Genomic DNA, 244,013 nt, shown 5'->3' with positions numbered 1-244,013 from the left:
TGAGTTCATTTCCATATTGACCAAAAGTCAGAGAGTTGAAACCTCAAACAGAAGTCCCACCTAGATTTAGGTCAAAGAGTTCTGCTTTCTCAAGGTTATTGTCAACAGGTATGGCTAATAGCCAGACTTTGTATTTCAGGAATAGAGATAGACATGTTTCTACCTCAAACAAAAATGTAAGGATTCAACTAAGGATCCATTTCTTTTAAGGAGGTAACATTGGAATACACTCAAGGAGTAGTTTGCCTATAGGATGTTTTGATCTAAGGTGTGAGCATGACTTGTTTTGTTCTATCAGCAGAATGTTTAACTATGAATGTAGCCCATGGACTTCAACTGGTCTATTCATTTTCTTGTATCATGCTAATGCAGGTTTTTAATCTTACTCCTACTTTTTGGGACCAGGAGTATTTCAAGCAATTGGAAATTATATGTGGGTAATTTCAGTATTTATAGGAACTCCATCCCAGTACTATTCTATGTTTTATTATTATTATTATTTTCAGTGTTGAGATGTATTTTGCCATCTTTTTTTAATTTAAAAAAATTCTGCCTCCTCCCAGCCTCCCATTTCCTTCCTCCACCCCCCACTCCTCTCCCCCTTTCCCCCACTTCTCTCCCCCTCCCTCTCCAGTCCGAAGAGCATTCAGAGTTCCCATGTTTTATTATTTTAAAATACATCTTTGTATTAAGATTTTCTCTGCTTGGTTGTAAGATTTACTTAGCATTTAATGAGGCAAACAGGACTAGTGTTCTCCTTTTGAACTTAGTACATTTAAAGATCAACATGTGAAAGGACATGACCTCTGATTCTGTAATGAGCTGTCCTAGAGGGCTAAGATGTGACAGAGAAGTATATGACAGGAAGAGTCTCTCATAGGAAGAGTCTTATTTATTTATTTACTTATTTATTTATTAGATTTTTTTAATTGAAAAAATTTCTGCCTCCTCCCAGCCTCCCATTTCCCTCCCCCTCCCCCCACTCCTCTCCCACTCCCCCCACTCGTCTCCCTCTCCAGTCCAAAGAGCAGTCAGGGTTCCCTGCCCTGTGGGAAGTCCAAGGTCTTCCCCCCTTCATCCAGGTCTCAACTACAGTTTCATCTCCCTCCTCTTTTCTCAGTCCTCCTCGACCTCCCATCTGCCTCTAACCCTAATCTTCTCCTCTGTTTCTGTTTAGAAAATATCAACCGTCCCATGGATATCATTGTGACATGGGATTCCAATTTTTAGAAAGAATAATCACTTTGCATTGTATTAAGGATGGCAAGGTGATGCAGTATAAGGAGTAAAATCCCAAAATTCTGCAAAGAAGTTTGAGACGGCCCCTTTTTCAGAATACTGAATATTGTTCTAACTCAAGACTCAGAAATTCACCATTCAAAAGTGCAAATGAAATTTACATCAGTAAAGGTTTAGCATTGTATCCAGTTTCATTTTATGTGTAATTATTACTATTATTTTAATCAATAGATAACATAAAAGATTCCACATGTCATACTCACATATGTGTTTTATGAACCTCCTCAATATTTACCCCTTTGTTACCCATGTATGTTGATCATATTACTACCAAAGCTATTCCTCAATTTATAAAGCTTCCTTCTCACTTAATGTTGTTTGTATACTTGTCCAATTTAGCATACGAGTGTGATTTTTTTCATACTGACATTACAGGGTGTCCCAACCAAATTCTTTAACGCATTCACATCTCAAATAATACCTCTCCTACTTTCTTTGGGTTAAAAATCAACACAGCTAGTTCCAGGACAGGAACCAAAAGCTACGGAGGAACCCTGTCTCGAAAAATCCAAAAAAAACCCCAAAAAACCCCAAATACATATATATATATATATATATATATATATATATATATAGAGAGAGAGAGAGAGAGAGAGAGAAACACACACTCTCACTGTTACATTTTCAGTTTGTGAAAAATCTGTATTTCTGGAGTCTATTCAGGTTGCATAATAACTCAATTCATGTTAATGACATCATTGAATTCTTCAAGGTTGCGGAGAAGCCCATTGTGTGTAAATAAATTCTTTTAGGCTTTCATCTTAATTCCAAAATGTGTAAGAGAAGTATGAATCCATCAATCTTATCTGTTTAATTTCATCATTGATTTATTGATTTCAGTAGTTAATGAATTATATGGTGCCTATCCATTTATTTTTCTTTTTGTATCAAGAATATTTTTATACAATGTTTTCTCCCTTTACATAGATATTTTCATTACAACTCCCTTTAATCCTTCTAATCCACCCTTCCCAGCTGAGTCCCCATCTAATATCCAGAAAGGGTAAGGCTTCCCAAGGCAAGTCAATAAAAGTGCATAAGTGGTCCTATGTTGATCCTATGTAGGTTCCCTTACAATCATTCCAGAGTCAGTGAACTCTCAATAGCTTAGGTCATCTCTTTCTGTGGGTATCAACATCATGGACCATACCCCTTTGCTCTATCATCACTCCTTCCTCTCATGGATTGCTCTTCAAAAGCTAGGTCCAGTGCTTTATTGTAGATCTCTGTATCTGTTTCTATTGGTTGTTGGATGAAGGTTCTATGATGACAATAATGGAAGTCACCAGTCTGATTAAAGAGGAAGGCACTATTGTTTAGAACCTTAACTGGGATTATCCTTGTAAATTCTTGAGAATTTCCCTGGTGCCCTGTTTCTCCCTAGCCCTTTGTTGGCTCTCTCAATGAAGATATCACTTTTCTTGTTCTCCCTCACTACCGTTTCCCCTTCTTTAGCATCCTGTTCCCTCATATTTCCTCTTCCCTCTCTTTCTCTCTTCCCCCACCTTTTGAACTCTTCTTCCATACTTCCAAGATTTTCAGAAGATCTTGTCTGTTTTCTAATCCCAGGAGGATCCATGTGTGTCTCTTAGGGTTCTCCTTGCTACCTAGCTTCTCTGGGATCATGGGCTATAGACTTGTTATTCTTTGCTTTACATCTAATATTCACTCATGTGTGAGTATATACCATGATTATCTATCTGGATCTAGGTTAAGTCATTTAGAATGTTTATTTTCTAATTCCATATATTTGAATGCAAATTTCAAGATTTCATTCTTTTTAGTGATGAGTAATACTCCTTTTGCACCATATTTTTAAAATCTATTCTTCAGTTTGGGAGCCCCTAGGTTGTTTGCAGGTTCTGGGTATTAGAAATAATGCTGCCATGAACATAGTTGAGCAAATGTTCTTTTGGCAATAGTATGCATACTTTGGGTATGTTTCTAAGTGTGATATTGCTGGGTCTTGAGGAAGACTGACTCCCAGATTTTCCCAAACTACAACATTTTCCAAAGTCTTTATCCAATTGTACTCCCACAGGTAATGGTGGAGTATTCCCCTTATTCTGAATCCTCTCCAACATAAGTTCTCTTTGGTGTTTTTGATCTTAACCATTCTGACTTGTATAAGATGTTATTTCAGAGTCATTTTGTTTTGCATTTTCTTGATGGCTGAAGATGTTGAGCAACTCCTTTATTGTGATTTGGCTATTTGCAACTCTTCTGTTGATTATTCTCTCTTTAGATCTCTACCCCATTTTATTAGATTATTTTATAATTTGATGTCTAGTTTATTGAGTTTTTTTTTATATTTTGGAGATCAGTCCTCTCCAATATGGATCTGGTAAAAATATTTTCCCATTCAATACACTCCCATTTTGTCTTAGTGATTGTGTCTTGCCGATGGTTTCAGGCAGTCCTATTTATTAATTGGTGCTCTCAATGTCTATGCTACTGAGGTTATATTTAGGAAGTGGTCTCCTGTGCCCATAAGTTCATGGATATGTCTCACTGTAGGCTGTACTAGAGATGGGGTATTGTACGTGCCTCTCAGAGGAGGAGTGCAGTTCTGCCATGCTGTACTGGGTGAGGCAAGCAGGCAGCACTATATTTCCCCTAGCAATGTCACCTCTTAAGTTTTTTAGAAGGGTTTATCATTTTAAGAAGCACTCCTTGACTGTAAAGATTTACAGATACACAAGAGACATAATCAGACATAAAAGACCTCTAAATGAGTTATAGGGTTGGATAAATGTACATAGGCTTGCAAAAAAGAAGAAAAAGAGTACAGAGAGTTATAAAAAGAAGCATTTTTTTTTAAAAAAAGATAAGGTCTTTAAAGAGATAGAGTACAGACAGTCATAGATTAAAGGAGTAAATATAATAAAACAAATATTAAGAAGTAATAGAGTAAAAATAAGCCAGGTAAAGAAGGACTATATAGAGAAATTCTAGAATATATATATATATATATATATATATATATATATATAATTTAGTTTTCTTTAAAATTTTTGACTGTGAAGGAGCTAAGCACAAATAGATATTTTATTGTACAGGGTGCTAAGCAAAACCAACGTAAAGATATCTTGACTTTATGAGAATATGATGCTTTGGAAAAGAGGTTCTTTTGTTTCCACATAGGATAAGAACCTGTGGATTTCTTACAGACAAATAGGATTTCATACACCACAACCCCCTGAAAAGTCACCATAAAAATTACTTTGCCTAACTAATGACTGAGAAAACATAGCACACAGTATATACCATGGAAGACATGATTAACAGAACACCCAATCAGCAGGAGCAGTATGGAGAAAACTATGCCCATATTCTCAAATATTGTCTATAAATGTATATGAATAATTTGCATTGGTATGTATCTTGATTTATTGATACAATTTTTAAAAAAATTATTATTATTATTATTATTATTACAAATTTTCACCTCCTCCCCTCCTCCCATTTCCCTTCCCCTCCCTCCATCCCCCCTCCCCCTCCCTCTCCAGTCCAAAGAGCAGTCAGTGTTCCCTGCCCTGTGGGAAGTCCAAGGTCCTCCCCCCTCCATCCAGGTCTAGGAAGGTGAGCATCCAAATAGACTAGGTTCCTACAAAGTTAGTACATGCTGTAGGATCAAAACCCAGTGCCATTGTCCTTGGCTTCTCAGTCAGGCCTCATTGTCCGCCATGTTCAGAGAGTCCGGTTTGATCACATGCTCCATCAGTCCCAGTTCAGCTGGCCTTAGTGAGCTCCCATTAGATCAGCCCCACCATCTCAGTGGGTGAGTGCACCCCTCACAGTCCTGACTATCTTGCTCATGTTCTCCCTCCTTCTGCTCCTCATATTTGGACCTTGGGAGCTCAGTCCAGTACTCCAATGTAAGTCTGTGTCTCTATCTCTATCCACTGCCAGATGAAGGTTCTATGGTGATATGCAAGATATTCATCAGTGTGGCTGTAGGATAGGGTCATTTCAGGCATCCTCTCCTCGGCTGCTCAAGAAACAAGTTGGGGACATCTCTTTGGATACCTGGGAACCCCTGTAGAGTCCAGTCTCTTTCCCACCCTAAAATGGCTCTCTTAATTAAGATATATAATTCCCTGCTCCCATATCCACTCTTCCTCCATCCCAACCATCCCTTTCCCCCAAGTTCTCCCCATCCTCCTCTTCTCACTTCTCTCTCCCCATCTCCCTTTACTCCCACCCCATTCCCACCCCCAAGCTCTCAATTTTTTCCTGGTAATCTTGTCTACTTCTAATATTCAGGAGGATAACTACATGTTTTTCGATGGGTTCACCTTCCAATTTAACTTCTCTAGGATCATGAATTATAGGCTCAATGTCCTTTATTTATGGCTAGAATCCACTAATAAGTGAGTACATACTATATTTACTGATACAAATTTAAGGCCAATTTTGTTATATGTATTTTTCTGCTTTTGATTAAGGTATTAGGTGTGTGTAGTTCATTTAAAAATGTAATGTAAGATGCACGCATGCGGCGGGTGGAGACCAGCACGCAGACGCGCCGGAGACTGGCGGATGTGGGAAAGTCCAAGCATGAAACAGTGAAGCCCACACTGAGAGCAGATAGCCCCACTACATTTAAATCAAGTAGGTTTCTTGGGGCCTAACCTGCAGATTGGGAGGCCTTTTATTGGCGAGATCCATTGGCCTGTCCATGAAGACACTCCTGGGTGGGGACAGTGTTCTTGGCCCACGGCGGGCCACAGGAAAAGGAGCAGGGGCATTCCCAGACCCCCTTGACCACTTGGTTAGTCTGTGAGTGCTGGTCCCCTCTGCTGGGGCTGCTTCTCCTCTGCTGCAACCTCTTTCTCCCTGGCCCATCCCAGCTTGCGCCGAGGGGCCCCCTTCACTCTCCCTCCCTTACACGGGGCTGCAGGATCACCCAGTTTAGCCTGGTTGGGCTCTGGGTCAGAAGCTCAGGACAGAGGGCAGCAGGAGTTTCTCTGTTTTGGTGGCTGGCCCACAGAGTGGTAGGCCTTTTGTTGGCAAGATCCCTGGCGAACGGGGAGCCTGGCCCTGTTCCTGAAGACCCTTCTGAGTGGTGAAAAGGATCTTGGTCTGCTGTGGGAGACAGGAATCAGAGCGAGGGCATCCTGTAAGCGAGGCTCCTGGCCCAGCAGGGAAACCTGATTCTGATTTAAAAGACCCATTAGATAGCATTGATAGGAGGTGATGGGCAGGTGCCAAGGCAAGAATTCACCCAACAATCTGAAAAACAACATGAAAACACCAGAACCCAATGATCTTACATCAGAAGGACTTGAACACCCTAACACAGAAGAAGTAGAAAAAATTGACTTTATGAAAGCAATAGAGTCCCTTAAACAACATGTAAAAAAATGCCCTTATAGAAATGGATGAGAAGTATAACAAAAAGTTTGAAGAAATGAGTAAATATGTGAATGATACCCTGGGAAACCAAGAAAAAATGATCAAACAAGTAATGGAAACAGTTCAAGAATTGAAAACTGAAATGGAAGCAAGGAAGAAAACACAAACTGAGGACCAGCTGGATATGGAAAATCTAGGTCAATGAGCAGAGACTACAGAATCAAGCATAATCAATAGAATACAAGAGATAGAAGAAAGAATCTCAGATTCTGAGGACACCATAGAGAAAATAAATGCACTGATCAAAGAAAACAGCAAAGTCAACAAATTCTCATCACAAAACATTCAGGAATTATGGGACACAATAAAAAGACCAAACCTAAGAATAATAGGGATACAAGAAGGAGAAGAGACACAACTCAAAGGCACAAAAAATATTTTTAACAAAATTATGGAAGAAAACTTTCCCAACCTAAAGAAAGATATTCCTTTGAATATTCAAGAAGCATACAGAACACCAAACAGACTGGATCAAAGAAAAACATCCCCTCGCCATATAATAATCAAAACACAAAACATACAGATTAAAGAAAGAATATTAAGAGCTGCAAAGGAAAAAGGGCAAGTAACTTATAAAGGTAAACCGATCAGACTTACACCTGACTTCTCTATGGAAGCCATGAAAGCCAGAAGGTCCTGGATAGAGGTACTGCAGAAACTAAGAGACCACGGATGCAAACCCAAACTACTATACCCAGCCAAGCTATCATTCACTTTCAATGGAGAAAACAAGACATTCCAGGATAAGAACAAATTTAAACAATACGTAGCCACAAATCCAGCCCTGCAGAAAGCAATAAAAGGAAAATCACAACCCAAGGAATCCAACATTGCTAACACTGCCTACAATACCTCAGGCATCTAGCGACCCTTCACTAGCACAACTCAAAGAAGGGAGACACACAAACTCTACTACCAAAAACAATAAGAATAACTGGAGCAAACAACCACTGGTCATTAATATCACTTAATATTAATGTTCTCAATTCACCTATAAAAGGCACAGGCTAAGAGATTGGATACAAAAACAGGATCCAACATTCTGCTGTTTGCAAGAAACATATCTCAACCACAAAGACAGGCATCTACTTAGAGTCAAGGATTGGGAAAAGGTTTTTCAAGCAAATGGTCCTAAGAAACAAGCAGGTGTGGCCATACTAATTTCTAACAAAACGGACTTCAAACTAAAATCAATCAGAAGAGATCGAGATGGACACTTTATACTCATAACAGGAACAATTCATCAGGATGAAGTCTCAATCCTGAATATCTACGCCCCTAATATAAAAGCACCCACGTATATAAAAGAAATATTACTAGAACTTAAGGCAGACATCAAACCACACACACTAGTAGTAGGAGACTTCAACACACCTCTCTCACCAAGGGACAGGTCAATCAGACAGAAACCTAATAGAGACTTAAGAGAATTGTTGGAGGTAATGAAACAAATGGACTTAACAGACATCTATAGGACACTCCACCCAAATAAAAAAGAATATACCTTCTTCTCTGCAGCCCATGGAACCTTCTCGAAAATTGACCACATACTCGGAAACAAAGGAAACCTCCACAGATACAAAACAATATCAGTGTCCACCTGTGTCTTATCAGATCACCACGGATTAAAGTTAGAAGGGAACACCAATGCTACCCCCAGAAAGCCAACAAACTCATGGAAACTGAACAGTCAACTACTGAACCACACCTGGGTCAAGGAAGAAGTTAAGAAAGAAATTAAAGTCTTCCTTGAATTTAATGAAAATAAAGAGACAACATACTCAAATCTATGGGACATGATGAAAGCAGTGCTCAGAGGAAAGTTCATAGCACTAAGTGCCCACTTAAAAAACACGGAGAATGCATACATTGGGCACTTAATAGCACACCTGAACGCTCTAGAAAATAAAGAAGCAGACGCGCCCAGGAGGAGTAGAAGACTGGAAATAATCAAACTGAGGGCAGAAATCAACAAAATAGAAACACAGAAAACAGTCCAAAGAATCAACGAAACAAAAAGTTGGCTCTTGGAGAAAATCAACAAGATCGACAAACCCCTATCCAAACTAATTAAACGACAGAGAGAGAACACGCAAATAAATATGATCAGAAATGAAAAGGGGGACATAACCACAGACACAGAGGAAATTCAGAGAATCATTAGAACTTACTACAAAAGCCTGTATGCCACAAAACTGGAAAATGTAAAAGAAATGGACACTTTTTTAGATAAATACCATATACCAAAGTTAAACCAGGACTAGGTGAACAACCTAAATAGACCTGTTAGTTGCGAAGAATTAGAAATTGTTATAAAAAATCTCCCTTCCAAAAAAAGCCCAGGACCAGATGGCTTCAATTCAGAATTCTACCAGAACTTCCAAGAAGAGCTAATACCTATACTCCTTAATGTATATCACAATATAGAAACAGAAGAGTCATTGCCGAATTCCTTTTATGAAGCTACAGTTACCCTGATACCAAAACCACACAAAGACCCAACCAAGAAAGAGAATTACAGGCCTATCTTACTCATGAACATCGATGCAAAAATTCTCAATAAAATACTGGCAAACCGAATCCAAGAAAACATTAGAAAAATTATCCATTATGATCAAGTAGGCTTCATCCCAGAGATGCAGGGCTGGTTAAACATATGCAAATCTATCAATGTAATCCACCACATAAATAAACTAAAAGAAAAAAGCCATATGATCATTTCATTAGATGCTGAAAAAGCATTTGAAATAATTCAACACCCCTTTATGATAAAGGTCTTGGAGAGAATAGGGATACAAGGGTCATACATAAATATAATGAAAGCTGTTTACAGCAAGCCAACAGCTAACATTAAATTAAATGGAGAAAAACTCAAAGCCATCCCACTAAGATCAGGAACACGACAAGGCTGTCCACTCTCTTCATATCTCTTCAATATAGTGCTGGAAGTTCTAGCAATAGCAATAAGACAACATAAGGGGATCAGGGGGATTTGTATTGGAAAGGAAGAAGTTAAACTTTCGTTATTTGCTGATGATATGATAGTATACATAAGCGACCCCAAAAATTCTACCAAAGAACTCCTATAGCTGATAAATACCTTTAGTAATGTGGCAGGATACAAGATCAACTCCAAAAAATCAGTTGCCTTCCTATAGACTAAGGATAAGGAAGCAGAGACGGAAATCAGAGAATCATCACCTTTCAGGATAGCCACAAATAACAAAATATCTTGGGGTAACTGTGACCAAGGAAGTGAAAGATCTATTTGACAAGAACTTTAAAAAAAGTCTTTAAAGAAAGAAATTGAAGAGGACACCAGAAAATGGAAGGATCTCCCTTGCTCTTGGATTGGGAGGATCAACATAGTAAAAATGGCAATTCTACCAAAGGCAATCTATAGATTCAATGCAATCCCCATCAAAATCCCATCAAAATTCTTCACAGATCTGGAGAAGACAATAATCAACTTTATATGGAAAAACAACAACAACAAAAAAAAAACAGGATAGCCAAAACAATCTTATACAATAAAGGACTGTCTGGAGGCATTACCATCCCTGATTTCAAACTCGATTACAGAGCTACAGTATTTAAAACAGCTTGATACTGGCATAAAAACAGAGAAGTCGACCAATGGAATAGAATAGAAGACCCTGACTCTAACCCACAAACCTATGAACACCTGATTTTGGACAAAGGAGCTAAAAGTATACAATGGAAAAAAGAGAGCATCTTCAACAAATTGTGCTGGCAAAACCTGATGTCAATCTGTAGAAGAATGAAAATGGATCCATATCTATCACCATGCACAAAACTCAAGTCCAAATGGATTAAAGTTCTCAATATCAGTCCGAAAACACTGAACCTGATAGAAGAGAAAGTGGGAAGTACTTTACAACACATGGGCACAGGAGACCACTTCCTATGTATAACCTCAGCAGCACAGACATTAAGGGCATCATTGAATAAATGGGACCTCCTTAGACTGAGAAGCTTCTGTAAAGCAAAGGACACTGTCACTAAGACAAAAAGGGAACCCACTGACTGGGAGAAGATCTTCACCAACCCTGCAACTGACAAAGGTCTGATCTCCAAAATATATAAAGAACTCAAGAAACTAGACCGTAAAAGGCTAATCAACCCAATTATAAAATGGGGCACTGAGCTGAACAGAGAATTCTCAACAGAAGAATTTCAAATGGCCAAAAAACACTTAAGGTCATGCTTAACTTCCTTAGTGATCAGGGAAATGCATATCAAGACAACTTTAAGATACCATCTTACACCTGTCAGAATGGCTAAAATAAAAAGCACAAATGATAGCCTTTGCTGGAGAGGTTGTGGAGAAAGGGGTACACTCATCCATTGCTGGTGGGAATGCAAACTTGTGCAACCACTTTGGAAATCAGTGTGGCGGTTCCTCAGGAATTTTGGGATCAACCTACCTCTGGACCCAGCAATACCACTCTTGGGAATATACCCAAGAGATGCCTTATCATACAACAAAAGTATATGCTCAACTATGTTCATAGCAGCATTGTTTGTAATAGCCAGAACCTAGAAACAACTAAGATGCCCTTCAATGGAAGAATGGATGAAGAAAGTATGGAATATATACATATTAGAGTACTACTCAGCAGTAAAAAACAATGACTTCTTGAATTTTGCATGCAAATGGATGGAAATAGAAAACACTATCCTGAGTAAGGTGAGCCAGACCCAAAAAAAGGAACATGGGATGTACTCACTCATATTTAGTTTCTAGCCATAAATAAAGGACATTGAGCCTAGAATTCGTGATCCTAGAGAAGCTAAATAAGAAGGTGAACCCAAAGAAAAACATATAGGCATCCTCCTGAACAGTAACCTTCATCAGGCGATGAAAGGAGACAGATACAAAGACCCACATTGGAGCACCGGACTGATATCTAAAGGTTCAAATGAGGAGCAGAAGGAGAGAGAGCACGAGCAAGGAACTCAGGACCGCGAGGGTGCACCCACACACTGAGACAATGGGGATGTTCTATCGGGAACTCACCAAGGCCAGCTGGCCTGGGTCAGAAAAAGCATGGGATAAAACTGGACTCACTGAACATAGTGGACAAAGAGGACTACTGAGAACTCAAGAACAATGGCAATGGGTTTTTGATCCTACTGCATGTACTGGCTTTGTGGGAGCCTAGGCAGTTTGGATACTCCTCTTACTAGACAGGGATGGAGATGGATCGTCTTTGGACTTCTCACAGGGCAGGGAACCCTGATTGCTCTTAGGACTGACGAGGGAGGGGGACTTGATTGGAGGAGGGAAATGGGAGGTGGTGGTGGGGAGGAGGCAGAAATCTTTAATAAATAATAAATAAAAAATAAAAAATTACAAAAAAGAAACTAGACATTAAAATTCTGAATAACCCAATTAAAAAATGGGGTACTGAACTGAACAGAGAATTCTCAACAGAAGAAGTTCAAATGGCCAAAAGATACTTAAAGTCATGTTCAATTTCCTTAGCAATCAGGGAAATGCAAATCAAAACAACTTTGAGATACCATCTTACACCTGTCAGAATGGCTAAAATCAAAAAACACCAATAATACCCTATGCTGGAGAGGATGTGGAGTAAGAGGAACACTCATCCGTTGCTGGTTGGAATTCAAACTTATGCAACCTCTTTGGTAATCAGTGTGGCGGTTTCTCAGGAAACTGGGAGTCAACCTGCCTCAGGATTCAGCAATTCCACTTCAGGAATATACCCAAGAGATGCCCAATCATACTACAAAAGCATTTGTTCAACTATGTTCATAGCAGCACTATTTGTGATAGCCAGAACCTGGAAACAACCTAGGTGTCCCTCAGTAGAAGAATGGATAAAGACAGTGTGGCACATAAACACATTAGAGTTTTACTCAGTGATAAAAAATAATGAGATCTTGAATTTTGCATGCTAATTGATGGAAACAGAAAACACTTTACTCAGTGAGATAACCCAGACCAAAAAAGATGAATATGGTATGTACTTACTCATAAATGGATTCTAGCCATAAACAAAGGACATTGAGCCTATAGTTCATGATCCTAGAGAAGCTAAATAAGAAGGTAAACCCAAAGAATAACATATATAAATCCTCCTGGATATTGGAAGAAGATAAGATCCCTGGGCATAAGTTGGGAGCATGGGGGAGGGGCTGTGGTAGAGGGAAAGGTAGATGGGGAGAGATAAGAGAGAAGGGGAGGATTTGAGAGAGCTTGAGGAAATGGGATGGTTGAGATTGTGGAAGTGTGGATATGGGAGCAGGGAAAAAGATATCTTAATTAAGGGAGCCATTTTAGGGTTGGCAAGAGATTTGGCTCTAGAGGGGGTTCACAGGTGTCCAAGGAGATATCCTGAGCTAGGTCATTGGGCATCAGAGGAGAGGGTGCCTGAACTGGCCTTATCCCACAGCCACACTGATGAATATCTTATATATCATCATATAGACTTCGCTGCTCCCGTATCCACCCTTCCTATATCCCAACCATCCCAATCCCCTAAGCTCCTCCCATCCTCCCCTTCTCCCGTTTCTCACCCCATTTCCCCTTACCCCCATCCTACCCTACCCCCAAGTTCCCAATTTTTGCCTGGAAATCGTGTCTACTTCCAATATCCAGGAGAATAACTATATGTTTTTCTTTGGGTTCACCTTCTTTTTTAGCTTCTCTAGGATCACAAATTATAGGCTCTATCTCCTTTATTTATGGCTAGAAACCAATTATGAGTGAATGCATCCCATGTTCATCTTTAAATTGGGAGCATGGGGACCATGGGGGCAGGCCTGAATGCCAAATGGGAGCAGCACAAAGGGGAGTAGAGAAAAATGTAGAGCTCAAAAAAAATCAATCAAAAAAAAATCTTGGATAAGTTTGGGATACAAGTCATATACCTCAACATAATGACGACAGTTAGCAGCAAATGTAGAGCTTACATAAACTTAAGAGAAATTCAAATCAATTCCACTAAAATCAGGAACAAGTTAAAGTTGTTCACTCTGTGCCTACATTTCTAATATAGTACTTTCAGACTTAACTGGATTTACAGGAAAACAGAATGAGATCATGGGAAACAAATTAAAAATGAAGAAATAAAAAATATTTGTAGATGATATGAAACCATACTTAAGTGCCATTAAATTTCTCCTGAGTATGTCCTATAAATGATTAACATTTTCAGCAACCTAGCAGGAATGTGGAAAATGATAATCATCCGATAAATAAATAACTGTTGGGGACTGTGAACCTTCTAGATCCAGAATTTCTTGTAAACAACTTGTGATGTTTCAGAGGCTCTGAGCACGAAACCCTTAGGAGTTCCCGATGGCAGGGGAGTGGTTTCTGGGGCATGGTTATCAGTTACAGATCCCTATATAAGGTGCTCCTGGACACAATAAAGGGGGTATTCTTGGAGCATTCCTGTTTCAAGGATTACCTGTGTCTCATTCTGTGTGTTTGTGTGTTTCAATCTCCAGCCCCTTGTCTGGTTCACAAACTATATGGCAGTGCAGAGAGCACAGACAGGTGTGATAAGCCACAAATAACAAATGATCTGAGAAAGAAATAAGGGAAACAACAACTATAACAATAGCTAAAAGCTAGAAAATATTTCAGGCTACCATTAAATGCACAAGTGGAATGCTTGTATGTTAAAAATGTCAAGTTTTTAAAATAAGAAATTCTGGAAGATATCAAAAAAATGTAAAAATCTTCCATGCTCTTGGATCACGAGGATTAACATAAAAAATTTTCCAGTTTACATAAAACAATCTACATATTCTTTTTTTCCCATCATAATTCCTACAAAATTATTTCCAAATGTATAAAGAAAAAAGTTCAATTTTATTGTAAACACAGAAAACCCAGGATAGCTAAAATGATACCTAGTAAACATAAAATTTTCTCTAAGGTAAATAACACTATTATTTAGACAAAACAGTAGCTGACAGAATGGTGAAAATTTTTATCAATTTCAAATCTGATGAAGCTATAAATAAATAGTTAAATAAATACACAAATTCCTGCTAACCTACAGCCTATGCCTGCCAGAAGTCCCGGTAGATTGCCTGAAGACTGTCTCTTTTCCTTTTTTCTACCAGCTCTATCTATCCAACTCTTGGCATCATCTTAGAGCAGATCTACCACGATAGTCTTCACAGTTGCACTCTTTCCCATTTCTTGTTGATCTCATAGATACTCCCCTCTCACTTCCATCTCACCACACATTGCTGTATCATAGGACCTAACTCCAGCAGGCACATGTTGCTCACTCACAGGTCACATCTTACAGAAAGTCAACAGGGCATCTTATAGATATTTTCTCTCAGTCTGCACCTTCAGATACTCTGTCACATCAACAGCTGTGCAACAGAAGAACCCTGGCCATCTGCTTCCTGCCCTGAAAAATGCAATGTAAACCATCTGGGAAAATATGTCTCTACTTGTCTTCAGTAAACCTATCACTGCAGTTTTTGAATATTCTAACATAGGGGAAGCTCCAAAACAAGACCTTAAAATAGTCTTTAAGTATGTGATGGAAGTTGTTAGAAATGAAGTTATTAAATCCTTTAAAGAAATCCAGGAAAGGATGACTAGGATCCAAAGGGTGAATGATTGAGAGTCCTGGGGTAGAATCAAGCACAAGTGACAAAAAATTAACGAATTAATTCCTTAGTATTCTGCAATGCTCTTAGATCAGTGCCTATCCCAATCAACACCAGAGAGGCTTCCACTGGACACTGTTGGAAGCAGATGAAGAGATGAGACCCAGAGCCAAACATTAAATAAAAACTTGGAAACCTTAGGGAAAAGGAGGAGGAAGCATTATAGGAGGCAGAGGAGTCAAGGAAACGAGAACATGGCCTGCAGTATAGACTAGGCATTATATTGCCTCACATAGACTGAAGTAGCAATTACAAATTCTCCATGATACTGTGCTAAGTCCCCTCTATACATACTGTTGTTTATCAAGGTTTATGTTGGGGTGCCATGGTAATTAAAAGTTTGAGGATGCCAGGAAGAATAATAACAATTTTCAAATTAATAACCAATAATTTATATTGATGTCAAGCTGAGAACTAGTTTAACCATGTTGTAGATGAGGTGTATGTGTGTGGTGGCGCAAATGAATGTAGACAGATTATATAGATATATACAGCTTTAATAAGGAAATAGACTTACAGGACCACAGGTTCCCGCGGTGTACCGGAAAAGCGGAGCAAAAGAAAAAAGGGCTGCTGGGCTCACGCCCGGCAGATTTATCCGTAAACATTAGCCCGAGGCGAACACGCCCCCAATGGGTGGGGCTATGTCCCTACATCTCCCCCTTTTGTCTAAATAAGATAGAACCAAACCAAATATAACTATATATAATAATAACAAATAATAAATATAACAAACAATATTGAGGACAAAACTTTTGTTAAACATTTTATCTCAAGGAGTCTAAATAACATAGAGAGTAACTACAATTATATAATCTTTAACTCCGTCAAAGATCTGAGAAGGGAATAAATATTACTTAACAATCGAGAGATATCCAAAATGTGCAACAATTGACAGAGACAACTGACTACTTGGGCAATCACCCAAAGTCTTGTTTGCAATGTTGAGTCAACCAACTTTGGCTAAGGCCTAACATAATTGGCATACCATTATTAAAGGCAAGGAACTTTTTTAGGACTATCCTACCCTGTCTTGGCAAGATAAGACAATCCTGTTTTATCCACTTAGGGATATTTTGTATCTTTGTCAGAAGTTGAGGTATGGGCTTTTCTTAACCCAAAGGCCAGTTTTGCCAAGAAGACAAGCTTCCAGTGGAGTGTCTTTGGTGCTCAACGTTTTCTCGGGAGTAGAGTGGTGTTGTCAGGAGTAATTGTGTCTCTTTGGCACAGAAATTTTAGGTTAGATTAAAGGCCATTTTTTACAGCTCTTTGAAGAGGCTGAAGATCATACTATCTATACTAAATATAATCTCTATGTAACTAAAAGACCTGATAAAAATAAATATGACAAACATATAATTTTTAATACCTATTTAACTTTGAAGACTAAAAGAATAAACAACTGTGTAATATATGAAGACAATGATCTTTAACTCTAAACAATGTCATAGTATCAGAGGTAGAAATGTACAATGTAATATGGTAGATGTATCAATACAATATAGACAAAGTTATAAGCATACTCATACAAAAATAGAGGTAGGAACACTCACATTTAATATTTAACATATCAATATACAAGAAACAGTACCAGTACAATTTTTTATAAACAGTAATTTACAAATACCAATCATCCCAAAAAACCAGTTACCCCCTTCTTTTTCCTCTTCTTCTTTTTGTATAGATAATCTTTTTGTCAATCTGTCATAAGCTTTAGACAAAATCCGATTGTCACATTTAGCAGTTTTGATTTTCTCAGTTAATGTTTTTGTTTTTATTGAAAGGGACTGAAGCTTATGATCCAAATCAGCTGTTTCTTTTTTTATAGTAATAAATTTTTTCTTAATATCAGCCGTTAATATTTTAGTTTTTATTGAAAGGGACTGAAGCTTACGATCCAAATCAGCTGTTTCCTCTTTTATAGTAATGAATTTTTCCTTAACATTAGCCAAGGTCCTCCCACTTCTATCTACGTCCAGGAAGGTGAGCCTCTAAACAGGCTAAGCTCCCACAAAGCCAGTTCATGTATTAGGCTCGAAACCTAGTGCCATTGTCCTTGGCTTCTCATCAGCCTTGATTGTCCGCCATGCTCAGAGAGTCCAGTTTCAACCCATGCTTATTCAGTCCCAGACAAGCTTAATTAAAGATTTCTGCCTCCTCCCCACCACCGCCCCCCATTTCCCTCCCCCTCCCCCCATCAACTCCCCCTCCCTCAGCAAACCGAAGAGCTGTCAGGGTTTCCTGCCCTTTGGGAAGTCCAAGGACCTCCCACCTCCTTCCATGTCTAGTAAGGTGAGCATCTAGACAGCCTAGGCTCCCACAAAGCCAGTACGTGCAGTAGGATCAAAACCCAGTGCCTTTGTTCTTGACTTCTCAGCAGTCCTCATTGTCTGCTGTGTTCAGCGAGTCTGGTTTTATCCCATGCTTTTTCAGACCCAGGCCAGCTGGCCTTGGTGAGTTCCCGATAGAACATCCCCATTGTCTCAGTGTGTGGGTGCACCCCTCGCTGTCCTGAGTTCCTTGCTCATGCTCTCTCTCCTTCTGCTCCTCATTTGGACCTTGGGATTTCAGTCTGGTGCTCCAATGTGGGTCTCTGTCTCTGTCTCCTTTCATCGCCTGATGAAGGTTAATATCCAGGAAGATAACTATATGTTTTTTTGGGGGGGTTCACCTTCTTATTTAGCTTCTCTAGGGTCACGAATTATAGTCTCAATGTCCTTTATTTATAGCTAGAAACCAATTAAGAGTGAGTACATCCCATGTTCCTCTTTTTGGGTCTGGCTCACCTCACTCAGGATAGTGTTTTCTATTTCCGTCCTATACACTAAGGATAAGGAAGCAGAGAGGGAAATCAGAGAAGCATCACCTTTCACGATAGCCACAAATAGCATAAAATATCTTGGGGGTAACTTTGACCAAGGAAGGGAAAGCTCTATTTGAAAAGAACTTTAAGTCTTTGAAGAAAGAAATAGAAGAGGACACCAGAAAATGGAAGGATCTCCCTAGTTCTTGGATTGGAAGAATCAACATAGTAAAAATGGCAATTCTCCCAAAAGCAATCTATAGATTCAATGCAATCCCCATCACAATACCATCAAAATTCTTCATAGACCTTGAGAAGACAATAATCAACTCTATATGTAAAAAAAAACAAAACAAAACAAAACAGGATAGCCAAAACAATCTGATACAATAAAGGAACTTCTGGAGGCATTACCATCCCTGACTTCAAACTCTATTACAGAACTACAGTATTGAAAACAGCTTGTTATTGGCATAAAAACAGAGAAGTCAACCAATGGAATCGAATAGAAGACCCGGACTTTAACCCACATACCTTTGAACACCTGCTTTTCGATAAAGGAGCTAAGAGTATACAATGGAAGAAAGAGAGCATCTTCAACAAATTGTGCTGGCATACCTGGATGTCAATCTGTAGACAGATTTTCACATGTTGAGCCATTCCTGCATCTCTCAGAGGAAACTGACTTTATCATGGTGGATGATGGTTCTGATGTGTTCTTGGATTCGATTTTCCAGTATTTTATTTAGTATTTTTGTATCAATGTTCATGAGTGAGATAGGTCTATAATTCTCTTTCTTAGTAACATCTTTCTGTGGTTTGGGTATCAGGGTAATTGTACCCTCATAAAAAGGGTTTGGAAATGTTTCTTCTGCTTCTATTGTGTGGAATAATTTGAGGAGTATTGGTATTAGTTCTTCTTTGAAAGTCTTGTAGAATTCTGAGCTGAAATCATCTGGTCCTGTGCTTTTTTTGATTGGGAGAATTTTGATGACATTTTTTATTTCTTCAGCAGTTATATGTCTGTTTAATTTGCTCATCTGGTCTTGATTTAATTTTAGTAAGTGATATTTATCCAGAAAGTTGTCCATTTCCTTTAAGTTTTCCAATTTTATGGAGTACAGCTTTTCAAAATATGACCTGATGATCCTCTGTATTTCTTTTGTGTCTGTTATGTCCCCCTTTTCATTTCTGATTTTGTTAATTTGGATATTCTCTCTCTGCCTTTTTATTAGTTTTGATAAAGGTTTTTTATATTTTGTTTATTTTCTCGAGAAACCAACTCTTTGACTCATTGATTCTTTGTATTGTTTTCTTTGTTTCTATTTTGTTGGTTTCAGGTCTCAATTTGATTATTTCCTGCCGTCTAGTTCTCGTAGGTGAGTTTGCTTCTTTTTGTTCTAAAGATTTCAAATGTTCTGTTAATTCTCTAGAGTGGGATTTTTTCCAGCTTATTTACGTAGGCATTTAGTGCTATGAACTTTCCACTTAACACTGCTTTCATTGTGTCCCATAAATTTGGGTATTTTGTGTGGTCATTTTAATTGAATTTTAGGAAGTCTTTAATTTCTCCCTTCATTTTTTCCTTGACCCATTAATGATTCAGGTGAGCATTGTTTAGTTTCCATGTGTTGGTGGGTTTTCTGGAATTAGTATTGCTGTTGGCTGCTAGTTTTAAACCATGGTGATCTGATAAGGTACACTGGGTTATTCCATTTTTTTTAATTTGTTGAGTTTTGTATTGTTACTGAGTATGTAATCAATTTTTGAAAAGGTTCCATGAGGTGCTAAGAATAAGGTATATTCTTTTCAGTTTGGATGGAATACTTGTTAGGTGTTTGATAAGTCCATTTGAGTCATAACATCTGTTAGTTCTCTTATTTCTCTGTTCAATATTTTTCTGACTGACCTGTCCAGTGGTGAGAGGGGAGTGTTGAAGTCTCTAACTATTAGTGTGTGGGGTTTAATGTATGATTTAAGCTTTAGAAGTATTTCTTTTACATATGAGGGTGCCCTTGTGTTTGGGGCATCAATGTTCAGTATTGAAACTTCATCTTCATGGATTTTTCCTGTGAATAATATGAAATGACCTTCTTTGTCTGTTTTGACTGTTTTTAGCTTGAAGTCTCTTTTGTTAGATATTGGGATAGCTACATCTGCCTATTTCTTAGGTACATTTGATTGTTACATTTTTTTCCCAACCCTTTACTCTGTGATGATGCCTGTCTTTGAGGTTGAGGTGTGTTTCTTGTATGCAGAAGGATGGATTCTGTTCTTGCATCCAATCTGTTACCCTGTGCCTTTTTATAGGTGAGTTGAGTCAATTTACATTAAGGGATATTAATGACCAGTGATTGCTATCTCCTGTTAATTTAATTTTCATTGTTGGTGATGTTAACTTGCGGTTTTCCCTTCTTTGAAATTTGTTGCTATGAGACCATCATTTGTCTGTGGTTTTGTTGGTGTAGTCAACTTCTTCGGTTTGAAGTTTTCCTTCTAGTATTTTGTGTATGGCTGGGTTTGTGGTTAGGTATTGGTGAAATCTAGGTTTGTCATGGAATACCTTTTTTTGTCCTTCTATGTTGACTGAAAGTTTGGCTCTGTTTAGTAGTCTGAATGGCATCCATGGGCTCTTAATGTCTGCATAACACTTGATCTTGACCTTCTGCCTTTTATTGCCTCCAATGAGAAGATAGGTGTAATTCTGATTGGTCTACCTTTATATGTTACTTGGCCTTTTTTCTTTGCAGCTCTTAATATTCTTTCTTTATTCTGTATATTTAGTGTTTTGGTTATTATGTAACAAGGGAACTTTTTATTTGGATCAAGTCTATTTGGTATTCTGTAACCTTCTTGTATCTTCATAGGCATATATTTCCTTAGGTTGGGAAAGTTTTCTTCTATGATTTTGTTAAATATATTTTCTGTACTTTTAAGTTGAACTTCTTCTTCTTCTATTCCTATTATTCTTAGATTTAGCCTTTTCATGGTGTCCCATATTTCCTGGATATTTTGGGTTAAGCTTCTGTTGGATTTAATGTTTTCTTTAACTCATGAGTCTATTTCCTCCATTGTATCTTCAGCGCTTGAGATTCTCATGTCACATACATATAAATAACTAAATTAAAAATAAAATTTTTGTTTAATTTTTGTTGTACTTATCATTATAAATACCCTTGACTCTTACATGTTTTTACAATTAAAACTATTTAATTGGACCTTGTTTAATTGATTTGGTTTATGTATATTTGAGAATAAATGAAGGTCAAAGACTACTTCCAGGAGTTCACTACCACATTCTATAATATGTATCCTGGGAATGAACTCATCATCCACTTCAGGAGCAAGAGATTTGATTGCTGTTATATCTTACTGACCACAAATGTCCTATAAGGACTTTCATATCACTGTATCAGATGAAGGGAAATAGAATAAAAAATCTGTTTGTCATTTTTATGTAACCAACCCTAAACAAATAATCATTTGAGTAATAAAGGCTGTGTAGATGACAACACCATTTAGATAGTTGTGGCTAGTTGCTCTCATGTAAAACCATTTTATCCTTATAATTGTAACAATATTAACTGGGTGCTGTACATAAATATACTGAATACAGGACTTCTCTTTTATGCATCTTGTGTCAATACTTATCCACACTTTCTTAAATTATAAATCTGATTTATTCTTAGAATAGGTAATCTCTGGATATTGCTTGAAGTTTTCAGTCTCATACTAAAGAGTTTCTGATGAATTTATAAGTAATTATTCCTATCCTCATTAATCTTAAAGAGGGCTTCCATTTTGAAGCATGCACATAACATGAATTCAGCAGATTTGATGCAATATAGTGTTCCACTTTGTTCCTGTATTATATGGTGTCTATAAACTTATGTAGAGAGGCATATATAAATGCAAATAAAATAAATATTAATAAATATATTTGAATGGAATCTAATCTACATTTAGTTTTACAGGAGATTATATACTAGGATAGACTATATATAAAATTTCCTTACATTATAGTTTGATTATCAAAACTGTTTCTTTGAGAAAATGACATATGCCATGAATTTCAATGAGTTAAATATGTATACCCTGGCATATGGTGTTACTTAAAGGGACATTGTTATTGATCACATTCTTATAATAACTAATGCAAGTATTTGGTATATTTAACTTGTTAATTGGACTTTTCAACCATTTGATCAACCCCATGTGTATTACCAAGACTGAGGAATGTGAAGGATTTTTCTCAGAAGGAAAAATTCACTTTGTCATTAGAAACTTCATTTTTGCTGAGCTTTGGCTACAATCAAAACTGCATGCTGCCATTTCTTCCTGCCATAATGTTCTGAAATCAGGACCAGAATCAGCACTGCATGCATAGGAAGGCATTTGAGGAAAATTGGACACATGCTGATATTAGGACTTTTACCTAATCCTTCCATAATTATACTATATGAGCATGTTTAAATATCAATAAGTTTATTTTATATATACCAAATAAGTGACCATATTTCACTTAGTATATTATATATTATCAATTATATGAATGTGTGGAAATGAATTGATATAAAGTTGAGTAGCTTCACAATGCTAGAAATTTAGGAAGAAGCATGGATTGTTTGATCTGTTCAAACAATATGGAGCTTGCAAACTTGCTTTTCTAGTTATTTTTTTCAACTTTATACAAAGTACATTAAAATTTAGAGGGAATGTTAACTAAAAGTTTTCCATTGTACTAGCCTGTTGTCATATCTATAATACACTTATTAAAAGAAAATTGATGTAGGAGTGGCCAGCCTACTGTATTTCTGATCCTAGGCAGAACTATATGAAAAATCAAGCAGAAAAGCTAGCAAACAGCATTCCTTAAGGATCTATGCTTAAGATTTTTATATAACTAGGTTCAAATGCCAGTGAAGGAATGGACTTGTTAGCTGGTGTAAGAGGTCCTTCTGTCTTTGTGTTGCTTTCATTGGTTAATAAAGAAATTGCTTTGGACCTGTTGATAGGGTAGAACTTAGGTAGGTGGGAAGACTTAACTAAATGCTGGGAGAAAGAAAAGCAGAGAAGAGAATTGCCATGGACCCACCTCAGGAGATAGACGTGCTGAGACTTTGCTGGTAGGCCACGACCTCGTGATGATACACAGATCAATAGAAATGGGTTAAACTAATATGTAAGAGTTAGCCAATAAGAAATTAGAGTGTATGGGGCAAGCGGTGACTTAATTAGATCAGTTTCTGTGTGGTTATTTTGGGGCTCTTCAAGCCAGGGTGGCCAGGATGAATGAGCAGGATCTCTTCCTACAATTGGTGCTCCAACATGGTAGACTATATCTATGTAAAACTTGAGAGGCCTTAAAAAGGAATTCTATGTGTGTGTGTGTGTGTGTGTGTGTGTTGTTTAACACAGCTTGCTGTTTGCTGGAAGTGTGCCACAGTTCTTTTAAGAGATTTTTTTTGTCTCAGCAGCAGCAGCAGCAGCAGCAGCAAGCAGCAGAAGAAAAACATGCCATTTTTGAAAAAGCAGGCTTTATGGGTAAGGCGTATGTATTAATCAATACTCTCTCTCTCTCTCTCTCTCTCTATATATATATATATATATATATATAAAACATATGTATAACAATTCCCTCCTTTTAACCTAGTTATATTTTGAACATATATTATAGGTTTCAGGTTAAAATTTTTAAGGGATTAATGATTGTGCAAATGCATGGGACTGATTCGCATTGATTCTCTTTAGATCTTTTCTTCCTGTTTCTTCATTTTGACCTAATGTAATGTGTTAAATTTCTTAATCTTAGTATATTTTTTTTTGCTTTCCCATAGAAAACTGTTTGTTTTTCAGTGAGAAATAGAAGAGGTCAATAAGACAACATAAAGGGCTTATGGAAAGGAGTATGGAAGAATAAAGGAATAAAGGAAGGAGAAGCCATAATCAGGGAATATTATGTGGGAAAAATATTTTTAATGAAGGGAAATAATAAACCAGTATTTTGTTTTAGTTTTATAAAATTTAATTCTAAAAATTATTTTAATTTCAATTAGGAATATGTGTGATTTTTTAGTGTGTTATTATGTGCACATCTGAATGTATGTGTTCTTGGAAGTCAGAAGAGGGCAACTCTTTCATTAGAGCTATTGTTATAGGAAGGTATGAACTGAGTTGTGGGGAATGGATAGTGAACTCATTTCCTCAGAAAAAGAACACATGAATTTAAATGCAGAGAAACATTTCATCTTCCTAGTATCCTTTATATCTATTTATCATACATTTCTTTCTCTCCATAATTCTACTTCTCTAACTCCTAGGATGCAATAGTATTCACTTTTCTTTACCCAAAAATAGGCATATTAGTTTCAACATCTGATACTAATATTTCACTCTACTAAAAGATTTTTCTGTTTTCATTTGCATTCAAAATCCCACTTTCACTCATTTACCGATAGAATTACTTAGCATTTATTTTAATGTTACTGGACAATTATGGAATAAAGGAAAACATCCCTGGTGTGTTAATTGTAAAAAATTGAATCTTATTAAGCCACTTATTAAGTGGCTGTGTGGATATTTATAGATGACAACAGAAAAGTAGTATATATGACACTGCTGTGCCTCATTATTGGAAGAAATGATAAGAATCATTAGCCATTCATATGGTTTGCACTGTATTGTATTTGGCGGTTCTGTGCCAATACTGTAGTTTTCAGTTACAATTTATGAAATTTGTGTTCGGGAAGATGTTTTCTCCCTTAACCTTTGAAGAGAATTTCTCTCTGGTCTTAACAAAATTATATAGCACTTGGGGATAAAAATGCATCCCAATAGGCCTGCACTGGAAGCCAAGATGGACAAAACCTCCACAGCTACCATTATCTTGCCCTTGGTGCTATGGTAGACGGGGAGAAAGGTGATCCAGACACTGCAAAACAACAGCATGCTGAAAGTCAGCAACTTGGCTTCATTGAATGTGTCAGGGAGATTCCTGGCCAAGAAAGCAACAATGAAGCTCACGAATGCAAGGGAGCCATGGTATCCCAGGACACAGTAGAATGCAGTAATTGAGCCCTTGTTGCACATAATGATGATTTGGCCATGCTCAGAGTGCACATCTTTGTCAATAAAAGGAGGAGAAAAGTGCAGCCAGATTGTACAGAGAATAATTTGGATGAGCATACAGATGACAATGATATAGTTGGGTACACCAGAAATCAGAAAATACCTTATTCTTGTTCCAGGGACTGTGACTTTGAAAGCAAGCAGCACAGTCACTGTTTTGGCCAACACAGTTGAAACAGCCAGAGTAAATACAACTCCAAATGTGATTTGTTGTAGAACACAGGTAGCTGAGTTGGGATGCCCAATGAAAAGCAAGGGACACAGGAAACAGAAGATGAGTGAAATTAGCAAGATGTAGCTGAGATTCTGGTTGTTGGCCTTCACAATGGGAGTGTCATGATTCTTCACAAATATCCCAAGAACCACAGTTGTGAAGGCAGAGAAGAACAAGGCCATTAAGGTAAAAACCATCCCTAAGGTGTCTTTGTAGTTCAGAAAGATCACAACTTTTTGAATACACTGGTTCTGCTCTCTGTTTGCATACTCATTCTCGAGACACCTCACACAGTTGTCCACATCTGCTGGAGACCGAAAAGCATGATTAGTCCAATGCACAACTTCCGCCATTACTTTACAGAATATTTCAATTGTGTTGAATAAACATTTTGATATCTGCATTCTTTGCTGATGATGTATTTGAGAGACACTGCGTCATAGCCATATTTTCATTTCATAATACACATTCATTATCTTTATGGGCAATGAAATAAAACAATATGTTAACTATGTGTTTATGACACCATTTTTATGTTATCCGAAAGCCCACATATATTCAATACTTTCTGAATGCTATGATGAATTGACAGAAAGTAGTGAGTTTACAGAGATTAAAATAATTAATCATTGTATTGCACAGAGTGTATTTTAATATCTCAGATCCCATGGTTACAGTGATGCCTTCTGTATTTCTGACTATTTTATGAATGCTTTCCCTGAAGTAGGTGGGTATTGTGTCTTCTATTGGTACAAGTTATCTGATACATTTTGTAATATGAATTCACCAACCCAAACACACTGACATAGAAGAATCAGGAAACAGAATCTGTAAGGACTCTTGGGGTCTGCACACAACATGCTAAGATCAAGTTCTCAACTCAAAGGAGAATGTTTTTTACAAAGGGACAATGTACAGGGAATAAGAATCAAAGACAGGATATAGAGAATGGACAGGAGTAAATCAACAAGAGAGGAGGGAAGAGGTTTTTTTCAGGGAGGACATAACATTGACTCTTATTAGAGGTAACAGGTGTGGCCTAAATGAAAATAGCAGTTTATAAAGGTAAAAGAGAACAGCTAACAGTATAAATAATTTAGCTTTGATTGGACAGGTTAATTAGAAAACTATAAAGTACTTTTTGCTAGCTAGATTTCAATTCTTTGATATCTGATAGTGAGCCTTGGGAGGAATAAGTGACCAAATAAGGTATTAGAGCTTGGTGGCTAGTTTAAGGAAAATACTAGCCATGTCATCGTTTCTGTTGATGTGAGGAGAAACCATGACCACTGTTACTCTTACAAATAAAAACTAGTTGGGTGTCCTATAGTTTGGAGGCTCAGTCCATATTATCATCCTGGGACATGTTGCTATGGAGGCAGACATGGTGCTGGAGAAGGAGCTGAGTTTTGTATATCTTTAAACCATAGGCTACAGGAAGTAAATGGTATCACTGGGAATGGCCAGAGCATATGAAACCTCAGAATCTTCCTCTTCTATGACACATTTCCTCCAATAAGTTCACTCCTACTCCAAGAAGGCAACATCTCTGAAGTGTCCAATTGCTATCACTGTTTAAACTATTATTCTAATATAATGTTCTGTGGAAGGCAAAGGGAATGGGGAGAAGGGCAAGACTTGCTAGAGTCATGTCCATTCTTAGGCTGGCAAATGTCCCTTCAGAATCAGTAAGTTATATGTGTGTGTATATCTCCATGTGTGTGTACTTGAAAAAGTAAGAATAAAGCTCAAATATCAGAGTTATTTAATTTATATGGAGGAAGGAGGAAAATAAGTATGAGAGAAGAAAGGTATATAAATATAATTTTTATATTTAAAAAATATATATTTAAATAAAATAATATTTTCACTTGTGTCCTCTTCAGGCAGTATGAATATTTTATCATAAAGCCTTATAAGAAGCAGTAACCCTATCCTAAAGATAGATACTTCTGTACATACTTAGCATTAAAAAGCCCTCTATCCTGATTCTATCAAGTTTAGGGACAAAAAAAATGCATTCCTGCCTAATAACAATTTATTTGAGACAAAGACTCTATAAGTGTACTCTGGTGTGAAGTAGATATTGATATAACATCATGACTATGAAAACAGAAGATTATTAAGGCACGAGTGATAGTACAGATGGTCTGCTTTGAAGAATAGTACTGCATCCATAAGTTGTAATCTTCTACCTGGAAAATTAACAAAATGTGAATCCAATTGCTTTCACCCATTGGTTAATTGCAAAGAGTGATGTTGTATTTCTAAATTTTAAGCATTTTTAATCAAGAAAGATAAATTTATGAACACATATAATTATTTAGTTAATTTAAGTGGATGGAAATTTATCTCACTTATCAAAGGAATATACTGTTCTTCCACAATACCTGAGTTCAGTTCCCAACATCCATCTTATGTTCTCACGATTGTTTGTAATTATAACTACAGGAGCATTGATGCCTCTCACATGCACCTGCAATTGTGTACACATAACTTCCAATCTCATATATATGTATATATACGTATATATATATATATATTTAAAAGATTAGTAAAATATTTTTAGCTTTTGTTGTATTTTGTTGTAAATACCCTTTATTCTTGTATATTTCTATATTTAAAACAATTTAATTAGAGTTTGTTTAATTAATTTGGAGTATGCTCTATGGGCAGGTACATAGAGATCTAAACACAATCTCAATGAGTTGGCAACCACTTCCTATCATATGAATCCAGGGATGATATCATCATTTTTTGTAGCACGAGATTTAACTTGTGAGTCATCTTACCATATATAAATATCTTTTATAAACATTCATTATATAGGATGACAGGCAAAAGGGGAGAAACTATCTATTTGCCATTTTTATATAAACAACTCTCAACAATCATTTCACTAATAAGAGCTGTGTAGGAGATAGTACCATTTGGGTAACTGTGGCTAGTTGCTTTCACAAGGAACAATTTAAATCCTCTACTCTTTGACATTATTTACTGTGTGCTGTATGTATAAATGATAATTATAAGACTCTATATTTTCTAATCACGTGTTAAAATTTATTACACTTCCATAGACTGCAAATCACATGGATCTTTGAAAAAAGTATCTCTGGTTATTGCTGGATGTCTTCTGTCTAATAAATAGCAGTCATTGAAAAATTTACAATGATGATTTTTTCCTCATTAGTCTTATAGAGTACTTGAATTCGATTCACAAGTTGCACAAAATAGAGTTTAATGATTCTGATGTCCTAGTCTCTTCTCTGTTGATTTCTGCAAATATATTGTGGTTATAAAATTATATAGTGACATATACAGACATGAAAATTGAAAGAAAATAAATATTAGTGAAGATTTATGACTGGAATAAAATCTGTATATAGTTACAGAGGATATTAATCACTAATAAATATGTTGTTTAGGATTTGACCAGAATGTTGTATGAGTGTGAAAACTGTTTCTTTGAGACAAAGCCATCTAATACAGACTTCCAATGAATCAAAGATGTATGTCATGGTATAAAGCACAATTAGTAAAAACTCAAGGTCAGAAATTGGAGTTCAACCTGAAGATCTGAAAAGCAAAACAGCCAGCCACTGGCTCTTACCTCAACCTCAGTCTGAAATGGTAATCCTGCCTCCAGGAATCTCAGCAATAGACTGTCTGAAAGCTGTCTCCCCCCACATTTTATATTCCCTTCTAAAGCTGGTATTAAAAGCATTCACCACTGGAATAAATGTATGTACCACCAGATTTCTATATTAACTAGGGTTGCTACTGGGATCAAAGGTGTTTTTTTTACAATGATCTTGTCTATAAGGCTAACCAGTAAAACTGTTTTACTCTATGATCTCCAGGCAGTCTTTATTTATGAAAGTACAATTGTAATGGCTCTACATTTCCCCTTTCTGTGACTCAAAATAATAAAAAGAAGGCTATAATTAATATAAGAAAACTATATACAAGAAGTACAATGACTATATACAATATATACAGGGAAGAAATATATTCACAATATCAAGTCCCTTTGCATTTGACATATTGAGAAAAATATTTTGTATGTAGCCTATCTTGGTGAGTCCAAAATCTTATACCTAATTTACTTTCTACCAATGACTTACTTTCACCAGAAAGAAAGTAAGCTCCATGTGGAGTTTCTTCGATGCCCATTATCTTCTCTGAAGTAGATTAGTCTGCTCTATTATCCTAAACAGTGGATAATACTTTTTTCAAGGACTAAAAATTTGCATTACATAGTTAAATAAGCTGTATAGGTAATATACCTTGAACAAGATTCAAAATGCATGTATAATATATTTGAACATTTTAATCTCAAAGTTATTTCAATATACAAAATTTGTATACAATACACCAAATAAAACCAATGTGAAATATTTAAAACTAACAGTTGCTTTTAAAAAGTAGTTTCAATAATCTCCCCCTTTACCTTGTCATATCTTTATCTCCCCTTTTCTTTTCAGAGTAGATTCAACGTTCTACATTTCTGTTTTATCATATGTATATCCCCTTTTTCTTTCCATTTCTTATTTTCTTTTCTTTTTCTCTCTTCTTTCTTTTCTTCCATCGTTCCTTCTTTCTTTGGTTTATTTTGAGACAGGATTTCTCAGCAGCTATGGGGCCTGTCCTAGAACTCAAGATGCAGACCAGGCTGACCTTGAATTCACAGAGATCTGCCTCATACCGCCTTCAAGTGCTGTGATTAATGGCATGCACCACGACCACCTTTTTTTTCAAAACAAGAACCTTGAATCTAATTTCTTTGTTTACCCTTCTTTCCTGAACATTAGCCATAACAACTTGTAACAAACATTTAAACAAAAACAAATATCCATAATCCATTTTAGGGAAAATTTGGGCATATTTTCTAGGCTACATCCTGCTGCTTGGTAGTGCCGATAACTTTTGATGACCCAAAGAAAATTTGTAATTATGGTAAAGTCCTTATTGGACGATTCTATGAGACTGGATCCTTTCAGCCAAAGTCTTGAAGCTCTTCTGGATGTAGAATTCAGAGAATACTGCAACAAATATACTCTGACACATTGGATCATCTGGGTCATCCATTCCCACTGGAGAGTTTTCAGGGACTCTCCTTGATCAAACCTAATTTTTCTTAAGTCAGAATGAGTCCACAGCCTCTTACTTCCTTTGGAATCAAAAGTAAAACCTCTTCTCCACATCAACATATCTTTTGACTTAAATTTTGAAGTCAAGACATTTTCGGATTATATAGGTTGGATCAATCCAACAGCATCAATAATCAAATGCCTTTAAGCAGCTGTGGCTCCTTCCTCAGAAGTTAAACAATTCAAAGACAACACAATAGCATACAGTATCCAAATTTTCTGTGTAATTTTGATCTTTATATGGAAGTTAAGACAAGGCAGATGGGAGCTGGGAGCTCTAGTTTTTCTCTCAAACCCAGGTGTCTGGGCTTTGGTCCAGCTCTTAGAACTAGAAATCCACTCCCATCCATGGCCTTGGCTAGTGGATAAAAAGCCTCAAGAAAATGTCATTTTCATGGATTCATATCACAAAATGTTGGGACCAAATTAAAAATGATTAGTAAAAATCCAGAGTCAGAAATTGGGGTTCGACCTGAAGATCAGAAAAGCAAAACAGTCAGCCACTGACTCTTAACTCAACCTCAGTCCAAATGGCTATCATGTCTCTAGGATCTCAAAAAGAGACTATTTCTGAAAATTGTCTTATATTCCTCTCTAGGGCTGGGGCTAAGGCATGTACCACTGGAATTAAAGGTATGCATCATCTGATTTCTATATCAACTAGGGTAGTTATTTGGATTAAATGTGCATGTCATTGTGGTTACTGGGAATAAAGGTTTGTGTTACCATAATGTGGTCTGTAAGGCTGACCAGTGGGACTGTTTTACTCTTAGATTTCAGGCAGTCTTTAATTATTAAAGTACCATTGAAATTCCACTACAATGGTATAGCAAGTTATTTAAAGTGACTTTGTTAATAATCATAGTCCTATAAAACTTAACTTAAAAAGTAATATATTTTATTTCTTCAGTTGTCTTTTGGTCCATTTGAGCATCCCAGTATGACTGAGAGAAGATGGTCTATATGATGTGAAGGATTTACTCAATACCAAACACTCACTTGTCTCATTAGAAACTTCATTTTGAGGGCAGGGACTGCAACCAAAACAGCAGGCTGCCATTCCCTCCTGTGAGAATTTTCTGAATCCAGGAAGACAATCAGCACTGCACACAGAGGGCAGCATCTGTGAAAAATCAGATAAATGTTGATGTCAAAAGTTTTACCTACTCCTATAACTATATTTTATTATCATGTTGATATACCAATACGCTAATTTTATATACACCAAAAGAGTGGTTAAATAAAATTTACTGTATTTTATAATACCATGCATACAAATGTATGGAAACAAACTGATGCAAATTTGAGTAGCTTCCCATATCTAGAAATTTAGGAGGAAGAATGGGTCTTTTGATATTAACAAGCACTATAAAGCATGCAAAGTGTTTTTTCTACTTAATTTTCATCACCTTGACACAAAGTACATTAATAAATTAGGGAAGCCTTAACTAAAATATTTCTTTCCATTGAACTAACCCACTGTACAATTATTTAACCATTTCATTAATGGGTAATTGATGTAAGACTGCCCTGCCCACTCTGGGCAGTGCTGTCCCTAGTCAGGGCTGTGTGAGAATTCAGAAAAGCCAGTAAGCTTTACTCCTTCAGAATCTATGATTTAGTTGCAGTCTCCATATGCCTGCCTGCCTTGTCATTTCTTTGCTGTAATTCATGATCCCAATAAAACCTCTACCTCAATATGGTCAATATTTAATCACAGCAATATCCCAGAAAGCTAGGTGAATGGACATCTGAAACAGGGGAATATCTCTTAAAATGTCAGATAGCACAAACAATCTCCAATTACCGCATTGCAAGGAATGGCATATTAAAAAAACGGTTAAATAGGCAGAGTGAGGAAGGGTATAATTGATTTGTATTGAGCTGGAAAGAACGGTGTTTCCTGAGTTGTACATTCTTTACAATGCCTGCAAATATTTGGGGAACCTGAATAAAAGTTTGATTTGAATTATTTTTTCTTTTGACGACCAATTTCTTGAGATTATTGTATATTTTAGAGGTCAGACATTTATCTGATGTGGGGTTAGTGAAGATCTTTTCCCTTTCTGTAGGCTGCTGTTTTGTCTTATTGACCATGTCCTTTGCTTTACAGAAGCTTTACAGTTTCAGGAGGTCCAATTTGTTATCTCAGTGTCTCTGCTGCTGGGGTTATATTTATGAAGTGGTCTCTTGTGCCAATATGTTCAAATGTACTTCCAACTTTTTCTTCTATAAGGTTAGGTAGGGCTGGCTTTATGTTGAGTTCATCTTAAAACGGTAAGAATGGCCAAAATCAAAAATACTGATGACAACTTATGCTGGAGAGGTTGTTTGGTAAAGGGAATACTTCTGTGTTTCTAGAGGGAATGCAAGCTGGTACAGTCCCTTTGAATGTCAGTGTGGTGATTTCTCAGAAAATTAAGAAACAACCTTACTTAAAATCCAGTAATCCTACTTTTAGGTATTTATCCCAAGATGCTCAATTGTGCCATAAGGACATATCCTCAACTATGTTCATAACAGCATTGTTTGTCATACCAGAATCTGGAACCAACCTAAATACCCCTCAAACAAAAAAATGGATAAAGAAACTGTGGTACACTTACACAATGGAGTACTATATAGCAGAAAAAATAACATCTTGAATTTTACCAGAAAAATGATGGAGCTAAAAAACATCATTTTGAGTGAGGTAATCCAGACACAGAATATATGTTATCATATTTACTTCCTTATAAGTGGTTTTAAAACATAAAGCAAGGAAAACCAGCTTACAAATCACATTCCCAGAGAACTTAGACAACAAATAGGACTGTAAGAAAGACATACATAAATCTAATCTACATGGAAATTAGAAAAAAAGCAAGATCTCCTGAGTAAATTGGGAGTATGGGGAACTTGGGGGAGGGTTGTAAGAGATGAGGAAGCAGGGGGGGAGCAGAGAAAAATGTAGACCTCAATAAAAATCAATAAAAATAAAAAACACATCAATAAAAAAAAACACTTCTATTCACACAAAATATAATGTAAAACATATTAAAAATTTGGATTTTGTAAATATTTCCTTGAAGTATTTCTTAAAGTTTAAAATGAAAGAACTTTGAATAAACAAAATGTTCTGGATTGGAATCTACACACTGTTTTAGACATCTGTTTATTGTTGTGTGCTGACTTGGCATCCTCTGTTCAGAACTGAGTTATGTGTCAACACCACAGTGTCTCCACTGCATTGGTTCTTTCATGTTCTCCACAATATGATTAACTACAAGTCTTCCATTTTTTCTCGATGTTTTCTTGAAACAGAGTCTCAAATTGTATACCTCAACTCCCTAAGTAAAGTACATTAACTTAGATCACACAGAAATCTGCCTCTCCTGCCTTCTGAATACTGGGATTAAATGTGCATGTTACCAGTGTGCATATTTCTTCTTTTCTTTTCTTCATTTAATTTTTACTATTTCTTTTTTGTATTTGATAAGATATCAAGGACTACTTTCAAGAAGCATGGAGTAAATGCCTATCCTTGTCCAATCTCTGTTCATTTATTTGAGCTGCTGTCTGTTTCTGCAACCCTAGTCATGTGGACATGCTGTGTAAGCATGACTGACCATAAATAGACAGGTTTTTTCTACCTCTGCCACCCAAGAGTTTTGATTAAGCATACACACCAATGCATGCACCTGTCCTCAGTTAGGTTTTCATTGGAAATTCTTTGAGTTTCTTTTCCTGTAGTACAATGTTGTCAATATAGTTGTCATAGAAAAACTTTTAATATGATCAGGCTGGAAAACATTGAGTAATTAATGGAAAAGAAAACCTTATTAAGTCAAGATGGGTTCTTTCTATTGTGTAAGATTTTGTTTGCTTTAAATTTTAACTCTCAACTGAAATCCCAAGACCTAAATGAGGAGCAGAAGGAGAGAGAGCACGAGCAAGGAACTCAGGACCACGAGGGGTGCACCCACACACTGAGACAATGGGGATGTTCGATCGGGAACTCACCAAGGCCAGCTGGACTGGGTCTAAAAAAAGCATGGGATAAAACCGGACTCGCTGAATAGAGAGGACAATGAGGGCTGCTGAGAAGTCAAGAACAATGGCACTGGGTTTTGATCCTACTGCACGTACTGGCTTTGTGGGAGCCTAGGCTGTTTGGATGCTCACCTTACTAGACCTGGAAGGAGGTGGGAGATCCTTGGACTTCCCACAAGGCAGGGAACCCTGACAGCTCTTCGGGCTGCTGAGGGAGGGGCAGTTGATTGGGGGAGGGGGAGGAAAATGAGAGGCGGTGGCAGGGAGGAGGCAGAAATCTTAAATAAATAAATAAATAAATAAATAAATAAATAAATAATTTTAACTCTCAATGAATGCTGAACTGTTGTAGGGAGTGGGCTGCTTGTTTGTCCTGGCTGTCTGGCTAGCTGAGCTTCAAAATAACCACACAGATACTGTATTAATTAAATCACTGCTTAGCCCATTAGCTCTAATTTCTTAGGAGTTAATTCTTACATCTAATTTAACTCTTTTCTATTAATCTGTGTATCACTATGTGGCAGTGGCTTACAAGGTAAAATTCCCAGAGTCTCTCTCTGGCGGATCCATCGCATATCTCCCACTCTTTCTTCCTCCCAGAATTCAATTCAGCTTTTCCTTCCTACCTAAGTTCTGCCCTATCAACAGGCACAAAGCACTTTCTTTATTAAGCAATGAAAGCAACATAAAGACAGAAGGACCTCCTACACCACCGAACTTTGTAAAGAGCCATTTCTGTACATATTTGAATAATCATGTAGGTCTGTGCTTGGGTCTATTTCTGAGCTACATTTCCTTAACTGTTTTAAATATGTTAAACAATAATTGTAACCTTGGAATAAAGTCATGTTTATCACAGGGACAGATCTTTTTGTTGTGTTTTTGACTTATACTACTCAGTGTTTAGTTGATAATTTTTCATTCAAGTTCATGAAATTGTATAGTGTCTGATGTTCTTTATTATGTCTCATTTCCATAAGATATCTTTCCTCCATCTTTATAGAAGAAATGTCTTCATGTTAGTAACAGAAGTGTGTCTTTGGAAGCACAAATGAATGTATGTTTTACAAACAAAAATCTTGTTGTTAGTGTATTATGATAGGGGAAAATGAAAATTAATATTTGGTTTTGAGAATAATTTGATAATTTTTCATTTTAAAGCTATATATGATAATTTCCTAATGTTTTTTTCATATTGTGTTCTAATGTTCTCACTGTCTTGCTTGACCACATATTTATCTTTGTTGTCAGTGTGTAGGAGTTTTTCAAGTGTCTTCCATTGTGATCATAATTTTCTATAAGTCATATACATCAATGAATATTTATCTATTTCTGTATTAGTTATGGTTCTCTAGAGTAATACAGTTTACAGTATTCTGTGTCTCTCTCTTTATATATGTGTGTGTGTGTGTATGTGTGTGTGTGTGTGTAGTATGTATATGATGTCATTTAGTTTGTGGACTAGTTAAAACAATATCAACAAGTTAAGAATGGGATCTAAGAATACAGAAGCTACTCAGTCCATGATCCTGAATGTCTCAGTTGATCTTCAGTAAACATTTGAATCTCAGACATGATGGCTCATTATAATGTCAATGAAAGAGTGAACTTGCTAGCAAGGTGAGAGGCAGCAGACAGAGTATAAGTTTCCTTTCTCTTTGCTCTTGTATAGGCTTCCAGCAAAGTGTGTAGCAAATTTTGTAGGGGATTTTCAAAATCAAATTATCGAAATCTGCTTCCAGCACAGGGTGTAGCACAGATTATAGGATGATTTTCCAGTCAAATGAACTAAATGATTAAAGTTTGTCTTCCCAATTCAAGATTCACATAAATAATGCTTCTTTCTCAGATTAGATTAAAAGATGTATTTAAAGGCATGAATTCCTTCCCTTCCTTATTCCTTCCTTCCTTCCTTTCTTTTTTTCTTTAACTCTTCCTTCCTTCTTTTCTTTCTTTCTTTCTTTCTTTCTTTCTTTGTTTGATTCTTTCTTTCTTTCTTTCTTTCTTTGTTTGATTCTTTCTTTCTTTCTTTCTTTCATTTTTCTGATTTATTTTAGAGACATTTTTTCTAGCTCTTGTCCTGGAACTGGCTATGTAGAAGAGGTTCCCTCAAACCAAGTGGTCCAACTTCTTCTGCCCCCTGAGTTCTGGGATTCTGGGATTATAGAGTATTATCAAAACCTGATATAAAGCATATCTTTCTATCTCAACACTTCGGGTCTCAATTGTATCTTCATACTTCAAATTAAGCAAAAATAACTCACAAGTGTGCTCTCCATTTTGGGGTTTTTATAAATTCAAGATGTAGTCAAATTCATTCCCTTGAAGAGCTACCAAAGAATCTTTTGATTATAAAGGATAACTTTGTTGTGTATAGTAACATGATTTTGTATACATATCTCTAAGTCCATGAATTGCATCACTTACACTCTGCTCTTTTAAAGGAATCCATGAAGGAATCTTCTGTTTTTTTTTTTTTTTTTTTTTTACTTAAAATTTCCAACTGCTCCCCGTTTCCCATTTCCCTCCCCCTCCTCCCACATATTGCCCCCTCCCCCCGCTCCCCTCCCCCTATCCCCACTCCTCTTCTCCTCCCCCTAGTCCACTCCCCCTCCCTCTCGATACTGAAGAGCAGTCCAAATTCCCTGCTCTACATGAAGACCAAGGTCCTCCCACTTCTATCTAGGTCTAGGAAGGTGAGCATCCAGACAGGCTACGCTCCCACAAAGCCAGTTCATGTATTAGGATCGAAATCTAGTGCCATTGTCCTTGGCTTCTCATCAGCCTTCATTGTCCGCCTTGTTCAGAGAGTCCAGTTTCAACCCATGCTTATTCAGTCCCAGTCCAGCTGGCCTTGGAGAGCTCCCAATAGATCAGTTCCACTGTCACAGTGGGTGGGTGCACCCCTCGTGGTCCTGATTTCCTTGCTCATGTTCTGCCTCCTTCTGCTCCTCATTTGGACCTTAAGAGCTCAGACGGTTGATCCAAATTGGGTCTCTGTCTCTCTCTCGATCCATCGCCAGATGAAAGTTCCTGTGCCATTCTCCTTGGCCTCTCGTCAGCTCTCATTGTCCACCACATTAAGAGAGTCCGGTTTTATCCCATGTTTTTTTCAGTAGCAGTCCAGCTGGCCTTGGTGAGCTCACAATAGATCGGCCCCCCTGTCTCAGTGGTTGGGTGCACCCCTCATGGTCCTGACTTCCTTGTTCATGTTCTCTCTCCTTCTGCTCCTCATTATAACCTTGGGAGCTCAGTCCGGTGCTCCAGTGTGGGTCTCTGTCTCTATCTCCATCCATCGCTAGATGAAGGTTCTATGGCGATATGTAAGATATTCATCAGTATGATTATAGGATAGGTTCATTTCAGGTTCCCTATCCTCAGGTGCCCCAATGAACTAACTGGGGACATTGCCCTGGGCTTCTGGTAGCCATTCCAGGTTCAAGTCTCTTGCCAACCCTTAGGTGGCTCCCTTAACTAAGGTATGAGTTTCCCTGCTCCCCCATCCAACCTTCCTTTACCCCCAATCACCCCGATTCCCCCAGTTCCCCTCATCCTCTCCTTCACACTTTTCTCTCCCCATCTCCCCTTATCCCCATCCCACCCCACCCCCCAAGATTCCCATTTTTGCCCATCAATCTTGTCTATTTCCCATAGCTGGGAGGATATCTATATGTTTTTCCTTGGGTTTACCCTCTTGTTTAGCTTCTTTAGGATCACAAATTATAGACTCAGTGGCCCCTATCCATGGCTAGAAACCAATTATGAGTGAGTACATCCCATGATCTTCTTTTTGGGTCTGGGTTACCTCACTCAGGATCGTATTTTCTATTTCCATCCATTTGCATGCAAAATTCGAGAAGTCATTGTTTTTTACCGCAGAGTAGTACTCTAATGTATATATATTCCACACTTTCTTCATCCATTCTTCTATTGAAGGGCATCTAGGTTGCTTCCAGGTTCTGGCTATTACAAATAATGCTGCTATGAACATAGTTGGACAAATGCTTTTGTCATATGCTAGGGCATCTCTTGGGTATATTCCCAAGAGTGCTATTGCTGGGTCCAGGGGTAGGTTGATCCCAATTTTTTTGAGAAACCGCCACACTGATTTCCAAAGTGGTTGCACAAGTTTGCAGTTCCACCAGCAATGGATGAGAGTACCCCTTTCTCCACAACCTCTCCAGCAAAGGCTATCCTTGGTGTTTTTGATTTTAGTCATTCTGACAGGTGTAAAATGATATCTCAAAGTTGTTTTGATTTGCATTTCTCTGATCGCTAAGGAGGTTGAGCATGACCTTAAGTATCTTTTGGCCATTTTAACTTCTTCTGATGAGAATTCTCTGTTCAGTTCAGTGCCCCATTTTTTAATTGGGTTAATTATCCTTTTAAAGTCTAGTTTCTTGAGTTCTTCATATATTTTGGAGATCAGACCTTTGTCTGTAGCGGGGTTGGTGAAGATCTTCTCCCAGTCAGTTGGCTGCCTTTTTGTCTTAATGACAGTGTCCTTTGCTTTACAGAAGCTTCTCAGTTTCAGGAGGTCCCATTTATTCAATGTTGCCCTTAATGTCTGTGCTGCTGGGGTTATACATAGGAAGCGATCTCCTGTGCCCATATGTTATAGGGTACTTCCCATTTTCTCTTCTATCAGGTTCAGTGTGTTCAGATTGATATTGAGGTCTTTGATCCATTTGGACTTGAGTTTTGTGCATGGTGATAGATATGGGTCTATTTTCATTCTTCTACAGGTTGACATCCAATTGTGCCAGCACCATTTGTTGAAGATGCTTTCTTTCTTCCATTGTATACTTTTAGCTCCTTTATCGAAAATTAGTTGTTCATAGGTTTGTGGGTTAAAATCCGGGTCTTCTATATGATTCCATTGGTCGACTGCTCTGTTTTTATGCCAGTACCACGCTGTTTTCATTACTGTAGCTCTGTAATAGAGTTTGAATTCAGGGATGGTAATGCCTCCAGAAGTTCCTTTATTATATAAGATTGTTTTGGCTATCCTGGGTTTTTTGTTTCTCCATATAAAGTTGATTATTGTCCTTTCAAGATCTGTGAAGAATTTTGATGGGATTTTAATGGGGATTGCATTGAATCTATAAATTGCCCTTGGTAGAATTGCCATTTTTACTATGTTGATCCTCCCAATCCAAGACCAAGGGAGATCCTTCCATTTTCTGGTATCCTCTTCAATTTCTTTCTTCAATGCCTTAAAGTTCTTGTCAAATAGATCTTTCACGTCCTTGGTTAGAGTTACCCCAAGATATTTTATGCTTTTTGTGGCTATCGTGAAAGGTGATGATTCTCTTATTTCCCTCTCTGCTTCCATATCCTTTGTGTATAAGAGGGCGACTGATTTTTTGGAGTTGATCTTGTATCCTGCCACATTACTAAAGGCGTTTATCAGCTGTAGGAGTTCTTTGGTGGAGTTTTTGGGGTCGCTCATGTACACTATCATATCATCTGCAAATAATGCAAGTTTAACTTCTTCCTTTCCAATTTGAATCCCCTTTATCCCCTTATGTTGTCTTATTGCTATTGCTAAAACTTCGAGAACTATATTGAAGAGGTATGGAGAGAGTGGACAGCCTTGGCGTGTTCCTGATTTTAGTGGGATGGCTTTAAGTTTCTCTCCATTTAATTTGATATTAGCTGTCGGCTTGCTGTATATAGCTTTAATTAAATTTAGGTATGACCCTTGTATCCCTAATCTCTCCAAGACTTTTATCATAAAGGGATGTTGAATTTTGTCAAATGCTTTTTCAGCGTCTAATGAAACGATCATATGGTTTTTTTCTTTCAGTTTATTTATATGATGGATTACATTGATAGATTTGCGTATGTTAAACCAGCCCTGCATCTCTGGGATGAAGCCTACTTGATCATAATGGATAATTTTTCTAATGTGTTCTTGGATTCGGTTTGCCAGAATTTTGTTGAGGATTTTTGCATCGATGTTCATGAGTGAGATTGGCCTGTAATTTTCTTTCTTGGTTGGGTCTTTGTGTGGTTTTGGTATCAGAGTTACTGTAGCTTCATAAAAGGAATTTGGCAATGACTCTTCTGTTTCTATATTGTGAAATACCTTAAGGAGTATAGGTATTAGGTCTTCTTGGAAGTTCTGGTAGAATTCCGCATTGAAACCATCTGGTCCTGGACTTTTTTTGGAAGGGAGGTTTTTGATAACCGCTTCTAATTCTTCACGACTAACAGGTCTATTTAGGTTGTTCACCTGGTCCTGGTTTAACTTTGGTATATGGTATTTATCTAAAAAAGTGTCCATTTCTTTTACATTTTCCAGTTTTGTGGCATACAGGCTTTTGTAGTAAGATCTAATGATTCTCTGAATTTCCTCTGTGTCTGTGGTTATGTCTCCCTTTTCATTTCTGATCTTATTAATTTGCAAATTCTCTCTCTGCCGTTTGATTAGTTTGGATAGGGGTTTATCAATCTTGTTGATTTTCTCCAGGAACCAGCTTTTTGATTTATTGATTCTTTCAATTGTTTTCTGTGTCTCTATTTTGTTGATTTCAGCCCTCAGTTTGATTATTTCCAGTCTTCTACCCCTTCTAGGTGAGTCTGCTTCTTTTTTTTCTAGAGCTTTCAGGTGGGCTGTTAAGTCTCCAATGTGTGCTTTCTCTGTTTTCTTTAAGTGGGCAGTTAGTGCTATGAACTTTCCTCTCAGGACTGCTTTCATAGTGTCCCATAGGTTTGAGTATGTTGTTTCTTTATTTTCATTGTCTTCAAGGAAGACTTTAATTTCTTTCTTTATTTCTTCCTTAATCCAGGTATGGTTCAGTAGTTGACTATTCAGTTTCCATGAGTTTGTAGGCTTTCTGGGGGTAGCATTGTTGCTGAATTCTAGCTTTAATCCATGGTGATCTGATAAGATACAGGTGGTTATGAATATTTTTTTGTAACTGTGAATGTTTGCTTTGTTACCGAGTATGTGGTCGATTTTTGAGAAGGTTCCATGAGCTGCAGAGAAGAAGGTATATTCTTTCCTGTTTGGGTGGAATATTCTATAGATGTCTGTTAAGTCCATTTGATTCATTACCTCCATTAATTCTCTTATTTCTCTGTTAGGTTTCTGTCTGATTGACCTGTCCATTGGTGAGAGAGGAGTATTAAAGTCTCCTACTATTAATGTGTGTGGTTTGATGGCTGCCTTGAGTTTTAACAATGTTTCTTTTACGTACGTGGGTGCTTTTATATTAGGGGCATAGATATTCAGGATTGAGATTTCATCCTGATGAATTGTTCCTGTTATGAGTAGAAAATGTCCCTCTCCATCTCTTCTGATTGATTTAAGTTTGAAGTCAACTTTGTTAGAAATTAGTATGGCCACACCTGCTTGTTTCCTAGGTCCATTTACTTGATAAGCCTTATCCCAGCCCTTTACTCTGAGTAGGTGCCTGTCTTTGTGGTTGAGGTGTGTTTCTTGTAAGCAGCAGAATGTTGGATCCTGTTTTCGTATCCAATCTCTTAGTCTGTGCCTTTTTAAGGTGAGTTGAGTCCATTGACATTAAGTGATATTAATGACCAGTGGTTGTTAACTCCGGTCATTTTTTTTAGTAGTAGATTTTGTGTGTTTCCCTTCTTTGAGATGTGCTGGTAAAGGGTTTCTAGATGTCTGAGTTACTGTGCTCATTGTTGGACTCCTTGATTAGTGATGTTCCTTCTATTACTTTCTGTAAGGCTGGAATTGTGGCTACGTATTGTTTAAATTTGTTTTTATCCTGGAAAATTTTGTTTTCTCCATTTATAGTGAACGAAAGCTTGGCTGGGTATAGTAGTCTGGGCTTGCATCCATGGTCTCTTAGTTTCTGCAGTACATCTATCCAGGACCTTCTGGCTTTCATGGTTTCCATAGAGAAGTCAGGTGTAAGTCTGATAGGTTTACCTTTATAAGTAACTTGGCCTTTTTCCTTTGCTGCTCTTAGTATTCTTTCTTTATTCTGTATGCTTTGTGTTTTGATTATTATATGGCGAGAGGATGTTTTTTTTTGATGCAGCCTATTCGGTGTTCTGTATGCTTCTTGAACCTTCATAGGTATATCTTTCTTTAGGTTGGGAAAGTTTTCTTCTATAATTTTATTAAATATATTTTCTGGACCGTTGAGCTGCGCTTCTTCTCCTTCTTCTATTCCTATTATTCTTAGGTTTGGTCTTTTTATTGTGTCCCATATTTCCTGAATGTTTTGTGATGAGAATTTGTTGGCCTTGCTGTTTTCTTTGATCAGCGTGTTTATTTTCTCTATGGTATCTTCAGAATCTGAGATTCTTTCTTCTATCTCTTGTATTCTGTTGGTTATGCTTGTTTCTGTAGTCTCTATTCGTTTACCTAGATTTTCCCTGTCCAGCTGGCCTTCTGTTTGTGTTTTCTTCTTTGCCTCCATTTCAGTTTTTAAGTCTTGAACTGTTTCCATTATGTGTCTGATTGTTTTTCCTTGGTTTCCTAGGGTATCATTCACTGATTTACTCAATTCTTCAAACTTTCTGTTATACTTCTCATCCATTTCTATAAGGGCATTTTTTACATGCTGTTTAAGGGCGTCAATCACTTTCATAAAGTCAATTTTATCTACTTCTTCATGATTAAGGTGTTCATGTCCTCCTGTTGTGAGGTCGCTGGGTTCTGGTGGTTTCATATAGTTTTTCAGATTGTTGGGTGAATTCTTGCATTGGCGCCTGCCCATCTCTTTCTCCGAATGCTCCCCTATGGATCTTCTTTTACCGGATCAGGTCTCCTTGCCTACTGATGTACTTTCCCAGTGATGGCACCCTGCAGTGATAGCTCTCCTGGTGCTCCAGTGATGTCTTTCCTGGTACCAATATCAGATCTCTGTGCCCAAAGACGGCTCTCCTGGTACCCAGATTAGCTCTCCCACTGATGGCTCTCCTGGTGCCAAGATCAGATCTCCGTGCAGGTTGGGTAGTTCGTAAACAAAGGCCTTACCTTGCTTGGTTCAGGCAGGCCAGTGAACCATAGGAAGTCTCGCCTGCCTACTTGCCCTGAGGATTTGCCCCCAGCGCCAGACAGACTGAGCTGGATGCTGTTATGTGCCCAAAGAGGAAAGGGGGCAGAAGGAAGAAGGGTTCTGGATGCAAGCTGGGTGGGACAAGAAGAGAGAGGCAGTATGCAGGGTGTAGAGCCCCTGCAGGGAGCCCAGGGAGTATAGGGTGGGGGATGAGGAACTTCAGAGTTCCCTGTCCAGGGCTGCTTCCGCCGCTGCCAGTCAGGTCACAAACTCACCCTGCTGCTGTCTCTCCTGGTGCCTAGATCAGATCTCCGTGCAGGCTGGGTAGTTTGTAAACAAAGGCCTTACCTTGCTTGATGCAGGCAGGCTGGAGAGACAAAGGAAGTCTCGCCTGCCTACTTGCCCTGAGGATTTGCCCCCAGCGCCAGACAGACTGAGCTGGATGGTGTTATGTGCCCAAAGAGGAAAGGGGGCAGAAGGAAGAAGGGTTCTGGATGCAAACTGGGTGGGACAAGAAGAGAGAGGCAGTATGCAGGGTGTAGAGCCCCTGCAGGGAGCCCAGGGAGTATAGGGTGGGGGATGAGGAACTTCAGAGTTCCCTGTCCAGGGCTGCTTCCGCCGCCACCAGTCAGGTCACAAACTCACCCCGCTGTTGTCTCTCCTGGTGTCTAGATCAGATCTCCGTGCAGGTTGGGTAGTTTGTAAACAAAGGCCTTACCTTGCTTGATGCAGGCAGGCTGAATAGACAAAGGAAGTCTCGTCTGCCTACTTGCCCTGAGGATTTGCCCCCAGCGCCAGACAGACTGAGCTGGATGGTGTTATGTGCCCAAAGAGGAAAGGGGGCAGAAGGAAGAAGGGTTCTGGATGCAAGCTGGGTGGGACAAGAAGAGAGAGGCAGTATGCAGGGTGTAGAGCCCCTGCAGGGAGCCCAGGGAGTATAGGGTGGGGGATGAGGAACTTCAGAGTTCCCTGTCCAGGGCTGCTTCTGCCGCCGCCAGTCAGGTCACAAACTCACCCTGCTGCTGTCTCTCCTGGTGCCTAGATCAGATCTCCGTGCAGGCTGGGTAGTTTGTAAACAAAGGCCTTACCTTGCTTGATGTAGGCAGGCTGGAGAGACAAAGCTGTTTGGTTCAATCTTAAGAAAAGCCACTCCTCCAATGCAAAGAACTCTAAATCAAACCAGATTAGACTGAATTAAAATGTTTAATAATTGCGGCACTCTCAGGTGGACAGAGACAGCATGGCAGAGGAGAGATGCCCATGCAAAGTAGAAGCCATCTCTTCTGTTGTTTTTAAGAGGTCTTTCTATGAAAAGGATTTCTACTCCACACCCTTCAATTCCCATTCTGTGCCATTATAATACAAATCTGTGTAAAATATGTCATAGGAAGGATTTTTCTGATAATATGTGTATATAAATGCCTTCTGTCTTTAGATGGCTATGTATCTCAATGCATTTTGGGAAACTACTGTTGCATTTTATTGAACATATTGTTGATGTCTTCATTAGTCCTTCTTCTGTTCAGTTTTAATAACTTTGATTATTTAATCACATCCCCTTTGTTTCATGTATATTTCAATGCTTTTACATTTAGCTGTCATAGTTTCAGTGTTCTAATTCTTCTGCTTGTCTCTGAGCCTTGCCATCCTGTACTTAGCTTGAAGTTTTCCCTTATGAGAAAAATTTTTGAGATATTTATTGGATTTCTTTTTTATTTCCTTTACACATTTTAGTCTGAATATTTTTATCATTTTCTACCATTTGAAAAGTATCTATCACATGCTCACTCAGTTCCTTATGGTATGGAAAGTTTTATGATTTCATTGCCTTTTTATAAGTGATTTTTGTCCTGTTTGATGTTCTTGAATTTTGTTACTATCCTTCTATGTATCTTTCTAGTATGTCATTGAACATACTCTCATTTTAGACTATGACTGTAATATTTGTAGTTGTGTTTGCTTGAAGACTTATTTTTTTGTTCATTTGTTTTTGCATGAAATTTGACTATATGGGACATGAGCACTGGTTGCAGGGTTCATAATCTTCTGTATCCTCCAATGGATATTTTTGCAATGCTCAATTTGGCTTGGAAAGTGCATACTTGAATAATCATTGTTGCTCCCTGAATGGATATGTCGGTTAGTGGCTATACCTTCAGTTCACATGTTATATTTCCTGAGAGTAACTCTCCTCATCACTCTGAGATATAATATTATTTTATAGATTTTATGCTATCTGGAATTTGTAATAAAACTTAAGATCTAGCTTAATGACTTTCCTGAAATTAATTCCTTTAAATTTTGACCCACATAATACTGGAGAAGTCTGAATTGAATATCTTAAAACCATTCACATCAGAATTCACACTTATAGCATACATTAGACCCATAATGGAATTCATCATTTATAAATATCAAAAAGCCATTATTTTACTACCAATATTTCCTCCCCAAAGAGATAAGGTTGCTAGACATACATGCTTTGCTTTGAGTAAAATATGAAAGAATTTACAGGACCAAGCAATGTTCCTCTAGTTAGCAATTACTTTAACAGATGTGCATCCATTGGCACCACAGAAAGCAGTGTTGCACAGATATATATACAAAGAAAGCACAATATCAATTTAAACCATAAAGAAAGAAAAATGAATAAAGTTATAATTCATAGGGTTATGAAAATATTACCTTAATATATTGTTCAAGATGTTGACAATTTAGTATCTTTGCTAAAGATACTTAATAACAATTATGTGATAAATATTAATGATTTGTATGTGTTTGCATTTTTCTTCCCTTTGATTTACCCTCAGTTTTTCAACACCTGTCAAGGACTCCACAAGAAGGACAACAAACACTGTCTAGCTATCAGAATTGTATCAAGAAAAAGTGGTTCTATTTACTAGGAACAATATAGCATAGTAGTAACAGTCATTATACATTATATATTAAAAATCAGAAAGATCTGCAATGATAAAAATTCATTCTATGCATATCTGAAATCCTCAAAGTATTAATAAAATGTCACATTAAAAAGGGAAATGTAGAAACATAATATGGGGGGCAGGCTGAGGGCAACCACGTGGGTGGGAGTTCCTTTGTTTCAACAGCCTGCCTGCAGCAAGGTAGGTCTATTGTCAGCGAGGTCCCTGGCCTGCAAGGGAACCTGATCCTGTTCCAGAAGACCCATCAGAGGGATGAGTGTGTTCTTGACCTGCGGCAGGAGCCCAGAAATGGAGAACAGACATTCCTCAACCCCTTAAGCTTTCTGGTCTTCTGCAGGAGCTGCTCCCTATGCTGGGGACTCTCTCTCCCTAACCCATCCCTGCTTACACCCAGGAACCGCCTCCCTTCTTCCTCCCTTCCTTAGGGGCACAAGATTCACAAGCTCAGCCTGTTTGGGCACTGGGACGGGGTAGTGAGGGCAACTGGGTGGGTGGGAATTCCATTGTTTCAATAGCCTGTCTGCAGCAAGGTAGGCTTTTTGTCAGCAAGGTCCCTGGCCAGCAAGGGAACCTGATCCTGTTACATAAGATCCATCAGATACCATTTGAAGGAAGAGATGGAAAGGCACCAAGGCAAGAATTTCTCCATCAATCTGAAAAACAACATGAAAACACAAAAACCCAATGATCTTACAAGAGAGGGACTTGAACACCCTAATCCAGAAAAAGTGGGAAAAAATGACATTATGAAAGCGATAGCATCCCTTGAACAGGATGTGGAAAAATGCCCTTATAGAAATGGATGAGAGGTCTAAAAAAAGATTGAGGAAATGAGTAAATTCATAAATGATACCCTAGGAAACCAAGAAAAAAACAATCAAACAGGTAATGGAAACAGTTCAAGAATTGAAAACTGAAATGGAGGTAAGGAAGAAAACACAAACCGAGGGCCAGCTGGATATGGAAAATCTAGGTAAATGAACAGAGACTACAGAAACAAGCATAACCAATAGAATAAAAGAGTAGAAGAAAGAATCTCAGATTCTGAAGACACCATAGAGAAAATAAACGGACTGATCAAAGAAAACAGCAAATCCAACAAATTCTCATCACAAAACATTCAGGAAATATGGGACAAAATAGAAAGACCAAACCTAAGAATAATAGGAATAGAAGAAGGAGAAAAAAATACAGCTCAAAGGCCCAGAATATATATTCAACAAAATTATGGAAGAAAACTTTCCCAACATAAAGATATTCCTATGAATATTCAAGAAGCATACAGAACACCAAATAGACTGGATCAAAAAAATCCCCTCGCCATATAATAATCAAACACAAAACATACAGATTAAAGAAAGAATATTAAAAGCTGCAAAGGAAAAAGGTCAAGTAACTTATAAAGGTAAACCTATCAGACTTACACCTGACTTCTCTATGAAAACCATGAAAGCCAGAAGGTCCTGGATAGAGGTACTGCAGAAACTAAGAGATCATGGATGCAAACCCAGACTACTATACCCAGCGAAGCTATTGTTCACTATTAATGGAGAAAACAAAATATTCCAGGATAAGAACAAATTTAAACAATACGTGGCCACAAATCCAGCCTTACAGAAAGTAATAGAAGGAAAATCACAACCCAAGGAATCCAACATTGTCAACACTGCCTACATTAACTCAGACATCTAGGAACCCTTCACCAGCACAACTCAAAAAAGGGAAACACACAAACTCTATTACCAAAATAATAATAATAATAATAATAATAATAATAATAATAATAATAATAATAACTGGAGTCAACAACAACTGGTCATTATTATCACTTAATATCAATGGACTCAATTTACCTATAAAAAGGCAAGGCTAGGAGATTGGATATGAAAACAGGATCTATCATTCTGCTGTTTACAAGAAAGACACCTCAACCACCAAGACAGGCATCTACTCAGAGTAAAGGGTTGGGAAAAGGTTTTACAAGCAAATGGACTTAATAAACAAGCAGGTGTGGCCAAACTAATTTCTAATAAAATTGACTTCAAACTAAAATAAATTAGAAGAGATGGAGATGGACATTTTATACCCATAAAAGGAACAATTCATCAGGATGAAGTCTCAATTCTAAATATCTATGACTTTAATATAAATGCAATCACTTATGTAAAAGAAACATTACTAAAACTCAATGCAGACATCAAACCACACACACTAATAGTAGGAGACTTCAATACTCCTCTCTAACAAATGGACAGGTCAATCAGACAGAAACCTAACAGAGAAATAAGAGAATTAATGGAGGTAATGAAGCATATGGACTTAACAGACATCTATAGAACATCCCACCAAAATAGGAAAGAATATATCTTCTTCTCTGCAACTCATGGAACTTTCTCGAAAATTGACTGCATACTCAGAAACAAAGCAAACTTCCACAGTTAAAAAAACATATTAGTAACCACCTGTGTCTTATCAGATCAGCATGGATTAAAGTTGGAATTCAACAACAATGCTACCCCCAGAAAGCCGACAAACTCATGGAAACTGAACAGTCAACTACTGAACCATACCTGGATCAAGGAAGAAATAAAGAAAGAAATTAAAGTCTTGCTGGAATAAAATGAAAATAAAGACTCAACATACTCAAACCTATGGGACACTATGAAAGCAGTACTAAGAGGAAAGTTCATAACACTAAGTGCTCACTTAAAGAAAATGGAGAAAGCACACATTGGAGAATTAACAGCTTACCTGAAAGCTGTAGGAAAAAAAAAGAAGCAGACCCACCCAGGAGGAGTTGAAGACTGGAAATAATCAAACTGAGGGTAAAATAGAAACACAGAAAACAATCAAAAGAATCAATGAAACAAAAAGCTGATTCTTGGAGAAAATCAACAAGATTGACAAACCCCTATCTAAATTAATCAAAGGGCAGAGAGAGAATTTGTAAATTAATAAGATCAGAAATGAAAAAGGGGACATAACCACAGACACAGAGGAAATTCAGAGAATCATTAGATCTTACTACAAAAGCCTGTATGCCATAAAACTATAAATGTAAAAGAAATGGACATTTTTTTAGATAAGTACCATATACAAAGTTAAACCAGAACCAGGTGAACAATCTATATAGACCTGTTATTCACTAAGAATTAGAAGCTGTTATCAAAAACCTCTCTACCAAAAAAAAAAAAAAAACCAGTAGCAGATGGTTTCAATGCAGAATTCTACCAGAACTTCCAAGAAGACCTAATACCTATACTCCTTAATGTATTTCACAATATAGAAACAGAAGAGTTATTGCCAAATTCCTTTTATGAAGCTACAGTTACCCTGATACCAAAACCACACAAAGACTCAACCAAGAAAGAGAATTACAGGCCAGTCTCACTCATGAACATCGATGTAAAAATTCTCAACAAAATATTGGCAAACCGAGTCCAAGAACATATTAGAAAAAATTATCCCATTATGATCAAGTAGGCTTCATCCCAGAGATGCAGGGCTGGTTCAACATATGAAAATCTATCAATGTAATCCATCATATAAATAGACTGAAAGAAAAAAACCATATGATCAATCCATTAGATGCTTTATCACTTTATGATAAAGGTCTTGGAGAGATTAGGGATTCAACGGTCATATCTAAATATTATAAAAGCTATTTACAGCAATCCAACAGCTAACATCAAATTAAATGGAGAGAAACTCAAAGCCATCCCACTAAAATCAGGAATATCACAAGGCTGTCCACTCTCTCCATACATCTTCAATATAGTCCTTGAAGTTCTAGCAATAGCAATAAGACAACATAAGGGGATTAAGAGGATTTGAATTGGAAAGGAAATGTTAAATTTTCGTTATATGCAGATGATATGATTGTATACATAAGTTACCCCAAAAACTCTACCAAAGAACTCCTACAGCTGATAAACACCTTTAGTAATGTGGCAGGATACAAGATCAACTCCAAAAAAATCAGTTGCCCTCCTATACACAAAGGATAAAGAAGCAGAGAGGGAAATCAGAGAAGCATCACATTTCAGGATAGCCACAAATAGCATCTTTGTGGCTAAAATATCTTGGAGTAATGCTAACCAAGGAAGTGAAAGATCTATTTGATGAAAACTTTAATAAGTCTTTGAAGAAAGAAATAGAAGAGGACACCAGAAAATGGAAGGATCTCCCTTGCTCTTGGATTTTGAGGATCAACATAGTAAAAATGGCAATTCTACTAAAAGCAATCTATAGATTCAATGCAATCCCCATCAAAATTCTTTACAGATCTTGAGAGAACAATAATCAACATTATCTGAAAAAAAAAAAAAAACAGGATAGCCAAAACAATCTTATACAATAAATGAACGTCTGGAGACATTACCATCCATGACTTCAAACTCTATTACAGAGCTACAGTATTGAAAACAGCTTAGTATTGGCATAAAAACAGAGAAGTCGACCAATGAAATCAAATAAAGACCTGGATTATAACCCACAAACCTATGAACAACTGATTTTCGATAAACCAGCTAAAAGTATACACTGGAAGAAAGAAAGCATCTTCAACAAATGGTGCTGGCAGAACTGGTTGTCAACCTGTAGAAGAATGAAAATAGATCCATATCTATCACCATGCACAAATCTCAAGTCCAAATGGATCAAAGACTTCAATATCAGTCTGAACACACTCAACCTGATAGAAGAGAAACTGGGAAGTACTCTACAACATATGGGCACAGGAGACCACTTCCTACATATAACCCCAGCAGCACAGACATTAAGGGCAACATTGAATAAATGGGACCTCCTGAAACTGAGAAGCTTCTGTAAAGCAAAGGACACTGTCAATAAGACAAAAAGGCAACCTACTGATTGGAAGATCTTCACCAACCCCGCTACAGACAAAGGTCTGATCTCCAAAATATATGAAGAACTCAAGAAACTAGACTTTAAAATGCTAATTAACCCAATTAAAAAATGGGGTACTGAACTGAACAGAGAATTCTCAACAGAAGAAGTTCAAATGGCCAAAAGACACTTAAGGTCATGCTCAACCTCCTTAGCGATCAGGGAAATGCAAATCCAAACAGCTTTGAGATACCATCTTACACATGTCAGAATGGTTAAAATCAAAAACACCAACGATAGCCTTTGCTGAAGAGGATGTGGAGTAAGGGGTACAGTCATCCATGGCTGGTGGGAATGCAAACTTGTGCAACCACTTTGGAAAGCAGTGTGTTGGGTGTTGGTTTCTTAGGAAAATCGGGATCAACCTACCCCAGGGTCCACCAATACCACTCTTGGGAATATACCCAAGAGATGCCCTATCATATTACAAAAGCATTTGTTCAACTATGTTCATAGCAGCAATTTTGTAATAGCTAGAACCTGGAAACAATCTAGATGCCCTTCAATGGAAGAATGAATAAAGAAAGTGTGGAATATATACATATTAGAGTACTACTCAGCAGTAAAAACTATATCTTGATTTTTGCATGCAAATGGATGGAAATAGAAAACACTATCCTGAGTGAGATAACCCAGACCCAAAAAGATTAACCTGGGATGTACTCTCTCATAATTGGTTTCTCCCAAAATAAAGGACATTGAGCCTATAATTTGTGATCCTAGAGAAGCTAAAGAAGAAGGTGAACCCAAAGAAAAACCTATAGTTATCCTCCTGGATATTGTAAGTAGACAAGATGCTGGGCAAAAATTGGGAACTTGGGGTTGGGGGTACTTGGGGAAAAGGGGAGATGGGGAGAGAAAAGTGAGAAGGGGAGGATGGGGAGAGCTTGGGGGAATGGGATTGTTGGGATAAAGGAAGGGTGGATATGGGAGCAGGGAAATATATATCTTAATTAAGGGAGCCATCTTAGGGTTGGCAAGAGACTTGACTCTAGAGGAGTTCCCAGGTTTCCATGGAGATGTCCCCAGCTAGTTCCTTGGTCAGCTGAGGAGAGGGAGCCTGAAATGGCCTGATCCTATAGCCACACTGACGAATATCTTGCATATCACCATAGAACCTTCATGTGGCGATGGATGGAGATAGAGACAGAGACCCACATTGGAGCACCGTACTGAGCTCCCAAGGTCCAAAGGAGGAACAGAAGTAGAGAAAACATGAGCAAGGAAATCATTACCGTGAGGGGTGCACCCACCCACTCAGACTTTAAAGCTGATCTAATGGGAGCTCACCAAGGCCAGCTGGACTGGGACTGAAAAACATGGGATCAAACCCAACTCTCTGAACGTGCAGGTCAATGAGGGCTGACTGAGAATGGCACTGGATTTTGATCCTACTGCATGTTCTGGTTTTGTGGGAGCCTAGTCTGTTTGGATCCTCACCTTCCTAGAACTGGATGGACAGGGGTGGACCTTGGACTTCCCACAGGGCAGGAAACACCGACTGCTCTTTGGACTAGAGAGGGAGGGGGAGGGGATATTGGGAAGGGGGGAAATGGGAGGTGGGGAGGAGGCAGAAATTTTTAATAAAAAATAAATAAAGAAAAAAGTAAAGAAACATAATATAGGAAGCCAGGAATTTATTTGTAATGGGACTATTTATTTGTAGTTGGTTACAAGATAGCATAAATCAATCCCATTGTCCTTGTTACTGCTGTGTAATGCAAAGGAATGCAGTTAAGTCAGACCCACCTGTCTACTTCCTGTTGCATGCTCTATCATGTCTTCATATATATGCAGCTGTTGACCATATGGAAAATATGAGCTAAACTCTCCTATTTTCACCTTAAGTCCAAGGCCATATGGTAAATTCCAAATCTGAAAAATGCCATATTCTTCCTGAAGTTTTTCTTTCTGGTTCATAATCAATCTGTCTCCAACTGAATTAGTGAGGCGTATTTTCCTCAGAAAGGAGTGCAGCTGAAAGAGACACCACACACACACACACACACACACACACACACACACACAAAGAACATGAGAAAGACAGAGCGAGAGAGTCAGAGATGCACTTCCATATAGACATACATAATGCGTCTACATACATCTTATACAGACACAAACACAAATGCCAACATTCACACATTAAAACAAAACTACATTGTAACATATGCACCAAAACAGACACACAAAAAAACAGAAAGCTGAGAAACACATAAACAGGGCCAAAAATGCATGCACACATTAAATTACAAATACACACAGGGAAACACTCACAAACAAAACACCTACACAAAGAGATATTGATATTGATGGATTTATGCTCATACTGATTGAGAGAGGCAGACAGACAGACACACAGAAAGAATGATATACATATGTTTAAGCATTATACAACAGTGAGATCAACAGATATGAACACATGCACTGAAAAAAATACACAGAAAGTTATTCACAGAAACAAACTCCCATATAGAAAGACATTGACACAGACAAATTTATGTTGAGTTCTACATACAGATAGATATGCAGATATACAGAACCATATATATATATATATATATATATATATATATATATATACTCAGTAACACAGAAACAGAGAAACCTACAAACACAGAAACATACAACAACACAAGAAGAACCATATATTCATACATATGAATACAAATGCATGTCCTTAACTGAAGAATGACACTGTTTACTGTGTAATTACTTTCACTCAGAATGTGAATGAGGTCCCCATAGCCTACAGCGTGAGCAGAATCAGTTTAGAACGAATGTGAAAAATCATCTCATAAACATATTATCACATATTAGACAATAAATTTACAAGGATTCATCTTTTCATAAAGAAGAGGATTGAGGAGGAAGGACTTAAGCTTATAGTTTTTTGAAGAGGTAAGGTGATAGTAAGGTACTCTGAAACAAAATCAGTGTACTTCCTTTACAAATTTTGCCTTCCACACCATGGCTTTTGCATTAAGATTTATACCAGCATCCATATTTACATCACTACAGAGAAAAATTTTCCAGAAATCTTTCTGTTTTATGAAATATTCCCTAATCCAGTAAATTGGGACATTTCAGAGACACTTAAAGACTTTGAAATTGATGACATCAAATTTCATCCAAAATAAGAAACACTACCTTTAAGCAGTAAGCATAATGTCCTTTGCTATTATCCATTGGATGATTGTATACATGCTGAAGAAGCATTTCATGGAAGGCATGGGCCACAGCATACACTGCATTATATATGTCATAACTCTCATCACTAAAGGCCATGTCAAAAGTCTGAGCCTTTAGCCATTGCAATGAGGCATTGGATAAGCAATTCTTCAGGGTCTTACATGTAGAAGCTGAGACATTGCATTTCAAGTTCATCCACTCCAGCCTGGCCAGAAATTCATCTGTGTATTTGAGAGGGTTCAATGTCTGGACAAAAGTTTTAAAACTAGAAATCTCAGCATGATGGTGTGCAAAAGTTATTTTTCCATTGAATGAATTAAGTGGGAAGTCATTCTTAGTTGTAGTGCCATCCCACTGTGAGGTGGTGACCCATATTCTCTGTAAACCTAGGGATTCCCACCTTCTAAAGCCCACAGCTAGAGTACTGTCTGGGTCACCATAAATGATAACCACATTTGTGGATGATGTCACGATTTGGTTATAATACACTTCAGCTCTTGTCAAGAATATATCCATCTTGACTGGGATCATACTCACAAAAGCAAAGCAGACTGTAAGTTTTTCCATCTCTCCTCTCAAACGTGTGAGAAATTGAGTACCCTGATCATTGTCTGAGACGGCCAGTCCAATCCAGTTCCAGTTGAAGTAAAACATCAAAGAGATCATGGCCAGGGCTAAAGATGTGTCCTGGGCAGCCATCTGATACAGAGAGGGAAATTGTTCACGATTGCTCAGGATGGGATGGAAAGGTCCATAGGTAATCTGAAGGATCTACAACACAGGGAGCAGCATGAGGTAGCACACACTCATAAGAACTTGTAAACACACTTTAGCCAGGAGTTCCATAAAATATCTGTTACTTCTTCCCTCATCTCAGTTTCAAAAAAGGAAATGAAGTCCCATCAAGACTGAATAATAACTTTGAATTATACTGTTTAACACAGATTTGATGGTAGTATCCTCCTCACAATCTTCTTAGCATCTAGGACTTATGACAGCAGAGTCAGAATTTCTTGCAAAGTCACAACACATAATCTCACCTGTTGAGGCATTAAGAGGTTGAGGATGGTCCCAAGCACTACAGAAGTTGCCAAGTTTGGTCCTGTAAGCACCACTATACACATAGTCTGGTCATAGCAGATATAATTGGGAATATCATGTAATTCTTCAGAAAATTGCAAGTGACTATAGAATTTTGTTCCATTTATACAATCACCATCTGGGCATTGAATTATGAATGATGAATTTGGTAAAAGATCAAGATTCCTGTTGACTTCATCCATGGAAAAAGCTAAGGCCAATGCAAACTGGATGTTTTTTGTTGTTCTGTAAAAGGGTATGGTGATTATTATGAACAGAGATCTACATATGATGCTGAGTAGTCAATAGATGTACTATTCTGAGCTGTACAGTATTCCCAACCACTGCCAATACTGATACAAATGGCCTATGCTGTGAGATTGGAATAATGTAAGTAGATGGAAGCTTGTGATAAGCTTTAAAAGTTCATCAGAATGAATCTTCCATAAATAAAGTAAGGCATCAGCACCTTTCAAAGTATGTATTTTCAATTTCTGGTTTTTGTGTGCTTACTCTAAATATAAAGACAAAGACAGAGGCTTTCATCAAACAATAAACCTATTCATGTATTCATCTTGAAATCATTGATCAATGTAAAAAATTCAAGAGACATGTGAGCCTGAGTTTATCATATTTTCTTATGAAATTAACTGAATTTGATAAGACTGTCAAATAATGCCTGTTGAGTGCACAATAGTATGGGCAGTGTTTGGCTCTTATGCTTTCAATTCTTTATAATCAGTGGACATTATAGTTAACATATGCCCTTGATCTTTGTGTTATTCTTTTTTTTCTGATTTATCTAATGGAGGTGTAAAATCTTTTCTTAGAATTATCCATTATGATCAAGTAGGCTTCATCCCAGAGATGCAGGGCTGGTTTAACATACGCAAATCTATCAATGTAATCCATCATATAAATAAACTGAAAGAAAAAAAACATATGATAGTTTCATTAGATGCTGAAAAAGCATTTGACAAAATTCAACATCCCTTTATGATAAAAGTCTTGGAGAAAATAGGGATACAAGGGTCATACCTAAATATAATTAAAGCTATTTACAGCAAGCCGACAGCTAACATCAAATTAAACGAAGAGAAACTTAAAGCCATCCCACTAAAATCAGGAACACGCCAAGGTTGTCCACTCTCCCCATACCTCTTCAATATAGTTCTTGAAGTCTTAGCAATAGCAATAAGACAACATAAGGGGATCAAGGGGATTCGAATTGGAAAGGAAGAAGTTAAACTTGCTTTATTTGCAGATGATATGATAGTGTACATGAGCGACCCCAAAAACTCCACCAAAAAACTTCTACAGCTGATAAATACCTTTAGTAATGTGGCAGGATACAAGATCAACTCCAAAAAATCAGTCGCCCTCTTATACACAAAGGATATGGAAGCAAAGAGGGAAATAAGAGAATCATCACCTTTCACGATAGCCACAAACAGCATAAAATATCTTGGGGTAACTCTAACCAAGGAAGTGAAAGATCTATTTGACAAGAACTTTAAGTCTTTGAAGAAAGAAATTGAAGAGGATACCAGAAAATGGAAGGATCTCCCTTGGTCTTGGATTGGGAGGATCAACATAGTAAAAATGGCAATTCTACCAAAGGCAATCTATAGATTCAATGCAATCCCCATCAAGGTCCCATCAAAATTCTTCACAGATCTTGAGAGGACAATAATCAACTTTATATGGAAAAACAAAAAACCCAGGATAGTGAAAACAATCTTATACAATAAAGGAACTTCTGGAGGCATTACCATCCCTGAATTCAAACTCTATTACAGAGCTACAGTAATGAAAACAGCGTGGTACTGGCATAAAAACAGAGAAGTCGACCAATGGAATCGTATAGAAGACCCGGATTTTAACCCACAAACCTATGAACACCTCATTTTCGATAAAGGAGCTAAAAGTGTACAATGGAAGAAAGAAAGCATCTTCAACAAATGGTGCTGGCACAACTGGATGTCAACCTGTAGAAGAATGAAAATAGACCGATATCTATCACCATGCACAAAACTCAAGTCCAAATGGATCAAAGACCTCAATATCAATCTGAACACACTCAACCTGATAGAAGAGAAAATGGGAAGTACCCTACAAGATATGGGCACAGGAGATCGCTTCCTATGTATAACCCCAGCAGCACAGACATTAAGGGCAACATTGAATAAATGGGACCTCCTGAAACTGAGAAGCTTCTGTAAAGCAAAGGACACTGTCACTAAGACAGAAAGGCACCCTACTGACTGGGAGAAGATCTTCACCAACCCCGCAACAGACAAAGGTCTGATTTCCAAAATATATAAAGAACTCAAGAATCTAGACGTTAAAATGCTAATTAACCCAATTAAAAAATGGGGCACTGAACCGAACAGAGAATTCTCAACAGAAGAAGTTCAAATGGCCAAAAGATACTTAAGGTCATGCTCAACCTCCTTAGCGATCAGAGAAATGCAAATCAAAACAACTTTGAGATATCATCTTACACCTGTCAGAATGGCTAAAATCAAAAACTCCAAGGATAGCCTTTGCTGGAGAGGTTGTGGAGAAAGGGGTACCCTCATCCGTTGCTGGTGGGACTGCAAACTTGTGCAACCACTTTGGAAATCAGTGTGGCAGTTTCTCAGAAAAATTGGGATCAACCTACCCCTGGACCCAGCAATACCACTCCTGGGAATATACCCAAGAGATTCCTTATCACATGACAAAAGTATTTGTTCAACTATGTTCATAGCAGCATTATTTGTAATAGCCAGAACCTGGAAGCATCATAGGTGTCCTTCAATGGAAGAATGGATGAAGAAAGTGTGGAATATATACACATTAGAGTACTACTCTGCGGTAAAAGACAATGACTTCTCGAATTTTGCATGCAAATGGATGGAAATAGAAAATACTCTCCTGAGTGAGGTAACCCAGACCCAAAAAGAAGATCATGGGATGTACTCACTCATAATTGGTTTCTAGCCATGGATAGGGGGCCACTGAGTCTATAATTTGTGGTCCTAAAGAAGCTAAACAAGAGGGCAAACTCAAGGAAAAACATATAGTTATCCTCCTGGCTATGAGAAATAGACAAGATTGCCGGGCAAAAAATTGGAATCTTGGGGGTAGGTTGGGATGGGGATAAGGGGAGATGGAGAGAGAAAAGTGTGAAGGAGAGGATGAGGGGAACTTGGGGAAACGGGATGACTGGGGATATAGGAAGGTTGGATAGGGGAGCAGGGAAACTCATACCTTAGTTAAGGAAACCACCTAAGGGTTGGCAAGAGACTTGAACTTGGGGTGGCTACCAGATGCCCATGGCAATGTCCCCAGTTAGTTCCTAGGGCACCTGAGGATAGGGAACCTGAAATGAACCTATCCTATAGCCATACTGATGAATATCTTGCATATCACCATAGAACCTTCATCTAGCGATGGATGGAGATAGAGACAGAGACCCACACTGGAGCACCGGACTGAGCTCCCAAGGTCCTAATGAGGAGCAGAAGGAGGGAGAACATGTACAACGAAGTCAGGACCACGAGGGGTGTACCCACCCACTGAGACAGTGGGGCCGATCTATTGGGAGCTCACCAAGGCCAGCTGGACTGTGACTGAAAAAGCATGGGATAAAACCGGACTCTCTGAACATGGCGGACAATGAGAGCTGATGACAGGCCAAGGACATTGGCACGGGTTTTTTTTTTTTTTTTTTTTTTTTGGTGTTTCGAGACTTCAGGTTCTGGCTTTGTGGGAGCCTAGACAGTTTGGATGTTCAACTTCCTAGATCTTGATGGAGGGGGGAAAACCTTGAACTTTCCACAGGGCAGGGAACCCTGATTGCTCCTGGGAGTGGAGACGGAGGAGAAGAGGAATGGGGGGAGGGGGAGAGGGGCGGGAGGAGGGGGAGGGAAATGGGAGGCTGGAGGAGGCGGAAAAATTTTTTTCAATATAAATAAAATAAAATAAAATAAAATAAAAAAGAATTAAATTTAAATAAATTTAAATGCCAGCGATGTATTTTGTAAAGCTGTATGTATGTCTTCACCCATGTATATGGACAGGATTAATGTTAATATGGGTAATAAATAGAGAATGGATTCCAAGGTTTTGAACAAAAAATTTGCTACAAACTAGACTGATCTCATAAGCAAAATGACACACCAGCTCCAGGTTCTTATTGCAGAGATTATGGCAATGTAATTAATACCTGTTAAAAACTCTTCACCTACTTTATGTTTACACAGAATGTCATATATTCTCACTGGAGACTTCTGACCAATATATTTTTTTATACTACAAAACTGCTTCGATTACCTTTCCAGATTTATTATCACATCAACAGTATTTTACATTAATTTGTATATGCCAGTTTAACCTCTTTGCAAAATAGAAGACAATAAACTATAAAATGTGAGGAAAATGTTTATGAGGCTTTCTATAATAAAAGTGGGTAATAAACAAGTTGGTAGTAAATAATACCAATTTGTTTTATTTTTTTGGAAAGAGCAGTAACTTCTGTCATTTCCTAGTCATTTCATATAATCTCATCAATAAACATCAATCATACTTCATTCTAATTGATACACTCAGAGTAAAATAAATCTATTTCCAACTTAGATATTGTACTACTATGATGCCTTTATGTATTTTCAAATAAAAATATCTCTTTAATATTTTTATTACCATACAGAAAAAGTGTCATTGAAAATTTTAGTAACACACAACAGGAATTTGATAATAGATCTTGTGAATCCCAAACACCAATTCCTTTCCCCCAAATATTAAGATATATGAATCTCTTGAGCAGTTTGAGTGTCCCAGTGGAGTAAATTTCTATGTTTGATAACAACTATTAACAATCCACAACATCAAAATGTGTGTAGTCCCCACATTGGCAAAATAAACAGTTATAATTAGCAAAATTACTGAAAGTAAATGTAAGAGGTACATGGGGAATACATGTCAGAAAATAAATAATTAAATACAAAGAAACAATAAATTTATTTTTAAAATAATGGCAAAGATGTGCTAATCTGTAACTGCTCTATTTCCTCTCTAATGTCTTGCTAACTATCGCACACCAGGGCTGTCAATCAAGTAAGTGACAAGGGAAGTGACAATCACACTTTTCAGAGTGCAAGCATATAATTCACAGTCCATAATTACTTTTTGAGCAAAACTAGAGTGAAGAAGTGGACTTTGAAATTAAAGGACAGTGATTATACATGTAGCTAAATGACATATGGAGAAATAGGAACACATCTGATGTTCACAATGGACCAGTGTCTTACTTCCATACTTGATGCAGTTTCGAGATAATGGAACCACATCAGATCATTCAAGAGAGTAACTGTATATATATGGGAAAACTCTCCACAGCTAGGTGTGTCACAAGTATTAATTGCTCTAGCACATGCTTTAGGACCTACACATTGATGAATGTCTGTCAGTTGATTGTAATCTATGGCATTTACTTGGGCCCACTTAGGATGATACTAATTAAAATAGAATGGGGTTTTATTTACTAAGTCATTTCCTGTTACAGTGCTATAGAAACTGTGAAGTGGATAACTATATATGATGGAACACTGTAGAGAGTCCTTTCTTCAGTCAGCATCCAGTCTTGTAAACAGGAGGATAATTGTGATTAAAAAAGAACCCTTTATGAACAAATTAAAAGTAGAAAAATAGCATTGATTATCTTAAAGAATTTGGGGTTGCTTATGGGTGTGCAGGTTGTGAAACCAGAGCAGAAATTTCATACCATTGTTCTGGATTTCATCATCTAGTCTTCATGAAATATCCATGGTGATATTCCATACAACATACAAAGGAAGACATTTTATATTCAAAATATTGTTGAAATGCTCTTTTTCCACAGGCCAGCACACTACTGCAGGTGAGAAGGGGCCAACTGCTCCCAAGACTCCATCCTAGTCTTCATTCCGCTTTCTTCTCCAAAAACACTTGGAATGAATGAAACTGGCCAAAACAAAGTGAAATATTGGGCACAAAAAGAGTAAAATAGTTTTTTTTCTAGCTGTATGCCTTGGCAGTGTAATTGTGAAATACCTTTCATGTAAGTTTATAAAATAGGTGTTCATGTATTCCCAAGTGCTGTTATTTCTGTGGACAAAGATTGTGTATTTATCTTTTTTTTTTCTTTTTGAAGGTGTTTCCTTACACATTGACTGAGATCTTCAACACTCTTCTCAGAGACACTGCATCTGAAGTCTGAAGTCTATGTGATGAATGTATATGAGACAAATTCAGGTAGTTTCATGACAGTACTCATCTTTGCAGAAATTAAAGTCTCTGGGTGGATGCCATCTTGGGAAAATTTGGTCCCATGACATTCTCACCAATCTGTTTATGCTAATGCTTTTATAAATGTTTTCAGGGTATTTATTGGGTGATCCACCGTGCGACTTGTATTATTGTTTCAAAGGACTCATAAATTGAGAATTAATAGCTACACACTAATCATAGTATTACAAAGTTCATGCCATGGAAATCAGCTTCATATTTAGAGCAATTCAATTCCAAACAGCATGAAAGTTGGACTTATGCTTCATCTGTGGCAGGTACAGAATCTTTTTTTTTTTTTTTTTTTTTGGTTTTTCGAGACAGGGTTTCTCTGTAGCTTTGGAGCCTTTCCTGGAACTAGCTCTGTAGACCAGGCTGGTCTCGAACTCACAGAGATCCGCCTGCCTCTGCCTCCCAAGTGCTGGGATTAAAGGCGTACGCCACCACCGCCCGGCTAGGTACAGAATCTTTAACCAAATCTTGTGCTTTTATTGTCTTGAGAACAAATAATCAAACCACATCCATAAAATTTCTAAATTCTAATATTCCAAAGCTATCCAGTTCATCATAGAACCACAGGTCATTTATATGGTAAGTGTTGATTTTTAAATATTTAACAAAATCCAGAGAGAACACCAGACCTGTGTGATTCATTTCATTTACTACATAAGACCTATCACTCTTCCTCTTCCCAAACAATCATAAGTAATGAGAAGGCAAGCTGTATATTTGATATCTAAAACATTTTATCCCTCCATAATCCTCTGTTCTCACAGATCAATAACCTTTGTTGATTGATTTTTTTTCTGTTTTATCTTTGATTTCTTTTTTATTCATTTTTTCTCATTTTACAATCTAGTAGTGGCTGCAAAGAAGTATTTATTATTATTATTTATTAAGCAAATGTAAACTAGGAATTGATGTTCTTATACCATCTCTCTAATCATGTATTTGGTTTGCTCTTTAGAATCTGCACTGCCAATAGGATGTAAGAGGAGATGCTTTTTTGTATCAAGCACCATGAATCGAAATGACAACACAGAAACTGTGTTAATTAAATCATTGTTTTGCCCATTAGCTCTAGCTTTTTATTAGCTAACTCTTACATATTAATTAACCCATCTCCATTAATTTGTGTATTGCATGTGACAGTGGCTTACCAGCAAAGTGTCAGTGCCTCTGTCTATGCTGGTAGCGAATCCATGGTGTCCCTCTGACTCTGTCTTCTTCCTTCCAGCATTTTATTCTGTTTTCCCCACCTACCTAAGTTCTGACCTATCAACAGGCCAAGGCAGTTTCTTTATTCGTTAATGATAATCACATCATACAGAGGAGACTCCCAGATTACCTCCCCTTTTCTGTTTAAATAGAAAGGAAGGCTTTTATTTTAACATAGTAAAATTACACATAACAAAACAGGTATCAAGCAAGAATCGCAATTGCAATATTTATATCTACTTTCTATCTATTCTTCAACCCCATCAAAGACTCCAGAAGTTAACAGGAAGTGCATTGTAAGCAACTTTCAAAACTCTAAAATTGACAGAGACTTCTCACTGCCTGGACAGTCGCCCAAAGTTCTTCTTACTACTGCGGCATCCATATTCAGCCTACAGGCCCATCGTATCCATCAGACTTTTCCATTAAACAGGCAATTTCAAAGACAGTTCTGACTATATTGGCAGTTTGTCAGTCACTTTCTTCTTTATCCTGCAGAATGTCTCCTAGACTCTTACATGAAGCAGGAAACCTGAAGGATCATCTCACATTTAGGCAAGTTCAGCAGTCAATTCTCTGGGGATCCTGTATGTTCATTTTATCTAACAATCTCCATAAGGAGCCTTTTAAATGGTCATCTTTCTCTTGAAGTAGATTGGTGCTGCCAAGAGCAGATATGTCTCACTGTCATGAAAAGTCCTAAATTTTCAAAACATTTTAAATGCCATATTCTGAAGGTCTCTGAAAGATTTGCAGAATACCTATCTACCTGAAATATTCTCTATATATCTAGAATATCTAACTAACATGACTACAATTTTGACTATTATAGATGGTTATCTATTAATCTATATTTCTTAATTATACATTACATTTTTGAATAAGCTATACAAATAGAATACCTTAATAAAGATCAGAAATACATATACATATAATAAAATTGACCTTATGTTTATACCAATAAACCAAGATCCATATCAAGGCAAATTATTCATCTCTATATCATATCACCCTTATATGTAAAGAAACATTTATAAAAAATGTTTATAATTTTTATTTCTCATTAAAGTGCTTCCTGCTGTTTATTGGGTAAAGTATTTTCTTTGTGGTGTTCACAGCAACCTTTCAGGGGATCTTGTTCCATCATACCACACCAGTCTGGCAGTAATCCATAGGTTCTCAATTTCAGTGGAAACAAGAGAAGAACCTCTTTTCTAAAGCAACATATCCGTAGATGAAAATTTGGAAGTCATGATACCTTTATTATATACATTTTGGTTTAGCTTAGCATCCCATACAATGAAATGTCTCTCTGTACTTAGCTCCTTCACAGTCAAAAAAAAAATCAAAGAAAATATAATATACATAATCCAGGTTCTCTGTAAATTTTACACCTTTTTGTGACTTATTTTTCTTTACTCCTTTTAATCTATGACTGTCTGTATTCTGTCTCTTTAAAGACTTCTTAAACTTCTTTTTCAACTCTCTATACTGTTTTTTTTTCTCTTTTCCAAGCCTACATATATTTATCCAACATTGTGACCCATTTAGAGTACTTCTATGTCTGCCTCTGTCCTTATTTCATTATCTGTAATTCTCTACTGTCTTACTGTCTTGAAGAGCTTTTACAATGGTAAGCAGCTTGGTTGCAGCTGCTCTGGATGCTGGCTCTACCTCTCTCTACATTTAAAATGATGGAAGCACAAATCTTGCTACCTCTGTGGCCACCAGGCAGGAGTCATGATCAGCACTCCAACCCTGACAACGAGTGTGCAGCACATAAACCCTTTTTATCTGAGTAACAGCCAAACCTGCCATGCAGAGCACTGTGCAACCTGGAAACATCTCTGTGTATGGTGGTGGGAATCTGCCATGCTTTCCCACCTGTGCAAACCTAGTAGACCTGATCATGCCACCTCCCCAGGCATGAAGCGCCAAACCACAGGCATAGTCTCAGCCACTTTCCTTCCAAATCTGAGTAGGTATACAAACACCTGGACCAAAAAAATACCATTGAAATGCTCCATAGCCAGAGTTTGTGCTGTCAGTATGTCCCAGGAATCTGCATTTTGATTACGTTCAAACTATCATATTATATTCAATGTTCCCAAGAGTGATGATAAAGTTTGTGCTGAGTTGGAGGGTGTAGCTAGTTACTAGCTGACCAAATTTAACCACAGAAGTTTTGCAGGAGAGAGGACAGATACTCACAGGAAGTAATAGTGGAACACTAGAGAGGAATTTGACTCTTTTGGATGAAGAGAGAAGAGATATGTGGGCATTTGTTGCTTTTGCACTACTACTATGATTGTTCAGGCTCTTAGCTGAATCCTAAATTTTTATTGATAAAAAATAATTAGCGAAAAACATCATCTGGCATTCAACTCTGGGCACAAAATCAAGAGTTAGCCAGTCACCCTGGGCTTTGAAGCTGCTTTAGTGACTGCCTCCACAGCTGGCTTTTCCTCCCTTGCTTTCAGTCCTCTTACAAGAGTTCCTAGCTATTGCCTATTCTCAGAGACCAAAGACCACAGGCCTTAAAGTTGACAGGCAAAGTAACTCCAAGTATAACACTAGTTGCTGGGCGGGACCATGGGATCTGCCAGCTCAGCCTGTTTGGGCACTGGGACAGGGTGCTGAGGGAAAAGGGGTGGGTGGGAGTTGCTTTGCTTCAATAGCCTGCCTGCAGCAAGATAGGCCTTTTGTCAGCGAGGTTCCTGGCCAGCAAGGGAACCTGATCCTGTTCAGAGGGACCCATCAGAGTGGTGAGTGTGTTCTTGACCCGTGGCAGGAGCCTGGAAAAAGAGCACAGACATTCCCCTACCCCCTTCACTCCTCGGTCATTCGGCAGGGGTTGCTCACCTCTGCTGGGGCCCCTCTCTCCCTAACCCAACCCACTTTGCACCCAGGAACCTCCTCCCTTCTTTCTCCCTTCCTCAGGGCCACGGGATCCACCAGCACAGCCTGTTCAGGAGGTGGGACCGGGTCGTGAGGGCAACGGGGTGGGCAGGAGTTGCTTTGCTTCAATAGCCTGGCTGCAACAAGGTAGGCCTTTTGTCAGCGAGGTCCCTGGCCAGCAAGGGAACCTGATCCTATTCCATAAGATCTATCGGATAGCCTTTGAAGGAAGAGATGAGCAGACGCCAAGGCAAGAATTCCTCCACAAATCTGAAAAACAACACGAAGACACCAGAACCCAGTAATCTTACAACAGAAGGTCTTGAACACCCTAATCCAGAAGAAGGGAAAAAAAATGACATCATGAAAGCAATAGAGTCCCTTAAACAGCATGTAAAAAACACCGTTATAGAAATGGATGAGAAGTATAACAAAAAGATTGAGGAAATGTATAAATAAGTAAATGATACCCTGGGAAACCAAGAAAAAACAATCAAACAGGTAATGGAAACAGTTCGAGAATTGAAAACTGAAATGGAGGCAAAGAAGAAAACAAAAACTGAGGGCCAGCTGGATATGGAAAATGTAGGTCAACGAACAGAGACTACAGAAACAAGCATAACTAATAGAATACAAGACATAGAAGAAAGAATCTCAGATGCTGAAGAAACCATAGAGAAAATAAACACACTGATCAAAGAAAACAGCAAATCCAACAAATTCTCATCACAAAACATTCAGGAATTATGGGACACAATAAAAAGACCAAACCTAAGAATAATAGGGATAGAAGAAGAAGAATTACAGCTCAAAGGCCTAGGAAATATATTTAACAAAATTATGGAAGAAAACTTTCCCAACATAAAGATATTCCTATGAATATTAAAGAAGCATACAAAACACCAAATAGACTGGATCAAAAAAATCCCCTCATCATATAATAATCAAAACACAAAACATACAGATTAAAGAAAGAATATTAAAAGCTGCAAAGGAAAAAGGTCAAGTAATTTATAAAGGTAAACCTATCAGACTTACACCTGACTTCTCTATGAAAACCATGAAAGCCAGAAGGTCCTGGATAGAGGTACTGCAGAAACCAATGGATGCAAACCCAGACTACTATACCCAGCGAAGCTATCATTCACTATTAATGGAGAAAACAAAATATTCCAGGATAAGAACAAATTTAAACAACACGTGACCACAAATCCACCCTTACAGAAAGTAATAGAAGGAAAATCACAACCCAAGGTATCCAAAATTGCCAACATTGCACATAATAACTCAGACATCTAGTGACCCTTCACCAGCACAACTCAAAGAAGGGAAATACACAAACTCTATTACCAAAAATATAATAACAACCAGAGTCAACAACCACTGGTCATTAATATCACTTAATATCAATGGACTCAATTCACCTATAAAAAGGCACAGGATAAGAGATTGGATACGAAAACAGGATCCAACATTCTGCTGTTTACAAGAAACACACTTCAACCACAAAGACAGACATCTACTCAGAGTAAAGGGTAGGGAAAGGGTTTTTCAAACAAATGGACCTAAGAAGCAACCAGGTGTGGCCATACTAATTTCTAACAAATCTGACTTCAAACTAAAATCAATCAGAAGAGATAGAGATGGTCATTCTATACTCATAACAGAAACAATTCATCAGGATGAAGTATCAATCATGAATATCTATGCCCCTAATATAAAGCACCCACTTATGTAAAAGAAACATTACTAGAATTCAAGGCAGACATCAAACCACACACACTAATAGTAGGAGTCTTCAACACTATTCTCTAAACAATGGACAGGTCAATCACACAGAAACCTAATAGAGAAATAAGAGAATTAATGGAGGTAATGAAGCAAATGGACTCAACAGACATCTATAGAACATTCCACTCAAATAGGAAAGAATATAACTTCTTCTCTGCAGTTCATGGAACCTTCTCAAAAAATTGACCACACACTCGGTAACAAAGGAAACCTTCACAGATACAAAAAATTTTAGTGACAATATGTGTCTTATTGGATCAACACAGATTAAAGTTAGAAGGCAACAACAAAGCTACTCCCAGAAAGGCAAAAAACTCACGGAAACTGAACAGTCAAATACGGAACAACACCTGGGTCAAGGAAGAAATAAAGAAAGAAATTAAAGTCTTCCTCGAATTTAATGAAAATAAAGACACAACATATTCAAACCTATGGGACATTATGAAATCAGTGCTAATAGGAAAGTTTATAGCATTAAGTGCCCACATAGTGAAAACAGAGAAAGCACACGTTGGAGACTTAACAACACACCTAAAAGCTCTAGAAAAAAAAAGAAGCAGACTCACGCAGGAGAAGTAGAAGACTGGAAATAATCAAACTGAGGGCTGAAATCAACAAAATAGAAACACAGAAAACAATCAAAAGAGTCAATGAAACAAAAAGTCGGTTCTTGGAGAAAATCAACAAGATCGATAAACCCCTATACCAAGCTAATCAAATGACAGAGAGAGAAAACACAAATTAATAAGATCAGAAATGAAAAGGGAGACATAACCACAGACACAGAGGAAATTCAGAGAATCATTAGATCTTACTACAAAAGCCTGTATGCCACAAAACTGGAAAATGTAAAAGAAATGGACATTTTTTTAGATAAGTACCATATACCAAAGTTAAACCAAGACCAGGTGAACAATCTAAATAGAGCTGTTAGTTGTGAAGAATTAGAAACTGTTATCAAATATCTCCCTTCCAAAAAAAGCCCAGGACCAGATGGTTTCAATGCAGAATTCTACCAAACTTCCAAGAAGAGCTAATACCTATACTCCCTAATGTATTTCACAATATAGAAACAGAAGAGTCATTGCCAAATTCCATTTATGTAGCTACAGTTACCCTGATACCAAAACCACAGAAAGACCCAACCAAGAAAGAGAATTATAGGCCTATCTCAATTATGAACATCGATGCAAAAATTCTCAATAAAATACTGGCAAACTGAATCCAAGAACACATTAGAAAAATTGTCCATTATGATCAAGTAGGCTTCATCCCAGATATGCAGGGCTGGTTCAACATATGAAAATCTATCAATGTAATCAATCATATAAATAAACTGAAAGAAAAAACATATGATCATTTTATTAGATGCTGAGAAAGCATTTGACAAAATTCAACATCCCTTTATGATAAAGGTCTTGGAGAGATCAGGGATACAAGGGTCATACTTAAATATAATAAAATCTATTTACAGCAAGCTGACAACTATCATCAAATTAAATGGAGAGAAACTCAAAGCCATCCCACTAAAATAAGCAATAAGACAAGGCAGTCCACTCTCTCCATTCCTCTTCAATATAGTGCTTGAAGTTCTAGCAATAGCAATAAGACAACATAAGGGGATCAAGAGGATTCTAATTGGAAAGGAAGAAGTTAAACTTTCGTTATTTGCTGATGATATGATAGAATACATAAGCGACCCCAAAAACTCTACTAAAGAACTCCTACAGCTGATAAACACTTTTAGTGATGTGGCAGGATACAAGATCAACTCCAAAAAATCAGTTGCCCTCCTATACACTAAGGATAAGGATGTAGAGAGGGAATTCAGAGAAGAACTACCTTTCAGGATAGCCCCAAATAGCAGAAAATATTTTGAGGTAACTCTGACCAAGGAAGTGAAAGATCTATTTGACAAGAACTTTAAGTCTTTGAAGAAAGAAATTGAAGAGGATACCAGAAAATGGAAGGATCTCCCTTGCTTTTTGATTGGGAGGATCAATATAGTAAAAATAGCAATTCTCCCAAAAGCTAACTATAGATTGAATGCAATCCCCATCAAAATTACATTAAAATTCTTCACAGACCTTGAGAGGACAATAATCAACTTTATGTGGAAAAACAAAAAAACCAAATATAGGAAAAACAATCTTATACAATAAATGAACGTCTGGAGGCATTACCACCCCCAACTTCAAACTCTATTACAGGGCTACAGCATTGAAAACAGCTTGGTATTGGCATAAAAACAGAGAAGTCAACCAATGGAATGGAATAGAAGACCCGGAATATAACCCACAAACCTATGAACACCTAATTATCGATAAAGGAGCTAAAAGTGTACAATGGAAGAAAGAGAGCATCTTCAACAAATGGTGCTGACATAACTGGTTGTCAACCTGTAGAAGAATGAAAATAGATCCATATCTATCACCATGCACAAAACTCAAGTCCAAATGAATTAAAGACCTCAATATAAGTCTGAACACACTGAACCTGATAGAAGAGAAACTGGGAAGTACTCTAAAACATATGGGCACAGGAGATCACTTCTTATGTATAACCCCAGCGGCACAGACATTAAGGACAACATTGAATAAATGGGACCTCCTGAAACTGAGAAGCTTCCTTAAAGCAAAGGACACTGTCATTAAGACAAAAAGGCAGCCTACTGACTGGGAGAAGATCTTCATCAACCCCGCAACAGACAAAGGTCTGATCTCCAACATATATAAAGAACTCAAGAAACTAGACTTTAAAATGCTAATTAATCCAATTAAAAAATGGGCCATTGAACTGAAGATAGAATTCTCAACAGAAGAAATTCAAATGGCCAAAAACACTTAAGGTCATGCTCAACCTTCTTAGTGATCAGGGAAATGCAAATCAAAACAACTTTGAGTTACCATCTTACACCTCTCAGAATGGTGAAAATCAAAAACACCAATGATAGCCTTTGCTGAAGAGGATGTGGAGTAAGGGGTACAGTCATCCATTGCTGGTGGGAATGCAAACTTGTGCAACCACTTTGGAAAGCAGTGTGGTGGTTTCTCAGGAAATTCGGGATCAACCAACCCCAGGACCCAGCAATACTACTCTTGGGAATATACCCAAGAGGTGCCCTATCATACTTCAAAAGTATTTGTTCAACTATATTTATTATATTATTAATAATATTTGTATTATTATTAATAGTAATTATTTGTAATAACCAGAACCTGGAAATAACCTAGATGCCCTTGAATGGAAGAATGGATGAAGAAAGTGTGGGATATATACATATTAGAGTACTACTCAGCGGTAAAAAACAATGACTTTTTGATTTTTGCATGCAAATGGATGGAAATAGAAAACACTATCCTGAGTGAGGTAACCCAGACCCAAGAAGACGAACATGGGATGTACTTACTCATATTGGTTTTTAGCCATAAATAAAGGACATTGAGCCTATAATTCGTGATCATAGAGAAGCTAAATAAGAAGTTGAACCCAAAGAAAAACATATAGTTATCCTCCTGGATATTGGAAGGAGACAAGATTGCTGGGTAAAAATTGGGAACTTGGGGGTGGGATGGGATGGTGGAAAGGGGAGATGGGGAGAGAAATGTGAGAAGGGGAGGATGGGGAGAGCTTGGCGGAATGGGATGATTGAGAAAAAGGAAGGGTGGGTATGGGAACAGGGAAGTATATATCTTAATTAAGGGAACCATTTTAGGTTTGGCAAGAGCCTTGACTCTAGAGGGGTTCCCAGGGGTCCAGAGAGATTTCCCCCAACTATCCCTTGGCAACTGAAGAGAGAGTGCCTGAAATGGCCCAATCCTATAGCCATACTAATGAATATCTTGCATATCACCATAGAAACTTCGTCTGGTGATGGATGAAGCTAGAGACTGAGACCCACATTGGAGCACTGGACTGAGCTCCCAAAGTCCAAATGAAGAGCAGAAGGAGGGAGAACATGAGCAAGGAAGCCAAGACCACGAGGGGGGCACCCACCCACTGAGATGGTGGGGTTGATCTAACTGGAGCTCACCAAGGTCAGCTGGACTGGGAATGAAAAAGCATGGCATAAAACCAGACTCTCTGAACATGGTGGACAATGGGAAGCCAAGGACAATGGCACTGGATTTTGATCCTACTGCATGTACTGACTTTGTGGGAGCCTAGCCTGTTTGGATGCTCATCTTTATAGATCTGGATGGGGGGGAGAACCTTGGACTGCCCACAGGACAGGGAACCCTGGCTGCTCTTTGGACTGGAAAGGGAGGGGAAATGGAGTGGGGTGTGAGGAGTGGGGGGAGGGAGAGGGAAATGGGAGGCGGGGAGGAGACAGATGATGGAGGATGGTCATTGGTTAATAAATAAAGAAACTGCTTGGCCCTCATAGGTTAGAATATAGGTGGGTGGAGTAAACAGAACAGAATGCTGGGAGGAAGAGGATGTGAGCTTAGATGCCATGCAGCTGCTCCCTAGGGCAGATTCGATGAAGCTTTAACCCAGGATGGACGTAGACTAAAATCTTCCCGGTAAGCGCACCTCGGTGCTACACACATTAATAGAAATGGGCAAGGCAGTGTTTAAATGAATACAGTTTGTGTGTTGTTATTTTGGGGCATAAGCTAGCCAGGCGGCTGGGACCCAGGCTGTGGGAAGAGGCCCGCAGCTCCCTCTACAGAATTGCCCCCAACGTGTGGATGACTGATTCCACAGAAAGCCTGAGAAAGCTTGGGAAAGAATAGAGTAAAGCATGTTTTCTTGGTAGCAGCAATTTCTTGGGTCTGTTCTGCTTGCTAGAGGCAAGCAAGCACTCTCATCTAAGAGAAGCTTCCTGACTCAGCTTTAGCTGCAAAACCCTTCAGCTCATTAAGAGGTCCTGCCATGAAACACTTAAATGGTATTGATAAAAGCTGACTGCATGCTTGTTTGTTTTCAGCCATAGCAGGAAAAAAGTTGTGCCGTTTTAAAATGCTGGCATTCTGGTCTGTCCTGCCAGGGCAAACTCTTACTCTTTCATGCAGGCGGTTCGTGTGGTTTGCAAGCACAAGCTGCTGAAGCTTGCTTGCTGGCAGGGACCTTGAAATGCCATAGAGTTGTGGCAATAAAAATGGCTACATTCGGTACCTCTGCCATGAGGCTGGAAAGCTAAGGAACGGGTTGGATCTAGCCAGCAAAGACACAGCTTTAATCCTACCCATATTGCTCAGTAATTTAAAGGCTCATGTGGTCAGAAAAAGAGAGAGAGATACAGTAAAGAGAGATTCAAAGACAAAGAAAATTTCTAAATGGTTTACAGTGTGTTAAACATATATGCAGGCTAAAAGTTAAAGTTCTTAAAGTAAAAAAAAAGGAAGAAAGAGAGTAGTTGGGTGTGGTAATACACCCCTTTAATCCCAACACTTGGGAGGCAAAGGGAGATTGACCTCTGTGACTCCAAGGTATGGTAGCACACGCCTTTAATCCTAATGCCTGGGAGGCAGAGACAGAAGGATCTCTGAGAGTTCAAGGACAGCCTGGTCTTCAGAGCTATTCCAGGACAAAGATATACAGAGAATGTGACTCAAAAAATAAAAGTGAAAATAAACGAAACAGAGGTTAAAATAAAGCCGCACAAAGATGGAAAATACAATGAGAATCTTGATACTATATGCTATTATGCTCTGTTTGAATTGTTTGAATGCTGAGGAAGGAGCAACAGATGCTAAAAGATATTTGTTTATAAATGCTGTTAAACTAATCCAACATAGATATTTTGAAAATACCTTGACTTCAGAATTTGAATCTAAGGATATGATACTTTGGAAAAGAGATTATTCTTTTGTTTTCACAGAGGATGAGACCCTGTGGATTTCTTCTATCCCAATATGGTATGATAGACCATGCCCTCCCGAAAGGTTGCTGTGAACACCCTCAAAAAATTACTTTGCTCAACTGCCGACTGAGATAAACCTAGCAGACAGTTTATCCCATAAAAGACCTGAATAACAGTGCCCCCATTCAGCAGGAAGCAGTTTGGAGAGAAAAAACTGTGCCCATGTTCCCAAATATTGTTTATAAATGTTCTTTTACATTTAAAGGGGGAGATGATATAGGTATGAATAATTTGCATTGCTATAGATTTTAAGGTCAATTTTGTTATATGTATATGTATTTATAATATTGATTAAGGTATTGTGATTGTGTAGTTCATTTAAAAATGTAATGTATATAGGTTGTTAATAGATAATCAATAGTCAAGTTTGTAGTCATGTTAGTTAAGATTTTCTAGATGTACATAGATATATTTTAGATAGGCATTCTTCATATCTTTCAAAGATTATAGAATATGGAATTTTAAATGTTCCAATAACTTAGGGTTTTTCATGACAATGAATCACATCTGCTCCTCGCAGCACCAATCTACTTGAAGAGGAAGATGGGCATCGAAGAGGCTACTTAAGGAGTTTGATAGCCATTTGGGCAAGAAACTGCTCTTGCCTGGACTGTTGTATAAACTGGACACAAAGAACCTGCAGAGAGAGAGGACTGCTGAACTTGCCTAAAGGTGAGATGATCTATCGTGGTTCCTGATTCATGAAAGAGTCTATGAGACATTCTGCAGAACACAGCAGATAGTGACCGAACTGCCTTTGAAATTTCCTGTTTCATGGAAATGTCTGCTGGAAGCTATGGCCCTGTAGTCCGAAGATGGATGCCCCAACGGTACAGAGGAACTTTGGGTGGCTGTCCAGGCAGCGAGATGTCTCTGTGATTTCTAGAGTTTTATAAGTTGCTTACTTCTCATTTACTTAGGTAATATTATATCCTTCTGGAGTCTTTGATGGAGTTGAAGAATAGATAGATAGTTATAGTTGTTTTCCTTAGTTATGATAAAAGATAAAGTAGATATAAATATTGTAACTGTAATTTTTACTTGATAACTGTTTTGTTATATGTAATTTTGCTAAGTTAATGTTAAAGCCTTCCTTTTTTTTTGTTTAAACAGAAAAGGGGGAAATGATGGAAGAAGGTCATTGGTTAATTAATAAAGAAACTGCTTGGCCCTCATAGGTTAGAACATAGGTGGGTAGAGTAAACAGAACAGAATGCTGGGAGGAAGAGGAAGTGAGCTTAGATGCCATGCAGCTGCTCCCCAGCGCAGATGCGATGAAGCTCTGACCCAGGATGGACGTAGGCTAGAATCTTCCCGGTAAGCGCACCTCGATGCTACACACATTAATAGAAATGGGCCAGGCAGTGTTTAAATGAATACAGTTTGTGTGTTGTTATTTTGGGGCATAAGCTAGCCAGGAAGCTGGGAGCTGGGTGGCAGGAAGCAGCCTGCAGCTCCTTCAACAAACAGAAATTTTTAATTAAAAACAAAAACAAAAACAAAAAAACACTAGTTGCTGTCTGATCACTGATGAGCTCTTCCTAAAGGCAGACCCATTCCCTCACATCTTGAAGCAGTTTCCTCTTTTTCACATTTCCCTGTCTACTTTAGTGGCTTGTTCTCTCTTTGCGTGGGTTGCAAACTTTTCCTGGACCTTATATTACAGCAGCTTCTTCTTCAATTGAGCTGCTTCAGCATAAATCTAAAGTGCACACACATATACACATAAACACAGAAACTGCTACACACAGAGATACTCACATCCATAGAGAAATAAATGCATATTACAGCCACATACTCATTTATACATACTCATTTGTGCAATGACACAGAGATAAACACAGTGGCATATGTAGACAGAGAGACATATAAAACCCAAAGAAACACAGAAAGAGGATATTCAAAAGAGATATATAGACACACATACATGCATGTTCTCAGACAAATACAAACAGGGAGAAATACATGGATACAAATAACTACACAATGTAACATTGATATGACAAAACAGTTTTCAAACAAGAAGTATAGTTATAATATTTTGTGACTCTAGCATTTTATATTTAGTTTATCTTTTGTCATAACTAAGGAAAACTATAACTATCTGTTCAACACTTCAAAGACCCCTGAAGTATAAAATATTATCTAAGTGCAGAGAGAGTGCATTATAAACAACTTCCAAAATTCTAGAATAGACTGAGACATCTTGCTGCCTTGATAGTCACTCAAATTTCTTCTATAACATTGGGACATTCAACTTCAGCCTACAGACCCGTAGTATCTAGTAGACTTTTTCATGAAGTCAAAATTTGAAGATTGGATCTGCCTTGTACTGGTAAAGATCATCAGTTGCTTTCATCTGTGTCTTGCAGAATGTTTGCCAGTTTCATCTGTGAAAACAGAAAGCATGAAATACCATTCCATGTTTTGGAAAGGTCAGCAGTCACTTCTCTGTGGGTTCTGCATGTCGAATTCATTTGACATACCTACAAGCAGTTCAGTCAAGAGCAGTTTCTTGCCCAAATGGCTAGAGTAGTCACATTGAAGACAAATCCCTTAAGTTTCTTCAATGCTCATCAACTTCTCTGAAGCAATTAGTGCTTCCAGAAGCAGACAAATATCACTGTCAAGAAGAATCTAAGTTCTTAAAACATTTTAAATATAACATTCTGTAGGTCTTTGATATTTTGCAAATTTTCTATTTAACAAAATTATATCCCTATGTATCTAGAAAACCTAACAAATATTTCTAAAAGTTTTATTATTATAGGAGATTATCTACTTCATTACTTATTTAAATGAGATGCACAAACATAATAGCTTAAATAAGGTTAGAAATGCAGATACACAGTGTAACAAATTGACCTTAATCAATCAAACAGAAACCTAACAGAGAAATAAGAGGATTAAGGGAGGTAATGAATCAAATGGACTTAACAGACATCTATAGAACATTCCACCCAAATAGGAAAGAATATACCTTCTTCTCTGCAGCTCATGGAACCTTCTCGAAAATAGACCACATACTCGGTAACAAAGCAAACTTACACAGTTACAAAAAAATATCGGTAACCACCTGTGTCTTATCAGATCACCATGGATTAAAGTTAGAATTCAACAACAATGCTATCCCCAGAAAGCCTATGAACTCATGGAAACTGGACAGTCAACTACTGAACCTCACCTGGATCAAGGAAGAAATAAAGAAAGAAATTAAAGTCTTTCTTGAATTCAACGAAAACGAAGACTCAACATACTCAAACCTATGGGACACTATGAAAGCAGTGCTAAGAGGAAAATTCATAGCATTAAGTGCCCACTTAAAGAAAACGGAGAAAGCACACATTGGAGATTTAATAGCCCACCTGAAAGCTTTAGAAAAAAAAGAAGCAGACTCACCTAGGAGAAGTAGAAGACTGGAAATAATCAAATTGAGGGCTGAAATCAACAAAATAGAAACACAGAAAACAATCCAAAGAATCAATGAAACAAAAAGCTGGTTCATGGAGAAAATCAATAAGATTGATAAACCCCTATCCAAACTAATCAAACGGCGGAGAGAGAATACGCAAATTAACAAAATCAGAAACGAAAAGGGAGACATAACCACAGACTCAGAGGAAATTCAGAGAATCATTAGATCTTACTACAAAAATCTGTATGCCACAAAATTGGAAAATGTTATAGAAATGGACACTTTTTTAGATAAGTACCATATACCAAAGTTAAACCAGGACCAGGTGAACAATCTAAATAGACCTGCTAGTCGCGAAGAATTAGAAGTTGTTATAAAAAACCTCCCCACCAAAAAAAGCCCAGGTCCAGATGGCTTCAATGCAGAATTCTACCAGAACTTCCAAGAAGACCTAATACCTATACTCCTTAATGTATTTCACAATATTGAAACACAGAAGTCATTGCCAAATTCCTTTTATGAAGCTGAAGTTACTCTGATACCAAAACCACACAAAGACACAACCAAGAAAGAGAACTACAGGCCAATCTCACTCATGAACATCGACGCAAAAATACTCAATAAAATACTGGCAAACCGAATCCAAGAACACATCAGAAAAATTATCTATTATGATCAAGTAGGCTTCATCCCAGAGATGCAGGGCTGGTTCAACATACGAAAATCTATCAATGTAATCCATCATATAAATAAACTGAAAGAAAAAAACCATATGATCATTTCATTAGATGCTGAAAAAGCATTTGACAAAATTCAACATCCCTTTATGATAAAGGTCTTAGAGAGATTAGGAATACAAGGGTCGTTCCTAACTATAATAAAAGCTATTTATAGCAAGCCGTCAGCTAACATCAAATTAAATGGAGAGAAACTCAAAGCTATTCCACTAAAATCAGGAACACGACAAGGTTGTCCACTCTCTCCATACCTCTTTAATATAGTGCTTGAAATTCTAGCAATAGCAATAAGACAACATAAGGGGATCAAAGGGATTCAAATCGGAAAGGAAGAAGTTAAACTTTCATTATTTGCAGACGATATGATAGTGTACATAAGCGACCCCAAAAACTCCAGCAAAGAACTCCTTCAGCTGATAAACACCTTTAGTAGCGTGGCAGGATACAAGATCAATTCCAAAAAATCAGTTGCCCTCCTATACACAAAGGATAAGGAAGCAGAGATGGAAATCAGAGAAGCATCACCCTTCACGATAGCCACAAATAGCATAAATTATCTTGGGGTAACCCTAACCAAGGAAGTAAAGGATCTATTTGACAAGAACTTTAAGTCAATGAAGAAAGAAATTGAGGAGGATACCAGAAAATGGAAGGATCTCCCTTGCTCTTGGATAGGGAGGATCAACATAGTAAAAATGGCAATTCTACCAAGGGCAATTTATAGATTCAATGCAATCCCCATCAAAATCCCATCAAAATTCTTCACAGATCTTGAGAGGACAATAATCAACTTTATATGGAGAAACAAAAAACCCAGGATAGCCAAAACAATCTTATATAATAAAGGATCGTCTGGAGGCATTACCATCCCTGACCTCAAACTCTATTACAGAGCCTCAGTATTGAAAACAGCTTGGTATTGGCATAAAAACAGAGAAGTCGATCAATGGAACCGAGTAGAAGACCCTGATATTAACCCACAAACTTATGAACACCTAATTTTTGATAAAGGAGCTAAAAGTATTCAATGGAAAAAAGAGAGCATCTTCAACAAATGGTGCTGGCAGAACTGGTTGTCAACGTGTAGAAGAATGAAAATAGATCCATATCTATCACCATGCACAAAACTCAAGTCCAAATGGATTAAAGACCTCAATATTAGTCTGAACACACTGAACCTGATAGAAGAAAAAGTTGGAAGTACTCTACAACATATGGGTACAGGAGATCACTTCCTACGATTATCCCCAGCAGCACAGACATTAAGGGCAACATTGAATAAATGGGACCTCCTGAAACTGAGTAGCTTCTGTAAAGCAAAGGACACTGTCACTAAGACAAAAAGGCAACCCACTGACTGGGAGAAGATCTTCACCAACCCTGCAACAGACAAAGGTCTGATCACCAAAATATATAAAGAACTCAAGAAACTAAACTTTAAAATGCTAATGAACCCAATAAAAAAATGGGGCACTGATCTGAACAGAGAATTCTCAACAGAAGAAATTCAAATGGCCAAAAGACACCTAAGGTCATGCTCAACCTCCTTAGCGATAAGGGAAATGCAAATTAAAACAACTTTGAGATACCATCTTACACCTGTCAGAATGGCTAAAATCAAAAACACCAATGATAGCCTTTGCTGGAGAGGTTGTGGAGAAAGAGGCACACTCATTCATTGCTGGTGGGAATGCAAACTTGTGCAACCACTTTGGAAATCAGTGTGGCGATTTCTCAGGAAATTTGGGATCAACCTACCCCAAGATCCAGTAATACCACTATTGGGAATATACCCAAGAGATGCCACATCAAATGACAAAAGTATCTGTTCAACTATGTTCATAGCAGCATTGTTTGTAATAGCCAAAACCTGGAAACAACCTAGATGCCCTTCAATGGAGGAATGGATGAAGAAAGTGTGGAATATATACATATTAGAGTACTACTCAGCAGTAAAAAACAATGACTTCTCGAATTTTGCGTGCAAATGGATGGAAATAGAAAACACTATCCTGAGTGAGGTATCCCAGACCCAAAAAGAGGAACATGGGATGTACTCACTCATAATCGGTTTCTAGCCATAAATAAAAGACATTAAGCATACAATGTGTGATCCTATAGAAGTTAAATAAGAAAGTGAACCCAAAGAAAATCCTATAGTCATCCGCATGGAGAGGGGGAAGTAGACAAGATTGCAGGGCAAAAACTGGGAACTTGCGGGTGAGGTGGCATGGGGCAAAGGGGAAATGGGATGAGAAATATGAGAAGGGGAGGATGGGAGGAGCTCGGGGGATTGGGATGGTTGGGATATAGGAAGGATGGATACGGGAGCAGCGAAGTATATATCCTATCTAAGGGAACCATCTTAGGGCTGGCAAGAGACTTGACTCTTGAGGGGTTCGCAGGTGTCCAGGAATATGTCCCCAGCTGGTACCTTGGGCAACTAAGGAGAGGGAACCTGAAATGACCCTATCCTATACTGATGAATATCTTGCATATCACCTTAGAACCTTCATCTGGCGATGGATCGAGGTAGAGACAGAGTCTCAATTTGGAGCAACGGTCTGAGCTCTTAAGGTCCAAATGAGGAGCAGAAGGAGGGAGAACATGAGCAAAAAATCAGGACCACGAGGGATGCACCCACCCACTGTGACAGTGGAACTGATTTATTGGGAGCCCACCAAGGCCAGCTGGTCTGGGACTGAATAAGCATGGGTTGATTCCGGACTCTCTGAGCATGGCGGTCAATGAAGACTGATGAGAAGCCAAGGACAATGGCACTAGGTTTCAATCCTAATACATGAACTGGCTTTGTGGGAGCTTAGCCTGTTTGGACGCTCACCTTTCTGGACGTAGATAGAAGGACCTTGGTCTTCCCGCAGGGCAGGGAATTTGGACTGCTCTTCAGTATCGAGAGGGAGGGGGAATGGAGTGGGGGGAGGAGAAGAGGAGTGGGGATAGGGGGAGGGAGGTGGGGGGAGGGGCAATATTTGGGAGGAGGGGAGGGAAATGGGAAACGGGGAGCAGGTGGAAATTTTAATTAAAAAAGAATAAAAAAATGTGATAAAAAAAATAAAAAAATAAATTAAAAAAAAAAAACAAAAAAAACAAAAAAAAAACAAATTGACCTTAAATTTGTATCAATAAACTAAGATCCATATCAATGTATAGTATTCGTATCTGTATCATATCCTCCTTTCAAAGAAAATAAACATTTATAAACAAAAAAAAAAACAAATAACTACACAATGAGATAATGACATAGAGAAATTTATGCATGTATACAAAAACATAACAACGGACACACAAACATACATAGCAACAGAGATATACATGTTTGGAAGCACATATAAAGAAATATGAAGAACATACACATAGGCACATGAAGACACATCTATTGACAAACACTCACAGGCTGATTTACATAAAAACCTCCCATATTGAAACATATAGATGTAAGGCAAATTTATGCTCACTTCTAAAAACAGATAGAGATGCAACTATACTGAAGCATTCACCGAATACACACACACACACACACACACACACACACACACACACACATATAGCAACACAGATATAGACACAGATACAAAGAAACACACAAACATGCATGCATACGAAGTGAGAAATCACCATTTACATAAAGGAATATGCATGTATGCACAAAACTGAATCACAGCACAGTTTCTTCTGTAATTACTCTCAGAGTTATATGTGAGGTACCCAGAGTCTACATGGGGGAAGAATCAGTTAAGGAAACTTACAGAAAACATCACATTCAGTAACTTACCACATGTGTGACAAATAACAAAGAAGTGTTCATCTTATCAACATGGAGAACCTTAATAACTAAGGAATGATATGTTTTCAATATTAGAATGGGATGATATTCATGTGCTTTGTAGCAATCACTAATTTCCATTGATAATTAGTTTCTTACCCATCATTGTCTGTTTAGGAATTATATACCAAAGTCTAGATTTATTTACACAGCAGAAAATTGTTCAGATATCTTTCTACTTGGTGAATATTTCTTAAAATACTAGATTTGGGCCTCTGAGATCCTCTATGCACTATGACATTGATGACACCAAACATAATCCAATAAAAGAAACTCTACATTCAAGAATTTAATATCAGATTTTTTCCTATTGTCCAGTGACTGTTCATCTTAATGAAGAATCTCATGCACTGCATGAGACACAGCATGCACAGCATAGACCCAGCATACACAGCACTGTATACATCATAACTGCTCTTAATGAAGGCCATGTCAAACGTCTGTACCATTAGTCATTCCAATGAGGCATTGAATGAGAAGAAGGTCCTTAGTTTCTGCCACATAGAAACTGATACTTCTAAACTTCATCTACCTAGTCTTGCCAGGTATTCATCTGAGTATTTGAGATTGGTCCAAGTAAGGTCAAAATTTAAAAACCATAAATCTCAGCAGGTTGGTTTGCAAAAGTTAACATCCCAAGGGATGAGTCAATTGTGAAATCTTTATTTCTTATAGAGACATCCAACCTTCTGTGAGGTGGTGACCCATATTCTTTGTATACCTAGTGATTTTCACATTATAAAGCACACAGTTAGAGACACGCATTAATGTCTGTGTGACCATAAATGAAAAATAAATTGTGGATGACGTCATGATTTGGTTATCATATATTTCAGGTCTTGACAAGTATAAATTCATGTTGACTGTGATCATATTTATAAAGTCAAAACAGACTGTATATTTAATATAACATTTTTTCAATTATGAGAGAACTTGAGCAACATCTTCATTGTCTGAGATGGGCATCCCAACCAAGTTCTAGTTCAAGTGAAGCATGAAAGGAATCATGGCCAGAACTAAAGATGCATCTTTGTGGGCCATCTCATACATAGAGGGAAACTGAGCACAATCAATTAGGATAGGATGGACAGGTGCATAGATAAGCTGAATCAATAACCTGCAGTGCATGGGTAAGCTGAATGAACACAGGGACCAACTGGAGTAGCATGCACTCCTAAGAACTTAAAAACACGGTTCTGCCAAGTGTTCTAGAAAACCCCCTCACTTGGTAAACTTTCTCATATCTGTTACACACAAAGAAATGTAAAAGCCCCATCAAGTCTCTGAATAGTAGCCTATAACCTCACATTTTGACATCCATGTGTGGCCATAATCTTCCTCACACTTTTCTTAAGCATCTGGGAATAGTACAAATGAAGACAAAGATTTCTATCAAAAACATCCAAAAATACTCACCTGCTGAGATTTGTAGAGACCTGTGACTAATCCTCTTATGACAGATGTTGTTCAATAAGGTCCTCTAAGCTACATAGTACACGTGATCTTGTCGTTACAGACATAATTAGGGGGAGTTTCCTTATTTTGTTCAGATCAAATGAATGAGACTGTGTAATTGTGACCCAATATTATAGCACTCCTACTGGTAATTGAAATACTAGTGACATATTTGGTAAAAGACCAGGGTTCTTTTTTTTTTTTTTTTTTTTTTTACTTATTTATTTATTTTTATTCTTTTTTAATTAAAATTTCCACCTGCTCCCCATTTCCCTCCCCTCCTCCCAAATATTGCCCTCCCCCCACTTCCCTCCCCCTATCCCCACTCCTCTTCTCCTCCCCCCACTCCATTCCCCCTCCCTCTCGATACTGAAGAGCAGTCCAAATTCCCTGCCCTGCGGGAAGACCAAGGTCCTTCTATCTACGTCCAGAAAGGTGAGCGTCCAAACAGGCTAAGCTCCCACAAAGCCAGATCATGTATTAGGATCGAAACCTAGTGCCATTGTCCTTGGCTTCTCATCAGTCTTCATTGACCGCCATGCTCAGAGAGTCCGGAATCAACCCATGCTTATTCAGTCCCAGACCAGCTGGCCTTGGTGGGCTCCCATATATCATCATGAAAAAATTAAGAGCAGAAAAAACTGGCTGTTTTCAGTTTGTGTTCTATAAAAGGCAACAGTGTTTATTATGGACAGAGATCTACATAGGATTATTTGTAGTAAAAAGAAGGATTATCCCATACTGTACAATATTCCCAACCTCCCTCAATAATTGAAGCAAATGTCCTGTGTTGTGAGTTTGGAAAGACATAAGTTGCGGGAAGGTTAAAAATACTTTAAAAGTTCATGAAAGTAAATCTCCCATAAATAAGTTGAGCCATTTGCAACTTTCACAGAAAAGGCCATGCATCTCTGGTTTTTTAGTGCTTGCACAATAGATAAATAAAAGGTACAGGCTTTGGTGATACAGAAAACCTTATCATATATTCAGTTTGAAATAAGTGAGCAATATTAAAAATACATACACGTAATGCATTAGCCAAGATTAACTAGAGGAGACATTCAAGGAATGACTGGTGAGTGCACAGTGGTCTCTTGGGGGTAATGTTTGGTTCCTGTACTAATAATTCTTTCATATTTAGTGGACAATATAGTTAACATATTTCCTCATGTCTACCATCACTATCTTGTATTTTTATCTTTCTCACTTATCAATTAAAGGTACAAAATATTCTTTAAATATTTAATTGTTAATACATTTAACTATCAGACTACATTTGGTAAATAAATTGATTTGTGGGTATGGACATGAGAAATATATAGACAATAAAAGGGAATGGATTTCACAGTTTTCAGTAAAACTGGCTTTTATTTGCCACTGGCCTTGAATGCATAATGATACACATACTCCATTTCATAAATGCAGAGATTAAGGGCCTAAACCACAATATTGTCCAAATATTTAAAGCTTACATAGGTATGTTCGATGTAATTGTACCTGGTATATCTGAACAACTTAAATTTTCTTATACAGAGCACCTTTTGTCTACATTTCCAGTTATAAACTCACAACACTGGCATGCAGTTGAGAACTATGTACATCTGGAAATTGCAGTGAGATTCATTTGTGCCAGTATTACAAGCTTGTAAAGTACAATAACATAAAGTATGCAATGTATGGAAAATATTTATATATTTTTATAATATAGTCAACAATGCCATTTTGTGTTCATGTTTACCCTTAAATAATATTAATTAATAATAATAATAAAAACTCCTATGTCTTCTTACACATTACCTATCATATGAACAATAAACAACAAACTCAAACATTTGCTTTCATACGGAATTATGCATTCAGACATAAAAGCAATCTATTTTCTATTTTGATTTCTTACCATTGTGGTATCTTTAGGAATAAATAAAATATTTACCTCTACATGTTAAAATAAAAAAAGCAATGTTAAAATATTTGTTATTACTTTACGGAAAATGCCATCAATAGTTTCAGTAATACTCAAGAGGAACTTGAGATAAGAACTTATGGAAGTGAAACATTAACTCTTGCACACTAAACATTAGGAATTGTCAATGATTTGAGCTCTGGGGGTGGCATAGTGATCAAAGTGCAATATTTGACAAGAACAACCAACAATGCAAAAAATCAAAAGTGCATAGTGCACAAATTGGTAAAAGACAAAGCTAAAATTAGTAAAATTATTGAAGAGAAAAATAATACATAAATTAAATAGTGTTGACAGTGAGTAACCAGTTTAGATCTATAGAGAAGAAACATGTGCTTCTTAAATAAAGGCAAAGAGCTAGTAGGTAAACACTCTCAAGTGTTGAAAAGTATCACATGCTGCAGTTGCAATCAGGTAAGTGCAAAGAAAGTAAGCAGTCACCACTATTAGAGACAACTCATATTTCAAAGAATGCAAACATATAGGTGGAAGGGCCTTACCTTCCTAAGCCTAGATGTAGGGGAAGGGCCTTGGACTTCCCACAGGGCAGGGTACTTTGCCCTCTCTTAGGTCTGGAGGGGAGTGAGGGGCAGAGTGTTGAAGGGAGTGAGAGGGAAGAGGGAGAAGGGAAGGAAGTGGAAACTTTGACTTGTATTATTTATAAAGTAATTTTAAAAAGCTAAAAAATTTCCTATTATATTGTATTTTATTATTTAAAAACTATTTTTAAATTTAAATATATTGTATTGTATTCTTCTCCTCCTCCAAGTATTCCCATCTCATCTTCTATACACCACCTGCTCAACTTTTAAGCTCTTTCTCAGGAAAACCATAGAAACCCAATATAACAACGAAATTCCCCAAACCACCACAGAGGGAAAAATAAATGTAACCAAATTAAAGGAGTAGTTAACAAATGTAAAAAAAAATTCTTTAAAGGGACATTGAACACTGTCCTATGGGAATAAAGGCCTGTGGATGTACAAATATTTCTGACCCCTATGAAATATTAAAGGTGACATTTACATAGACAATTCAAAGAAACTTACTGTATATTCAGAATGTGGTTTAAATAATCTTTCTCCACAGGCTGCTGCTCCATTAAAAGGAAGAAGATACAACCTGTCACCAAATCTTCATCCTTGTCTTTATTCTCATACATTCTCCAAAAGCACCTGGGTTGAGTGAACCTGGACACAAGAAGTGGAATGTTCAAGAAAAAGAAGAGAAAAACCAAAGCAAACATCTTTGTCTTCCTTGAAGCCTGGGCAGTGTGTGTGGTGAAGTGCTCTTCAGATCAGCACATTATATGGGTACCCATATATTCCCACCTGCTTTTATTTCTGCAGCCAAAGCATTGGCTGTTTGTGTATTCATGATTCCTTTATTTCCCAGTTGATTCCTCGCCTCTGGGGAATCTTGGACGCTTTCCTCCCCTATGGCTGTGCACCTGATATGCATGTTATCCAAATTTAGCTTAGAAATATATGAGGAGAATTCAGGTAGTTTCATGACATCATTTAATTTTGTGGAAATTATGGCCCCATGGGGGATGTCATTTTGAGAAAATTTGGTGCCAAGACTGCCAAAACATTTCAAACACTAACTAAAATCTTTCATACTTCCTCCAAACAATAGATAATAAGCAGAAGATAAAGCAAATATTTTGTCTATAACATAATCTCCCTCATATCTCCCTCCATCAGCATCAGTTTTCATAGATCAATTAGTCATTTGACATTTTTTTTCTGCTTTATCTGTGATATACTACAGTTTTTTCCCATTTTAGATTCTGTAGTGGTTGTGAATATGTCTTGTGAAAACCTGCAAAGGAAAGAGATACTGTGAAGTGACCATGTGCTCAATGCATATTTTGTTTTCTTTTGCCTGAATTTAAGCAAGCTTTTTAAAAAAATTTACATATTAACCAAGATAGAATGTGCTCAGGACCAACATCTGGAAACATTCCAGGTTAGTTACTCATAAATTCTTCTTATACCATTTTCCAACTCATGTCTTTTTGCTTGACTTCTAGCCAGTGTGAGGGGGCATTGATGAGTGTGAGCAGATGAGTCTCTTTCAGTGGATGGATATGGACTGCAGTAAAAGCAGAACAAAAATAGGGCATGGAGGCCCCAAAATATGAGCTTATTTCCACATTGACCAAAAGTCAGAGAGTTGAAACATACCTCTATGCCTTCGGGGTTATTGTGTTTCTACCTCAAACAAAGGTCCCACATAGATTTAGATCAGAGAGTTCTGCTTTCTCAAGGTTATTCTCAACATGTGTTGCTAATAGCCAGTCATTGTATTTCAGGAATAGATAGTGGATATGCTTCTACCTCAAACAAAAGACTCAGGATCCAACTAAGGTTCCATTTTCTTTAAAGAGGTAGCATTGGATTCCAACCAGGGAGTAGTTTTCCTATAGAATGTTTTGAGCTAGGGTGTAAGCAAGACTTGGTTTGTTCTTGCAGCAGAATATTTAACTATAGATATAAGCAAAGAACTTCAACTGTTCTATTCATTTGCTTGTATCATGATAATGCAGTTTATTTTTTTAAATCCTACTCCTACTTTTTGAGGCCAGGAGTATTTTAACCAATTGGAAATGATATGTGACCAATTTCAGTATTTATTGGAACTCCCTCCCGGTACTATTCTGTTTTATTATTTTAAAATGCATCTTTGTATTCTTTACAAATTTTTCTAAATCTCTACACTCCTACCCTGGCAAGTGGTACTTTTGTTGAGGCTGGTCCCCAACAGTATGGCAAATCTTTCTCTGCTTGGTTGTAAGATTTACTTAGCATTTGATATCAGGTAAACAGGACTGGTGTCTCCTTTTGAACTTAGTACATTTAAAGATAGAAATGTAAAAGGACATGAGCTCTGATTCTGTGATGAGCTGTCCTGGGGGACTAAGATTTGACATAGAAGGATATGACAGGAAGAGTCTCTCATAGGAACACAAAGCAAATTCAACTTCCTCTTTATGTATTTATTTATTTTACATCCCAGCTACACTTTCATCTCCCTCCCATTTTCTCAGACCTCCCCGACCTCCCATCTGCCTCTAACCACAATCTCCTCCTTCTCTGTTTCCATTCAGAAAACATTAGCCCTACCATGGATATCAATGTGACATGGGATTCTAATTTGTAGCAAGAATAAACACCTTGCCTTGTTAAGGATAGTCAAGGTGCCTTAGTAGGAGGAGTATGATCCCAAAACCCTGCAAAGAAGTTTAAACAGTCCCTTTCTCAGAAAACTGAAAACTGTTCTAACTAGAGACTCAGAAACATCATCCTTCAAGAGTGCAAATGAAATTTACATCAGTAAAGGTTTGGCATTGTATCCAGTTTTGTTTTATGTGTAATAATTACTATTATTTTAAGTAATAGATAACATAAGAGATTCTATCATATCACACTCACATACATGTTGTATGACCTTCCTCAGTATTTACACCTCTGCTGCCCACTTCTGCTTACCTTACTACCAATTCTATTCCTCAGTTCACAAAGCTTTCTTCTCACTTAATGGTTGTGCGTACTTGCCCAGCCTAGCATACAAGTGTTATATTTTCTTCAAACTGGCTGTAGAGGGTATTTTAACCAAATTCTTTGAGGCATTTACATCTAAAATAAAACCTCTCCTTCTTTCTTTGAATATATATATATATATACACACACACAAACACACTCTCACTGTTACATTTTGAATCTGTAAAAAATCTGCTTTTCTGGAGTCTGTTCAGGTAATATGATGATTCCATTTTTTCTAATGACATCATGGAATTCTTCCAGGTTGAGAAGCCCCTTATGTGCAAATAAATCTTATGAAGCTTTAATCTTCATTCCAATATGTGTAAGAGAAGTATGAATCCAGCAATCTTATATGTTTAATGTCATCATTGGTTTCAATAGTTATTGAATCGTATGGTGCCAGGCTATCTATTTATTTTTCTTTTTTCTATCAAGAATGTTTTAATACAATGTTTTTCCCTTTACATAGCTAACTCTATTATAACTCTTTCTAATGCTTCTATTCTACCCCTCCCTGCCAAGCTGCCATCTAATCTCCACAAAGGGTCAGGCTTCCCATGGCAGGTCAATAAAAACTGAGACTTCAGTTTGAGGCAAGACCAGGGCCCTCTGCCCTATATATAGACTGAGCAAGGTATTCCTCCAAAAAAATGTGTTCCAAGATGCCAGTTCAAGCCAGGTCTAGGGAATAATCCTTGTTCACTGCCAATGATCCAACAGACTCTCTAAGTCTCACAGCTGTCCTGTGCATAAGTGGTCCTAGGTTGATCCTATGCACATTCCCTCACAATCAGTCCAGAGTCAGTGAGGTCTCGCTAGTTTAGGTCAGCTCTTTCTGTGGGTATCAACATCATACACCAGATCCCTTTGCTCACATTATCATTCCTCCCTCTCATGAATTGGTCTTCAGAAGCTAGGCCCAAGGCTTTACTGTGGATCACTGTATCTGCTTCTATTAGTTGTTGGATGAAGGTTCTATGATGACAATGAAGGTAGTCATCAATCTGATTAAAGAGGAAGGCCAGTTTAGACATCCTCTGTAATATTGTTTAGAGTCTTTCTAGGGCCATCCTTGTAAATTCCTGTGAATTTCCATGGTGCCATGTTTCTCGCAAACCCTTTCCTGGTTCCCTCAATCAAGATATTTCTTTTCCTCTCTCCTTCACTGCCCTTCCCCGTACTTGATCATCCTGTTCCTTCAATTTCTTCTTCCCTCTCTTTCTCTCTTCTCACACCCCTTGAATCCTTCCTCCATATTCTCAAGATTTTCAGGAGATCTTGTCTGTTTTCCAAACCCAGGAGGATCCATTTATGTCTCTGTTAGCGTTCTCCTTGATACCTAGCTGGATTTGTGTAAGGTATTGTTTAAAAATGGTTTTGTCATGGAATATCCTATTTTCTCCATTGATATTGATTGAAAGATTTGCTGGGTATAGTAGTCTGGGATTTCATCCATGGTCTCTTAGTATCTTGTCTGCAGGCCATCTGTGCAGGACCTTCAGGCTTTCAGCTCTGACTTTATATGTTACTTGAATTTTTTCCTTTGACGCTATGAACATACTTTCTTTGTTTTGTATGTTTTGTGTTTTGATTATTACATGGCAAGGGTACTTTTTTGTCGAGTCTATTGATGTTCTGTGTAGTGGGAGCTGCGGGCTGCATTCCTGTCACCCTTCTCCCAGCCGCCTGGCTAGCTTATTCCCCGAAATAACAACACACAAACTGTATTCATTTAAACACTGCCTGGCCCATTTCTATTAATGTGTATAGCACCACGAGGTGCGCTTACCGGGAAGATTCTAGCTTACGTCCATCCTAGGTCAGATCTTCATCATGTCTGCCCTGGAATGGAGCAGCAGGGCATCTGAGCTCACTTCCTTTCTTCCCAGCATTCTATTCTGTTTACTCCACCCACCTAAAGGCTGGCCAATCAAATGGGCCAAAGCAGTATCTTTATTAGCCAATGACTTTCCTCCATCATTTCCCCTTTTTTTGTTTAAATAAAAAAAGGAAGGCTTTAACTTCATCATAGCAAAATTACATATAACAAAACAGTTATAAAGCAAGAATTACAGTTACAATATTTACATCTACTTTATCTTTTATCATAACAAAGGAAAACTATAACTAACCATTCTTCAAATCCATCAAAGACTCCAGAAGGATATAATATTACCTAAGTAAACAAGAAGTAAGAAACTTCCAAAACTCTAGAAATGACAGAGACATCTCACTCTCTGTACAGTCACCCAAAGTTCCTCTGTACTGTTGGGGCATCCATCTTCGGCATACAGGCCCATAGTTTCCAGCAGACATTTCCATGAAGCAGGAAAATTCAAAGGCAGTTCAGCCACTATCTGCTGTGTCCTGCAGAATGTCTCACAGACTCTTTCATGAATCAGGAACCCTTATAGATCATCTCACCTTTAGGCAAGTTCAGCAGTCCTCTCTCTGCAGGTTCTTTGTGTCCAGTCTATGCAACAGTCCAGGCAAGAGCAGTTTCTTGCCCAAATAGCTATCAAACTCAATAAGGAGCCTCTTCGATGCCCATCTTCCTCTTGAAGTAGATTGGTGCTGCCAGGAGCAGGCATGTCTCATTGTCATGAAAAACCCTAAGTTATTAAAATATTTTAAATGTCATATTCTGCAGTCTTTGAAGGATATGAAGAATGCCTATCCAACTGAAATATATCTCTATATATCTAGAAAATCTAAGTAGCGTGACTATAAGCTTGACTATTATTTATGATTATTCACCAACAACCTATATTTCCTAATTATACATGACATTTTTAAATGAACTACACAATCACAATACCTTAATCAGGATCAGAAATACATACGCGTATAACAAAATTGACCTTAAAATCCATACCAATGCAAATTATTCATATCTATATCTTATCCCACTTTAAATGTAAAAGAACATTTATAAACCATATTTGGGAACATGGGTGCAGTTTTTCTCTCCAAACTGCTTGCTGCTGAATGAGGGCATCGTTAATTAGGTCTTTCATGGTATAACCTGTCTGCTAGGTTCATCTCAGTTGGCAGTTGAGCAAAGTAATTTTTTGAGGGTGTTCACAGCAACCTTTCAGAGGGGCGTGGTCTTTCATACCATATTGGGATAGAAACAATCCACAGGGTCTCATCCTCTGTGAAAACAAAAGAAGACCCTCTCCAAAGCATCATATTCTTAGACCCAAATTCTGAAATCATAATACCCTTATGATATTCATTCTGGTTTTACTTGGCAGAACATATAATGAAATGTCTCTCTGTATTTAGATCCTTCACAGTCAAAAATTTAAAGAAAACACAATAACACAAAGAATCCAGACTCTCTGTGAATTTTCCATTTTTACGTGTCTTATTTTTATTTATTTTCTGTACTCTATCTCTTTAAAGACTTTACCCTTTTTTTAAACCATTAACTTTATTCTCTATATTCTTTTTCTTCTCTCTCTCAAGCCTACGTACATTCATCCAACACTGTGATCCATTTATAGGTCTTCTATGTCTGAAATCTGTTCTATTGTGAATCTGTATTTTTTTTAGTATCCAGGAGCATTTCTTAAAATGTTAAGCACTTCTTAAAAACTTAAGTTGCACCAGGTAGAAGTAATACGGTAATAAGGCACAGCCTATTTTCTGCCCAGCCTAAACCTTAACTGCACTGTTACTATGATAATTACGATAGTTCCAGCCTGAGGTCAGCACAGTTCAGCATTGCAGAGTGGAGCAGCTTGTGACTGAATCAGTTGCAACTCTGAGCTGCAGAGTAGCAGGCTGCTCTGAATGTTGGCTCCACCTATCTCCAATTTGGAAATGGAAGAGGTACCATTTTCTACTAACTCTAGAGCCTCCAGGTAGGGGCCACACTCAGCACTTTAACTCTGAGACTGAGCGTGTGGCACAGAAACTCTTTTCATCCAAGTTACATCCCTGTGCAGTCTGAAAACATCTCTGTGTATGGAGGCGGGAATCCGCCATGCTCTCCCGCCTGAACAAGTTTGATTCCGCCATCCTCCCAGGCAGGAAGAGCTGAGCCATACACAGTTCCAGGCACACAGCAGTCCACATTGCCATCAAGCAAGCTGTAACACTTTACTCCAAATGCTCCATTCAAAATCTCTGTCTCCCGCAGGAGCCAGACAGAGATTGCAATGGAGACACAGCCCAGAAAGCCGGCATTTTAAAACAGCCAGATTTTTCCCATTGCGGAGTCAAAACATTTTTTTTTGCCGCACGCAACCCACACAGAGCAAAAAGCTGCTTTACACTCTCTCTCCTTTTTTTTTTAAAGCCCTCTCAGGTTTTACATGGAGTTCATTACCACGTTGGGTGCCACTCTGTTGTAATAAGAGTGGCGGGCTATGTTACTGGCACCCGGCCGCCTGGCTAGCTTATACCCCAAAATAACAACACACAAACTGTATTCATTTAAATGCTGCCTGGCCCTTTTCTATTAATGTGTGTAGCATCACGAGGTGCGCTTACTGGGAAGATTCTAACCTATGTCCATCCTGGGTCGGAGTTTCATCGTGTCTGCCCTGGACTGGAGCAGCAGGGCATCGGAGTTCACTTCCCTTCTTCCCAGCATTCTATTCTGTTTATTCCACCCACCTAAAGGCTGGTCAATCAAATGGGCTAAGGCAGTATCTTTATTAGCCAATGACCTTCTTCCATCATTTGTTCAGCACAAAAGACACTCTACCTGGAGCCTTTCTTTTTGGCAGAACTGGCCTTTGGGCAAAGAAATGCCCATACCTCAACCACTGACAGAGATACAGAGCATGCATCAATGGATAAAACAGGTCTGTCATATCCTGCCAAGACAGGGTAAGATAGTTCTGAAAAGTTGCTTGCCTTTGAAAATGGTATGTCAGTTATGTTAGGCCTTAGCCAAAGTTGGTTGCTTCAACGCTGCAAATGTGACTTAGGGTGATTGCCCAGGTAGATAGTTGTCTCTGTGATTTGTTGTATGTTTTGGAAGTTGTTTGATTGCACTTCTTAATTACCCAGGTAACATTATTTCCCTTCTCAGATCTTCAATGGGGTTGAAGACTATATAAATGTAGTTAGTTTTTCTCATGACTTGGCCAAGTTATTTATTATATAAGACTTAAGCTAGTTAGAATAGGATATTTGTACTTATTGTATATAATTTCATAATAGGTTTAGAACTCTCTTACTTAAACAAAAGGGGGAGGTGAGGCGGGAGCTCCTTCAGCTCCTTCAGTCAATAGTTGCTGAGATAACAGCACATTGGGGTGTGGTCTCTCTCCCTTTAAAAAAGCGGCCACTTCAGGATACAAGATCAACTCCAAAAAATCAGTCGCCCTCTTATACACAAAGGATATGGAAGCAGAGAGGGAAATAAGAGAATCATCACCTTTCACGATAGCCACAAACAGCATAAAATATCTTGGGGTAACTCTAACCAAGGAAGTGAAAGATCTATTTGACAAGAACTTTAAGGCATTGAAGAAAGGAATTGAAGAGGATACAAGAAAATGGAAGGATCTCCCTAGCTCTTGGATTGGGAGGATCAACATAGTAAAAAAGGCAATTCTACCAAAGGCAATTTATAGATTCAATGCAGTCCCCATCAAGGTCCCATCAAAATTCTTCACAGATCTTGAGAGGACAATAATCAACTTTACATGGAAAAACAAAAAACCCAGGATAGCCAAAACAATCTTATACAATAAAGGAACTTCTGGAGGTATTACCATCCCTGATTTCAAATCCTATTACAGAGCTACAGTAATGAAAACAGCATGGTACTGGCATAAAAACAGAGAAGTCGACCAATGGAATCGTATAGAAGACCCAGATTTTAACCCACAAACCTATGATGGGGAGAAAAAAGTGTGAAGTAGAGGATGAGGGGAACTGGGGGAATCGGGGTGATTGGTGATAAAGGAAGGTTGGATAGGGGAGCAGGGAAACTCATATCTTAGTTAAGGGAGCCACCTAAGGGTTGGCAAGAGACTTGAACTTGGAATGGCTACCAGGTGCCCAGGGCAATGTCCCCAGTTAGTTCCTTGGGGCACCTGAGGATAGGGAACCTGAAATGAACCTATCCTATAACCATACTGATGAATATCTTGCATATCACCATAGAACCTTCATCTAGTGATGGATGGAGATAGAGACAGAGACCCACTGGACTGAGCTCCCAAGGTTCTAATGAGGAGCAGAAGGAGGGAGAACATGAACAAGGAAGTCAGGACCATGAGGGGTGCACCCACCCACTGAGACAGTGGGGCCGATCTATTGGGAGCTCACCAAGGCCAGTTGGACTGGGACTGAAAAAGCATGGGATAAATCCGGACTCTCTGAACATGGCGGACAATGAGAGCTGACGAGAGGCCAAGGAGAATGGCACGGGGTTTTGATCCTACTTCATGTTCTGGCTTTGTGGGAGCCTAGACAGTTTGGATGTTCACCTTCCTAGACCTGGATTGAGGCGGGAGGACCTTGGACTTTCCAAAGGGCAGGGAACCCTGACTGCTCTTGGGACTGGAGAGGGAGGAGAAGAGGAGTGGGGGGGAGGGGGAGAGGGGCGGGAGGAGGGGGAGGGAAATGGGAGGCGAAGAGGAAGTGGGAAAATTTTTTTCAATAAAATATAAAAGCGGCCACTTCCCTCTCCTCTCTCTCTTACTTCCTGCTCCACTTCTGGCAAGTAGACTTCCTTCCTGATTGTGCAGGGGGCTGTTATCTGGGATGGTGATCTGTAAGTTCTTTCCCCTTTAAATAAATAACCATTCTATTAATCATAATTCCAAACTAGTGTGGGATTGTTTGTGACTTACGCCTTCACCTTCAGTTCTGTACATTTCTTGAACCTTCATAGGGATATCCTTCTTTAGGTTGAAAAAGTTTTCATCTATGATTTTGTTGAACACATTTTCTGTGCCTTTGAGCTGGAGCTCTCAGTCTTTTATCTCTATTAGTCTTGTGTTTGTTCTTTTCACGGTGTCCCATATTTCTGGGCTGTTCTGTGGTAAGAATTTATTGGATTTAATGTTTTATTTGACCCGTGATTCTATTTGCTCAATAGTATCTTCAAAACCTGAGATTATCTTTTCCATCTCATGTATTTTGTTGGTTATGCTTGCTTCTGTTGTTTCTCTTCATTTACCCACATTTCCCATATCCAGAATTTCTTTGGTTCTGAAAGACCCCCCGAAGGATGTCTTTCTTCTGGAGAGACCCCCTACCCAAGGATCAGTCGAGACCACTCGTGCGGATGCAAACAGCAAGAGGATTTTTTTATTCTGTCATGACAGGGTCCCTCAGGTTCGGGATATGAAGGACATCCACAGCTGTTACAGCCCATCTTTTAAAGCAAAAAGCCACAGAGACAAGGGGGCGGAACCTGTCAACTTATTGGATTGGCTTATTTAAAAAGGTTATTACCAATAATTAGCTGGAGAGTGATTGCCAGATCAGATGAGGTAAAGGGAAACTTCTGAAGGTCACTTTGCCCCTTCCCAGGGACTAAGTCAAAACATCAGTAACTGAGTCATAACCTAAGGGTTATCATGCCCCTATTCAGGGAGATGGAAAGTTTCCAACATCTCAGTACGTGCATACATAGCTGTTATGTCCTTGGTTTCCAGGGGAGGTGGGGAAGTACTGAGAGTCATCAGAAATGGCTTTAGATTTTTTTTAAAGTTTTACATTTTCTTAGGGTTGAGGGGGCTTATAAATACATTTAGAGTCTTTCAGTTCATGTTTCCTTTATTGCTTGTATTTCTGTTGTAATAGGAGCGGCTGCAGGGCTGCGTCCCGCCACCCGGCTAGCTTTACCCAAAATAATTACACGGAAACTGTATTCTTTTAAACACTGCCTGGCCCATTAGTTTTAGACTCTTATTGGCTAGCTCTTACATATTGATCATACCCATTTTTAATATACTGTGTAGCACCACGAGCTGGCTTACCAGGAAAGAACTTAACCTGCGTCTGTCTGGAGTGGGAGAATCATGGCGACTTACTGACTCGGCTTCTTTCTCCCAGCATTCTGTTCGTCTACTCCGCCCACCTAAGGGTTGGTCTATCAAATGGGCCAAAGCAGTTTCTTTATTAATTAACCAATGAAAGCAACAGATTAGAAAGAGATCACTCCCACATCATATTTCAATCTTCAAGTCTTGAACTTTTGAGCTGTGTGCTTTTCCTGTTGCTTTTTATTGTTTTTTTTTAACAATTTCTTGATTTTTTTTGTCTTTTCTTCAATTTTAAGGGAATTTTTATCTCCTCTTTAAAGTTCTTATTCATCATCATAAAGTTATATTTAAAATCATATTCTTCTCTTGCTTTGGGTTGGCATGATAAAGTCTTTCTCTATCACTGAGTTCTGTTGTCCCATGTTGCTTTTTAGGCTTTTTGATAAATTCTTCTATTGGGCCCTACAAATCTCTTACTCCAGTTGGTCCAAGGAGTGTCTTTGTATGTTATTCCAATCCTTGGTGTGGCTATCTGTGTCTTTTCAAACTGTTCTTGGTCTGCTCTGTACTGTTGTTCTCTGAGTCTCAGGTAGCCACTGAGTTCTCTCTTGGGCCTGTTCTCTTAGTCCACTCTGTGCAATCACAATTTGTGCTTAATTGTTCCTTTCTTGGTCCTCTGTGTCTAGTAGCAGGCTATGTTTCAGACTTCCATTGAGGTTGTGGTGGGATAATAGGAAGTTTTGGGATAGAGTGGGACTTGTAGATTTCAGGTTCTGATGGATGGGATGGGGTACTTGAGCAGCCCACCTGCAGGAACTTTGCCTGATGGCTGGCTAGAGAAGCTGACACAGGTGTGTGTGTAGGGGTGCTGCACCAGTGCAGCCTGGAGGCCTAGACTTGTGGGTGGTGCCGGGATCAAGGCAAGTAGGCTTCTTTTCAGGTGGAAGAACAGCAAACTTTGTTTCCCCAGAGCTAAAGTCTTTTATACCTTTACAAAGCTTCTGTGGAAAACCACCAGCCAGAAAGAACACAAACATCCTTGTCAATTACAGACCACAAGGAAGTTCTGCTGTTGGTCGTGGGTATTAGGGCACCTACATCACAACAGGGGGAAGGGACCCAGGGTTTTATCCAGGTGTGGGGGGACTTGAAAGTAGGGAGTCCAACCATGTGTGCAGATATTCACCTCTTGGTTCCTTTTGTCGAGACTGCTAAAATTAAAATTAATTTGATTAGTACTGTGGAAAACAAAGACAGATGAACCCTCTTAAATGATATACATCTCTGAAGGAGATCTAAATGAATTAACTAATGAATAAGTGAGGCAGAGATTTTATCATTTGGTTGCATCCAATTGAGTTAGTGCCTAAAAGTGATACACTGACTGTCACCAAACACGCCATTTAAGACAAGATTATAGATGATCGTCCACAGATTTATGGCAAGACCTTTTTAATAAAACCTAAAAAACTTCAACTTCACAACAGATTGAACATGCAGAAGTTGACCTGATGCTTTCATTGAACTTTAACCCAGTATTCTAGTGTCTTTGGTACTGAATATACTTTATCCTGTATGAAACATAAACTGTAGATGAAAACACATCCAAAAACCTTTTGATCTACAAAGATATCCTGCCTGCAAGATAGATTAAAGAATGGTTGCACAAAATTTCTAAGAGTAAGTAATCAATATCAGGTTAGATTGAATACAAGATCTACAAAATTGATCCAACCAGAAACTACTTGGGTGAATAAAAATCAGAGACTAGATGGTCTAGTTATCTACAGTAAAACCAAATCCTAATGTACAAAAAAAGGACAAGTGTCTTGCAATGGCATTTGTTACATTTATAGATAAGGGCCTTGTTTTGACATCATCAGAGAAAATTTCTGCAGCAGAAAGAATATATATATATATATATATATATATATATATATCCAGATACAGTGGTGAGAAAAAGAAATCTAAATCAAAAGTGTAGTTTCCTTCACATTTCTTCCTGCAAGTCACAGAAAATAGTATGAAAGATGATGTACAGTATATTAAAGCCAGGCTGGATGGAGGACACCAAAGAAGAAAGGCATCTATATAAGTAGGATTCAAACACAGAAGAAATCACAGAACCTGGAGCACTAGGCACAGTTCTTACATGTGTGTTTCTCAGTGGCGGTTACATACCTGAAAGTAGAAGAAAACACAGGCTTCATCCCTAACCCTGAAATAAAATCCAATTTATAATCACTGACTAATGATAATTGCCTTTCCTCTGAAAAGTCTCAATAGGGAATTTGAATGCCCAGAAAGAGATGTGAGCAGAAAATTCACTCAACCTAATTCTTGGATGCCCTTGTCTCCCAGTGTTGTGTCAGAGTTTCCCACTTATCTCTAATTTTTAGCTTGTCATAGCATATATATTAACCAATACATGCATTATATATATATGTATGTGTGTGTGTGTGGATGTGTGTGTATAGTACATATGTATAACAATTCCCTCTTTTTAACCTACTGATACATTGCATATTTATTATAGGTTTTAGGATAAAATTTTATGGGATTCATGAGTGTGCAAATGCATGAGACTGATTCTCATTTATTCTCTTTAGATCTTTCCTCATGCTTCTTCATTTTGACTTAACATAATGCGTTAGCTTTTCTTAATCTTAGTATAAATATTTTACTTTCCCATAGAAAACTGTTTTGCAGTGAGAGATAAAAGTTGTGGATAAAATAACATAAATGGGTTATGGGAAGGAGTATGAAAGAATAAAAAAATAAAGGCAGGAGAAGCTATAATGAGGGACTATTATGTGGGAAAAATATTTTTAATGAAGGGAAAAAATAAACCAGTGTTCCATTTCAGTGTTTTATAAATTCAAGTCTAAAAATTATTTTAATTTCAATTAGGAGTATATGTGTTTTTTGAGTGTGTTATTATGTGCACATCTGAATGTATGTGTTCTTGAAATTCAGAAGAGGGCAACTCTTTCATTAGAGCTATTGTTATAGGAAGGTATGAACTGAATTGTGGGGAATGGATAGTGAACTCATTTCCTCAGAAAAAGCACACATGAATTTAAATGCGGAGACACATTTCATCTTCCTCAATATCCTTTATATCTATTTATCATACATTTCTCTCTCTCCTAAATTCTACTCCTCTAACTCCTAGGATGCAATAGTATTCACTTTTCTTGCTCTAAAAATGAGCATATTAGTTTCACCATCTGATAGCAATATTTCACTCTACTAAAAGACTTCTCAGCTTTCATTTGTATTCAAAGTTCCACATTCACTCCCTTATCAGTAGAATTACTTAGCATTTATTTTAATGTTGCTGGGGAATTAAGGAGTAAATGAATACATCCCTTGTACACTAACTGTAAGAAATTGAATCTTATAAAATAAGTGGCTGTGTGGATCATTATAGATGAAATTGTACAGAAAAGTTGTATACATGACACTGCTGTGCTTCAGCATTAGAAGAAATGATGAGAATCATTAGCCATTTATACAGTTTGCATTGTATTGTATTAGGTGGTTCTGTACCAATACTGTACTTGTCAGATACAATTTATGAAATGTGTGCTCAGGAAGATGTTTTATCCCTTAACTTTTGAAGAGAATTTCTCTCTGGTCTTAACAAAATTATGTAGCACTTGGGAATAAAAATGCATCCCAGTAGGCCTGCACTGGAAGCCAAGATGGACAAGACCTCCACAACCACCATTATCTTGCCCTTGGTGCTATGGTAGACGGGAAGGAAGGTTATCCAGACACTGCAAAACAACAGCATGCTGAAGGTCAGCAACTTGGCTTCATTGAATGTGTCAGGGAGATTCCTGGCCAAGAAAGCAACAATGAAGCTCCCTAATGCAAGGGAGCCATGGTATCCCAGGACACAGTAGAATGCAGTAACTGAGCCCTTGTTGCACATAATGATGATTTGGCCATGCTCAGAGTGCACATCTTTGTCAATAAAAGGAGGAGAAAATTGCAGCCAGATTGTACAGAGAATAATTTGGAAGAGTGTACAAACGGCAATGATGTAGTTGGGCACACCAGAAACCAGAAAATACCTTATTCTTGTTCCAGGGACTGTGATTTTGAAAGCAAGAAGCACAGTCACTGTTTTGGCCAACACAGTGGAAACAGCAAGAGTAAATACAACTCCAAATGTGATTTGTTGTAGAACACAGGTAGCTGAGTTGGGATGCCCAATGAAAAGCAAGGGACACAGGAAACAGAAGACGAGTGAAATTAGCAAGATGTAGCTGAGATTCTGGTTGTTGGCCTTCACAATGGGAGTGTCATGATGCTTCACAAATATCCCAAGAACCACAGTTGTGGATGCAGACAAGAATAAGGCCATTAAGGTAAGAACCATCCCTAAGGTGTCTTTGTAGTTCAGAAAGATAACAGGTTTTTTAATACACTGGTTCTGCTCTCTGTTGGCATACTGGTCCTCTGGACACCTCACACATTTATCCACATCTGCTGGAGAGAGAAAAGCGTGATTACTACAACTACTGCCATTTATTGACAGAATATTTCAATTCAGTGGGTTGAGTAAACATTGTAATATCTGCATCTTTTGCTGATGATGTAGCTCAGAGACACTGCTGCATAGCAATACTTTCATTTCTTAATATTCATTATAAATATGGGAAATGAAATAAAATAATATGTTATCTACTTAACTTTGTCTTGGTGATACGATTTTATATTATCAGAAAACACAGATATTTTCAGTCCTTTCTGAATGCTATGATGAATTGACTGAAACTAGTGATTTTACAGAGATTAAAATGATTAATCACTGTATTGCACAGAGTGTATTTAATATCTCAGATCCCATGTTACAGATATTTATGATGTCTTTCTGTTTTATGAATGGTTTCCCTGAAATAGTTGGAGATCATGTCTTCTAGAGGACAAGTTATGCGATACATTTTCTAGTACGAATTCACTAGCCCAAACACACTGACATATAAGAAACAGGAAACAGAATCTGTAGGGACCCGTGGAGTCTTCACACAACATACTAAGATCAAGTTCTCAACCAAAAGGAGATTGATGAGTCCAAGAGGACAATGGGTAGGAAAAATGAATCAAACACAGGAGATAGAGAATGAATAGTGGTAGGGAGTACATAGCCCTACCTCTGGTTAGAGGAGATAGGTGTGGCCTGTAGGAAAATAGCAGTTTATAAACGTAAAAGCAGAAACCCTGATAGGACAAATAATTTAGTTTTGATTGAACAGGTTATTTTGGACAGTCATAAAACACTTTATTGCTCACTAGACTTCAATAACATGTAATTGGATGTCATAGATTGGGGGCTAAGTCCATTATTATCATCCTGGGACATGCTGGCATGGAGGAAGACATGGTGCTGGAGAGGGAGCTGAGTATTCTATATCTTTGATGCATAGGAAATGGAAAGTAAATGATCTCACTGTGAATGACCTTCGCTATGAAGGTACAAGAAGCTTAGATATCACCAAATAGATTGGATCAAAAAAATCCCCTTGCCATATAATAATCAAAACAAAAAGCATACTGAATAAAGAAAGAATAATAAGAGCTTAAAAGGAAGAAGGTCAAATAACAGAAATAGGTAAACCTATCAGAATTACACCTTACTTCTGATAGGAAACCATGTAAGGCAGAAGATCTTGGATAGATGTGCTGCAGACTCTAACAGACCATGGATGTAAGCCCAGACTACTATACCAAGCAAAGCTTTCTTCCACCATCGATGGAGAAAAAAAGATATTCCATAACAAAAACTGATTTAAACAATACGTAATTACAAAGCCAGCCTTACAGAAAGTAGTAGAAGGAAAACCTCAACCCAAAGAAGTCAAAAACACCAACAATAGCACAGACATCGGACAACCCTTGACCACCACAACTCAAAGAGGGGAAACACACAAATGCTACCACCAAAAAAATTACCAGAGTTTACAACCACTGGTCATTAATATCATTTAATAGCAATGGATTCAATTCACATATAAAAAGGCACAGATTTAGAGAAAGGAAATAAAAGCAGGAACCAATATTCTGCTGTTTACAAGAAACACACCTCAACCTCAAAGAGAAACACTAACTCTCTTATACACAAAGGATAAGGAAGCAGAGAGGGAAATCAAAGAAGCATCACCCTTCATGATAGCCACAAATAGCATAAAATATCTTGGGGTAACCCTAACCAAGGAAGTGAAGGATTTATTTGACAAGAACTTTAAGTCTTTGAAGAAAGAAATTGAAGAGGATACCAGAAAATGGAAGAATCTCCCTTGCTCTTGGATTGGGAGGATCAACATAGTAAAAATGGCAATTCTACCAAGGGCAATTTATTGATTCAATGCAATCCCCATTAAAATCCCATCAAAATTCTTCACAGATCTTGAGAGCACATTAATCAACTTTATATGGAAAAACAAAAACCCAGGATAGCCAAAACAATCTTATAAAATAAAGGATCGTCTGGAGGCATTACCATCCCTGACTTCAAACTCTATTACAGAGCTTCAGTATTTAAAACAGCTTGGTATTGGCATAAAAACAGAGAAATCGATCAATGGAACCGAGTAGAAGACCCTGATTTTAACCCACAAACATATGAACCTGATTTTTGATAAAGGAGCTAAAAGTATTCAATGGAAAAAAGAGAGCATCTTCAACAAATGGTGCTGGCAGAACTGGTTGTCAACGTGTAGAAGAATGAAAATAGATGCTTATCTATAGTCATGCACAAAACTCAAGTCCAAATGGATTAAAGACCTCAATATCAATCTGAACACACTGAACCTGATAGAAAAAGTGGGAAGTACTCTACAAAATATGGGTACAGGAGATCACTTCCTACGTTTATCTCCAGCAGCACAGACATTAAGGAGAACATTGAATAAATGGGACCTCCTGAAAATGAGTAGCTTCTGTAAAGCAAAGGACCCTATCACTAATTCTTCACAGAAAAAGGCAACCCACTGACTGGGAGAAGATCTTCACCAACCCTGCAACAGACAAAGGTCTGATCTCCAAAATATATAAAGAACTCAAGAAACTGGACTTTAAAATGCTAATTAACCCAATTAAAAAATGGGGCACTGAACTGAACAAAAGAAATTTAAATGGCCAAAAGATACTTAAGGTCATGCTCAACCTCCTTAGCGATAAGGGAAATGCAAATTAAAACAACTTTGAGATACCATCTTACACCTGTCAGAATGGCTAAAATCAAAAACACCAATGATAGCCTTTGCTGAAGAGGGTGTGGAGAAAGGGGCACACTCATCCATTGCTGGTGGGAATGCAAACTAGTGCAACCACTTTGGAAATTAGTGTGGCGATTTCTCAGGAAATTTGGGGTCAACCTACCCCAAGATCCAGTAATACCACTCTTGGGAATATACCCAAGAGATACCCTATCATATGACAAAAGTATCTGTTCAACTATGTTCATAGCAGCATTGTTTATGATAGCCAGAACCTAGAAACAACCTAGATGCCCTTCAATGGAGGAATGGATGAAGAAACTCTGGATATATACATATTAGAGTACTACTCAGCGGTAAAAAACAATGACTTCTCGAATTTTGCGTGCAAATGGATGGAAACAGAAAACACTATCCTGAGTGAGGTATCCCAGACCCAAAAAGATGAACATGGGATGTACTCACCCATAATTGGTTTCTAGCCATAAATAAAGGACATTGAGCATATAATTTGTGATCCTAGAGAAGCTAAATAAGAAAGTGAACCCAAAGAAAATTGTATAGGCATCCGCCTGGATAGTTGAAGTAGACAAGATTGCCAGGCAAAAACTGGGAACTTGCGGGTGAGGTGGCTTGGGGCTAAGGGGAAATAGGATGAGAAACGTGAGAAGGGGAGGATGGGAGGAGCTTGAGGGATTGTGATGGTTGGGATATAGGAAGGGTGATTACGGGAGCAGCGAAGTATTTATCCTAACTGAGGGAATCATCTTAGGTCTGGCAAGAGACTTGACTCTAGAGGGGCTTGCAGGTGTCCAGGGAGATGTCCCCAGCTGGTACCTTGGGCAACTGAGGAGAGGGAACCTGAAATGATCCTATCCTATACTGATGAATATCTTACATATCACCTTAGAACCTTCATCTGGCGATGGATCGAGATAGAGACAGAGACTCAATTTGGAGCAACGGTCTGAGCTCTTAAGGTCCAAATGAGGAGCAGAAGGAGGGAGAACATGAGCAAGGAAGTCAGGACCACGAGGGGTGCACCCACCCACTGTGACAGTGAAACTAACTTATTGGGAGCCCACCAAGGCCAGCTGGACTGGGACTGAATAAGCATGGGTTGAAACTGGACTCTCTGAACATGGCGGACAATGATGGCTGATGAGAAGCCAAGGACAATGGCACTAGGTTTCGATCCTAATACGTGAACTGGCTTTGTGGGAGCTTAGCCTGTTTGGACGATCACCTTCCTGGACCTAGATAGAAGTGGGAGGACCTTGGTCTTCCCACAGGGCAGGGAATTTGTACTGCACTTCAGTATCGAAAGGGAGGGGGAATGTAGTGGGGAGAGGAGAAGAGGAGTGGGGATAGGGAAAGGGGAGTGGGGGGAGGGGGCAATATTTGGGATGAGGGGGAGGGAAATCGGAAACGGGAACAGGTAGAAATTTTAATTAAAAAAAATAAAAATAAAAATAAAAAAAACACCCACAATAGCACAGACATCTGACAACCCTCGACCAACACAACTCAAAGAGGGGAAACACACAAACACTACCACCAAAAAAATAAACAGAGTTTACAACCACTGGTCATTAATATCATTTAATAGCAATGGATTCAATTCATATATAAAAAGGCACAGATTTAGAGAAGGGAAACAAAAGCAGGAACCAACATTCTGCTGTTTACAAGAAACACACCTCAACCTCAAAGAGAAACACTACCTCAGAGTAAAGTGTTGGAAAAAGATTTTCCAATCAAACAGATCTAGGAAACAAGTGCGTGTGGCTATCCTAATATCTAACAAAATTCATTTCAAACTAAAATCAAACAGAAGAGATGGAGAAGGACACTTTATACTCATAACAGGAAAAATTCATCAAGATAAAGTCTCAATCCTGAATATCTATGTCCCTAATATAAAAGGACCCACATATGTAAAAGAAACATTGCTAAAACTCAATTCACACATCAAACCCCATACAATAATAGTATGAGATTTCAACACTCCTTTCTTACCAATGCACTGGACAATCAGATAGAAACTTAACAGAGAAATAAGAAAACTAACAGATGTAATTAATCAAATGGACTTAACCGACATCTATTGAACATTCCACACTTGGGTAGAACTCAGTCACAATGTTGTATGACTGTCAAAACTATTTCTTTGAGAAAAGTCCAGCAAATACAGACTTTCAAGGAATCAAAGATGTATGTCATGGTATGAAGCACGATTAGTAAAAACTTTGGGTCAGAATTTGGGTCAGAAGATCGGAAAGAAAAACACCCAGCTACTGGCTCTTACTTTGACCTCAGTCTGAAATGGCAATCCTGCCTCTTGAAAGCTCAGAAAGAGACTGTGTCTGAGAGATGTCTCCCCACCCCATTTTATATTTCCCTCTAGGTTTCGAATTAAAGGCATGCAACACTGGGATAAAAACATGCAACACCACATTTCTATATTAACCAGGGTGGCTACTGGGATTAAAGGTGGTTTTTTTTTTGTTTACCATAATCTCTTCTATAAAGCTGAAAAGTAAAACAGTTTTACCTTCAGATCTTCAGACAGTCTTTATTTATTAAAGTATAGTTGAAATGCCTCTACATTTCCCTTTTTTTGTAAAAAAAAATAATAAAAAGAAGGCTATAATTAATATAAAAACTGTATACACTAAGTAAATTGACTATATATAATATATACAGGGAAGAAATATATCCACAATATGGAGTCAATTTGCATTTGACATATTGAGAAAAATATTTAGTATGTAGCTTATCTTGGTGAGTCCAAATGTTTATAACTAATGCACTTTCCATCAATGACTTACTTTGCCACAAAGAAAGTAAACTCCCTGTGGAGTTTCTTCAATACCCATTATCTTCTCTGGAGTACATTGGTCTGCTCTATTTTCCTAAACAGTTGATAATACTAATTTTAAAGGACTAGAAATTTGTATTATATTGTTAAATGAGCTGTATAGGTACAATACCTTGAACAAGATTCAAAATGCATGTACAATATGTTTTAACAAAATTAATCTCAAATTTGTATCAATATACAAAATTGGTATCAATATACAAAATTTGTATACAATATACAAAAATAAAACAAATGTGAAACGCAAAAAACTAACAGACCATGTCTGAGAACTTTACATCTCCCTCTCTAGGGCCATTGTGTTGTAGGAGCTGTGGGCTGTGTTCCTGCCGCCCCCGCTGCTGGTCGCCTGGATAGCTTATGCCCCGAAATAACAACACACAAATTGTATTCTTTTAAACACTGCTTGGCCCATTGTATCTAGCCTCCTCTCAGCTAACTCTTGCATCTGGACTAGCCTATTTCTAATAATGTGTGTAGCACCTCAAGGTGCGCTTACCGGGAAGATTCTAGCCTACGTCCATACTGGGTTGGAGCTTCATCGCGTCTGCCCTGGCGATGTGCTGCATTGCGTCTGTCTCTGAGAGGAGCTGCCCTGCATCTGAGCTCACTTCCTCATCCTCCCAGCATTCTGTTCTGTTTACTCCACCCACCTATGTTCTAACCTATGAGGGCCAAGCAGTTTCTTTTTTAATTAACCAATGACCTTCCTCCATTATTTAGCACTGGGACTAAAAGTATGCACCCCCTGATTTCTATATCAGCTAGGGTAGTGACTGGGATTAAACATGCGTGCCATTGTGGCTACTGGGATTAAAGGTGTATGCTACCATAATGTGGTCTGTAAAGCTGACCAGTGCGACTGTTTTACTCTTAGATCTTCAGATAGTTTTTATTTATTAAAATACAATTGAAATGCCACAACAATGGTATAACAAGTTTTTTTAAATGTATTTGTTAATAATCATAGAACTATAAGAATTAACTTAGGAAAGTAATATACTTTATTTCTTCAATTGTCTTTTGGTCCATTGATCAACTCAGTATGACCGAGAGAAGATGATCTATGTGATGTGAAGGATTTATCTCATTAGCAAACACTCACTGGTCTCATTAGAAACTTCATTTTGTGGGCAGGGGCTGCAATCAAAACAGCAGGCTGCCATTCCCTCCTGCCAGAATTTTCTGAATCCAGGACCACAATCAGCACTGCACACAGAGGGTGGCATCTGTGAAAAATCAGATACATGCTGGTGTCAGGAGTTATACCTACTTCTATAAATATATTTCCTTATCATGTTGATATACCAGTTAGCTAGTTTTATATACACCAAAAGAGTTATCAGATTAAGCTTAATATCTTTTAAAATACCACACATACAAATGTATGGAAACAAACTGATGTAAATTTGAGTAGCTTCCCATACCTAGAAATATAGGAGGAAGAATGGTTTTTTTTTTGATATGAACAAACCGTATAGAGCTTACAAACTGGTTTTTCTACTTAATTTTCATCACAGTGACACAAAGTACATTAATAAGTTAGAGGGAACCTTAACTAAAATAGTTCTCTCCATTTAATTAACATGCTGTCAAATTATATAAGCATTTTATTAATGGATAGTTGATATAGGACTACCCAGCCCACTGTGGGCAGTACTGTCCCTAGTCAGGGCTGTGTGAGAATTCAAAGAAAACCAGTAAGCTATTTTCCTTCAGATTCTGTGATTTAGAAGCAGTCTCCATGTGCCTGCCTGCCTTGTCATTTCTTTGCTGTAATTCATGATCCCAATCAAACCTTCTCCTCTATAAGATTTTGGTCAATATTTAATCACAGCAACGTTACAGAAAGCTAACATGAACAGATATCTGAAATAGAGAGTGAAGTCTTTTAAAATGTCAGATAGCACACATGAACTCAAAAACAGCACTGCAAAGCCTGACATATTATAAAGAAAAATACAGCTAAATAGGCAGAGTTAGGAAGGGCATAACGGATATCTATTGAGCTGGAAAGAATGGTGTTTCCTGAGGTGTAAATGCTTTACAAATCCTCCACATATTTGAGGAACCTGAATAAAAGTTTGATTTGAATTTTTTGTTTTCTTGATGACTAATTTCTTGAGTTTTTTTTTTTTTATTTTGGAGACCAGATCTCTGTCTGATGTGGGGTTAGTGAATTTTTTTTCCATTCTGTAGGCTGTTTTATATTATTGACAATGTCCTTTGCTTTACAGAAGCTATACAGTTTCAGGCGGTCCCGTTTATTAATTGTTTCTCTCAGTGTCTGTGCTGCTGAGGTTATGTTTAGGACGTGGTCTCCATTGCCAATGCGTTCCAATATACTTTCCACTTTCTTTTCTATAAAGTTCAGTATGGCTGATTTTATGATGAGAGTCCATCTAACAACAGTAAGAATAGCAAAGATCAAAAACACTGATTACTGCTTATGCTGGAGAGGTGTGGGGTAAAAGGAGCACTTTTGAATTGCTGGTGGGTATGCAAGATGGTACAACCCATTTGGAAGCCAGTATGATGATTTCTCAGAAAAGTAGGAAATAAAACCTTCCCTAAAACCCAGTAATACCACTTTGGGGTATTTATCCAAAGATGCTCAATTGTGCTACAAGGACATATCATCAACTATGTCCATAGCAGCATTGTTTGTCATATGAGAACCTGGGAACAGCCTAAATGCCCCTTACCAAAGAACAGATTTTAAAAAAAGTTGTACATTTACACAATGGAGTATTACACAGCAGAAAAAATAACATATTAGTTTTGCAGGAAAATGGATGGAGCTAGAAAACATTTTGAGTGAGGTAAGCCAGACACAGAAAGACAGTAATCATATGTACTCCTTCAGAAGTGGTTTTTAAACAAGAAGCTAAGAAAACCAGCTTACAAAACACAATCCCAGAGAACTTAGACAACAATGAGGATGGTAGGAGAGACATACCTACATCTAATCTACACAAGAAGTAGAAAGAGACAATATATCCTGAGTAAATGGAAAGCATGGGTACTTTTGGGGGAGGGTTGAATGGGAGAGGGAGAGCAGATAGGGGAGCAGAGAAAAATGTAGAACTCAATAAAAATCAATAAAAATATAGCACAGTAGTAACAGTCATTATACATTATATATTAATAAATAAAGATATACTGGAATGATAAAAATTCATAGTATGCATATCTGCAATCCTTAATGTATCAATAAAATGTCACATCAAAAATGGAAATGTTGAAACATACAATAGGAGGACAGTAACTGCTTTGTAATGTGACTAATTATTTTTAGTTGGTTATAAGACAGCACAAATCAATCCCATTGTCTGTGTTACTGTTGTGTAATGCAAAGGAAGGCAGTTAAGTCAGACCCACCTGTCTACTTCCTGTTGCATGCTCTATCATGTCTTCATATATATGCAGCTGTTGACCATATGGAAAATATGAGATAAACTCTCCTATTTTCACCTTAAGTCCAAGACCATATGGTAAATTCCAAATCTGAAAAATGCCATACTCTTCCTGAAGATTTTCTTTCTCGTTCATAATCACTCTGCCTGCAACTGGATTAGTGAAGCGTGTTTTCCTCAGAAAGGAGTGCAGCTGAAAGAGATACACCATTCTATAGTGTGTGTGCCCTTTCTTGAATTCATAAAATGCATTTTATTTCATCTTAAAGGCAGTATTACTGAAGGTGTCCAGGGGAGACAAAACAGTAAATCAAATAAAGTTACCATAATGTTCCAAGAATTTAAGTTCTTTCAGAAAAAAAGTACCAAACAGAAACACAGACATATATGCAGATACAAATACCAATATGAAAACACACACACCATGAGAGAGAGAGACAGAGGCATACAGTCAGAAATTCACTTCCATATAGACATACATAATGCATCAACATACATTTTATATAGACATACACACAAATGCCAACACTCACACATGAAAACAATGATACACACAGTGAGACATATGCACCAAAACAGACACACAAAAACAGAAAGCTGTGAAACATGAAGAGGGCCACAAATACATGCACAAATTAATTACAAATACACACAGTGAGACACTCACAGACAAAAACACCTACACAGAGAGCTATTGATATTAATGTATTTATGCTCATATACAAAGATAGATTGAGAGAAACAGACAGACAAACATAAACAAAGATGTACATATGTTCAAGAAATATACAAAGAAGACTCAACACATATAAATAAATGAACTAAAAAAATACACAAAAAGTTATTCACAGGCCGGGCGGTGGTGGCACACGCCTTTAATCCCAGCACTTGGGAGGCAGAGGCAGGCGGATCTCTGTGAGTTCGAGACCAGCCTGGTCTACAAGAGCTAGTTCCAGGACAGGCTCCAAAGCCACAGAGAAACCCTGTCTCAAAAAACCAAAAAAAAAAAAAAGGTTATTCACAGAAACAAACTCCCATACAGAAAGACATTGATACAAGATAAATTTATTTTCAGTTACTCAAACAGCTAGCTATGTGGATATATAGAAACATATATATATGGTATACCCACTAACATAGATACAATAAGAGATACCTAGAAACACAAAAATGTGAAAAGATACACAAGAAGAACCATGCATTGATACTTATGTACACAAATGCATGTCCTTCACTGAAGAATGACACTGTTTACTGTGTAATTACTTTCACTCAGGATGAGAAGTGAGGTCCCACGTGCCTACAGTGTGAGCAGATTCAGTTTAGAACATTTGTGCAAATCATCTCATAAGCTGATTATCACATATGTGACAATGAATATGCAAGGATTCATCATCTCATAAAGAAGAGGATTAAAGAGGAAGGACTTGGGCTTACAGTTTTAGAATATCTGTACTAATTGTCAGGTAATCTGTAACAAAATCAGTGTACTTTCTTTACAAATTGTACCTTCCACACCATTGCTTTTGCATTAAGATTTATACCAGCATCCAAATTTACATCATTATGAAGAAAAATTTCCAGAAATCTTTCTATTTTATGAAATATTCCTTATATAGTAAATTGGGACATTTGACAGAATTTAAAGACATTGACATTGTTATTGATGACATCAAATTTCATCCAAAAGAAGAAACACTACCTTCAAGCAGTGAGCATAATGTCCTTTTCCATTATCCATGGGTTGATTATATACATGCTGAAGAAGCATTTCATGGAAGGCATGGGCCACAGCATACACCGCATTATATATGTCATAACTCTCATCACTAAAGGCCATGTCAAAAGTTTGTGCCTTTAGCCATTGCAATGAGGCATTGGATAAGCAATTCTTCAGGGTCTTACACATAGGAGCTGAGACGTTGCAGTTCAAGTTCATCCACTCCAGCCTGGCCAGGAATTCATCTGTGTATTTGAGAGGGTTCAATGTCTGGACAAATGTTTTAAAATTAGAAATCTCAGCATGATGGTGTGCAAAAGTTATTTTTCCTTTGAATGAATTAAGTGGGAAGACATTCTTAGTTGAAGTGCCATCCCACTGTGAGGTGGTGACCCATATTCTCTGTAAACCTAGAGATTCCCACTTTCTAAAGCCCACAGCTAGAGTACTATCTGAGTCACCATAAATGACAACTACATTTGTGGATGATGTCACTATTTGGTTATAATACACTTCAGCTCGTGTCAAGAATAAATGCATCTTGACTGGGATCACACTCACAAAGGCAAAGCAGACTGTAATTTTTTCCATCTCTCCTCTTAATTGTGTGAGAAATTGAGTACCCTGATCATTGTCTGAGATGGCCAGTCCAATCCAGTTCCAGTTGAAGTGAAGCATCAAAGAGATCATGGCCAGGGCTAAAGATGTGTCCTTGGCAGCCATCTGATACAGAGAGGGATATTGTTCACGATTGCTCAGGATAGGATGGAAAGGTCCATAAGTAACCTGAAGGAACTACAACACAGGGAGAAGTATGAGGTAGCACACGTACATAAGAACTTGTAAACACACTTTAGGTCAAGAGTTCCTTAAAAAAAAACTCCTTATCTGCTACTTCTTCCCTCATCTCAATTTCAAAAAGGGAAATGAGGCCCCATCAGAAATGAATAAAACCTTGAATGACATCGTTTAATGAAAATTTGATGGTAGTATACTCCTCACAATCTTCTTAGCTTCTAGGACTATATGAGCAGAGTTAGAATTTCTTGCAGTTACAACACAAAATCTCACCTGTTGAGGTTTGAAGAGGTTGATCTTGGTCCCAGTCATCACAGATGTTGCCAAATTTGGTCCTGTAAGGACCACGATACACATAGTCTCTTTATGACACATATAATTAGGGGGGAAATCATGAACATCTTCAGAAAAGTTAACGTGACTATCTATTTTTGTCCCAGTTGCAAAACTATGCTCTGAATATTCAAATACGAATGATGAATTTTGTAGAAGATCAGGGTTCCTGTTGACTTCATCCATGGAAAAAGCTAAGGCCAGTAAAAACTGGAAGCTTTTAGTTGTTGTTCTGTAAAAGGATATGGTGATTAATATGAACTGAGAGATAAAGATGAAACTGAGTAGTTAATAGATGTACTACTCTGAGCTGTACCGTATTCTCAGGCACTGCCAATACTAATACAAATGGCCTATACTGTTAGATTAGAATCATATAAGTAGCTGGAAGCTTGTAAAAGCTTTAAAAGTTCATTAGAGTTCATCTCCCATAAATAAAGTGATACAGCAGCACCTTTCAAAGAGTGTGTTTTCAATTTCTGGTTTTTAAGTGATTACTCTATAGATAAAGACAATGGCAGAGGCTTTAACCAAACAACAAACCTATTAAAATATTCATTTTAAAATCATCGATCAATGTGAAAAATTCAAGAGACATGTGAGCCTAAAAGTTTATCATATTTTCTTATGAAATTAACTGAATTTGATAAAACTATTAAATAATGCCTGTTGAGTGTACAATAGTAAGGGAAACATTTGGCTGTTATGCTTTCAATTCTTTATAATCAGTGGGCATTATAGTTAACATAGGCCCTTGATCTTTGTGTTATTCTTTTTTAACTGATTTATCTAATGAATAATTTATATTTAAATGAATTTAAATACAAAAGATGTATTTTGTAAAGCTGTATGTATGTGTTCACCAATGTATATAGACAGTATTAATGTTAATGTGGGTAATTAATAGAGAATGGATTCCAAGGATTTGAACAACAATTGCTACAGATTAGACTGTCCTCAAAAGTACAAAAATACACCAGCTCCAGGTTCTTATTCCAGAGATTAAGGTCATGTACTACCTTCTAAGTACTATTCACCTAATTTATGTTTACACAGAATGTCACATATTCTCACTGGAGACTTCTGACCAGTTGTTTTTTATACTACAAAACTGCTTTGACTACATCTCCAGTTACACTAACACAACAATAGCATCCTACATTAATTTAACTGTGCCAGTTTAACATCTTTGTAAATAGAAGATGATAAAGAATAAAATCTGAGGAAAATGTTTATGAGGCTTTCTGTAATAAAAGTGGGTAATAAGCAAGTTGGGAGTGATAATACCAATTTGTGTTTACTTTTTGGGAAGAGCAGTAACTTCTGTCTTTTCCTAGTCATTTCATATAATCTGACCAATCATACTTCTTCATACTTCTTCTTTCTAAATAATTCACCCAGAGTAAAATGAACCTATTTCCCACTTAGATATTGTACTACTATGATTTCTTTACGTATTTACATATATATTTTTAAAATAAAAATAATTTTGAATATTTTTATTACCACCCAGAAAAAGTGTCATTGAAAATTTTAGTAACACATAATAGGAATTTGAGACTAGATCTTGTGAAGCCCAAACACCAATTCCTTTCTCCCAAACACTAAGAAACATAAATCCCTTGAGCAGTTATAGTGCCCCAGTAGACTAAATTTCTGCACTTGATAACAACTATTAACAATACAAAAAATTAAAATGTGTGTAGTCCCCACATTGGTAAAATAAAGAGTTATAATTAGCTAAATTTCTGAAAGCAAATTTAAGAGGTACATAGGAAATAAGTGTCAGAAACAAACTATTTAGATACAAAGAGACAATACACTTGTTTTTAAAATAATGGCAAAGATGTGCTAGTATGTAACTGCTCTATTCCCTCTATAATGTGTTGCTAACTATCACACACCAGGGCTATCGATCAAGTAAGTGACAAGTGTAGTGTCAATCGCACTTTTCAAAGAATTCAAGCATATAATTCACAGTTCATAATTCCTTTTTCAGCAAAACTAGAAGAAGTGAACTTTGAGATTAACGGGCAGTGATTTTACATGTATGTAAATGAGGTATGGAGAAAGAAGAACACATATGACGATTACAATGGACAGGTCTCTTGCTTCCAATCTTGATGCAGTTTGAGGATAATGGGACCACATCAGATCATTCAAGAGAGTAACTGTATATCTATGGGAAAACTCTTCACAGCTTGCTATGTCACGAATATTAGTTGCCCTAGCAGATGCTTTAGAACCTACACATTGATGAATGTCCATCAGTTGGTGGTACTCTATGGCATTTACTTGGGCCCACTTGGGATGATAATAACTGAAACAGAATGGGGTTTTATTTAATAAGTGATCTCCTGCTATAGTGTTGTATGTATATGTATTTCTGATTGTGATTAAGGCATTCTGTTTGTATAGCTTATTCAAAAATATTCTGTATAATTAAGAAATACAGATTAATAGATAATCATATATAAGTCAAAATTGCCCTCCCACCTGTTCAAGACTAGTAAACATGATCCTTCAACCTGCCTGGGCAGAGAGCACAGAGACACGGACATAGTCTCATCAACTTGCCTTCCAACTCTGAGTGAGCACACAATCATCCAGGCCCAAAAATACTGTCAAAATGCTCCATAGCCAGAGTTTGTGCTGGAAGCATGGCCCAGGAAGCTGCATTTCAAAACTGCATTGATGTTATCTGTTGGCTTGCTATAAATAGCTTTTATTATAGTTAGGTACGACCCTTATATCCCTAATCTCTCCAAGAACTTTATCATAAAGGGATGTTGAATTTTGTCAAATTCTCTTTCAGCTGCTAATGAAATAATCATCTGTTTTTTTTTCTTTCAGTTTATTTATATGATGGATTACATTGATAGATTTTCATGTTTTGAACCAGCCCTGCATCTCTGGGATGAAGCCTACTTCATCATAATGGATAATTTTTCTAATGTGTTCTTGGATTCGGTTTGCAATTATTAATTGAGGATTTTTGCATCGATGTTCATGAGTGAGATTGGCCTGTAATTCTCTTTCTTGGTTGAGTCTTTGTGTGGTTTTGGTATCAGGGTGACTGCAGCTTCATAAAAGGAATTTGGCAATGACTTCTCTGTTTCTATATTGTGAAATACATTAAGGAGTATAGGTATAAGGTCTTCTTGGAAGTTCTGGTAGAATTCTGAATTGAAACCGTCTGGACCTGGGCATTTTTAGGTACAGATGTTTTTTATAACAATTTCTCATTGTTCGCGACTAACAGGTGTATTTAGATTGTTCACCTGGTCCTGGTTTAACTTTGGTATATCGTACTTATGTAAAAAAAAGTGTCCATTTCTTTTACATTTTCCAATTTTCTGGCATACAGTCTTTTGTAGTAAGATCTAATGATTCTCTGAATTTCCTCTGTGTCTATGGTTATGTCTCCCTTTTCATTTCTGATCTTGTTAAATGCTGGAGAGGTTGTGGAGTAAAGGGTACACTCATCCATTGCTGGTGGGAATGCAAACTTGTGCAACCACTTTGGAAAGCAGTTTGGCGATTTCTCAGGAAATTTGGGATCAACCTAGCCCAGGACCCAGCAATACCACTCGTGGGAATATACCCAAGAGATGCCCTATCATACTACAAAAGTATTTGTTCAACTATGTTCATAGCCTCAATATTTGTAATAGCCAGAACCTGGAAACAACCTAGATGCCTTTCAATGGAAGAATGGATGAAGAAAGTGTGGAATATATACATATTAGAGTACTACTCAGTGGTAAAAAACAATGCCAGCTTGAATTTTGCATGCAAATGGATGGAAATAGAAAACACTATCCTGAGTAAGGTAACCCATATCCAAAAAGAAGAACATGGGATATACTCACTCATAATTGGTTTTTAGCCATTAAGGACATTGAGCCTATAATTGGTGATACTAGAGAAGCTAAATAAGAAGGTGAACCCAAAGAACAACATATAGATATTTTCCTGGATATTGAAAGTAGACAAGAATGCTGGGCAAAAATTGTGAAATAGGGGGATGCCATGGGATAGGGGGAAGGGGAGATGGGGAGAGTAAAGTGAGAGGGGGAGGATGGGGAGAGCTTGGGGAATGGGATGGTTGGAATAAAATTTTTTTATTTTTATTTTATTTTTTATTTTACTTAAAAATTTCTACCTCCTCCCCTCCTCGCATTTCCCTCCACCTCTCCCCTCCTCTCCAGTCCAAAGAGCAATCAGGGTTTCTTGCCCTGTGGGAAGTCCAAGGTTCTCCTCCCTCCATCCAGGTCTAGGAAGGTGAGCATCCAAACAGACTAGGCTCTCACAAAGCCAATACATGCAGTAGGACCAAAACCCAGTACCATTGTTCTTGGCTTCTTAGTCAGCCCTCCTTGTCAGACACATTCAGAATATCCCCTCAATGGAAGAATGGATAAAGAAAGTGTTGAATATATACATATTAGAGTAATACTCAGTGGTAAAAAACAATGACATCTTGAATTTTGCATGCAAATGGATGGAAATATAAAACACTTTTCTGACTGAGGTAACCAAGACCCAAAAAGATGAATATGGTATGTACTCATCCATAAGTAAATTCTAGCCTTAAATAAAGGATATCAAACCTATAATCCGTAAACCTAGAGAAGCTAAATAAGAAGGTGAACACAAAGAAAAGCGTATAGTTATCCTCCTGGATATTGGAAGGAGAAAAGGTTGCCAGGTAAAAATTGGGAACTTGGGGGTCTGGGTGGGGGTAAGGTTATATGGGGAGAAAAAAAGTGAGATGGCGGGATGGGGAGAGCTTGAGGGAATGGGACTTTTGGGATGGAGGAAAGGTGGATATGGGAGCAGGGAAGTATATGTCTTAATTAAGGGAGCCATTATAGGGTTGGCAAGAGAGTTGACTCTAGAGGTGTCCTCAGGTGTCCATGGAGATGTCCCCAGCTAGATCCTTGGACAGCTGAGGAGAGGGATCCTGAAATGGTCCTATCCTATAACCATACTAATGAATATCTTGCATATCACCATAAAACCTTCATCTGGAGATGGATGAAGCTAGAGACAGAGACCCACATTGGAGCACTGGACTGAGCTCCCAAGTTCAAATGAGGAGCAGAAGGAGGGAGAACAAGACTTCAAGGGGTCTGCCCACCCACTGAGATGGAGGGGCTGATCTAATGGGAGCTCACCAAAGCCAGCTGGACTGGGACTGATGGAGCATATGATCAAATCAGACTCTATATTTCACTTCTTAACGTCTATAGTTTAATTCACGGGGACTCATATTTGTAAAAGAAATATAACTAAAGCTTAATTCACACACTTTCTTTTAGACATTTCAACATCCCACTTATTCCAAAGGACAGGTCATCTGAACCAAAGCAAAGCAGAGAAATTCCCCTTGTAAGAGACATTGTAAAGAAAAGAACCTATCAAATATCTATAGAATGCTGGACACAATCATAAAAGAATAATTCATCTTTTCAGGATGTCATGGAACTTTCCTCAAAACTGACCACATACATGGTCACAAAGCAAATCTCAAATGCAAGAAAAATAAAATAACCCTCTGCAACCTATCAAAGAAACAGAGATTAACCTGAATATCATCTTAAAGAGAAAAACAAAAAGCTTTCATACTGTTGGAAAATAAAAACTCTCGAATGAATGATGGGGGAATCAAGACAACAATAATGAAATTAAAGACTTCTTAGACTTTATTAAATAGGAATACTACATATACTCAAATTATGAGACAAAGTGAAAGCATTGGTAAAAAATGTCATTTATCTAGCTTTTACACAAAATAGGTTATATCTTCTACAATCAGTCTAAAACAAACCTAAATGCTCTAGAACAAAACGAAATGTGAGCATTCAAAAGGAAAAGACATAGGAATAATCCAAATGACATCTGTATTTAATAAGTTAGATAAAAGAGAAAAATAAAAATAGGCAATAAAAGAAGAATATATTCTTTGAGAAAATCAAGCCTAATCCTTATGCAAAATAACACAAAGATTGAATATATAAATTAATAGAACCTGAAATAAAGAGGAGACATAAAAGTATACCTCAAGGAAACATAGATAATCATTAGGTCTTACTTAAAAAACTTACAATAACACAATTGGAAAATTTAAAAGAAAAGGATAATTTCTCACTAGAACTATCAGATTAAATCAAGATCAGAGAATCAATAAAGGTACTTCTGCAATTCCTCAGGAAATAGTAACAATCTTTAGGAATCGCAACACCAAAGAAAGCCCAAAGATAGATAATTTTAGCAAAGATGATTAACAGATATTTCAGTAAAAGCAAACAACAGATTTTTTTCAGGTTATTCCACAAAATATAAACAGAAGCTAAATTGCCAACTTTGCTTTATGAGACCACAATCATCTGATACACAATCCACAAATAATTTGATTATGAAAGAAAATTTCAATGAATTTCCCTTTTTAATATCATTGTAAAATACTCAATAAAATGCTTTCAAACTGAATCCAAGAACATATCACAAAGATAAAGACCAACTAGGCTTTATCCCAGAGTTTGGTGGATGGTTCAACACATGAAAATCAGCCAATATAATTCACCATATAAGCAAACTGAAAGAAAAATACACATCATAATCTCATTAGATGCTAAAATTCCTTTGACAAATTCCAACAAACTTTAATGACAACAGTCTTTGGGTAAGTATGGACTCAGTGAACATACCTCAGCATAATAAAGCTATTTACAGCTCTCCTGGGTCCAACATAATAATAATAGGAAAAAAAGCTCAAAATTTTTCTATTAAAATCAAAACCAAGTCAAGATTGTCTATGCTCTCTATGTCAATCAACATATTATTTGAACTTTTAATAAGATCAGTAACACTGTCAAAGAACATCAAAAAGCTACAAATTGAAAAGAAGGAATCTAAAATATAGGTATATGCAGAATAAATGAGACAATATATAAGTGATTCAGAAAATTATAGCACAGAATCACTACAGCTGAATCATTCCAAAAGTGGTGGGATACAATATTAGGTAAAAAAAAAATAGCCATCCTAGTCAAAATGACAATGAGGCTTTGAAAAAAATCAGTTGAACAACACCCTTCATAATAACCAGAAATGATGTAAAATAGCTCTATGTTCCTATCTAAAGTAAGTGAAAGACTTTTATATTGTATATTTTGTTACATTCAAACTATCATATTATATTCAATGTTCCCAAGAGAAATAACAAAATTTGTATTGAGTTGGAGGGTGTAGCTAGCTACTAGCTGACCAAAATTAACCACAGAAATTTTTCAGGAGAGTGGACAGTTACTCAGAGGAAGTAATAGTGGGACATTAGAGAGGAATTTGACTCTTTTTGATGGGGGAAAAAAGAGATATGCGGGCATTTGTTGCTTCTCCGCTCCTATTCTGATTGTTCAGGCTCTTACATTGATAGCTAACTCCTGAGTTTTTATTGATAAAAAATAATTAGCTAAAAACATCATCTGGCATTCAACTCTGGGAACAAAATCAAGAGTTAGCCAGTCACCATGGGCTTTGCTGCCACTTTAGTGACTGTCTCCACAGATGGATTTTTCTCCCTTGCCTCCAATCATCAAAGTAAGTGGCTTGTTCTCTCTTTCCATGGGTTGCAAACTTTCCCTGGACCCCATATTACAGCTGCTTCTTCTTCAGTTGAGCTGCTTCAGCATAGATATGAACTATACACACATACACACACAAACACAGAAACTGCTACACATAGAGATACATCTATAGAGAGAGAAATGCATATTACAGCCACATACTCATTTATACATATTCACTAGTTTGTGCAATGACACACCGATAAACACAGTGGCATGTGTAAACAGAAAGACATATAAAACCCAAAGAAACACAGAAAGATAATTTTGCAAAAGAGATACATAGACAAACATGCATGCATATTCTCAGACACTACACAAAGGGAGAAATACATGGATACAGATAACCACACAACGTGACAATGACATAGAGAAATTTATGCCCATATACAAAGACATAACAACAGTCACACAAACATACATAGCAACACAGATATACATGTGTGCAAGCATATATAAAGAAATATGAAGAACACACATATAGGCACATGAAGACACATGTATTGACAAACACTCACAGGCAGATATACATAAAAAACTCCCATATAGAAACACATAAATACAAGGCAAATTTGTGTTTACTTCTAAAAACAGAGAGAGATGCAGCTATACTGAAGCATATACCAAATAAACACACACACACACACACATATATATATATATAAAATATAGCAACACAGATATAGACCCAGATACAAAGAAACACAACAAAATGCATGCATACACATTCACATAAAGGAATATGCATGTATGCATAAAATTGTATCACAGCACAGTTTCTTCTGTAATTACTCTCAGAGTTATATGTGAGGTCCCCAGAGTCTACATGGGGGAAAAATCAGTTAAGGAAACTTATGAAAAACATCACATTCAGTAACTCACCACATATGTGACAGTTAACAAAGGAGTGTTCATCTTATCAACATGGAGAACATTAGTAACTAAGGACTCATATGTTCTCAATATTATTGTGGGATGATATTCATGTGCTTTGTAGCAATCACTAATTTCCATTGATAATTAGTTTCTTCCCTGACATTGTCTGTAATGGAATTTTATATCAAAGTCTAGATTTATTTACACTGCAGAAAAATGTTCAGAAATTTTTTTATATGTTGAATATTTCTTAAAGTACTAGATTTGGGCCTCTGAGATCCTCTATGCACTATGACATTGATGACACCAAATGTAATCCAATAAAAGAAACTCTACATTCAAAATTTTCATATCAGATTTTTTCCTATCGTCCAGTGACTATTTACCTTATTGAGGAAAATCATGCACTGCATGGGAACAGCATGCACAGCACTGTATACATCATAACTGCTCTGACCAAAGGCCCTGTCAAAAGTCTGTACCATTAGTCATTCCAATGAGGAATTGAGTGAGAACTTCTTCAGTGTCTGACACTTAGAAGGTGATAGTTCTAAACTTCATCTACCTAATCTGGAGAGGTATTCATCTGAGTATTTGAGATTGGTCCAAGTAAGGTCAAAATTTAAAAAAGCACAAATTTCAGCAGGTTGGTTTGCAAAAGTTAACATCCCAAGGGATGAGTCAATTGTGAAGTCTCTATTTCTTATAGAGACATCCAACCTTCTGTGAGGTGGTTACCCACATTCTTTGTATACCTAGTGATTCTCACATTATAAAGCACACAGTTAGAGAACTGTCTGTGTGACCATAAATGAAAAATAAATTGTGGATGATGTCATAATTTGGTTATCATATACTTTAGGTCTTGACAAGTATAATCGCATGTTGACTGTGATCATAATTATAAAGTCAAAAGAGACTGTGATGGAGGAAGGTCATTTGTCAATAAACAAACTGCCTTGGCCCATTTGATAGGCTACCCCTTAGGTGGGTGGAGTAGACAGAATAGAATGCTGGGAGGAAGAGGAAGTGAGCTCAGATGCAAGGCAGCTCCTCTCAGAGACAGACGCCATGCTCTCCTCTCCAGAGCAGATGCGATGAAGCTCTGATCCAGGATGGACGTAGGCTAGAATCTTCCGGGTAAGCACACCTTGGGGTGCGACACACATGAACAGAAATGGTCCAAGCAGTGTTTAAATGAACAGAGTTTGTGTGTCGTTATTTTGGGGCATAAGCTAGCCAGGCAGCCATGAGCCGGGCTGTGGGAAGAGGCCCGCAGCTCCCTACTACAAGACTGTATATTTAATATAACTTTTTTTCAGTTAGGAGAAAATTTGAGCACCATCTTCATCGTCTGAGAGGGGCATCCAAACCCAGTTCTAATTCAAGTGAAGCATGAAAGGAAACATGGCCAGAACTAAAGATGCATCATTGTGGGCCATCTGATACAGAGAGGGAAACTGAGCACAATCACTTAGGATAGGATGGACAGGGGCATGGATAAGCTGAATCAATGACCTGCAGTGCATGGGTAAGCTGAATGAACACAGAGAGCAGCTGGAGTAGCATGCACTCCTGAGAACTTAAAAACACTGTTCTGCCAAGTGTTCTAGAAAACGCCCTCACCTGGTAAACTTTCTCATCTCTGTTACACACAAAGAAATGTAAAAGCCCCATCAAGTCTCTGAATAGTAGCCCATAATCTCACATTTTGACAACCATGTGTGGTCATTATCTTCCTCACACTTTTCTTAGCATCTGGGAATAGTACAAATGAAGACAAGGATTTCTTTCAAACATCCAAAAATACTCACCTGCTGAGATTTGCAGAGACCTGTGACTAATCCTATTATGACAGATATTGTTCAGTAAGGTCCTCTAAGCGCCATAGTACACGTGATCTTGTCGTTACAGACATAATAGGGGGAGTTTCTTTATTTTGTCCAGATAAAATTAATGAGACTGTGTAATTGTGACACATTATTACACCATCATTGCTGGTAACTGAAATACTAGTGACATATTTGGTAAAATATCAGGGCTCTTGCTACATCACCAATGCAAAAATTCAAGAACAGAGAAAACTGGCTGTTTTCAGTTTGTGTTCTATAAAAGGCAACAGTGTTTATTATGGACAGAGATCTACATAGGATTATTTGTAGTAAAAAGAAGGATTATCCCGTACTGTACAATATTCCCAACCTCCCTCAATAATTGAAGCAAATGTCCCATGTTGTGAGTTTGGAAAGACATAAGTTGCTGGAAGATTAAAAATACGTTGAAAGTTCATGAAAGTAAATCTCCCATAAATAAGTTGAACCATTTGCAACTTTCACAGAAAAGGCCATGCATCTCTGGTTTTTTAGTGCTTGCACAATGGATAAATAAAAGGTACAGGCTTTGGTGATACAGAAAACCTGATCAGATATTCAGTTTGAAATAAGTGAGCAATATTAAAAGTACACGTAATGCATTAGACAAGATTCAGGTAAGTTTTATGAAACAAACTTAACTAGAGGAGGCATTCAAGGAATGACTAGTGAGTGCACAGTGGTCTCTTGGGGGTAATGTTTGGTTCCTGTACTAATAATTCTTTCATATTTAGTGGACAATATAGTTAACATATTCCCTCATGTCTACCATCACTATCTTGTATTTTTATCTTTCTGGTTTATCAATTAAAGGTACAAAATATTCTTTAAATATTCAATTTTTAATACATTTAACTATCAGACTACATTTGGTAAATAAATTGATTTGTGGGTATGGACATGAGAAATACTTGTATAGACAATAAAAGGGAATGGATTTCACAGTTTTCAGTAAAACTGGTTTTTATTTGCCACTGGCCTTGAATGCATAATGATACACATACTCCATTTCATAAATGCAGAGATTAAGGGCCTAAACCACAATATTGTCCAAATATTTAAAGCTTACATAGGTATGTTCGATGTAATTGTACCTGGTATATCTGAACAACTTAAATTTTCTTATACAGAGCACCTTTTGTCTACATTTCCAGTTATAAACTCACAACACTGGCATGCAATTGAGAACTATGTACATCTGGAAATGGCAGTGAGATTCGTTTGTGCCACTATTACAAGCTTGTAAAGTACAATAATATAAAGTGTGTAATGTATGGAACATATTTATAAATTTTTATAATATAAATAGTCAACAATACCATTTTGTTTTCATGTTTACCCTTAAATAATATTAACTAATAATAATAAAAAATAATATGTCTTCTTACACAATACCAATCATATGAACAATAAACAACAAACTCAAACATTCGCTTTCATACTGAATGATACATTTAGACTTAAAAACAATCTGTTTTCTATTTTGATTTTTTACCATTGTGATATCTTTCTGAATAAATATAAATATTTATGTCTACATGTTGAAATAAAAAACAATCAAAATATTTGTTATTACCTTATGGAAAATGCCATCAAAAGTTTCATTAATACTCAACAGGAACTTGAGATAAGAACTTATGGAAGTGAAACATTAACTCCTGCACACTAAATATTAGGAATTGTCAATGATTTGATCTGGGGGTGGCATAGTGAACAAAGTGCTATATTTGACAAGAACAACTAACAATGCACAAAATAAAAAGTGCATAGTGCACAAATTGGTAAAAGACAAAGCTAAAATTAGTAAAATTATTGAAGAGAAAAATAAGACATAAATTAATTAGTGTTGACAGTGAGTAAACAGTTTAGATCTATATAGAAGAGACGCGTGCTTCTTAAATAAAGGCAAAGAGCTAGTAGGTAACACTCTCAAGTGTTGAAAAGTATCACATGCTGCAGCTGCAATCAGGCAAGGGCAAAGAAAGTAAGCAGTCACCACTATTAGTGACAACTCATATTTCAAAGAATGCAAAAATATCATTTAAACAACAAAAAAATTCTTACTTTAAAGAGACCGTGAATGTTGTCCTATGGAAATTAAGGCCTGTGGATGTACAAATATTTCTGACCCCTATGAAATATTAATGTTGACATTTACATAGACAATTCAAAGAAACTTACTGTGTATTCAGAATGTGGTTGAAATAATCTTTCTCCACAGGCCGCTGCTCTCTTACAAGTAAGAAGATACAACCTGTCACCAAATCTTCATCCTTGTCTTTATTCTCATACATTCTCCAAAAGCACCTGGGTTGAGTGAACCTGGAAATAAGAAGTGGAATGTTCAGGAAAAAGAAGAGAAAAATCAAAGCAAACATATTAGTCCTTCTTGAAGCCTGGGAAGTGTGTGGGGTGAAGTGCTCTTCAGATCAGTACATTATATGGGTACCCATACTTTCCCACCTGTTTTTATTTCTGCAGCCAAAGCAGAGGCTATTTGTGTATTCATGATTCCTTTATTTCCCAGTTGATTCCTCGCCTCTGGGGAATCTTGGGCACTTTCTTCCCCTATGGCTGTGCACCTGATATGCATATGATCCAAATTTAGCTTAGAAATATATGAGGAGAATTCAGGTAGTTTCATGACATCGTTTAATTTTCTGGAAATTACGGCTCCATGGGGGATGTCATTTTTAGAAAATTTGGGGCCATGACTGCCAGAACAATATTTTTATGTTAATGGCTTTAAAAGTGATGTCAGTGGCTTTCGTTAGAAGATCCACATTGAGACAGGAAGGACACAAAAAGTTAAAATTCCTAGTTGCACACTGGAAATTCATTCACAAAATCTCTGTCAGGGAACAACAGTTCCATGGTTAGAGAAATTGAATATCACACAGCTTGCACAGTGGGCTTATACTCCAGGACTGACAGTCACACAATATCTACCAAATACCATGCTTCCATTTCTTGAGAACAACTAATCAGCTGCAATTCTAAATTTTTCTGAATCCTGCTGTTTACAATCATCCAAATCCCCATAGAATCAGTTACATTTATAGCATTATAAAATGTTTTTGGATATTCAACAAGATCACTACAGATTCTTTGTTCTACATTTCAAACACTCAATAATATTTTTATACTTCCTCCAAACAATAAATAATAAATAGAAAATAAGGCTAATATTTTGTCTATAACATATTCTCCCTCATATCTCTCTCCATGTTCCTTAGTTTTCATAGATCAATTAGTCATTTGATAATTTTTTTCTGCTTTAACTGTGATTTACTACAGTTTTTTCTCATTTTTGATTCTGTAGTGGTTGTGAATATGTTGTGAACACCTGCAAAGGAAAGAGATACTGTGAAGTGACAATGTGCTCAATGCATATTTTCTTTTCTTTTGCCTGAATTTAAGCAAGCTTTTTAAAAAATTTATATATTGACCAAGATAGAATGTGCTCAGGACCAACATCTGGAAACATTCCAGGTTAGTTACTCATAAATTCTTCTTATACCATTTCCAAACTCATGTATTTTTGCTTGCCTTCTAGACTGTGCATTGCCAGTGGGGGCATTGATGAGTGTAAGCAGATGAGTCTTTTTCAGTGGATGGATATGGACTGCAGTAAAAGCAGAAGGAAAATACGGAATGGAGGCCCTAAAATATGAGCTTATTTCAACATTGACCAAAAGTCAGAGAGTTGAAACATACCTCTATTCCTTCGGGGTTATTGTGTTTCTACCTCAAACAGAAGTCCCACATAGATTTAGATCAGAGAGTTCGCTTTCTCAAGGTTATTCTTAACATGTGTTGCTAATAGGCTGTCCTTGTATTTCAGGAATACAGAGTAGATATGTTTCTACCGCAAACAAAAGTCTCAGGATCCAACTAAGGTTCCATTTTCTTTAAAGAGGTAGCATTGGTTTCCCACCAGGGAGTAGTTTGCCTATAGAATGTTTTGAGCTACGGTGTAAGCAAGACTTGCTTTGTTCTAGCAGCCGAATATTTAACTATGGATAAAGCCAAAGAACTTCAACTGTTCTATTCATTTTCTTGTATCATGATAATGTAGTTTTTTTTTTAAACCTATTCCTACTTTTGGGGGCCTGGAGTATTTTAACCAATTGGAAATTATATGCAGGCAATTTCAGTATTTATTAGAACTTCCTCCCAGTACTATTCTGTTTTATTATTTTAAAATGCATCTTTGTATTCTTTACAAATTTTTCTAAATCTCCACACTCCTACCCTGACAAGTGGTACTTTTGTTGAGGCTGGTCCCCAACAGGAGGGTAAGTCTTTCTCTGATTGGTTGTACGATTTACTTAGCATTTGTTGAGGCAAAGAGGACTGGTGTCGTCCTTTTGAACTTGGTACATTTATTTATTTTTTTTTTCTTTTTTTTTCTTTTATTTATTTTTTATTCTTTTTTAATTAATATTTCCACCTGCTCCCCGTTTCCCATTTCCCTCCCCTCCTCCCAAATATTGCCCCCTCCCCCCACTCCCCTCCCCCTATCCCCACTCCTCTTCTCCTCCCCCCACACCATTCCCCCTCCCTCTCGATACTGAAGAGCAGTCCAAATTCTCTGCCCTGCGGGAAGACCAAGGTCTTCTATCTACGTCCAGGAAGGTGAGCTTCTAAACAGACTAAGCTCCCACAAAGCCAGTTCATGTATTAGGATTGAAATCTAGTGCCATTGTCCTTGGCTTCTCATCAGTCTTCATTGACCGCCATGCTCAGAGAGTCCGGAATCAACCCATGCTTATTCAGTCCCAGACCAGCTGGCCTTGGTGGGCTCCTAATAAATCAGTTCCACTGTCACAGTGGGTGGGTGCATCCCTCGTGGTCCTGATTTTTTGCTCTTGTTCTCCCTCCTTCTGCTCCTCATTTGGACCTTAAGAGCTCAGACCGTTGCTCCAAATTGAGAATCTGTCTCTACCTCGATCCATCGCCAGATGAAGGTTCTAAGGTGATATACAAGATATTCATCAGTATAGGATAGGGTCATTTCAGGTTCCCTCTCCTTAGTTGCCCAAGGTACCAGCTGGGGACATATTCCTGGACACCTGCGAACCCCTCAAGAGTCAAGTCTCTTGCCAACCCTAAGATGGCTCCCTTAGATAGGATATATACTTCGCTGCTCCCGTATCCATCCTTCCTATATCCCAACCATCCCAATCCCCCGAGCTCCTCCCATCCTCCCCTTCTCATATTTCTCATCCCATTTCCCCTTTGCCCCATGCCACCTCACCCGCAAGTTCCCAGCTTTTGCCCTGCAATCTTGTCTACTTCCCCCTCTCCATGCGGATGACTATATGATTTTCTTTGGGTTCACTTTCTTATTTAACTTCTATAGGATCACACATTATATGCTTAATGTCTTTTATTTATGGCTAGAAACCGATTATGAGTGAGTACATCCCATGTTCCTCTTTTTGGGTCTGGGATACCTCACTCAGGATAGTGTTTTCTATTTCCATCCATTTGCACGCAAAATTCGAGAAGTCATTGTTTTTTACTGCTGAGTAGTACTCTAATATGTATATATTCCACACTTTCTTCATCCATTCCTCCATTGAAGGGCATCTAGGTTGTTTCCAGGTTTTGGCTATTACAAACAATGCTGCTATGAACATAGTTGAACAGATACTTTTGTCATTTGATGTGGCATCTCTTGGGTATATTCCCAATAGTGGTATTACTGGATCTTGGGGTAGGTTGATCCCAAATTTCCTGAGAAATCGCCACACTGATTTCCAAAGTGGTTGCACAAGTTTGCATTCCCACCAGCAATGAATGAGTGTGCCTCTTTCTCCACAACCTCTCCAGCAAAGGCTATCATTGGTGTTTTTGATTTTAGCCATTCTGACAGGTGTAAGATGGTATCTCAAAGTTGTTTTAATTTGCATTTCCCTTATCGCTAAGGAGGTTGAGCATGACCTTAGGTGTCTTTTGGCCATTTGAATTTCTTCAGTTGAGAATTCTCTGTTCAGATCAGTGCCCCATTTTTTATTGGGTTCATTAGCATTTTAAAGTTTAGTTTCTTGAGTTCTTTATATATTTTGGTGATCAGACCTTTGTCTGTTGCAGGGTTGGTGAAGATCTTCTCCCAGTCAGTGGGTTGCCTTTTTGTCTTAGTGACAGTGTCCTTTGCTTTACAGAAGCTACTCAGTTTCAGGAGGTCCCATTTATTCAATGTTGCCCTTAATGTCTGTGCTGCTGGGGATAAACGTAGGAAGTGATCTCCTGTACCCATATGTTGTAGAGTACTTCCCACTTTTTCTTCTATCAGGTTCAGTGTGTTCAGACTAATATTGAGGTCTTTAATCCATTTGGACTTGAGTTTTGTGCATGGTGATAGATATGGATCTATTTTCATTCTTCTACACGTTGACAACCAGTTCTGCCAGCACCATTTGTTGAAGATGCTCTCTTTTTTCCATTGAATACTTTTAGATCCTTTATCAAAAATTAGGTGTTCATAAGTTTGTGGGTTAAAATCAGGGTCTTCTACTCGGTTCCATTGATCGACTTCTCGGTTTTTATGCCAATACCAAGCTGTTTTCAATACTGAGGCTCTGTAATAGAGTTTGAGGTCAGGGATGGTAATGCCTCCAGACGATCCTTTATTATATAAGATTGTTTTGGCTATCCTGGGTTTTTTGTTTCTCCATATAAAGTTGATTATTGTCCTCTCAAGATCTGTGAAGAATTTTGATGGGATTTTAATGGGGATTGCATTGAATCTATAAATTGCCCTTGGTAGAATTGCCATTTTTACTATGTTGATCCTCCCTATCCAAGAGCAAGGGAGATCCTTCCATTTTCTGGTATCCTCCTCAATTTCTTTCTTCATTGACTTAAAGTTCTTGTCAAATAGATCCTTTACTTCCTTGGTTAGGGTTACCCCAAGATATTTTATGCTATTTGTGGCTATCGTGAAGGGTGATGCTTCTCTGATTTCCATCTCTGCTTCCTTATCCTTTGTGTATAGGAGGGCAACTGATTTTTTGGAATTGATCTTGTATCCTGCAACGCTACTAAAGGTGTTTATCAGCTGAAGGAGTTCTTTGCTGGAGTTTTTGGGGTCACTTATGTACACTATCATATCGTCTGCAAATAATGAAAGTTTAACTTCTTCCTTTCCGATTTGAATCCCTTTGATCCCCTTATGTTGTCTTATTGCTATTGCTAGAATTTCAAGCACTATATTAAAGAGGTATGGAGAGAGTGGACAACCTTGTCGTGTTCCTGATTTTAGGGGAATAGCTTTGAGTTTCTCTCCATTTAATTTGATGTTAGCTGACGGCTTGCTATAAATAGCTTTTATTATATTTAGGAACGACCCTTGTATTCCTAATCTCTCTAAGACCTTTATCATAAAGGGATGTTGAATTTTGTCAAATGCTTTTTCCGCATCTAATGAAATGATCATATGGTTTTTTTCTTTCAGATTATTTATATGATGGATTACATTGATAGATTTTCGTATGTTGAACCAGCCCTGCATCTCTGGGATGAAGCCTACTTGATCATGATGGATAATTTTTCTAATGTGTTCTTGGATTCGGTTTGCCAGTATTTTATTGAGTATTTTTGCGTCGATGTTCATGAGTGAGATTGGCCTGTAGTTCTCTTTCTTGGTTGTGTCTTTGTGTGGTTTTGGTATCAGAGTAACTTCAGCTTCATAAAAGGAATTTGGCAATGACTTCTCTGTTTCAATATTGTGAAATACATTAAGGAGTATAGGTATTAGGTCTTCTTGGAAGTTCTGGTAGAATTCTGCATTAAAGCCATCTGGACCTGGGCTTTTTTTGGTGGGAAGGTTTTTTATAACAACTTCTAATTCTTCGCGACTAACGGGTCTATTTAGATTGTTCACCTGGTCCTGGTTTAACTTTGGTATATGGTACTTATCTAAAAAAGTGTCCATTTCTTTTACATTTTCCAATTTTGTGGCATACAGGTTTTTGTAGTAAGATCTAATGATTCTCTGAATTTCGTCTGTGTCTGTGGTTATGTCTCCCTTTTCGTTTCTGATTTTGTTAATTTGCGTCTTCTCTCTCCGCCGTTTGATTAGTTTGGATAGGGGTTTATCAATCTTATTGATTTTCTCCAAGAACCAGCTTTTTGTTTCATTGATTCTTTGGATTGTTTTCTGTGTTTCTATTTTGTTGATTTCAGCCCTCAATTTGATTATTTCCAGTCTTCTACTTCTCCTAGGTGAGTCTGCTTCTTTTCTTTCTAAAGCTTTCAGGTGGGCTATTAGGTCTCCAATGTGTGCTTTCTCCATTTTCTTTATGTGGGCACTTAATGCTATGAACTTTCCTCTTAGCACTGCTTTCATAGTGTCCCATAGGTTTGAGTATGATGAGTCTTCGTTTTCATTGAATTCAAGAAAGACTTTAAGTTCTTTCTTTATTTCTTCCTTGATCCAGGTGTGGTTCAGTAGTTGACTGTCCAATTTCCATGAGTTCATAGGCTTTCTGGGGATAGCATTGTTGTTGAATTCTAACTTTAATCCATGGTGATCTGATAAGACACAGGTGGTTACCGATATTTTTTTGTAACTGTGTAAGTTTGCTTTGTTACCGAGTATGTGGTCTATTTTCGAGAAGGTTCCATGAGCTGCAGAGAAGAAGGTATATTCTTTCTTATTTGAGTGGAATGTTCTATAGATGTCTGTTAAGTCCATTTGATTCATTACCTCCCTTAATCCTCTTATTTCTCTGTTAGGTTTCTGTCTGATTGACTTGTCCATTGGTGAGAGAGGAGTGTTGAAATCTCCTACTATTAGTGTGTGTGGTTTGATGACTGCCTTGAGTTTTAGTAACGTTTCTTTTACATAAGTGGGTGCTTTTATATTAGGGGCATAGATATTCAGGATTGAGACTTCATCCTGGTGAATTGTTCCTGTTATGAGTAAAAAATGTCCATCTCCATCTCTTTTGATTGATTTTAGTTTGAAGTCAACTTTCTTAGAAATTAGTATGGCCACACCTGCTTGTTTCTTAGGTCCGTTTGCTTGATAAACCTTTTCCCAGCCCTTTACTCTGAGTAGATGTCTGTCTTTGTGGTTGAGGTGTGTTTCTTGTAAGCAGCAGAATGTTGGATCCTGTTTTCGTATCCAATCTCTTAGCCTGTGCCTCTTTATAGGTGAGTTGAGTCCATTGATATTAAGTGATATTAATGACCAGTGGTTGTTAACTCCGGTCATTTTTCCTTTCTTTCCTTCTTTCCTTTGGTAGTAGAGTTTGTGTGTTTCCCTTCTTCAAGTTGTGCTGGTGAAGGGTCATTAGATGTCTGAGTTATTGTGGGCATTGTTGGACTCCTTGGTTTGTGATTTTCCTTCAATTACTTTCTGAAGGGCTGGATTTGTGGCTACGTATTGTTTAAATTTGTTTTTATCCTGGAAAATTTTGTTTTCTCCATTTATAGTGAACGAAAGCTTGGCTGGGTATAGTAGTCTGGGCTTGCATCCATGGTCTCGTAGTTTCTGCAGTATATCTATCCAGGACCTTCTGGCTTTCATGGTTTCCATAGAGAAATCAGGTGTAAGTCTGATAGGTTTACCTTTATAGGTAACTTGACCTTTTTCCTTTGCAGCTCTTAATATTCTTTCTTTATTCTGTATGTTTTGTGTTTTGATTATTATATGACGAGGAGATGTTTTTTTTTGATCCAGTCGATTTGGTGTTCTGTATGCTTCTTGGACCTTCAAAGGAATATCTTTCTTAAGGTTGGGAAAGTTTTCTTCTATAATTTTATTAAATATATTTTCTGGACCATTGAGCTGTAGATCTTCTCCTTCTTCTATCCCTATTATTCTTAGGTTTGGTCTTTTTATTGTGTCCCAGATTTCCTGAATGTTTTGTGATGAGAATTTGTTGGTTATGCTGTTTTCTTTGATGAGAGTGTTTATTTTCTCTATGGTATCTTCAGTGTCTGAGATTCTTTCTTCTATCTCTTGTAATCTGTTGGTGGTACTTGTCTCTGTAGTTCCTGTTCGTTTATTCAAATTTTCCATCTCCATCCTTCCCTCGGTTTGTGTTTTCTTTATTACTTCCACTTCATTCTTCAAGTCTTGAACCGTTTCCCTTACCTGTTTGATTACTTTTTCTTGTTTCTCTTGGTTTTCTTGGGTATCTTTGAGAGATTTATTCATTTCCTCTACCTTTTTGTTTGTAATCTCTAATTGGTTGTGGCAGTTTTTCACCTCCTGTTTAAGGTCCTCTATTATTTTCATAAAATTCACTTTTGAGTCGAATTCTTCTAATTCTTCTGGATTAGGGTGTACACTTCTCATTTCGGGATTCCTGGATCCTGGTGATGTCACGTTGCCTTTCAAGTTGTTGGGGGAGTTCTTGCATTGGCGCCTGCCCATCTTTTCCTTCAAATGGAGCCAGGAGAGGCCTGATGTCTTGGACCAGTCTTTGCTGTGACTAACTCTCTAGGTGTATCTCCTCAGTGTAGGGGCAGGAACCGTTCCCTTCCAGATGAACTCCTCAACACCAAAACATGGATGCGTGGTATTCCAATGACCCGCGTAAAGAAGGCCGAATGCAAGGGGTCGGGCGGGGTCCAGTAGAACACAGGCGACAACTTGGTACATTTAAAGTTCACCATGTAAAAGGATATGAGCTCTGATTCTGTGATGAACTGTTCTGGGGGACTAAGATTTGACATAGAAGGGTATGACAGGAAGAGTCTCTCATAGGAACACAAAGCAAATTCAACTTCTTGTTTATGTATTTTATTTTACATCCCAGCTACACTTTCATCTCCCTCCCATTTTCTCAGACCTCCCCTGCCCCCCCATCTGCCTTTAACCACAATCTCCTCCCTCTCTGTTTCCATTCAGAAAATATCAGCCCTCCCATGGATATTAATGTGACATGGGATTCCAATTTGTAGCAAGAATAAACACCTTGCCTTGTTAAGGATAGTCAAGGTGCCATAGTAGGAGGAGTATGATACCAAAACCCTGCAAAGAAGTTTGAACAGTCCCTTTCTCTGAAAATTGAAAATTGTCCTAATTTAAGACTCAGAAAAATCATCGTTCAAGAGTGCAAATGATGCCCAATCATACTACAAAAGCATTTGTTCAACTATGTTAATAGCAGCATTATTTGTAATAGCCAGAACCTGGAAACAACCTAGATTCCCCTCAATGGAAGAATGGTTAAAGAAAGTGTGGAATATATATGCATTAGAGTACTACTCAGCGGTAAAAAAGCAATGACATCATGAATTTCGCATGCAAACGGATGGAAATAGAAAACACTATCCTAAGTGAGGTAACCCAGACCCAAAAAGATGAATATGGTATGTACTCACTCAAAAGTGGATTCTAGTCATAAGTAAAGGACATTGAGCCTATAATTCGTTATCCTAGAGAAGCTAAATAAGAAAGTGAACCAAAGAAAAACATATAGTTATCCTCCTGGATATTGGGAAGTAGACAAGATTGTCAGGAAAAGTTAAGAGCACGGGGGTAGGGGTGGGGTGGGAGTAATGGTGGATGGGGAGAGAGAAGAAGGAGGGAGGATGGGGGGAGCTTGGGGGAATGGGATGGTTGGGATGGAGGAAGGGTGGATATGGGAGCAGGGAAGTATATATCTTAACTAAGGGAGCCATTTTAGGTTTGGCTAGTGGCTTGACTCTAGAGGGGTTCCCAGGTGTCCAAGGAGATGTCCCCAGCTTGTTCCTTGGGCAGCTGAGGACAAGGTTCCTGAACTGGCCTTTCCTATAGCCATACTGCTGAATATCTTGCATATCACCATAGAACCTTCATCTGGCGATGGATGGAGATAGAGACAGAGACCCACATTGGAGCACTAGACTGAGCTCCCAATGTCCAAATGAAGAGCAGAAGGAGGGAGAACATGAGCAAAAAAGTCAGGACTCAGAGCTGTGCACACACCCACTGAGATGGTGGGGGGCTGATCCAATGGGAGCTCACCAAAGCAAGTTGGACCGGGACTTATGGAGCATGTGATCAAACCGGACTCTCTGAAGGTGTTAGACAAGGAGGGCTGACTGAGAAGCCAAGGACAATCGCACTGGGTTTTGATTCTACTGCATGTACTAACTTTTTGGGACACTAGCCTGTTTGGATGCTCACCTTCCTAGACCTGGATGGAGGGGGAGGACCTTGTACTTCCCACAGGGCAGGGAACCCTGACTGTTCTTTAGACTTGAGAAGGAGGGGGAAGGGAATAGGGGGAGGGAGCTGGGAGGAGGGCAGGAGGTGGAATTTTTAAGTAAAACTAAATAAATAATAAACAAATAAAAAGATTCTCAACGTTTTCTCGTTGTCTGTTGTTATATCACCATTTTCATTTCTGATTTAGTTAATCTCAGTGTTTTCACTCTGCCTTTTAAGTAGTGTGAATAAACATTTGTCTATCTTGTTGATTTTCTTAAAATGTCAGCTCTTTGTTTCATCGATTCTTTGCACTGTTTTCTTTATTTTATTGTTGATTTCAGCCCACAATTTGATTATTTCCTGTCATGTACTTCTCCTGGGTCAGTCTGCTTCTTTTTGTTCTAGAGCTTTCAGGTGTGCTAATAAGTCACTAGTATGAGTTTTCTCTACTTTCTCTATATAGGCACTTAGAGCTATGACTTTCCTCTTAGCACGACTTTCATAGTGTTCCATGAGTTTGAATACATTGTGCCTTCATTTTTATTCAAGTCTAAAAAGTCTTTAATTTCTTTATTTCTTCTTTGACCCAGGGGTGATTCATTAGAGCACTGTTCAATTTCTATGAGCTTATAGGCTTTCAGCCATTAGGGTTGTTGTTAAATTCTGACTTTAAACAATGGTTATCTGATATGATACAGGGGTTTACTCCATTCTTTTAAATCTCATCTGATTGATTTCCATTTGAAATGTTTTACATGATATTAGGATAGCTACACCTACTTTTTCTTACATCTATTTCATTGGCAATTTTTTCCCGCAGCCTTTTACTCTGAGGTAATGTCTGGCTTTAAAGTTGAGGTCTGTTTATTGTATAGAGTAGAAGTATGGACCATTCTTTGTTTTCATTCTATTAGCCCCTTCTTTTTATATTTGAATTGATTCCATTGATATTAAGAGATATTAATGACCAGTGATTGCAAATTTCTGATATTTTTGGTGGAAGTGCTTGTGTTTTTCCCTCCTTTGGTTTTTGCTGGTGTTGTTATCTATTGCCTGTATTTTTCTGTGTGCTGTTACCTTCCTTACATTGGAGTTTTCATTCTAGTACTCCCTGTAGTGCTGGATTTGTGTAAGGTATTGTTTAAATATGGTTTTATCATGGAATATCCTATTTTCTCCATTGATGTTGATCGAAAGATTTGCTGGGTATAGTAGTCTGGGCTTGCATCCATGGTCTCTTAGTGTCTTGTCTGCAGTCCATCTACCCAGGACCTTCAGGCTTTTAGGTCTGACTTTATACGTTACTTAAAATTTTTCCTTTGATGCTATGAATATTCTTTCTTTGTTTTGTATGATTGGTGTTATGATTATTACATGACAAGGGTACTTTTTTGTCGAGTCTATTGTTGTTCTGTAAGTTTCTTTTACCTTCATAGGGATATACTTTGTTAGGTTGGAAAAGTTTTCTACTATGATTTTGTTGAATATATTTTCTGTGCCTTTGAGCTGGAGCTCCCAGTCTTTTATCTCTATTAGTCTTATGTTTGTTCTTTTCATGGTGTCCCATATTTCCTGGCTGTGGTAAGAATTTATTGGATTTCATGTTTTATTTGACCAGTGATTCTATTTGCTCAATAGTATCTTCAACACCTAGGATTATCTCTTCCATCTCATGTATTTTGTTGGTTATGCTTCCTTCTGTTGTTTCTGTTCATTTACCCAGATTTCCCATATCCAGAATTTCTTTGGTTCATGTTTCCTTTATTGCTTGTATTTCAATCTTCATGTCTTGAACTTTTGAGCTGCGTGCTTCTCCTGTTTGCTTTTTATTGTTTTTTTTTTAACGATTTATTGATGTCTGTCTTTTCCATCATTTTAAGGGAATTTTTATTTCCTATTTAAAGTTCTCCTTCCTGCCCGCCTTCCCTCTTTGGGCACATAACACCACCAAGCTCAGCCTGTCTGGGCGCTGGGGTCGAATCCTAAGGGCAAAAGGGTGGGCAGGAGTTCCTTTGTGTCAATAACCTGCCTGCACCAAGCAAGGTAGGCGCTTTGTTTACAAACTACCCAATCAGCATGGAGATCTGTTCTTGGCACCAGGAAAGCCATCTTTGGGGTGAGTTTCTGACCTGCAGCAGCAGCCCGGGACAGGGAACTCAGAAGTTCCTCATCCCCCCCCCATACTTCCTGGGCTCACTTCAGGGGCTCTACTCCCTGAATACTGCCTCTCTCTTCCTATCCCACCCAGCTTGCACCCAGAACCCTCCTCTGTTCTGCCCACCTTCCCTCTTTGGGCACATAACACCACCCAGCTCTACCGGTCTGGGCACCGGGGTCGAATCCTCAGGGCAAGCAGGCGAGCGGGAGTTCCTTTGTGTCAATAACCTGCCTGCACCAAGCAAGGTAGGCGCTTTGTTTACAAACTATCCAACCAGCACAGAGATCTGTTCTCGGCGCCAGGAGAGCCATCATTGGGCTTGCATCCAGAACCCTCCTCCCTTCTGCCCGCCTTCCTCTTTGGGCACATAACATCACCCAGCTCAGTCTGTCTGGGCTCTGGGGTAGAATCCTCAGGGCAGCAAGGGGGCGGGAGTTCCTTTGTGTCAATAACCTGCCTGTACCAAGCAAGGTAGGCACTTTGTTTACGAACTACACAACCAGCACGGAGATCTGATCTCAGCACCAGGAAAGCCATCACTGGAGCACCAGGAGAGCCATCACTGGGGAGCGCCATCACTGGGAAGGTACATCAGTAGGCAAGGAGACCTGATCCTATAAAAGAAGATCCATAGGGGAGCACTCAGAGGAAGAGATGGGCAGGCGCAAATGCAAGAATTCACCCAACAATCTGAAAAACAATATGAAACCACCAGAACCCAGTGACCTCACAACAGGAGGTCATGAACACCTTAAACAAGAAGAAGTAGAAAAAATTGACTTTATGAAAGTGATTGACACCCTTAAACAGCATGTAAAAAATGCCCTTATAGAAACAGATGAGAAGTATAACAGAAAGTTTGAAGAATTGAGTAAATCAGTGAATGATACCCTAGGAAACCAAGGAAAAACAATCAAACAGATAATGGAAACAGTTCAAGACTTGAAAACTGAAATGGAGGCAAAGAAGAAAACACAAACAGAGAGCCGGCTGGACATGGAAAATCTAGGTAAACGAATAGAGACTACAGAAACAAGCATAACCAACAGAATACAAGAGATAGAAGAAAGAACCTCAGATTCTGAAGATACCATAGAGAAAATAAACACGCTGATCAAAGAAAACAGCAAGGCCAACAATCTCTCATCACAAAAATTCAGGAAATATGGGACACAATAAAAAGAACAAACCTAAGAAAAATAGGAGTAGAAGAAGGGGAAGAAGCACAGCTCAAAGGTCCAGAAAATATATTTAATAAAATTATAGAAGAAAACTTTCCCAACCTAAAGAAAGATATACCTATGAAGGTTCAAGAAGCATACAGAACACCAAATAGGCTGGATCAAAAATAAATCCCCTCGCCATATAATAATCAAAACACAAAGCATACAGAATAAAGAAAGAATATTAAGAGCTGCAAAGGAAAAAGGCCAAGTTACTTATAAAGGTAAACCTATCAGACTTACACCTGACTTCTCTATGGAAACCATGAAAGCCAGAATGTCCTGGATAGATGTATTGCAGAAACTGAGAGACCATGGCTGCAAGCCCAGACTACTATACCCAGCCAAGCTTTCATTCACTATAAATGGAGAAAACAAAATTTTCCAGGATAAAAACAAATTTAAACAATACATAGCCACAAATCCAGCCTTACAGAAAGTAATAGAAGGAAAATCACTAACCAAGGAGTCCAACAATGACCACAATAACTCAGATATCTAGAGACCCTTCACCAGCGTAACTCAAAGAAGCGAAACACACAAACTCTACTACTAAAAAAGTGACCAGAGTTAACAACCACTGGTCATTAATATCACTTAATGTCAATGGACTCAACTCACCTATAAAAAGGCACGGGCTAAGAGATTGAATACGAAAACAGGATCCAACATTCTGCTGTTTACAAGAAACACACCTCAACCACAAAGACAGGCACCTACTCAGAGTAAAGGGCTGTGATAAGGCTTATCAAGCAAATGGTCCTAAGAAACAAGCAGGTGTGGCCATACTAATTTCTAACAAAGTTGACTTCAAACTTAAATCAATCAGAAGAGATGGAGAAGGACATTTTCTATGCATAACAGGAACAATTCATCAGGATGAAGTCTCAATCCTGAATATCTATGCCCCTAATATAAAAGCACCCACGTACGTAAAAGAAACATTGCTAAAACTCAAGGCAGCCATCAAACCGCACACACTAATAGTAGGAGACTTCAACACTCCTCTCTCACCAATGGACAGGTCAATTAGACAGAAACGTCCAAGAAGAGCTTATACCTATACTCCTTAATGTATTTCACATATAGAAACAGAAGAGTTATTGCCAAATGCCTTTTATGAAGCTACAGTAACTCTGATACCAAAACCACACAAAGACTCAACCAAGAAAGAGAATTACAGGCCAATCTCACTTATGAAAATCGACGCAAAAATCCTCAACAAAATACTGGCAAAACGAATCCAAGAACACATTAGAAAAATTATCCATTATGATTAAGTAGGCTTCATCCCAGAGATGCGGGGCTGGTTCAACATACGAAAATCTATCAATGTAATCCATCATATAAATAAACTGAAAGAAAAAAACCATATGATCGTTTCATTAGATGCTGAAAAAGCATTTGACAAAATTCAACGTCCCTTTATGATAAAAGTCTTGGAGAGATTAGGGATACAAGGGTCATACCTAAATATAATTAAAGCTATTTACAGCAAGCCAACAGCTAACATCATATTAAATGGAGAGAAACTTAAAGCCATCCCACTAAAATCAGGAACACTCCAAGGCTGTCCACTCTCTCCATACCTCTTCTTGAAGTCTTAGCAATAGCAATAAGACAACATAAGGGGATCAAGGGGATTCGAATTGGAAAGGAAGAAGTTAAACTTGTGTTATTTGCAGATGATATGATAGTGTACTTAAGAGACCCCAAAAACTCCTCCAAAGAGCTCCTACACTGATAAACACCTTTAGCAATGTGGCAGGATACAAGATCAACTCCAAAAAATCAGTCACCCTCTTATACACAAAGGATATGGAATCAGAGAGGGAAATCAGAGAATCATCACCTTTCACGATAGCCACAAACAGCATAAAATATCTTGGGGTAACTCTAACCAAAGAAGTGAAAGATCTATTTGACAAGAACTTTAAGGCATTGAAGAAAGAAATTGAAGAGGATACCAGAAATGGAAGAATCTCCCCTGCTCTTTGATTGGGAGGATCAACATAGTAAAAATGGCAATTCTACCAAGGACAATTTATAGATTCAATGCAATCCCCATCAAGGTCCCATCAAAATTCTTCATAGATCTTGAGAGGACAGTAATCAACTTTATATGGAAAAACAAAAAACCCAGGATAGTGAAAACAATCTTATACAATAAAGAAACTTCTGTAGGGATTGCCATCCCTGACTTCAAACTCTATTACAGAGCTACAGTAATGAAAACAGCATGGTACTTGCATAAAAACAGAGAAGTCGACCAATGGAATCGTATAGAAGACCCGGGTTTTAACCCACAAGCCTATGAACACCTCATTTTCGATAAATGAGCTAAAAGTATACAATGGAAGAAAGAAAGCATCTTCAACAAATGGTGCTGGCACAACTGGATGTCAACCTGTAGAAGAATGAAAATAGACCCATATCTATCACCATGCACAAAACTCAAGTCCAAATGGATCAAAGACCTCAATATCAATCTGAACACACTCAACCTGATAGAAGAGAAAATGGGAAGTACCCTACAACATATGGGCACAGGAGATCGCTTCCTATGTATAACCCCAACAGCACAGACATTAAGGGCAACATTGACTAAATGGGACTCCCTGAAACTGAGAAGCTTCTGTAAAGCAAAGGACACTGTCACTAAGACAAAAAGGCAGCCTACTGACTGGGAGAAAATCTTCACGAACCACACAACAGACAAAGGTCTGATCTCCAAAATATATAAAGAACTCAAGAAACTAGACATAAAAGGATAATTAACCCAATTAAAAAATGGGGCACTGAACTGAACAGAGAATTCTCAACATAAGAAGTTCAAATGGCCAAAGACACTTCAGGTCATGCTTAACCTCCTTAGCGATCAGAGAAATGCAAATCAAAACAACTTTGAGATATCATCTTACACCTGTCAGAATGGTTAAAATCAAAAATAACAATGATCGCCTTTGCTGTAGAGGTTGGGGAGAAAGGAGTACCCTCATCCATTGCTGGTGGGAATGCAAACTTGTGCAACCACTTTGAAATCAGTGTGGTGGTTTCTCAGGAAATTTTGGGTCAACCTACCCCTGGACTTAGCAATATCACTCTTGGGAATATACCCAAGAGATGCCCTATCATATGACAAAAACATTTGTTCAACTATGTTCATAGCAGCATTATTTGTAATAGCCAGAACCTGGAAGCAACCTAGATGTCCTTCAATGGAAGAATGAATGAAGAAAGTGTGGAATATATATACATTAGAGTACTACTCTGCAGTAAAAAACAATGACTTCTCGAATTTTGCATGCAAATGGATGGAAATAGAAAATACTATCCTGAGTGAGGTAAACCAGACCCCAAAAGAAGATCATGGGATGTACTCACTCATAACTGGTTTCTAGCCATGGATAGGGGCCACTGGTCTATAATTTGTGATCCTAAAGAAGTTAAATAAGAGGGTGAACCCAAGGAAAAACATATAGTTATCATCCCGGCTATGGGAAGTAGACAAGATTGCCGGGCAATAAATTGGAATATTGGGGGTCAGGTAGGATGGGGGTAAGGGAAGATGAGGAGAGAATAGTGTGAAGGAGAGGAATGGGGGAACTTGGGGAAATGGGATGATTGGGGATAAAGGAAGGTTGGATAGGGGAGCAGGGAAGCACATATCTTAGTTAAGGGAGCCACCTAAGGGTTGGCAAGACACTTGAACCTGGAGTGGCTACCAGGTGCCCAGGGCAATGTCCCCAGTTAGTTCCTTGGGCAGCTGAGGATAGGGAACCTGAAATGACCCTATCCTATAGCCATACTGATGAATATCTTGCATATCACCACAGAACCTTCATCTAGCGATGGATGGAGATAGAGACAGAGACCCACACTGGAGCACCAGACTGAGCTCCCAAGGTCCCATTGAAGAGCAGAAGGAGGGAGAACATGAGCAAGGTAGTCAGGACCACGAGGGTTGAACCCACCCACTGAGACAGTGGGTCTGATTATTGGGAGCTCACCAAGGCCAGTTGGACTGTGACTGAAAAAGCATGGGATAAAACCGGACTCTCTGAACATGGCGGAATGAGAGCTGATGAGAGGCCAAGGACAATGGTACGAGGTTTTGATCCTACTTCATGTTTTAGCTTTGTAGGAGCCTAGACAGTTTTGATGTTCACCTTCCTAGACCTGGATGGAGTGGGGAGGACCTTGGACTTTCCAAAGGGCAGGGAACCCTGACTGCTCTTCGGACTGGAGAGGGAGGAGAAGAGGAGTGGGGGGAAGTGGAGAGGGGTAGGAGGTGGGGGAGGGAAATGGGAGGCGGGGTGGAGGCGTAAAATTTTTTTTCAATAAAAATAAAATTAAAAAAATACTTTTTAGGCTAAAAACAAATAAAAAAAATAAAGTTCTCCTTCATCCTGAAGAAGTTATATTTAAAATCATATTCTTCTCTTGTTTTAGGTTGGCATGATAAAGTCTTTCTCTATCACTGAGTTCTGTGTTACCATGTTGCTTTTTAGGTTTTTGGATAAATTCTTCTATTGCCCCCTACACATCTCTTACTCCAGTTGGTCCCAGCAGTGTCTTTGTAAGTTATTCCAGTCATTGGTGTGGCTGTCTGTGTCTTTTGAAACTGTTCTTGGTATGCTCTGTACTATTGTTCTCTGAGTCTCAGGTAGCCACTGAGTTCTCTCTTGGGCCTGTTCTCTTGGTCCACTCTGTGCAATCACAATTTGTGCTTAAGAGTTCCTCTCTTGGTCCTCTGCTTGAAGTAGCAGGCTGTATTTAAGACTTCCATGGAAGTTGTGGTGGGGCAATAGGAAGTTTTAAGGTGGAGTGGGACTTATAGATTTTAGGTTTTGAAGGATGGGATGGGGTATTTGAGCAGCCCACCTGCAGGAACTTTGCCTGATGGCTGGCTAGAAAAGCTGATGTAGATGGAGGGTGCCAGGATTGAGACAAGGAGGCTTCTTTTGAAGTGGAAGAACAGCAGCCTTTATTTTTACAGAGCTAAAGCCTTTTATACCTTTACACAGACTCCATGGAAAACCACCAGCCAGAAAGAACACAAACATCCTTGTCAATTACAAGCCACAAAGAAATTCCACTCTCAGTCAGGGAAAGTGAAGGCAGGGTAAGGGACTCAGGGTTTTACCCAGGTATTGGAGGACTTGAAAGTGGGGTGTCCCACCATACGTACAGACATTCACCTCTTGGTTGTTTCTGTCGAGACTGCTAAAATTAAAGTTATTTTGATTAGTACTGTGGAAAACAAACACAGATGAACCTTCCTAAATAATATACATCTCTAAAGGAGATCTAAATGAATTTACCAATGAATAAGCAAGGCAGGCATTTTATCATTTGGTTACATCCAATTGAGTTACTGCCTAAAAGTGATACACTGACTGTCACCATACATCCCATCTACAGACAAGATTATAGATGATCATCCACAGATTGATGGCAAGATCTTTTTAATAAAACATAAACAACTTCAACTTCACAACAGATTGAACATGCAGAAGTTGATCTGGTGCTTTCATTGAGCTTTAACCCGGTATTCTAATGTCTGTGGTACTGAAATATACATTATCCTGTACCAAACATAAACTGTAGATGAAAACACATCCAAAATCCTTTTGATCTACAAAGATATCCTGCCCACAAAATAGATTAAAGAATGGTTGCAAAAAATTTCTAAAAGTAAGTAATCAATATCAGGTTAGATTGAATATGAGATCCACAAAACTGATCCAACCAGAAATTACTTGGGTCAAGAAAAATCAGAGACTAAATGGTCTGGTTAACTACAGTAAAACCAAATCCTAATGTACAAATAAAAAGAACAAATGTCTTGCAATGGCATTGCGTTACACTTATAGATCAGGGCCTTGTTTTGACATCATCAGAGAATCTTTCTGCACCAGAAACAAACAAATATAGAAAGCAACAACCGGACATGGTGGTAAGAAAAGGAAATCTAAATTTAAAGAGTTGTTTCCTTTGCATTTCTTCCTGCAAGCCACAGAAAATAGTATGGAAGATCATGTACAGTGTATTAAAGCCAGGCTGGATGGAGGACACCAAAGGAAAAGGTCTTCAATATAAACAGGATTGAAACACAGAAGAAATCACAGAACCTGAAGCAACAGGCACAGTTCTTGCATGTGTGTTTCCCAGTTGGGGTTACATACATGAAAGTAGAAGTAAACACAAGCTTAATCCTGTAGTGAGAGCTGCGGGCTGTGTTCCTGCCGCCCCAGCTCCTAGTCGCCTAGCTAGCTTATGCCCCGAAATAACAACACACAAATTATATTCTATTAAACACTGCTTGGCCCATTAGCTCTAGCCCTTACTGGCTAATTCTCATATCCCGATCAACCCATCTCTAATAATCTGTGTAGCACTAGTCTTACCAGGAAAGATTCAGCATGTCTGACCTGGCGGCTTGCTTCATTGCATCTGCCCCAGAGAGGAGAGCTATCGAGTCTGCCCGGGAGAGGGAAGCATGGCGTCTGGCTCTGAGAGGAGTTGCCCTGCATCTGAGCTCACTTCCTCTTCCTCCCAGCATTCTGTTCTGTTTACTCCACCCACCTATGTTCTAACCTATGAGGGCCAAGCAGTTTCTTTATTATTTTTAACCAATGACCTTCCTCCATCATAATCCCTAATCCTGAAGCAATTTCCAATTTATAATCACTGACTAATGATAATTGCCTTTCCTCCTAAAAATCTCAATAGGGAATTTGCATGCCCAGAAAGAAATGTGAGCAGAAAATTCACTCAACCTATTTCTTGGATGTTTTTGTCTCCCAATGTTGTGTCAGAGTTTCCTACTTTTCTCTATATATATGCCATAGCATATATATTAATCAATACATTATATATAATAATTATATTATATATAAAATACCCATTTTATATATAATAAAATGCCTGTTATTTTTAATATTTATATATTAATATATATAAATGTATTATGTATTACAATTTCCTCTTTTTAACGTACTGATACTTTGAATATTTATTATAGGTTTCAGGTTAAACTCTTATGAGTTTCATGATTGTGTACATGCATGGTACTGATTCTCATTGATTCTCTTTAGATCTTTTCTTCATTTTGAGCTAACATAATGCATTATCTTTTCTTAATCTTAGTATAAATTTTTTTGCCGTCCCATAGAAAACTGTTTTCAGTGAGAGATAGAAGAGTTGGATAAGATAATATAAAGGACTTATGGGAAGGAGTATGGAAGAATAAAAAAATAAAGGCAGGAGAAGCCATAATCAGGGAATATTATGCGGGTAAAATATTTTTAATGAAGGGAAATATAAACCAGTGTGCCATTTAAGTGTTCTATAAAATTCAATTCTTTTTTTTTAAAGATTTATTTATTTATTATGTATACAACTTTCTGCCTCCATTTATACCCACACGCCAGAGGAGGGCGCCAGATGGTTTGGAGCCACCATGTGGTTGCTGGGAATTGAACTCAGGACCTCTGGAAGAGCAGGCAATGCTCTTAACCACTGAGCCAGCTCTCCAGCCCCTAAAATTCAATTCTAAAAATTATTTTAATTCCCATTAGGAGTATTGTGCTTTTTGAGTGTGTTATTATGTGCACATCTGAATGTAGGTGTTCTTAAAGGTCAGAAGAGGGCAATTCTTTCAGTAGAGCTATTGTTATAGGAAGGTTTGAACTGAGTTGTGGGGAATGGATAGTGAACTCATTTCCTCAGAAAAAGCACACATGAATTTAAATGTGGAGACACATTTCCTCTTCCTCAATATCCTTTATATCTATTTAATCATACATTTCTCTCCATCCTTAATTCTACTCCTCTAACTCCTAGGACACAATAGTATTCACTTTTCTTTCCCTAAAATGGGCATATTAGTTTCACCATCTGATAGTAATACTTCACTCTACTAAAAGATTTATCTATTTTCATTTGCATTCAAAGTCCCCGATTCACTCACTTATAAGTAGAACTACTTCGCATTTATTTTAATGCTACTGGACAACTATGGGATAAAGGAATACATCCCTAGTGTGCTAATTATAAAAAATTGAATCTCATAAAGCAAGTGACTGTGTGGATGATCACAGATGACAATGTTCAGAAAAGTAGTATATATGACACGGCTGTGCTTAATCATTGGAAGAAATGATGAGAATCATTAGCCATTCATACAGTTTGCATTGTATTGTATTAGGTGATTCTGTACCAATACTGTATTTGTCAGTTACAATTTATGAAATGTGTGTTTAACAAGGTGTTTTCCCCCCTTAACTTTTGAAGAGAATTTCTCTCTGGTCTTAACAAAATTATGTAGCACTTGGGGATAAAAATGCATCCCAGTAGGCCTGCACTGGAAGCCAAGATGGACAAGACCTCCACAGCCACCATTATCTTGCCCTTGGTGCTATGGTAGACGGGGAGGAAGGTTATCCAGACACTGCAAAACAACAGCATGCTGAAGGTCAGCAACTTGGCTTCATTGAATGTTTCAGGGAGATTCCTGGCCAAGAAAGCAACAATGAAGCTCCCTAATGCAAGGGAGCCATGGTATCCCAGGACACAGTAGAATGCAGTAACTGAGCCCTTGTTGCATACAATGATGATTTGGCCATGCTCAGAGTGCACATCTTTGTCAATAAAAGGAGGAGAAAAGTGCAGCCAGATTGTACAGAGAATAATTTGGATGAGTGTACAGATGGCAATGATGTAGTTGGGTACACCAGAAACCAGAAAATACCTCATCCTTGTTCCAGGGACTGTGACTTTGAAAGCAAGCACCACAGTCACTGTTTTGGCCAACACAGTGGAAACAGCCACAGTGAATACAACTCCAAATGTGATTTGTTGTAGAACACAGGTAGCTGAGTTGGGATGCCCAATGAAAAGCAAGGGACACAGGAAACAGAAGATGAGTGAAATTAGCAAGATGTAGCTGAGATTCTGGTTGTTGGCCTTCACAATGGGAGTGTCATGGTGCTTCACAAATATCCCAAGAACTACAGTTGTGAATGCAGAGAAGAACAAGGCCATTAAGGTAAGAACCATCCCTAAGGTGTCTTTGTAGTTCAGAAAGATCACAACTTTTGGAATGCACTGGTTCTGCTCTCTGTTGGCATACTGGTCCTCTGGACACCTCACACATCTATCCACATCTGCTGGAGACACAAAAGCATGATGACAGAATATTTCAACTCAGTGTGTTGAGTAAACATTGCAATATCTACATCTTTGCTGATGATGTAGCTGAGAGACACTGCTGCATAGCAATACTTTCATTTCATAATATTCATTATAATTATGGAAAATGAAATAAAATAATATGTTGTCTAATTAACTATGTGTTGATGATACCATTTTATATTATCAGAAAACACAGATATTTTCAGTAATTTATAAATGCTATGATGAATTGACTGAAACTAGTGAGTTTACAGAGATTAAAATCATTAATCACTGTATTGCACAGTGATTGTATTTTAATATCTCAGATCCTGTGGTTACAGAGATTTTTGATGTCTTTCTGTTTTATGAATGGTTTCCCTGAAATAGATGGAGATTGTGTCTTCTATAAGACAAGTTATGTGATATATTTTCTAGGATGAATTCACCAGCCCAAACACACTGACATATAAGAAACAGGAAACAGAATCTGCAGGGACCCCTGGAGTCTGCACACAACATACTAAGATCAAGTTCTCAACAAAAAAGAGATTGATCTGTTCAAGAGGACAATGGGTAGAGAAAAAGAATCAAAGACAGGAGATAGAGAATGGATAGGGACAAGGCACCAAGAGAGGAGGGAAGGGGTTTTGATCAGGGAGTACATAGCCCTACCTGTAGAAAAAATAGCAGTTTATAAAGGTAAAAGCAGAAACTCCTGATAGGACAGATAATTTAGTTTTGATTGGACAGCTTAATTTGGATAGTCATAAAAGACTTTTTTGCTCACTAGACTTCAATAACATTTAATTGGATATCCTATAGTTTGGGGGCTAAGTTCATTATTATCATCCTGGGACCTGAGTATTCTATATCTTTGATCCATAGGCAATGGGAAGTAAATGGTCTCACTGTGAATGGCCTTCCTTATGAAGGTAAAAGAAGCTTAGAGATCACAAAATATACTGGATCAAAAATATCAACTTGCCATATAATAATCAAAACACAAAATATACTGATTAAGAAAGAATATTAAGAGCTGCAAAGGAAGAAGATCAAGTAACATATAGGTAAACCTATCAGAATTACACCTGAGTTCTCAAAGGAAACCATGAAGCCAGAAGTGTAGGGCCCGGGTCTGCCCTTGTTCCTCTGGTTCATCTTGAGGACAGTTTTTGGTCAGCTAACTAAAGCATTATGTTTGTTTCTGTGCTCCCCTGTCCCCGCCTGGTGATTAGCTGTAAGGCATTCGGCTCATCTCCTTTTGAATGACCCAGGTCTCTTTGTGTGTTCTTTCAATCTCCGGGCCCTTGCCCAACTCACATACGGTATAGTGGCATGCGAACTGTACAAAAGGTGTAACACAAAATCGGGTGTTACAATTGGAGGCACCGCTGGGATCATCAGCAACTGCAGTCGGAGACCCATCTATGAGATCGGAAAGTAGGGATCCCTGAGAGGTCACCCTCAAAAGACTGGACAGCAGGTAAGAAATTGAATGGTGAAGATGTATTGGTAAAGGATGCAAGTAATTCTGTTCCAATGTTAAGGTGCTGGTTAACAGGCCAATTGTTAGTTCTTTTGGGGGGAAAAAGGCACCAATATTAAAGTTGAGACAACACAAGAGTTTGTTAAGATTGTTTTAGAGTTCAGTCCCTGGTTTCTACATGCAGGGGGTTTTAATATTACTGATTTGGAGCAGGTAAAGGCTGACCTTCAAAATGCACCGAAAGAGAGGTCCAGAAGAATTCCCCATAGCAATATTTTCACTTTGGCGCTTAGTTAGAGATGCTCTTCTCAGTGATGATGTAAAAGTAAAAAAGCAATTAGAGAATTTGAACAAAACCCTTGAGGAGATTCAGGAAGTAGAATCTATGAGTTCTATTAAGAGTTTTGAGAAAAAGGAAGTTTTAGGAACAGGAAGTATTAGAAAGAATATAGGAGAGGAAGAAGAAATTTTAGAAAAGGAGATCGCACTGATAAAAAAGAAGTTAGAAAAAGAGAAAAGGAAGGAAGCAAACCAGAGATGTCTCCATGAGACCTCCATGACAAAAAAAAAGAGAAAAGGAAGGAAGCAAACAGAGATGTCTCCTCGAGACCTCCATGACAAAAAAAAAAAAAATTCCTTGACACTTCAAATCCTTGTACTACTGCTTCTGCCCGTATAGACTTAGAGGCGGAAATCTAAGAGATCCAGAACAGATTAAATAATCTAAATAGAGAGAGGCAGATTTATCCTGTTGTGGAAACTATTGATCCGCAAGAACAGAGGGTATAAACTTAGTTTACAAACCTTTAAAATGTTACCTGATAGGCTTATTATACCATATCCCCAGGCAAAAATAACTTGGTTACAAAATTTTGCTAAAGATTGGACCTTGTTTTTATACACTAATCCCTGCAAGTTTGATAATCATTATCCTTCTAATAAGTTGGTCACCTTTTTCAAAAATCATCCGGTATGTTTCCCTAAAGTTATTTCTTTGCAGCCTCTGGCAGGGGCATGGAATATGTTTACTGATGGATCTTTCATGGGGAGAACTATGGTAGCCTCCCCTCCTGATTTTGATATTCAGTCTATTAATACTAAAACTGCTCAGATGGCTGAATATACAAATAGCCCTAGAGAAATATGCTGATATTCCATTTAACCTTTTTACTGACAGTCAGTATATGAACAAAATTCTTGCACCTTTGGAAACTGCAGCTTATATTGCCGCTATATCTCGAGTCCAAATACAGTTATTTGCTATTCAAACTTTGCACTGGGCCCGATCTGTTCCCATTTATGTAGGGCATTTGCAGGCTCTTACCGACCTCCCTGGTCCCTTGAGCGAAGGAAATGCATTGGCTGATCAGCTTACTCGCCAAATTTATACAATGAATCAAAAATCTTATAAAGCTACAAAAAAAGTTCACAATCATTTTCATCTCAATGCTGGGTCTTTAAGATTTCATTTTAAGATATCTCAAGAGCAAGCCACTGATATTGTTAAAAAGTGCTCTCTATGTACAGAACTTTTAACTATTCCCCATTTGTGAGTTAATCCTCATGGGTTGGCTCCTAATAATTTATGACAAATGGATGTCACCTATGTTCCTTCTTTTGGGCACATGCAATATGTTCACATAACTGTGGATATATATTCTCATCTTATTTTTGCCTCACCTCATACAGGAAAAATATTACGGGATGTTAAAAGTCACTGTCTCCAGGCTTTTGCCTACATGGGAGTTGCAAAATCTGTAAAAACTGATAACGGGCCAGCCTACACCAGCAATGGCTTTGCTAAATTTTGCTCTGAGTTCTCTATTTCTCATATAACAGGACTACCTTATAATCCTCAAGGACAAGCTATAGTGGAGTGAACACATCGTACCCTCAAAGCCTATTTGCATAAAACAAAAAAGGGGGACTATGGTTCCACCCCCAGAGACCATTTGTCTTTTGTTTTATACATTTTAAATTTTTTGACTGTTGATGCTCAATCTCATACTGCTGCTGACCGGCATTGGTGGCCAGATACTTCCAGGATGCCTCATGTCAAATGGAAGAATCTAGCAGATGGCACCTGGTATGGTCCAGATCCTGTACTGGTGTGGGGAAGAGGGACTGTTTGTGTTTTCCCACAGGATTCTGACATTCCAATATGGGTACCCAAGTGTAACCCGCCCAGCAGGTCCAGTTATTCCAGGGTCTGAAGGGGTGCTACCTGAGAGAACATGGGCAAGAAAGAGGAAGAAGACCAAGCAAGCCAATCAGGATTGTGTTCTCAATTTGTCAAGGTCTTCCTTTATTGAAGCAAGCTTTAGTCTTAAATACTCCTCAGTGAGGAACTCAGGCAGGGGGAAGTGGGGAAGGGGGAAGAGAGAAGGGGGAAGAGGGAAGGGAGAAGGGATTCAGCAGCTCAGCTTGGCAGCTAAGCAGGGCAGTTTCAAGGTCAGTGGCTAGAACACCTGTTGTTAATGATAAGCAGCAAGCAATGAAGACACTCTGTGGTGCTTTCCAGACCTTGAGTATCCAAGGTTAGCACGTAATATTTTGGTTAACTTTAAGTTTTCTGTCTTAAAGGTTTTACTTCAAGGCCCTGTGAGAAAGGAGAAGCCTGAAATGGCTCCTGACACCTGAGTGGCTGGTGCGTGCTGTGGATTTTTCTGTCCAGAAGCCTAAAGACAGGACAGAGCCTAGAGATCAAATAGACACTGGCTTGTCAAGTGAAGAGTTGCTGGATTCCTGAGGAGTTGGCTGTGGTGGTCCAAGTGCTAAGGATTGTTCCTCTATCTATCAACCCATCCCATGATATGCAGCCATTGCTGTGGCTGCCAGTGCAGCTAGAGCTGCTGGATTTTTCATTAGTCAGTCAGCTGCTTCTGCTAGCACAATGGATACCTTCTCAGGACAGGTTACAAATGCCTTGGCCATTCTAATTGAGCTAAATTTACATATGAATATTGCAGTCAATTTTGTAATTGATTGTGGTTAAAGACAACTGTTAGGTATAGAGTAAAAGGCTTATTGCTGTTATTCATGGACCCTGGAATGCACAATTCACAAATTGGCTCATGAGATTATTCTAGTTTATTATACCAGGGTTCCTTTCACCAGCGCTGAGACCTTACTTAAAGGGATCCAATTTGGACAGACTTATTAAGAATTGAGCAGGCACAGCCTCCTCAAGGAGTGCTTATATGTGCTGGAGCATCATCTTCATGTTTTCATGGTGCCAGAGCCAAAGGCAAGCTCAGGTCAATGTTGCCATGTGGCAAGTCCTCTTAGATATTGCCCCAAAGAGTCTTTCAGCAGTAATCTGGCTGAACTCAGTGATGGATGACTAGTGAGCCAATGACAGGAAAGGTTTTTTTTGGGGGGGGGGGCTGCCCCAACCTAAGACAGGAAATGTGTTTTGACCTGGATGCCTTCCCATGACTGGTAAGAGGTATTGCCTGATGTCCAATGCCATGCAAGACAGGCCTAGTCATATAATTTATATAAAAGAGAGACATGTAGGGCCCAGGTCTGCCCTTGTTCCTGGGGTTCATCTTGAGGACAGTTTCGGGTCAGCTAACTAAAGCATTCTGTTTGTTTCTGTGCTCCCCCTGCCCCTGCCTGGTGATTAGCTGTAAGGCATTCGACTCATCTCCTTTTGAATGACCCAGGTCTCTTTGTGTGTTCTTTCAAGCTCCAGGCCCTTGTCCAACTCACATACGGTACAGTGGCACACGAACTGTATGGAAGAATCGGGTATCACAAGAAGATCTTAGATAGATGTGCTGCAGACCCTAACAGACCATGGATGCAAGCACAGACTACTATACCCTGCAAAGCTTTCTTTCACCATCGATGGAGAAAACAAGATATTCCATGAGAAAAACAGATTTAAAGAATATACATCCACAAACCCAGCCTTACAGAAAATACTAGAATGAAAACCTCAACCCAAGGAAGCCACAACATGCACAATAGCACAGACATCTGACAACCCTCCATCAACACAAGTCAAAGAAGGGAAATACAAAAACACTACCACCAAAAAAAATAACTGGGGTTAACAATGACTGGTCATTAACATCGTTTAATAGCAATGGATTCAAATCACCTGTAAAAAGGCACAGGTTAAGAGATTGGTAATGGGGCTGGAGAGATGGCTCAGAGGTTAAGAGCATTAGCTATTCTTCCAGAGGTCCTGAGTTCAATTCCCAGCAACCACATGGTGGCTCACAGCCATCTGTAATGGGGTCTGGTGCCCTCTTCTGGCCTGCAGGCATACACACAGACAGATTACTGTATACATAATAAAAAAAATAAATATTTAAAGAGAATGTTAATAAAAACAGGAACCAACATTTTGCTGTTTATAAGAAACACACCTCAACCTCAAAGACAGACACTATCTCAGAGTTAAAGGGTTGGGAAAAGATTTGCCAATCAAACAGATCTAGGAAACAAGTGCGTGTGGCTATCCTAATATCTAACAAAATTCATTTCAAACTAAACTCAGTCAGAAGAGATGTAGAAGGACACTTTATACTCATAACGGTAAAAATTCATCAAGATGAAGTCTCACTCCTGAATTTCTATGCCCCTAATATAAAAGCACCCTCATATGAAAAAGAAACATTACTTGAACTCAAATCACACATCAAACCCCACACACTAATAGTACGAGATTTCAATACTCCTATCTTACCAATGCACAGGACAACCAGATAGAAACTTAACAGAGAAATAAGAGAACTAATAGAGGTAATTAATCAAATGGACTTAACAGACATATATAAAACATTACACACTTGTGTAGAATTCAGTCACCATGTTTTAAGACTGTAAAAACTGTTTCTTAGAGAAAAGTTCAGCTAATACAGACTTTCAATGAATCAAAGATGTATGACATGGTATCGAGCACAATTAGTAAAAACTCTGGGTCAGAAATTGGGGTTCAACCTGAAGATGTGAAAAGCAAAACACCCAGTCACTGGCTCTTACCTTGACCTCTATCTGAAATGGCAATCCTGCCTCTTGAAATCTCAGAAAGAGACTGTGTCTGAGAGCTCTCACCCCCCCCCCCCATTTTATATTTCCCTCTAGGTTTGGGATTAAAATCATGCAACACTGGGATAAAGGCATGCAAGACCAGATTTCTATTTTAACCAGGGTGACTACTGGGATTAAAGGTGTTTTTTTTTTTTTACCATAATCTTTTCTATAATACTGAAAAGTAAAACTGTTTTAACCTCAGATCTTCAGACAGTCTTTATTTATTAAAGTACAATTGAAATGCCACTACATTTCCCATTTTGGTCAAAAAAATAATAAAAAGAAGGCTATAATTAATATAAAGAGAACTATATACAATAAGTACAATGACTATATATAATATATACAGGGAAGAAATATATCTGCAATATCGAGTTCATTTGCATTTGACATATTGAGAAAAAATATTTAGTATGTAGCTTATCTTAGTGAGTCCAAGGCTTATAGCTAATTTACTTTCTATCAATGACTTACTTTTGCCACAAAGAAAGTAAACTTCATGTGGAGTTTCTTCAATATCCATTATCTTCTCTGGAGCAGATTGATGTGCTCTATTTTCCTAAACAGTTGATATTACTAATTTTCAAGGACTAGAAATTAGCATTACATTGTTAAATGAGCTGTATAGGTACAATACATTGAAAAAGATTCAAAATGCATATACAATATATTGTAACAAAATTAATCTCAAATTTGTATCAATGTACAAACTTGGTATCAATATACAAAATTTGTATACAATATACAAAAATAAAACAAAGGTGGAATATGTAAAACTAACAGACCACGTGTGAGAACTGTCCATCTTTCTCTCTAGGGCTCGGACTAAAGGCATATAGCACTGGGATTTAAGGTATCCACCGTGATTTCTATATCAAATAGGGCGGTGACTGGGATTAAATGTACATACTGTGTTACCATAATGTGGTCTGTAAGGCTGACCAGTGGGACTGTTTTACTCTTAGATCTTCAGATGGTTTTTATTTATTAAAATACAATTAAAATGCCACAACAATGGTATAACAAGTTTTTCAAATGAATTTGTTAATAATCTTAGTCCTATAAAATTAGGAAAGTAATATATTTTATTTCTTCAGTCGTCTTTTGGTCCATTTGATCATCCCAGTATGACTGAGAGAAGATGATCTATGTGATGTGAAGGATTTACTCAATACCAAACACTCACTTGTCTCATTAGAAACTTCATTTTGTGGGCAGGGGCAGCAATCAAAACAGCAGGCTGCCATTCCCTCCTGCCAGAATTTTCTGAGTCCAGGACCACATTCAGCACTGCACACAGAGGGTGGCATCTGTTAAAAATCAGATACATGCTGGTGTCAGGAGTTTTACCTACTTCTATAAATATATTTCCTTGAGTCTCTGCCTGTGATCTCCTGGACCTGCTCTCCCTGCCCCCTATTTCCCTTGGTCCCTGGCTCATTGGGGCTACCAGGAATCCCTGCATAGGTGCTGAGAAGTCCCATCTGGATGGGTGAGTGTGTGCTATCCTGGGGCGGACTGTCCCGGTAGAGAGCACAAATGCCCCCCCCCCCCAGCTCCTGCTGCAAGGCTTTCTTTCCTACACACCCGCCCCCCACCCCACCCCCAAGCCTGCCTTGTCTGCAAGGTCCTTTACTGTGGAACAGTTTCCTGCCCTTTCACTAAGGCTACCAACCCAGAGCAGTGAGTGCCTGACTAGAGGGCAGGCCTCAAGGTCCCCGCCAGGGAAAGCGGGCCCCCGCTGCTGGGGCTGCAGTCTCTGCTGTGATCTCCTGGACCTGCTCTGCCTGCGCCCTACTTCCCTTAGTCCCTGGCTCATTGGGGCATCCAGGAGTTCCTGTGTAGGTGCCCAGAAGTTTCATCGGGACGGGTGAGTGTGTGCTATCCTGGGGCGGACTGTCCCGGTAGAGAGCACAAACGCCCCTCCCCCAGCGTCCCCACCCCCAAGCCTACCTTGTCTGCAAGGTCCTTAGCTGTGGAACAGTTTCCTGCCCTTTCACTAAGGCTACCAACCCAGACCAGTGAGTGCCTGACTAGAGGGCAGGCCTCAAGGTCCCCACCAGGGGAAGCAGGCCCCTGCTGCTGGGGTTGCAGTCTCTGCTTGTGATCTCCTGGACCTGCTCTCCCTGCCCCCTATTTCCCTTGGTCCCTGGCTCATTGGGGCTACCAGGAATCCCTGCATAGGTGCTGAGAAGTCCCATCTGGATGGGTGAGTGTGTGCTATCCTGGGGCGGACTGTCCCGGTAGAGAGCACAAACGCCCCCCCCCCCCAGCTCCTGCTGCAAGGCTTTCTTTCCTACACACCCGCCCCCCACCCCACCCCCAAGCCTGCCTTGTCTGCAAGGTCCTTTACTGTGGAACAGTTTCCTGCCCTTTCACTAAGGCTACCAACCCAGAGCAGTGAGTGCCTGACTAGAGGGCAGGCCTCAAGGTCCCCGCCAGGGAAAGCGGGGCCCCCGCTGCTGGGGCTGCAGTCTCTGCTGTGATCTCCTGGACCTGCTCTGCCTGCGCCCTACTTCCCTTAGTCCCTGGCTCATTGGGGCATCCAGGAGTTCCTGTGTAGGTGCCGAGAAGTTTCATCGGGAAGGGTGAGTGTGTACTATCCTGGGGCGGACGGTCCCGGTAGAGAGCACAAATGCCCCTACACTAAGGCTACCCAACCAGAGCAGTGAGTGCCTGCCTAGCGGGCAGGCCTCAGCAACCCCCTAAAGGGAGCCCAGGCACCTCCAGCTTGTACTGCAGTGTCGCCTGTGTTCTACTGGACCCCGCCCGACCCCTTGCATTCGGCCTTCTTTACGCGGGTCATTGGAATACCACGCATCCATGTTTTGGTGTTGAGGAGTTCATCTGGAAGGGAACGGTTCCTGCCCCTACACTGAGGAGATACACCTAGAGAGTTAGTCACAGCAAAGACTGGTCCAAGACATCAGGCCTCTCCTGGCTCCATTTGAAGGAAAAGATGGGCAGGCGCCAATGCAAGAATTCCCCCAACAACTTGAAAGGCAACGTGACATCACCAGGATCCAGGAATCCCGAAATGAGAAGTCTACACCCTAATCCAGAAGAATTAGAAGAATTCGACTCAAAAGTGAATTTTATGAAAATAATAGAGGACCTTAAACAGGAGGTGAAAAACTGCCACAACCAATTAGAGATTACAAACAAAAAGGTAGAGGAAATGAATAAATATCTCAAAGATACCCAAGAAAACCAAGAGAAACAAGAAAAAGTAATCAAACAGGTAAGGGAAACGGTTCAAGACTTGAAGAATGAAGTGGAAGTAATAAAGAAAACACAAACCGAGGGAAGGATGGAGATGGAAAATTTGAATAAACGAACAGGAACTACAGAGACAAGTACCACCAACAGATTACAAGAGATAGAAGAAAGAATCTCAGACACTGAAGATACCATAGAGAAAATAAACACTCTCATCAAAGAAAACAGCATAACCAACAAATTCTCATCACAACACATTCAGGAAATCTGGGACACAATAAAAAGACCAAACCTAAGAATAATAGGGATAGAAGAAGGAGAAGATCTACAGCTCAATGGTCCAGAAAATATATTTAATAAAATTATAGAAGAAAACTTTCCCAACCTTAAGAAAGATATTCCTTTGAAGGTCCAAGAAGCATACAGAACACCAAATCGACTGGATCAAAAAAAAACATCTCCTCGTCATATAATAATCAAAACACAAAACATACAGAATAAAGAAAGAATATTAAGAGCTGCAAAGGAAAAAGGTCAAGTTACCTATAAAGGTAAACCTATCAGACTTACACCTGACTTCTCTATGGAAACCATGAAAGCCAGAAGGTCCTGGATAGATATACTGCAGAAACTACGAGACCATGGATGCAAGCCCAGACTACTATACCCAGCCAAGCTTTCGTTCACTATAAATGGAGAAAACAAAATTTTCCAGGATAAAAACAAATTTAAACAATACGTAGCCACAAATCCAGCCCTTCAGAAAGTAATTGAAGGAAAATCACAAACCAAGGAGTCCAACAATGCCCACAATAACTCAGACATCTAATGACCCTTCACCAGCACAACTTGAAGAAGGGAAACACACAAACTCTACTACCAAAAGAAAGAAAGAAAGAAAGAAAGGAAAAATGACCGGAGTTAACAACCACTGGTCATTAATATCACTTAATATCAATGGACTCAACTCACCTATAAAGAGGCACAGGCTAAGAGATTGGATACGAAAACAGGATCCAACATTCTGTTGCTTACAAGAAACACACCTCAACCACAAAGACAGACATCTACTCAGAGTAAAGGGCTGGGAAAAGGTTTATCAAGCAAACGGACCTAAGAAACAAGCAGGTGTGGCCATACTAATTTCTAAGAAAGTTGACTTCAAACTAAAATCAATCAAAAGAGATGGAGATGGACATTTTTTACTCATAACAGGAACAATTCACCAGGATGAAATCTCAATCCTGAATATCTATGCCCCTAATATAAAAGCACCCACTTATGTAAAAGAAACGTTACTAAAACTCAAGGCAGTCATCAAACCACACACACTAATAGTAGGAGATTTCAACACTCCTCTCTCACCAATGGACAAGTCAATCAGACAGAAACCTAACAGAGAAATAAGAGGATTAAGGGAGGTAATGAATCAAATGGACTTAACAGACATCTATAGAACATTCCACTCAAATAAGAAAGAATATACCTTCTTCTCTGCAGCTCATGGAACCTTCTCGAAAATAGACCACATACTCGGTAACAAAGCAAACTTACACAGTTACAAAAAAATATCGGTAACCACCTGTGTCTTATCAGATCACCATGGATTAAAGTTAGAATTCAACAACAATGCTATCCCCAGAAAGCCTATGAACTCATGGAAACTGGACAGTCAACTACTGAACCACACCTGGATCAAGGAAGAAATAAAGAAAGAAATTAAAGTCTTTCTTGAATTCAATGAAAATGAAGACTCAACATACTCAAACCTATGGGACACTATGAAAGCAGTGCTAAGAGGAAAGTTCATAGCATTAAGTGCCCACTTAAAGAAAACGGAGAAAGCACACATTGGAGACTTAATAGCCCACCTTAAAGCTTTAGAAAGAAAAGAAGCAGATTCACCTAGGAGAAGTAGAAGACTGGAAATAATCAAATTGAGGGCTGAAATCAACAAAATAGAAACACAGAAAACAATCCAAAGAATCGATGAAACAAAAAGCTGGTTCTTGGAGAAAATCAATAAGATTGATAAACCCCTATCCAAACTAATCAAACGGCGGAGAGAGAATACGCAAATTAACAAAATCAGAAACGAAAAGGGAGACATAACCACAGACACAGATGAAATTCAGAGAATCATTAGATCTTACTACAAAAACCTGTATGCCACAAAATTGGAAAATGTAAAAGAAATGGACACTTTTTTAGATAAGTACCATATACCAAAGTTAAACCAGGACCAGGTGAACAATCTAAATAGACCTGTTAGTCGCGAAGAATTAGAAGTTTTTATAAAAAACCTCCCCACCAAAAAAAGCCCAGGTCCAGACGGCTTTAATGCAGAATTCTACCAGAAATTCCAAGAAGACCTAATACCTATACTCCTTAATGTATTTCACAATATTGAAACAGAGAAGTCATTGCCAAATTCCTTTTATGAAGCTGAAGTTACTCTGATACCAAAACCACACAAAGACACAACCAAGAAAGAGAACTACAGGCCAATCTCACTCATGAACATCGAAGCAAAAATACTCAATAAAATACTGGCAAACCGAATCCAAGAACACATTAGAAAAATTATCCATTATGATCAAGTAGGCTTTATCCCAGATATGCAGGGCTGGTTCAACATACGAAAATCTATCAATGTAATCCATCATATAAATAATCTGAAAGAAAAAAACCATATGATCATTTCATTAGATGCGGAAAAAGCATTTGACAAAATTCAACATCCCTTTATGATAAAGGTCTTAGAGAGATTAGGAATACAAGGGTCGTTCCTAAATATAATAAAAGCTATTTATAGGAAGCCGTCAGCTAACATCAAATTAAATGGAGAGAAACTCAAAGCTATTCCACTAAAATCAGGAACACGACAAGGTTGTCCACTCTCTCCATACCTCTTTAATATAGTGCTTGAAATTCTAGCAGTAGCAATAAGACAACATAAGGGGATCAAAGGGATTCAAATTGGAAAACAAGAAGTTAAACTTTCATTATTTGCAGACGATATGATAGTGTACATAAGCGACCCCAAAAACTCCAGCAAAGAACTCCTTCAGCTGATAAACACCTTTAGTAGCGTTGCAGGATACAAGATCAATTCCAAAAAATCAGTTGCCCTCCTAAACACAAAGGATAAGGAAGCAGAGATGGAAATCAGAGAAGCATCACCCTTCCCCATAGCCACAAGTAGCATAAAATATCTTGGGGTAACTCTAACCAAGGAAGTAAAGGATCTGTTTGACAAGAACTTTAAGTCAATGAAGAAAGAAATTGAGGAGGATACCAGAAAATGGAAGGATCTCCCTTGCTCTTGGATTGGGAGGATCAACATAGTAAAAATGGCAATTCTACCAAGGGCAATTTATAGATTCAATGCAATCCCCATCAAGGTCCCATCAAAATTCTTCATAGATCTTGAGAGGACAATAATCAACTTTATATGGAGAAACAAAAAACCCAGGATAGCCAAAACAATCTTATATAATAAAGGATCGTCTGGAGGCATTACCATCCCTGACCTCAAACTCTATTACAGAGCCTCAGTATTGAAAACAGCTTGGTATTGGCATAAAAACAGCGAAGTCGATCAATGGAACCGAGTAGAAGACCCTGATTTTAACCCACAAACTTATGAACACCTAATTTTTGATAAAGGAGCTAAAAGTATACAATGGAAAAAAGAGAGCATCTTCAACAAATGGTGCTGGCAAAACTGGTTGTCAACGTGTAGAAGAATGAAAATAGATCCATATCTATCACCATGCACAAAACTCAAGTCCAAATGGATTAAAGACCTCAATATTAGTCGAACACACTGAACCTGATAGAAGAAAAAGTGGGAAGTACTCTACAACATATGGGTACAGGAGATCACTTCCTACGTTTATCCCCAGCAGCACAGACATTAAGGACAACATTGAATAAATGGGACCTCCTGAAACTGAGTAGCTTCTGTAAAGCAAAGGACACTGTCGCTAAGACAAAAAGGCAACCCACTGACTGGGTGAAGATCTTCACCAACCCTGCAACAGACAAAGGTCTGATCTCCAAAATATATAAAGAACTCAAGAAACTAGACTTTAAAATGCTAATGAACCCAATAAAAAAATGGGGCACTGATCTGAACAGAGAATTCTCAACTGAAGAAATTCAAATGGCCAAAAGACACTTAAGGTCATGCTCAACCTCCTTAGCAATAAGGGAAATGCAAATTAAAACAACTTTGAGATACCGTCTTACACCTGTCAGAATGGCTAAAATCAAAAACACCAATGATAGCCTTTGCTGGCGAGGTTGTGGAGAAAGAGGCACACTCATTCATTGCTGGTGGGAATGCAAACTTGTGCAGCCACTTTGGAAATCAGTGTGGCGATTTCTCAGGAAATTTGGGATCAACCTACCCCAAGATCCAGTAATACCACTATTGGGAATATACCCAAGAGATACCCCATCAAATGACAAAAGTATCTGTTCAACTATGTTCATAGCAGCATTGTTTGTAATAGCCAAAACCTGGAAACAACCTAGATGCCCTTCAATGGAGGAATGGATGAAGAAAGTGTGGAATATATACATATTAGAGTACTACTCAGCAGTAAAAAACAATGACTTCTCGAATTTTGCGTGCAAATGGATGGAAATAGAAAACACTATGCTGAGTGAGGTATCCCAGACCCAAAAAGAGGAACATGGGATGTACTCACTCATAATCGGTTTCTAGCCATAAATAAAAGACATTAAGCATATAATTTGTGATCCTAGAGAAGTTAAATAAGAAAGTGAACCCAAAGAAAATCATATAGTCATCCGCATGGAGAGGGGAAGTAGACAAGATTGCAGGGCAAAAACTGGGAACTTGCGGGTGAGGTGGCATGGGGCAAAGGGGAAATGGGATGAGAAACATGAGAAGGGGAGGATGGGAGGAGCTCGGGGGATTGGGATGGTTGGGATATAGGAAGGGAGGATACGGGAGCAGCAAAGTATATATCCTATCTAAGGGAGCCATCTTAGGGTTGGCAAGAGACTTGACTCTTGAGGGGTTCGCAGGTGTCCAGGAATATGTCCCCAGCTGGTACCTTGGGCAACTAAGGAGAGGGAACCTGAAATGACCCTATCCTATACTGATGAATATCTTGCATATCACCTTAGAACCTTCATCTGGCGATGGATCGAGGTAGAGACAGATTCTCAATTTGGAGCAACGGTCTGAGCTCTTAAGGTCCAAATGAGGGGTAGAAGGAGGGAGAACATGAGCAAGGAAATCAGGACCACGAGGGATGCACCCACCCACTGTGACAGTGGAACTGATTTATTGGGAGCCCACCAAGGCCAGCTGGTCTGGGACTGAATAAGCATGGGTTGATTCTGGACTCTCTGAGCATGGCGGACAATGAAGGCAGAAGAGAAGCCAAGGACAATGGCACTAGGTTTCGATCCTAATACATGAACTGGCTTTGTGGGAGCTTAGCCTGTTTAGACGCTCACCTTCCTGGACGTAGATAGAAGACCTTCGTCTTCCCGCAGGGCAGAGAATTTGGACTGCTCTTCAGTATCGAGAGGGAGGGGGAATGGTGTGGGGGGAGGAGAAGAGGAGTGGGGATAGGGGGAGGGGAGTGTGGGGAGGGGGCAATATTTGGGAGGAGGGGAGGGAAATGGGAAACGGGGAGCAGGTGGAAATTTTAATTAAAAAAGAATAAAAAATTAATAAAAAGGAAAAAAAATAAATAAATATATTTCCTTATCATGTTGATATATCAATTAGCTAATTTTATGTACACCAAAAGAGTTATCAGATTAAGCTTAATATGTTTTATAATACCACACATACAGATGTATGGAAACAAACTGATATAAATTTGAGTAGCTACCCATACCTAGAAATTTAGGAGAAAGATTGGGTTTTTTTATATGAACAAACACTATGGAGTTTACAAAGTAGTTTTTCTACTTAATTTTCATCACAGTGACACAAAGTCCATTAATAAGTTAGAGGGAACCTTAACTAAAATAGTTCTCTCCATTGAACTAGCTTGCTGCCAATATTTAAGTATTTTATTAATGGGTGATTGATAAAGGACTGCCCTGAACACTGTGGGCAGTGCTGTCCCTAGTCAGGGCTGTGTGAAAATTCAGAGAAAACCGGTAAGCTATGTTCTTTCAGATTCTATGATCTAGATGCAGTCTCCATTTGCCTGCCTGCCTTGTCGTTTTTTTTTTTTTTGTTTTTTTTTTTTTTTTTTTTTTTTTTTTTTTTTTTTTTTTTTTTTTTGCTGTAATTCAAGATCCCAATCAAAACCTTCTCCTCTATAAGATTTTGGTCAGATATCTGAAATACAGAGTGAAGTCTTTTTAAATGTCAGATAGCACACATGAAATCCAAAAACAGCACTGCAAAGCCTGACATATTATAAAGAAAAGTACAGCTAAATAGGCAGAGTGAGGGAGGACATAATGGATATCTATTGAGCTGGAAAGAGTGGTGTTTCCTGAGGTGTAAATGCTTTACAAATCCTCCACATATTTGAGGAACCTGAGTAAAAGTTTGATTTGAATTATTTGTTCTCTTGATGACCAATTTCTTGAGATTTTTGTATATTTTTTAGACCAGACCTCTGTCTGATGTGGGGTTAGTGAAGATATTTTCCCATTGGGTAGGCTGTTGTTTTATCTTATTGACAGTGACCTTTGCTTTACAAAAGCTATACAGCTTCAGGAGGTCACATTTATTAATTGTTTCTCTCAGTGTCTGTGCTGCTGGGCTTATATTTAGGAAATGGTCTCCTTTGCCAATGCATTAAAATGTACTTTCAAATTTCTCTTTTATAAGGTTCGCTATGGCTGGCTTTCCGATGAGAGTCCATCTTACAACTGTAAGAATGGCAAAGAACAAAAACACTGATGACTACTCATGCTGGAGAGGTGTGAGGTAAAGGGAGCACTTTTGAATTGCTGGTGGGAATGCAAGATGGTACAACCCATTTGGAAGCCAGTATAATGATTTCTCAGAAAAGTAGGAAATAACCTTCCCTAAAACACAGTAATACCACTTTGGGGTATTTATCCAAAGAACCTCAATTGTGCCACAAGAATATATCAACTATGTCCATAGCAGCATTGTTTGTCATACCAGAACGTGGAAACAGCCTAAATGCCCCTTACCAAAGAATGGATTAAAAATAAAAGTGGTACATTACACAATGGAGTAGGACACTGCAGAAAAAAATAACGTTTCAAAATTTGCAGGAAAATGGATGGAGCTAGAAAACATTTTGAGTGAGGTAACACGGACACAGAAAGACAGTTATCATATGTACTCCCTCAGAAGTGGATTTGAAACAAGAAGCTAAGAAAATCAACTTACAAACTACAATCCCAGAGAACTTAGACAACAATGAGGATGGTAGGAGAGACATACATAGATCTAATCTACACAGGAAGTAGAAAGAGACAATATCTCCTGAGTAAATTGAAAGCATGGGTACTTTTGGGGGGAGGGATGAATGGGAGAGGAAGACCAGGGAGGGGAGCAGAGAAAAATGTAGAGCTCAATAAAAATCAATAAAAATATAGCACAATAGTAACAGTCATTCTACATTATATATTTAAAAAGAAAGATATTCTGGAATGATAAATATTCATTGTATGCATATCTGAAATTCTTAAATTACTAATAAAACTACTACATCAAAAATGAATGTTGAAACATACAATAGGAGGAATGTAAATGCATAATAATGTGACTATTTTTAGTTGGTTATAGAACAGCACAAATCAATCCCATTGACTGTGTTATTGCTGTGTAATGCAAAAGAATGCAGTTAAGTCAGACCCACCTGTCTACTTCCTGTTGCATGCTCTATCATGTCTTCATATATATGCAGCTGTTGACCATATGGAAAATATGAGATAAACTCTCCTATTTTCACCTTAAGTCCAAGACCATATGGGAAATTCCAAATCTGAAAAATGCCATACTCTTCCTGAAGATTTTCTTTCTCGTTCATAATCACTCTGTCTCCAACTGGATTAGTGAAGCGTGTTTTCCTCATAAAGGAGTGCAGCTGAAAGAGATACACCATTCTGTAGTGTGTGTGCCCTTTCTTGAATCCATAAAATGCACTTTATTTAATCTTAAAGGCAGTATTACTGAAGGTGTCCAGGGGAGAAATAACAGTAAATCATGTGGACAAAAAAATAAAACATCATAATGTTCCTAGAATTTAAGTTCTTTCAGAAAAAAGTACCAAACAGAAACACAGACATATATGCAGATACAAAACACCAATATGAAAACACACGCACACACACACACCATGAGACAGAGAGACAGAGACATAAAGTCAGATATTCACTTCCATATAAACATACATAATGGATCTACATACATTTTATACAGACATACACACAAATGCCAACACTCACACATGAAAACAATGATACACACAGTGAGACATATGTACCAAAACAGACACACAAAAACAGAAAGCTTTGAAACACATGAAGAGGGCCACAAACACATGCACAAATTAAATTACAAATACATACAGTGAGACACTCACAGACAAAAATGCCTACACAGTGAGGTATTGATATTGATGGATGTGTGCTCATATACAATGATGATTGAGAGTAACAGACAGACAAACAAAAACAAAAATATACATAAGTTCAGGCAATATACAACAGTGAACTCAATACATACAAACACATGCACTGAAAAATACATATAAACACATGCACTGAAAAAATACACAAAAAGTTATTCACAGAAACAAACTCCCATACAGAAAGACATTGATCCAAGAGAAATTCATTTTCAGGTCCTCAAACTGAGAGATATGTGAGTATATATATACCCACTAACACAGATACAATAAGAGATACCTAGAAACACAAAAACGTGAAACCATACACAAGGAGAACCATGCATTCGTACTTATGTATACAAATGTGTTTTATGAACTGCGGTGGGCTGCTCCGGCCACCCCGGCTAGGTTTATAACTGAAATAATTACACGGAAACTGTATTTTTTAAAAAAAAACACTGCCTGGCCCATTAGTTTCAGCCTCTTATTGGCTAGCTCTTACATATTGATCTAACCCATTTTTAATATTTTGTGTAGCACCATGAGCTGGCTTACCAGGAAAGATCTTAACCTGTATCTGTCTGGAGTGGGAGAATCATGGCAACTGGCTGACTCAGCTTCTTTCTCCCAGCATTTTGTTCTGTCTACTCCATCTACCTAATTTTCTGTCCTATCAGGGCCAAGCAGTTTTCTTTATTAATTAACCAATGAAAGCAACAGATAAATATAAGACCCACCTCCATCACAAATGCATGTCCTTAACAGAAGAATGACACTGTTTACTGTGTAATTACTTTCACTCAGGATGAGAAATGAGGTCCCAAGTGCCTACAGTGTGAGCAGATTCAGTTTAGAACACTTGTGAAAATCATCTCATCAACTGATTATCACATATTTGACAATGATATGCAAGGATTCATCTTCTCATTAGGAAGAGGATTTAGGAGAAAGGATTTAGGCTTACAGTGTTAGAATAACTGTGGTGATTGTCAGGTATTCTGTAACAAAATCAGTGTACTTTCTTTACAAATTGTACCGTCCACACCATTGCTTTTGCATTAGATTTATACCAGCATCCAAATTTACATCATTATGAAGAAAAATTTCCATAAATCTTTCTATTTTATGAAATATTCCCTAATTTAGTAAATTGGGACATTTGACAGACATTTATAGACATCAAATTTCATCCAAAAGAGGAAACACTACCTTCAAGCAGTGAGCATAATGTCCTTTGCTATTATCCATTGGATGATTGTATACATGCTGAAGAAGCATTTCATGGAAGGCATGGGTCACAGCATACACTGCATTATATATGTCATAACTCTCATCACTAAAGGCCATGTCAAAAGTCTGTGCCTTTAGCCATTGCAATGAGGCATTGGATAAGCAATTCTTCAGGGTCTTACACATAGAAACTGAGACATTGCAGTTCAAGTTCATCCACTCCAGCCTGGCCAGGAATTCTTCTGTGTATTTGAGAGGGTTCAATGTCTGTACAAAAGTTTTAAAACTAGAAATCTCAGAATGTTGGTGTGTAAAAGTTATTTTTCCATTTAATGAATTAAGTGGGAAGTCATTCTTAGTTGTAGTGCCATCCCACTGTGAGGTGGTGACCCATATTCTCTGTAAACCTAGAGATTCCCATCTTCTAAAGCCCACAGCTAGAGAACTGTCTGGGTCACCATAAATGACAACTACATTTGTGGATGATGTCACTATTTGGTTATAATAAACTTCAGCTCGTGTCAAGAATAAATGCATCTTGACTGGGATCACACTTACAAAGGCAAGGCAGACTGTAATTTTTTCCATCTCTCCTCTTAATTGTGTGAGAAATTGAGTACCCTGATCATTGTCTGAGATGGCAAGTCCAATCCAGTTCCAGTTGAAGTAACGCATCAAAGAGATCATGGCCAGGGCTAAAGATGTGTCCTTGGCAGCCATCTGATACAGAGAGGGAAATTGTTCACGATTGCTCAGGATAGGATGGAAAGGTCCATATGTAACCTGAAGGAACTACAACACAGTGAGCAGCATTAGGTAGCACACGTACGTAAGAACTTGTAAACACACTTTAGGTCAAGAGTTCCTTTAAAAAAACTCCTTATCTGTTACTTCTTCCCACATCTCAATTTCAAAAAGGGAAATGAGGCCCCATTACTAATGAATAAAGCCTTGAATGACACCGTTTAATGCAAATTTGATGGTAGTATCCTCCTCAGAATCTTTTTAGCTCTAGGATTATAAGACTAGAGTTAGAATTTCTGGCAAAGTTACAACACAAAATCTCACCTGTTGAGGTTTGAAGATGTTGAGTTTGGTCCCAATCATCACAGATGTTGCCAAATTTGGTCCTGTAAGGACCACAATACACATAGTCTGTTTATGACACATATAATTAGCAGGCAAATCATGAACTTCTTCAGAAAAGTTAAAGTGACTATCTATTTTTGTCCCAGTTACACAACCACGCTCTGGACATTCAAATACGAATGATGAATTTGGTAGAAGATCAGGGTTCCTGTTGACTTCATCCATGGAAAAAGCTAAGGCCAGTAAAAACTGGAAGTTTTTAGTTGTTGTTCTGTAAAAGGATATGGTGATTAATATGAACAGAGAGATACAGATGAATCCTGAGTAGTCAATAGATGTTCTATTCTGAGCTGTATCAATTTTCTCAAGCACCGCCAATACTGATACAAATGGCCTATACTGTTAAATTAGAATAATATAAGTAGCTGGAAGCTTGCACAAAGCTTTAAAAGTTCATTAGAGTGCATCTTCCATAAATAAAGTGATACATCAGCACCTTTCAAAGAGTGTGTTTTCAATTTCTGGTTTTTAAGTGCTTACTCTAAAGATAAAGACAATGGCAGAGGCTTTAACCAAACAATAAACCTATTCAAATATTGATTTTTAAATCATCGATCAATGTGAAAAATTCAAGATACATGTGAGCCTATGAGTTTATCATATTTTCTTATGAAATTAACTGAATTTGATAAAACTGTTAAATAATGCCTGTTGAGTGTACAATAGTATGGGAAACATTTGGCTGTTATGCTTTCAATTCTTTATAATCAGTGGGCATGATAGTTAACATATGCCCTTGATCTTAGTGTTATTCTTTTTTAACTGATTTATCTAATGAATAATTTATATTTAAATGAATTTAATTACCAAAGGTGTATTTTGTAAAGCTGTATGTATGTGTTCACCAATGTATATAGACAGTAATAATGTTAATGTGGGTAATAAATAGAGAATGGATTCCAAGGTTTTGAACAACAATTTGCCACAGATTAGACTGTCCTTAAAAGTACAAAGATACACCAGCTCCAGGTTCTTATTGCAGAGATTAAGGCCATGTACTACCTTCTAAGTATTCTTCACCTAATTTAAGTTTACACAGAATGTCACATATTCTCACTGGAGACTTCTGACCAATTGTTTAATTGTTTTTTATACTACAAAACTGCTCTGACTACATTTCCAGTTACAGTAATACAACAATAGCATCCTATATTAATTTGTATATGCCAGTTTAACATCTTTGTAAAATAGAAGATGATAAAGAAAAAAATCTGAGGAAAATGTTTATGAGGCTTCCTGTAATAAAAGTGGGTAATAAGCAAGTTGGAAGTGAATAATACCAATTTGTGTTTATTTTTTTGGGAAGAGCAGTAACTTCTGTCTCTTCCTAGTCATTTCATCTATCTGACCAATAAACATTAATCATACTTCTTCATTCTAAATGATTCACTCAGAGTAAAATGAACCTATTTCCAACTTAGATATTGTACTACTATGATTTCTCTATGTATTTACATATATATTTTTAAAATAAAAATAATTTTTGAATATTTTTATAACCACACAGAGAAAGTGTCATTGAAAATATTAGTAACACACAACAGGAATTTGAGAATAGATCTTGTGAAGCCCAAACACTGATTCCTTTCTCCCAATCATTAAGAAACATAAATCCCTTGAGCAGTTATAGTTACCAGTGCACTAAATTTCTGCAGTTGATAACAACTATTAACAATATGAAAAACTAAAAATGTCTGCAGTCCCCACGTTGGTAAAACAAAGAGTTATAATTAGCAAAATTACTGAAAGCAAATTTAAGAGATACATAGGAAATAAATGTCAGAAAATAAACAACTTAGATACAAAGAGACAATACATTTGTTTTTAAAATAATGGCAAACATGTGATAGTATGTAACTGCTCTATTCCCTCTCTAATGTGTTGCTAACTATCACACACCAGGGCTGTCGATCAAGTAAGTGACAAGGGAAGTGTCAATCGCACTTTTCAAAGAATGCAAGCATATAATTCACAGTTCATATTTCCTTTTTTAGCAAAACTAGAAGAAGAAGTGAACTTTGAGATTAAAGGGCAGTGATTTTACATGTATGTCAATGAAGTATGGAGAAATAGGAACACATATGATGTTTACAATGGACAGGTCTCTTGCTTCCAATCTTGATGCAGTTTGAGGATAATGGAACCACATCAGATCGTTCAAGAGAGTAACTGTATATCTATGGGAAAACTCTTCACAGCTAGGTATGTCACAAGTATTAGTTGCCCTAGCAGATGCTTTAGAACCTACACATTGATGAATGTCCATCAGTTGGTGGTACTCTATGGTGTTTACTTGGGCCCACTTGGGATGATAATAACTGAAATAGAATGGGGTTTTATTTAATAAGTCATCTCCTGCTACAGTGTTGTATGTATATGTATTTCTGATCTTGATTAAGGCATTCTGTTTGTATAGCTCATCAAAAATGTAATGTATAATTAAGAAATACAGATTAATAGATAAACATATATAATAGTCAAAATTGCCCTCCCACCTGTGCAAGCTTAGTAAACATGATCCTTCGACCTGCCTAGGTAGAGAGTACGGAGACATGGACATAGTCTCATCCACTTGTCTTCCAACTCTGAGTGGGCACACAATCACCCAGGCCCAAAAGTACTATTGAAATGCTCCATAGCCAGAGTTTGTGCCGGAATCATGGCCCAGGAAGCAGCACTTCAAAACTGCTTGGCTTTTATTATCTGCTATGGACCGAACCAGAAAATTCTTTTTCAAAGAAGCCATGCCTCTGCCTGCATTTAGCAAACAGAGCCCATACAAAAAATGCCACTACAAAACCATGCTTAATGCTGTTCTTTTGTCCTTGTTGAGCATTTTCAGGTTTTACATAGATTTAGTCCACAACATTGGCAGATCAATTAAGTATTGCAAGGAACTGCTTGCATCCCACTTCTGAGACCAAGTGATGTAGGAATCCTATCTGTGTACTGTGATTACTATTAATGAATAAAGAAACTCCCTTGACCTTTTGATAGGTCAGAACTTAGGTAGGAGGAGAAAATGGAAGAGAATGCTGGGAGGAAGAAGGCAGAGTCAGAGGAACATCATGGAGCTGCTGCCACCAGAGACAGAGGCCTGAGAACTTTGTTGGAAAACCACTGTCACATGGTGATACACAGATTAATGGAGACGTGCTAAATTAATATGTAGGAGTTAGCAAACAACAAGCTAAAGCTAATGGGCCAAGCAGTGATTTAAACAATACTTTCTCTGTGTGATTATTTCAGGTCTAAGATAGCCAGGTGGTCAGGATCCACCAAGCAGACTCCTTCCAATAATGGGAGAGTGTTTTGTGAGTGTGGGCCAATGCCCATCTTTCAGTGGATATGCCTGTAGAGAACTTAGGAAATATGGGACTACTATTCTTCTAGAAATATTATTGTACATTGAAAAATAGACATCTAAAAAGTGCATGACTCTGGTTCTCTGATGAGCTGTCTGGACTGGCTACAATGTGGATATAGAGAAAAGGGAAAGGCAGAATCTTTCATAGAAAGAGTACTTCTACTTTTAATTTTTACATACTTTTATGCTAATATCCTGTTCAGAAAAGTTTTACTGCTGGCACAAGTGTCGTGAACATTGTGTAAACTTTCCTTGGGCAGTTGAATAGATGACTATTCACCACAGAGAGAGCATCAATGACAGAGGAAGTCAATGATTTAACACAATCTTTCATTGGTTTATCAAATCTTTACCTGGGAACATGCTTGCCAACATAAGTCCATGTAGGAGATTTACATATTGTTTTTCCCAAGGCTCACACTCTCTCTGTTCATTCACCATATGTCATGTCTTTGATCGCCCTTTCTACATTACCTCAGCCTGCAACAGGGATAGTCTCCCAGCTCTACCAGAAACCACAATGGTTACTAGTATTCCAGATTGGACACTCACATTTGAATGTTACCCACTTTCCATATACCCCAAATGCGATTGCCCATCACCAAACCTCCAGACCAGAGTGCTTCAGTCCTTTAACACTGGAAGAGAGTCTCTACTCAACCAGAGAACATACAGGAATGTTAGAGGTTGACATTGATGGCCTAACCCCATTCAATTCCACAATTTGGTGCCCTACCATATTCTCATCCCAAACCTATATGCATCAAACAGCCCCAGCTTCAGCATAATGAGAGACCCACTTCTGGACCATGGGCCAATATTGCCACCAGACATGCATCCTCTGACTTGAGTGGAGATACGTTTAAAATCTTTAGGCAAAGTGAGATGACAAAAGAGGAAACATAAACAAAGGAATAAAGCATGTATTCAAGATGAACTTGTAAATAAGCACCTAGGTCTATATTCACCACAAAGTCAGATTCCCAGACACCAGTGTTAGTATTCTATCAGCAACAGCCAAGGCAATATGTCACTGCCAAAGCCAGTTATCTTACTACAACAAGAACTGACTTCCAGCACAGCTGAAGTATAACAAAATTCCTTAAGACCAACTTAATGAATTTGATTGAGGACCTCTTGCAAGGTGGGGCCCGCTTGTTCGTCATGGCCACCTGGCTAGCTTAGCCCCAAAATAACCTTACCAAAATTGTGTTAATTAAATCACTGCTTGTCCCATTATCTCTAGACTCTTATTGGATAACTCCCACAACTTTATTTAACCTATTTCAATTAATTTGTATATTGCTATGTGGCAGACCTTATCAGAAAAAATTATAACCAGCATCTGTCTCAGGTAGAGAATCAATGGAATCTCCCTGACTCTGCTTTCTTCCTCCCACAATTCAGTTAGGATAGAATGGACAGGGGCATAGATAAGCTGAATCAATGACCTGCAGTGCATGGGTAAGCTGAATGAACACAGGAAGCAGCTGGAGTAGCATCCACTCCTGAGAACTTAAAAACACTGTTCTGCCAAGTGTTCTAGAAAACCCCCTCACTTGGTAAACTTTCTCATCTCTGTTACACACAAGGAAATGTAAAAGCCCCATCAAGTTTCTGAATAGTAGCCCATAATCTCACATTTTGACATCCATGTGTGGCCATTATCTTCCTTGCACTTTTCTTAGCATCTGGGAATAGTACAAATGAAGACAAGGATTTCTTTCAAACATCCAAAAATACTCACCTGCTGAGATTTGTAGAGACCTGTGACTAATCCTATTATGATAGATGTTGTTCAATAAGGTCTTCTAAGCGCCATAGTACACGTGATCTTGTCGTTACAGACATAATTAGGGGGAGTTTCTTTATTTTGTTCAGATCAAATGAATGAGGCTGTGTAATTGTGACACAATAGTGTAGCACTACTGCTGGTAACTGGAATACTAGTGACATATTTGGTAAAATATCAGGGTTCTTGCTACATCACCAATGCAAAAATTCAAGAACAGAGAAAACTGGCTGTTTTCAGTTTGTGTTCTATAAAAGGCAACAGTGTTTATTATGGACAGAGATCTACATAGGATTATTTGTAGTAAAAAGAAGGATTATCCCATACTCTACAATATTCGCAACCTCCCTCAATACTTGAGCAAATGTCCCATGTTGTGAGTTTGGAAATACATAAGTTGCTGGAAGGTTAAAAATACTATAAATGTTCATGAAAGTAAATCTCCCATAAATAAGTTGAACCATTTGCAACTTTCACAGAAAAGGCCATGCATCTCTGGTTTTTTAGTGCTTGCACAATGGATAAATAAAAGGTACAGGCTTTGGTGATACAGAAAACCTGATCAGATATTCAGTTTGAAATAAGTGAGCAATATTAAAAGTACACGTAATGCATTAGCCAAGATTCGGGTAAGTTTTACGAAACAAACTTAACTGGAGGAGGCATTCAAGGAATGACTGGTGAGTGCACAGTGGTCTCTTGGGGTAATGTTTGGTTCCTGTACTAATAATTCTTTCATATTTAGTGGACAATATAGTTAACATATTCCCTCATGTCTACCATCACTATCTTGTATTTTTATCTTTCTCACTTATCAATTAAAAGTACAAAATGTTCTTTAAATATTTAATTTTAAATACATTTACCTATCAGACTACATTTGATAATTAAATTGATTTGTGTGTATGGACATGAGAAATACTCATATAGACAATAAAAGGGAATGGATTTCACAATTTTCAGTAAAATTGGTTTTTATTTGCTACTGGCCGTGAATGCATAATTATACACCTACTCCATTTCATAAATGCAGAGATTAAGGGCCTAAACCACAATATTGTCCAAGTATTTAAAGCTTACATTGGTGTGTTCGATGTAATTGTACCTGGTATATCTGAACAACTTTAATTTTCTTGTACAGAGCACCTTTTTTCTACATTTCCAGCTATAAACTCACAACACCGGCATGCAATTGAGAACTATGTACAACTGGAAATTGCAGTGAGATTCGTTTGTGCCAGTATTACAGGCTTGTAAAGTAAAATAATATAAAGTGTGCAATGTATGGAAAATATTTATGAATTTTTATACTATAAATAGTCGACAATACCATTTTTGTTCATGTTTACCCCTAAATAATATCTACTACTAATAATAATAATAATAACTCCTATGTCTCCTTACATATTATCGATCATATAAACAATAAGCAACAAACTCAAACATTCGCTTTCATACTGAATGATACATTCAGACATAAAAGCAATCTATTTTCTATTTTGATTTCTTACCATTGTGGTATCTTTATGAATAGAAATAAATATTTACCTCTACATGTTGAAATAAAAAACAATGTTAAAATATTTGTTATTACCTTATGGAAAATGCCATCAAAAGTTTCGTTAATACTCAACAAAAACTTGAGATAAGAACTTATGGAAGTGACACATTAACTCCTGCTCACTAAACAAGAGGATTTGTCAATGATTTGAGCTCTGGGGTTGGCAGAGTGGTCAAAGTGCTATATTTGAAAAGAACAACCAACAATGCACAAAATCAAAAGTGCATAGTGCACAAATTGGTAAAAGACAAGGCTAAAATTAGTAAAATTATTGAAGAGAAAAATAAGATATAAATTAAATAGTGTTGACAGTGAGTAAACAGTTTAGATCTATAGACAGGAGACACGTGTTTCTTAAATAAAGGCAAAGAGCTAGTAGGTAACACTCTCGAGTGTTGAAAAGTATCACATGCTGCAGCTGCAACCAGGTAAGTGCAAAGAAAGTAAGCAGTCACCACTATTAGTGACAACTCATATTTCAAAGAATGCAAACATATCATTTATACAACTAAAAAATTCTTACTTTAAGGAGACTGTGAACGTTGTCCTGTGGAAATAAAGGCCTGTGGATGTACAAATATTTCGGATCCCTATGAAATATTTATGGTGACATTTACATAGACAATTCAAAGAAACTTACTGTGTATTCAGAATGTGGTTGAAATAATCTGTCTCCACAGGCCGCTGCTCTGTTATAAGGAAAAATACACAACCTGTCAACAAATCTTCATCCTTGTCTTTATTCTCATACATTCTCCAAAAACACCTTGGTTGAGTGAACCTGGACACAAGAAGTGGAATGTTTAGGAAAAAGAAGAGAAAAACCAAAGCAAACATCTTTGTCCTCCTTGAAGCCTGGGAAGTGTCTGTGGTGAAGTGCTCTTCAGATCAGCACATTATATGTGTACTCATATATTCCCACCTGCTTTTATTTCTGCAGCCAAAGGAGAGGCTATTTGTGTATTCATGATTCCTTTATTTCCCAGTTGATTTCTCGCCTCTGGGAAATCTTGAACACTTTCTTCCCCTATGGCTGTGCACCTGATATGCATGTGATCCAAATTTAGCTTAGAAATATATGAGGAGAATTCAAGGAGTTTTATGACATCATTTATTTTGTGGAAATTACGGCTCCATGGGGGATGTCATTTTGAGAAAAATTTGGGGCCATGACTGCCAAAAGAATATTTTCAAAAAAAAAAAAAAAAAAAAGAATATTTTCATGTTAATGCCTTTAAAAATGATGTCAGTGGCTTTTGTTAGATGATCCACATTGAGACAGGAAGGACACAAAAAGTTAAAATTCCTAGTTGCACACTGGGAATTCTTTCACAAAATCCATGTCAGGGAACAACAGTCCCATGGTTAGAGAAATTGAGTTTCACACAGTTTGCACAGTGGGCTAATACTACAGGACTGACAGTAACAGAATATCTATCCAAATACTGTGCTTCCGTTGTCATGAGAACAAATAATCGACTGCAATTCTAAATTTTTCTGAATCCTGCTGTTCTACAATCATCCAAATCCCCATAGAATCACTTACATTTATATCATTATAAAATGTTTTTGGCTATTCAACAATATCACTACAGATTCTGTGTTCTACATTTCAAACACTCATTAATATCTTTTATACTTCCTCCAAACAATAAATAATATAGATGATAAGGCAAATATTTTGTCTATAACATAATCTCCCTAATTTCTCCCTCCATCAGCATCAGTTTTCATAGATTAGTCATTTGATAAATTTTTTCAGCTTTATATATGATTTACTACAGTTTTTTTTTCTCATTTTAGATTCTGTAGTGGTTGTGAATATGTCTTGTGAAAACCTGCAAAGGAAAGAGATACCATGACGTGACCACGTGCTCAATGCATACTTTGTTTTTGTTTGCCTGAATTTAAGCAAGTTTTTGGAAACCAGGACCACGAGGGATGCACCTACCCACTATGACAGTGGAACTGATTTATTGTGAGCCCACCAAGGCCAGCTGGTCTGGGTCTGAATAAGCATGGGTTGAAACTTGACTCTCTGAGCATGGCGGACAATGAAGGCTGATGAGAAGCCAAGGACAATGGCACTAGGTTTCGATCCTAATACATGAACTGGCTTTGTGGGTGCTTAGCCTGCTTAGACGCTCACCTTCCTGGACATAGATAGAAGACCTTCGTCTTCCCGCAGGGCAGAGAATTTGGACTGCTCTTCAGTATCGAGAGGGAGGGGGAATGGTGTGGGGGGAGGAGAAGAGGAGTGGGTATAGGGGGAGGGGACTGGGGGGAGGGGGCAATATTTGGGAGGAGGGGAGAGAAATGGGAAACGGGGAGAATGTGGAAATTTTAATTAAAAAAGAATAAAAAAAAATTTACGTATTGACCAAGATAGGATTTGCTCAGGACCAAGATCTGGAAACATTCCAGGTTTGTTACTCATAAATTCTTCTTATACCATTTTCCAACTCAACTGTTTTGCTTGCCTTCTAGACCCCACATTGCCATTGTGAGGGTACATTGATGAGTGTGAGCACATATGTCTCTTTCAGTGGATGGATATGGACTGCAGTAAAAGCAGAAGAAAAATAGGGCATGGAGGCCCCAAAATATGAGCTTATTTCCACATTGACCAAAGGTCAGAGAGTTGAAACATACCTCTATTCCTTCAAGGTTATTGTGTTTCTACCTCAAACAAAAATCCCACGTAGATTTAGATAAGAGAGTTCTGCTTTCTCAAGGTTATTCTTAACATGCATTGCCTATAGCCAGTCCTTGTATTTCAGGAATAGAGAGTAGTAGATATGCTTCTACCTCAAACAAAAGAGTCAGGATCCAACTAAGGTTCCATTTTCTTTAAAGATGTAGCATTGGATTCCAACCAGGGAGTAGTTTTCCTATAGAATGTTTTGAGCTAGGGTGTAAGAAAGACTTGCTTTGTTCTTGCAGCAGAATATTTAAATATGGATATAACCAAAGAACTTCAACTGTTCTATTCATTTGTTTGTGTCATGATAATGCAGTTTATTTTTTTTAAAAAAAATCCTACTCCTACTTTTTGGTCCCTGGAATATTTTAACCAATTGGAAATTATATGCGAGCAATTTCAGTATTTATTGGATCTCCCTTCTGGTACTATTCTGTTTTATTATTTTAAAATGTATCTTTGTATTCTTTACAAATTTTTCTAAATCTCTACACTCCTACCCTGGTAAGTGGTACTTTTGTTGAGGCTGGTCCCCAACAGTACGGCAAATCTTTCTCTGCTTGGTTGTAAGATTTATTTAGCATTTGATATCAGGTAAACAGGACTGGTGTCTCCTTTTGAACTTAGTACGTTTAAAGATCGAAATGTAAAAGGACATGAGCTCTGATTCTGTGATGAGCTGTCCTGGGGGACTAGGATGTGACAGAGAAGGGTATGACAGGAAGAGTCTCTCATAGGAACACAAAGCAAATTCAACTTCCTCCTTATGTATTTATTTATTTTACATCCCAGGTACACTTTCATCTCCCTCCCATTTTCTCAGTCCTCCCCGACCTCCCATCTGCCTCTAACCACAATCTCCTCCTTCTCTGTTTCCATTCAGAAAATATCAGCCATCCCATGGATATCAATGTGACATAGGATTCCAATTTGTAGTAACAATAAACACCTTGCTTTGTTAAGGATAGTCAAGGTGCCTTAGTAGGAGGAGTATGATACCAAAACCCTGCAAAGAACTTTGAACAGTCCCTTTCTCAGAAAATTGAAAACTGTTCTAATTAGAGACTCAGAAAAATCATCCATCAAGAGTGCAAATGAAATTTACATCAGTAAAGGTTTGGCCTTGTATCCAGTTTTGTTTTATGTGTAATAATTACTATTATTTTAAGTAATAGATAACATAAGAAATTCCAACATATCACATTCACATACATGTTGTATGACCTTCCTCAGTATGACCTCTGCTGCCCACTTCTGCTTAACTTACTACCAATTCTATTCCTCAGTTCACAAAGCTTTCTTCTCACTTAATTGTTTTGTGTATTTGCCCAGCTTAGCATACAAATGTTGTATTTTCTTCAAACTGGCGTTAGAGGGTATTTTAACCAAATTCTTTCAGGCATTTACATCTCAAATAAACCTCTTCTTTCTTTGAATATATATGTATATATATACACACACACACACACACACACACACACACAAACACACTCTCACTGTTACATTTTGAATCTGTGAAAAATCTGCATTTCTGGAGTCTGTTCAGGTAATATGATGATCCCATTTTTTCTAATGACATCATGGAATTCTTCCAGGTTGAGAAGCCCTTTATGTGCAAATAAATCTTATGAAGCTTTAATCTTCATTCCAATATGTGTAAGAGAAGTATGAATCCAGCAATCTTATCTGTTTATTGTCATCATTGGTTTCAATAGTTATTGAATCGTATGGTACCTAGCTATTTATTAATTTTTCTTTTTTTAACAAAAATGTTTTAATACAATGTTTTTTCCTTTACATAGCTAACTCTATTGTAACTCTCTCTAATCCTTCTATTCCGCCCCTCCCTGCCAAGCTGCCATCTAATCTCCACAAAGGGTCAGGCTTCCCATGGCAGGTCAATAAAAACTGAGACTTCAGTTTGAGGCAAGACCAGGGCCCTCTGCCCTATATATAGACTGAGCAAGGTATTCCCCCAAAACAAATGTGTTCCAAGATGCCAGTTCAAGCCAGGTCAAGGGAATAATCCTTGTTCACTGCCAATGATCCCACAGACTCTCTAAGTCTCACAGCTGTCCTGTGCATAAGTGGTCCTAGGTTGATCCTATACAGGCTCCCTCACAATCAGTCCAGAGTCAGTGAGGTCTCGCTAGTTTAGGTCAGCTCTTTCTGTGGGTATCAACATCATACACCAGACCCCTTTGCTCACATTATCATTCCTCCCTCTCATGAATTGGTCTTCAAAAGCTAGGCCCAAGGCTTTACTGTGGATCACTGTATCTGCTTCTATTAGTTGTTGGATGAAGGTTCTATGATGACAATGAAGGTAGTCATCAATCTGATTAAAGAGGAAGGCCAGTTTAGACATCCTCTACAATATTGTTTAGAAACTTAACTGGGGCCATCCTTGTAAATTCCTGAGAATTTCCATGGTGCCATGTTTCTCCGAAACCCTTTTCTGGTTCCCTCAATCAAGATATTTCTTTTCTTGCTCTACCTCACTGCCCTTCCCATGTATTGAGCATCCTGTTCCCTCATATTTCTTCTTCCCTCTCTTTCTCTCTTCTCACACCCCTTGAGTCCTTCCTCCATATTCCCAAGATTTTCAGGAGATCTTGTCGGTTTTCCAAACCCAGGAGGATCCATTTATATCTCTGTTAGGGTTCTCCTTGATACCTAGCTGGATTTTGGTAAGGTATTGTTTAAATCTGGTTTTGTCATAGAATATCATATTTTCTCCATTGATATTGATTGAAAGATTTGCTGGGTATAGTAGTCTGGGATTTCATCCATGGTCTCTTAGTGTCTTGTCTGCAGTCCATCTGTCCAGGACCTTCAGGCTTTCAGGTCTGACTTTATATGTTACTTGAACTTTTTCCTTTTATGCTATGAACATTCTTTCTTTTTTTTGTATGTTTTGTGTTTTGATTATTACATGGCAAGGGTACTTTTTTGTCGAGTCTATTGATGTTCTGTGTAGTGGGAGCTGCGGGTTGCATTCCTGTCGCCCTTTTCCCAGCCGCCTGGCTAGCTTATACCCCGAAATAACAACACACAAACTGTATTCATTTAAACACTGCCTGGCCCATTTCTATTAATGTGTGTTCCACCACGAGGTGCACTTACCGGGAAGATTCTAGCCTACGTCCATCCTGGGTCGGAGCTTCATCATATCTGTGCTGGACTGGAGCAGCAGGGCATCAGAGCTCACTTCCCTTCTTCCCAGCATTCTATTCTGTTTACTCCACCCACCTAAAGGCTGGCCAATCAAATGGGCCAAGGCAGTATCTTTATTAACCAATGACCTTCCTCCATCATTTCCCATTTTTCTGTTTAAACAAAAAAGGAAGGCTTTAACTATAACATAGCAAAATTACATATAACAAAACAGTTATAAAGCAAGAATTACAGTTACAATATTTATATCTACTTTTTCTTTTATCATAACAAAGGAAAACTATAACTAACCATTCTTCAAATCCATCAAAGACTCCAGAAGGATATAATATTACCTAAGTAAACAAGAAGTAAGAAACTTCCAAAACTCTAGAAATGACAGAGACATCTCGCTGCCTAGACAGTCACCATAAGTTCCTCTGTACTGTTGGGGCATCCGTCTTCGGCCTACAGGGCCATAGTTTCCAGCAGACATTTCCATGAAGCAGGAAATTACAAAGGCAGTTCAGCCACTATCTGCTGTGTCCTGCAGAATTTCTCACAGATTCTTTCATGAATCAGGAGCCCTGATAGATCATCTCACCTTTAGGCAAGTTCAGCAGTCCTCTCTCTGCAGGTTCTTTGTGTCCGGTTTATGCAACAGTTCAGGCAAGAGCAGTTTCTTGACCAAATAGCTATCAAACTCAATAAGGAGCCTCTTCGATGCCCATCTTCCTCTTGAAGTAGATTGGTGCTGCCAGGAGCAGGCGTGTCTCATTGTCATGAAAAACCCTAAGTTATTAAAATATTTTAAATGCCATATTCTGCAGTCTTTGAAGGATATGAAGAATGCCTATCCAACTGAAATATATCTCTATATATCTAGAAAATCTGACTAACATGACTACAAGCTTGACTATTATTTATAATTATTTACCAACAACCTATATTTCCTAATTATACATGACATTTTTAAATGAACTACACAATCACTATACCTTAATCAGGATCAGAAATACATATGCATATAACAATATTGACCTTAAAATCCATACCAATGCAAATTATTCATATCTATATGATATCCCACTTTAAATGTAAAAGAACATTTATAAACCATATTAGGGAACATGGGTGCAGTTTTTCTCTCCAAACTGCTTCCTGCTGAATGGAGGCATCGTTAATTGGGTCTTTCATGGTATAACCTGTCTGCTAGGTTCATCTCAGTTGGCAGTTGAGCAAAGTAATTTTTTGAGGGTGTTCACAGCAACCTTTCAGAAGGGCGTGGTCTATCATACCATATTGGGAAAGAAACAATCCACAGGGTCTCAACCTCTGTGAAAACAAAAGAAGACCCTCTCCCAAGCATCATATCCTTAGACCCAAATTCTGAAATCATAATACCCTTATGATATTCATTCTGGTTCCACTTGGCAGCACATATAATGAAATGTCTCTCTGTACTTAGCTCCTTCACAGTCAAAAATTTTAAAGAAAACACAATAATACAAAGAATCCAGACTCTCTGAATTTTCCATTTTTACGTGGCTTATTTTTCTTTATTTATTTTCTGTGCTCTATCTCTTTAAACACCTTTTGTAAAAAACCATTAACTTTATTCTCTATATTCTTTTTCTTCTCTCTCTCAAGCCTACGTACATTCATCCAACACTGTGATACATTTATAGCTCTTCTATGTCTGAAATCTGTTCTATAGTGAATCTGTAAATTTTTTAATATCCAGGAGCATTTCTTAAAATGTTAAGCACTTCTTAAAAACTTAAGTTGCACCAGGTAGAAGTAATATGATAAAAAGGCACAGCCTGTTTTCTGCCCAGCCTAAACCTTAACTGCACTGTTATTATGGTAATTACGATAGTTCCAGCCTGAGGTCAGCACAGTTCAGCATTGCAGAGTGGAGCTGCTTGTGACTGAATCAGTTGCAACTCTGAGCTGCAGAGCGGCAGGCTGCTCTGAATGTTGGCTCCACCTATCTCTAATTTGAAAATGGAAGAGGTACCATTTTCTACTAGCTCTGGAGCCACCAGGTAGGGGCCGCACTCAGCACTTTAACTCTGAGACTGAGCGTGCGGCACAGAAACTTTTTTCATCCAAGTTATATCCCTGCACAGTCTGAAAACATCTCTGTGTATGGAGGCGGGTATCCACCATGCTCTCCCGCCTGACCTGTTTGATTCCGCCATATGCCCAGGCAGGAAGAGCTGAGTCACACACAGTTCCAGGCACACAGCAGTCCACATTGCCATCAAGCAAGTTGTAACACTTTACTCCAAATGCTCGATTCAAAATCTCTGTCTCCCACAGGAGCCAGACAGAGATTGCAATGGTGGCACAGCCCAGAAAGCCGGCATTTTAAAACAGCCAATTTTTTCACATTGCTGAAATTTTTTTTTGCTGACAATTTTTTTGCTACACACAACCCACAAACAGCAAAAAGCTGGTTTACACTCTCTCTCCCTTTTTTTAAAAGCCTTCTCAGGTTTTACATGGAGTTCATTACCACGTTGGGTGCCACTGTGTTGTAGTAAGAGCAGCGGGCTACGTTCCTGGCACCCGGCCACCTGGCTAGCTTATACCCTGAAATAACAACACACAAACTGTATTCATTTAAACACTGCCTGGCCCATTTCTATTAATGTGTGTTCCACCATGAGGTGCGCTTACCGGGAAGATTCTAGCCTACGTCCATCCTGGGTCAGAGCTTCATCATGTCTGCCCTGGACTGGAGCAGCAGGGCATCAGAGCTCACTTCCCTTCTTCCCAGCATTCTATTCTGTTTACTCCACCCACCTAAAGGCTGGCCAATCAAATGGGCCAAGGCAGTATCTTTATTAACCAATGACCTTCCTCCAACATTTGTTCAGCACCAAAGACACTCCACCTGGAGCCTTTCTTTTTGGCAAAACTGGCCTTTGGGCAAAGAAATGCTCATACCTCAACCACTGACAGAGATACAGAGCGTGCATCAGTGGATAAAACAGGACTGTCACATCCTGCCAAGACAGGGTAAGATAGTTTTCAAAGGTTGCTTGCCTTTGAAAATGGTATGTCAGTTATGTTAGGCCTTAGCCAAAGTTGGTTGCTTCAATGCTGCAAATGTGACTTTGGGTGATTGCCCAGGTAGCTAGTTGTCTCTGTGATTTGTTGTATGTTTTGGAAGTTGTTTGATTGCACTTCCTAATTACCCAGGTAACATTATTTCCCTTCTCAGATCTTCGATGGGGTTGAAGACTATATAAATGTAGTTAGTTTTCTCTCATGACTTGGCCAAGTTATTTATTATATAAGACTTAAGCAAGTTAGGATAGGATATTTGTACTTACTGTATATAATTTCATAATAGGTTTAGAACTCTCTTACTTAAACAAAAGGGGGATGTGTCATGGGACCTCCTTCCACTCCTTCACTCAATAGCGGCTGAGATACCAGCTCATTGGGGCATGGTCTCTCTCTCTTTAAAAGAGCAGCCACTTTCCTCTCCTCTCTCTCTTACTTCCTGCTCTGCTTCTGGCAACTAGACTCCTTCCTGATTGCGCAGGGGGCTGTTGTCTGGGACAGTGGTCTGTAAGCTTTTTCCCCTTTAAATAAATAACCATTCTATTAATCATAATTCCAAACTGGTGTGGGATTGTTTGTGACTTACGCCTTTGCCTTCAGTTCTGTACATTTCTTGAACCTTCATAGGTATATCCTTCTTTAGGTTGACAAAGTTTTCATCTATGATTTTGTTTATCACGTTTTCTGTGCCTTTGAGCTGGAGCTCTCAGTCTTTTATCTCTATTAGTCTTATGTTTGTTCTTTTCATGGTGTCCCATATTTCCTGGCTGTTCTGTGGTAAGAATTTATTGGATTTAATGTTTTATTTGACCAGTGATTCTATTTGCTCAATAGTATCTTCAAAACCTGAGATTATCTTTTCCATCTCATGTATTTTGTTGGTTATACTTCCTTCTGTTGTTTCTGTTCATTTACCCAGATTTCCCATATCCAGAATTTCTTTGGTTCATGTTTCCTTTATTGCTTGTGTTTCAATCTTCAAGTCTTGAACTTTTGAGCTGCGTGCTTTTCCTGTTGCTTTTTATTGTTTTTTTTTTTTGAACAATTTCTTGATTTTTTTTTCTTTTCCACCATTTTAAGGGAATTTTTATCTCCTCTTTAAAGTTCTCATTCATCATCATAAAGTTATATTTAAATCATATTCTTCTCTTGTTTCGGGTTGACATGATAAAGTCTTTCTGTATCACTGTGTTCTATTGTCCCATGTTGCTTTTTAGGCTTTTTGATAAATTCTTTTTTTTTTTGGATAAATTCTTCTATTGTCCCCTACAAATCTCTTACTCCAGTTGGTCCAAGTAGTGTCTTTGTATGTTATTCCAATCGTTGGTGTGGCTATCACTGTCTTTTCAAACTGTTCTTGGTCTGCTCTGTACTGTTGTTCTCTGAGTCTCAGGTAGCCACTGAGTTCTCTCTTGGGCCTGTTCTCTTAGTCCACTCTGTGCAATCACAATTTGTGCTTAATTATTCCTTTCTTGGTCCTCTGTGTCTAGTAGCAGGCTATGTTTCAGACTTCCACTGAGGTTGTGGTGGGATAATATGAAGTTTTGGGGTGGAGTGGGACTTGTAGATTTCATGTTCTGATGGATGGGATGGGGTATTTGAGCAGCCCACCTGCAGGAACTTTGCCTGATGGCTGGCTAGAGAAGCTGACACAGGTGTATGGGGGGTGCTGCGCCAGTGCAGCCTGGAGGCCTAGACTGGTGGTGGGTGGTGCCGGGATCAAGGCAAAGAGGCTTCTTTTCAGGTGGAAGAACAGCAAACTTTGTTTCCCCAGAGCTAAAGTCTTTTATACCTTTACAAAGCTTCTGTGGAAAACCACTGGCCAGAAAGAACACAAACATACTTGTCAATTACAGATCACAAGGAAGTTCTGCTGTTGCTCAAGGGGAATGAGGGCAGCTACATCACAACAGGGGGAAGGGACCCAGGGTTTTATCCAGGTATGGGGGGACTTGAAAGTGGGGTGTCCAATCATGTGTACAAACATTCACCTCTTGGTTCTTTTTGTCGAGACTGTTAAAATTAAAAGTAATTTGATTAGTACTGTGGAAAAGAAATACAGATGAACCCTCTTAAATGATATACATCTCTGAAGGAGATCTAAATGAATTTACTAATGAATAAGTGAGGCAGATATTTTATCATTTGGTTGCATCCAGTTGAGTTATTGCCTAAAAGTGATACACTGACTGTCACCAAACACACTATTTACATACAAGATTATAGATGATCATCCACAGATTTATGGCAAGACCTTTTTAATAAAACCTAAAAAACTTCAACTTCACAACAGATTGAACATGCAGAAGTTGACCTGGTGCTTTCATTGAGCTTTAACCCAGTATTCTAGTGTCTTTGGTACTGAAATATACTTTATCCTGTACCAAACATAAACTGTAGATGAAAACACATCCAAAAACCTTTTGATCTACAAAACTATCCTGCCAGCAAGATAGATTAAAGACTGGTTGCACAAAATTTCTAAGAGTAAGTAATCAATATCAGGTTAGATTGAATACCAGATCCACAAAATTGATCCAACCAGAAACTACTTGGGTGAAGAAAAATCAGAGACTAGATGGTCTAGTTATCTACAGTAAAACCAAATCATAAAGTACAAAAAAAAAGAACAAGTGTCTTGCAATGGCATTTGTTAGGCTTATAGATCAGGGCCTTGTTTTGACATCATCAGAGAAAATTTCTGCAGCAGAAAGAAAAAAATATATATATATAACCAGACATAGTGATGAGAAAAAGAAATCTAAATTTAAAAGAGTTGTTTCCTTCACACTTCTTCCTGCAAGTCGCAGAAAATAGTATGGAAGATGCTGTACAGTATATTAAAGCCAGGCTGGATGGAGGATACCAAAGAAGAAAGGCATTCTATGTAAGCAGGATTCAAACACAGAAAAATCACAGACCTGGAGCACCAGGCACAGTTCTTACATGTGTGTTTCTCAGTTGTGGTTACATACCTGAAAGTAGAAGAAAACACAGGCTTCATCCCTAATCCTGAAATAAAATCCAATTTATAATCACTGACTAATGATAATTGCCTTTCCTCTGAAAAGTCTCAATAGGGAATTTGAATGCCCAGAAAGAGATGTGAGCAGAAAATACATCAACCTAATTCTTGGATGTTCTTGACTCTCAGTGTTGTGTCAGAGTTTCCCACTCGTCTCTAATTTTTAGCTTGTCATAGCATATATATTAACCAATACATATATTATATATATATATATATATATAGAGAGAGAGAGAGAGAGAGATTACATATGTATAACACTTACCTCTTTTTAACCTACTGATACTTTGAATAATTATTATAGGTTTTAGGTTAAAATTTTATGGGATTCATGAGTGTGCAAATGCATGACTGATTCTCATTTATTCTCTTTAGATCTGTCCTCATGTTTCTTCATTTTGGCCTAAGATAATGCGTTAGCTTTTATTTATCTTAGTATAAATTTTTTACTTTCCCATAGAAAACTGTTTTGCAGTGAGAGATAGAAGTGGTGGATAAAATAACACAAAGGGGTTATGGGAAGGAGTATGGAAGAATAAAGGAATAAAAGCAGGAGAAGCTATAATGAGGGACTATTATGTGGGAAAAAATATTTTTAATGAAGGGGAAAAATAAACCAGTGTTCCATTTCAGTGTTTTATAAATTCAACTCTAAAAATTATTTTAATTTCAATTAGGAGTATATGTGTTTTTTGAGTGTGTTATTATGTGCATATCTGAATGTATGTGTTCTTGAAAGTGAGAAGAGGGCAACTCTTTCGTTAGAGCTATTGTTATAAGGACTGCAAGTTGTAGGGAATGGATAGTGAACTCATTTCCTCAGAAAAAGCACACATGAATTTAAATGTGGAGAAACATTTCATCTTCCTCAATATCCTTTATACCTATTTATCATACATTTCTCTCTCTCCTAAATTCTACTCCTCTAACTCTTAGGATGCAATAGTATTCATTTTCTTTACCCAAAAATGGGCATATTAGTTTCACCATCTGATAGCAATATTTCACTCTACTAAAAGATTTCTCTGCTTTCATTTGCATTAAAAGGCCCACATTCACTCCCTTATCAGTAGAATTACTTAGCATTTATTTTAATGTTGCTGGGGAATTAAGGAGTAAAGAATACATCCCTTTCACACTAATTGTAAAAAATTGAATCTTATAAAATAAGTGGCTGTGTGGATCATTATAGATGAAATTGTACAGAAAAGTTGTATACATGACACTGCTGGCTTCAGCATTAGAAGAAATGGTGAGAATCATTAACCATTCATACAGTTTGCATTGTATTGTATTAGGTGGTTCTGTACCAATACTGTACTTGTCAGATACAATTTATGAAATGTGTGTTCAGGAAGATGTTTTATCCCTTAACTTTTGAAGAGAATTTCTCTCTGGTCTTAACAAAATTATGTAGCACTTGGGGATAAAAATGCATCCCAGTAGGCCTGCACTGGAAGCCAAGATGGACAAGACCTCCACAGCCACCATTATCTTGCCCTTGGTGCTATGGTAGACGGGAAGGAAGGTTATCCAGACACTGCAAAACAACAGCATGCTGAAGGTCAGCAACTTGGCTTCATTGAATGTGTCAGGGAGATTCCTGGCCAAGAAAGCAACAATGAAGCTCCCTAATGCAAGGGAGCCATGGTATCCCAGGACACAGTAGAATGCAGTAACTGAGCCCTTGTTGCACACAATGATGATTTGGCCATGCTCAGAGTGCACATCTTTGTCAATAAAAGGAGGAGAAAAGTGCAGCCAGATTGTACAGAGAATAATTTGGATGAGTGTACAGATGGCAATGATGTGTTTGGGTACACCAGAAACCAGAAAATACCTCATCCTTGTCCCAGGGACTGTGACTTTGAAAGCAAGCACCACAGTCACTGTTTTGGCCAACACAGTGGAAACAGCAAGAGTAAATACAACTCCAAATGTGATTTGTTGCAGAACACAGGTAGCTGAGTTGGGATGCCCAATGAAAAGCAAGGGACACAGGAAACAGAAGACGAGTGAAATTAGCAAGATGTAGCTGAGATTCTGGTTGTTGGCCTTCACAATGGGAGTGTCATGATGCTTCACAAATATCCCAAGAATCACAGTTGTGAATGCAGACAAAAATAAGGCCATTAAGGTAAGAACCATCCCTATGGTGTCTTTGTAGTTCAGAAAGATCACAGCTTTTTGAATACACTGGTTCTGCTCTCTGTTGGCATACTGGTCCTCTGGACACCTCACACATTTATCCACATCTTCTGGAGAGAGAAAAGCATGATTACTACAACTACTGTCATTTATTGACAGAATATTTCAATTCAGTGTGTTGAGTAAACATTGTAATATCTGCATCCTTTGCTGATGATGTAGCTGAGAGACACTGCTGCATAGCAATACTTTCATTTCATAATATTCATTATAAATATGGGAGATGAAATAAAATAATATGTTGTCTATGTAACTTTGTCTTGGTGATATGATTTTATATTATCAGAAAACACAGATAATTTCAGTCCTTTCTGAATGCTATGATGAATTGACTGAAACTAGTGAGTTTACAGAGATTGAAATGATTAATCACTGTATTGCACAGAGTATATTTAATATCTCATATCCCATGATTACAGATATCTATAATGTCTTTCTGTTTTATGAATGGTTTCCCTGAAATAGATGGAGATCATTTCTTCTATAGGACAAGTTATGTGATACATTTTCTAGTATGAATTCACTACCTCAAACACTCTAACATATGAGAAACAGGAAACAGAATCTGTAGGGACCCTTGGAGTCTTCACACAACATACTAAGATCAAGTTCTCAACCAAAAGGAGATTGATGTGTCCAAGAGGACAATGGGTAGGGAAAAAGAATCAAACACAGGAGATAGAGAATGAATAGTGGTAGGGAGTACATAGCCCTACCTCTGGTTAGAGGAGATAGGTGTGGCCTGTAGGAAAATAGCAGTTTATAAAGGTAAAAGCAGAAACCCTGATAGGACAAATAATTTAGTTTTGATTGAGCAGGTTAATTTGGACAGTCATAAAACACTTTATTGTTCACTAGACTTCAATAACATGTAATTGGATGTCATAGATTGGGGGCTAAGTCCATTATTATCATCCTGGGACATACTGGCATGGAGGAAGGCATGGTGCTGGAGAGGGAGCTGAGTATTCTATATCTTTGATCCATAGGCAAGTAAATGATCTCACTGTGAATGACCTTCCCTATGAAGGTACAAGAAGCTTAGATATCACCAAATAGATTGCATCAAAAAAAAATCCCCTTACCGTATAATAATCAAAACAAAAACATACTGAATAAAGAAAGAATATTAATAGCTTGAAAGGAAGAAGGTCAAATAACAGAAATAGGTAAATCTATCAGAATTACACCTGACTTCTCAAAGGAAACCATGTAAGGCAGAAGATCTTGGATAGATGTGCTGCAGACCCTAACACACCATGGATGCAAGCACAGACTATTATACCCAGCAAAGCTTTCTTCCACCATCGATGGAGAAAAAAAGATATTCCATGACAAAAGCTGATTAAAACAAAACATAATTACAAACCCAGCCTTACAAAAAGTAGTAGAAGGAAAACCTCAACCCAAAGAAGTCAAAAACACCCACAATAGCACAGACATCTGACAACCCTTGACCAACACAACTCAAAGAGGGGAAACACACAAACACTACCACCAAAAAAATAAACAGAGTTTACAACCACTAGTCATTAATATCATTTAATAGCAATGGATTCAATTCACATATAAAAAGGCACAGGTTAAGAGAATGGAACCAAAAGCAGGAACCAACATTCTACAAGAAACACACCTCAACCTCAAAGAGAAACACTACCTCAGAGTAAAGTGTTGGGAAAAGATTTTCCATTCAAACAGATCTAGGAAACAAGTGTGTGTGGCTATCCTAATATCTAACAAAATTCATTTTAAACTAAAATCAAACAGAAGAGATGGAGAAGGACACTTTATACTCATAACAGGAAAAATTCATCAAGATAAAGTCTCAATCCTGAATATCTATGTCCCTAATATAAAAGGACCCACATATGTAAAAGAAACATTACTAAAACTCAATTCACATATCAAACCCCATACGCTAATAGTAGGAGATTTCAACACTCCTCTCTTACCAATGCACTGGACAACCAGATAGAAACTTAACAGAGAAATAAGAAAACTAACAGATGTAATTAATCAAATGGACTTAACCGACATCTATAGAACATTCCACACTTGGGTAGAACTCAGTCACAATGTTGTATGACTGTCAAAACTATTTCTTTGAGAAAAGTCCAGCAAATACAGACTTTCAAGGAATCAAAGATGTATGTCATGGTATGAAGCACGATTAGTAAAAAATTTGGGTCAGAATTTGGGTCAGAAGATAGGAAAGAAAAACACCCAGCTACTGGCTCTTACTTTGACCTCAGTCTGAAATGGCAATCCTGCCTCTTGAAATCTCAAAAAGAGACTGTGTCTGAGAGATGTCTCCCCACCCCATTTTATATTTCCCTCTAGGTTTCGAATTAAAGGCATGCAACACTGGGATAAAAACATGCAACACCACATTTCTATATTAACCAGGGTGGCTACTGGGATTAAAGGTGGTTTTTTTGTTGTTGTTTACCATAATCTCTTCTATAAAACTGAAAAGTAAAACAGTTTTACCCTCATATCTTCAGACAGTCTTTATTTATTAAAGTATAATTGAATTGCCTCTACATTTCCCTTTTTTTGTAAAAAAAATAATAAAAAGAAGGCTATAATTAATATAAAAACTGTATACAATATGTAAATTGACTAAATATAATATATACAGGGAAGAAATATATCCACAGTATGGAGTCCATTTGCATTTGACATATTGAGAAAAATATTTAGTATGTAGCTTATCTTGGTGAGTCCAAATGCTTATTGCTAATGCACTTTCCATCAATGACTTACTTTTGCCACAAAGAAAGTAAACTCCCTGTGGAGTTTCTTCAATACCCATTATCTTCTCTGGAGTAGATTGGTGTGCTCTATTTTCCTAAACAGTTGATAATACTAATTTTCAAGGACTAGAAATTAGTATTATATTGTTAAATGAGCTGTATAGGTACAATACCTTGAACAAGATTCAAAATGCATGTACAATATGTTTTAACAAAATTAATCTCAAATTTGTATCAATATACAAAATTGGTATCAATATACAAAATTTGTATATGATATACAAAATTTGTATACAATATACAAAAATAAAACAAATGTAAAATACAGAAAACTAACAGACCATGTCTGTGAACTTTACATCTCCCTCTCTAGGGCTCAGACTAAATGCATATAGCACTGGGACTAAAGGTATTCACCCCCTGATTTCTATATCAGCTAGGGTAGTGACTGGGATTAAATGTGCGTGCCATTGTGGCTACTGGGATTAAAGGTGTATGTTACCATAATGTGGTCTGTAAGGCTGACCGGTGGGACTGTTTTACTCTTAGATCTTCAGATAGTTTTTATTTATTAAAATACAATTGAAATGCCACTACAATGGTATAACAAGTTTTTTAAAATAAATTTGTTAATAATCATAGAACTATAAGAAATAACTTAGGAAAGTAATATATTTTATTTCTTCAGTTGTCTTTTGGTCGATTGATCAACTCATTATGACTGAGAGAAGATGATCTATGTGATGTGAAGGATTTATCTCATTAGCAAACACTCACTGGTCTCATTAGAAACTTCATTTTGTGGGCAGGGGCTGCAATCAAAACAGCAGGCTGCCATTCCCTCCTGCCAGAATTTTCTGAATCCAGGACCACAATCAGCACTGCACACAGAGGGTGGCATCTGTGAAAAATCAGATACATGCTGGTGTCAGGAGTTTTACCTACTTCTATAAATATATTTCCTTATCATGTTGATATACCAGTTAGCTAGTTTTATATACACCAAAAGAGTTATCAGATTAAGCTTAATATGTTTTATAATACCACGCATACAAATGTATGGAAACAAACTGATGTAAATTTGAGTAGCTTCCCATACCTAGAAATTTAGGAGGAAGAATGTTTTTTGATATGAACAAACACTATAGAGCTTACAAAGTGGTTTTTCTACTTAATTTTCATCACAGTGACACAAAGTACATTAATAAGCTAGAGGGACCTTAACTAAAATATTTCTCTCCATTTAATTAGCATGCTGTCAAATTATATAAGCATTTTATTTTATTTTTTTGTTGTTGTTGTTGTTTGTTTTTTGGTTTTTCGAGACAGGGTTTCTCTGTGGTTTTGGAGCCTGTCTTGGAACTAGCTCTTGTAGACCAGGCTGGTCTCGAACTCACAGAGATCCACCTGCCTCTGCCTCCCGAGTGCTGGGATTAAAGGCGTGCGCCACCACGGCACGGCTATATAAGCATTTTATTAATGGGTAGTTGATATAGGACTACCCAGCCCACTGTGGGCAGTGCTGTTCCTAGTCAGGGCTGTGTGAGAATTCAAAGAAAACCAGTAGGCTATGTTCCGTCAGATTCTGTGATTTAGAAGCAGTCTCCATATGCCTCCCTGCCTTGTCATTTCTTTGCTGTAATTCATGATCCCAATCAAACCTTCTCCTCTATAAGATTTTGGTCAATATTTAATCACAGCAACATCACAGAAAGCGAAGATGAACAGATATCTGAAATACAGAGTGAAGTCTTTTAAAATATCAGATAGCACACATGAACTCCAAAAACAGCACTGCAAAGCCTGACATATTATAGAGAAAAACACAGCTAAATAGGCAGAGTGAGGAAGGGCATAATGGATATTTATTGAGTTGGAAAGAATGCTGTTTCCTGAGGTGTAAATGCTTTACAAATCCTCCACATATTTGAGCAACCTGAGTAAAAGTTTGATTTGAATTTTTTGTTCTATTGATGACTAATTTCTTGCGTTTTTTTTATATTTTAGAGACCAGATCTCTGTTTGATGTGGGGTTAGTTAACTTTTTTTTCCATTCTGTAGGCTGTTTTATATTATTGACAATGTCCTTTGCTTTACAGTAGCTATACAGTTTCAGGCGGTCCCATTTATTAATTGTTTCTCTCAGTGTCTGTGCTGCTGAGGTTATGTTTAGGACGTGGTCTCCATTGCCAATGCGTTCAAATGTACTTTCCACTTTCTTTTCTATAAAGTTCGGTGTGACTGACTTTATGATGAGAGTCCATCTTACAACAGTAAGAATGGCAAAGATCAAAAACACTGATGACTACTTATGCTGGAGAGGTGTGGGGTAAAAGGAGCACTTTTGAATTGTTGGTGGGAATACAAGATGGTACAACCCATTTGGAAGCCAGTATGATGATTTCTCACAAAAGTAGGAAATAAAACCTTCCCTAAAACCCAGAAATACCACTTTGGTGTATTTATCCAAAGATGCTCAATTGTGCTACAAGGACATATCATCAACTATGTCCATAGCAGTATTGTTTGTAATATGAGAACCTGGGAACAGCCTAAATGCCCCTTACCAAAGAATAGATTTTAAAAAAAGTTGTACATTTACACAATGGAGTATTACACAGCAGAAAAAAAATAACATATTAATTTTGCAGGAAAATGGATAGAGCTAGAAAACATTTTGAGTGAGGTAACCCAGACACAGAAAGACAGTTATCATATGTACTCCCACAGAAGTGGTTTTTAAACAAGAAGCTAAGAAAATCAGCTTACAAACCACATTCCCAGAGAGCTTAGACAACAATGCAATGATAGGAGAGACATACCTAGATCTAATCTACACAGGAAGTAGAAAGAGACAATATATCTTGAGTAAATGGAAAGCATGGGTACTTTTTGGGGGAGGGTTGAATGGGAGAGGAAGACCAGGGAGGGGAGCAGAGAAAAATGTAGAGCTCAATAAAAATCAATAAAAGTATAGCACAGTAGTAACAGTCATTATACGTTATATATTAAAAAATAAAGATAGTCTGGAATGATAAAAATTTATAGTATGTATATCTGCAATCCTTAATGTATCAATAAAATGTCACATCAGAAATGGAAATGTTGAAACATACAATAGGAGGACAGTAACTGCTTTGTAATGTGACTAATTATTATTAGTTGTTTATAAGACAGCACAAATCAATCCCATTGTCTGTGTTACTGTTGTGTAATGCAAAGGAATGCAGTTAAGTCAGACCTACCTGTCTACTTCCTGTTGCATGCTCTATCATGTCTTCATATATATGCAGATGTTGATCATAAGGAAAATATGAGATAAACTCTCCTATTTTCACCTTAAGTCCAAGACCATATGGTAAATTCCAAATCTGAAAAATGCCATACTCTTCCTGAAGATTTTCTTTCTCGTTCATAATCATTCTGCCTGCAACTGGATTAGTGAAGTGTGTTTTCCTCAGAAAGGAGTGCAGCTGAAAGAGATATACCATTCTATAGTGTGTGTGCCCTTTCTTGAATTCATAAAATGCATTTTATTTCATCTTAAAGGCAGTATTACTGATGGTGTCCAGGGCAGAAATAACAGTAAATCCTGTGGACAAATAAAGTTATCATAATGTGCTGTGAGGAGCTGCGGGCTGTGTTCCTGCTGCCCCAGCTCCTGGTTGCCTGACTAGCTTATGCCCCGAAATAACAACACACAAACTGTAATTTTTTAAAGACTGCTTAGCCCATTAGCTCTAGCCCTTACTGGCTAATTCTCATATCCTGATCAAACCATCTCTAATAATCTGTGTAGCACCAGTCTTACCAAGAGAGATTCAGCATGTCTGACCTGGCGGCTTGCTTCATGGCGTCTGTCTCTGAGAGGAGCTGCCCTGCATCTGAGCTCACTTCCTCTTCTTCCCAGCATTCTCTTCTCTTTACTCCACCCACCTATGTTCTAACCTATGAGATCCAAGTAGTTTCTTTATTATTTAACCAATGACCTTCCTCCAACATTTCCCCTTTTTCTGTTTAAACAAAAAAAAGGAAGGCTTTAACTTTAACATAGCAAACTTACACATAAAAAAACAGTTATCAAGTAAGAATTACAATATTTACATCTATTTTATCTTTATCATAACTAAGGAAAACTATAACTATATATTCTTCAACTCCATCAAAGACTCGAGAAGGATATAATATTTCCTAAGCAAACAAGAAATAAGCAACTTTCAAACTCTAGAAATGACAGAGACATCTCGCTGCCTGGACAGTCACCAAAAGTTCCTATGTACCATTGGGGCATCCGTCTTCGGCCTACAGGCCCATAGTTTCCAGCAGACATTTCCATGAAGCAGAAAATTTCAAAGGCAGTTCAGTCACTATCTGCTGTGTCCTGCAGAATGTCTCGCAGACTCTTTCATGAATCAGGAATCCCAAAAGATCATCTCACCTTTAGGCAAGTTCAGCAGTCCTCTCTCTGCAGGTTCTTTGTGTCCAGTTTATGCAACAGTCCAGGCAAGAGCAATTTCTTGCCCAAATGGCTATCAAACTCCATAAGGAGCCTCTTCGATGCCCATCTTCCTCTTGAAGTAGATTGGTGCTGCCAGGAGCAGAGTGTCTCATTGTCATGAAAAGTCCTAAGTTATTAAAACACTTAAAATGCCATATTTTATAATCTTTGAAAGATATGAAGAATGCCTATCTAAAATATATCTATGTACATCTAGAAAATCTAACATGACTACAAACTTGACTATTATAGATAACTATTCATTAACAAGTTATATACATAACATTTTTACATGAGCTACACAATCACAATACCTTAATCAAGAGCAGAAATACATATACATATAACAAAATTGACCTTAAATTTAAATCACTAAAGCAAAATCCATATCAATGCAAATTATTCATACCTATATCATATCCCCCTTTAAATGTAAAAGAACATTTATAAACAATATTTGGGAATATGGACATAGTTATTTCTCTCCAAACTGCTTCCTGCTGAATGGGGGCGCTGTTATTCAAGTCTTTTATGGGATAACCTGTCTGCTAGGTTCATCTCAGTCGGCAGTTGAGCAAAGTAATTTTTTGAGGGTGTTCACAGCAACCTTTTGGGAGGGAGTGGTCTATGATACCATATTGAGATAGAAGCAATCAACAGGGTCTCGTCCTCTGTGAAAACAAAAGAAGAATCTCTTTTCCAAAGTATCATATCCTTAGATCCAAATTCTGAAGTCAAGGTATTTTCAAAATATCTATGTTGGATTAGTTCAGTAGCATTTATAAACAAATATCTTTTAGCAGCTGTTGCTCCTTCCTCAGCATTCAAACAATTCAAACAGAGCATAATAGCATACAGTATCAAGATTCTCTGTGTATTTTCCATCTTTGTGCACTTTATTTTGACCTCTATTTTGTTTATTTTTACTTTTATTTTATATTTTCTGTATATCTTTGTCCTGGATAACTCTACAGACCAGGCTACCCTTGAACTCTTAGAGATCCTTCTGTCTCTGCCTCCCAGGCATTGGGATTAAATGTGTATGTTACCACATCTTGAAGTCACAGAGGTCAATCTCCCTCTGCCTCCCAAAGGTTGAGATTAAAGGTGTGTACTACCACACCCAACTACTCTCTTCCTTTTTTTTTTTTTTTTTACTTTTAAGAACTTTAACTTTTAGCCTGCATATATTTTTAACACACTGGAAAACATTTAAAAGTTTTCTTTGTTTTTGACACTCTCTTTACTGTATCTCTCTCTGTTTTTCTGACCATATGAGTCTTTAATTTACCAAGCAATATAGGTAGGATTAAAGCCATGGCTTTGGCGGTTGGATCCAGCCCATTCCTTAGCTTTCCAGTCTCATGGCTGAGGTACTACTGGAGCCATTTTTATTGCCACAACTCTGTGGCATTTCAAAGTCCCTGTGAGCAAGTAAGCTGCAGCATTCTGCTCACAGACCACACTCGTTCAGACTGCTTGCCTGAGTCAGAGTTTGCCCTGGCAGGATGGCCCAGAAAGCCAGCATTTTAAAACAGCACAACTTTTTTCCTGCTATGGCTGAAAACCGAAAAGCATGCCTTCAGCTTTCAACCAACACCGTTTTAAGTGTTTCGTGGCAGGACCACTTAAGAGAGCTGCAAGTTTTTGCAGCTAAAGCTGAGTCAGGAAGCCTCTCTTAGATGAGAGCACTTGCTTGTCTCTAGCAAGCAGAGCAGACCCAAGAAATTGCTGCTACCAAGAAAACATGCTTTACTCTATTCTTTCCCAAGCGTTCTCAGGCTTTCTGTGGGTTCAGTTATAAACACATTGGCACCATTCTGTTGTGAGGAGCTGCGGGCAGTGTTCCTTCCGCCCCAGCTCCTGGTTGCCTGACTAGCTTATGCCCCGAAATAACAACACACAAACTGTATTCTTTTAAACACTGCTTAACCCATTAGCTCTAGCCCTTACTGGCTAATTCTCATATCCCGATCAACCCATCTCTAATAATCTGTGTAGCACCAGTCTTACCAGGAAAGATTCAACATGTCTGACCTGGCGGCTTGATTCATGGTGTCTGTCTCTGAAAGGAGCTGCCCTGCATCTGCTCACTTCCTCTTCCTCCCAGCATTCTGTTCTGTTTACTCCACCCACCTATGTTCTAACCTATGTGAGCCAAGCAGTTTCTTTATTATTTAACCAATGACCTTCCTCCATCAATAATGTTCCTAGAATTTAAGTTCTTTCAGAAAAAAAGTACCAAACAGAAACACAGACATATATACAGATACAAAATACCAATATGAAAACACACACACCATGAGAGAGAGAGACAGAGACATACAGTCAGAGATTCACTTCCATATAGACATACATAATGCATCAACATACATTTTATATAGACATACACACAAATGCCAACACTCACACATGAAAACAATGATACACACAGTGAGACATATGCACCAAAACAGACACACAAAAACAGAAAGCTGTGAAACACATGAAGACGGCCAAAAATACATGCACAAATTAATTACAAATACACACAGTGAGACACTTACAGACAAAAACACCTACACAGAGAGCTATTGATATTAATGTATTTATGCTCATATACAAAGATAGATTGAGAGAAACAGAGACAGACAAACAAAAAGAAAGATGTACATATGTTCAAGCAATAAAGAAAGTGAACTAAACACATATAAACACATGAACTAAAAAACCACACAAAAAGTTATTCACAGAAACAAACTTCGATACAGAAAGACATTGATACAAGATAAATTTATTTTCAGTTCCTCAAACAGATAGATATGTGGATATACAGAAACATATATATATATATATATATATATATATATATATATATACCCACTAACATAGATACAATAAGAGATACCTAGAAATACAAAATGTGAAAACATACACAAGAAGAACCATGCATTCACACTTACATATACAAATGTATGTCCTTAACTGAAGGATGACACTGTTTACTGTGTAATTACTTTCACTCAGGTTGAGAAAAGAGGTCCCAAGTGCGAACAGTGTGAACAGATTCAGTTTAGAAGACTTGTGACAATCATCTCATAAGCTAATTTTCACATATGTGACAATGAATATGCAAGGATTCATCTTCTCATAAAGAAGAGGATTAAGGAGGAAGGACTTGGGCTTACAGTTTTAGAATAGCTGTGGTGATTGTCAGGTACTCTGTAACAAAATCAGTGTACTTTCTTTACAAATTATACCTTCCACACCATTGCTTTTACATTAAGATTTATATCAGCATCCAAATTTACATCATTATGAAGAAAAATTTCCATAAATCTTTCTATTTTATGAAATATTCCCTAATTTAGTAAATTGGGACAATTGACAGAATTTAAAGACATTGATATTGATGACATCAAATTTCATCCAAAAGAAGAAACACTACCTTCAAGCAGTGAGCATAATGTCCTTTTCCATTATCCATGGGTTGATTATATAAATGCTGAAGAAGCATTTCATGGAAGGCATGGGCCACAGTATACACCGCATTATATATGTCATAACTCTCATCACTAAAGGCCATGTCAAAAGTTTGTGCCTTTAGCCATTGCAATGAGGCATTGGATAAGCAATTCTTCAGGGTCTTACATGTAGAAGCTGAGACTTTACAGTTCAAGTTCATCCACTCCAGCCTGGCCAGAAATTCGTCTGTGTATTTGAGAGGGTTCAATGTCTGGACAAATGTTTTAAAATTAGAAATCTCAGCATGATGGTGTGCAAAAGTTATTTTCCCATTGAAGGAATTAAGTGGGAAGTCATTCTTAGTTGTAGTGCCATCCCACTGTGAGGTGGTGACCCATATTCTCTGTAAACCTAGAGATTCCCACCTTCTAAAGCCCACAGCTAGAGAACTCTCTGGGTCACCATAAATGACAACTACATTTGTGGATGATGTCACTATTTGGTTATAATACACTTCAGCTCGCATCAAGAATAAATGCATCTTGACTGGGATCACACTCACAAAGGCAAAGCAGACTGTAATTTTTTCCATCTCTCCTCTTAATTTTGTGAGAAATTGAGTACCCTGATCATTGTCTGAGATGGCCAGTCCAATCCAGTTCCAGTTGAAGTAACGCATCAAAGAGATCATGGCCAGGGCTAAAGATGTGTCCTTGGCAGCCATCTGATACAGAGAGGGAAATTGTTCACGATTGCTCAGGATGGGATGGAAAGGTCCATAGGTAACCTGAAGGAACTGCAACAGAGGGAGCAGCATGAAGTAGCACACGTACATAAGAACTTGTAAACACACTTTAGGTCAAGAGTTGCTTATAAAAAAAACTCCTTATCTGCTACTTCTTCCCTCATCTCAATTTCAAAAAGGAAAATGAGGCCCCATCAGGAATGAATAAAACCTTGAACGACATCGTTTAACGCAAATTTGATGGTAGTATACTCCTCACAATCTTCTTAGCTTCTAGGACTATAAGAGCAGAGTTAGAATTTCTTGCAAAGTTACAACACAAAATCTCACCTGTTGAGGTTTGAAGATGTTGAGCATGGTCCTAATCATCACAGATGTTGCCAAATTTGGTCCTGTAAGGACCACGATACACATAGTCTGTTTATGACACATATAATTAGGGGGCAAATCATGAACTACTTCAGAAAAGTTAAAGTGACTATCTATTTTTGTCCCAATTGCACAACCACGCTCTGGACATTCAAATACAAATGATGAATTTGGTAGAAGATCAGGGTTCCTGTTGACTTCATCCATGGAAAAAGCTAAGGCCAGTAAAAACTGGAAGCTTTTAGTTGTTGTTCTGTAAAAGGATATGGTGATTAATATGAACTGAGAAATAAAGATGATACGGAGTAGTCAATAGTTGTTCTATTCTGAGCTGTACCGTATTCTCAGGCACTGCCAATACTGATACAAATGGCTTATATTGATAGATTAGAATACTATAAGTAGCTGGAAGCTTGTAAAAGCTTTAAAAGTTCATTAGAGTTCATCTTCCATAAATAAAGTAATACATCAGCACCTTTCAAAGAGTGTGTTTTCAATTTCTGGTTTTTAAGTGCTTACTCTAAAGATAAAGACAATGGCAGAGGCTTTAACCAAACAATAAACCTATTCAAATATACATTTTTAAATCATCGATCAATGTGAAAAATTCAAGATACATGTGAGCCTATGAGTTTATTATATTTTCTTATGAAATCAACTGAATTTGATAAAACTGTTAAATAATGACTGTTGAGTGTACAATAGTATGGGAAACATTTGGCTGTTATGCTTTCAATTCTTTATAATCAGTGGGCATTATACTTAACATATGCCCTTGATCTTTGTGTTATTCTTTTTTAACTGATTTATCTAATGGATAATTTATATTTAAATGAATTTAAATATCAAAGATGTATTTTGTAAAGCTATATGTATGTGTTCACCAATGTATATAGACAGTATTAATGTTAATGTGGGTATTAATAGAGAATGGATTCCAAGGTTTTGAACAAGAATTTGCTACAGATTAGACTATCCTCAAAAGTACAAAGATACACCAGCTCCAGGTTCTTATTCCAGAGATTAAGGCCATGTACTACCTTCTAAGTACTATTCACCTAATTTATGTTTACACAGAATGTCACATATTCTCACTGGAGACTTCTGACCAATTGTTTTTTATACTACAAAACTGCTTTGACTACATTTCCAGTTATACTAACACAACAATAGCATCCTACATTAATTTAACTGTGCCAGTTTAACATCTTTGTAAATAGAAGATGATAAAGAATAAAATCTGAGGAAAATGTTTATGAGGCTTTCTGGAATAAAAGTAGGTAATAAGCAAGTTGGGATACCAATTTGTGTTTATTTTTTGGGAAGAGCAGTAACTTCTGTCTTTTCCTAGTCATTTCATATAATCTAACCAATAAACATTAATCATACTTCTTCATTCTAAACGATTCACTCAGAGTAAAATGAACCTATTTCCCACTTAGATATTGTACGACTATGATTTCTTTACATATTTACATATATATTTTTAAAATAAAAATAATTTTTTACTATTTTTATTACCACCCATGAAAAGAGTTACTGAAAATTTTAGTAATACATAATAGGAATTTGAGACTAGATCTTGTGAAGCCCAAAACCAATTCCTTTCTCCCAAACATTAAGAAACATAAATCCCTTGAGCAGTTATAGTGTCCCAGTGGACTAAGTTTCTGCACTTGATAACAACTATTAACAATACAAAAAATTAAAATGTGTGTAGTCCCCACATTGGTAAAATAAAGAGTTATAATTAGCAAAATTACTGAAAGCAAATTTAAGAGGTACATAGTAAATAAGTGTCAGAAACAAAAAATTTAGATACAAAGAGACAATACATTTGTTTTTAAAATAATGGCAAAGATGTGCTAGTATGTAACTGCTCTATTCCCTCTCTAATGTGTTGCTAACTATCACACACCATGGCTGTCGATCAAGTAAACGACAAGTGTAGTGTCAATCACACTTTGCAAAGAATGCAAGCATATAATTCACAGTTCATAATTCCCTTTTTAGCAAAACTAGAAGAAGAAGTGAACTTTGAGATTAAAGGGCAGTGATTTTACATGTATGTAAATGAGGTATGGAGAAATAGGAACACATATGATGTTTACAATGGACAGGTCTCTTGCTTCCAATCTTGATGCAGTTTGAGGATAATGGAACCACATCAGATCGTTCAAGAGAGTAACTGTATATCTATGGGAAAACTCTTCACAGCTAGGTATGTCACAAGTATTAGTTGCCCTAGCAGATGCTTTAGAAACTACACATTGATGAATGTCCATCAGTTGGTGGTACTCTATGGTGTTTACTTGGGCCCACTTGGGATGATGATAACTGAAATAGAATGGGGTTTTATTTAATAAGTCATCTCCTGCTACAGTGTTGTATGTATATGTATTTCTGATCTTGATTAAGGCATTCTGTTTGTATAGCTCATCAAAAATGTAATGTATAATTAAGAAATACAGATTAATAGATAAACATATATAATAGTCAAAATTGCCCTCCCACCTGTGCAAGCTTAGTAAACATGATCCTTCGACCTGCCTAGGTAGAGAGTACGGAGACATGGACATAGTCTCATCCACTTGTCTTCCAACTCTGAGTGGGCACACAATCACCCAGGCCCAAAAGTACTATTGAAATGCTCCATAGCCAGAGTTTGTGCCGGAATCATGGCCCAGGAAGCAGCACTTCAAAACTGCTTGGCTTTTATTATCTGCTATGGACCGAACCAGAAAATTCTTTTTCAAAGAAGCCATGCCTCTGCCTGCATTTAGCAAACAGAGCCCATACAAAAAAATGCCACTACAAAACCATGCTTAATGCTGTTCTTTTGTCCTTGTTGAGCATTTTCAGGTTTTACATAGATTTAGTCCACAACATTGGCAGATCAATTAAGTATTGCAAGGAACTGCTTGCATCCCACTTCTGAGACCAAGTGATGTAGGAATCCTATCTGTGTACTGTGATTACTATTAATGAATAAAGAAACTCCCTTGACCTTTTGATAGGTCAGAACTTAGGTAGGAGGAGAAAATGGAAGAGAATGCTGGGAGGAAGAAGGCAGAGTCAGAGGAACATCATGGAGCTGCTGCCACCAGAGACAGAGGCCTGAGAACTTTGTTGGAAAACCACTGTCACATGGTGATACACAGATTAATGGAGACGTGCTAAATTAATATGTAGGAGTTAGCAAACAACAAGCTAAAGCTAATGGGCCAAGCAGTGATTTAAACAATACTTTCTCTGTGTGATTATTTCAGGTCTAAGATAGCCAGGTGGCCAGGAACCACCAAGAAGACTCCTTTCAATAATGGGAGAGTGTTTTGTGAGTGTGGGCCAATGCCCATCTTTCAGTGGATATGCCTGTAGAGAACTTAGTAAATATGGGACAGGTCTTTTCTGTGAATAGTATTATGTCTTATTTAGTATTTGTGATGAGATAAACAGGACTACTATTCTTCTATAGATATGATTATACATTGAAAAATAAACATCTAAAAGGTGCGTGACTAGTTCTTTGATGAGCTGTCCTTACTGCCCACAATGTGGATATAGAGAAAAGTGAAAGACAGATTCTTTCATAGAAGAATACTTTTACTTTTAATTTTTACATACTTTTTTGCTAATTTCCTGTTCAGAAGAGTTTTACACTTGCCACAAGTGTCTTGAACATTGTATAAACTTTCCTTGGGCAGGTGAATAGATGACTATTAACCACAGAGAAAGAATCAATGACAGAGAAGTCAATGATTTAACACAATTTTGCATTGGTTTATCAAATCTTTAACAGGGAACATGCTTCCAAACATAAGTCCGTGTAGGAGATTTGCAGATTGAATTCCCCAAGGCTCTCACTTTCTCTGTGCCTGTTCACTATATCTCATGTATTTGATCTCCCTTTCTACATTACCCCAGCCAGAAAAGGGACACTTTCCCAGCTCTACCAAAAACCACAATGGCCACTAGTGTTCCAGATGGGACACTCATATTTGAATGTCACCCTCTCCTCATATATCAAATGTAATTGCCCATCCCCAAACCTCCAGACCAGAGGACTTCAGCTCTTTAACACTGGAAGAGAGTCTCTACTCAACCAGAGAACATACAGGAATATTAAAGGTTGACATTGATGGCCTGCTCATATTCAATCCCACAATTTGGTCCCCTACCATATTCTCATCCCAAACCTCTATGAATCAAACAGCCCCAGCCTCAACATAGGGAGAGCCTTACTGCTGAACCATGGGCCAATATTGCCACCAGACATGCATCCTCTGACGTAAGAGGAGATACGTTTAAAATCTTTAAGCAAAGTGTGAGATGACAAAAGAGGAAACATAAACAAAGGAATAAAGCATGTATTCAAGATGAACTTGTCAACAAGCACATAGGTCTATATTCACCACAAAGTCAGATTCCTATACACCAGTGTTAGTATTATTACAGCAACAACCAAGATAATATGTCACTGCCAAAGCCAGTTATCTTACTACAGCAAGACTTGTCTTCTAGCACAGCTGAAGTATAAGACCTTAAAAACAACTTAATGAATTTTATTGAGGACCTGTTGCAAGGTGGGGCACACTTGTTTGTCCTGGCCACCTGGCTAGCTTAGCCCCAAAATAACCTCACAGAAATTGTATTAATTAAATCACTGCTTGTCCCATTATCTCTAGCCTCTTATTGGCTAACTCTCACATCTTTATTTAACCCATTTCAATTAATATGTATATCACCATGTGGCAATGGCTTATCAGGAAAAAATTCTAACCAGTGTCTGTCTCAGGTGGAAAATCAATGGCATCTCCGTGACTCTGCTTTCTTCCCACAAAATTTAGTTCTGTCTCCGTGCCTACCTAAGTTCTGCCCTATCACCAGGCCAAAGCAGTTTCTTTATTAACCAGTGAAAACAACAAAAGTACAGAAAAACCTCCTACACCAAGGAGCTTAAGGAGAAAATAAATAAATGCATGAAATAAATTGAGGAAAAAAAGCAAACTCAAAAATGTAGTAAATGAAATAAATTCCTTAAAGAAAGCAAAGAAAGCACAATCAATTGAAAGAAATGAATGAAAATGTTTACCTAGAATAGGAAGCATATACTATAAATAAACAAAATCTGCGGGAGTTGTGCAAAAGGAAAATCTAGGTAAGCAAACAGGAACTACAGACACAATGATACCCTATAAAATAGAAATATAAAAATAGAAACAATTATCAAAGTATTTGTTAAATCAAAAAAAAATCTTGACATGGAACATCCAGGAACACTGAAATACTTCGAAGAAATCAAATATAAGAATAATAGAAATAGGAGGAGTTCCATCTGGACAGGCATCCATATTTAGATCCTGAGGAGTTCCATCTGGACGGGAATGGTTGCTGCTTCTACACTGAGGAGATACACCCAGAGAGGCAATCATGGCAAAGACTGGACCAAGACACCAGGCTTCTCGGGGCACCATTTGAAGGAAGAGAAGGGCAGGCACCAATGCAAGAATTCCTCCAACAAGCTGAAAGGCAATGACATCACCAGAATCCAGGGATCCCAAAATAAGAAGAATTGTATACCTTACTCAAGAAGAAATAGAAGAAATCGACTCAAAAGTGACTTATATGAAAATAATAGAGGACCTTAAACAGGAGGTGAAAAACTGCCATAATCAGAGATTACAAACAAAAAGGGAGAGGAAATGAATAAATCTATCAAAGATACCCAAGAAATCCAAGAGAAACAAGAAAAAGCAATCAAACAGGTAAGGGAAATGGTTCGAGACTTGAAGAATGAAATGGAAGTAATGAAGAGAACACAAACAGAGGGAAGGATGGAGATGGAAAATCTGGGTAAATGAACAGGAACTACAGAGACAAGTATTACAAACAGATTACAAGAGATAGAAGAAAGAATCTCAGACGCTGAAGATACCATAGAGAAAATAAACACACTGATCAAAGAAAACAGCAAAACCAACAAATTCTCATCACAAAACATACAGGAAATCTGGGACACAATAAAAAGACCAAACCTAAAAATTATATGGGTAGAAGAAGGAGAATAAGTACAGCTCAATGGTCCAGAAAATATATTTAATTAATTATAGAAGAAAACTTTCCCAACCTAAAGAAAGATATTCCTTTGAAGGTTCAAGAAGCATACAGAACACTGAATAAACTGGATAAAAAAAATCCCCTCGCCATATAATAATCAGAACAAAAAACATACAGAATAAGGAAAGAATATTAAGAGTTGCAAAGGAAAAAGTTCAAGTTACTTATAAAGTTAAACCTACCAGACTTACACCTGACTTCTCTATGGAAACCATGAAAGCCAGAAGGTCCTGGATAGATGCACTGCAGAAACTAAGAGACCATGGATGCAAGCCCAGACTACTACATCAAGCCAAGCTTTCATTCACTAAAAATGAAGAAAACAAAATTTTCCAGGATAAGAACGAATTTAAACAATACGTTGCCACAAATCCACCCTTACAGAAAGTAATAGAAGGAAAATCACAACCCAAAGAGTGCAAGATGCCCACAATAACTCAGACATCTAATGACCCTTCACCAGCACAACTCAAAGAAGGGAAACACACAAACTATACTACCAAAAAAAAAGAAAAAAGAAAAAATGACCAGAGCTAGCAACCACTGGTCATTAATATCACTTAATATCAATGGACTCAACTCACCTATAAAAAGGCACAGGCTAAAAGATTGGATAAGAAAACAGGATCCAACATTCTGCTGCTTACAAGAAACACACCTCAACCACAAAGAGAGGCATCTACTCAGAGTAAAGGGCTGGGCAAACGTTTATCAAGCAAATTGACCTGAGAAACAAGCAGGTGTGGCCACACTAATTTCTAACAAAGTTGACTTCAAACTAAAATCAATCAGAAGCGATGGAGAGGGACATTTTATACTCATAACAGGGACAATTCATCAGCGTGAAGTCTCATTCCTGAATATCTATGCCCCTAATATAAAAGCACCCACTTATGTAGAAGAAACATTACTAAAACTCAAGGCAGTCATCAAACCACACACTAATAGTAGGAGACTTCAACATTCCTCTCTCACCAATGGACAGGTCAATCAGACAGAAACCTAACAAAGAAATAAGAGGATTAAGGGAGGTAATGAAGCAAATGGACTTAACAGGCATCTATAGGACATTCCACACAAATAGGAAAGAATATACCTTCCTCTCTGCTGCTCATGGAACCTTCTCGAAAATTGACCACATACTCGGTAACAAAGCAAAATTACACAGTTACAAAAAATATTAGTAACCAACTTTGTCTTACAGATCACAATGGATTAAAGTTAGAATTCAACAACAATGCAGCCCCCAGAAAGCCTACGAACTCATGGAAACTGGACAGTCAACTAACTGAATCACATTGGGTCAAGAAAGAAATAAAGAAGGAAACTAAAGTCTTTCTTGAATTCAATGAAAATAAAGACTCAACATACTCAAACCTATGGGACACTATGAAAGCAGTACTAAGAGGAAAGATCATAGCACAAAGTGCCCACTTAAAGAAAACAGAGAAAGCACACATTGGAGACTTAACAGCCCACGTGAAATCTCTAGAAAAAAAAAGAAGCAGACTCACCTAGGAGAAGTAGAAGACTGAAAATAATCACACTGAGGGCTGAAATCAACAAAATAGAAACAGAGAAAACAATCCAAAGAATCAATGAAACAAAAAGCTGGTTCTGGGAGAAAATCAACAAGATTGATAAACCCCTATCCAAACTAATCAAATGGCGGAGCCAGAATACATAAATTGACAAGATCAGAAATGAAAAGGGAGAGATAAACACAGACACTGAGGAAATTCAAGAATCATTAGATCTTACTACAAAAGCCTGTATGCCACAAAATTGGAAAATGTAAAAGAAATGGACACTTTTTTAGATAAGTACGATATACCAAAGTTAAACCAGGACCAGGTGAACAATCTAAATACACCTGTTAGCCGCAAAGAATTAGAAATTGCTGTAAAAACCCTCCCTACCTCTTTTTGGGTCGGCTCACCTCACTCAGGATAGTGTTTTCTATTTCCGTCCATTTGCCTGCAAAATTCAGGAAGTCATTGTTTTTTACTGCTGAGTAGTACTCTAATATGTATATATTCCATACGTTCTTCATCCATTCTTCCATTGAAGGGCATCTAGGTTGTTTCCAGGTTCTGGCTATTACAAACAATGCTGCTATGAACATAATTGAGCATATACTTTTGTTGTATGATAGGGCATTTCTTGGGTATATTCCCAAGAGTGGTATTGCTGGGTCCAGGGGTAGGTGGATCCCGAAATTCCTGAGAAACCGCCACACTGTTTTCCAAAGTGGTTGCACAAGTTTGCATTCCCACCAGCAATGGATGAGTGTACCCCTTTCTCCACAACCTCTCCAGCAAAGGCTATCATATTTTTTTTAATTTTAGCCATTCTGACAGGTGTAAGATTGTACATGAGATGTACTCACTCATATTTGGTTTCTAGTCATGAATAGGGGACGTTGAGCCTATTATGCGTGATTCTAGAGAAGCTAATTAAGAAGGTGAACCCATAGAAAAACATTTAGGCGATGAAAGGAGACAGAGACAAAGACCCACATTGGAGCACCGGACTGAAATCTCAAGGTCCAAATCAAGACCAGGAGACAGAGCACGAGCAAGGAACTCAGGACCGCGAGAGGTGCACCCACACGCTGAGACAATGGGGATGTTCTATCAGGAACTCACCAAGGCCAGCTGGCCTCAATCTGAAAAAGCATGGGATAAAACCGAACTTGCTGAACATGATGGACAATGAGGAATACTGAGAACTCAAGAACAATGGCAATGGGTTTTTGATACTACTGCACGTACAGCTTTCTGGGAGCCTAGGCAGTTTGGATGCTCACCTTACTAGACCTGGATGGAGGTGGGTGGTCCTTGGACTTCCCACGGGGCAGGGAACCCGGATTACTCTTAGGGATGATGAGGGAGGGGGACTTGATGGAGGAAGGGGAGGAAAATGGGAGGTGGTGGCGGGGAGAAGGCAGAAATCTTAAATAGATAGATAGATAGATAGATAGATAAATGGATAAATAAATAAATAAATAACCTCCCTAACTAAAAGAGCCAAGGTCCAGATGGATTCAATGCTGAATTCTTCCTGAACTTCCAAGAAGACCTAATACCTAAACTCCCTAATGTATTTCACAATATAGAAACAGAAAAGACATTGCCAAATTCCTATTATAAAGCTAGAGTTACCCGGATAGCAAAACCACACAAAGACTCAACCAAGAAACAGAATTATAGGCCTATCTCACTCATGAACATCGATGCAAAAATCCTCAATAAAATACTGCCAAACCGAATCCAAGAACACATTAGAAAAATTATCCATTATGATCAAGTAGACTTCATCCCAGAGATGCAGGGCTGGTTCAACATACATAAATCAATCAATGTAATCCATCATATAAATAAACTGAAAGAAAAACCATATGATCATTTCATTATATGCTTAAAAAGCATTTGACAAAATTCAACATTCCTTTCTGAAAAAGGTCTTAGAGAGATTAGGGATACAAGGGTCATACCTAAATATAATAAAAGCTATTTATAGCAAGCCGACAGCTAACATAAAATTAAATGGAGAGAAACTCAAAGCCATCCCACTAAAATCATGAACATGACAAGGCTGTCCACTCTCTCCATACCTCTTCAATATAGTGCTTGAAGTTCTAGCAATAGGAATAAGAAAACATAAGGGGATCAATGGGATTTGAATTGGAAAGGAAAGTTAAACTTTCATTATTTGCAGATGATATGATAGTGTACATAAGCAACCCCAAAAACTCCAGAAAAGAACTCCTACAGCTGATAAACACCTTTACTAGAGTGGCAGAATACAAGGTCAACTCCAAAAAATAAGTGGCCCTCCTATACACAAAGGATAAGCAAGCAGAGAGGGAAAACAGAGAAGCATCACCTTTCACGATAGCCACAAATAGCATAAAATATCTTGGGGTTACACTGACCAATGAAGTGAAAGATCTATTTGACAAGAATTTTAAGTATTTGAAGAAAGAAATTGAGGAGGATACCAGAAAATGGAAGGATCTCCCTTGTTCTTGGATTGGGAGGATCAACATAGTAAAAATGGCAATTCTATCAAGGGCAATCTATAGATTCAATGCAATCCCCATTAAAATCCCATCAAAATTCTTCACAGATCTTGAAGGGACATTAATCAACTTTATATGGAAAAACAAAAAACCCAGGATAGCTAAAACAATCTTATACAATAAACGAACTTCTGGAGGCATTACCATCCCTTACTTCAAACTCTATTACAGAACTTCAGTATTGAAAACAGCTTGGTATTGGCAGAAAAACAGAGAAGGTGATCAATGGAATTGAGTTAAAGTCCCTGATTTTAACCCACAAACCTATGAACACCTGATTGTTGACAAAGGAACTAAAAGTATTCAATGGAAGACCGAAAGCATCTTCAACAAATGGTGCTGGCAGAACTGGTTGTCAACCTGTAGAAGAATGAAAATAGATCCATATCTAATGCCATGCACAAAACTCAAGTCCAAATGGATTAAAGACCTCAATATCAGTCTGAACACACTGAACATGATAGAAGAAAAACTGGGAAGTACTCTACAATATATGGGCACGGGAAATCACTTCCTACGTATATGCCCAGCAGCACAGACATTAAGAACAACATTGAATAAATGGGACCTCCTGAAACTGAGAAGCTTCTGTAAAGCAAAGGACACAGTCACTAAGAAAAAAAGGCAAGACACTGACTGGGAGAAGATCTTCACCAACCATGCAACTGACAAAGGTCTGATCTCGAAAATATATAAAGAACTCAAGAAACTAGACTTTAAAATGCAAATTAACCCAATTAAAAAATGGGGCACTGAACTGAACTGAGAATTCTCAACAGAAGAAATTCAAATGGCCAAAAGACACTTAAGGTCATGCTCAACCTCCTTAGCGATCAGGGAAATGTAAATTAAAACAACTTTGAGATACCATCTTACACATGTCAGACTGGCTAAAATCAAAAACACCAATGATAGCCTTTGCTGGAGAGGTTGTGGTGTAAGGGGCACACTCATCCATTGCTGGTGGGAATGAAAACTTGTGCAACCACTTTGGAAATCAGAGTGGCGATTTCTCAGGAAATTTGGGATCAACGTACCCCAAGATCCAGTAATACCACTCTTGGGAATATACCCAAGAGATGCCCTATCATATGACAAAAGCATTTGTTTAACTATGTTCGTAGCAGCATTGTTTGTAATAGCTAGAACCTGGAAATAACCTAGATGCCCTTTAATGGAAGAATGGATGAAGAAAGTGTGGAATATATACACATATTAGAGTACTACTCAGCGGTAAAAAAACATGCCATCTTGAATTTTGCATGCAAATGGATGGAAATAGAAAACACTATCCTGAGTGGTCGTCGCCACTCTCCGAACTTCATCATGCCGCCCAAGGATGACAAGAAGAAGAAAGATGCCGGAAAGTCGGCCAAAAAAGACAAAGACCCAGTAAATAAGTCCAGTGGCAAGGCCAAAAAGAAGAAGTGGTCCAAAGGCAAAGTTCGGGACAAGCTCAACAATCTAGTCCTGTTTGACAAGGCTACATACGACAAACTCTGTAAGGAAGTTCCCAACTATAAACTTATTACTCCAGCCGTGGTCTCTGAGAGACTGAAGATTCGTGGTTCCTTGGCCAGGGCAGCTCTTCAGGAGCTCCTTAGTAAAGGGCTTATCAAGCTGGTTTCAAAGCACAGAGCCCAAGTAATTTACACCAGAAACACAAAGGGTGGAGATGCCCCAGCTGCTGGTGAAGATGCATGAACAGGTTCAATCAGCTGTACATTTGGAAAAATAAAACTTTATTAAATCAAAAAAAAAAAGAAAGAAAACACTATCCTGAGTGAGGTATCCCAGACCCAAAAAGAGGAACATGGGATGTACTCACTCATAATTGGTTTCTAGCCATAAATAAAGGACATTGAGCACATAATTTCTGAATAAGAAGGTGAACCCAAAGAAAAACTTATAGTCATCCGCCTGGAGAGGGGAAGTAGACAAGATTGCAGGGCAAAAACTGGGAACTTGCAGGTGAGGTGGCATGGGGCTAAGGGGAAATGGAGTGAGAAAGGTGATAAGGGGAGGATGGGGGAGCTTGGGGGAATGGGATGGTTGGGATATAGGAAGGGAGGATACAGGAGCAGAGAAATATATATCCTAACTAAGGGAGCCATCTTAGGGTTGGCAAGAGACTTGAATCTAGAGGGGCTCGCAGGTGTCCAGGGAGAGGTCCCCAGCTAGTACCTTGGGCAACTATAGAGAGGGAACCTGAAATGACCCTATCCTATACTGATGAATGTCTTGCATATCACCTTAGAACCTTCATCTGGAAAAAAAAACCATCTGGCGATGGATCGAGATAGAGACAGAGACCCAATTTGGAGCAACGGACTGAGGTCTTAAGGACCAAATGAGGAGCAGAAGGAGGGAGAACATGAGCAAAGAAGTCAGGACCACGAGGGGTGCACCCACCCATTGTGACAGTGGAATTGATTATTGGGAGCTCACAAGACCAGCTGGACTGGGACTGAATAAGCATGGGATGAAACTGGACTCTCTGAACATGGTGGATCATGAAGGCTGATGAGAAGCCAAGGACAGTGGCACTAGGTTTTGATCCTAATACATGAACTGGCTTTGTGGGAGCCTAGCCTGTTTGGATGCTCACCTTCCTGGACCTAGATAGAAATGGGAGGACATTGGACTTCCCGCAGGGCAGGAAATTTGGACTGCTCTTCAGTATGGAGAGGAAGGGGGAATGGAATGGGGGAAGTGGGAGAAGAGTGGGTAATGGGGGAGGGGAGTGGGGAAGGGGGCAATTCATGGGAGGAGGGGCAGGGAAAAGGGAAACGGGGAGGAGGCAGAATTTTAATTAAAAAAGAATAAAATAAATTAAAAAAATATTAGTAACCACCTGTGTCTTACAGATCACCATGGATTAAATTTAGAATTCAACAACAATGCTACCCTCAGAAAGCCTATGAACTCATGGAAACTGGACAGTCAACTACTGAACCACACCTGGGTCAAGAAAGAAATAAAGAAAGAAATTAAAGTCTTTCTTGAATACAATGAAAATGAAGACTCAACATACTCAAACCTATGGGACACTATGAAAGCAGTGCTAAGAGGAAAGTTCATAGCACTAAGTGCCCACATAAAGAAAAGGGAGAAAGCACACACTGGAAATTTAACAGCCTACCTTAAAGCTCTAGGAAAATGAGAAGGAGACTCACATAGGAGTAGAAGACTGGAAATAATCAAACTGAGGGCTGAAATCAACAAAATAAAAAAACAGAAAATAATCCAAAGAGTCAATGAAACTAAAAGCTGGTTCTTGGAAAAAATCAACAAGATTGATAAACCCATATCCAAACTAATCAACTGGCAGAGAGAGAATAAGCAAATAAACAAGGTCAGAAATGAAAAGGGAGACATAACCACAGACAGAGAGGAAATTCAGAGAATCATTAGAGCTTACTACAAAAGTCTGTTTGCCACAAAATTGGAAAATGTAAAAGAAATGGACACTTTTTTAGATAAGTATCATATACCAAAGTTAAACCAGGACCAGGTGAACAATCTAAATACACCTGTTAGTCGCGAAGAATTAGAAATTGTTATAAAAAACCTCCCTACCTAAAAAAGCCCAGGTACAGACGGTTTCAATGCAGTATTCTTCCAGAACTTCCAAGAAGACCTAATACCTATACTCCTTAATGTATTTCACAATACATAAACAGAAAAGTCATTGCCAAATTCCTTTTATGAAGCTACAGTTACCCGGACAGCAAAACCACACAAAGACTCAACCAAGAAAGAGAATTACAGGCCTATCTCACTCATGAACATCGATGCAAAAATCCTCAATAAAATACCTGCATACCGAATCCAAGAATACATTAGAAAAATTATCCATTATGATCAAGTAGGCTTCATCCCAGAGATGCAGGGATGGTTCAACATATGAAAATCTATCAATGTAATCCATCATATAAATAAACTTGTAGTAAGAGCTGCGGGCCTCTTCCCACAGCCCGGCTCATGGTTGCCTGGCTAGCTTATGCCCCAAAATAACGACACACAAACTATATTCTTTTAAACACTGCTTGGCCCATTTCTGTTCATGTGTGTAGCACCCCAAGGAGCGCTTACCGGGAAGATTCTAGCCTACGTCCATCCTGGGTCGGAGCTTCATCGCATCTGCCGGGGAGAGGGGAGCATGGTGTCTGCTCCAGAGAGCAGAGCTGTCGAGTCTGAGCTCACTTCCTATTCCTCCCAGCATTCTATTCTGTTTACTCCACCTATCTAAATTCTGCCCTATCAGATGGGCCAAGGCAGTTTCTTTATTAGCCAATGACCTTCCTCCATCATTTCCCCTTTTTCTGTTTAAACAAAAAGGAAAGGCTCTAACATAGCAAAATTACATATAGCAAAACAGTTATCAAGTAAGAATTACAGTTACAATATTTACATCTATTTTATCTTTATCATAACTAAAGAAAACTATAACTATCTATCTATTCTTCAACTCTATCAAAGACTCCAGAAGGATATAATATTACCTAAGCAAACAAGAAATAAGCAACTTCTAAACTCTAGAAATGACAGAGACATCTCGCTGTCTTGACAGTCACCCAAAGTTTCTCTGTACCGCTGGGGCATCCATCTTCGGCCCACAGGCCCATAGTATCCAGAGACATTTCCATGAAGCAGGAAATTTCAAAGTCAGTTCAGTCACTATCTGCTGTGTCCTGCAGAATGTCTCGCAGACTCCTTCATGAATCAAGAACCCCGAAAGATCATCTCACCTTTAGGCAAGTTCAGTAGTCCTCTCTCTGTGGGTTCTCTGTATCCAGTTTATGCAACAGTCCAGGCAAGAGCAGTTTCTTGCCCAAATGGCTATCAAACTCCATAAGGATCCTCTTCGATGCCCATCTTCCTCTTAAAGTAGATTGGTGCTGCCAGGAGCAGACGTGTCTCATTGTCATGAAAAACCCTAAGTTATTAAAACACTTAAATGCCATATTTCATAATCTTTGAAAGATATGAAGGATGTCTATCTAAAATATATCTATGCACATCTAGAAAATCTAACATGACTACAAACTTGACTATTATAAATAACTATTCATTAACAACTTATATACACAACACTTTTACATGAGCTACACAATCACAATACCTTAATCAATATCAGAAATACATATACATATAATAAAATTGACCTTAAATTAATATCAGTAAACCAAGATTCATATCAATGCAAATTATTCACATCGATATCATCTCCCCCTTTAAATGTAAAAGAACATTTATAAACAATATTTGGGAATATGGACGTAGTTATTTCTCTCCAAACTGCTTCCTGCTGAATGGGGGCGCTGTTATTCGGGTCTTTTATGGGATAACCTGTCTGCTAGGTTCATCACAGTTGGCAGTTGAGCGAAGCAATTTTTTAAGGGTGTTCACAGCAACCCTTCAGGAGGGCGTGGTCTATCATACCATATCGTGATCAAAGAAGCAATCCACAGTGTCTCATCTTCTGTGAAAACAAAAGAAGAAACTCTTTTCCAAAGTATCATATCCTTAGATCCAAATTCTGAAGTCAAGGTATTTTGAAAATATCTATCTTGGATTAGTTCAGCAGCATTTATAAACAAATATCTTTTAGCAGATGTTGCTCTTTCCTCAGCATTCAAACAATTCAAAGAGAGCATAATAGCATACAGTATCAAGATTTTCTGTGTACTTTCCATCTTTGTGCGGCTTTATTTTAACTCTATTTTGTTTACTTTTACTTTTATATTTTCTGTATATCTTCGTCCTGGAATAACTCTTTAGACCAGGCTGTCCTTGAACTCTCAGAGATCCGTCTGTCTCTGCCTCCCAGGCATTGGGATTAAAGGCGTGTGCCACCACACCTTGAAGTCACAGAGGTCAATCTCCCTCTGCCTCCAAAGTGTTGGGATTAAAGGTGTGCACTACCACACCCAACTACTCTCTTTCTTCCTTATTTTACTTTTAAGAACTTTAATTTTCAGCCTGTATATATTTTTAAACACACTGTAAATCATTTAGAGTTTTCTTTATCTTTGAATCTCTCTTTACTGTATATCTCTCTTTTTCTGACCACATGAGTCTTTAATTTACCAAGCAATATCAGTAGGATGAAAGCCGTGGCTTTGACGGCTGGATCCAGCCATTCCTTAGCTTTCCAGCCTCATGGCGGAGATACCGGCTGTAGCCATGTTTACCACCACAACTCTGTGGCGTTTCAAGGTCCTTGCCAGCAAACAAGCTACAACACTCAAATGCTCTCTCTGTAGCTGACCTCCTGCCTCAAAGAGTCAGAGTTTGCCCTGGCAGGATGGCCCACAAAGCCAGCATTTTAAAACAGCACAACTTTTTTCCTGCTACGGCTGAAAACCGAAAAGCATGCCTTCAGCTTTTCACCAACACCGTTTTAAGTGTTTCGTGGCAGGACCTCTTAAATGAGCTGCAAGGTTTCACAGCTGAAGCTGAGTCAGGAAGCCTCTCTTAGATGAGAGCACTTGCTTGCCTCTAGCAAGCAGAGCAAACCCGAGAAATTGTTGCTACCAAGAAAACATGCTTTACTCTATTTTTTCCCAAGCTTTCTCAAGTTTTCTGTAGATTCAGTGCCCCATGTCTGGGCGCCATCTGTAGTAAGAGCTGCGGGCCTCTTCCCATAGCCCGGCTCATGGTTGCCTGGCTAGCTTATGCCCCAAAATAACGACACACAAACTATATTCTTTTAAACACTGCTTGGCCCATTTCTGTTCATGTGTGTAGCACCCCAAGGAGCGCTTACCGGGAAGATTCTAGCCTACGTCCATCCTGGGTCGGAGCTTCATCGCATCTGCCGGGGAGAGGGGAGCATGGTGTCTGCTCCAGAGAGCAGAGCTGTCGAGTCTGAGCTCACTTCCTATTCCTCCCAGCATTCTATTCTGTTTACTCCACCTATCTAAATTCTGCCCTATCAGATGGGCCAAGGCAGTTTCTTTATTAGCCAATGACCTTCCTCCATCATAAACTGAAAGAAAAAAAACATATGATCATTTCATTAGCTGCTGAAAAAGCATTTGACAAAATTCAACATCCCTTTATGATAAAAGTTTTGGAGAGATTAGGGATACAAGGGTCATACCTAACTATAATAAAAGCTATTTACAGCAAGCGGACAGCTAACATCAAATTAAATGGAGAGAAACTCAGAGCCATCCCACTAAAATCAGGAATACAACAAGGCTGTCTACTCTCTCCATACCTCTTCAATATAGTGCTTGAAGTTCTAGCACTAGCAATAAGACAACATAAGGGGATCAAAGGAATTCAAATTGGAAAGGAAGAAGTTAAACTTTCATTATTTGCAGATGATATGATAGTATACATAAGTGACCCCAAAAACTCCAGCAAAGAACTCCGACAGCTGATAAACACCTTTAGTAGCGTTGCAGGATACAAGATCAATTCCAAAAAATCAATTGCCCTCCTATACACAAAGGATAAGGAAGCAGAGATGGAAATCAGAGAAGCATCACCCATCACGATAGCCACAAATAGCATAAAATATCTTGGGGTAACTCTTACCAAGGAAGTAAAGAATCTATTTGACAAGAACTTTAAGTCAATGAAGAAAGAAATTGAGGAGGATACCAGAAAATGGAAGGATCTCCCTTGCTCCTGGATTGGGAGGATCAACATAGTAAAAATGGCAATTCTACCAAGGGCAATTTATAGATTCAATGCAATCCCCATTAAAATCCCATCAAAATTCTTCACAGATCTTGAAAGGACAATAATCAACTTTATATGGAGAAACAAAAAACCCAGAATAGCCAAAACAATCTTATATAATAAAGGAACTTCTGGAGGCATTACCATCCCTGACTTCAAACTCTATTACAGAGCTACAGTAATGAAAACAGCGTGGTACTGGCATAAAAACAGAGAAGTCGACCAATGGAATCGTATAGAAGACCCGGATTTTAACCCACAAACCTATGAACAACTAATTTTCGATAAAGGAGCTAAAAGTATACAATGGAAGAAAGAAAGCATCTTCAACAAATGGTGCTGGCACAATTGGATGTCAACTTGTAGAAGAATGAAAATAGACCCATATCTATCACCATGCACAAAACTCAAGTCCAAATGGATCAAAGACCTCAATATCAATCTGAACACACTCAACCTGATAGAAGAGAAAATGGGAAGTACCCTACAACATATGGGCACAGGAGATCGCTTCCTATGTATAACCCCAGCAGCACAGACATTAAGGGCAACATTGAATAAATGGGACCTCCTGAAACTGAGAAGCTCCTGTAAAGCAAAGGACACTGTCATTAAGACAAAAAGGCAGCCTACTGACTGGGAGAAGAACCCCGCTACAGACAAAGGTCTGATCTCCAAAATATATAAAGAACTCAAGAAACTAGACTTTAAAAGGATAATTAACCCAATTAAAAAATGGGGCACTGAACTGAACAGAGAATTCTCACCAGAAGAAGTTAAAATGGCCAAAAGATACTTAAGGTCATGCTCAACCTCCTTAGCGATCAGAGAAATGCAAATCAAAACAACTTTGAGATATCATCTTACACCTGTCAGAATGGCTAAAATCAAAAACACCAAGGATAGCCTTTGCTGGAGAGGTTGTGGAGAAAGGGGTACCCTCATCCATTGCTGGTGGGACTGCAAACTTGTACAACCACTTTGGAAATCAGTGTGGCGGTTTCTCAGAAAAATTGGGATCAACCTACCCCTGGACCCAGCAATAGCACTCTTGGGAATATACCCAAGAGATGCCCTAGCATATGACAAAAGCATTTGTCCAACTATGTTCATAGCAGCATTATTTGTAATAGCCAGAACCTGGAAGCAACCTAGATGCCCTTCAATAGAAGAATGGATGAAGAAAGTGTGGAATATATATACATTAGAGTACTACTCTGCGGTAAAAAACAATGACTTCTCGAATTTTGCATGCAAATGGATGGAAATAGAAAATACGATCCTGAGTGAGAACCTTCATCTAGCGATGGATGGAGATAGAGACAGAGACCCACACTGGAGCACCGGACTGAGCTCCCAAGGTTATAATGAGGAGCAGAAGGAGAGAGAACATGAACAAGGAAGTCAGGACCATGAGGGGTGCACCCAACCACTGAGACAGGGTGGCCGATCTATTGGGAGCTCACCAAGGCCAGCTGGACTGCTACTGAAAAAAAACATGGGATAAAACCGGACTCTCTTAATGTGGTGGACAATGAGAGCTGACGAGAGGCCAAGGAGAATGGCACAGGAACTTTCATCTGGCGATGGATCGAGAGAGAGACAGAGACCCAATTTGGATCAACCATCTGAGCTCTTAAGGTCCAAATGAGGAGCAGAAGGAGGGAGAACATGAGCAAGGAAATCAGGACCACGAGGGGTGCACCCACCCACTGTGACAGTGGAACTGATCTATTGGGAGCTCTCCAAGGCCAGCTGGACTGGGACTGAATAAGCATGGGTTGAAACTGGACTCTCTGAACAAGGCGGACAATGAAGGCTGATGAGAAGCCAAGGACAATGGCACTAGGTTTCGATCCTAATACATGAACTGGCTTTGTGGGAGCGTAGCCTGTTTGGATGCTCACCTTCCTGGACCTAGATAGAAGTGGGAGGACCTTGGTCTTCATGTAGAGCAGGGAATTTGGACTGCTCTTCAGTATCGAGAGGGAGGGGGAGTGGACTAGGGGGAGGAGAAGTGGAGTGGGGATAGGGGGAGGGGAGCGGGGGGAGGGGGCAATATGTGGGAGGAGGGGGAGGGAAATGGGAAACGGGGAGCAGTTGGAAATTTTAAGTAAAATAGAATTAAAAAAATCAAAAAAAAAAAAGAAAGAAATTGAAGAAGACACCAGAAAATGGAAGGATCTCTTTTACTCTTGGATTGGGAGGATCAACATAATAAAAATAGCAATTCTGTCAAGGGCAATATATAGATTCAATGCAATCCCCATTAAAATCTCATCAAAATTCTTCACAGATCTTGAGAGGACAATAATCAACTTTATATGGAAAAACAAAAAACCCAGGATAGCCAAAACAATCTTATACAATAAAGGAATTTCTGGAGACATTACCATTCCTAACTTCAGACTTTATTACAGAGCTTCAGTATTGAAAACAGCTTGGTATTGGCAGAAAAACAAATAAGTCAATCAATGGAATCACGTTGAAGAGCCTGATTTTTCCCACAAACCAATGGACAGCTGATTTTTGATAAAGGAGCTAAAAGTAGACAATGGAAGAAAGAAAACATCTTAAACAAATGGTGCTGGCAGAACTGGATGTCAACCTGTAGAAGACTGAAAATAGATCAATATCAATCACCATGCACAGAAGTCTAGTCCAAATGGATTAAAGACCTCAATATCAGTCTGAACACACTGAACCTGATAGAAGAGAAAGTGGGAAGTACCCTACAACATATGGGCACAGGAGATCACTTCCTACGTATATCCCCAGCAGCACAGACATTAAGGAAAATATTGAATAAAGGGGACCTCCTGAAACTGAGAAGCTTCTGTAAAGCAAAGGACACTGTCACTAAGAAAAAAAGTCAACCCACTGACTGGGAGAAGTTCTTTACCAACCCCGCAACAGACAAAATCTAATCTCGAAAATATATAAAGAACTCAAGAAACTAGACTTTGAAATGCTAATTAACCCAATTAAAAAATAGGCATTGAACTGAACTGAGAATTCTCAACAGAAGAAATTCAAATGGCCAAAAGACACTTAAGGTCATGCTCAACCTCCTTAGCGATCAGGGAAATGCAAATTAAAACAACTTTGAGATACCATCTTACACCTGTCAGAATGGCTAAAATCAAAAACACCAATGATAGCCTTTGCTGGAGAGGTTGTGGAGTAAGGGGCACACTCATCCATTGCTGGTGGGAATGCAAACTTGTGCAACCACTTTGGAAATCAGAGTGGCGGTTTCTCAGGAAATTTGGAATCAACCTACCCCAGGACCCAGCAATACCACTCGTGAGAATATACCCAAGAGATGCCCTATCATACTACAAAAGTATTTGTTCAACTATGTTCATAGCCTCAATATTTGTAATAGCCAGAACCTGGAAACAACCTAGATGCCCTACAATGGAAGAATGGATGAAGAAAGTGTGGAATATATACATATTAGAGTACTACTCAGCGGTAAAAAACAATGACATCTTGAATTTTGCATGCAAATGGATGGAAATAGAAAACACTATCCTGAGTAAGGTAACCCAGACCCAAAAAGATGAAAATGGGATGTACTCACTCATAATTGGTTTTTAGCCATTAAGGACATTGAGCCTATAATTGGTGATCCTAGAGAAGCTAAATAAGAAGGTGAACCCAAAGAACAACATATAGATATTCTCCTGGATATTGAAAGTAGACAAGATTGCTGGGCAAAAATTGTGAAATGGGGGGGTGGCGTGGGATGGGGGTAAGGGAAATTGGGGAGAGAAGAGTAAGAAGGGGAGGATGGGGAGAGCTTGGGGAAATGGTATGGTTGATATAAAAATTTTTATTTTTATTTTATTTTTTATTTTTACTTAAAAATTTCTACCTCCTCCCCTCCTCTCATTTCCCTCCCCCTCTCCCCCCTCTCCAGTCCAAAGAGCAGTCAGGGTTCCTTGCCCTGTGGGAAGTCCAAGGTTCTCCTCCCTCCATCCAGGTCTAGGAAGGTGAGCATCCAAACAGACTAGGCTCCCACAAAGCCAATACATGCAGTAAGACCAAAACCCAGTGCCATTGTTCTTGGCTTCTCAGTCAGCCCTCCTTGTCAGACTTGTTCAGAAGATCCCCTCAATGGAAGAATGGATAAAGAAAGTGTTGAATATATACATATTAGAATACTACTCAGCGGTAAAAAACAATGACATCTTGAATTTTGCATACAAATGCATGGTAATAGAAAACACTTTTCTGAGTGAGGTAACCAAGACCCAAAAAAATGAATATGGTATGTACTCATTCATAAGTGAATCGTAGCCATAAATAAAGGATATTGAACCTATAATCCGTAATCCTAGAGAAGCTAAATAAGAAGGTGAACCCAAAGAAAAGCGTATAGTTATCCTCCTGGATATTGGAAGAGGACAAGATTGCCAGGCAAAAATTGGGAACTTGGGTATCAGAGTGGGAGGTAAAATTATGGGGAGAAAAAAAGTGAGAAGGGGGGATGGGGAGAGCTTGAGGGAATGGGACTTTTGTGATGGAGGAAAGGTTGATATGGGAGCAGGAAAGTATATATCTTAATTAAGGGAGCCATTTTATGGTTGGCAAGAGACTTGACTCTAGAGGTGTCCTCAGGTGTCCATGGAGATGTCCCCAGCTAGATCCTTGGACAGCTGAAGAGAGGGATCCTGAAATGACCTTATCCTATAACCATACTAATGAGTATCTTGCATATCACCATAGAACCCTCATCTGGCAATGGATGAAGCTAGAGACAGAGACCCACATTGGAGCACTGGACTGAGCTCCCAAGTTCAAATGAGGAGCAGAAGGAGGGAGAACATGAGCAAGGAAATCAGGACTGTAAGGGTTCTGCCCACCCACTGAGGTGGAGGGGCTGATCTAATGGGAGCTCACCAAAGCCAGCTGAACTGGGACTGATGGAGCATATGATCAAATCGGACTCTATATTTCACTTCTTAACGTCTATAGTTTAATTCATGGGGACTCATATTTGTAAAAGAAATATAACTAAAGCTTAATTCACACAATTGCTTTAGACATTTCAACATCCCACTTACTCCAAAGGACAGGTCATCTGAACCAAAGCAAAGCAGAGAATTTCCCCTTGTAAGAGACATTGTAAAGAAAAGAACCTATCAAATATCTATAGAATGCTGGACACAATCATAAAAGAATAATTCATCTTTTCAGGATCTCATGGAACTTTCCTCAAAATTGACCACATACATGGTCACAAAGCAAATCTCAAATGATGCAAGAAAAATAAAATAACCCTCTGCTACCTATCAAAGAAACAGAGATTAACCTGAATATCATCTTAAAGAGAAAAACAAAAAGCTTTCATACTGTTGGAAAATAAACAACTCTCGAATGAATGATGAGGGAATCAAAACAACAATAATGAAAATAAAGACTTCTTAGACTTAACTAAATAGGAATACTACATATACTCAAATTATGGGACAAAGTGAAAGTGGTAAAAAATGTCATTTATCTAGCTTTTTACACAAAATAGGTTATATCTTCTACTATCAGTCTAAAACACACCTAAATGCTCTAGAACAAAAACAAATGTGGGCATCCAAAAGGAAAAGACACAGGAATAATCAAAATGACATCTGTATTTAATAAGTTAGATAAAAGAGAAAAATAAAAATAGGCAATCAAAAAAGAATATATTCTTTGAGAAAATCAAGCCTAATCTTTATCCAAAAAATCTTAAAGATTGAATATATAAATTAATAGAACCTGAAATAAAGAGGAGACATAAAAATACACATCAAGGAAACCTAGGTTTTCTTAGGTCTTACATAAAAAAACTTACAATAACAAAATTGGAATATCTAAACGAAAAGGATAATTTCTCATTAGAATTATCAGATTAAATCAAGATTAGAGTATCAATAAATGTACTTCTGCAATTCCTCAGGAAATAGAAACAATCTTTAGGAGTCTCAACACCAAAGAAAGCCCAAAGATAGATAATTTTAGCAAAGAAGATTAACTTATATTTCAGTAAGAGCAAACAACGGGTTTTTTTCAGGTTATTCCACAAAATATAAACAGAAGCTAAATTGCCAACTTCACTTTATGAGACCACAATCATCTGATACACAATCCACAAATAATTTGATTATGAAAGAAAATTTCAATGAATTTCCCTTTTGAATATCACTGTAAAATACTCAATAAAATGCTTTCAAACTGAATCCAAGAACACATGACAAAGATAAAGACCAACTAGGCTTTATCCCAAAGTTTGGTGGATGGTTCAACACATGAAAATCAGCCAATATAATTCACCATATAAGCAAACTGAAAGGAAAATACACATCATAATCTCATTAGATGCTAAAATTCCTTTGACAAATTCCAACGAACTTTCATGACAATAGTCTTTGGGCAATTATGGATTCAGTGAACATACCTCAGCATAATAAAGCTATTTACAGTTCTCCTGGGTCCAACATAATAATAATAGGAAAACAGCTCAAAATTTTTCTATTAAAATCAAAACCAAGTCAAGATTGTCTATGCTCTCTATGTCAATCAACATATTATTTGAACTTTTAATAAGATCAGTAACACTGTCAAAGAACATCAAAAAGCTACAAATTGAAAAGAAGGAATCTAAAATATAGGTATATGCAGAATAAATGAGACAATATATAAGTGATTTAGAAAATTATAGCACAGAATCACTACAGCTGAATCACTCCAAAAGTGGTGGGATACAATATTAGGTAAAAAAAAAAAAAAAAAAAAAAAAAAGCCATCCTAGTCAATAATGACAATGAGGCTTTGAAAAAAATCAGTGGAACAACACCCTTCATAATAACCAGAAATGATGTAAAATAGCTCTATGTTCCTATCTAAAGTAAGTGAAAGACTTTTATATTGTATATTTTATTACATTCAAACTATCATATTATATTCAATGTGATGATAAAGTTTGTATTGAGTTGGAGGGTGTAGCTAGCTACTAGCTGACCAAAATTAACCACAGAAATTTTTCAGGAGAGAGGACAGCTACCCAGAGGAAGTAATAGTGGGACATTAGAGAGGAATTTGACTCTTTTTGATGGGGGAAAAAAGAGATATGCGGGCATTTGTTGCTTCTCCGCTCCTATTCTGATTGTTCAGGCTCTTACATTGATAGCTAACTCCTGAGTTTTTATTGATAAAAAATAATTAGCTAAAAACATCATCTGGCATTCAACTCTGGGAACAAAATCAAGAGTTGGCCAGTCACCATGGGCTTTGCTGCCACTTTAGTGACTGTCTCCACAGATGGATTTTTCTCCCTTGCCTCCAATCATCAAAGTAAGTGGCTTGTTCTCTCTCTCCATGGGTTGCAAACTTTCCCTGGACCCCATGTTACAGCTGCTTCTTCTTCAGTTGAGCTGCTTCAGCATAGATATGAACTATACACACATACACACACAAACACAGAAACTGCTACACATAGAGATACATCTATAGAGAGAGAAATGCATATTACAGCCACATACTCATTTATACATACTCACTGGTTTGTGCAATGACACACCGATAAACACAGTGGCATGTGTAGACAGAAAGACATATAAAACCCAAAGAAACACAGAAAGAGAATTTTGCAAAAGAGATACATAGACACACATGCATGCATATTCTCAGATAATACACACAGGGAGAAATACATGGATACAAATAACCACACAACGTGACAATGACAGAGAAATTTAAGCCCATATACAAAGACATAACAACAGTCACACAAACATACATAGCAACACAGATATACATGTGTGCAAGCATATATAAAGAAATATGAAGAACATACATATAGGCACATGAAGACACATGTATTGACAAACACTCACAGGCAAATATACATAAATAGCTCCCATATAGAAACACATAGATACAAGGCAAATTTATGCTCATTTCTAAAAACAGAGAGAGATGCAGCTATACTGAAGCATATACCAAATACACACACACACACACACACATATACATAATATAGCAACACAGACATAGACCCAGATACAAAGAAACACACAAAAATACATGCATACACATTCACATAAAGGAAAATGCATGTATGCATAAAATTGAATCACAGCACAGTTTCTTCCATAACTACTCTCAGAGTTATATGTGAGGTCCCCAGAGTCTACATGGAGGAACAATCAGTTAAGGAAACTTATGGAAAACATCACATTCAGTAACTTACCACATGTGTGACAATTAACAAAGGAGTGTTCATCTTATCAACATGAAGAACATTAATAACTAAGGACTGATATGTTTTTAATATTATCGTGGGATGATATTCGTGTGCTTTGTAGCAATCACTAATTTCCATTGATAATTAGTTTCTTCCCTGACATTGTCTGTATTGGAATTTTGTATCAAAGTCTAGATTTATTTACACTGCAGAAAAATGTTCAGAAATTTTTCTATATGTTGAATATTTCTTAAAGTACTAGATTTGGCCCTCTGAGATCCTCTATGCACTATGACATTGATGACACCAAATATAATCCAATAAAAGAAACTCTACCTTCAAAAATTTAATATCAGATTTTTTCCTATCATCCAGTGACTATTTGTCTTATTGAGGAAAATCATGCACTGCATGGGAACGGCATGCACAGTGCTGTATACATCATAACTGCTCTGACTAAAGGCCCTGTCAAAAGTCTGTACCATTAGTCATTCCAATGAGGAATTCAGTGAGAACTTCTTCAGTGTCTGACACTTAGAAGGTGATAGTTTTAAACTGCATCTACCTAATCTGGAGAGGTATTCGTCTGAGTATTTGAGATTGGTCCAAGTAAGGTCAAAATTTAAAAAAGCATAAATTTCAGCAAGTTGGTTTGCAAAAGTTAACATCCCAAGGGATGAGTCAATTGTGAAGTCTCTATTTCTTATAGAGACATCCAACCTTCTGTGAGGTGGTGACCCATATTCTTTGTATACCTAGTGATTCTCAGATTATAAAGCACACAGTTAGAGAACTGTCTGTGTGACCGTAAATGAAAAATAAATTGTGGATGATGTCATAATTTGGTTATCATATAATTTATGCCTTGACAAGTATAATTGCATATTGACTCTGTGATCATAATTATAAAGTCAAAAGAGACTGTATATTTAATATAACTTTTTTCAGTTAGGAGAAAACTTGAGCACCATCTTCATTGTCTGAGATGGGCATCCCAACCCAGTTCTAATTCAAGTGAAGCATGAAAGAAATCATGGCCAGAACTAAAGATGCATCATTGTGGGCCATCTGATACAGAGAGGGAAACTGAGCACAATCACTTAGGATAAGATGGACAGGTGCATAGATAAGCTGAATCAATGACCTGCAGTGCATGGGTAAGCTGAATGAACACAGGGAGCAGCTGGAGTAGCATGCACTCCTGAGAACTTAAAAACACTTCTGTCAAGTGTTCTAGAAACCCCCCACACTTGGTAAACTTTCTCATCTCTGTTATACACAAGGAAATGTAAAAGCCCCATCAAGTCTCTGAATAGTAGCCCATAACCTCACATTTTGACATGCATGTGTGGCCATTATCTTCCTCACACTTTTCTTAGCATCTGGGAATAGTACAAATGAAGACAAGGATTTCTTTCAAATCTCCAAAAATACTCACCTGCTGAGATTTGCAGAGACCTGTGACTAATCCTATTATGACAGATATTGTTCAGTAAGGTCCTCTAAGCGCCATAATACACCTGATCTTGTCGTAACAGACATAATTAGGGTAAGTTTCTTTATTTTGTCCAGATAAAATGAATGAGACTGTGTAATTGTGACACATTATTACACCATCATTGCTGGTAACTGAAATACTAGTGACATATTTGGTAAAATATCAGGGTTCTTGCTACATCACCAATGCAAAAATTCAAGAACAGAGAAAACTGGTTGTTTTCAGTTTGTGTTCTATAAAAGGCAACAGTGTTTATTATGGACAGAGATCTGCATATGATTATTTGTAGTAAAAAGAAGGATTATCCCATACTGTACAATATTCCCAACCTCCCTCAATAATTGAAGCAAATGTCCCATGCTGTGAGTTTGGAAAGACATAAGTTGCTGGAAGGTTAAAAATACTTTAAAAGTTCATGAGAGTAAATCTCCCATAAATAAGTTGAGCCATTTGCAACTTTCACAGAAAAGGCCATGCATCTCTGGTTTTTTAGTGCTTGCACAAGGGATAAATAAAAGGTACAGGCTTTGGTGATACAGAAAACCTGATCAGATATTCAGTTTGAAATAAGTGAGCAATATTAAAAGTACACGTAATGCATTAGACAACATTCAGGTAAGTTTTATGAAACAAAGTTAATTGGAGGAGGCATTCAAGGAATGACTGGTGAGTGCACAGTGGTCTCTTGGGGTAATGTTTGGTTCCTGTACTAATAATTCTTTCATATTTAGTGGACAATATAGTTAACATATTCCCTCATGTCTACCATCACTATCTTGTATTTTTATTTTTCTGGTTTATCAATTAAAGGTACAAAATGTTCTTTAAATATTTAATTGTTAATACATTTAACTATCAGACTACATTTGGTAAATAAATTGATTTGTGGGTATGGACATGAGAAATATATAGACAATAAAAGGGAATGGATTTCACAGTTTTCAGTAAAACTGGTTTTTATTTGCCACTGGCCTTGAATGCATAATGTTACACATACTCCATTTCATAAATGCAGAGATTAAGGGCCTAAACCACAATATTGTCCAAATATTTAAAGCTTACATAGGTATGTTTGATGTAATTGTACCTGGTATATCTGAACAACTTAAATTTTCTTATACAGAGCACCTTTTGTCTACATTTCCAGTTATAAACTCACAACACTGGCATGCAATTGAGAACTATGTACATCTGGAAATTGCAGTGAGATTCGTTTGTGCCAGTATTACAAGCTTGTAAAGTACAATAACATAAAGTATGCAATGTATGGAAAATATTTATACATTTTTATGATATAAAGAGTCAACAATGCCATTTTGTGTTCATGTTTACTCTTAAATAATATTAACTAATAATAATAATAAATAATAACTCCTATGTCTTTTTACACATTACCTATCATATGAACAATAAACAACAAACTCAAACATTTGCTTTCATACGGAATTATGTATTCAGACATAAAAGCAATCTATTTTCTATTTTGATTTCTTACCATTGTGGTGTCTTTATGAATAAATAAAATATTTACCTCTACATGTTGAAATAAAAAACAATGTTAAAATATTTGTTATTACCTTATGGAAAATGCCATCAATAGTTTCAGTAATACTCAAGAGGAACTTGAGATAAGAACTTATGGAAGTGAAACATTAACTCTTGCACACTAAACATTAGGAATTGTCAATGATTTGAGCTCTGGGGGTGGCAGAGTGATCAAAGTGCTATATTTGACAAGAACAACCAACAATGCAAAAAAATCAAAAGTGCATAGTGCACAAATTGGTAAAAGACAAAGCTAAAATTAGTAAAATTATTGAAGAGAAAAATAATACATAAATTAAATAGTGTTGACAGTGAGTAACCAGTTTAGATCTATAGAGAAGAGACACGTGTTTCTTAAATAAAGGCAAAGAGCTAGTAGGTAAACACTCTCAAGTGTTGAAAAGTATCACATGCTGCAGCTGCAATCAGGTAAGTGCAAAGAAAGTAAGCAGTCACCACTATTAGTGACAACACATATTTCAAAGAATGCAAACATATAGGTGGAAGGGCCTTACCTTCCTAAGCCTAGATGTAGGGGAAGGGCCTTGGACTTCCCACAGGGCAGGGTACTTTGCCCTCTCTTAGGTCTGGAGGGGAATGAGGGGCAGAGTGTTGAAGGGAGTGAGAGGGAAGTGGGAGAAGGGAAGGAAGTGGAAACTTTGACTTGTATTATTTATAAAGTAATTTTAAAAAGCTAAAAAATTTCCTATTATATTGTATTTTATTATTTAAAAACTATTTTTAAATTTAAATATATTGTATTGTATTCTTCTCCTCCTCCAAGTATTCCCATATCATCTCCTATTCACCACCTGCTCAACTTTTAAGCTCTTTCTCAGGAAAACAATAGAAACCCAATATAACAAGGAAATTCCCCAAACCACCACACAGGGAAAAATAAATGTAACCAAATTAAAGGAGTAGTTAACAAATGTAAAAAAAAAATCTTACTTTAAAGAGACACTGAGCACTATCCTATGGGAATAAAGGCCTGTGGATGTACAAATATTTCTGACCCCTATGAAATATTAATGGTGACATTTACATAGACAATTCAAAGAAACTTACTGTATATTCAGAATGTGGTTGAAATAATCTTTCTCCACAGGCCGCTGCTCCATTATAAGGAAGAAGACACACCTTGTCACCAAATCTTCATCCTTGTCTTTATTCTCATACATTCTCCAAAAGCACCTGGGTTGAGTGAACCTGGACACAAGAAGTGGAATGTTCAGGAAAAAAAAGAGAAAAACCAAAGCAAACATCTTTGTCTTCCTTGAAGCCTGGGCAGTGTGTGTGGTGAAGTGCTCTTCAGATCAGCACATTATATGGGTACCCATATTTTCCCACCTGCTTTTATTTCTGCAGCCAAAGCAGAGGCTGTTTGTGTATTCATGATTCCTTTATTTCCCAGTTGAATCCTCGCCTCTGTGGAATCTTGGACACTTTCTTCCCCTATGGCTGTGCACCTGATATGCATGTGATCCAAATTTAGCTCGGAAATATATGAGGAGAACTCAGGTAGTTTCATGACATCATTTAATTTTGTGGAAATTATGGCCCCATGGGGGATGTCATTTTGAGAAAAATTTGGGGCCAAGACTGCCAGAACAATATTTTCATGTTAATGCCTTTAAAAATGATGTCAGTGGCTTTCGTTAGATGATCCACATTGAGACAGGAAGGACACAAAAAGTCAAAATTCCTAGCTGCACACTGGAAATCCTTTCACGAAATCCCTGTCAGGGAACAACAGTTCCATGGTTAGAGAAATTGAGTTTCACACAGCTTGCACAGTGGGCTTATAGTACAGGACTGACAGTAACAGAATTTCTAACCAAAAACTGTGCTTCCATTGTCTTGAGAACAAATAATCGGCTACAATTCTAAATTTTTCTGAATCCTGCTGTTCTTCAATCATCCAAATCCCCATGAATCACTTACATTTATAGCATTATAAAATGTTTTTGAATATTCAACAAGATCACTACAGATTCTCTTTCTACATTTCAAACACTAACTAATATCTTTCATACTTCCTCCAAACAATAAGCAGAAGATAAAGCAAATATTTTGTCTATAACATAATCTCCCTCATATCTCCCTTCATCAGCATCAGTTTTCATAGATCGATTAGTCATTTGACAATTCTTTTCTGCTTTATCTGTGATTTACTACAGTTTTTTTTTCTCATTTTAGATTCTGTAGTGGTTGTGAATATGTCTTGTGAAAACCTGTAAAGGAAAGAGATACTGTGACATGACCATGTGCTCAATGCATACTTTTTTTTTGTTTGCCTGAATTTAAGCAAGCTTTTTAAAAAAAATTACATATTAAGCAAGATAGGATTTGCTGAGGACCAACATCTGGAAACATTCCAGGTTTGTTACTCATAAATTCTTCTTATACCATTTTCCAACTCAACTGTTTTGCTTGCCTTCTAGACCCCACATTGCCAGTGTGAGGGGGCATTGATGAGTGTGAGCAGATGAGTCTCTTTCAGTGGATGGATATGGACTGCAGTAAAAGCAGAACAAAAATAGGGCATGGAGGCCCCAAAATATGAGCTCATTTACACATTGACCAAAGGTCAGAGAGTTGAAACATACCTCTGCTCCTTCAAGGTTATTGTGTTTCTACCTCAAACAAAGGTCCCACGTAGATTTAGATCAGAGAGTTCTGCTTTCTCGAGGTTATTCTCAACATGTGTTGCTAATAGCCAGTCCTTGTATTTCAGGAATAGAGAGTGGATATGCTTCTACCTCAAACAAAAGACTCAGGATCCAACTTAGGTTCCATTTCCTTTAAAGAGGTAGCATTGGATTCCCACCAGGGAGTAGTTTGCCTATAGAATGTTTTAGCTAGGGTGTAAGAAAGACTTGATTTGTTCTTGCAGCAGAATATTTAACTATAGATATAACCAAAGAACTTCAACTGTTCTATTCATTTGCTTGTATCATGATAATGCAGTTTATTTTTTTAAATCCTACTCCTACTTTTTCAGGCCTGGAGTATTTTAACCAATTGGAAATGATATGCGATCAATTTCAGTATTTATTGGAACTCCCTCTCGGTACTATTCTGTTTTATTATTTTAAAATGCATCTTTGTATTCTTTACAAATTTTTCTAAATCTCTACACTCCTACCCTGGCAAGTAGTACTTTTGTTGAGGCTGGTCCCCAACAGTATGGCAGATCTTTCTCTGCTTGGTTGTAAGATTTACTTAGCATTTGATATCAGGTAAACAGGACTGGTGTCTCCTTTTGAACTTAGTACATTTAAAGATAGAAATGTAAAAGGACATGAGCTCTGATTCTGTGATGAGCTGTCCTGGGGGACTAGGATGTGACAGAGAAGGGTATGACAGGAAGAGTCTCTCATAGGAACACAAAACAAATTCAACTTCCTCTTTATGTATTTATTTATTTTGCATCCCAGCTAAACTTTCATCTCCCTCCCATTTTCTCAGACCTCCCCGACCTCCCATCTGCCTCTAACCACAATCTCCTCCTTCTCTGTTTCCATTCAGAAAACATTAGCCCTCCCATGGATATCAATGTGACATGGGATTCCAATTTGTAGCAAGAATAAACACCTTGCCTTGTTAAGGATAGTCAAGGTGCCATAGTAGGAGGAGTATGATCCCAAAACCCTGCAAAGAACTTTGAACAGTCCCTTTCTCAGAAAATTGAAAACTGTTCTAGCTAGAGACTCAGAAACATCATCCTTCAAGAGTGCAAATGAAATTTACATCAGTAAAGGTTTTGCATTGTATCCAGTTTTGTTTTATGTGTAATAGTTACTATTATTTTAATTAATAGATAACATAAGAGATTCCATCATATCACACTCACATACATGTTGTATGACCTTCCTCAGTATGACCTCAGCTGCCCACTTCTGCTTACCTTACTACCAATTCTATTCCTCAGTTCACAAAGCTTTCTTCTCACTTAATGGTTGTGTGTACTTGCCCAGCTTAGCATACAAATGTTATATTTTCTTCAAACTGGCGTTAGAGGAGATTTTAACCAAATTCTTTGAGGCATTTACATCTCAAATAAAACCTCTCCTTCCTTCTTTGAATATATATATACACAAACATACTCTCACTGTTACATTTTGAATCTGTTAAAAATCTGCATTTCCGGAGTCTGTTCAGGTAATATGATGATCCCATTCCTTCTAATGACATCATGGAATTCTTCCAGGTTGAGAAGCCCCTTATGTGCAAATAAATCTTATGAAGCTTTAATCATCATTCCAATATGTGTAAGAGAAGTATGAATCCAGCAATCTTATATGTTTAATGCCATCATTTGTTTCAATAGTTATTGAATCGTATGGTGCCTACCTATCTATTTATTTTTCTTTTTTCTATCAAGAATGTTTTAATACAATGTTTTTTCCTTTACATAGCTAACTCTATTATAACTCTTTCTAATGCTTCTATTCCACCCCTCCCTGCCAAGCTGCCATCTAATCTCCACAAAGGGTCAGGCTTCCCATGGCAGGTCAATAAAAACTGAGACTTCAGTTTGAGGCAAGACCAGGGCCCTCTGCCCTATATATAGACTGAGCAAGGTATTCCTCCAAAACAAATGTGTTCCAAGATGCCAGTTCAAGCTAGGTCTAGGGAATAATCCTTGTTCACTGCCAATGATCCCACAGACTCTCTAAGTCTCACAGCTGTCCTGTGCATAAGTGGTCCTAGGTTGATCCTATACAGGCTCCCTCACAATCAGTCCAGAGTCAGTGAGGTCTCGCTAGTTTAGGTCAGCTCTTTCTGTGGGTATCAACATCATACACCAGACCCCTTTGCTCACATTATCATTCCTCCCTCTCATGAATTGGTCTTCAGAAGCTAGGCCCAAGGCTTTACTGTGGATCACTGTATCTGCTTCTATTAGTTGTTGGATGAAGGTTCTATGATGACAATGAAGGTAGTCATCAATCTGATTAAAGAGGAAGGCCAGTTTAGACATCCTCTGCACTATTGGTTAGAATCTTAACTGGGGCCATCCTTGTAAATTCCTGAGAATTTCCATGGTGCCATGTTTCTCCCAAACCCTTTTCTGGTTCCCTCAATCAAGTTATTTCTTTTCTTGCTCTCCTTCACTGCCCTTCCCCCTTCTTGAGCATCCTGTTCCCTCATATTTCCTCTTCCCTCTCTTTCTCTCTTCTCACACCCCTTGAATCCTTCCTCCATATTCCCAAGATTTTCAGGAGATCTTGTCTGTTTTCCAAACCCAGGAAAACCCATTTATGCCTCAGTTAGGGTTCTCCTTGTTACCTAGCTTCTCTGATATCATGGTTGTTCTTTGATTTACATGTAATATTCACTCATGAGTGAGTATATACCATGGTTATCTATCTGGGTCTAGGTTATGTCACTCTGAATGTGTTTTTTTCTAATTCCATCCATTTGAATGCAAATTTCAAGATTTCATTTTTTTTAACTCTGAGCAATACTCCTTTGTGTAAATAAACCATAATTTCTTTATCTATTCTTCAGTTTAGGGGAACCTAGGTTGTTTGCAGGTTATAGATATTACAAATAATGATGTCATGAACATAGTTGAGCAAATGTTCTTGTGGTAATAGTATGCATCCTTTAGGTATATTCCCAAGAGTGATATTGCTGGGTCTTAAGGAAAATTTTCCAAACCACAACAATGTTTTACAAAGTGGTTATCCAAGATTGTACTCCCACCAGTAATGGAGGAATGTGTCTTTTACTCTGAATCCTCTCCAACATAAGCTGTCTTTGGTGTTTTTGATCTTAGCCATTCTGACTTGTGTAAGATGCTCAGAGTCATTTTGTTTTGCATTTTCTTGATGGCTAAGAATGCTGAGCAATTTCTTAATTTCTTTTGGCTATTTGCAGTTCTTCTGTGGATTATGCTCTGTTTAGATCTCTACCTAATTTTTATTAATTATTTTATAATTTAATGTCTAGTTTTTCAGGTTTTTTGTATAGCTTTCGAGATCAGTCCTCTGTCCAATGTGGATCTGGTGAAGATACTTTCCCATTCAACACACTACCATTTTGTCTTAGTGATTGTGTCTTTTGTCTATATCAGCTTTTTAGTTTCAGGCAGTCCCATTTATTAATTGGTGCTCTCAATGTCTATACTACTGGGGTTATATTTAAGAAGTGGTCTCCTGTGCCCATAATTTCAATGATACTTCTTCTTTCCTGTTCAATGAGGTTCAGTGTGACTGGATATATGTTGAAGTTTTTGACCATTTATACATGTTTCGTACATGGGGTAGATGAATATGTTTGCATTCTTTTACATACTGTCATTCAGTTATACCAGCACCATTTTTTGGAAGATGCTTTCTTTTGTATGTGGGATGTCCTTCTGTCTACATGTTGCTTTTGTTGGTTAATGAATAAAGAACTACTTTTAGCTTATGGTAGTGAAGAACAGAACTAGGTGGGGAACGCTAGGCTGTATGCTGAGGAAAAAAAAAAGGGTCGACTCAGAGAGAAGCCATCGAGCCTCTGGAGATAGACTGTGGGAACTATATCCAGTAAATCACAGCCACATGGTGAAATACAGATGAATAGAAATGGGTTAAATTAATATAAGAGTTAGTCAATAAGAAGCCTGAACTAATGGACCAAGAAGTGATTTAATTAATACAGTTTCTGTGTGATTATTTTGGGTTTAAGCTATCCTGGTGGCCTGAAAACAACAAGTGACCTCCCCCTCCTTCCAACACTTTTTTCCATTGTATAATTTTAGCTTCTTTGTCAAAAAGCAGGTGTTCATAGGTGTGAGGAATAATGTCAGGATCTTTGTTTCAATTCCATTGGTCTACCTGTCTGATTTTATGCCAATACCAAGCAGTTTTTATTATTGTAAGTCTATAGAAAAGCTTGATTTCAGGGATGTGAATTCCTCCAGAGTTTCTTTATTGTAGAGAACTGTTCTGGTTATTCTGGATTTTTCGTTGTTATTCCATATGAAGTTGAATATTGTTCTCCAAGGTCTGCAAAGAATTTTGCTAAGATTTAGATGGGGATTGCATTCAATCTGTGGAGTATTTTTGGTAGAATTTCCATTTTTACTATTTTGTCAATACATATCAAAGAGTATGGGAAATCTTTTCATTTTCTGATATCGCTGGCAACTTCCTTCTTCAAAGAATTAAAGATCTTCTCATATACATCTTTCACTTGTTTGGTTAGTTTTACGCTAAATATTTTATGTTATTTGTGGGTATTAAAAATGATGATGTTTTTCTCATTTCTTTCTCATCCCTTTTGTCATTTGAATATAGAAGGGCTACTAATTTTTTGAGTTAATTGTGTATCCTGGCACATTATGGAAGATGTTTAACAAGTGTAGGAGTTCCCTGGTAGAGATTTTCGGGTCGCTTATGTATAATAACATATCATTTTCAAATAGTGAGAGTTTGACTTTTTCTTTCCAATTTGTATTTTTAATCTCCTTTTGTTGTATTAATTGTTCCTGCTAGAACTTTGAGTACTATGTTGAATAGATATAGAGAGAGTGGACAGCTTTATCTTGTTCTTGATTTTAGCAAAATTACTTTGAGTTTCTCTCCATTTGAATTGATTTTGACTCTTAGCTTCCTCTATATTGTTTTCTTATGTTTATATACTTTCCTTTTATCCATGATCTCTCCAAGATCTTTATCCTTCAGGGATGTTCATTTTGCTAAATGCTTTTTCAGCATCTAATGAGATGATTATTTGGTTTTTATTCATTTATATTGTTTATATTGTAGATTACACTATAGATTCTTTTTGTATGTTGAACCATATCTGCATTTCTTGGGTGAATCCAACTTGATCATGGGGATGTTTTTTGATGGGTTCATGTATTTGGTTTGCAACTATTTTCTTGATTATTTTTGCATCCATGTCCATTAGTGAGATTTGTCTATGCATCTCTTTCTTGGTGAGTATTTGTGTGGTTTTGGTATCAGAGTAGCTATAGTCTCAAAAAAGAGTTTAGCTATGTTTCTTTAGTTTCTATTCTCTGGAACACTTTGAGAGTATTGGTATTAGCTCTTCTTTGAAGTGCTCATAGAATTCTGCACCGAACCATTCTGTACTGGGCTTATTTTTGGTTGGGAGGCTTGTGATAACTTCTTCTATTTCCTTGAAAGTTATAGTTCTATTTATATTATTCACCTGGTTTTAATTTAACTTTGGTTTGTGATATCTATCCAGAAAACTGTCCATTTCTTTTATCCTTTCCAATGTTATGGAATATAGGTTTTTATAGTATGACCTAAATATTCTCAACATTTTCTCATTGTCTGTTGTTATATCACCATTTTCATTTCTGATTTAGTTAATCTCAGTGTTCTCACTTTGCCTTTTAAGTAGTGTGAATAAACATTTGTCTATCTTGTTGATTTTCTCAAAAAATCAGCTCTTTGTTTTATTGATGCTTTGCACTGTTTCTTTGTTTCATTGTTTATTTCAGCCCACAATTTGGTTATTTCCTGTCATGTACTTCTCCTGGGTCAGTCTGCTTCTTTTTGTTCTAGAGCTTTCAGGTGTGCTAATAAGTCACTAGTATGAGTTTTCTCTACTTTCTCTATATAGGCACTTAGAGCTATGACTTTCCTCTTAGCATGACTTTCATAGTGTTCCATGAGTTTGAATACATTGTGCCTTCATTTTTATTCAATTCTAAAAAGTCTTTAATTTCTTTATTTCTTCTTTGACCCAGGGGTGATTCATTAGACCACTGTTCATTTCTATGAGCTTGTAGGCTTTCAGCCATTGGGGTTGTTGTTAAATTCTGACTTCAAACAATGGTTATCTGATAAGATACAGGGGTTTACTCCATTTTTTGTATCTCATCTGATTGATTTCCATTTGAAATATATTTTACATGATATTAGGATAGCTACACCTACTTTTTCTTACATCCATTTGATTGGCTATTTTTTCCCCAGCCTTTTACTCTGAGGTAATGTCTGGCTTTGAAGTTGAGGTCTGCTTATTGTATAAAACAGAAGTATGGACTTTTCTTTGTTCTCATTTTCTTAGCCCCTTCTTTTTATATTTGAATTGAGTCCATTGATATCAAGAGGTAATAATGACCAGTGATCGCTAAATTCTGACATTTTTTGGTGGAAATCCATGTGTTTTTCCCTCCCTTGGTTTTTGCTGGTGTGAGGTTATCTATTGCCTGTATTTTTCTGTGTGCTGTTACCTTCCTTAGGTTGGAGTTTTCCTTCTAGTACTTCCTGTAGTGCTAGATTTGTGTAAGGTATTGTTTAAATCTGGTTTTGTCATGGGATATCCTATTTTCTCCATTGATGTTGATTGAAAGATTTGCTAGGTATAGTAGTCTGGGCTTTCATCCATGGTCTCTTAGTGTCTTGTCTGCAGTCCATCTGTCCAGGACCTTCAGGCCTTCATGTCTGACTTTATATGTTACTTGAACTTTTTCCTTTGATGCTATGAACATTCTTTCTTTCTTTTACATGTTTTCTGTTTTGATTATTACATGACAAGGGTACTTTTTTGACGAGTCTATTGTTGTTCTGTACATTTCTTGAACCTTCATAGGAATATCCTTCTTTAGGTTGAAAAAGTTTTCTTCTATGATTTTGTTGAATATATTTTCTGTGCCTTTGAGCTGGAGCGTTCAGTCTTTTATCTCTATTAGTCTTATGTTTGGTCTTTTCATGGTCTCCCATTTTTCCTGGCTGTTCTGTGGTAAGAATTTATTGCATTTAGTGTATTATTTGACCAGTGATTCTATTTGCTCAATAATATCTACAAAACCTGAGATTATCTTTTCCATCTCATGTATTTTGTTGGTTATGCTTGCTTCTGTTGTTTCTGTTCATTTACCCAGATTTCCCATATCCAGAACTACTTTGGTTTGTGTTTCCTTTATTGCTTGTATTTCAATCATTTTTTTTTTTATCTTTTTGAGTCTGGGTTACCTCCCTCAGGATAATTTTTTTCTTTTTTTCTTTTTTTTATTTTTATTCTTTTTTAATTGAAATTTCCACCTGCTCCCCGTTTCCCATTTTCCTCCCCCTCCTCCCACATATTGCCCCCTCCCCCCCTCCCCTCCCCCTATCCCCACTCTTTTTATCCTCCCCCCACTCCATTCCCCCTCCCTCTCCATACTGAAGAGCAGTCCAAATTCCTTGCCCTGCGGGAAGACCAAGGTCCTCCCACTTCTATCTAGGTCCAGGAAGGTGAGTAACAAACAGGCTAAGCTCCCACAAAGCCAGTTCATGTATTAGGATCGAAACCTAGTGCCACTGTCCTTGGCTTCTCATCAGCCTTCATTGTCCGCCATGTTCAGAGAGTCCAGTTTCAACCCATGCTTATTCAGTCCCAGACCAGCTGGCCTTGGTGGGCTCCCAATAAATCAGTTCCATTGTCACAGTGGGAGGGTGCACCCCTCGTGGTCCTGACTTCCTTGCTCATGTTCTCCCTTCTTCTGTTCCTCATTTGGGCCTTAAGAGCTCAGACCGTTGCTCCAAATTGAGTCTCTGTCTCTACCTCGATCCATCGCCAGATGAAGGTTCTAAGGTGATATGTAAGATATTCATCAGTATAGGATAGGGTCATTTCAGGTTCCCTCTCCTCAGTTGCCCAAGGTACCAGCTGGGGACATCTCCCTGGACACCTGCGAGCTCCTCTAGAGTCAAGTCACTTGCCAACCCTAAGATGGCTCTCTTAGTTAGGATATATACTTCGTTGCACCCGTATCCACCCTTCCTATATCCCAACCATCCCAATCCCCCGAGCTCCTCCCATCCTCCCCTTCTCACGTTTCTCATCCCATTTCCCCTTAGCCCCATGCCACCTCACCCGCAAGTTCCCAGTTTTTGCCCGGCAATCTTGTCTACTTCCCCTATCCAGGCGGATGACTATACGATTTTCTTTGGGTTCACTTTCTTATTTAGCTTCTCTAGGATCACAAATTATATGCTCAATGTCCTTTATTTATGGCTAGAAACCAATTATGAGTGAGTACATCCCTTGTTCCTCTTTTGGGGTCTGGGATACCTCACTCAGGATAGTGTTTTCTATTTCCATCCATTTGCATGCAAAATTCGAGAAGTCATTGTTTTTTACCGCTGAGTAGTACTCTAATATGTATATATTCCACACTTTCTTCATCCATTCCTCCATTGAAGGGCATCTAGGTTGTTTCCAGGTTCTGGCTATTACAAACAATGCTGCTATGAACATAGTTGAACAGATACTTTTGTCATATGATAGGGCATCTCTTGGGTATATTCCCAAGAGTGGTATTACTGGATCTTGGTGTAGGTTGATCCCAAATTTCCTGAGAAATCGCCACACTGATTTCCAAAGTGGTTGCACAAGTTTGCATTCCCACCAGCAATGGATGAGTGTGCCCCTTTCTCCACAACCTCGCCAGCAAAGGCTATCATTGGTGCTTTTGATTTTAACCATTCTGACAGGTGTAAGATGGTATCTCAAAGTTGTTTTAATTTGCATTTCCCTTATCGCTAAGGAGGTTGAGCTATCGCCATGTACAAAACTCAAGTCCAAATGGATTAAAGACCTCAATATCAGTCTGAACACACTGAACCTGATAGAAGAAAAAGTGGGAAGTACTCTACAACATATGGGTACAGGAGATCACTTCCTACGTTTATCCCCAGCAGCACAGACATTAAGGACAACATTGAATAAATGGGACCTCCTGGAACTGAGTAGCTTCTGTAAAGCAAGGTACACTGTCACTAATACAAAAAGGCAACCCACTGACTGGGAGAAGATCTTCACCAACCCTGCAACAGACAAAGGTCTGATCTCCAAAATATATAAAGAACTCAAGAAACTAGACTTTAAAATGATAATTAACCCAATTAAAAAATGGGGCACTGATCTGAACAGAGAATTCTCAACAGAAGAAATTCAAATGGCCAAAAGACACTTAAGGTCATGTATTTCAATCTTTAAGTCTTGAACATTTGAGCTGCGTGCTTCTCCTGTTGCTTTTTATTGGTTTTTTTTAACAATTTATTAGTTTTTTGTCTTTTCTACCATTTTAAGGGATTTTTTTAATCTCCTCTTTAAAGTTCTCCTTCATCATCATAAAGTTATATTAAAATCATATTCTTCTCTTGTTTTGGGTTGGCATGATAAAGTCTTTCTGTATCACTGAGTTCTGGTGTCCCATGTTGCTTTTTAGGCTTTTTGATAAATTCTTCTATTGGCTCCTATACATCTCTTACTCCTGTTGGTCCCAGCAGTGTCTTTTTATGTTATTACAATCCTTGATGTGGCTGTCTGTGTCTTTTGAAACTGTTTTGGTCTGCTCTGTACTGTTGTTCTCTGAGTCTCAGGTAGCCACTGAGTTCTCTCTTGGGCCTGTTCTCTTGGTCCACTCTGAGCAATCACAATTTGTGCTTAATTATTCCTTTCCTGGTTCTCTATGTCTAGTAGCAGGCTGGGTTTCAGACTTCTACTGAGGTTGTGCTGGGGTAAGAAGAAGTTTTGGGGTGGAGTGGGACTTGTAGATTTCAGGTTCTGATGGATGGGATGGGGTATTTGAGCAGCCTACATGCAGGAACTTTTTCTGATGGCTGGCTAGAGAAGTTGACACAGATGGGGGGGTGCTGCGCTAGTGCAGCCTGGAAGCCTAGCTGGTGGGGGCTCCTGGGATTGAGACAAGAAGGCTTCTTTTCATGTGGAAGAACAGCAACCTTTATTTTTCCAGAGCTAAAGCTTTTTATACCTTTACAAAGCTTCTGTGGAAAACCACCGGCCAGAAAGAACACAAACATACTTGTCAATTACATACCACAGGAAAGCTCTGCTGTTGGTCAAGGGGAATGAGGGCAGCTACATCACAACAGGGGGAAGGGACCCAGGGTTTTAACCAGGTATGGGGGGACTTGAAAGTGGGGTGTCCAACCATGTGTGCAGACATTCACCTCTTGGTTCTTTCTCTCAAGACTGCTAAAATTAAAGGTAATTTCATTAGTACTGTAGAAAACAAATACAGATGAACTTTCCTAAATGATATACATCTCTGAAGGAGATCTAAATGAATTTACTAATGAATAAGTGAGGCAGACGTTTGGT

The 244,013-nt window shown here is 38.0% G+C and overlaps 5 protein-coding genes across 10 annotated transcripts; 1 reads left to right on the top strand and 4 right to left on the bottom strand.

Moving 5' to 3' along the window:
• Positions 1 to 21,331: 21,331 nt before the first annotated feature.
• Positions 21,332 to 86,586, bottom strand: LOC130866640 (vomeronasal type-2 receptor 116-like). Of its 5 annotated transcripts, none has more exons than XM_057758232.1 (7): positions 86,390 to 86,586; positions 55,799 to 56,084; positions 54,717 to 55,529; positions 53,319 to 53,546; positions 31,700 to 31,823; positions 24,975 to 25,854; positions 21,332 to 21,383 (listed from the first exon to the last, which is right to left on the bottom strand). In XM_057758232.1, exons 1-7 carry the CDS (start codon positions 86,584 to 86,586, stop codon positions 21,332 to 21,334), a joined length of 2,580 nt encoding a protein of 859 aa, XP_057614215.1. The 5 variants fall into 5 exon arrangements, with proteins under 5 accessions (XP_057614215.1, XP_057614237.1, XP_057614222.1 ...); XM_057758254.1 differs by having other exon boundaries at positions 24,975 to 25,708; positions 31,704 to 31,823; XM_057758239.1 differs by lacking the exon at positions 21,332 to 21,383 and having other exon boundaries at positions 24,935 to 25,854.
• Positions 86,587 to 100,441: 13,855 nt separating this feature from the next.
• On the bottom strand, positions 100,442 to 125,982 carry LOC130864834 (vomeronasal type-2 receptor 116-like). Its single transcript, XM_057755639.1, has 6 exons — positions 125,786 to 125,982; positions 113,167 to 113,458; positions 112,078 to 112,890; positions 110,341 to 110,568; positions 108,065 to 108,188; positions 100,442 to 101,346 (listed from the first exon to the last, which is right to left on the bottom strand). The coding sequence occupies exons 1-6, from the start codon at positions 125,980 to 125,982 to the stop codon at positions 100,442 to 100,444; spliced, it is 2,559 nt and encodes an 852-aa protein (XP_057611622.1).
• Positions 125,983 to 147,380: 21,398 nt separating this feature from the next.
• Positions 147,381 to 176,609, bottom strand: LOC130867982 (vomeronasal type-2 receptor 116-like). The gene is made up of 6 exons (XM_057760219.1): positions 176,413 to 176,609; positions 168,972 to 169,263; positions 167,883 to 168,695; positions 165,921 to 166,148; positions 156,041 to 156,164; positions 147,381 to 148,312 (listed from the first exon to the last, which is right to left on the bottom strand). The coding sequence occupies exons 1-6, from the start codon at positions 176,607 to 176,609 to the stop codon at positions 147,381 to 147,383; spliced, it is 2,586 nt and encodes an 861-aa protein (XP_057616202.1).
• Positions 176,610 to 189,082: 12,473 nt separating this feature from the next.
• On the bottom strand, positions 189,083 to 232,189 carry LOC130864310 (vomeronasal type-2 receptor 116-like). Of its 2 annotated transcripts, none has more exons than XM_057754499.1 (6): positions 231,993 to 232,189; positions 201,714 to 202,005; positions 200,622 to 201,434; positions 195,942 to 196,169; positions 193,474 to 193,597; positions 189,083 to 189,987 (listed from the first exon to the last, which is right to left on the bottom strand). In XM_057754499.1, exons 1-6 carry the CDS (start codon positions 232,187 to 232,189, stop codon positions 189,083 to 189,085), a joined length of 2,559 nt encoding a protein of 852 aa, XP_057610482.1. The 2 variants fall into 2 exon arrangements, with proteins under 2 accessions (XP_057610482.1, XP_057610493.1); XM_057754510.1 differs by having other exon boundaries at positions 189,083 to 189,841; positions 193,478 to 193,597.
• On the top strand, positions 213,256 to 213,707 carry LOC130864316 (40S ribosomal protein S25-like). The gene has a single exon (XM_057754522.1). It carries the CDS (start codon positions 213,280 to 213,282, stop codon positions 213,655 to 213,657), a length of 378 nt encoding a protein of 125 aa, XP_057610505.1. The 5' UTR covers positions 213,256 to 213,279; the 3' UTR covers positions 213,658 to 213,707.
• Positions 232,190 to 244,013: the final 11,824 nt, after the last annotated feature.

This window comes from Chionomys nivalis, chromosome 2, assembly GCF_950005125.1.
Source record: "Chionomys nivalis chromosome 2, mChiNiv1.1, whole genome shotgun sequence".
In the NCBI taxonomy this organism is placed as follows: Eukaryota; Metazoa; Chordata; class Mammalia; order Rodentia; family Cricetidae; genus Chionomys; species Chionomys nivalis.
This window is presented reverse-complemented; position numbering and strand designations above follow the sequence as displayed.

What these genes read in the sequence shown, in the direction of transcription:
- LOC130866640 (XM_057758232.1), bottom strand. Translation starts at nt 86,586, where the DNA reads ATGTTTGCTTTGGTTTTTCTCTTCTTTTTCTTGAACATTCCACTTCTT. An exon ending in ATTATGCTTACTGCTTAAAG is followed by an intron (nt 53,547 to 54,716) that starts GTAGTGTTTCTT and finishes TGTCTCTTTCAG; the next exon opens with CTGCACTCCTTTCTGAGGAA. An exon ending in GAGAGAAATTCTCTTCAAAG is followed by an intron (nt 21,384 to 24,974) that starts GTTAAGGGAGAA and finishes GTAAGAGTCAAG; the next exon opens with GGTATTTATAATGATAAGTA.
- LOC130864834 (XM_057755639.1), bottom strand. Translation starts at nt 125,982, where the DNA reads ATGTTTGCTTTGATTTTTCTCTTCTTTTTCCTGAACATTCCACTTCTT. An exon ending in ATTATGCTCACTGCTTGAAG is followed by an intron (nt 110,569 to 112,077) that starts GTAGTGTTTCTT and finishes TATCTCTTTCAG; the next exon opens with CTGCACTCCTTTCTGAGGAA. An exon ending in ATGCAACAGGAAGTAGACAG is followed by an intron (nt 108,189 to 110,340) that starts GTGGGTCTGACT and finishes GATTTTTCACAG; the next exon opens with ATGCCACCCTCTGTGTGCAG.
- LOC130867982 (XM_057760219.1), bottom strand. Translation starts at nt 176,609, where the DNA reads ATGTTTGCTTTGGTTTTTCTCTTCTTTTTCCTAAACATTCCACTTCTT. An exon ending in AACCACATTCTGAATACACA is followed by an intron (nt 169,264 to 176,412) that starts GTAAGTTTCTTT and finishes ATCCTTTTACAG; the next exon opens with AACAACAACTAAAAACTTCC. An exon ending in ACATCTTCAAACCTCAACAG is followed by an intron (nt 168,696 to 168,971) that starts GTGAGATTTTGT and finishes ACTGTGTTGTAG; the next exon opens with TTCCTTCAGGTTACATATGG.
- LOC130864316 (XM_057754522.1), top strand. Translation starts at nt 213,280, where the DNA reads ATGCCGCCCAAGGATGACAAGAAGAAGAAAGATGCCGGAAAGTCGGCC.
- LOC130864310 (XM_057754499.1), bottom strand. Translation starts at nt 232,189, where the DNA reads ATGTTTGCTTTGGTTTTTCTCTTTTTTTTCCTGAACATTCCACTTCTT. An exon ending in ATTATGCTCACTGCTTGAAG is followed by an intron (nt 196,170 to 200,621) that starts GTAGTGTTTCTT and finishes TATCTCTTTCAG; the next exon opens with CTGCACTCCTTTCTGAGGAA. An exon ending in ATGCAACAGGAAGTAGACAG is followed by an intron (nt 193,598 to 195,941) that starts GTAGGTCTGACT and finishes GATTTTTCACAG; the next exon opens with ATGCCACCCTCTGTGTGCAG.